This window comes from Podarcis raffonei, chromosome 2 (genome assembly GCF_027172205.1).
Source record: "Podarcis raffonei isolate rPodRaf1 chromosome 2, rPodRaf1.pri, whole genome shotgun sequence".
Lineage (NCBI taxonomy): Eukaryota > Metazoa > Chordata > Lepidosauria > Squamata > Lacertidae > Podarcis > Podarcis raffonei.
In genome coordinates, this window is record NC_070603.1 from 125,110,231 (window position 1) to 125,354,023 (window position 243,793).

At 46.2% G+C, this 243,793-nt stretch overlaps 11 protein-coding genes and 1 long non-coding RNA gene across 20 annotated transcripts; 3 read left to right on the forward strand and 9 right to left on the reverse strand.

Annotated features, from left to right (window-relative positions):
* Nucleotides 1-58,602: 58,602 nt before the first annotated feature.
* Nucleotides 58,603-84,306, reverse strand: LOC128408876 (uncharacterized). Its single transcript, XM_053378892.1, has 12 exons — nucleotides 83,214-84,306; nucleotides 82,142-82,945; nucleotides 81,625-81,852; nucleotides 73,580-73,706; nucleotides 72,654-73,269; nucleotides 67,672-67,963; nucleotides 66,190-66,972; nucleotides 64,675-64,782; nucleotides 63,669-63,863; nucleotides 61,511-61,741; nucleotides 60,884-61,010; nucleotides 58,603-59,501 (listed from the first exon to the last, which is right to left on the reverse strand). Exons 1-12 carry the CDS (start codon nucleotides 83,493-83,495, stop codon nucleotides 58,603-58,605), a joined length of 4,692 nt encoding a protein of 1,563 aa, XP_053234867.1. The 5' UTR covers nucleotides 83,496-84,306.
* Nucleotides 84,307-85,112: 806 nt separating this feature from the next.
* On the reverse strand, nucleotides 85,113-88,238 carry LOC128409522 (uncharacterized). Its single transcript, XR_008329244.1, has 2 exons — nucleotides 86,615-88,238; nucleotides 85,113-85,703 (listed from the first exon to the last, which is right to left on the reverse strand). It is a non-coding gene; the product is annotated as an uncharacterized LOC128409522 (long non-coding RNA).
* A 1,179-nt stretch (nucleotides 88,239-89,417) lies between these two features.
* On the reverse strand, nucleotides 89,418-100,887 carry LOC128409321 (tigger transposable element-derived protein 1-like). The gene is made up of 6 exons (XM_053379667.1): nucleotides 100,772-100,887; nucleotides 97,982-98,452; nucleotides 96,925-97,048; nucleotides 95,332-95,417; nucleotides 95,049-95,175; nucleotides 89,418-92,909 (listed from the first exon to the last, which is right to left on the reverse strand). Exons 2-6 carry the CDS (start codon nucleotides 98,414-98,416, stop codon nucleotides 90,574-90,576), a joined length of 3,108 nt encoding a protein of 1,035 aa, XP_053235642.1. The 5' UTR covers nucleotides 98,417-98,452; nucleotides 100,772-100,887; the 3' UTR covers nucleotides 89,418-90,573.
* A 4,942-nt stretch (nucleotides 100,888-105,829) lies between these two features.
* LOC128409353 (zinc finger protein 154-like) lies at nucleotides 105,830-117,592 on the reverse strand. 2 transcript variants are annotated; one of them, XM_053379737.1, is made up of 6 exons: nucleotides 117,326-117,592; nucleotides 111,622-112,321; nucleotides 110,429-110,543; nucleotides 110,107-110,186; nucleotides 109,317-109,443; nucleotides 105,830-107,760 (listed from the first exon to the last, which is right to left on the reverse strand). In XM_053379737.1, exons 2-6 carry the CDS (start codon nucleotides 112,102-112,104, stop codon nucleotides 106,556-106,558), a joined length of 2,010 nt encoding a protein of 669 aa, XP_053235712.1. In that variant the 5' UTR covers nucleotides 112,105-112,321; nucleotides 117,326-117,592; the 3' UTR covers nucleotides 105,830-106,555. The 2 variants fall into 2 exon arrangements, with proteins under 2 accessions (XP_053235712.1, XP_053235711.1); XM_053379736.1 differs by lacking the exon at nucleotides 117,326-117,592 and adding an exon at nucleotides 114,108-114,396.
* A 4,744-nt stretch (nucleotides 117,593-122,336) lies between these two features.
* On the reverse strand, nucleotides 122,337-152,756 carry LOC128409478 (gastrula zinc finger protein XlCGF49.1-like). Of its 5 annotated transcripts, none has more exons than XM_053380001.1 (4): nucleotides 151,905-152,426; nucleotides 126,765-126,781; nucleotides 126,147-126,231; nucleotides 122,337-124,200 (listed from the first exon to the last, which is right to left on the reverse strand). In XM_053380001.1, the coding sequence occupies exon 4, from the start codon at nucleotides 124,167-124,169 to the stop codon at nucleotides 123,426-123,428; it is 744 nt and encodes a 247-aa protein (XP_053235976.1). In that variant the 5' UTR covers nucleotides 124,170-124,200; nucleotides 126,147-126,231; nucleotides 126,765-126,781; nucleotides 151,905-152,426; the 3' UTR covers nucleotides 122,337-123,425. The 5 variants fall into 5 exon arrangements, with proteins under 5 accessions (XP_053235976.1, XP_053235973.1, XP_053235974.1 ...); XM_053379998.1 differs by lacking the exon at nucleotides 151,905-152,426 and adding an exon at nucleotides 128,284-128,991 and having other exon boundaries at nucleotides 126,765-126,823; XM_053379999.1 differs by lacking the exons at nucleotides 126,765-126,781; nucleotides 151,905-152,426 and adding exons at nucleotides 127,526-127,651; nucleotides 128,284-128,991.
* On the reverse strand, nucleotides 136,439-153,105 carry LOC128409403 (zinc finger protein 135-like). The gene is made up of 3 exons (XM_053379868.1): nucleotides 153,095-153,105; nucleotides 150,982-151,051; nucleotides 136,439-140,046 (listed from the first exon to the last, which is right to left on the reverse strand). Exon 3 carries the CDS (start codon nucleotides 140,016-140,018, stop codon nucleotides 138,603-138,605), a length of 1,416 nt encoding a protein of 471 aa, XP_053235843.1. The 5' UTR covers nucleotides 140,019-140,046; nucleotides 150,982-151,051; nucleotides 153,095-153,105; the 3' UTR covers nucleotides 136,439-138,602.
* Nucleotides 153,106-172,114: 19,009 nt separating this feature from the next.
* LOC128409473 (H-2 class II histocompatibility antigen, E-S beta chain-like) lies at nucleotides 172,115-182,637 on the reverse strand. Its single transcript, XM_053379991.1, has 6 exons — nucleotides 182,495-182,637; nucleotides 180,327-180,596; nucleotides 175,794-176,075; nucleotides 175,543-175,653; nucleotides 174,778-174,801; nucleotides 172,115-173,961 (listed from the first exon to the last, which is right to left on the reverse strand). The coding sequence occupies exons 1-6, from the start codon at nucleotides 182,592-182,594 to the stop codon at nucleotides 173,948-173,950; spliced, it is 801 nt and encodes a 266-aa protein (XP_053235966.1). The 5' UTR covers nucleotides 182,595-182,637; the 3' UTR covers nucleotides 172,115-173,947.
* An 860-nt stretch (nucleotides 182,638-183,497) lies between these two features.
* Nucleotides 183,498-186,817, forward strand: LOC128409429 (HLA class II histocompatibility antigen, DR alpha chain-like). Its single transcript, XM_053379919.1, has 5 exons — nucleotides 183,498-183,716; nucleotides 185,022-185,279; nucleotides 185,612-185,896; nucleotides 186,215-186,356; nucleotides 186,506-186,817. Exons 1-5 carry the CDS (start codon nucleotides 183,614-183,616, stop codon nucleotides 186,507-186,509), a joined length of 792 nt encoding a protein of 263 aa, XP_053235894.1. The 5' UTR covers nucleotides 183,498-183,613; the 3' UTR covers nucleotides 186,510-186,817.
* Nucleotides 186,818-194,401: 7,584 nt separating this feature from the next.
* Nucleotides 194,402-207,021, reverse strand: LOC128409467 (H-2 class II histocompatibility antigen, E-S beta chain-like). Of its 2 annotated transcripts, XM_053379984.1 has the most exons (5): nucleotides 206,880-207,014; nucleotides 203,094-203,360; nucleotides 196,035-196,316; nucleotides 195,817-195,927; nucleotides 195,027-195,150 (listed from the first exon to the last, which is right to left on the reverse strand). In XM_053379984.1, the coding sequence occupies exons 1-5, from the start codon at nucleotides 206,977-206,979 to the stop codon at nucleotides 195,137-195,139; spliced, it is 774 nt and encodes a 257-aa protein (XP_053235959.1). In that variant the 5' UTR covers nucleotides 206,980-207,014; the 3' UTR covers nucleotides 195,027-195,136. The 2 variants fall into 2 exon arrangements, with proteins under 2 accessions (XP_053235958.1, XP_053235959.1); XM_053379983.1 differs by lacking the exon at nucleotides 195,817-195,927 and having other exon boundaries at nucleotides 194,402-195,150; nucleotides 196,126-196,316; nucleotides 206,880-207,021.
* Nucleotides 194,402-231,077, reverse strand: LOC128409463 (H-2 class II histocompatibility antigen, E-S beta chain-like). Of its 3 annotated transcripts, XR_008329226.1 has the most exons (8): nucleotides 230,725-231,076; nucleotides 229,307-229,576; nucleotides 225,041-225,322; nucleotides 224,792-224,902; nucleotides 224,029-224,052; nucleotides 223,185-223,233; nucleotides 218,812-219,349; nucleotides 194,402-194,562 (listed from the first exon to the last, which is right to left on the reverse strand). XR_008329226.1 is itself a non-coding variant. In XM_053379975.1 (7 exons), exons 1-6 carry the CDS (start codon nucleotides 230,957-230,959, stop codon nucleotides 223,220-223,222), a joined length of 936 nt encoding a protein of 311 aa, XP_053235950.1. In that variant the 5' UTR covers nucleotides 230,960-231,076; the 3' UTR covers nucleotides 218,760-219,349; nucleotides 223,185-223,219. The 3 variants fall into 3 exon arrangements, 2 of the variants coding, with proteins under 2 accessions (XP_053235950.1, XP_053235951.1); XM_053379975.1 differs by lacking the exon at nucleotides 194,402-194,562 and having other exon boundaries at nucleotides 218,760-219,349; XM_053379976.1 differs by lacking the exons at nucleotides 194,402-194,562; nucleotides 224,029-224,052 and having other exon boundaries at nucleotides 218,760-219,349; nucleotides 230,725-231,077.
* LOC128409475 (HLA class II histocompatibility antigen, DR alpha chain-like) lies at nucleotides 207,764-211,501 on the forward strand. Its single transcript, XM_053379993.1, has 5 exons — nucleotides 207,764-208,113; nucleotides 209,289-209,546; nucleotides 210,323-210,607; nucleotides 210,924-211,065; nucleotides 211,218-211,501. The coding sequence occupies exons 1-5, from the start codon at nucleotides 208,008-208,010 to the stop codon at nucleotides 211,219-211,221; spliced, it is 795 nt and encodes a 264-aa protein (XP_053235968.1). The 5' UTR covers nucleotides 207,764-208,007; the 3' UTR covers nucleotides 211,222-211,501.
* Nucleotides 231,078-239,419: 8,342 nt separating the features above from the next.
* Nucleotides 239,420-242,428, forward strand: LOC128409479 (oocyte zinc finger protein XlCOF6-like). Its single transcript, XM_053380002.1, has one exon. The coding sequence runs from the start codon at nucleotides 239,546-239,548 to the stop codon at nucleotides 240,287-240,289; it is 744 nt and encodes a 247-aa protein (XP_053235977.1). The 5' UTR covers nucleotides 239,420-239,545; the 3' UTR covers nucleotides 240,290-242,428.
* Nucleotides 242,429-243,793: the final 1,365 nt, after the last annotated feature.

Sequence of the window (243,793 nt, forward strand, 5' to 3'; positions counted from 1 at the left end):
AGAGCACCTGCCTAAGCATAGTAGAGAGTTACAGTTTTCAGTTGCAAAGATTACTTTAATAATAATAATAAATTTTATTTATACCCCGCCCTCCCCAGCCAAGACCGGGCTCAGGGCAGCTAACACCAGGTATAAAAACAATTGATTAAAATACAACTTAAAAACAAGATTAAAATACAACATTAACATACAGCCTCGTTTCAGTAGAAACTCAAATCAAAAACTTTTTGGGGATGAAAACGTCAAATCTTCACCAAGGCCAACTATCCAGACTGGTCCTAGGTGGGCCAGAAAAAAAGCCAGGGAAGTCCCCAAATAGAGTTCCATCACAGAAGGAGTGAAGAAAAAGGAAAGAGGGGAAGGGGATCAAGTTGATTCCAAGCCAAAGTCCAGGCAGAACAACTCTGTCTTACAGACCCTGCGGAAAGAAATCAGATCCTTTGTGCCTATCACTGCACCCAGCTATAAAGGACAAGCCTGCCTTTCAACCTTCACTTTTCTGAGTGAGAGAACCAATCTCCCGTTCATCTCCAGGTGAGGGTTGTGGCTCAGTTCTGGGGCACTAATTCATAAACTTCTAGAAGATTTTATTGGGTTGAGAGTGGGAGAACTCCACAGTTTTCATGCCAAGAAATGCTCCAAGCTTCCATGAGACACAATGAAAGAATGATTATCATTTGGCAAACTACAGAAAACCTGCAACAGGCATATCCCATGTACCTCCATAGATCTCTAGGAGCCCATAGACCTCCAGGAGTGACCCACCCTTGTGTCAGTCACTTTCATTTCAGAGGGCCTGACCCAGGTGCATCATGAGACCAGGAGTGCAGCAGAAACACATCAATACATTACTCACGCAGAAACCCAGTTCAAGGGGGTTCTGGAGAAGGTGAAGGGGTACTGCTCTCCAATGATTTTTGCAGATACTAATGCACTAATGAGATGGTTTCCTGGCCTGTAAAAATTTGCAACGTAATTGACATCCCTGATCAGATTCAGTGAGCATTTTGCCTTCTGCTGCATCCCGTAGGTTACAAGAGGGAGCAACAAGAGCAGTGTTATCATTCTGAATCCACCTGCTACACGTCCCTTCTGACTGTTCCTCTCAACTCCATAGCCAGCTTATCAGAAGAAGCCTAAACTCCTGTAAAGACGTTTCCAGCTCTGGCTGCAGAGACAAAGAGGAAAGGATATAGCTAAGTGGTAGAGCATTTGCTTGCACCCAAAAAGTGCCAGGTTCAACCTCTCCTAACTGTTCCAGGTAGGGCTTGGAGCATCCTTTACTTGGAGAGCTGTTACCAGTCAGTAGATAGTACTAAGCTAGAAGGCAGCTTCCTATATTCTGATTAAGCTACACAAGGACTTATCTCCTACACCCTTTCACCTGACTTTGACTACAAGGACTCTGAGGCACACAAAATATTTGATATATCAAACTTTTCAGGCACGGTGGAGTAAATAACCTCCTGCTGCTCTTGATTGTGATGTTTGTGTTATTGTTCTTAAAGGCAACATTGGAAGGGGGTTCATGGGGGATAAAAATAGATCACTGTGGTTCTGATAATTGTAAGGGGAAGAAAGGTCTCCTCTAGGAGCAGGTGCAGGGCAGGAGAAAAACATGTTGACTCAAGAGACTGACAAGTTTCAAGGAGGGAGAAAGTTGAGTTTGGCTGAACATGATTGACATCAGAAGAGCCCTGAAACTGGATCAGGTGAAGTCCAGCATCCTCTTCTCAAAATGGACAACCAGTTGCCCGAAAGGGAAGGCCACTAGCAGGGGGATCAGTGCAGCAGCCCTTTCCCTACATGGGATTCCCAAAAACTAGCACTCACAGTCTTCCTGCCTCAAACAGTGAAGGGAGGTCATCTTCATAAGGGCTAGTGGCTGTTTATAGCCTTATCCACCTCCATAATGTGGCCTAAATTACTATTTTTATTTTAAACAAAATTCACATACCACTTTATTATAGATAGAGGTTTACAAAAAATAACCCAAGAAGAAGAATAAATTTCTGGGGAAAAGACAACGATAAAAACAGATATATTTAGAAATCCAAACTATTGTTAAGTAAAAAGTTAAGCTAAAGAAAGATTAAAGAACATGTCAACTTCTACATGTCTACATAGTTTATTAAGGTTTACAGAGAAAATTACAAAATTTATATACTTTCCCCTTTTTAAACCAAACCAAGACTTTTATATGGATACAATAAAAACACAGAAAGGTGTGTGTGTGGGAGAGAGAGAGAGAGAGAGAGAGAGAGAGAGAGAGAGAGAGAGAGAATCTATAAACCTATAAACTTTAACAGCCATTATTCCATTGTTGGTCATGATGTGTCCTTGCGTCTTTGTGCATATAAAAGTTTCGCAGCCATGATCATATATGATGATTCCAAAGAGGAACACAAATTCTAGTTACCCCCCCCCAACTAGACAGAGACGTGGGTTCTCTTTAGACCCAGATACTACCCCTCCCTGACCCTCAGGTCTGCCCTGATGCTGCACCAAATACCCAGGTGGGCACAGCTGGGTGAGGCCAACTCCAGCCTGTTCACTCTTCCACTCAATCTCTGTGATATAGAGACAATCAGCCTCAGGAAAGATGGATAATCTCTCTCTCCCTCCCTCTCCTCCCTCTCTCTCCCTCCCTCCCTCCCTCCCTCCCTCCCTCTCCCTCCCTCCCTCTGTTTAGTTTTTTGCTGTCAGGTACTCCTTCGTGTTCAGTTCGGGCTTCAGTATAATAATGTAGCACTTGGGTATGAAGATGCAGCCCAGTAGCCCAGCACTGGAAGCCAAGATGGAAAAGACCTGCACGGCTACCATGTATTTCCCTTTGGTGCTCAGATAGGTGGGCACAAAGGACACCCAAACACTGCAGAAGACCAGCATGCTGAAAGTAATCAGCTTGGCTTCATTGAAGGCCCCAGGAAGCTTCCTGGCTAGGAAAGCCACTGTGAAGCAGATTGCAGCCAGGAAGCCCATGTAGCCGAGGGCAGCGTAAAACATGGCCACAGACCCTTCATTGCATTGCAAGATGATCTCTGCAGGTTGGGAGCTTATGTCAGAGTCTGGGAATGGAGGAGAAAGTCCCAGCCAGGTGGTGCAGATGACAACTTGCACAGTGGAGCTGGAAATGACAATGGAGTTGGCCAGACTCTTGCCCAGCCATTTCCTCAGCCTGTTCCCTGGCTTGGTGGCCAAGAAGGCCAGAACCACAGTGATGGTTTTTGCCAACACAGAAGAGACAGCAGATGAGAAGACGATGCTGAAGACCATTTGTCGGAGAAGACAGGTGACTTTCCTTGGCCGGCCGATGAAGAGGAAAGAGGACAAAAAGCAGAGGAGGAGGGAGAAGAGGAGGATGTAAGTGAGGTCTCTGTTGTTGGCTTTGACTAGGGGAGTTTCATTGTATTTCATGAATAGTCCCAAAATGCAGCCTGTGGTTGAGGATAAGAGTAGGGCGAAGGAAGCCAGGAGGACCCCCAAATAATCTTCATAGGACAAGAAGGTGATTGCTTTGGGGACACAATGATCTTGCTCCTTGTTTGGATGCTGATCTTCTGGACATTTGATGCATTCACTGGCATCTGCACAGAGAAAGAGAGACTTCAGTATGTTAACATTAATCATACACCTACAGCAGTCTGAATGCTGTTACCATTGTGGGGAATGGTTGGCATATGGGAGAAATCAAGAAAGAACGCTGTGTTCACTGGTAGAGAACCTTCAACCCCGGCTTCTTTCCAGTGGTGTTATGTCCTACCTTCCTGAGTAGAGATTGTCCCTTCTGAGCAGGGAGTGCAATCATAGCAGCATGGGGGTTTCCCTTCCTGAATCTTCTTGGCATATCCAGGGCAACAGCTCTTTGTGCATCTTGCATGAGGCGTGGTCTGGAAATAAATAGAAGGAGGAGCTTCGAGGCTTTAGGAAATGGATTGTTGAGTTTTGGAAGGATCCCAGAATAATAATCATTATTATTATTTATACCCCACCCATCTTGCTAGGTTTCCCCAGCCTCTCTGGGCAGCTTCCAGCACATGCATGGTGAGTCTTTTAAAAGATGCTCTGTGGAACATGTGTGAAAAGAATGCCCTGCCCTTTGGAGCTCCATGTTCCACGGGACCTCTTTTAAAAGACTCACCCTGTTTAAAATATAATAAAGCATGAAACATTAAAAGCATCTTCCAACGGCCTAAAATGAGCTCAGACCCAATTAGGAATGATTTATTTTTTGCTTTTTGTAGAGCAGTATGGCTGTGACATCTCTTTAGTGTTTCTACTTCCCTTTAATAATGATATACTGCACTTTTCTATACATACAGACAATCCAGGCAGCATGAAAGATATGAGGAACAAGAACCTAACAGCAATGCTAGGATCAAAATAAGCACAAACATCAGAATTGAACCAGCCTTCATAAAAAATACTCCTACAAAATGGGGTACTAAACTCCTGACACAGTTGCCATTGCATCTGCTATGTGTTTGTGCAGCTGTGAGATTATGCTGGACTGACTGATTTCTGCTTTGCTTCAAAGGCAAAATGGCATTGTCGAGGTTGGCATGAAGGCTGAACCTAGTGCAAAAATTAGTGCCTAGTTTTCTCGTGAGGTATATCTGCACTTCCCATTTTCATTTTAAGAAGCTTTCCCAACTGGATGAATATATATTTATCATAGCTGTTCATTTTGTAAGCCACTTTTTCACTGTCAAATTTTATAGATGCTTATTCAAGAGGGAGATCCTTTAAGCTCAATGGGATTTAGCTCCAGGGAAGTGTCCATGATTGCAATAAAAACCTCATATGTAATGTTCAACAAGCTGTTAGAATATAGCAGATATCATAGATATTAAAAAGGCACATAACATATCTCCTACCTTCATACACAGTGTGGGCCACACTATTGTTTCTGGGCTAATGGTGAACTTCAGATTTGCAGATTTCTGTCTCTCTATGCTCCCAATTTTCACACTAGCATGAGAATTATTAGGGAACAGCACCCAATTCACAATATCAAAATCAATGGCCAGTGCCCCATTCTCATCCAAGTACTGTCCATCAGCTGAAGTATTGACTTTCTTCAAGAAGGAATGAAGCTAGAACAACAGAGAAAATCACGTTGGATGGCATCCATTAGAAAAGATTGGCTATGATTCTGAGAAATTATGTAAAGACTGGTCATTATGGATTTAGTAAAGGTGGAACTCAAAGTTCTAAGAAGGATGCCGTTATCGTTCTACTACATGATCCTTTTTTATAGTACCAGTCTTAAAGGAAACTATATCAAATTGCTGTAATGTAAAAGAAGAAGAAGAAGAATAAAGGGACCCCAGGATGGTTAAGTCCAGTCAAATTTGACTTTGGGGTGTGGCGCTCTTCTCCACTTTCAGGCTGAGGGAGCTGACATTTGTCTGCAGACAGCTTTCCAAGTCATGTGGTCAGCTTGACTAGACCACTTCTGGTGCAGGGAGGACTGTGACGAGTCCCAGAGCACACAGAAATGCTGTCTACCTTCCCACCACTGTGGTACCTTTTTATCTACTCACACTGGCAAGCTTTCAAACCGCTAAGTTAGCAGGAGCTGGGACAAAGCAACAGGAGCTCACCACCAATCGGCAAGAGGCCCAGTAGTTTAGACTTTAGGATGATTATACAGTGGCATCAGGACCCTGGCAGTCATAGATTATAAAGATGTTTGGAGGTGGAAATCATTGGCTGGATATTCCTTCCATTTGTCATATGCACATGAGAAAAAAATGGGATGTCCCAGTTTTTCCAGGACACTTGTAGGGTATGCTATGTTCTTATTATGATGATTCCAGAGTTGGAAAATAGATCACAATCTTCAAAAGCGAGAGACAATTTCTGTAATCTACCCCCCACTCTTTAACCCAAATCTAATTTTAATCCCCCTTGCCCCCCACTTTCACACTTTATGTCAGTGCAACTGAATAGGTCCGATGTAGACAATGTAAGGTGAGAAACACTAGCAACAATGGGTTGCAGCTGGCTCAGGAAGGACTTGTGGAGTAGCTATAATGCTCAGTAGAGACCTGAACTTCAGAGCCATGACAGTGCTAAAAGACAAAAGAGGCAGATTCATTTTTGCTAAAGGGACACTAGATAGCAAAACTAAACTGAGAATTGGCTCCATATATGCCCCAAACACAAAACTAGAGTTCATCCAAAAAAAACCAAAAACCCCTAAACAAATTCCTCTCCTTCTCCAAAGAAGAATCAATCCTGGGTGGTGACCTCAACCTAAATATGAGAGGTATCTCTCTGAAAACCCCCACCTTAAATCCCCATGGGCATGTAGGGTGTGTGTGTGTGTGTGTGTGTGTGTGTGTGTGATGCGAGAGGCCATACCTGCCATGACTGTAGACTTTGAAGTTTCATCTTGTCTCCTCCACCCACCATCAACCTCTGCTTTGATCTGGATAAATAGGCTGCATTCAAGGCCTGAGCCACAACTTGGACACTATAGTAAGTGATATAACTGTCTTGGGAGTGGATCCCTTCAATCTCCTCATGGGGCAGCAGCATCTGATTCTCCTTCTCTCTGCATCTTTCCCAATTCCTCACAGATAAGGCATGCTTTGAATATGAACATACAAATGCTTTCTTCCAATAAGCAGAAGCTTTTGGCTCATAGTAGTCCTTTTTTGCTTCCTTTTTGGTCTTCATTACAAAGGACAGAGAACCATGGGCATGCCGGAAGGCTTCAGTCTCATAAAACAAGATGTTGTCCTGAACACCTGTGGTGATCCAGACTTTCCCCCCAGTTTGTGTCCTTTCAAAGAAATATTGTACCTCTATGATAGCATAAAATCCATACTGAGAATCTGTATAGTAAACAAATACAGTGACCTGTCTCCACAAGGGAGATGGTTCATGAGAAAACCATAAGGAAGTTTTCCGTTGTACTCTTTTAGTGAAGGCAGCACAAATTTCCCTTTTGCTCATCTTAGGCATCAAGGTGATCAGGAACTTTTCTCCATTGTCATTGTCTGAAGCAAGGAGGCCGACCCATGTCCATCTGAAGTGCAGGAGGAGCTCAACCACCCCATCATACTGAGCTGCTTCATTTGGAACCATGCAGTTGACAAAAGGCGACTGTTTTTTATCGTGAAGAACAAAGCCAGAACTGAGCTGGTGAGAGAAGGGAAAGAGACCGATGCTTTGCTTTTCAGGATGAAGATTAGATGACAAATTTAATTAACACCTTATTTGAAAAAAAGTATTTCAATTTTACTTTTCCAATGTACTGCACTTTACTGCAGTTGTCACTAAGCAGTAATAAAGAGTCAATAGGGAAAAAACCAAGAAACTATTAAACCAAACTTCAATTAAAATGCCTGCAGCATTAATGATAACAAGTCTTCATCAGGCCGCATAAGTTCAGTATAGAAGGGCCCTGTTTGACCTCAACTGGAAGGGAGTTATATAAAATTGGTCCCACATTAATCCACATGCAGCTCAGGTTGGAAACGAGCTGTGCAACTGAGCCACAAACTATTTAAATAATTCAGGCTGCTTCCCAAAAATGGAAGGAGGACATTTCTAAATTTATCTGGCAGGGGGAAAGCCAGGAATTAAACATAAAATTTCCATAGACATAATTGAAAGAAGAGGCTTTGCCCTGCTAGACTTGCAAATGTATTATGAGGCAGCCTGCTTCTGCTGGTTAAAAGAATGGATTACTGGATAATGCAGACACCATGGATTTAGAAGGTCAGGATCTAAAATTTGTCTGGCATGCATGTCTTTGGTATGGGAAGGCAAAAAATTTTATGAACCATATTCTAAGGGAGAATCTATATAGAGTTTGGGAGGAAATATAAAAATCTGCTGGAAAAGAAAACACCTTTATGATTATCTCCTATAGAGGCTATTAGAATCAAGAGAGTCAATATGGATAGGCAGTGGGCAACTTACAGAGAATTGCTACAATTTACAGAGGGGAACCTAAACTGAAATCAATGGAAAATGTAAAGAGCCATGTTACGGATTGGTTACAATATCATCAGTTACATGAAATGTTTAAAACAGACAGGAAAAATGACTTTTTAGACCAAAGCTTGACATTTGAAAAAGATCTACAAAATAAAGAAAAACCTTTATCTAAAATGTACAATCTCTTATTAGATTGGGAAACAAAAGACGAGCTTCTCAAAGCTTCTATGACACACTAGGCAATGGATATAGATCAAAATATAGACTTTAGCCTCTGGGAAAAACTTTGGAAAAGTGATTTGAAGTTCACAGCATGTTATTCTTTGAAGGAGAACTACATGAAAATGATTTACAGAAGGTATCTAAGTCCGAGTAGGCTTGCTAAGATGTATACGACTGAATCAGATAAGTGCAGGAGTTGCTAGGAGGTTGAGGGTATGTTCTGTCACATGTGGTGGACTTGTAAAAGGGTAAAAGAGTATTGGGAAATGATTCATAATAAAATAAAATAAAATAAAATAAAATAAAATAAAATAAAATAAAATAAAATAAAATAAAATAAAATAAAATAGTTTAAACGTACCTTCCCAAAAAAGCCATAGTCCTTTTTGTCTGGGATAATTCAGATGGAAATTTCCAAGTGTCAAAAAAAAGTTATTTATGTATGCCACTACTGCCACCTGTGTTTTGTTAGCCCAGAAATGGAAAACAGGAGAGGTCGCAACCAAAGAAGAATGGCAACTTAAACTGGTGGAATATGCACAACTTGCAGATTTAACAAATAGAATAAGAAGAACATACATTTAAAGAAGATAGGAAAATGTTTATTGAATATATGGGGGAAATTGTGTACACTTGAAATGCTGGCAGCATTAAGATAAATTCAACAGTGTAAATAAGTTTTGATGGATGTAATAATGGAATACTGAATGGTTTAGTTTTGTAAAATATGCAGAGATTAATGTTATGCAAAATGAACTATGGAAAGAGAAGAAGGAAAGTCACTGATATTGCAAGGATGTTTAAATTAGTATTTTAATTGTAAAACAGAAAATCACACACACACACACACACACACACACACACACTGCTTTTTATTGAGTATGTGATTTTATACTATTTAATTTTGTTCTGAACTTTTAATTTTTGTAATTGGTGTTTTTATCTTGATATTGGTCATTGAAAATAATAAAACAACTATACTATAGATTTTTGAAGGATTCTTTCTAGAAAGGGCCATTCAACCCTATCCAAAGCCCCCCGCCCCACGTTTGAAACCAGTAAGATTGGTTTTAGCTTAATTTTTTACTGAATTTGAAGCAGTCAGTAATTCTTTTTATTTTCTCTCATAGTTTCCTATTTTTTATAAAGCTGCTTTTGTGTGGATACACCGGTACATATTTATGTATAGTATAAATCAAAAGTTTAGCAATTACTTAGGACCATATCTTGCCACCTTGGTTTAGCAAAGGTAGTTTTCTATATGATTCAGCAAGTTTAGGTCCATTTGTTAAGAATAGCTGTAATTATAGCTTCTGAACCCTAGGAGGTTTATTGGGGGAAAGATTTGTAGATCAATGCTGCATTAACTTGTTATTTTCTCAGTGGAAAGTTTATAAAGGTTGCTTCTGAATAAACTATGCTTTGTTCCTCTTCCTTGGTGACTTATGACTCTCAGAGAAACTTTGAGATATTGAGCTGAAACTTTAGGCTTGAACATTGCACTTTTTTTCTAGAAAAATGGTGCTGGTCCTCACCATGGAGTTCCCTTTTGGCCGGCTGGCTGTAGGCTAGGCTCAGGGTTATATTGTGTTACTTCACCTCTATTTCATTCGGCAGGACGTAGTTGTCCAAACAAGCTCGAAGCTACCAGCATGAGTTTGACCAAACTGTGGGAGGCAGTGGAAGACAGGAGTGCCTGGCGTGCTCTGGTCCAGGGGATCATGAAGAGTCGGACATGACTAAACGACTAAACAACAACAAGTTGTCCAAACATAATCAGTATAAAGAACGGCGGGGCGGAGCAGTGGGTCGAGGGAAGCCACTTTCTACCTCCGAATAGCGATGCCCCAAGCTCGCAGAGAAAGCACCTTGCTCTCAAGTTAAAGAAATCTGGAGCATAAAGTGAAGTCTCGGAGCAACAAGGAGAACCCGGAGAGAAAAATTTCGTGGAGTTCAGCTGACAGCCGAAATCAGCACAGACGCAAAGCTATATGCAGAGCGGAAAAAGGAAAGTGAGTTGCCCTAGCGGCCATTGTTTCTTTCCCCCTACTAACTTTCTTAAAAAAGTAACTTTTTAAGAAGATACACTGAGTGTTTTATCATTGTTTTAAGTGATAAGGAAGGCTAATAGCTGAAGGAAACCTGCTGTGAACTTTTAATGCAGCTGAGCATTGTAGCGTGTTTATTACAACAATAAAGAAATAATTTACAACTTTAAAGAAACAATGGTGGTGACCAGAAGTGGCTGCAAAACCTCAGGCTTTTCTCTGAAGGCTGTAAGACCCACCTTTAAAAGAACCACTCTAAAGAATGCGCAAACAAAAATCACTCGCTTCTACATGAACAAAGCAAAATGTGGAACAAATGAGGAAACGACTGAAATGAGTGAGAACAAGAACAAGAAGGGAAGAGAAATTCTACTCTCTCCTACCAATCTCTCTTACAGCCATAGTGAAGGACTGGTTATGCAAAGAAAGGAGTGTACTAAAAGCAGTGATAAAAGCCTGAATATATTGGAAGCAACACAAAATATCCTCGATACAGCCGATGAGGCATCCCCGAAACTGAAAGCCAAATCCCAAGTTCCCCCCGAACCATCGTTAGATCAAAAAATGGAGGAACTAATGTTAAAACAAATTTCGGAATTGGCCTCGGGAAACAATAAACCTTCGAAAGACTCTTATCCTCATTCCCATGAGACAAATGAAGAGGGTCTCTCAATCATCAAATGGCTGGTGCTCCTTACTGAGGACATTGAATCCATAAAGTCCTATCTGGACATTTGCACAAAAATTCTTACCATCATGGCTGACTCCTGTAAAACTTTCTGGAGAAAACCCGTCGGAATGCCTGCAGATTCAGAAAGTAACCATGGCCTCGCCTCCACCCTCTGTAGGAGTGGCCCATTAAGGAAGGGTAAGAAAGCCTGCAGAGCTAATGCTTGTAAAAGAAGACCCATAGTTGTAAAGAATGTTAAAAAAAGTAAAAACATAAAAAATTTTAAGTCAGTGCATTATAAAAAAATGGTTTTTAAAAAGCTTTTTAACCTACTTGAGAGCACAACAGCCTCTGGGACTAGAGGAAACCTGGTGAAGTCTTTAGCCAAGAAGTCAGTTAAACAAGATTTGCCCCCAAACGTCTGTGCTGATAAAGCTCTGGATTGTCTAAAACCTTCAGCGCATGCTCCACCACCAAGCCCTAAGCAAGATTTATTGCCCCAAGACCCATGGTCCTACGTTTTAACCATAGACAACTCCAAATCCAATAAGGAGAGCATTCCAACAAATAAGAACTGGAAGCTGGTGTTGCTTCAAAACAAGCTTGTTTTTTCAAGCTATCCTAAGCCTCCAGGATTTATATCACAAGAGGATCGCAAAGTCCATTTACTGAACTTCCTTAAGGCATACATGCCAGGTACTTTGAGTAATCCCTCGGAGTTGGACAAAGTGGAATATCTATATTTTGATGGCTTGCTTGCAAGGGCGGTGGTTACATTCCATGATCGGAGATTGACAAAACTGATATATAAACACAGAGAACACCTAAAGACAAGTGGTGTAAAAATATCAAGATACTTTAAAAATGAGGCCTCTCCTATTCCACTATTCCCCAGTCCTGAATCCTCGACTGCAGCACCTCATCAAAAGGCTGAATACCACACTTTAATTGATATAAAAGCCAATGAGGACTCGCCTAATCACCATCCAGAGTTACTTACTAATGATCTTCTAAGACCAGACTCTCCTGGGACTTTATATGAGGCGAGCCAAGGTAACGGGTTTGATAGTTTTGAAAATAACTTAATTAACTCCTATTGCGCTCTCCCCCAAGAAACTCAGAACAAAATACTCGATAGACTGAATAACCTTCGTTCTTGTCTGACAAAGCTGACGAAGGACCAACTGGGACCACACAACCAAAACATATCTGATTATGTCCCAGATCAGGCTTCATGCTTCTATCGTCACGAGCTGGATTTATGGGTCGGGAAACCCTCCGTCATCCCACGCCAATTGGTTGTTGCGGAGATGAATCCATCCTCTCAGATCTTGGAATCGAAACGCCCCTCCTATAACCCAGCTCGCATGCAACCCATCTCAGAGGCAAACCTGGTCACTACGTTAGCATGGGATAAAATGAGAGAATTAAATGAGACTGAATTGGGCTCCCCAAATAAAGTCCCCAGCATGGGTGCGCCAGGTTGCAATCTTAGCATTCCACCCTCCTCAAATGTGAGCATACTGAATACATCTTTAAACATCATCGAATTAGCATCTGAACTATCTGAACCCGATGAAAGGGCTAATAGTAAGAATCAGAGGAACTTGGTGTGACATCCGGAATGCACCACGCATACCTCACTAGCACCCTTAAATCAAAGATCTCTCCAAACTCTTTCTATTATGTCCTGGAATGTAGCTGGACTCTCATGTAAATTAGCTGATTCTGATTTTATAAACTTTCTTGAGTCTTATGATATAATACTTCTGCAGGAAACCTGGTCTCTTAAACCTTTAAATATTCCTAATTTTATTACTTATAATTTACCTGCTACTAAAATGTCAACAAAAGGTCGCCCTAAAGCTGGTTTGATCTGTGGTATCAAACAGTCCTCTAACCTTAAAATTAATTATATCAGAAATATTGGACAGTATGCACAACTATTATCATTTTCCATTGTTTACAGGGAAATTCTTCTTTTAAATATATATTTTCCTCCCTTAGAGTTAGAAATTAAACCAGATTATGGTTGGAATATAGTCTCTGAAGAGTTGTATTTAATACGTAGTAAATCCCCAAATATCCCCTTGATTGTAATGGGAGACACCAATGCTCGAATTGGATCAGATAATACAGCTCTCTATAAACACTATGTCTCAAATCTAGCTGAAGACGCCCCTCTTCCATTGAGAATAGGGAGGAATTCAAAGGACATCATTATTAATAAAGCGGGAGGAAAACTCTTACAATTGGTTTTAGAATTTAACCTCTCATTTTTGAATGGCTCAATGTGGCCGGATATTCCAGGAAATTTTACCTTCAGCTCCAAAAGGGGTAGGAGCGTAATCGACTATTCTCTAGTTTCTGTTGAAATGTTAAATGAAGTTGCCTCTTTTACAGTTGTACCTCGCTCAGAAAGTGACCACTTCCCAATAGTTTTAGAGATGTACATGAATCCTAGAAATAATGATATTAGTCCTCTTATTAGTATTGATAAGACTATCTATGCCAAAAGAGTTTATATAAGTGATAAAAATAGGGAGGATCTATTAGCAGTATTTGAAAATAACCCAGTTATTCTTGAACCTGTGGCTAACCAAAATTTGATGCCCCTGGAGGATAATGATTGTTATTATAAGACTATCCAGGATTTATTTTCTTCTTTTTTAGACCCTCAGTTCAGCAACAAACCTTCAAATAAGTATAACTGGTTTGATAAAGATTGCATTAACTATAAGAAAGAACTTAGAACTTGTCTAAAAGAAGCCTATATTACCAACTCTCAAGGTCTCTGGAAGACTTATTTTGAAATGAAAAAAGCTTTTAAGAACATGCTCCTGGAAAAAAAATCTGAGTTCGCACTAGCCAAATGGTCTAAAATTGTTACTGCATTAGAAATTAAAGATACCAAAACTTTTTGGTCACTTCTCTCAATAAAAGATATCATTGATTTCCCTAATATAAGCGATGAGGCTTGGATTTCACATTTTACTGCCGTTTTTTATGATCACCAAGTTTGTAAAAAGGAAAATTTTAAATTTTCTCTGGCAAAAACCACACAATTTCAAATTACTGTTGAGGAGATGAAAAGGATAATCTTTTCGTTTAAGCAAGGGAAATCACCTGGTATGGATGGCATTCCAATAGACCTGTTGAGATTAGATCTAGAATGGTGGGCCAATAAACTTGTACCGCTTTTTAATTCTATCTATCACTCAGCTCTTGTACCTAAGTCGTGGAACAACTCAATAGTGGTACCAATCTTTAAAAAAGGTGATAGGAATTGCCAAGAGAACTACAGGCCTATAAGTTTGTTACCATGCATAAGTAAAATCTATGCCAAATCTCTGCTTATTAAATTGGAAGAATGGATGCTGACAAAAGGTCTACCTGGTAAAGAGCAGGCTGGTTTTAAGGCAGGCTCGTCAACTCTTGACCAGTGTCTAGTGTTAAGTCATCTTGTGGATAAATATGTCATGAGAAATAAACGAAAACTCTTTGTGGCATTTGTGGATTTAAAAAGTGCCTTTGATTCGGTCGACCGCAATAAACTATGGACTAAACTAGAACACCTTGGTATCGACCCATATCTACTTACACTGATTCAAAGTTTACATTCTAATAACCAAATATATGTTAAAGTATCAAAAGATGGTAGACTTGCAGGTCCTATTCTGAATAATCGAGGAGTTAGGCAAGGCTGTATCTTGGCCCCTACCCTATTTAATTTATTTCTATCTGACCTACCATTATTTCTTCAAAATGCAACCACTCATACTCCTTATTTAAACAATAGCCCACTCTTTTTATTACTTTATGCAGATGATGCTGTAATTATTTCACTCTCTGTTTTGGGTTTAAAAAAATTATTTAAGAGTTTCTCAAACTACTGCTCTCTCAATAATCTCAAAATTAATTATGATAAGACAAAGATTATGCAATTCAGAAAGAGAGGGAACCCAAAAGGCTGTATAATTAATGGACATCTAATACAGGAAGTTAAGCACTTCAATTATCTGGGAATCACATTCAAAAATAATATGAATTGGAATACACATATATGTGCTGCAATAGCTAAGGCCAAAGTAACAGCCCACCATATTAAATCCTATTTTTTTTCTCCAGTAGGAAACAGTTTTATTCCAGCTGTATTGCAAGTGATTGACATGAAACTCTGTGCCCAACTTCTATACGGCACACCAGTGTGGATTTCAGGTGACCTCAAGAGGTTGGATAAATTTCACGCATCCCTTTTGAGGTCATTATTAGGACTTGCAAACTCTGTAAAATATGAAACAATATGTTGTGAGCTGGGAATACTGCCTTTATCAGTAAGGGCATGGCTGAGGACCTTGAAATATTGGATCCTCCTGCATTATAGAGCCCTATCCCCTAATACTATACTTTACGATCTTTTAAGTGATAGGGCAATCTACAATCTATCAGTGATTTGTAGGAGAAAACTGGATTCGATAGGGCTCACTTTAACTGATTTTGAAATCTCTGATCCCAAAGATATATGGGAAATTATCAGGAAGACCCTCACAGAAAAAAGTGTTCTCGCCATGCTTGAGGTTGCAAAGCGCAGCACCTGCTCTCCTATTCACCTAAATCTCCCTTTGTGTAGAGATTTCCAAAAGGGATACATGACAAATCTGAAGAAACATGAATCGTGTAGGCTGTTTATGTTGGCCAGATTTAACATGTTTCCCTCGGCGGTAGTGAGAGGAAGATACTTAGCTATCCCAGAATCAGAGCGTCTCTGTAAATGCAGAAAACAGGAACCCGATACTCTAGAACATATATTCTTTTCCTGTGATTTTGGCAGTTATGCCAGAAGACAATTATTTGAGGCCCTAAAATTTAATGGACAGTTTTTTACACAACCAACTGTTCAGGACCTGCTGGCGGACAGCGATGATAAAATTACTTTAATAGCGGCTGAATTTTTAAGTGCTGTCCATGAAGAAAGAATGGGCCATGATAAAGAGACTTAGTGGTTTTAATGGTAGGTGATGTTGCTGTGTTGTATTATATTATTTATGTACATTGATTTATTTTTTGGAGTTAAGAATAGGACTGGGATAAATTGTGTTCGCTGAGCCCGTATTTTATACAGTCTGTATATGATGTTTGTTTGTTAATGTGAGGTGTGATATGCCTAATAAAGGATTTTGAATTGAATTGAATTGAATAATCAGTATAAGTCATTGGGCGGATTTCAGTTTCAGTCATTTTTGCTTCTGGGAATGAAGCAATTGGTGAAAATCTCTATGGATGTATGAATTGTGAACATGAGAATAGAAAGCGAGGTCTTTATCATTAGAGTGGTAGAATCTCCAAATATCTGTAAAGCCATTTTCTTCCATTATTCTTTTTAGCATGGCTTTTAATACATTATTTTTAGATTTGGAAAATTAAAAAGATTGGCTATTTATTGTTTTGTAAATGCATATTGAAGAATATCTATTTTGAAGCAGTTGTGCATTTAGCATTATGTTCCTTTCTTACTATCATTTTGCTCAATTTATTTATTAGAATAGTTATAGCATCCTAAGCATAACTTGTAGGTTCATGAAATGGCAAATGACTTGAAGACCATTCTTACTTGTGGGATTTTGTAGATGCCCAACATGCCTGCAATGTGCATGGAGATGTCGGATTCACCCCGTTCAAGAACAGCTAGTAATGTTTTCTGCCTTCCACAGGTGTAGTTTGGAATATCAATTTTCCCACCAGCAAGCAGATCTGTCAGAGCATCAGAAGTGGTTCTTCCATCAAAAAGGGTCTCATAGATGCTGTAACCCAGGGTGATGTTGGGTAGGAGTTTGGGTTTATGATTGACGTCCTGAACAGCCAGCAAGAAGTTAAGAATTTGCCATGCCCTCTTATTCACAAAACTGTAAATAGAATTATGACACATAGTCATGTTCAGTTCAGTGAAATTGAAAGTCACATTCTTTTTTTGTGTAAATCAAAGCAAATGGGTAAGGAGCCCAGTAAGTAGAGAAAAGTCGGGTGATGCCCATGGTATCTTTGCAGGAGAGGAGAATGGAGAAAAAACCAGGACACAAATCAGCTCCCTGAACCCACCACCAGCTCCAGTGGCAGAGGTGCCAACAGTATTTTATTCTGTGAACTGGCCCAAGATCTTAGGATGAATGGCAGTATATAAATTGAATGAATGAATGAATAAACTTGAACCTAAGATTGAGGAGGACGGTTGTGCATATGACATCACATGCATGACTTGTGACATCACATGACATTTTGGGAGGAGCAGGGGACAGAGGCAAACACAGTTGCCGATGGCTCCTCATTTCTCACTGCATGGAGGAACTTTCTCTCTCACACACAAAATGGATCACGTTGAAAAGTGAACACTAATTGTTTCACGTGTTCAAACGATTACAAAGGCAAGTCAAAGCATGTAGACATATAGATTTACTAGTTCTGAAGTTGCTCCAGCAAGGAACAAGCTGAAACCGAGCCCTTAATTGTTGGCCCACCTTTGTTGCTCGACTGAAAGGACCCAGCTTTCTTCAATGACCTTCTACACTGACAGAGCAAGGGGGCCTCTGGTCTGACTGAGTCTCCTGCAGTGGCGTCCTTCAAGTCAGAAGTTGGTAGTGCCCCATCCTCGGGAGAAGAGAGGTTTGAGCCCCACAGGCTCACTTCAAGGCGCTTCTAGGGCTGGCCTTGCATGGGCTTACCCTTTGGCTTCAAAGTTCTCTCCTTCCTCCTTCCTGAAGAGGAGGAATCCAACTACAAAAACATGACTCAAATTGACTCATCAGTGTCCTGAAGCAGCTGGCAGACCTCAATGTTGCGTTTGGCTAGTTAAAGCACCAACACCTTTCTCTGAAGTCACTGCCTTCTTCTAGGCCTCAGGAATACAAGCTATGAGGATTTCTCCTCAGGGCTCACCTGATCAACTTAGGAATCGGTGGACCAATTACCAGTGTCTGGTGGTAGAAATGTCTCCTCAGGGTTCAGGGGAGGAGATGCAAGTTTTGGTACCTGTAGCTCCACAGGGGAAGGGCCAGGATGTTCAGCCATCTCCTGTTTAAGGACTCTGTCACTGAAGGTTACTGTTTTTTGGCTATGACACCAAGTCTGACTCTCATGCATGGCTGCAAGATGCATATCTCCCCCACAATGAATACAAGGTTGTTATTGGGACGACTTGTATATTTCCCCCATTCAAGTGTGATTTGAAATCGTGTGGAGAGGAAACACAACTCAACCATTCTTCCTCATTTGCCACTTTGCCACGATTCATTATTTTTTACGCAACAGCAATAATGAACAAGGTGGTTCTTTTGCTGCATTTCTACAGCTGTCCATGATTAACACAGTGAACTGCCCTGTCATAAGGCATTGATGGACTCAAAATCAAAACTACTCTGTGTGCTTCTTGGCTCCGTTCCAAACAGATTGGTAGCGCAATAGATCATGTTTTACAGGGCTGATTCACCAACGCCTCTCCCTCTGAGCATCCTCTGCTCAGTAATATTTTGGCTATGTACCATTCTATTTTCATTCATACTTTCTTCCTTCCTCATTTCTTTCCCACCCTATATTTTATAAATAAAATGATTATAATATCTACTTAAATAAAATCTCTCACACTCAGAGCCTTCCGTGGCATGGAATCCTCCTCTTCATTACAGGAAGGGAAGATTGGGGAAGCCCTGCTCCACTTTGTCCAGTGGTCAGTAGCTACCACTGTATCTAAGGTCTTCTCCAGGTATTATATATCTCACAAATATTGCTTCCCATAAAATGGCTGGCATGTTTGGAATCAAAGCATGAGAAGAACACCTGCCTAAGCATAGTAGAGGGTTACAGTTTTCAGTTGCATAGATTGCTTTGAGCCTGGGGGAAATAATTGTGCATTGAAAATTGTGCTCCCCATCTATCATTGCACCCAGCTATAAAGGACAAGCCTGCCATTTAACATTCACTCACTTTTGAGTGAGAGAACCAACCTTCCATTCATCTCAAGGTGAGGGTAGTGGCTCAGTCCTGGGCCATGAATTCATAAACTTCCAGAAAATTTTATCAGGTTGAGAGTGGGAGAACTCCAAAGTTTTCCGGCCAAAATATGCTTTAAGGTTCCATGAGACACAATGAAAGAATGAATCTCATTTTGCTAAGTACAGAAAACCTGCAACAGGCACACCCCATAGACCTCCAGGACCCCATAGACCTCCAGGAGAGACCCACCCTAGCTTCAGTCACTTTAATCTCAGAGGGGCTGACCCAGGTGCATCAAGAGAACTGGAGTGTAGCAGAAACACATCAATATATTACTCACGCATCAACAAAGTTCAAGGGGGTGCTGGAGAAGGTGAAGGGCAAACGATCTCCAATGAATCTTGAAGATACAATCCCACTAATAAGATAGTTTCCTGGCCTGTAAAAATTCACAGCATGATTGTAATCTTTGATCAGATTCAGTGAGCATTTTGCTTTCTGCTGCATCCCGTAGGTTACAAGAGGGAGCAACAAAAGCAGTGTTAGCATTCTGAATCCACCTGCTACACTTCCCTTCTGTCTGTTTCTCTGAACTCCACAGCCAGCTAATCAGAAGAAGCCTAAACTCTTGCAAAGACGTTTCCAGCCCTGGCTTCAGAGACAAAGAGGAAGGTATTTCGCTCAGTGGTAGAGCATTTGCTTGCACCCAAAAGTGCCAGGTCCAACCTCTCCTAACTGTTCCAGGTAGGGCTAAGGATGTCCTCTACTTGGAGAGCTGCTACCAGTCAGTAGATAGTACTAAGCTAGAAGGCAGCTTCCTATGTTCTGATTAAGCTTCACAAGGACTTATCTCCTGCACCTTTTCATCTGATCTATATCTTGACTGCAAGGACTCTGTCGCACAAAATACATTTTATATATCATAGTTTTCAGGTATGGTGGAATAAATAACCTCCGGCTGCTCTTGATCGTGATGTTTGTGTTATTGCTCCCAAAGGCAGCATTCAAAGGGTGTGCAAGGGCGATACGAATAGATCACTGTGGTTCTGATAATTGTAAGGGGAAGAAAGGTCTCCTCTGGGAGCAGGTGCAGAGCAGGAGTAAAACATGTTGACTTGTAGGGATCAGATGGGATTACCATGAGGAATTATAAAATATACATCAAGCCATCGTGTCCACGATGAAGACATTGTGTTGACTGGGTTTGATATATTGACGATAATTTCTGATTAAATCCCATAAAATTCTACATTCATGCCCTTTTCATGCCCTTTTGACTCTACTGCCCATTTCTCTATCCTCACGTCACGTACACAGCAGTACACAGCAGTTGCTTCGCCAGGCAGGCATCCTGTGCCATAAAGATAGTGGGCAAGTTACTTTGATGTAGTTTTCTTATATATAATCTTAAAATGTTAATCTTGGAGCCAGGAAACAGATCTCACATGAAGGTGGTAGTGATCTCGTCTTTCGGGCCATCCTTCTTATCATGTTTATTTCTCAGCTCTGGGGTTGCCAGATGCACCCCTTTGTAGTTCTCAACTTATTTACCACCCCTTTGTAGTTCTCAACATATTTACCCCAAAATATATGCATGCTAATTAGTGTTGTAGTGTAACTTTTTCCCCACGTGGGGTTTGATGAAATGCTCAGAGGAAATATGATTGGTTCTTACGAGCACTGTGTAAAAGATTCTTTTGCTAATAAAATGGCCTGGTGAGGGGTGTGGTTTATGCACTTTCTCCGAGAGCCTTGCTGGTCAAAGCCTCGTGTCTTGTTTTTAATCAGGGTCCAGTCCTTCCTTTACTTTGCGAACGCAACATAGACTCAAGAGACTGACAAGATTCAAGGAGGGAGAAAGTTGAGTTTGGCTGAACATCATTGACATCAGAAGAGCCCTGAAGCTGGATCAGGCGAAGGGCCCATAAAGTCCAGCATCCTCTTCTCAAAATTTCTGAATCCAACCCAGTGACAACCTTTGCATGGTTGTGGTCCTCCAACACCAGGCCACAGACACCCCCCCCCCACTGCCAAGTGTTGACCTAAAAGTGATTTCACTGGATGGAGTGGAAGTGACTGTGTCTTGTGCCGAAGTGAAGCATTGGAGAGGGTCGTGTCAGCCTGTCTCTCATTTTTAAGTAGGGCAGAGTTCTTCTTTTAAATCCTTACTCCTAAACCAAGCTTTTTCATTTCTCCAAATATTTTGAATGTTTACCATTCCAGAACAGGGGGCACTAGCATGGTGTCCTCCAAAGACGAACCATCCAAAGAGTTGCCCTGCCTCTGCCTCCACCTGCCTTTTTGGAGGCTGGTGGATTCAATGGGTTTCCAGATGGCTGCTGGGAGCCATAATCAAACAAAATCATAAAAGCATAAAAGCTGGTGATAGACTCAGTCTTAACAGGAAGTGATCTGAACTTGACAAGGGACTGATGGCAATGTCCCCCACTTTCAGATCACCCTCTTCCTGCCCAGTTCAGAAAACAAGGTCCAGAGTGTGGCCTGTCACATGCATTGGGATGGTGATATTTTGGGACAGCCCCATGGTTAGCATGGCAGCCATGAAGTCCTGAGCCACCCCAGAAACAGTTGCCTCAACATGGATGATGAAGTCCCCCAAACCAACTGTCTGGGAGTCCTCTACACCACCTCTAAGAAAACCTCTGTCAACTGAGGCAGGGAGACTGCTGGGCAGTGAGGCGGGCAGTAAACCAGCACAGTCCCTAATCTGTCCAGATCACCCAATGCCAGAAACACACATGAGAGAGAGAGAGAGAGAGAGAGAGAGAGAGAGAGAGAGTTTATGAAGGTTTATAGAGAAAAATACAAAATTTATATACCTTCCTATTTTTTAACCAAACCAACACTTTTATATACGTACAATAAAAACACAGGAAGGTGTGTGTGTGTGGAGAGAGAGGGGGGAGGAGGAGGAGGAGAAGAAGAAACACATAAAAAGAATAGAATAGAAAAAGAGGGGAACAAAAGTTTTAAAAATAAAGAACTTCCAATTCTTCAACTGTCCACTATATAAAAACAATATTAACTTCGTCCAATTTGCAACAACACCCCACAAAGCCACTTTCTATAAACAAACATTATCTTCAACCCTAAAATCCAGATGTCATTATTTCATAATGTTTTTCAGGCAAAAAGTCTATGAGAGGTTTCCAATATTTAACAAATGTTAACAATGGGTTTTCTCTTAATGAACGTGTCAATTTTGCCATCTCAGCTAAATCCGTTAGCTTTAACAGCCATTATTCTAATGTTTTTAATTATGTGTCCTTGAATCTTTGTTCAAGTAAAGGTCTTGCAGCTGTGATCATATATTGTAACAAAGAGGAGCACACATTCTGGACAGAGAGATGGGATATCTTTAGACGCAGCAACTCCGTCTCCCTGACCCTCAGGACTGCCCTGATGCTGCACTTAATAACCAGGTGGACACAGCTGGGTTAAACCAACTCCAGCCTGTTCACTCTTCCACTCAGGTCTTTGTGATATAGAGACAATCATCCTCAGGAAAGATGAATAATCTCTCTATCCCCCCCCCCTCCTCGTCCACAATCAAACCACAGAAGCAAAGACAAAAACCCACACAAATTAAAGTCAGTTAGTCCTTAAACAAGATCCAAATCCAAAATTCTGTTCAGCAGCCTCAGCTTTTGTAGCTAGAGCCAGTCAGGACCCCTCTAGGTCAGGTGGGAAAAGGCCTGTAAGGCAGGGAGCAGGTCTTCCAGGACTCAGAGCCATGAGACAGTTGAAGAATAGAAAGGGCAGAGTAACTAAAGTTAGAAGGGAGCAATGTTGAAAGGTAAAATGCTTTTAATACAGATAAAAGGAAAAATGGATAATCTCTCTCACTCTCTCCATTTATTTTTTTGCCGTCAGGTACTCCTTTGTGTTCAGTTCAGGCTTCAGTATAATAATGTAGCACTTGGGCATGAAGATGCAGCCCAGAAGCCCAGCACTGGAGGCCAAGATAGAGAAGACCTGCACAGCTACCATGTACTTCCCCTTGGTGCTCAGGTAGGTGGGCACAAAGGACACCCAAACACTGCAGAAGACCAGCATACTGAAGGTGATCAGCTTGGCTTCATTGAAGGCCCCAGGCAGCTTCCTGGCTAGGAAAGCCACCGTGAAGCAGATGGCCGCCAAGAAGCCCATGTAGCCAAGAGCAGCGTAAAACATGGCAACAGATCCTTCGTTGCATTGCAAGATTATCACTCCAGGTAAGGAGCTCATGTCAGAGTTTGGGAATGGAGGAGAAAGTCCCAGCCAGATGGTGCAGATGAGAACTTGGACAGTGGAACAGGAAATGACAATGAAGTTGGCCAGACTTTTCCCCAGCCATTTCCTCAGCCTGTTCCCTGGCTTGGTGGCCAAGAAGGCCAACACCACAGTAATGGTTTTTGCCAATACTGAAGAGATGGCAGATGAGAAGACAATGCTGAAGACCATTTGTCGGAGAAGACAGGTGACTTTCCTTGGCCGGCTGATGAAGAGGAAAGAGGACAAAAAGCAGAGGAGGAGGGAGAAGAGGAGGATGTAGGAGAGGTCCCTGTTGTTGGCCTTGACTAGGGGAGTTTCATTGTATTTCATGAATATTCCCAAAACAAAGCCTGTAGTTGAGGAGAAGAGTAGGGCAAAGGAAGCCAGGAGTTTCCCCAAGTAATCGTCATAGGACAAGAAAGTGATTGCTTTGGGGACACATTGATCTTGCTCCTTGTTTGGATACTGATCTTCTGGACATTTGGTGCATTCATTGGCATCTGCACAGAGTAAAAGAGACATCATTATCCTAACATTAGTCATACACCTAGAGCAGTCTTATAATTGTGGGGAATGGTTGGCATATGGGAGAGATCAAGAAATTAATAATAATAATAATAATAATAATAATAATAATAATAATAATAATAATAAATTTATTATTTATACCCCACCCATCTGGCTGGGTTTCCCCAGCCACTCTGGGCGGCTTCCAACAAAACACTAAAATACAATAACCTATTAAACATTAAAAGCTTCCCTAAACAGGGCTGCCTTCAGATGTCTTCTAAAAGTTTGGTAGTTATATTTCTCTTTGACATCTGGTGGGAGGGCATTCCACAGGGCGGGTGCCACTACCGAGAAGGCCCTCTGCCTGGTTCCCTGTAACTTGGCTTCTTGCAGCGAGGGGACCGCCAGAAGGTCCTCGGTGCTGGATCTCAGTGTCCGGGCAGAACGATGGAGTTGGAGACGCTCCTTCAGGTATACTGTGTTCTCTAGTAGAGAACCTTCGATCCATAGCTTCTTTCCACTGGTGTTGTGTCCTACCTTCCTGAGTGGAGACTGTCCCTTCTGAGCAGGGAGCACAGTCATAGCAGCACGGAGGTTTCCCGTCCTGAATCTTCTTGGCAAATCCAGGGCAACAGCTCTTGGTGCATCTTGCATGAGGCATGGTCTGGAAATAAACAGAAGAAAGAGCATTGAGGAAATGGATTGTTCAGTATTGGAAGGATCCCTGGAATAACACTAACACTAACATTAACACTAACAATAAAATAATATCTATACCCTACCCATCTGGCTGGGTTACCCCAGCCACACTGGGCAGCTTCCCACAAAGATAAAAATATAATAAAGCATGAAACATTAAAAGCATCTTTACTTCCAATTGCCCAAAGTGAACCCAGACCCAATTAGGAGTGATTTCTTTTTTGCTTTCTGTAGAGCAGCATGGCTGTGAAATCTCTTTAGTGTTTCTGCTTCTTCCCTTTAACATTGATATACTGCACTTTTCTACACTGAACCAGCCATTCCTACAAAATGGGGCACTAAAACAACTCCTGATACAGTTCCCATCACATCTGCTATGTGTTGGTGCAGTTGTGAAATAAGGCTGGACTGACTGATTTCTGCTTTGCTTCAAAGGCTAAATGGTGTTGTTGAGGTTGGCATGAAGGCTGCAGAACTTGACACCTAGTTTTCTTGTGAGGCATATCTGCACTTCCCATTTTCATTTTAGGAGGCTTTCCCAGCTGGTTGCATAAATATTTATTACAGCTGTTCATTTTGCAACTCATTTTGTAAGCCTCTTATTCATTGTCAGATTTTATACATGCTTATTCAACAGTGAGATCCATTAAGCTCATTGCTATTTATCTCCAAGGAAGTGTCCATGACTGCAATAAAAGCCTCATATGTAATCTTCAGCAAGTTGTTAGAATGTAGAATATACCATAGATATTAAAAAGGCATGTAACATTTCTCCTACCTTCTTACACAGTGTGGGCCATACTATTGTTTCTGGGCTAATGGTGAACTTTAGATTTGAGGACTTCTGTCTCTCTATGCTTCCAATTTTCACACCAGCATGAGAATTATTAGGAAACAGCACCCAATTCACAATATCAAAGTCAATGGCCAGTGCCCCATTCTCATCCAAGTACTGTCCATCAGCTGAAGTATTAGAAGACAGATGGACTTCTTTCAAGAATGAATGAAGCTAGAACAACGGAGAAAACCACGTTGGATGGCATATATTGATTATAAAGACATTTGGAGGTGGAAATCATTGGTTGGATATTCCTTCACTTGTCATATGGGGACATGGCTGATGTGCGCACATGAGAAGAAAATGAGCTGTCCCTGTTTTTCCAAGACACCTGTAGGGTATGCTGTGTTCCTATTATGATGATTCCAGAGTTGGAAAATAAATGACAATCTTCAAAAGCGAGAGGCCATTTCTGTAATCTACCACCCACTCTTTAACCCATATCTAATTCTACCCTTCCTTCCCCACCTATCACACTTTATGTCAGCACAACTTAATAGGTTTGATAGAAAACACAAGGTGAGAGACACAGTTCAACCCAGATGGGTTGGCATGGAGTCATCCTATAAATTAGATAAGCAAGATGACTAGCTTAGAAGCAATTACATTAAATGTGAGGGGGTTGGGAAACCCTATCAAAAGAAAACGCATCACCTCGTATGTGAACACCATGAAACCACACATTCCTTTCCAACAGGAAATACACAATCCACCGAAAGGAAGCAAACTCCTGAGTGATCCCTGCTTCAGTCAACAATGCATTGCACCTGGTTCAGGAAAGGCCCACAGAGTAGCCATAATACTCAGTAGAGACCTGAGCTTCAAAGCCACGACAGCTAAAAGACAAAAAGACAATTGGCTCCTTATATGCCGCAAACTAAAAACAACTTGAGTTCATCCAGAAAACTCTAAACAAGTTCCTCTCCTTATTCAAAGGGGAAGCAATCCTGGGAGTGTGACCTCAACCTAAATATGAGAAGCATCTTCCTGAAAGACACCCACCCTACAACACCATGGACAACCTTCCTCTGAAGGCAGCCGCTTCAGGGACTCTTACAAATTAGGGACTCTTACAAATTGCTAAAAAACACAGGGGTCTCTATGACATATGGTCTCTATGACATATGGGGCAAAGAAGACCTGGGATACACCAGCTACACATTCCATTCCTGGCACCACAGCACAGTCCAGACTAGATAGCATTCTGCTCACACAAGCATCGATCCCCTTGGTTGAATCAACAAACAAGTAGAAGTTAGGAGAAGAAACACAAACCACCCCATCATGGTCCTTCAGTCCGATCCCAACCACAAATAAGGTAATTAGAAGGAGTCTCACAAAAACTCTCCAAAACTACTTGAAAGAAAATGACGTGGACAATATAACAACCCGCCTCCTTTGGGATGCAATGAAAGCAGTCACAAGAGGAGCCTCCATAAAGGAGAAAGCATCCCTTGAAAAACAAACCTCCTCAAAAATGAGCAAAATAGAACAAGACATCACGGCCCTCTCATCACGCTACAAACAGAAAGGAGCTAGAAAACTCCTTAAACGTATAGAACAAAAAAGGAGGGTACTAGATTCACTAGAAATCAACAAGAAAATGATCGACATGTTATACGCAAAACAATGCTTCTATGAGTATGGAGGGAAATACTCCAAATTATTAGCAAACAGGTGTAGGAAAAAATCACTCAAAACAAGAATACACTGCATCACCAAAAAAAGACGGTGGTGACAAATCAACAAAGACTTGAGGAGATGGAACAACACCAACTTCACTCTCTCAGACAAAATAGCCATGATCAAAATGATCACCCTCCCAAAATTAACCTACCTATTCCAAATCCTCCCAATCTGGACTCCCCCAGCCCAACTTCGCAAATGGCAGAAAAAACTACACTCATTTATCTTATTTCACAAAAGACCAAGAACAATCCCCATATACCTGCACCTCCCCTCCTCAGAAGGAGAATGGGGAATCCCCAACATAGAATCACATTACATTGCCAACCAAGTGTGCCACATAATTCTGTATATCCTAGAAGACAAGATGAAACAATGGATACACCTGGAGACATAATCAAAAATATCTCCACCACAGCATACCCATTCCTCCCAAACAAACTACAGTGGAACCTCTACATATGGACGTAATCAGTTCCGGAGGTCTGTCTGTAAGAGGATCCGGGTCGCTGGTAGAAGCACCATTGTGCGCAGACACATTCGGCGGCAGCGCACTTCTGCGCATGTGCAGATGGCAGCAGCCGCTTCTGCGCATGCACAAATTGTGGCAAACCCGGTATTTACTTCCGGGTTTGCCGCAGTCGCAACTTGGATCGGGCCTAAGTAGAGGCAGTCGTAAGTAGAGGTTCTACTGTAAGGAAAATCCCCACGACACTAAACAGGTTCACACAGACCATGCTTAAAGAATGGAAGGAAGAAGCAGGTAAACTGTCCCCAACGCCATCACCACTAATCCCCCTGGCTCACCATCCACCATTTCACCTCCAGATAGAAACCTGGCAAGCCAAAGGCTTATATATACCGCCTAGCAGACTTCTACAAAAATAACAAACCCATATCAAGACAAGAAATACAAGACAAACTAGGGGATACCCAGATGCCCTGGCTAACACACCCAAAATATGCAAAACACTACTAAACCTTAGGGTATGTTAGGATATCTGAGCATCATTCCCGAACCAGAAATGGAGTTGTTGATGCACCTTTGGAACAACATTTTATACAAGCATTGCATTCCGATGAGGATCTAACATTTTTTGTCATTTGGGCATATCAGGGACCTATGCAAAAAAAATCTTTTGCAGAAGGAAACCAGATTTATTTTTCTGCTTAATACTTTACATCCAGCAGGCCTGAATACTGAACTAGATTACAGCTGTTTACCTATGAGTCATTATGTGTTAATTCTTAAAGGTACATCATTAATTTCTTTAAACATGAAAATATGGTCTCTTTCATTAACATTTACAGAAATTGTAGCCACCTGTGTTAGAATCTATACTGCCTCTCTGTATAAAAAGGAACTTTGGCCAATGATTGGATCAACTGAATTTATTTTTTTCCATGTTTCTGTCATACAAAGGCACTTCTGAGCTAGGGAGGAGGTGGGGTTGAGGGCCGGAAGCATCATAGCCAGACACTGGAGAGACCTGTCAGGAGTAAGCATGGACCAATGGTATCAAATAGTATGGGAAATAGCTTTCCTAGAAAAACTAACCAATAAACTGAAACTGACACGGGGACAAATAGAAGAAGACACCTTCACCCTGGTATGATTCCCCTTTATCACATACACTGCCCAAGAAAAGAACAAGTATCACACACCCCACTCACTCACAAAACCAAATCTCACTAGAGCCAACCAAACACAACCAACTACACCCTAAGCCATGCCCGACCTCTCTCACCACCAAGGAAATACAACAAGCAAATAGTAAGAGAACCTACACAGGTGACACTGACACAAAACCCCACGCATACACTAAGCAGAAGAATAGAAGCATAACCACCTGACCTCACCCCACTCACCATTCTTCCTCCCCCTCTTTTCTTCCTAACCTAACCCTGTATGTAACACTAATGTCTCACACCAAATGAAACTGATCTGTACAAGTACAACTTGAAAAAAAGACAATGCATGTATTTTTGTAAACTAAGAAATATTACATATATAGATATAGATATCAAGAGGCCATACCTGCCATGGCTGTAGCCTTTGAAGTTCCATCTTGTCTCCTCCACCCACCATCAACCTCTGCTTTGATCTGGATGAATAGGCTGCATTCAAGGCCTGAGCCACAACTTGGACACTATAGTAAGTGATATAACTGTCTTGGGAGTGGATCCCTTCAATCTCCTCCTGGGGCAGCAGCATCTGATTCTCCTTCTCCCTGCATCTTTGCCAACTCCTCACAGATAAGGCATGCTTTAAATATGAACATACAAATGCTTTCCGCCAAGAAGCAGAAGCTTTTGGCTCATAGTAGTCCTTTTTTGCTTCCTTTTTGGTCTTCATTACAAAGGACAAAGAACCATGGGCATATCGGAAGGCTTCCGTCTCATAAAACAAGATGTTGTCCTGAACACCAGTGGTGATCCAGACTTTCCCCCCAGTTTGTGTCCTTTCAAAGAAAGATTGGACCTCTATGATAACATAAAATCCATACTGAGAATCTGTATAGTAAACAAATACATTGACTTGTCTCCACATGGCAGATGGCTCATGAGAGAACCACAGAGAGGTTTTCCATTGTGCTCTTTCAGTGAAGGCAGCACAAATTTCCCTTTTGCTCATCAGAGGTGTCAAGGTGCTCAAGAACTTTTCTCCATTGTCATTGTCTGAAGCAAAGAGGCCGACCCATGTCCATCTGAAGTGCAGGAGGAGTTCAACCACCCCCTGGCACTGAGCTTCTTCACTTGGGACCATCCAGTTGACAAAAGGGGACTGTTTTTTATCATGAAGAACGAAGCCAGAACTGAGCTGGTGAGAGAAGGGAAAGAGACTTATGCTTTGCTTTTCAGGACAAATATTGGATGACAAATTTAATTATCAACCTCAACCTTATTTGAAATAATTTTTATTTTATTTTTGCAATGTATATACCACTTAACTGCTTAGCAATGTATAAACCGCTTAAAACCTTAGCAATTACAGAGGACATAATAATAATAATAATAATAATAATAATAATAATAATAATAATATTTAAACCCCACCATCCCCGGCTAGAGCCGGGCTCAGGGCGGCTAACACCAGTAAAATTACAGTAAAAACTTAATGGGGTGTGTGTGTGAACCAATTTAAAATACAGGTTAAAATGCAATGTAAAATGCAGCCTCATTTTAAAAGTGGCCCATAGATCAAAACCATAAAGGGAGGGAAACATAAGGGTCAGACTGAGTCCAGACCAAAGGCCAGGCGGAACAGCTCTCTCTCACCATCTTGTGGGGTGCCTCAGGGTTCCGTCCTCTCCCCGATGCTTTTTAACATCTATATGAAGCCGCTGGGATAAATCAACAGGGGCTTGGGCTGGGTGTTCATCAGTATGCAAATTATACCCAGCTCTACCTCTCATTTAAATCAGAACCAGTGAAAGCGGTGAATGTCCTGAGGCAGTTGGAGGTTGGATCTTCTCCAATCCTCTGGCCACTGCTGAGTTTTCCAAACTTGCTGGCATATTGAGTGTAGCACCTTAACAGCATCATCTTTTAAAATTTTAAATAGTTCAGCTGGAATACCATCACTTCCACTGGCCTTGTTATTAGCAATGCTTTCTAAGGCCCATTTGACTTCACTCTCCAGGATTTCTGGCTCAAGGTCAGCAACCACACTACCTGGGCTGTATGAAACCTCCATATCTTTCTGGTATAATCCCTCTTCTTTATGTCTTCTGCTTCTGTAAGGTCCTTACCACTTTTGTCCTTTATTGTGGTAATCTTTGTACGAAATGTTCCTTTCATATTTCCAATTTTCTTGAACAGATCTCTGGTTTTTCCCATTCTCTTGTTTTCCTCTGTTTCTTTGCATTGCTCGTTTAAGAAGGCCTTATTGTCTCTCCTTGCTATTTTTTGGAAATCTGCATTCAATTTCCTGTATCTTTCACTATCTCCCTTGCATTTTGCTTGCCTTCTCTCCCCCACTATTTGTAAGGCCTCATTGGACAGCCACTTTGCTTTCTTACATTTCTTTTTCATTGGGGTGGTTTTGTTGCTACCTCCTGTATAATGTTACGAGCCTCCAACCATAGTTCTTCAGGCACTATCTCCACCAAATCTAAATCCTAAAGTGGTGCTTCAAGTTAAGAACAGTTTCAGGTTAAGTACGGACCTCTGGAACGAATTAAGTACTTAACCCGAGATACCACTGTATTTATATTAAAGCAGTTGTACATTTAACATTATGTCCCTTTCTTCCTATCATTTTGCTCAGTTTATTTATAAAGATAGTTATAGTATCCTCCGCATAATTTGTTGTTTCATGGGATGGTAAAGCCCATTCTTACTTGTGGGATTTTGTAGATGCCCAACATGCCTGCAATGTGCATGGAGATGTCGGATTCACTCCGTTCAAGAACAGCCAGTAACCTTTTCTGCCTTCCACAGGTATAGTTTGGAATATTGATTTTCCCACCAGCAAGCAGATCTGTCAGGGCATCAGAAGTGGTTCTTCCATCAAAATGGGTCTCATAGATGCTGTAGCCCAGGGTGATGTTGGGTAGGAGCCTGGGGTTATGATTGACATCCTGAACAGCCAGCAAGAAGCTAAGAATTTGCCATCCCCTCTTATTCACAGAACTGCAAAATAATTATGTCACATAGTGACATTCAGTTCAGTGAAATTGAAAGTATAGCCTTCTCCTATAGCCACTAAATATCTTAAGGTTTTCTAAAATACTTCTGTAATACTAAACTCTTAAAAATACATTTTGACCTGGCCAATATGGCCAACTACCTCCCAGTCTCAAATCTTCCATTATTCGGCAAGATGATTGAGTGGGTGGTTGCTGAACAACTCTAGTCATGACTGGAGGATGCAGACCATTTTGATCCCTTCCAGGCCTCATCATGGGACGGAAACTGCCTTAGTTGCGCTGATGATCTCCAGTGGGCTAGGGACAAAGGTGAAAGCTGTTTTCTAGTTCTGCAGGATCTCTCTGCAGCCTTTAATACCACCAACAATGACATCCTTTGTGACTGTCTAGAGGAGCTGGGAGCTGGGGGCAGGGTTATACAGTGGTTCGGCTCCTTCCTCCTGGGCCGTGTCCAGAATGTGGTGTTGGGGGGGGGTGAGTGTTCATGCCCTGGGCTCAAACTTGTGGGGTGCCTCAGGGTTCCGTCCTCTCCCCCATGCTTTTTAACATCTATATGAAGCCGCTGGGATAAATCACCGGGGGTTGGGCTGGGTGTTCATCAGTATGCAAATTATACCCAGCTCTACCTCTCATTTAAATCAGAACCAGTGAAAGCGGTGAATGTCTTGTGTGAGTGTCTGGAGGCAGTTGGAGGATGGATGATGGCTAACAGATTGAGGTTGAAATAAATAAATAAATTTTGTCCAGTTGCACCTTGGAGACCAACTAAGTTTGTTCTGGGTATAAGCTTTCATGTGCATGAACACAAAAGCTTACACCCAGAACAAACTTAGTTGGTCTCTAAGGTGCTACTGGACAAAATTTATTTATTTTGACTGTGTCAGACCAACGCGGCTACCTACCTGAGTCTAGATTGAGGTTGGATCCTGACAAGACAGAAGTACTGTTTTGGGGGGGACAGGGGGAGGGCAGGTGTGGGGAGCTCTCTGGTCCTAAATGGGGTATCTGTGCCCCTGAAGGACCAGGTGCACCACCTGGGAGTCATTTTGGACTCACAGCTGTCCATGGAGGCGCAGGTCAATTCTGTGTCTAGTGCAGCTGTCTACCAGCTCCCTCAGGTACGCAGGCTGAAACCCTACCTGGCCTCAGACTGCTTCACCAGAGTGGTGCATGCTTTGATTATCTCCCGCTTGGACTACTGCAATGTGCTCTACATGGAGCTACCTTTGACGGTGGCTCAGAAACTGCAACTAATCCAAAAAGTGACAAAAGAGGCTTCTCAAATATTGATAGATGGGAGTCATTAAACCTTATCCTTTGGGGAAGGGTGAACTCTCTCAAAACGAACATTATCCCAGATTTATTTATATTCTGAGAAGACTTCCAGTTTTTATATCCCGATCATATTTCCAAAAGATAAAGTTCCTGTTTAGGAAATGTATTTGGAGTTCAAATGTACTGAGAATATCATTGCAGAAAATGCCATCACAAATTAAGGAAGGTGGCTTCGGAATTCCAAATCTGGAATTATACCAGCATGCTTATTTATTGTCAAGTATCAGACACTGGAGACCTACTGGGGGTCTTAATCTCCTGAGCTGAGCAACTTTAGAGAATACATACATACATACATACATACATACATACATACATACATACAGTAAAGCCTTTGGTTAAGTGGACAGTCTTAGGATCCATTTCCACACGCTAAACTTACTCCGTGGGGAAATCCTACTTTATACTTTTATCTTTTTATAAATAAATTATTCTAATATTTTTTTAATAAAATCTCTCACACTCAGCGGCCTTCCAGGGCTTGGAATCCTCCACCCCACGAGGGCAGGGAAATTGTGGAAGCCCTGCTCCACTTTGTCCAGTGGTCAGTAGCTACCCTGTATCTAAGGTTTTCTCCAGGCATTATACATCTCACAAACATTGCTTCCCATAAAAGGGTTGGCATGTTTGGAATCAAAGCATGAGAAGAGCACCTGCCTAAGCATAGTAGAGGGTTACAGTTTTCAGTTGCATAGATTACTTTGTGCCTGGGGAAAATAATTGTGCATTGAAAATTGTTCTCCCCATCTATCATTGCACCCAGCTATAAAGGACAAGCCTGCCTTTCAACCTTCACTTTTCTGAGTGAGAGAACTAATCTCCCGTTCATTTCCAGGTGAGAGTAGTGGCTCAGTCCTGGGGCACTAATTCATAAACTTCTAGAAAATTTTATTGGGTTGAGAGTGGGAGAACTCCACAGTTTTCATGCCAAAAAATGCTCCAAAGTTCCATGAGACTACAGTGAGAGAATGAATTTCATTTGCTAATTACAGAAAACCTGCAACAGCCACACCCCATATACCTCCATCGACCTCTAGGAGCCCATAGACCTCTAGGAGTGACCCACCCTTGCTTCAGTCACTTCCATCTCAGAGGGGCTGACCCAGGTGCATCAAGAGAACCCGAGTGTAGAAGAAACACATCAACGCACGTTTCAACATAGTTCAAGGGGGTGCTGTAGAAGGTGAAGGGAAAACGATCTCCAATGAATTTTGAAGATACAATTCCACCAATGAAATGGTTTCCTGGCCTGTAATAATTCACAGCATTATTGACATCCCTGACCAGATTCAGTGAGCATTTTGCCTTCTGCTGCATCCCGTAGGTTACAAGAGGGAGCAACAAGAGCAGTGTTATCATTCTGAATCCACCTGCTACACGTCCCTTCTGACTGTTCCTCTCAACTCCACAGCCAGCTAATCAGAAGAAGCCTAAACTCTTGCAAAGACGTGTCCAGCTCTAGCTTCAGAGACAAAGAGGACATGATATAACGGAGTGGTAGAGCACTTGTTTGCACCCAAAAGTGCCAGGTTCAACCTCAGCCAACTGTTCCAGGTAGGGCTGAGGATGTCCTCTACTTGGAGAGCTGCCACCAGTCAGTAGATAGTACTAAGCTAGAAGGCGGCTTCCTATGTTCTGATTAAGCTACACAAGGACTTATCCCCTACACCCTTTCACCTGACATATATCTTGACTGAAAGGACTCTGTGGCACACAAGATATTTTATATATCTAACTTCTCAGGCATGGTGGAGTAAATAACCTCCTGCTGCTCTTGATTGTGATGTTTGTGTTATTGTTCCCAAAGGCAGCATTCAAAGGGTGTGCAAGAGGGATAAGAATAGATCACTGTGGTTCTGATAATTGTAAGGGGAAGAAAGGTCTCCTCTGGGAGCAGGTGCAGAGCAGGAGAAAAACATGTTGACTCAAGAGACTGACATGGTTCAAGGAGGGAGAAAGTTGAATTTGACTGAACATGATTGACATCAGAAGAGCCCTAAAACTTTATCAGGTGAAGGGCCCATAAAGTCCAGCATTATCTTCTCAAAATGGACAGCCAGTTGCCCCCAAGGGAAGCCCACAAGAAAGGGGTCGGTGCAGCAGCCCTTTCCCTACATGGGATGCCCAACTACTGGCATTCACAGTCTTCCTGCCTCAAACAGTGGGGGGAGGCCATATTCATAAGGGCTAGTAGCTGTTTATAGCCTTATCCACCTCCATGATGTGGCCTAAATCTCTATTTTTATTTTATACAAAATTCACATACCACTTGATTGTAGATAGAGATTTACAAAACAAAAACCCCGAGAAAAATAAATTTCTTGGAAAAAGACAAAGATAAAAAGAGATGTATTTGGAAATCCAAACTATTGTTAAGTAAAAAGTTAAGCTAAAGAAAGATTAAAGAACATGTCGACTTCTACATGTCTGAACAGTCTTTCCTCAATAAAAAATGTTTTCCCAGGCACCAAAAAGAATGCAGGGCAGGTGACAAAAGGTGGAATGGGGCAATGTGTAGGTGCTGCCACGGGAAGGGATCGATTTCCACCTGTTCAGAATGAGCATTGTGCGGCATCAGCAGTGCTATTTTCTGAGGGTACGCAAGGGTGCACAGTACTCCCCCCACCCCAAATGTTAAAGGTGTGGTATGAAGTAACAACTTCATGGTGAGTGCCAGCACTTTTTTTTTTTACCTTTTTTAAAAAAACAACAACACTGGGCACCAGCAATTTTGCCAGTTTTTCAATCTAAAGCAGATCCAATCCAGCCCAATGACAACATTTCCATGGCTGTGGTCCTCCAAAACCAGGCCAGAGACCCCCCACTGCTGAGTGTTGACTTAAGAGTGATTTCAGTGGATGGAGTGGAAGTGACTGTGTCTTGTGCCAAAATGAAGCATTGGGACAGAAACAAGGTGAGGTCGTGTCAGCCCGTTTCTCATTTTTAACTAGGGCAGAGTTCTTCTCTTAAATCCTTACTCCTGAACCAAGCTTTTTCATTTCTCCAAATATTTTGAATGTTTACCATTCCAGAACAGGGGGCACTAGCATGGTGTCCTCCAGATTTTGTTTGATTATGGCTCCCAGCAGCCATCTGGAAACCCATTGAATCCACCAGCCTCTGAAGAGGTCCTCTGTTTCTGCCAAGCGGAGAAACTGCTGATTGCCAAAATCTCAACAGGAAGTGATCTGAACTTGACAAAGGACTGATGGCAATGTCCCGCACTTTCATATCACCCTCTTCCTGCCCAGTTGAGAAAACAAGGTCCAGAATGTGGCCTGTCACCTGCGTTGGGATGGTGACATGTTGGGACAGCCCCATGGTCATCGTGGCAGCCATGTGTCAGGGAATTGGCAGAGGAGGAATTGCGGAGACCAGCTCCCCAGCCTGATCCTTCCAGAAAAGAGGAAGACAGTTAAGAAGTACAACAGGGGTTGGAGGGAGGTCACAGTTTAGATGCAGATTAGGGGGAAAGTTATGGAATAATGGGGTAGGAGGATGTAATGGTTCCTAAGGGGGTTGCTCATGCATAAGCAGGTGCCTATCTTCCTGGCTGGGTGCAAACACCTGGCTGGGCTGCCAAAGTGAACCTCCTCTGTCCAGACAGCCACTCCCCCGTGGCTGACTCAATCGCTGGCAGAATCCGTGAGTGGGCGTTTCTTAAACTTTTTTCAGCAAAGAAGTTCTTTGACGCCTAGTCTCCGCCTACCCTCTCTGCGCGGAGTCCTCCTGCGCAGGGAGGGCGTGGGCAACGGAGGACCTCTAGTCTCTCCGCTGGTCCCAGGCAAGGAGTCATGGGATCGCCTCGCCACTTCCCCCACCAGCCCCCCTTCTCCACTGGTGCTACATTGATTCTCCTCCCCAGAAGATGGGCTGCTTCTCCTGATCCCTGGACGCCCTCTGGAATCCCTCTGGGCTCCACGCTCTCCCTCCAGTACTGATGGCAGTTCCCTGACAGAGGAGGAGGAAGAGGAAGTACCAGGGGTTGACAGCTGACGGACACAGTGTCTTTAAAAAGCATTTCAGACCCCATCTCCCAGAACATAGCAAGCCTTGAAAGTAGGGGTGCAAAGGGCTCAAAGGCAGAGGGCGCTTGTCAGCACCCGTAGAGATGATGAATGAGAAAGTGGGAGAGACCTGGAGGGTGGAGATTCTCTTGAGACAATGCCATTTTCCAAGAGGCTGGGTTCCAAATCCTCTCTGTAAATACTGAATAAAAAGCCGATGGTAAGAAGCATTTCCTTGTATTTGTATGTTCCTGCAACCGGCCATGAGAGTTGCTGGTACCCAACTGACACCTTGTTTGATTATAGCTCCAAGCAGCCATCTGGAAGCCCCTGCCTCTCCCAGCATGAAGTGATCTGAACTTGACAAGGGACTGATGTCAATGTCCCACACTATCATATGATCCTCTTCCTGCCCAGTTCAGAAAACAAGGTCCAAAGTGTGGCCTGTCACATGCGTTGGGATGGTGATATGTTGGGACAGCCCCATGGTCATTGTGGCAGCCATGAAGTCGTGAGCCACCCCCAGTACCAGCTGCCACAACATGGGTGATGAAGTTCCCCAAACCAACATTGTGGGAGTCCTCTACACCACCTCTGAGACTGGCTCTGTCAGCTGAGACAGGGAGATGGCTGGGCAGAGTGGTGGGTGGTAAACCAGCACAGTCCCTAATCTGTCCAGACTGCCCAATGCCAGAAACACACTTTTTAAAAAAGAATATATATTTTATTAAAGTTTATATATAAAAAAATTAAAAACTTCATATATTTTCCCATTTTCTAACCAAACCAAGACTTTTATATAGATACAATAAAAACACAAAAAGGTGTGTGTGGGGAGAGAGAGAGAGAGAGAGAGAGAGAGAGAGAGAGAGAGAGAGAGAGAAGGAAGAAGAAAAACATTTTAAAAAATAGAAAAGAGAGGGGGAAAATAAGATTCAGAAAGATACTGAAGAAGCTGGTCTCTAAGGTGCTACTGGAAGGAATTTTTTTATTTTGTTTCGACTACGGCAAACCAACACGGCTACCTACCTGTAACTAAAACTAAAATCAGTTAACCTTTAAACAAGATCCCAACCAAAATGCTTTTAATACAGACCAAAGGAAAGATGGATAATCTCTCTCTTTCTCTTTCTCTATTTTTTTGCTGTCAGCTGCTCTTTCGTGTTCAGTTCCGGCTTCAGTATAATAATGTAGCACTTGGGCATGAAGATGCAGCCCAGAAGCCCAGCACTGGAGGCCAAGATGGAGAACACCTGCACGGCTACCATGTATTTCCCCTTGGTGCTCAGGTAGGTGGGCACAAAGGACACCCAAACACTGCAGAAGACCAGCATGCTGAAGGTGATCAGCTTGGCTTCATTGAAGGCCCCAGGCAGCTTCCTGGCTAGGAAAGCCACAGTGAAGCAGATGGCAGCCAGGAAGCCCATGTAGCCGAGGGCAGCGTAAAACATGGCAACAGACCCTTCATTGCATTGCAAGATGATCTCTGCAGGTAAAGAGCTCATGTCAGAGTCTGGGAATGGAGGAGAAAGTCCCAGCCAGGTGGTGCAGATGACAACTTGGACAGTGGAACAGGAAATGACAATGGAGTTGGCCAGACTCTTGCCCAGCCATTTCCTCAGCCTGTTCCCTGGCTTGGTAGCCAAGAAGGCCAGAACCACAGTGATGGTTTTTGCCAACACAGAAGAGACAGCAGATGAGAAGACAATGCTGAAGACCGTTTGTCGGAGAAGACAGGTGACTTTCCTTGGCCGTCCGATGAAGAGGAAAGAGGACAAAAAGCAGAGGAGGAGGGAGAAGAGGAGGATGTAGGAGAGGTCTCTGTTGTTGGCTTTGACTAGGGGAGTTTCATTGTATTTCATGAATATTCCCAAAATGCAGCCTGTGGTTGAAGATAAGAGTAGGGCAAAGGAAGCCAGGAGTTTCCCCAAATAATCTTCATAGGACAAGAAGGTGATTGCTTTGGGGACACATTGATCTTGCTGCTTGTTTGGATGCTGATCTTCTAGACATTTGATGCATTCATTGGCATCTGCACAGAGAAAGAGAGACATAATTATCCTAACATTAGTCACACACCTAGAGCAGTCTGAATGCTGTTACCATTGTGGGAATTGGTTGGCGTATGGGAGAGATCAAGAAAGAACGCTGTGTTCACTGGTAGAGAACCTTCAATCCATGGCTTCTTTACACTGGTGTCGTGTCCTACCTTCCTGAGTGGAGATTGTCCCTTCTGAGCAGGGAGCACAGTCATAGCAGCACGGAGGCTTCCCTTCCTGAATCTTCTTGGCATATCCAGGGCAACAGTTCTTTGTGCATCTTGCATGAGGCGTGGTCTGGAAATAAATAGCAGGAGGAGCATCGAAGAAATGGATTGTTGAGTTTTGGAAGGATTATCATTACTGTTGTTGTTGTTCATACCCCACCCATCTTGCTGGGTTTCCCCAGACATTCGGAGCAGTTTCCAGCACATATAAAAATATAATAAAGCGTGAAACTTTATCATATTTTTAAATATAATAAAGCATCTTAACTTCCAATGGCCCAAAGTGAGCTCAGACCCAATTAGGAGTGATTTCTTTTTTGCTTTTTGCAGAGCAACATGGCTGTGAAATCTCTTTAGTGTTTCTGCTTCTTCCCTTTAACACTGATATACTACACTTTTCTACACATATAGACAATCCAGGCAACATGTGAATTGAACCAGCGACAATAAAATTTCCTACAAAATGGGGCACTAAAACAACTCCTGACACAGTTGTATTGTGCAGTTGAGAAATAAGACTGGACTGACTGATTTCTGCTTTGCTTCAAAGTCTAAATGGCGTTGTTGAGGTTGGGATGAAGGCTGCACCTAGTGCAAAAATTGGCACCTAGTTTGCTCTTGAGGCATATCAGCACTTCCCATTTTCATTTTAGGAAGCTTTCCAGGCTAGATAAAATATATATATTACAGCTGTTCATTTTGTAATTCATTTTGTAAGTCTCTTATTCATTGTCAAATTTTATAGATGCTTATTCAAGAGTGAGATCCAATCAGCGCAATGGGATTTAGCTCCAGGGAAGTGTCCATGATTGCAATAAAAGCCTCATATATACTTTTCAACAAGCTGTTACAATGTAGCAGATATCATAATATTAAAAAGGCATCTAACATTTCTCCTACCTTCTTCCACTGTGTGGGCCATACTATTGTTTCTGGGCTAATGGTGAACTTTAGATTTGAGGACTTCTGTCTCTCTATGCTCCCAATTTTCACACCAGCATGAGACTTATTAGGAAACAGCACCCAATTCACAATATCAAAGTCAATGGCCAGTGCCCCATTCTCATCCAAGTACTGTCCATCAGTTGAAGTATTAGAAGACAGATGGACTTCTTTCAAGAATGAATGAAGCTAGAAAAACAGAAAACCACGTTGGATGGCATCCATTAGAAAAGATTGGTTATGATTTTGTGAAATTATGTAAAGAATGGTCATCATGGATTTAGTACATGTGGAACACAAAGTTCTAAGAAGGATGGAGTCATCTTTCTACTATAGGATCAACAACATCATAACAGGGCGGCCCCATTGCTAAAATCTAGACCACCTCCATGATAGTCTCTATCCCAAAACCACTCAAAGACAGCCTCAAAGTAGAATCATACCCATCCAATCTCATTAATAAACCAAGACTACAAGATATTTACATCAATCTTGGCTAACTGTTTAAAAATTTTCCTACACAAGTTAATACCGTCAGACCACACTGCCTTTGTCCCAGGTCGCAATATGACAGATCCCATCAGGAAACTACTGAATCTGATTGAACACAGCAAGGTAACTAGACTCTGACTGACAGTTAGGTTCCTAGACATCCTCTAGGCTTTTGATTGCTTAGAATGGAAATACCTACTAGCTGTACTAACTAATATGAAATTTGGTCCTAACTTCTTACAAACCCTCAAACAAATATGCTCCCAAGCCCCAGCAAAATGCAGGACTAACAGTATGGACTCTAACACCATAACAATCCAAAGAGGCACAAACCCAGGATGCCCACTGTCTCCCTTCCTATTCATCCTGGCTCTGGAACCTCTAGCTATCCGAATCTGAGCAGCCACAGACATCAAGGGAGTGGAAATAAAAGGCAGAACCTTTAAATTGGGGCTCTTTGCATACAACCTGAGGGTCACAACACCAGACCCCATAAACACAGCAACCACCCTAATCGGAGAACTCAACATGTTTGCAATGGCATTGGGCCTACCAGTAAACGTTGCAAAATCTGAGGCTATGTGTTTCAACACCCACACCCATACCCAAAAAGATAAAACTTTGCCACACCAAGTTCAGATACCTAGGGGTACAAATAACTAGAAACCCCAACAAACTATAGCTCCACAATTACAACCCCTTGGGTAGCAAATCAACAAAGACTTGAGGTAATGGAACAACACCAACTTCACCTTCTCAGACAAAGATAGCCATGATCAAAATTATCACCCTTCCAAAATTAACCTACCGATTCCAAACCCTCCCAATCTGGATTCCATCTAGAAACAGCCTTATTAGAAAAACTAACCAATAAACTGAAATTGACATGGGGACAAATAGAAGAACACGCCTTCACCCCGGTATGGTTCCCCTTTAACATATACATAGCCCAACAAGACAACAAGAATCTGCCAACAGCATACGAATCAATCTGACTAACCTGATCCAAAAATAGATACACACATCCCACTCACACAAAAAACAAATCTCACTACAGACAACCAATCATAACCAACCACACCCTATGCCACCCCCAAACATCTGTCACCTTCAAGGAAATACAAGTGAATTGTAAGAGAACCTATACAAGTGACGCTGGCAGAAAACCTCAAACATACACTAAGTAGAAGAATAGAAACCTAGCCACCCCGCCCCACCCCACTCACCATTCCTCCTCCCCTCTGCACCCCCCATTTCTTCCTAACTTAACTTGTATGCAACACTAATGTCTGACAACAAATGAAACTGACCTGTAGAAAACACAACTTGAACAAAGGGACAATGCACATATTTTGTAAACTAATAAATCTTATACAGTGTGTGTGTGTGTGTGTGTGTAAAGTGAGAGGCCATACCTACCATGGCTGTAGACTTTGAAGTTCCATCTCGTTTCCTTCACCCACATCAACCCCAGAACTGGCCCTACTAAAGATCTTCCAAGATAATAATGCCCACACACATTATAAAGAGCTCATAACCCACCTACACTCAGCAGCCAGGAGCATCATAGCCAGATACTGGAGAGACCTGTCAGGAGTAAGAAGACCCCTTCACCCTGGTATTGTTCCCCTTTATTATATAAATAGCCCAACATGTTGGCTTGGCAATTAAAAAAGAGACAGAAGCAAAGTACTATTACAAACATTGTATCTGATGGAAAATCTATGGAAAACCCTGCAGATATAAGAAAATGTTTTCAGAACAACAGCTGTATAAAAAAGGTAAAGAAGATAAGGATAAAATTGAGCAATTTCTTGTGGCGAATGAAATGCAGAAAATTCCCGAGGATAAAAGGTTCCTACTAAATGGCATGATTACAAGACAGGAGGTTGAGATGGCAATAAATAAGATGCAGTTAGGCAAAGCCCCGGGACCAGATGGTCTTTCTGCAAAATATTATAAAATATTATAATTATTATAAAACATTGAAAGATTGGCTAATTCAACCGTTGGCAGATGTGTGTAATAAGATTCTAAGAGGGGACAAAGCTCCCGAAACCTGGAAAGATGCATTTATCACTCTGATTCCAAAAACAGATCAAGATAGATCCGATGTAAAAAATTATAGACCAATCTCATTACTTAATGTGGACTATAAAATCTTCGCAAACATTTTGGCTAATAGATTTTAAAAGGTTCTATCAAATTATATACATAAGGACCAGGCCAGATTTCTGCCTGGGAGACATATGAAAGATAACATAAGAAATATAATTGATATAACAGAAAGGTTGGAAGCAAAAAGATATTGTAAAGCAATGTTAATGTTTATTGATGCTGAAAAGGTCTTTGTTTCTTTGTTATTTATGATGAAAAATCTAGAAAGAATTGAGGTTGGCCAGGAATTTTTAAATGGTATTAATGCGATCTATTTTGAACAAAAAGCAAAAATCATAGTTAATAATGTGGTCTCAGAGGAAATCAGAATTGAGAAAGGAACCAGGCAAGGGTGCCCGCTTTCCCCTCTGCTATTTATTTCTGTTCTGGAGGTTTTGTTAAACATGTTGAGGAAAGAGGAGGAGGTTAAAGGCATTGTAGTAGGATCCAAGCAATATAAATTAAAAGCCTTTGCTGATGATTTGGTTTTAACTTTACAAGATCCAGAAACCAGTGCAGTGAAAGCACGGGAGCTGATTCAAGAGTTTGGGCAGGTAGCAGGATTTAAATTAAACAAGAGCAAAACCAAAGTTTTAGAAAAAAAACTTAGATAATGAGGAAAGAAAAAACCTTTTTGAAAGGACAGGCCTTGTTTCGGTGAAAAAAGTTAAGAATTTGGGTGTGAATTTATCGGTAAAGAACCTGAATCTTTACAAAGATAACTATAAAAAATTATGGAATGAAATCAAGAGAGATATTGAGGTATGGTCAAATCTAAAACTCTCATTGATGGGCCGAATATCGGTGGTTAAGATGAATGTATTGCCGAAGATGTTGTTCTTATTTCAAGTTTTACCAATCATTGATAATGTCAAATGTTTTAAAGAATGGCAGAAGGTATTGTCTAAATTTATCTGGCAGGGGAAAAAACCTAGAATTAAATATAAATTACTTACAGATATAAAAGAAAGAGGGGGCTTTTCCCTGCCAGATTTGAAGCTGCTGCATTCTGCTGGATCAAAGATTGGATTCAATTAGAGAATGATGATGTGTTAGATTTGGAGGGACTGGATAATCGATTTGGATGGCATGCATATCTATGGTATGACAAGGTAAAGGCCCACAGGGGTTTTAAGAACCATGTGATTAGAAAAGCATTATACAATATATGGACTAGATACAAAGATCTCTTAGTAAGAAAAACACCAAAATGGATTTCACCAATGGAAGCACAGGCTCAAAAAAAGTTAAATATGGAAAACAAATGTTTGAGGTATTCAGATTTGTTGTTAGAAAATCAGGAAGGTTTTAAATTAAAATCATTTGAACAAATTAAAGATAAAGTGAATTGGTTGCAATATTATCAAATGAACGAATTATATAAGATGGATAAGAGAAATGGTTTTGCAACAGAAAAAACCAAATTGGAAACGGAGTTGTTAGATACTAATGATAAGAATATGTCTAAAATGTACAGTTTGTTGTTGGAGTGGCATACAAAGGATGAACAAGTTAAATCGGTCATGATTGATTGGGCAAGGGATGTGGGACATAATATAATGATGGAGGACTGGGAGAGGCTATGGAGGAAAGGGGTTAAGTTCACTGCATGTACGATGTTAAAGGAAAACATTATGAAGATGATGTATAGATGGTACTTGACCCCTGTAAAATTAGCAAAGATTTATCACAAAAGTGATAATCTTTGTTGGAAATGTAAAGAAAAAGAAGGTACTTTTTTCCATATGTGGTGGACCCAAGGTGAAAGACTTCTGGGAGAAGATTTATAATGAACTGAAAAAAATGTTGAAATATACATTTATTAAGAAACCAGAGGCCTTTCTCCTTGGAATAACAGGTGTAGAATTGCCCAAGAAAGATGTTAAATTATTTTTGTATGCCACAACTGCTGCTCGAATATTACTTGCTAAAAATTGGAAAACACAAGAACTACCAACAGTGGAAGATTGGCAGATGAAGATGATGTACTATTCGGAGCTAGCTGACCTGACTGGAAGAATCCGCGACCAGAAAGAAGAGGAGCTTCAAGAGGACTGGAGGAAATTCAAGGACTCTTTGAACAAATATTGTAATATAAAAAAATTAGAAATTACTTGAAAGAAACAAATAGGCCTAGGACAAATTAAGTTATAATTAAATAAATGGGATTCAGAATGTCAAGAAAAGTGAATAAGATGACTATAATTGGAAATTGTTTTAGTTTAATAATGATATTGGAAAGCTGTTACTTTTAAATTACAAAGGAAACTCAGAAGGGAGGGATTTGAGGAAGTCAATTAAGATGCTTAAAAAGTTGGATTTGTGAAGAATTAAGTTTGTTATTATTGTCTATTTGTTTATTGTTCCCCCCTTTCCCCCCTCCCTTTTTTTCTCTCTTTTCTCTCTCTCTCTCTTCTTCTCTTTTTTCTTTTCTGTTTTTGTGTATTAATCTGCTTTGTGGTTTGTGTTATTATGGTGGGAAAATCTAATAAAAAATTATTTTTAAATATATATATATATAAATAGCCCAACAAGACAACAAGAATCCGCCGACAGCATAAGAATCAATCTGGCTAACTTGATCTAAAAATGCACACACACACACACACACACACACACACACACACACACACACCTCACTACAGCCAACCAACCACAACCAACCACACCCTAAGCCACGCCCAACCTCTCTCACCACCAAGGAAATACAAGAAGCAAATAGTAAGAGAATCTTAAAAAGGGACACTGACACAAAACCCCAAACATACACTAAGTAGAAGAATAGAAACATACCCACCCCACCCTACTCACCATTCCTCCTCCTCCTCTTTCCCCCTCCTTTCTTCCTCTCTTTCTCTTCTCTTTGGCGATCACTCGTAGCCGAGTAAGATTGTCTTCCATAAACACAATGCTTGTTTATAAAGCTATTCTACTACCAACCTTTCTTCCTAACCTAACCCTGTATGTAACACTAATGTCTCACAACAAATGAAACTGATCTGTAGAAAACACAACTTGAAAAAAGAGACAATGCATGTATTTTTGTAAACTAAGAAATTGTGGTATATGTATATATATATATATATATATATATATATATATATATATATATATGACGCAGGTGGCGCTGTGGTCTAAACCACTGAGCATTGGAAGGTCGGCGGTTCGAATCCCCACAATGGAGTGAGCTCCCGTTGTTTTGTCCCAGCTCCTGCCAACCTAGCAGTTGGAAAGCATGCCAGTACAGGTAAATAAATAGGTACTGCTGTGGCAGGAAGGTAAATGGCATTTGCATGCACTCTGGTTTCTGTCACGGTGTTCCGTTGTGCCAGAAGCAGTTTAGTCATGCTGACCACATGACCTGGAAAGCTGTCTGCAGACAAACACTGGCTCCCTTGGCCTGAAAGCAAGATGAGCGCCGCAACCCCATAGTTGCCTTTCACTAGACTTAACCGTCTAGGGGTCCTTTACCTTTTACCTTACACAGTAGAACGTCTACTTACAACCACCTCTACTTGGGCCTGATCCAAATCGCGACCGCGGCAAACCCAGAAGTAAATTCCGGGTTTGCCATGATTCGTGCACGTGCAGAAGTATATATATATATTGAGTGGCTATACCTGCCATGGCTGTAGCCTTTGAAGCTCCATCTTGTCTCCTTCACCCACCATCAACCTCCGGTTTGATCTGGATGAATAGGCTGCATTCAAGGCTTGAGCCACAATTTGTACACTGTAGTAAGTGATATAACTGTCTTGGGAGTGGATTCCTTCAATCTCCTTTTGGGGCAGCAGCATCTGATTCTTCTTCTCCCTGCATCTTTCCCAACTCCTCACAGATAAGGCATGCTTTAAATATGAGCATCCAAATGCTTTCTGCCAAGAAGCAGAAGCTCTTGGCTCATAGTAGTCCTTTTTTGCCCCCTTTTGGGTCTTCATTACAAATGACAAAGAACCATGGGCATACCGGAAGGCGTCAGTCTCATAAAACAATATATTGTCTGGAAAACATGTGGTGATCCAAACTTTCCCCCCGGTTTGTGTCCTTTCAAGGAAAGATTGCACCTCTATGATGACAAAAAATCCATACTGAGAGTCTGTGTAGTAAACAAATACATTGACCTGTCTCCACATGGCAGATGGCTCATGAGAGAACCACAAGGAAGTTTTCCGTTGTACTCGTTCAATGAAGGCAACACAAATTTCCGTTTTGCTCATCAGAGGTGTCAAGGTGTTCAGGAACTTTTCTCCATTGCCATTGTCTGAAGCAAAGAGGCCGACCCATGTCCATCTGAAGTGCAGGAGGAGTTGGACAAGCCCATCGTACATACTTTCTTCATTTGGGACCATCGAGTTGACAAAAGGGGACTGTTTTTTATCATGAAGAACAAAGCCAGAACTGAGCTGGTGAGAGAAGGGAAAGAGACGGGTACTTTGCTTTTCCAAACAAAGATTAGATGACAACCTCAACCGTATTTGAAATAAAGTGTTTTTATTTTATTTTAGCAATGTATAGACAACTTAACTGCAGTAGTCACTAAGACATTAAGAAAGAGTCAAAAGGAAAAAAAAACCAAAGAAGGTACATCTATTAAACTAAATTAAAATGTCTGGAGTAATAATGATAACAAGTCTTCATGAGGCCTCATAAGGTAAATAGAGAAGGGCCTTGTATGAGCTCAACTGGAAGGGAGTTATATAAAATTGTTCCCACAATAATATGCACAAAGCTCATGTTGGAAACGAACTGTGCATCTGAGCTACTGGGGACCCCAAACCATGATTCATCCTTAAAGCTCAGTGATTGAGGAGAATCATAATGGATCAGGTGGTTCTAGAAGTATTCTGGACCCCAATAGTTAAGCGCCTCTTAAAGAAATACAAGGAACTTGAACCTAGCCCTGTAGCATAATGGCAGACAGGGCAAATTTAGAGCACTGGTGTTACATGCTGGCAATATCCTGTTCTTGTCAGTGGTCTAGCTGTAGAATTTTGCTTCCCTTGCTGGCTCTAGACCAGGTCCAGGGGTAGCCCCATATAGAGTGCTTTGCACTAATCAGCTCTTGAGGGTCACCATGTACAAACTATCCCAAAGTACCAACCTGTTATTGTGTATGGAGTCCAACCCCATCCAGAACAATTGTATTAAACGTGAATCCATTCCTTGAAGCTCCTGCTGAGATTCATGGTCAACCCTATGTGAGATAAATGACCTACTAGAACTGCTTTTTAATGTGTATATGATTTTATACTATTCTATTTTGTTCTGAGCTTTTAAATTTTGTAATTAGTGCTTTTATTAGTGCTTAAGGTTAATGCTGCCTCATCTCTAACTCTTTCAATTGGCAAGACGTAGTTGTCCAAACACAATATTTTGTCAGATCGAGTTTCTGCAAGTTGTATTTTATCAATATTGGGGCATAATCAGCATAAGTCATTGAGTGGATTTCAGTTTCAGTCATTTTTGCTACTGGGAATGAAGTAATCCCTATGGATATATGAATTGTGGACATGAGAATAGAAAGCGAGGTCTTTATCAGTAGGATGGTAGAATCTCAAAATACCTATTAAGCTATTTTCTGCCATTACTTTTTTAAAGACCTTGGCTAGATTGCATTGTTTGAGATATGTCAATCATAGATGAAATCATACCATTAATAACAATAATAATAATAACAATAATAATAAATTTTATTTATATCCCGCCCTCCCCAGCCGAAGCCGGGCTCAGGGCGGCTAACAACAATCAAATAATCAAACAATCAAATAATCAAACATTCTAAAAATATTTCATTATAAAAATTAATTAAATCAAGTTGATGGCAACCATTAAGCAAAATTCTGTGCAGGTTGCCAGAGGAGGGAGTCAGGCTGCGCCCTGACCAAAGGCCTGGTGGAACAACTCTGTCTTGCAGGCCCTGTGGAAAGATGTCAGGTCCCGCAGGGCCCTAGTCTCTTGTGACAGAGCGTTCCACCAGATTGGAGCCGCAGCCGAGAAGGCCCTGGCTCTAGTTGAGGCCAGCCTAACCTCTCTGAGGCCTGGGACCTTCAGGATGTTTTTATTTGCAGACCGTAGGTTTCTCTGAGGGGCATACCAGGAGAGGCGGTCCCGTAGGTACGAGGGTCCTAGGCCGTATAGGGCTTTAAAGGTTAAAACCAGCACCTTAAACCTGATCCTGTACTCCACCGGGAGCCAGTGCAGCTGGTATAGCACCGGATGAATGTGGTCTCGCAGCGAAGACCCCATAAGGAGTCTCGCCGCGGCATTCTGCACCCGCTGGAGTTTCTGGGTCAGTCTCAAGGGCAGCCCCACGTAGAGCGAGTTACAATAATCCAGTCTGGAGGTGACCGTCGCATGGATCACAGTGGCTAGGTCAGGGCGAGAGAGATAAGGGGCCAACTGCTTAGCTTGGCGGAGATGAAAAAATACCACCTTTGTTATAGCTGTAATCTGCGCCTCCATAGAGAGGGAGGTATCGAAGATTACACCCAAACTCTTAACGGACGGTGCTGGCACTAATTGCACCCCCGCAAGAGATGGGAGTTGCCCCCTCAATCCCATATCGTCCCGTCCCAGCCAGAGGACCTCTGTCTTCGAAGGATTTAACTTCAACTGGCTCCCACGTAACCATCCAGCCACAGCTTCCAGACATCTGGTCAGTGTGTCTGGGGCCGAGTCAGGATGGCCATCCATCAACAGATAGAGTTGGGTGTCATCGGCATACTGATGGCAACCCAGCCCAAAACTCCGGACAAGCTGGGTGAGGGGGCGCATAAAGATGTTAAAAAGCATTGGGGAGAGAATCGCACCCTGAGGCACTCCACACACCAAGGAGTGGCGCGATGACAATTCCCCCCCAAGCGCCACCCTCTGTCCCCGACCAGAGAGAAACGAGCGCAGCCATTGGAGGACTGTGCCCTGGATTCCCACGTCGGCAAGGCGGTGGTCCAGGAGTTCGTGATCGACCATGTCGAAGGCTGCTGACAGGTCTAGAAGAATCAGCAGCCCCGACCCGCCTCGATCCAGCTGCCTGCGGAGATCATCTGTTAAGGCGACCAGAGCCGTCTCGGTCCCATGACCAGCGCGGAAGCCGGACTGGAATGGATCGAGAGCCAATGTTTCATCCAGAAACCTACCAAGCTGTTCAGCAACCGCTCTCTCAATCACCTTACCCAGGAATGGAAGATTCGAAACCAGGCGGTAATTGGATAGATCTAAGGGATCTAATGATGTTTTCTTTAAGAGCGGACGCACCACTGCCTCCTTCAGTTCCCCTGGGAATATCCCGGTGCCAAGGGACAAATTGATGATATCCCCCAGGGGGGCCCACACCTCGTCTGGACACGCTCTAATCAGCCATGACGGGCACGGGTCAAGAGGACAGGTGGTGGGCTTTCCAGCTTGGAGGAGTCTGTCCACATCGGCTGGAGATATCTGGTCAAAGTGGTCCAATACTGGACCCGAGGACAGTCGAGGGGCCTCCAGTTCATTTATTGTATCCAAATTGGCAGGAAGGTCATGGCGGAGCAACAGGACCTTCTCCGCAAAAAAGCTCGCAAATGCCTCACAGCTGTGTGTCAGATTGTTATTTAAATTTGGCTGTCCTTCAAGGGACGTTAAAGACCTAATTATACTAAATAATTGCGCCGGGCGAGAGCTAGCGGATGCAATGGAGGCCGAGAAGTAAGACTTCTTAGCGGCCTTCACTGCCATCTCATAGGTTTTCATAAAAACCCTATAAGATGTTCTTGAGGCTCCGTCACGGGCACCCCGCCATACTCGCTCTAGCCGTCTGAGATCCCGCTTCATTTTCCGAAGCTCCTCGGTAAACCAGGGAGCCCGGTTTCTGCGGGGTCGCAGAGGGCGCTTAGGTGCGATCTCATCGATGGCTGCCAGGAGCTGGGTATTCCAGCCCTCAACAAGCTCAGTCAATGAGTCGCCAGGGGGAGAAAGGTCCCACAAGGCTTGACGGAATCTATCAGGGTCCATCAGCCTCTGCGGGCGAGCCCAAATCGGCTCGCCACCTAAGCAGGGTGGGGGTGGAAAGTCAATCCTGGCTTTCAGAGCGTAGTGATCAGACCATGGCACCTTCATCAAAGGAGACATGATCACATCTATACCGGCGCCAAAGATCAAATCCAGCGTGTGGCCTGCTTGATGTGTGGGGCCCGAAACAAACTGGGAGAGCCCTAGTGTTGCCATGGAAGACACCAGGTCCAGAGCCTGTGAGGAGGGAGTGGCATCAGCATGGATGTTGAAGTCCCCATGCTGATTGAAGAAGAAGAAGAAGAAGAAGAAGAGGAGGAGGAGGAGGAGGAGGAGGAGTAGTTTGGATTTGATATCCCGCCTTTCACTCCCTTTAAGGAGTCTCAAAGCGGCTAACATTCTCCTTTCCCTTCCTCCCCCACAACAAACACTCTGTGAGGTGAGTGGGGCTGAGAGACTTCAAAGAAGTGTGACTGGCCCAAGGTCACCCAGCAGCTGCATGTGGAGGAGCGGAGACGCGAACCCGGTTCCCCAGATTACGAGACTACCGCTCTTAACCACTACACCACACTGGCTCTCGAAGTCACCTCCTAGTATTATTTCACCTTTAGCATGGCTTTTTATTACATTATTTGTAGATTTATGGGGGGGATTGGTTATTTATTGGTGCTTAAATGCATATTGAATGATATTTATACTGAAGCAGTTGTACATTTAGAATTATGTCCCTTTCTTCCTATCATTTTGCTCATCTTATTTGTTAGAATAGTTATATTAACATCAGCAAAACTTGTTGTTTCATGAGATGGCAAATGTGGGGTGTGCCTGACTTGAAGCCCATTCTTACTTGTGGGATTTTGTAGATGCCCAACATGCTTGCAATGTGCATGGAGATGTCGGATTCACCCCGTTCAAGAACAGCCAGTAACCTTTTCTGCCTTCCACAGGTGTAGTTTGGGATATTGATTCTCCCACCAGCAAGCAGATCTGTCAGAGCATCAGAAGTTGTTCTTTCATCAAAATGGGTCTCATAGATGTTGTAGCCCAGGGTGATGTTGGGTAGGATTCTGGGGTTATGATTGACATCCTGAACTGCCAGCAACAAGCTAAGAATTTGCCATCCCCTTTTATTTGCATAACTGCAGAAAGAAAACGCCACATAGTCATGTTCGATTTAGTGAATTTAAAAGTCACATACTTTTTTGTATAAATCAAAGCAAGTGGGAAAGGAGCCCAGTAAGTAGGGTATAGTCCACAGTATCTTTGCAGGATAGAATGGAGAAAAAACCGTTATAATCTATAATACTAAACTGCAAACAAAAATCATGTCTAATTGGGTAAATGTCCTCCCTGCTGCCTTATTTTACTCCTAATTTTGAAGAGGCTTAATTATGAGCAACATAAATACAGTGGCACCTCCGGTTGAGGACAGGATACGTTCCGGAGCTCTGGTCAGATCCCGAGGTTTCTGCAACTGGAGGGACTGCTTCTGCGCATGCGCACGTGTTGGTAGAGCGCTTCTGTGCGTGCACGCATGGCAAAAACCCAGAAGTATACTTCCGGGTTTGCCGCTTATGTATCCCGAAGTTTACATAAGCAAAGGGATACGTAAGTGGAGGTATGACTGTACCAGAACTACTGAGGGAGATGGAGCTCCTTCAACTGCGCATGAAATGGCCAATCCAAAAATGAAGGGGGGGAGGCTGGAACTTATTTGAACCCCACAGCCCTAAAATAGCTTATGGAGATTCTTAAACTGATGCAGCAAGATTTGGTTGTGATAAAACACAATACTACACGAGCTTGTTCCCCGCCTCCATTGCATCTGCAGAAAACAGCAGCAGGTGACACTTTTAGGTGGGTTGCAATGTAATGGAACCACCTCCACCACTGGGGCCTTGTGAGGACCTCAAGATCTCCTGCAATGATTTCACAAAGTTTTTTGCAGATTTCATTTTGTTAACTACAGAAAACGTGCAACAGCCACACCCCCAAAGACCTCCAGGATCCCATAGATCTCCAGCAGAGACCAACCCTAGCTTCAGTCACTTTCATCTCAGAGGGGCTGATCCAGGTGCATCCGGCGAACTGAAGTGAAGCAGAAACACATCAATACATTACTCACGCATGAACCCTGTTAAAGGGGGTGCTGTGGAAGGTGAAGGGCAAACGATCTCCAATGAATCTTGAAGATACAATTCCACCAATGAGATGGTTTCCTGGCCTGTAAAAATTCACAGCAAAATTGACATCCCTGATCAGATTCAGTGAGCATTTTGCCTTCTGCTGCATCCCGTAGGTCACAAGAGGGAGCAACAAGAGCAGTGTTACCATTCTGAATCCCCCGGCTACACTTCCTTTCTGATTGTTCCTCTCAACTCCACAGCCAGCTAATCAGAAGAAGCCTAAACTCTTGCAGAGATGTGTCCAGCTCTGGCTTCAGAGACAAAGAGGACATGATATAACGGAGTGCTAGAGCACTTGTTTGCACCCAAAAGTGCCAGGTTCAACCTCACCCAACTGTTCCAGGTAGGGCTGAGGATGTCCTCTACTTGGAGAGCTGCCACCAGTCAGTAGATAGTACTAAGCTAGAAAGCAGCTTCCTATGTTCTGATTAAGCTACACAAGGACTTATCCCCTAGGGCTGAGGATGTCCTCTACTTGGAGAGCTGCCACCAGTCAGTAGATAGTACTAAGCTAGAAAGCAGCTTCCTATGTTCTGATTAAGCTACACAAGGACTTATCCCCTACACCCTTTTACCTGACGTATATCTTGACTGCAAGGACTCTGTGGCACACATGATATTTTATATACCTAACTTCTCAGGCACGGTGGAGTAAGTAACCTCCTGCTGCTCTTGATTGTGATGTTTGTGTTATTGTTCCCAAAGGCAGCATTCAAAGGGTGTTCATGGGGGATAAGAATAGATCACTGTGGTTCTGATAATAGTAAGGGGAAGAAAGGTCTCCTCTGGGAGCAGGTGCAGAGCAGGAGAAAAACATGTTGACTCAAGAGACTGACAAGGTTCAAAGAGGGAGAAAGTTGAGTTTGGCTGAACATGATTGACATCAGAAGAGCCCTGAAGCTGGATCAGGCAAAGGGCCCATAAAGTCCAGCATCCTCTTCTCAAAATGGACAGCCAGTTGCCCCAAAGGGAAGGCCACTAGCAGGGGGGTCAGTGCAGCAGCCCTTTCCCTACATGTGATGCCCAACAACTGGCACTCAGAGTCTTCCTGCCTCAAACAGTGGAGGGGGGTCATATTCATAAGGGCTAGTGGCTGTTTATAGCCTTATCCACCTCCACGATGTGGCCTAAATATCTATTTTTTAAAAAAACAAAATTCATGTACCACTTTCTTGTACAAAAAACCCCCACAAGAATAATGATAAATTTATTGGGAAAAGATAAGACAAAAAAGATCTACCGTATTTTTCGCTCTATAGGACGCACTTTTTCCCCTCCAAAAATGAAGGGGAAATGTGTGTGCGTCCTATAGGGCGAATGCAGGCTTTCGCTGAAGCCTGCAGAGTGAGAGGGGAGACCCCGCCGCCAGCCCCGCAAGATCCGGGGACAGTGGGGAGACGCAGCGCGTCTCCCCGCTGTCCCCGGACCTGATCTGAAGGCGGGCGGCGGGGAGAAGAGCGCTTCTCCCCGCTGGCTGCCTCGCAAGCTCCAGGGACAGCGGGGAGGCGCAGCGCGTCTCCCCGCTGTCCCCGGACCTGATCTGAAAGCGGGCGGCGGGGAGAAGAGCGCTTCTACCCGCTGGCTGCCTCGCAAGCTCCAGGGACAGCGGGGAGGCGCAGCGCGTCTCCCCGCTGTCCCCGGACCTGATCTGAAGGCGGGCGGCGGGGAGAAGAGCGCTTCTCCCCGCTGCCTGCCCCGCAAGCTCTGGGGACAGCTGGGAGGCGCAGCGCGTCTCCCCGCTGTCCCCGGACCTGGTCTGAGGGCGGGCGGCAGGGAGAAGAGCGCTTCTCCCCGCTGCCTGCCTTGCAAGCTCCAGGGACAGCTGGGAGGCGCAGCGCGTCTCCCCGCTGTCCCAGGACCTGATCTGAAGGCAGGCGGCGGGGAGAAGAGCGCTTCTCCCCGCTGCCTGCCCCGCAAGCTCCAGGGACAGCTGGGAGGCGCAGCGCGTCTCACCGCTGTCCCCGGACCTGATCTGAAGGCGGGCGGCGGGGAGAAGAGCGCTTCTCCCCACTGCCTGCCCCGCAAGCTCCGGGGACAGCTGGGAGGCGCAGCGCGTCTCCCCGCTGTCCCCGGACCTGATCTGAAGGCGGGTGGCGGGGAGAAGAGCGCTTCTCCCCGCTGCCTGCCTTGCAAGCTCCAGGGACAGCTGGGAGGCGCAGCGCCTCTCCCCGCTGTCCCAGGACCTGATCTGAAGGCAGGCGGCAGGGAGAAGAGCGCTTCTCCCCGCTGCCTGCCCTGCAAGCTCCGGGGACAGCTGGGAGGCGCAGCGCATCTCCCCGCTGTCCCCGGACCTGGTCTGAAGGCGGGCGGCGGGGAGAAGAGCGCTTCTCCCCGCTGCCTGCCCCACAAGCTCCGGGGACAGCTGGGAGGCGCAGCGCGTCTCCCCGCTGTCCCCGGACCTGATCTCAAGGCGGGCGGCAGGGAGAAGAGCGCTTCTCCCCGCTGCCTGCCCCACAAGCTCTGGGGACAGCTGGGAGGCGCAGCGCCTCTTCCCGCTGTCCCCTGACCTGATCTCAAGGCGGGCGGCGGGGAGAAGAGCGCTTCTCCCCGCTGCCGGCACCACAAGCGCCTGGGGGGGGAAATAAAATTTTTTCCCTTTATTTCCCCCCAAAAAAACTTGATGCGTCCTATGGGCCGGTGCGTCCTATGGAGTGAAAAATACGGTATTTGGAAATCCAAAATATAATTAAGTAAAAAGTTAAGCCAAAGATAGATTAAATAACATGTCAACTTCTACACATCTAAACAGACTTCCCTCAATAAAAATTGTTTTCCCAGGCACCAAAAAGAATACAGAGAGTGTGTCATTAGGCGGAATGTGGCAAAGTGTAGGTGCTGACACAGGAAGGGATCCATTTCCCCCTGTCCAGAATGAGCATTGTGTGGCACCAGCAGTGCTTTTTTCTGGGGGTACTCAAGGGTGTGCAGTACTCCCCCCACCCCCAACAACTTCATGGTGAGTGCAAGCACCTTCTTTTCTTTCTTTAAAAAAAGCCCTGGGCACCAACAATTGTGCCAGTTTTTCAAACCAAAGCAGATGAGTGAATATATAGGGAAGATGACAATTCCTCCAGTCAACTCTTCCCAAGCTGTTAGGAGCTTCAGTGAAACGTTGAGCTTGGCTCAGTAACAAAGGAGCCACCACTGAAGATCTCAGAGCAGAGTTGTAATCGGCTGATGAAGTCCCAATCCAGCCCAATGACCATCTCTGCATGGATGTGATCCTCCAACACCAAGCCAGGGACCCCCCCCCCCAATTGCTGAGTGCTGACCTAAGAGTGATTTCAGTGGATGGAGTGGAAGTGACTGTGTCTTGTGCCAAGGTGAAGCATTGGGACAGACACAAGGTGAGGTCATGTCAGCCTGTTTCTCATTTCTACCTAGGGCGCAGTTCTTCTTTTAAATGCTCACTCTTAAACCAAGATTTTTCATTTCTCCAAGTGTTTTGAATGTTTACCATTCTAGAACAGGGGGCCCTAACATGGTGTCTTCCAGATTTTGTTTGATTATCGCTCCCAGCAGCCATCTGGAAACCTATTGAATCAACCAGCTTCCAAAGACTGACCATCCAAAGAGGTCTCCTGCCTCTGCCAAGTGTAAAAGGTGCCGTTACCCTCAATCTCAACAGGAAGTGATCCGAACTTGACAATGGACTGATGTCAATGTCCCTCACTTTTAGTTCACCCTCTTCCTGCCCATTTGAGGGGGGAAAGGTCCAGAGTGTGGCCTGTCACATGCATTGGGACGGTGACATGTTGGGACAGCCCCATAGTCATCGTGGAAGCCATGAAGTCCTGAGCCACTCCAGAAGCAGTTGCCTTGGCATGGATGCTGAAGTCCCCACAAGTAAAGAACTTCTGATTCTTCAGCTGTTTGTTACATAAAAACAATTATCACTTCGTCCATTTCACAATAAAACCCCATAAAGCCACTTTCTATAAATAAATTAACTTCAAACCTCAAATCGAGATGTCATTGTTTCATTTTGTTTTTCACGCAAAAATTCTATGAGAGGTTTCCGGTCTTCAACAAATCTTAACAATGGCTTTTCTCTTATTGAATGTGTCAATTTTGCCATCTCAGCTAAATCCGTTAGCTTTAACAGCCATTATTCCAAAGTTGGAACGCGGGTGGCGCTGTGGGTAAAACCTCAGTGCCTAGGACTTGCTGATCGTAAGGTCGGTGGTTCGAATCCCCGCGGTGGGGTGAGCTTCTGTCGTTCGGTCCCAGCTCCTGCCCACCTAGCAGTTCGAAAGCACCCCTAAGTGCAAGTAGATAAATAGGTACCGCTTTATAGCGGGAAGGTAAACGGCGTTTCCGTGTGTGGCACTGGTGCTGGTTCGCCAGTTGCAGCTTCATCACGCTGGCCACGTGACCCGGAAGTGTCTTCGGACGGCGCCGGCTCACGGCCTCTTGAGCGAGATGAGCACGCAACCCTAGAGTCGGTCACGACTGGCCCGTACCTTTACCTTTATTCCAATGTTGGTAATGATGTGTCCTTGCATCTTTGCACATATAAAAGTCTTGCAGCTGTGAGCATATAGTGTAACAAAGAGGAGCACACTTTCTAGATACGCCCCCAACTGGAAAGAGAAATGGGACCACTTTAGACTCAGCTACTCTCCCTGATGCTGCTGTTGGACTTTGCTGCCTGTCCGGCACATTTCCTCTGCGCAAAACTTCTTCCAGGCAGCTTTCCGTGTGAGAAGAAGGAAAAAGTCCACACACTGTTCTTTCTAACAGCGTTTTATTTACATCAGCAGGCAAAAGAACGAACGATTCCACCCGAACTTGGACACATGCTGTGTGTCTCTCTCGCTCCCAGCAAAAAGTCAAAATACTTTCACAGAGACAAAGAAAACTGCAGCTTCCGTTGGAAGCCCCTCCCCAGCTGTAGGACATTCAGGAGGTTTAACCCTATACACTCCACAGCTGCACTGAATACCCAGGTGGGCACAGCTGGCTTACACCAACTCCAGTCCGCTCACTCATCCACTCAGGTCTCTGTGATATAGATACAATCAGCCTCCTCATCCACAATCAAACCATAAAAGCAACAACAAAACCCCACACAAATTAAAATCAGTTAATCCTTAAACAAGATCCCAATCCAAAATTCTGTTTAGCAGCCTCAGTTTTTGTAGCTAGTCAGGACCCGTCCCTCCTCAGGCCATGTGGAAAAAGGCCTGTAAGGCAGGGAGCAGGTCTTCTGGGACTCAAAGCTGTGAGATAGTTGAGGAAAAGAAAGGGCATCATTTTTGTGACCATAAGATGTATATAATTTCTCATTTAAAAATTGAATTTATTTGTGATCCCATCAGATTTTGTTATCCTCATTGGTCATTAATTGTTGGATCAAATTATCATATTGGGTTAATAAAATAAAATAAAATCTAGCTGCTAAGGCCTGTAAGGCAGGGAGCAGGTCTTCCAGGACTCAGAGCCATGAGACAGTTGAGGAATAGAAAGGGCAGAGTGACTAAAGTGAGAAGGCAGTGATGCTGAAAGGTAAAATATCGACTGAGCAAAGTGAATGAGGTGTCATACTGAGAGGAAAATGGCAGTTTTAAACAACTGAACTCCTGAACTCCCTAGAGAAACACAAAAATTCAGCATCACCTGTTGAAAATGATTAACAATGCTTTTAATACAGACCAAAGTAAAGATGGATAATCTCTCTCACTCTCTCTGTTTAGTTTTTTGCTGTCAGGTACTCCTTCGTGTTGAGTTCGGGCTTCAGTATAATAATGTAGCACTTGGGCATGAAGATGCAGCCCAGAAGCCCAGCACTGGAAGCCAAGATAGAGAAGACCTGCACGGCTACCATGTATTTTCCCTTGGTACTCAGGTAGGTGGGCACAAAGGACACCCAAACACTGCAGAAGACCAGCATGCTGAAGGTGATCAGCTTGGCTTCATTGAAGGCCCCAGGAAGCTTCCTGGCTAGGAAAGCCACCGTGAGGCAGATGGCCGCCAGGAAGCCCATGTAGCCGAGGGCAGCGTAAAACATGGCCACAGACCCTTCATTGCATTGCAAGATTATCACTCCAGGTAAGGAACTCATGTCAGAGTTTGGGAATGGAGGAGAAAGTCCCAGCCAGGTGGTGCAGATGACAACTTGGACAGTGGAACAGGAAATGACAATGGAGTTGGCCAGACTTTTCCCCAGCCATTTCCTCAGCCTGTTCCCTGGCTTGGTGGCCAAGAAGGCCAGAACCACAGTGATGGTTTTTGCCAACACAGAAGAGATGGCAGATGAGAAGACAATGCTGAAGACCATTTGTCGGAGAAGACAGGTGACTTTCCTTGGCCGGCCGATGAAGAGGAAAGAGGACAAAAAGCAGAGCAGGAGGGAGAAGAGGAGGATGTAGGAGAGGTCTCTGTTGTTGGCCTTGACTAGGGGAGTTTCATTATATTTCATGAATATTCCCAAAATGCAGCCTGTGGTTGAAGATAAGAGTAGGGCAAAGGAAGCCAGGAGGATCCCCAAATATTCTTCATAGGACAAGAAGTTGATTGCTTTGGGGACACATTGATCACGGTTCTTGTTTGGATGCTGATCTTCTGGACATTTGATGCATTCATTGGCATCTGCACAGAGTAAAAGAGACATCAATATCCTAACATTAGTCATACACCTAGAGCAGTCTGGATGCTGTTACAATTGTGCAAAATTATTGGCATATGGGAGAGATCAAGAAAGAACACTGTGTTCACTGGTAGAGAAGTTTCAATCCATGGATTCATCCCCCCAAAAAAGGAAAAACAAAATAGAAATGCATTCATAAGAGTTGTGGAAGAGTAATCTAAGATTTACTGCTTGTTATACTTTAAAATAAAATTATACGAAGATGATTTATATATAGTATATATCAAAAGGACAAAAAAGCTGGCCAAAGTATGTGTTGGAAGTGCAAAATGTGGCGGACTTGCAAAAAGGCTAAGGGTACTGGGGAAAGATATATGAGATTTTAAAAATGTTTCAGCTGATGGGGAGGAGCTGATGATTCCCTATAAACCTGAAGCTTTGTTAAAGGAATTATTCCAAAAAAACCTGGTTAACTTATTTATGCACTCAATGATGGCAGCATGAAGAATATTGTATGCCCAAAGGAAGATTGGCTTTTGAAAAAGATGGAGTATTTGGAACTGGCAAGAATGACAGAAAAGATCAGAGACCAAAATGACAAAAAAAAAACCCTTTAAGACTGGAAACATTTTATTGATTATTTAAAGAACTGCTTTAGCAAGATGAAAATGCAAGGATGACATGCAATATGAGCAACAGTGTGAATTACTATGACCTATAGGTTAACAAATATGGATGTATTGAATAGTATAGGTGAAATATCCAGCATTTAAGGGTAAATATGGAACCATGGAGAAGGAGGATGGGAAGGCAACAGATAAAGTAACTTACAGTTTATGTTAAAATAGGTAAAGATTTCTTTTCTGTGGAAAAATTAATAAATAATCTTTTTAAACAAAAAGTTTTCTCTGTGAAATGTTTCCTAGTTGCTTCTATTGAGAGCAGGCAGGGAATGGCGAAGCAATTTTTGTCAGTTGTGTCAGTGGGGCTTCAAAGGTACAATTGAAGCAAGGCAGACGGTCTTCTGCCCTTTATCTGATGGGTGGTGCATGCATGTATTGCTTAAGGAGGCGGGAACAGTTTCCATCTAGTGGAAACTGCTTCCTCCTGTTGTTGCGCTTTGATCCTCCGAAAACCAAGCAAAAGGACAGCCTTCCGGCTGGAGGAATGGCAGACTGAAATATCCACTGCTGGTGCTCCTGCAAGCCAAGATAATTAAGCAGTGGCGAGAGGTGATCAGTATATAAATGAGAAACCAGAGAGGCATTCCGTTCATGAGGCATTCCGTTCATGGTGTTCCATCACAAACACGATTGTTCAGGCTGGCTCAGATATTTATCCCATCCTCTCATTGAAGGCCCTTTCCACTGATGTTGTGTCCTACCTTCCTGAGTGGAGATGGTCCTCGCTATGCAGGGAGCACAGTCATAGCAGCATGGGGGCTTCCCTTCCTGAATCTGCTTGGCATATCCTGGGTGGCAGCTCTCTGTGCATCTTGCATGAGGCGTGGTCTGGAAATGAAGACAAGGAGCATTGAGGATAAAGCATTAGGAAATGGATTGTTGAGTTTGGGAAGGATCCAGGAAAAGGCATCTTTACTTCCAATTGTGATTCTTTTTTCTTTTTTGCAGAGCAGCATGGCCATGAAAACTCATTAGTGTATCTGCTTCTTTCCTTTAACATGAATGCCTCCTTATTCTATACATACAGATGATCGAGGCAGCATGAAAGATACAAAGAACAAGAGCCTAACTACATGATCTTTGAAGAAGCAATCATAAAACACTCCCACAAAATGCAGCTCTAAAACAAGTCCTGATAAAGCTGCCATCACATCTGCTACTGGTTTATGCAGTTGTGCTTAAATATGAGTGGGGTCCATTAAGCTCAATGAGACTTAGCTCCAGGAAGTGTCTAGGATTGCAATGAAAGCCTCATATGTACTGTTCAACTAGCTATTAGAGTGTAGCAGAAATCACATATATTTAAACGTTAAATAAATTTATCCTACCTTCTTAAACACCGTGGGCCATACAGTTCCTTCCGAGTTAATGGTGAACTTTATATTTGAGGACTTCTGTCTCTCTATGCTCCCAATCTTCACACTAGCATGAGAATTATTCGGAAACAGCACCCAATTTACAATATCAAAGTCAATGGCCAGAGCCCCATTCTCATCCAAATACTGTCCATCAGCTGAAGTATCAGAAGACAGATTGACTCCTTTCAAGAATGAATGAAGCTAGAACAGAGGAAACCCCAGCTCTGAGATAATGTGAAACCACTTTGGATAATTCATCCTTGCTGCGTCTGCACCCTAATCTCTTTTGAATAAGGGCCAATACATCTTTTGTCTGGACTCCTAGGGACTATGATGCACACTAAAGTCCCCTCATTTGGCTTCAACATTTTGTCAATGACCAATCAGCATTATTGCATATATTGGAAAAGACAGGTAACGGTTTCAGGAAATTTTGTGAAAAAATTGTCAGTATGGATTTATTAAAAGTGGAACACAACGTTGTTCAAGGGATGGATTCCAATTTTTACTACAGGGTCTCTTTTTCTAAAGGAAACTATGAAAATGTCAATCCAGTTGCATTAGGGCGCTGGTAGTCGTAGATTATACGGAAGTTTGGAGGTAGAAAAAAAATTGGTTGGCTATTCCTTCCATTTGTCATAGGGCTCCCTCAGAGCAAAGCAGTTTTGGAGCTCCGTGGATGAATTTGTAACACAAAAGTTTGTAAATGTATTGATGTCTAATGATAATCCAGAATGGTAGTGTTTGAATCTCTGAATTTAATTCCCTCATGTTTTCTGAGTTAGGTCTATTTTTAGACTGCTTATTAAATTTTGTAAAACAACCAGCCCCATATTCATTTTACATCCAGATTCTGCTGAGTGGAGCTATGAGAGCCATCTTCCAATATCTGAAGTGCTGTCACATGGAAGATGGAGCAAACTTGGTTTCTCCTGCTCAGGAGGGTAGGACTCGAACCAATGGCTTCAAGTTACAAGAAAGGGGATTCTGGCTAAACATTTGGAAAAACTTTCTGATGGTAAGAGCTATTTGAAAATGGAATGGACTCCATCAGACAGTGGTGGAATCACCTTCCTTGGAGGTTTTTTTTTTAATAATATTTATTGAAGTTTGACAAATACAAAAAAACAACAACAACAAGCAATAAAAAAGAAAAAAAGAAAAATACAATAAGCAAGAAAAAGACAAAAACATTTTAAGACATTTTAAAAACAAAAACATTTCAGAAAAAAGAAAAAGAGAAAAAAGAGAAAAAAGAAAAAAGAGGAAAAGAAAAAACCCCCTATTTTCTTAACCTTAACTTTCATTTACTTGTTTCCTTGACTTCCTCACACCTCCCTTTTTGTATTCTAGTTCTATTAGTTATTTCAGCAAATTCTTTCCATCTTTCTCAACTTTTATTGAATAATTTATCTTAACAGTCTACCTTATTTAGTTAACTCAGCAGATCCTTACCATCTTTCACCATATTTTGTTATTCAATTTACCTTAATATATTTAACCTTATCTTACCATAGATACCTTAACATTTAAAACTTAATGCTTATTTACATAACTCCTTATATCATTTCTACTAAAGCCAAATAATTTCATTCCAACATTTTCCCTAGCATTCATTAATTTTACACTAATTCCCAAAATAGAAATTGCCCTTTATAAACATTCATCCAATTTTCATCCAACGTCCCTTCTTCCTGGTTTCGGGTTAAGTCAGTCCTTACTGTCCATACCATCTAGTCCATCAACCTGGTAGTCTTACGTCCGAGGCTCTTAAGTCTCTTCCATGCCCCTTCTGCAAATCTTCTTCTTCTTCTTTGTATTTGCACTTTCCCTTGTCTTCTGCTGGTCTCTTCCTTAATTTCTTTCCTTTCTCATTGAGGAGTAGGTCTCTGGGGGGTTCCAACACAAAATTATCTCCACCTCCCCTCATCAGACCATCCCACTCCCCCCAGCCCCACTCCCCACAACCATCAACATAGTCCAAAAAATATTTTACAACATGTTTCAAAGTCCCTCCAGTGTCAAGGGCCTCCTCAGCTCCCAACTCCCCCTGGCGTACTCCTGATTCAGTCTTCGAAAGCAATGGTTTGTACTCCTGCAGGGCCTCAGATCCCTCTATTTGAATTACTTGGATTAAATCTTCTTCCATTGTCGTCTGCTCTTGCACTTGTCTAGTCAAAGTAGGTTCCTGAAAAGAGCCCTGGGTGATTTCTGTATCAGTGTTCCCTGTTAGATCCCCCTTACAGACCACAGCAGTCACCAAGTCCCTCTTCTCATGCATCATATCCACCATTTCATTCATTATGTCAATCTTCTTATGCATCTGCTCCAACAGAACACTTGTCCTGCAGAGGGCACTCACCAGTACTTCCTCCCAACACATTTTTGTTGAAGGCCAGAGGACTTTCCCACGATCTTAATCTGACAGCTGTAAAGTCCCTCAGTGGACTGGCACAACAATATAACAAGCTCCCTCTAGAGACGACAGATTCTATTTGTATCCATTTTTTTGTAGCAAATCCAGCCAAGAGAAGTTACTTTCATTTTTCAAATATTCAAGTGCTTTCAAATACTTTGTTTCTCTAAGATGCAAAAGGCAACATTGGATTCAATTCGTTTCTCTTCTTTTACTATCTGTCATAAAATTCCATTCAGGGTCAACGAACGTCTCAAGCAATTTCTGTCTCTGACACCCCGTTCCCAGGTCAGAGACGGTGAAAAACGTATCTTTCTTTACACCCTCTCCAAGCTTAAACAGTCAAAATTCACCCCCCCCCTGCTCTCACTTCCAGGGAAGTTTTAATAGTTATAAATGACAGGAATATCGAACTTTATAAATGGCTTTCCAGGCTATTAGCTTGAAAGGTTTTTGCTTCAGTCTGTTTACAAGAAGCGGAAGGCGGACTTCCTGTTTTAGACCTTCCCGCTTCGATGCCAAATTAAGGTATTTTTTTAATCCAATTTTCCGTTTCTACTCACGGGTACTTATTTTAAAGTCCAATTGTCCACAGGAAAAAGTCAGCGCTCTCTGGCAACGGCTATGCGGCTTCACTCCACAAAAGTAGCAATTGATCCAAAACACCGCGCTGCTCACCCCACGTCGCTACGAAGTCCCAAAGAAGGAGTTTCCTTACGAGTAGGGGAGGCACTCCTGGTGTCAGCTGGATCCCAAGTCCCCAGGCTTCATCCGCCTGGGGTTTTTGAAGGGTCTCCACCTTCACCGCGGCGGCAAGACCCAGTTTCTGCGGAGCGGGTTCCTCTCGGTCAGAGGAACTCCGCCATTGCCGATGGCGCTAACCTGGAAGTCCCTCCTTCCTTGGAGGTTTTAAGGCAGCGGTTGGATGGCCATCTGTCATGGATGCTTTAGTTGGATCCCTGCATTGAAGAAGGTTGGACTAGATGATGTCTGGGGTCCCTTCCAATTCTATGATTCTGTTACTCTATTATTCTATGTTTTGACCTTTCAAAACTGCATTTGATGACTTTTTTGAATTCCCAAGAAATGTAGTGTACAAAGCTGCTAATAATTATTATTCTTCATATTATTTATGTTAAAAATTACCTTACTTTTTCATGTGTAAGACTAGGTTTTTTTAACCAAAAAATTAGGTATCAACGTTGGGCTCGTCTTAAACACGGGTAGTGCTGAGGGGTGTTTTCTTAATTAGGAGTCCCCCAAAATAGTGGGCGTCTTATACATGGGGGTGTCTTATAGAAGGAAAAATATGTTAGTTGCTTTATCTTGCCCTGGGTACGCAAAGTGACTTACCAACAAACCCCCAATCTCTGTTTAAGGCCTTATAACTGGAAACCAACACTTTGAATTGGGCCCAGAAACCAATTGGCAGCCAATCCGGTTGGACCATTGCTCCAACCATCTAGCCCTGGTGAGTAACCTGTCTGCTGAATCTGACACCAGCTGAAGTTTCTGCACTGTCTTCAGAGGCAGCCCTGTGTATAACACATGGTTGTAATCTAAGTAATCTGAAATAGGTAGATAACTGCAGACTCAGACCAATGGTCCAAACAGCTCTACGATGCTCTCTATGTTGTGACGCCTGCCAATTTGTGGCTGGTACTTTTGTATGCTGGAATGTCACACTGGTTTTGTGGCTCTGATGCATGAGAGGGCCATTTCTGTTGTTTGCTCCCCATGGTTCCAGTTTCTCCTTGCCTTATGAGTCTCTGGGAGGCAGGACTCTGGTAGGTTTCTGCCAGCAGGTGAAAACAATGTTATTGGATTATTTAAACATATCATCTGTTCATTGCATTTCAATGTATTCCTGGAAACTGCCCTCAAGTATGGTGAAGGGTGGCTTATACATTTTCAGAAATTTGTAGAAATAAATGAATAAAATACACTGCCACAATGCTTGATTCTGATGGCGGGATAATGGGCAGAAAAGCACAATGGGCTCAGTAGAGCATCTGCTTTGAATGCAAAAGGCCACAGATTGAATCTCCAGTTGGGCTGGGAAATATTCCCTTTCAGAAACTCTGGAGAACCACAGGCAGACAGCCAACGTGGAAAATACTAAGCTAGATAGATCAATGGTCTGCTTTGATGTAAGGCAGATTCCTATGTTCCTATCAGGATCATTCCAGAGGTGTGTTAATGAATCACAATCTTCAAAAATGAGAGGCCATACCTGCCATGGCTGTAGACTTTGAGGTTCCATCTCGTCTCCTCCACCCACCATCAACCTCCGCTTTGATCTGGATGAATAGGCTGCATTCAAGGCCTGAGCCACGACTTGGACAATGTAGTAAGTGATATAACTGTCTTGGGAGTGGATCCCATCAATCATCTCCTGCCTTGGCATCTTCAGGTGCTCCTTCTCCCTGCATTTTTCCCAACTCCTCACAGACAAGGGTTGCTCTGAATATGAACATGTAAATGCTTTCTGCCAAGAAACAGTAGGTATTGGTTCATAGTGGCCAATTCTCCTGCTTTTTTTGGTCTTTATTACAAAGGACAAAGAACCATGGGCATGCCGGAAAGCTTCCGTCTCATATGACATGATTGTGTCCTGAAGACCAGTGGTGATCCAAACTTTCCCCCCAGTTTGTGTCCTTTCAAAGAAAGATTGTACCTCTACGATGACAAAAAATCCATACTGAGATTCTGCATAGTAAACAAATACATTGACTTGTCTCCACATGGCAGGTGGTTCATGAGGAAACCACAAGGAAGTTTTCCGTTGTACTCTTTCAGTGAAGGCAGCACAAATTTCCCTATTGCTCATCTTAGGCATCAAAGTGCTCAAGAACTTTTCTCCATTGCCGTTGTCTGAAGCAAAGAGGCCCACCCATGTCCATCTGAAGTGCAGGAGGAGTTGGACCACCCCATCGTACAGAGCTTCTTCATTTGGGGCCATCCAGTTGACAAAAGGGGACTGTTTTTTATCATGAAGAACAAAGCCAGAACTGAGCTGGTGAGAGCAGGGAAAGAGAGACTGATGCTTTGCTTTTCAGGATAAAGATTGGATACTTCTATGTGAAAGAAGATGACAAATTTAATTATCATCCTCTAACTTATTTGAAATGAAACATTTTATTTCTGTTTAAGCTATGTACATACCACTTAACTGCAATAGTTTGTAAGCAGTTAAGAAAGAGTCAATGGGGGGGGGGAACCAAGGATCCAGTTCTCATCCTGGCCAATCAGATGCGTGTGAGAAACACCAAGCAGGAGCTGAAAACAATAGCAATCTCTGCTCCTGTGTTTTCCAGAAACTGTGGTGACAGGAGCATGGTCATCATGGCCAGTAGCCAAAGATAGCCCTCTCCTCCTCCATGAATTTGTCCAATCCCCCTTTAAAGCCCTCCAAGTTTGTGTCCATTGCTGCTACCTGTGGACAACAAGCTCCATCGTTTAATTATGAGTATATATGTAAAATTGGGATTTCTTTCTTGCCCCCCATCTGCAACACTTCACACTCATTTACACTTGCCTTTCTCTGAATTTGGAGCATTTCCCACAATTTATTTATTAAAATATTTCTATATGCTTTCTCCTTCATGAAAAGCACTGTTTCAAAGTGGTGTACATTATAAAGTAAGGAATAAAACCAGTTACATTATCCTCAGCAGAAGATGTCAGGTGTGCCTGACTTGAAGCCCATTCTTACCTGTGGGATTTTGTAGATGCCCAACATGCCTGCAATGTGCATGGAGATGTCGGATTCACCCCGTTCAAGAACAGCCAGTAACGTTTTCTGCCTTCCACAGGTATAGTTTGGGATATTGATTCTCCCACCAGCAAGCAGATCTGTCAGGGCATCCGAAGTCATTCTTCCATCAAAATTGGTCTCGTAGATGCTGTAGCCCAGGGTTATGTTGGCTAAGAGCCTGGGGTTTTTATTGACATCGTGAATGGCAAGCAAGAAGGTAAGAATTTGCAATCCCCTGCTATCTGTCTCACTGCATAAAGAATGGTGTCACATTGTCACGTTCGATTCAGTGAAATTGATAGTCACATTATTATTATTATTATCAATCAAAGCAAACGAGAAAGGAGCCCAGCAAGTAGGGCACAGTGGGGCAGTGTCTGCACTATCCTTGCAAGAGAGGAGAATGGAGAAAAACACAAATCTGGCCCTATGTGGTGACCTACTTGGTTGTCCTAACAGGTCTGGTGGTTGTGTGCCCTGTGACCTCACAGTTCCCTAGGGTGATGAATAACCAGTCAAGACAGCAGCATATAGTTTTTGGGTTCAGATAGGCCACAATTTTATTGGTTACAGATGTGAATGGTTTGGCATCGGTGTTGGGTGAAGTCAATTATTCCAGCCGAGCACATCTGCTGAGAGTGCATCTGGGGGTAAACCACATCTTGGGGGCGGGGGCTACATCAAATAGAGGCATTGCTATTCTTCTAGAAAAAGAGGTGCCAGAACTCACCATGAACACCTCCCTTGTTTTCTTATAATGGCAAAGGCACCCACCTGAGAGATGCCAGAACTGAGTTCCAGTGACTTCTGGCTGCAAAAAAAGCCCTGAATAGGAGTATCCACCCCAGGGGTCCCCCTTGAAAGAGTGCTATGACCTAGACGCTGCCTGGGTGTCGGACAGAAGCCACTCCTTTTGGATCCCTTCAAAGTGAAACCCTTAACCAAGGAGGGGCAAACAGGGGCTACAACCTCCCCTCCAGAGCCACAGGCAGCATTGCACTTGCCTAAGCATAGAACGCTGTATATTGTACGACAAGGCTGTATATTGTCTCCCTGCTTATTTAACTTATATGCAGAATTCATCACGCGAAAGGCTGGGCTGGATGAATCCCAAGCCGGAATTAAGATTGCTGGAAGAAATATCAACAACCTCAGATATGCAGATGACACAACCTTGATGGCAGAAAGTGAGGAGGAATTAAAGAACCTTTTAATGAGGGTGAAAGAGGAGAGTGCAAAATATGGTCTGAAGCTCAACATCAAAAAAACGAAGATCATGGCCACTGGTCCCATCACCTCCTGGCAAATAGAAGGGGAAGAAATGGAGGCAGTGAAAGATTTTACTTTCTTGGGCTCCATGATCACTGCAGATGGTGACAGCAGCCACGAAATTAAAAGACGCCTGCTTCTTGGGAGAAAAGCAATGACAAACCTAGACAGCATCTTAAAAAGCAGAGGCATCACCTTGCCAACAAAGGTCCGTATAGTTAAAGCCATGGTTTTCCCAGTAGTGATGTATGGAAGTGAGAGCTGGACCATAAAGAAGGCTGATCGCCGAAGAATGGATGCTTTTGAATTATGATGCTGGAGGAGACCCTTGAGTCCCATGGACTGCAAGAAGATCAAACCTATCCATTCTTAAGGAAATCTGCCCTGAGTGTTCACTGGAAGGACAGATCGTGAAGCTGAGGCTCCAGTACTTTGGCCACCTCATGAGAAGAGAAGACTCCCTGGAATGTTGGGAAAGATGGAGGGCACAAGGAGAAGGGGATGACAGAGGACAAGATGGTTGGACAGTGTTCTCGAAGCTACCAGCATGAGTTTGACCAAACTGCGGGAAGCAGTGGAAGACAGGAGCGCCTGGCGTGCTCTGGTCCATGGAGTCACGAAGAGTCGGACACGACTGAACGACTAAACAACAACAACAAATAGGGTAAGATAGAATGTCAAGGATAGATAGGTTGGGGAAGTCCACAAACAATTAGATAGGAGAGGATGGATGGATGAAAACAAGTGTATCCAAATGTAACCAAAAATGCATAAATAAGTAAAACAATAAAGGAAGCAGAAACACATCAGTATATTACTCACGCATCAACCCAGATAAACGGGCTCTTGTCAAATGTAAAGGGAAATTGATCTCCAACGAATCTTGAAGATATGACTCCACTAAGGAGATGGCCTCCTGGCCTGTAAAAATTCACAGCATAATTTGTATCCCTGAGCAGGTTCAGTGGGCATTTTGCCTTATGCTCCATCCCACAGGTTACAAGAGGGAGCAACAGGAGCAGTGTTATCATTCTGAATGTGCCTGCTACACTTCCCTTCCAACTGTTTCTCTTAACTCCATAACCAGCTAATCAGAAGAAACCTAAACTCTTGCTGGACAGAGGTTGCTGGGACTTGTCCAGCGAACCAAAGAGGAAGGGCCATAGCTCAGTGGTAGAGCATATCTTTTCCAGGCAGAAGGTGCCAGGTTCAACCTCTGCTACCTGCTCCAGGTAGGACTGAGGATGTCCTCTACCTGGAGAGCTTACAGTCAGTAGATAGTACTAAGCTAGAAGGCGGCTTCCTATGAACTGATTAAACTTCACATGGACTTATCTCCTGCACCCTTTCACCTGGCCTAGAGCTTGACTGCAAGGACTCTATGGCACAAAATATATTTTATATATCAAACTTCTCAGACATGGTGGAGTAAATAAACTCCTCCTGCTCTTGATTGTGATGTTTGTATTATTATTCCCAAAGGCAGCATTTGAAGGGTGTGCAAAGGGGATAAGAATAGATCACTGTGGTTCTAATAATTGTAAGGGGAAGAAAGGTCTCCTCTGGGAGCAGGTGCAGAGCAGGAGAAAAACATGTTGACTCAAGAGACTGACACGGTTCAAGGAGGGAGAAAGTTGAGTTTGGCTGAACATGATTAACATGAGAAGAGCCCTGAAGCTGAATCAGGTGAAGGGACCATAAAGTCCAGCATCTTCTTCTCAAAATGGACAATCAGTTGCCCCAAAGGGAAGGCCCTAAGGAAGGGGTCAGTGCAGCAGCCCTTTTCCTACAAGTGATGCCCAACAATTGGAACTCAGAGTCTTCCTGCCTCAAACAGTGGAGGGAGGACATATCCATAAGGACTCGTTTCTGTTCATATCCTTAGCCACCTCCATGACTTGACCTAAGCCTCTATTTTTATTTGAAATAAAATTCCCATACCACTTCATTGTAGACAGAGGTTTACAAATTTAAATAGTTAAATAAAAAAAAGTTAAGCTAAAGATGGATAAATGGCTAGCAAAGGGAAAGCTGGGTTTGGCCTATCCTTAAGCATTTTTAGACTAGGAGTCACCAACATGATCCCCTTCAGATTTTGTTTAGGATTGAAGTGTATTAACTTGATCCATGTCATAGATCCCCTGCGTAGTCCTATATAATCCAATACAGGCTATAAAAAGCCCCATTCCAAACAATCAAAGGCTTTCTCTGCCTCAAAAAAATAACATGCCATATAGTTGTTTCACTTTATTGGTAACATGAATGAAATGCAGCACCTTACATATGTTTCAAGAGAGTTTATGTCCCATAATAAATCCAGTTTGATCTGCTATATATTTATCTATTACTATATTTAATCTACTTGCTAGAATTGTGAAACAAAGCCCTGATTCAGCAATGCTGTAAGACAGTACGGCTGGACATTATCTTTTTAAATATGTGATCACTATTCTAGCCATTTGCCATGTTTTAGGAAAAACAGTTCTTAGCATAATTTTATTTAATGTCACTTTCAAAGATTACTCTAATTCATTCAATAATTTTTCATATTACTTGGCTGTGAAACTATCCAGTCTGGGGGCTTCATTGCATTTTAACACATTAACCATTCTGCAGAGTTTAGGGAGCGTTATAGGAGATTGGAGCTTATCAGAACCAGATTGGGTTAGACATTGTATTTTTATTATTTTTAGATATAAAAAGGCTTCAATGGCATCTTTTTTGTGACAATCAGATGTATATGATTTCTTATTTTAAAAAAATAATTGATTTGTGATCCCATCAGATCTTGTTATCCTCTTTGGTCTTTAATTGTTGAAAGTATGTAAGTGTGTGATTGTGTAAAAATGTGCTAACAATTTGCCAGCTTTGTTCCCTTTTTCAAATAAACACTGTCTTACAACCTTAGCTTTTTCTATCTTTCTGAGCAAATATTAAGAGATTACTTTCTAAGTAGCTCTGATTTTCTATAATTATTTTAAGAGCAGCTAGTTTAAGGTTTTTAACAAATTCTAGTTTTTCAATTTCAACCTCATCATTCAGTGCTTTCTCCCTTGGTGTGTGTGTCACCCCCCCAAAAAATATGAAGCTTTTGAATTATTTGACCTCTCATTATTGCCTTTGAAGTCTCCCATATGGTATGTTTATCAGCTCTACAGAATTATTAATATTCTCTTAATATAGATGCCAGGTCCTGTGTGACATTTTCATTTTGTAATATAAAATTATCAATATGCCAGCAATTGTTGTTGTGGTTGTCCATGGCTTGTCCTTTCTATAATAATCAGAGCAACCTCAGCATCACCTACTGAAAAGGATTGACAATACCTTGAAGACATACAAATGGAAGGACAAATGACTTCACACAGAGACTCTATATATATTTAGTTTAGTCTTTTCCTGTCAGGTGCTCCTTCCTGTTCAGATCAGGTCTTAGTATAATAATGTAGCACTTAGGGATGAAGATGCAGCCCAGAAGCCCAGCACTGGAAGCCAAGATAGAGAAGACCTGCACGGCTACCATGTATTTCCCTTTGGTGCTCAGGTAGGTGGGCACAAAGGACACCCAAACACTGCAGAAGACCAGCATGCTGAAGGTGATCAGCTTGGCTTCATTGAAGGCCCCAGGCAGATTCCTGGCTAGGAAAGCCACTGTAAAGCAGGTGGCAGACAAGAAGCCCATGTAGCTGAGGGCAATGTAAAACATGGGCACAGACCCTTCGGTGCACTTCAGGATGATCTCTCCAGGCTGGGAGCTCATGTCCGAGTCTGGGAACGGGGGTGAGATGCCCAACCAAATGGTACAAATGAGAACTTGGACAGTGGAACAGGAAATGACAATGGAGTTGGCCAGACTCTTCCCCAACCATTTCCTCAGCCTGTTCCCTGGCTTGGTGGCCAAGAAGGCCAACACCACAGTGATGGTTTTTGCCAACACAGAAGAGATGGCAGATGAGAAGATGATGCTGAAGACCATTTGTTGGAGAAGGCAGGTTGTTTTCCTTGGCTTACCAATGAAGAGGAAGCAGGACAAAAAGGAGAGGAGGATGGAGATGAGGAGGATGTAAGAAAGGTCCCTGTTGTTGGCTTTGACTATGGGAGTTTCACTGTATTTCACAAATATTCCCAAAATAAAGCCTGTGGCTGAGGATAAGAGTAGGGTAAAGGTAGCCAGGATGATCCCCAAATACCCTTCATAGGCCAGGAAGGTGATGATCTTGGGAACACATTGATCATGGTCCTGGTTTGGATGTTCCTCTTCCAGACATTTGGTGCACTGGCCTGCATCTGAGGAATAGAAAATTGAAACTGTCCAGAGGTGCATCTGGAGTCTTCATTGTACATCTTTCTCGGCATACTGGGGACACATCTCTTAACCTTGGGTTTTGACAGGTAAAGGATTTCATTTTGTGGGAGGTGATTTAAAAAAAGGTAAAGCAAGAACCCTATACAGCGACCCAGAGTGGCTGGGGCAACCCAGTTAGATGGGAGACATATAATAAACTGATGGTGGTGATGATGAAATACCTCTCAGTCCCTCCCAGAGTCTGTCTCTGAATGAATCTCTGCCCTCTGCCCTTGATAAGGAGTCACCCACCTTTTCGAGTGGAGATTGTCCCTTCTGCACATGGGGAACAAGCATAGCAGCAAACTGGCTTTCCTTCTTCAACCGCCTTGGCATATCCAGGGTGACAGCTTTCAGTACACCTGGAGTGAGGCACAGCCTAATTGGGAGTGACACAGGACTTCCGGTAAGATGGCGACGGAGATAGCAGCATAGTCAGGTTCGCCTGCCTTCAATTAAGATTTTAAGTAGGTTTTTTAGCCTTCCTGGACTCTAATTTTACAGTTTTAATTATTTATTGGCTGCCTTATCACCTCACCACTGCCCCTGTTTTTCCTAGTTAACGTTTTATTGTTTTATTGGCTTGTTGCTGTGCTACTGACCAAGCTGGCCTCCCCCATCAACAAATGCCTAAAGGAGCGGCTCCTGTGATTGATTGCCTGCTTTGATTCCTGACTAAAAACTTGGACTAACATAGGGAGCGGCGGCCTCACGCTGCTCTCTGGTGTTGCGGACGGCTACGGCTTAATGTTGCTCATTTCGGATGCCCTTGCCGTGCTTTTTGGAGCTTTTTGGAGCTAGTGGTTTTGCTGCCTGTTGGGCTTTGGCTGACGCCGACTTTGACTCCAGCCTGAGTGATTTATTACTTCCTTATCTTATTGGCATTTGGCTGCTGGAGGCTTGCCTACCACAACGAAACATCTTTCCAAGTGCAACTATAATAGAGGAGAGAGGAAGAGAGAGGAAGGGAGGAAGAGAGAGTACTGAGCCTTACTTACACTTCGGAACTCCACGCAGCTGGCGGGGCACAGCGGGGGCAGTAAATTAATGTTAACATCACTGGAGGGCTTTCAACGCCGTCGGGAAGTATCACTACATAGTCTCTTCGGCAAGTAAGATGGCGGTTCAAGCCAGATAGGATTTCATCGCCCTCCTCCCCTCAACGTTTCATCTGCCACGGTCGTTGTAAGTAATGCCACTGTAAATTTATTTCATCTATCCCCCTCTATCTCTGACCGCTAGATCGTGAACTGTTGGAAAGTCTGGCACGCAGTGGACCACAGCCACTTCTAATTAATTAACTAGACGTGGAGCTTCTGGGGGAGAGCGTTATTTAACGAGAGGAGTGCTAATTCCAGCTTGTCTAACTGGGACTAAGCGGTGCTATTTTCACATCCACATTTCCCACATAGCTCCATATACTCTACAGAGATGGTGCTCACCAGACAGAAATGTAAAGTTTTGGGGATCTCCCCAATGCAGAGGGTTGAATCACCACCAGTAACCTCGCAGACGAAAATTTGGCGTTATTTTAAGCCTAAAACAAAAACGCCCATATGCTCCGAGTCCCCACTTCTCCACGATTGGTCTATTGACCGAACATGGTATGGGAAGGAACCTGATATTGGTGAGGAGAGAGAGGGGATCAGTCTGGCAACGGAGATGGCTCAGATAGTCTCCCAATCTAGTGCCATCAACACTCTCGTAGAACAGGGAAGATTCTGGAGCAGATCATTAAGCAAACAGTCTGTGAGCACCTGGAAAGGAATGCTGTGATCACCAATAGTCAGCATGGATTTCTGAAAAATAAGTCATGTCAGACTAACCTGATCTCGTTTTTTGACAGAATTACAAGCCTGGTAGATGAAGGGAACGCAGTGGATGTAGCCTACCTTGATTTCAGCAAGGCATTTGACAAGGTGCCCCATGATATTCTTGTAAAGAAGCTGGTAAAATGCGGTCTTGACTATGCTACCACTCAGTGGATTTGTAACTGGCTGACTGACCGAACCCAAAGGGTGCTCATCAATGGTTCCTCTTCATCCTGGAGAAGAGTGACTAGTGGGGTGCCACAGGGTTCTGTCTTGGGCCCGGTCTTATTCAACATCTTTATCAACGACTTGGATGATGGACTCAAGGGCATCCTGATCAAATTTGCAGATGACACCAAACTGGGAGGGGTGGCTAACACCCCAGAGGACAGGAACACACTTCAAAACGACCTTGACAGATTAGAGAACTGGGCCAAAACAAACAAGATGAATTTTAACAGGGAGAAATGTAAAGTATTGCACTTGGGCAAAAAAAATGAGAGGCACAAATACAAGATGGGTGACACCTGGCTTGAGAGCACTACATGTGAAAAGGATCTAGGAGTCTTGGTTGACCACAAACTTGACATGAGCCAACAGTGTGACGCGGCAGCTAAAAAAGCCAATGCAATTCTGGGCTGCATCAATAGGAGTATAGCATCTAGATCAAGGGAAGTAATAGTGCCACTGTATTCTGATCTGGTCAGACCTCACCTGGAGTACTGTGTCCAGTTCTGGGCACCACAGTTCAAGAAGGACATTGACAAACTGGAACGTGTCCAGAGGAGGGCAACCAAAATGGTCAAAGGCCTGGAAACGATGCCTTATGAGGAACGGCTAAGGGAGCTGGGCATGTTTAGCCTGGAGAAGAGGAGGTTAAGGGGTGATATGATAGCCATGTTCAAATATATAAAAGGATGTCACATAGAGGAGGGAGAAAGGTTGTTTTCTGCTGCTCCAGAGAAGCGGACACGGAGCAATGGATCCAAACTACAAGAAAGAAGATTCCACCTAAACATTAGGAAGAACTTCCTGACAGTAAGAGCTGTTTGACAGTGGAATTTGCTGCCAAGGAGTGTGGTGGAGTCTCCTTCTTTGGAGGTCTTTAAGCAGAGGCTTGACAACCATATGTCAGGAGTGCTCTGATGGTGTTTCCTGCTTGGCAGGGGACTGGACTCGATGGCCCTTGTGGTCTCTTCCAACTCTATGATTCTATGATTCTATGATTCTATGAGCAAGAACAAAATTTGAAACGTCTGGAACTCACACTAGATGGATCAGTCAATGCAGCCAGCCCCAGCGAAAAGGCTAGGATGGAACCCTCAAGTGCGACGAGAACAGAGGAAAATCCAAGTCAGCTAAAAGGAGCCTGCTGGGACACAGATAGCAATATCTGTATCCTGATTGGGCTTTTCAATGAAATGATGAAAGAATGCCAAATGCACATAAGTAAAGAATTAGGACCAATTAGGAACTTTCTTACGGAATGTGTGGGTTTGCTAGTAAGCCTGACTGAGTTCATCAGGAAGGGAGCAATCTCACACACCCCCACTCCAGCGGCTGAAATTTCAACAGAGCCCAGTAGCTCAGAGAAGGTCCCAAAGAGAGCCACTCCCATGTCTACCAACAGTCGAGTCACACACCCCTCACCTAAAAAGAAGCATCGCCACCAAAGAATACACCCACTTCACATGAAGAAGTCTAAAAACATAAAAGTGGGAAGGCGGACTAAGAGTCATACACGAATTAAGAAATTGAATTTTTCCAAGCTATTCAAGCTCCTGGAGAATCCCACAATAAAGGAATCAAATACAAAGAATACTAAACCCATGACCCCAAAACAGAGCATTATCCAGCAACCTAAAGTGACAAGCGCATCACAATCCCCTAACCCTCAATCAACAAAAGATCGGAACGAACAACTAGATAAAGACCGGCAAACCTCCTCTGCTACTGTGGAGACTATCACCCCCATTCGCAATAAGATAACTCAGAACAATCAAATGCTGATCCTCAACAGAAGCAGATTGGTTATTTGCCCTATGTACAACCGTACAGAATTACATTTACTGGACCAACAAAGAACGTATATATTTAAAAAAATTGACTTAGTACTCAGAGGCCTCCTACTACAAGGTAATGTTATCAATGTAGATTTTCTTCCAAATGAGAATAAGTATAATCTAGTGATGCTGACATTTAAAGATGACTCGACCGCAAAACAAATATTAATTAATAAGGAGAAACTGCAAAGGGTGGGCCTGACAGTGACTCGCCTATTCGAAGTGCCCGGCCCCCCCTCGCAACTCATCAAATTAAATAAGAAAGACATCTATTCAAAGGTGGTGGAAAACAATAAAGCTGAATATCAGAATAACCACCAGTCGCCTCACAAACTGGACACCCCCCACACAACTTCTCCTTTGAAGAAAATACCTTAATTAGTCAATTCTGGACATTCCCACCTTTAATACAAGCTGAAATCCTAGAAAGATTAGAAACGCTAAGAAATAAGCTGGCCGGGAGAGACTTATATAAGGAAACTAAGGTGGATGTCCAAAGAAAGAGCAAGAGCCCTTCCAAAACGATCATCTCACAAGAACCCAATTCAGCGGCTCGTCGACCACGTAACCTTCAGATAAAGGCAGAGATTAATCTACCTGCAATTAAGAAAGTACAACTCACAAAGGAGAACAATGCATCGCCCCCTATAAGGAAAAACATGCCTAAGGAAACCTCACCAGGCTTCTGGTCCAAAATGAGATATTTAGATGAAGCGGAATTAGGCTACAACCAGGTAGAGTACCCCCAGGAGGAGGCCTTGCATAGCAAAGGCCCAGTCTCTACCAATGTGAGCACTCTATATTTACCATCTGACACCATAGAATACCTGGGCAGCTCTCCATGTAAGGATGATAGTCGGCTGCCACGTGGAATGGTAAACTCCAACAGTACCTTGGAAGATAATTGACAAGGAGTGGATCTTGGTAAAGCCAACCTTAGCTTTTTATCATGGAATATCGCAGGATGGCAAAAAAGGCAGCTGATCCATCCTTTGCTAAATTTATCCAAGGCTACGACATAGTATTTTTACAGGAGACATGGCTCACGGGGGACCTAGAAGTTAACGGCTTTTCCTCAATGTCCCTCACAGGATCTCCAAGCACTAAAGGGGGGAGAGTCAAGGGTGGCCTAGGCATTTTAATATCTACAAGGTTGAGGGCGTCCTTAGTAAAGTTAGAGACACTGAAACACCTGGCTATGGCCGTACTAGTGAAAAGCAGATTCTTCACCCTGCTATTGATTAATGTATATCTTCCCCCCCAAAGAGGCAAGCAGCTGAATAAAAACACCTGGCATGGGCTGGAAACATACATTGATGGTTTGATGACTCAAACCCCTGCAGCTTCAGTGCTAGTGGCTGGTGATTTTAATGCCAGAATTGGCCAGTCTGACGAAGCACTATATGCACACTTCCACGACTCGCCACCCATCGTGGAAGAAAACCATCTTATACCTACCAGACTCTCAAAAGATAAGGGATGTAATTATGCAGGTCTGTGCCTATTGCGTCTTTCTAACAAGCTGGACCTGGTCATACCAAATGGGCGCAAGAATGGGGAGACTTGTGGGGAATTTACTTTTATATCAAATGCAGGAGCTTCCACTATCGACTATGTTATGGTATCATTTAATCTCTTAAATAGAGCCCTTGAGTGCAAAGTGGAGGAGAGGGTTGATAGTGATCACTTACCGCTCTGCCTCCTCCTGGATGCAAGAAAAGACTTATTTTGCAACGATAAACTTGAAGCCCCCAGGTCCTCCAACATGGAGTTGAGATACTCACGTATTAGATGGTCCGAAAAGCTGAATGCTGAAACATCTGAAAGGCTATACTCGGACATATTCCTCATGAGAAGAGATAATCTCTTAAACTCACCATGTTCTGATTCTAGAATAATCTTGTTCCAGGATCTGATCTCACTTTTGCAACCCTACCTGACCCAAAAAAAGACATCGCGCCAACCTTTATTCCCCAACAAATCCAAACCCTGGTTTGATCAGGAATGTATTGCTACGAAGCGTTCTTTGCTGAATAAGTACAGGAATTACAAATCAACGAACCTACCCTTGCTTCCTGCGGAATGGTTCGAAGCCAAACGTAAATATAAAGATCTGATTAAAAAGAAAAAGCTTCAGGCCCAAAGGGGGGAGTGGCAACGTTTATTAGAGGCCTCTCGAAGGAAAGACTCAGCCACTTTTTGGAAAATAGTCGTGAAAAGTTGGCAAGACTCCCCGATTGAAATTGATTATACTATACCAGTTGGGATTTGGGAGGCTTACTTTCTATCCTTATATACACCAAATCAACATCTGCAGGCCATGCCCCCAGCTCCGAGTGATATTGGCGCCGAATGGCCCCCAGTAGCAACAGAAGAGATCTATAGGCTCATCCAATCCCTTAAACCTGGAAAAGCACGTTTGACTTTTATTACACCTGTTTTGCAAAAGTCCAGGAAAGAATCGGAACACCATAGTTTAAAACTACTGCTAGAGGACAAGAATCCCAAGACTACATTAAATGTAGCTAAATTCTGTGCGTCTGCAATCAATCGCAGGAAGCAAGTGGTATCCCATAGTGACCAAACCCCTAAATGTTAATTACAGGGGGCACGCTAATAATTAATTTTAATTTTTATATTTAAATCCTTGTTATATTCATATTGTCTTTTGTATTTCTGATATTTTTTATGATCTGTGATATTGTGTGTGTTGACGCTGGTCTGTGACCGTATTAATAAATTCATTCATTCAGCCTAATTGGTAATACAAAAAAAATGATGTATAGATGGTATATCACACCAGTACAAATAGCAAAAATGTATAAAACCTGGTCAAACATATGTTGGAAGGTACTTTTTATCATATGTGGTGGGAATGTAGAGAATTTAAAAATTTGGGGAAAATGATATATAATGAATTGAAAAAAAATGTTTAAAATGACATTTGTAAAAAAAAAAAAGAATCATTTTTGTTAGGGATTGTAGGACAAGACCTGCCAAGAAAAATAAAAAACCTTATTTATGTATGCTGCAACAGCGGCAAGAGTCTTGTTAGCACAAGGATGGAAGAATGAGGAAATCCCAACGAAAGAAAAATTGATGAGCTATGCGGAATTGGCCAAGCTGACATATAAACTGCGTGACAAGGACAATTGTAACTTCAAGGAAGAATGGGAACTTTTTACAAATTACTTAAAAAGACAACAAAATGACTTGGACTCCTTGGCAGGTTTTGAATAAACATCCCCAAATTTATTTGTTGAATATGTGGTAGATAAGGCAATGATATGTACAATTTTACAATATGCAGAGGATAATATGTGCAAAGAAACCGGAGAGAGGAGCTGAGGGAAGTCCTGGGGTGAGGGAGGGGATAAAAAAAGGGAGGGAATGTAACTGGATATATTGATTGATAAATTGGTTGTGTGTGTGTGTGTGTGTGTGTGTGTGTGTGTGTGTGTGAAGGTGCAGTGAGGAGAAAGTGTTAGGAGTATACTATATCTGGAATTGGTTCCTAGAGTTTGGAAAAGACCCTGGTACTGAATTCTGCTGAACTCTAAGGCAATCTCCACTGAACCCCAAGGCAATTTTCTTTTGATGCATACTATTTTGGTGTGTTTGTTTGCTTGTTTCTACATTTATTATTCCTCTTTTCTATGTCTTAGGGTCTTGCTAGATTCAACGTGCTGCCTTACTGCAGGGCAGGTATGTGGGTAAACCATATGCAGAGCGAGTCTGATAGAGGTGGAAATTGTCTCTCGTGTCTTGCTACGACGTCCTTTTTATGAGGATATACGCTCAGTCTTTATCACCCCTGTTATGCAGAAAATTCCAAGTGGGTCTGAAACTCAATGCTTAAAATCCCTGATAGAGGATAAGGATCCAGAGATCACGCTAAAGGTGGCCAAATTTTGCCATAAAACTCAGGGAACAAGCTTTGCTATTACAAAGACGAAGGCCTCAGATGCAAACCCTAGGTACTATTTTAGAGACTGACTTAAACCACATTTCTAATAGCTGTCATTCACATTGTTTATCGTTATATTCGATTGTAAATTCAAACTTAATTCTATTGCGTTTTATGTTTGCTTAGTATGGTATGTGAATCTGGTCTGGGACTGTAATAAACTTCATTTCATTTCATATGTCTTAGGGTTCATCTACACTTCCACTTCTCCTGTGTTTTCTTCTGCTTGAACCATTCCTCCTAGGCATGGGTCTGAGAAGATTTTTCTTTGCCCCACCCCTTTCCTTGAGAAAAAGGTGCTGTTTACCACTGAGAATCAGAGCGAAGTCAATCCTCAGAAAACCCAACTGGCGTTTGTTACGATTCAGCAGTAAAATTTGCAATCAAGTCCCATTTGCAGTCTTCAGCAAATTGCTACATCTTAACACGTGCCACATAAAATAAAGTATCCCCTACCTTTTTAAACCATTGGGGCCAGGTAATAGCTTCGGGGTTAATCTTGAACTTTATGTCAGCGGATGTCTCTCTCTCTACACTCCCAACTTTCACTCTGGCACGAGACATGTTGGGAAACATCACCCAGTTCACAATATCATAACTGCCGGGCAGCTCCCCATTCTCGTTCAAATACAGTTCACCCATTGAGGTATTAGAAAACCGGATTGCTCTCAAGAAAGGGTGAAGCTGGAATGACAAGATAAAACATCAGGATATAGAAAGCATATTAGACCTCTCAGCCCTGCTCCCTTTGAGCTCCCATGAAGTTCGGCAAGTGTAAAACTCAGCTAGTGTATATGCCCTGATGAGTGTGAGGTGGGTGGCTACTAGCAGAAACAGCAGCATATCTTTATATACAGTAATAAAGTTAGTGCCCTTCATTTATCCCCACAAGTGCCAATGCTGGAGACACTACTAAGTTAGATTCTACGGTTTGGAAAGTGCATTGCAGTTTGAAAAGAGGGAAAGGAAATACCTGCCATGGCTGCAGCCTTTGATGTCCCAACCTGTCTCCCCCATCTCCCATCAGCATCCGTTTTGATCTTGACGAACGTGCAGCATGTAAAGCGTGCGCCACGGCCTGGACATGGAAGTAAGTGCTGTAGCTGTCTTGGGACAGGGATCTCTCCAGCTCCTCCTGGGGCAGAGTCTCCAGCTTCTCCTTCTCGGTGCATTTTGTCCGTCCTTTCACAGACAAGGCGTGCTTCGAATATGAGAAACGATATGCTTCAGCCCAAAACTGACGAAGAAGATAGGAATATGGTACATAGTAGTCGTGTGTGGTCCTTTTGGGGGTCTTAATTATAAAGGAGAAAGAACCATGGGTGTACCGAAAACTTTTGCCTTGCAATACCACATTGATGTCCTGAAAACCTGTTGTGATCCAAACCCTTGCTCCAACTTGTCCCCCAATCTGTTTTTGTAGTGTGATGATTGTCACCCATCCCATGCGAGTGTTTTCATAGTAAACAAACACACTGACTTGCCTCCATATGGCAAAGGGTACCCCAGATACGAACCCTTCATAGAGAGTGCCTTCTGTTAGTCGTTTTGTGAAGGCAACACAGATGCCACTCTGGATCATCAGAGATGTCAGGGCATTCATGAACCTCTCTCCATTCTCGTTGTCTGGAGCAATGAGGCCAATCCACGTCCATCCAAAATGCAGGAGCAGCTTGACAATCCCCCGGTACTGGGAATCCTCTTTGGGGAGCAACCGGTAGACAAAAGGGAACTGGGATTTGTCATCCATAGCCTGAGCATTGAAGCCGTAACTGATCTAGTGAGGAAAGGAAGAGATTCGTGCTTTGCTTTGGTCTCAGGATAAGAACCAGACATTTATTAACCTGAAATGATTAGTATTAGTCTGAAACATCAAGGGGTGGGATGCCAGGTGCGCAGAGACTGGGTTTGGGAGCCCTGGATCCAATCTGCAGCCTTTTAACTTAGCTTTGGGTGCCCTGCCTTGATTTCCCTGGAGAGAAAGTGGAATTTCATGCCTATGAATTCCTATTCTGCCCCTCCATGCTGCCCCTTCCCCTTCACACCTGTGGTACTTTGTAGATGCTTGACATGATTGAAATGTGTTTGGAAACCACAGAATTGGCCCCTTCAAGAACAGCCAGCAGGTTATCATTCCCTTTTCCACAGGTGTAGTTTGGGATGTTGCTTTCCCCACCCGAAAGCAGGTTTAGCATGGCATCGGACGTTATCATTGCATTGAATAAGCTCTCATAGAGGTTGTAGCCCAGGGTGATGTTGGGTAAGAGCCTGGGGTCCCTGTTGATCTCCTGGATGGTGAACAAGAAGGACAAGATGTGCCAGTACATCCTACCTGAGAAACTGCAATAAATAAATACTTTTTAAAAAATGTGAGACAGCTATTCACCATTCAGCGGCTATACAGTTGTTTTGATTCCCCCCACATAATGGCCTGTATGTCTGCCATGAGGACTGAGAAAAGTCATATCCTTCTTGCAATATGAAAAACCCACTTGCCACTTAACAATAAAAGTAAGGAAATGAACACTCCATCACAGAAGGGAAAGAAACACACAGCCTAAAGGGACTAAGAAACTGAGGATATCCCTGGTAATTAGGAGCATCTAGAGTAAGTTTACCAGACATCCCCATTTCCCAGGGACAGTCCCCGGATTTACACATCAGTCCCCATACAAAATCCATTGATGTTGAAAAGTGTCCCAGATTCATTGAAAAAAATCTGGTGACCTTAATCTAGAGTGCTTTGAGGAAGCACCAAAACCATCAAAACAACTTTACTTATGAATGAAGCCTAGTGGGTTGAAGTTGTTGGTTTGTGGTTGGTTGTTGTTCAAAAAACTGAATAGTTATGTCTCAAATTTTGGAGATTTGACACTGGTATAATGAGGAGGTCCTATGACTTCCTGGCTTGATTTTTTAAAAATAAATTATTATTCATTTTGGCACTTCTGCCAAAAATGTCTCCCAGAGCAGGTTTAAAATGTCACTGTTACGAGGGCTTATCGCCGAAAAATACACAACACAAAAGCAAAAGGTCTCAGGAGGCAGGATGGAAACCTAGGAGGGATTTTTGCATGAGTTGCTTGGCCAGGAAGAAACCTGTGTGTGCGCGCACACACACACACTCAGAGAGAGAGAGAGAGAGAAGTTCTGACATCTGTTTGCCTGTAGGAAATTGCAAGACTTGGGTGCTACCCTCGACATAATGCATCATTTTGCTGAACCGATTTACTTACATCCTTCAACAGGCAACACTTCATCATAGCAGCTAGAACATCTTCCCAGGGATGACAAAGGGAACTAGAAAATAGGACAGGCATCTTGGGAACCTGTGCCCCCACTGCAATTGTTGCTGGTCTCCCATAAGCCCCCAGCCAGCATGGCCAATGGCCCAGGATGACAGCCCAGCAACATTTGGGTGGTCCTCAGCCTTGATCCAGGGACAATTTCTGTTGTAAATTGGAGACGCATAACTTCCATCAGCATATAATGACTTACCGGTCAAAGTTGGTTACCGGGAGCCGAGAAAAGTCGTATAAGTTTTGCTTAAAAGGATATTGTGGAGATATGATGCCACTAATGAGGAAATCTCCAGGCCGGTAGTAACTCCAAGCTTCTTCTTCTATGGTCAGATTCAAGGGGCATTTTGCCTTCAGGTTCCCACACACTCCGTGGGGTATCAATAGCAGAACCAGCAGAACCAGCAAGGGTACCATCCTGGCTCTGCCTCCTGCACCTGTCTCTCCTCCAGAGTCAGCTAATCAGAAGATGGCGAGAACTCTTGCAAGGCCAAACCCACAGCGGCTTCACCCCTACAGGGGCATTCAGCTTCAAGCAGACACATCCCTCCCTTTCACCTGCTCTATGTCTCCTCAATTTGTGTCTCACGCAGGAGATACGTTGTGCACCAACTCCCCCCCCCCCGGAAGAACGCAACGGATAACCTCAGGCTGGCCTTTATTCCAATGTCTAGGCGATCTCCAGAAATCTCTCTCGAGCTTTGGCAAGAATAAATCACTATGATTTTGATGTAATTATAATTAGCAGGAAAGCTCATCCCCACAACATCCTGAAATCATTGTGGCAGGTGCAGCACTGGAGGAAAATATGTTTGTGAGGGATTACAGATGCGGCTCCAAATTTGGCATGGGTTGTGTGTGAGAGAGTGTTTTGCCAAAACTTTGGTGACAAGAGCATTAGAAAAGCAGTGCACCTGGGTCAGTCCAAACAGCCAGTGGAGGGTGGTCCATATGGGCAAGGGGGGCACTGCCCAACCAACCTGTCTGCCTCCACCCAGTTTCCTGCCTCCTTTCTTACAAACAGCCCAGGTGATGGTCCTCGCTATCAGCTCCCACCTCCTCCTTAGTCTCCGTGTTGCCCTTGCAGAACTCAGCAAGGGAGGAAGGCAAGAACAAAACCGGACTCGGTTGGTTCTGTCTGTTCCTGGCTCTGGTTCCAGTTATCTGTTGTGGCGCCATCTACTGTCGGGCTCCCTGCCTTCTGCCCTACCAGCCACAATGGAGTTAGAGTAGGACCTTGGAGGGAGGGCTGGTTCTCTCTGTTCCTGGCTCTGGTTCCAGTTATCTGCTCTGGGGCCATAGATCCCCTGCGTAGTCCTATATAATCCAATACAGGCTATAAAAAGCCCCATTCCAAACAATCAAAGGCTTTCTCTGCATCAAAAAAATAATATGCCATACAGTTGTTTCACTTTATTGGTAACATGAATGAAATGTAGCCCCTTACATATGTTTCAAGAGAGTTTATGTTCCATAATAAATCCAAGTTGGATCTTCTGCTATATATTTATGTATTACTATATTTAATCTATTTGCTGGGATTGTGAAACAAAGTCCTGATTTCTTATTTTAAAAAATTAATTCATTTGTGATCCCATCAGATCTTGTTATCCTCTTTGGTCTTTAATTGTTGAAAGTATATAAGTGTGTGATTGTGTAAAAATGTGCTAATAATTTGCCAGCTTTGTTCCCTTTTTTAAATAAACACTGTCTTACAACCTTAGCTTTTTCTATCTTTCTGAGCAAATATTAAGAGATTACTTTCTAAGTAGCTCTGATTTTCTATAATTATTTTAAAAGCAGTTATTTTAAGGTTTTTAACAAATTCTAGTTTTTCAATTTCAACCTCATCATTCAGTGCTTTCTCCCTTGGTGTGTGTGCCCCCCCCAAAAAAACATGAAGCTTTTGAATTATTTGACCTCTCATTATTGCCTTTGAAGTCTCCCATATGGTATGTTTATCAGCTCTACAGAATTATTAATATTCTCTTAATATAGATGCCAGGTCCTGTGTGACATTTTCATTTTGTAATATAAAATTATCAATATGCCAGCAATAATTGTTGTGGTTGTCCATGGCTTGTCCTTTCTATAATAATCAGAGCATGGCATGAAAACTCAACATCACAATGGAGTCAGAGTAGGACCTTGGAGGGAGGGCGAGATGGGAAAGGGATTCTTCTCTTTCCTTCACACGCTGGACCACCTGCCCTTGAGTTGGCTAGGAAGCATGCTGGGTGGTAGAGGAAGGCGGAGACATGTCACATGGTGAATGGTACATCTGCCTGGTACACCAAAGCCACGTTTCTTGGGTAGTTGGGAAGGTAGTGCCAAAGTAGCCATTTTGCCCTGTGTGGAAGGGTCAAAGCTCAGTACCTACTTTTGCATGCGGAAGGTCCCAGGTTCAGTCCCTAGCATCTGGGAGAGAGCCTAGTCTGAAATCCTGGGTGGCTGCTGCCATTCAGTAAAGACAACGTTAGGCTTGATGGCCTGACTTAGTGTAAGGCAGTTTCATACATGATGGTGCTGCTGTTCTGGGCTTTGTAGAAAATTTGAGGTCTAAAAAAGTGTATTAATCCAAACTTTGTTTTGTGCAGTGGTTAACGTGTTCCACTAGGGCTTGGGAGAAGAGGACTAGGGCCAGACACTGTGCCTTAGCCTAACATACCTCACAAGGATGTTCTTGTTGTGAGGATCAAGTGGGAGGAGGGGAACCATATAGGTCACCTTGAGCTCCTTAGAGGAAAGGGAATATAGGTGCAGCCAGGAGAGATCCCAGCCACAAATGGCAACTGAAGCAGCTGAGCTGCTCAGGACCGCTACTTTAAATGGCTCAGGACCACAATGCCTCAAGGACCGCCTCTCTCCATATGAACCTACCTGGACCCAGAGATCATCCTCTGAGGCCCTTCTCCGTGTGCCTCCTCCACGAGAGCTCTGGAGGGTGACAACACAAGAACAGGCCTTCTCTGCAGTGGCTCCCTGTTTGTCGGATGCTCTCCCCAGGGAGGTTAGCTTGGCGCTTTCATTATACACCTTTAGGCACCAGGCAAAAAACATTCTTTGGCTGATTGACATCTGATGCCCTTTTAAATGTGTTGTGGGAGAGGGGTTTGCTGGTTTGCTGTGGTTGTTATCTCTACTATGTGTTCTGTAGTTTTTATATTGTAATGTTATGTTGTGAACCCCCCCCCCCCCGGGTCACAGCAGAATCCAGAGCCCAGAAGGAATCATGGAGAGAAACAGGTTGGCTGTGACTGCAGCATTCAGCACCCCGATTCATGGGGGTGCAGAGAGTTTTGGGACTGGAGGCATATATTTAGGAATGACAGAAACTGTTGCGGGCAGCATAAGATACACATTTCACTGGTGGTGCTCAGAACACTCCCTCCCACAAAAGACTACACATACAACACATATTTACATTCAAAACACAAAGAATGAATTCCCATGATTTAGGGAGGTAGAGAAAGACACTTAAAATGTGTGTGCAGTCACACACACTACAAATGAGACAACACCCTTCCAAAATGGGCAAAATCCCCTAGCCACACGATCCACCCAAACTATCCCCCCCCCCCACTGTGGGCTGGGCAGGGGTACTTGGCAGCAACTACAGGTGTGTGAGAGGCAGGAGATGTCCCCCGGCTGAAAGCGCCACAAACCCTTCACTTGGTTGGCCTCTCAGTGGTTCAGCTGGGCCTGACTCTGGGGTGCATGAGCTACTATTGCATTGCACCCACCACAGATTTTGTTGTGGGGCCTGAGGAGGCTGCGAAGGAGAATATTATGAAAATGATTTACAGGTGGTACATGACCCCAGTTAAGCTTGCAAAAATTTATCACCTGCCTGACAACAAGTGCTGGAAATGTAAAGAAGCTGAGGGAACATTCTTTCATCTTTGGTGGACGTGCCCAAAGGTTAAGACTTACTGGGAAATGATATATAATGAACTGAAGAAGGTATTTAAATTTACCTTTCCTAAGAAACCAGAGGCCTTCCTTTTGGGCATAGTCGGCCAATTGGTGCCAAAGAAAGACAGAACATTTTTTATGTATGCAACAACAGCAGCAAGAATACTTCTCGCTAAATATTGGAAGACACAAGATCTACCCACCGTGGAAGAGTGGCAGATGCAAGTGATTGACTACATGGAGATGGCAGAAATGACTGGCAGAATCCGTGACCAGGGGGAAGAATTGATGGAAGAGGACTGGAAAAAGTTCAAGAACTATCTACAAAAATATTGTAAAATGTTTAAGTGTTAAAATGATGTGGGATGTGAAGGTAACATGGCATTTGGGATATGGTTAAAAGAGCTATGAAAAGAAGAATTTTAAAGAAAGAGAAGGGGAGTATGACTAGAATAATATTATGTCAAAGTATATAAGGTGGAGTAAAGGATCAAGATAAGGGAAATTAGAGACATAATAAGTCGAAATATATAATTATAAACGAGGTTGGAAAAAGGGTTAGAATTTGCTGAATTTGACGGAATAAAGAGGAATACAAAAAAGGGAGATGTGAGGAGGTCAGGAAAGAGGGATATGGAATGTTGAAACTTAAAAGTGGAATTTTCTTTTCTTTTTTTCTTGTTCTTGTTAAGTGTGTATTTTTTGTCTGTTGTTTTTGTTCTGTTATATGTGGTGTGATTTTCTGTTTTTTCTGTTTTTATGTTTTGTAAAACTTTAATAAACATTTATTTTTTTAAAAAAAGAGGAGGCTGCGAAGGTTGCCTTTGGCTGCTGCCCGCCTGTGGCGTCACAAAAGAAAAGGCAAGTGAGTGGATAGAGAGGTGGGCTGGTGAGGGCAGAGGAGGGAGGAGGGAGGAGGGGGCTGCTGTATTGGCCGCTGCCTGCCTGGGCAAGGGAAAAGAGGTAAAGGAAGAGTTTCAGAATTCTATGATCATTTGATAAAAAGCCCAGCTAGGTGATTTGTCCAGCTTAAAATCAGTGTGGGAATATGATTTAATAACAAATACTGACAATTCCACCAGAAAAGGGCTGTGGTTGGCAAGTAAATCTGTGTTGGCAAATATTAGAAAACTCTCACACATAATGTGGCATAGATGGTATGGGACATATATAGCCCAACTAGCACATATTACATCAGCAGTAATAAGCCCTATGTGTTGCCATGGTTGTGATACTAAACGTACCTACTTTCATCTATGGTGGAAGTGGCCACACATTCAAACATTCTGGTCCCTGATTCACACAGAGCTATTAGCAATACATAGAAACTTTGCTCTGGAACATTCTTTTTTAACATCATTTCAAGGTACAAATAAAGATTTAACATCCAAACAATACCTTCTTAGTATTTGCACCTTAGATGAACCTTTGTACAGCACCGGAAGGAACTTGACAACTTGAATATATAAATGTGGTGCAAGAATGTATAGAATATTGCAATTGGGGGGGATTTACATCAAATTTAAGACTAGTTCAAGGTAAAGCACAGCCACAGGACTTCTTTTCGATGTGCTTGGGCTTCATGTAATATGCTAATGACAAAAAATCTATGTGATTTAATGCCACAGCTGAACAGAAATGTCTGGTTGTCATAAAAATCCTCTTAGGTTATTGTTTTGCTTAACAAAAGGTTTGGTCCTTTTTCTCTCTTCTCTTTTCTTCTACCTTATTCCTGCCCTCATTTTCCTCAACTTGGGTTTTTTAAGCAGTGTATGTTTTATCAGGTCACAGCAGACCTACAGCAAACAATATGAAACGACATACATTATATTTATCAGCATTGAAAAAATGGGCTGTTGTCTTATGTATTTAGTTGGATATTTTGGAAGAATTATATGGGAAGCTAATTTTAAAAAAAACACCTTTTTTTTTAAAGCACCCCTTTTGGCCCTACCTGTTTTCCTCCAGTGTAGATAAATGGGGTTATATTCAGCTAACTTTTACTCTGAGTAGACCCATTAAAATTAATGGACCTAAGAAAGTTATGGTCATTAGTGTCTATGATTCTTCTTAGAGTAAAAGCTAGTTAAATACAACCCATGGTTTGTGCTAACTGAAACATTTTCTGCAGACAATGATTTGAAGTCCCGTGAGGTCCTCCTTATCCCAATCCTTAACAAGATGATTGTATTCAAGGCGATGGTGCAGGGCAAGACAAACTCAAAGAAATGGAAGGTTGCGAATCAGTTCTGTCTGCAGGTTCAGCTTCCATTTCTTCCGCGTTCACCTTGATGACCACGATCTCTTCCTTGATGGCAACTTCCTTTTCGGGAGGAACGTAACCAGATGTGGAAGGCAAGACTTCGAGATCAGAGGTGCTGTCTTTTGGTTCCCTGTGAAAAGGATCGTGGCCTGTGGGCTGCTTTGCCTCCCTCTGGTTTTTGTCATGGAGAAACGTATAGGGCTCCATTAATTCATCAAGCATCAATTCTGTGTTTAGAGCACACTCAAAGTGGTTGTCATATTCCCCCGTCACGGACAGTAAGCCACCTTGCAGCGCCAGCATCTGAGTTAGCGTTTTCATGCCAATAACTTTCTGTTCCTTTTCCTTGCCCTCACCCTTTTCCCTCCTCCCGCCAAAGCACTGCTCATCTAGCTGAATCAGCTCCTCGTTTGTAAGGCGTTCCGTGCGACTCGCAAGCGCCTCTCGCACGTCCTCCTCATCCACACCCTCAAAGCCAGCCTGTGCTGCCAGGTCCACAATAGTCTTATGTGCAGCGGGCAAGTCCTTCGCCAGCGCTCTGTGATCACGAACATACTTGGGGCATAAGCTTTTCCAGGCAGCGTTCAGAGTCTCTTTCGTAACCATCGACCAAGCTGTAGCAATGAAATCCACAGCCTTCCTTATGTTGAATTCTTTCCAAATGTCCACAAGGCTTCTGCTGTCGTCTTCGGCACTCTTCATGACTATGTGTTTCATGACAAGTTGGAGATAGTAAGCCTTGAATTTGTCGGTCACTCCTTGGTCCATAGGCTGCAATGATGAAGTCGTGTTGGCAGGCAGAAACATAACACGGACATTGTCGGAATAATCATGGCTGCTGACAGGGTGGCCAGGGGCATTGTCCAGCAGAAGAAGCATTTTGTTGTCCAGGTTGTTCTCCAGGCAATAGTCAGTTGCAAAAGGAGAAAAGTAGCTCCTGATATAGTCGCTGAAAACTTCGCGAGTGACCCATGCCTTTTTGTTGGAACGCCACAAAACGGGCAGAGTTGATTTGGGGATCCCCTTCAGCGCCCTGGGGTTCTCTGAGTGGTACACAAGGAGGGGTTTTAGCTTCGCGTCACCCTCGAGATTACCGCCCAGCAGCAGCGTCAGCCGATCCTTTGAAACCTTGGGCCCCGGCACCTTTGCCTCCTGGATGGAGATGCACGTCCGAGACGGCATGCGCTTCCAAAACAGCCCCGTTTCATCCATGTTGAAGATCTGCTTCGGGTGGTACCCGCCTTCCTCAATGATTTCCTGGAAATGTGTGGGGTAGGTTGATGCGACTGCAGTGTCGGCAGTAGCTGCCTCTCCCCTTAGCTTAACGTTGTGAAGGTACGCCCTCCTCTTGAATCTGTCAAACCACCCCTTGCTTGCCTTGAACCCCATGCCTACAGCACTCGCATCCCCCTTCTCCGCCTTCTTCCTCTTCAGATCCTCAAACAAGGACAGCGCTTTCTCCTGAATGAGGAGGAAGGACAATGGGGCGCCCCGATTGCCGTGGCAGTCAATCCACTGAACCAGCAGCCTCTCCAGAGTTTCGTAAATTTCTGCTCGCCCGGTTGTCACCTTGGTTAACTTTTCGCTCTGCAGATTTTCAGCGCTTGCTTTTATCCTCTCGCGGTTGTTGAATATGGTACGGACTGTAGACTTCGACAAGCCCATGGCTAAAGAAATGTCTTTGTTTCGCTCCCCACGCTCTGCACGTTCCACCACCTCCAGCTTGACCTTCAGTGTGTGGGCTGTTCTAGCCCTCCTGTTCCTGGCCATGATGGCCAGTTTTTTCTCAGCTTTCTTCCTTTCTTTCAGGGACTTCCCAGTACACCTGAAGCACTTTCCACACATCGCACATTTATCTGGTTTCTCTTTTGTGTGAGTTCCTAGAGGTTTAGCAAGTGATCTGCTATCGCCAAGGCTCTTTCCGCACTCGGCACATACATATGGTTTCCACCCTGAATGTATTCTTTCATTACTAAAATTCCCACTGGTGCAGAAGGTCTTTCCGCAAGCTATGCATTTATACGGTTTCTCCCCCTTGTGGATTATTTCATGTGTAGCAAGTTCTCCTCCATTGCTGAAGCTCTTTCCACACTCAACACATGTGTACGATTTCTCCCCAGTCTGGATACTTATATTATTTTGACAATGTTGTTGCTTATTCGGACTGACGATTTCGGGTCCCCTTTGGTTTCCAAATGTCTCTTTCCACATTCCGTACTCCGCAGATGATTGCACGTAATTCTCGCTGGACTGACCATCTTCTGCTTGGGAAACAAAAGGAAAAGGAAATCCTGTTAGGATGGCAAGGCAGAAACCAACGACCTCATCAGGGACAAGCCCAATTAGCTGCTTCTCTTTTATGTGCATGCAAGGCCCACCCCCCAAACCCACTTACAGGCACCAGCTCCCCTTCAGATCTTTCTGTATAGGGATAGAAGGTCTCAGTAGGGATTCTGAGCCCTTTTCAAAAGGACACTGTTAGAATCGCGGAAGGAAGAATGCATTCAATGCACAGATCCTGAAAATAGGAAGGTGTCTTATACTGAGTGAGTTCATTGGTCCACAGCCAGCAGCTCTCCAGGGTTTCAGGCAGCAGAACCACCCAGACTACCTGGAGATGCTGGGGATCAAATCTGGGAATTTCTATCTGGAAAGCAGAAGCTAATCTACTTTATTTACATATAATACACTCAGAGCATTCTGACTTAGCTCCTTCCTCTTTCTCATCAGACAGCAAAGAGAAAAAGACCAAAGTACAATAGTCCTACATCACAGAACATATTAACATCAAAACATCCTGTTTCTGTCACTTCCCACCCTGTGGAGTGAAAACATACACCGTCATGTGATAGAAAACAATCCCATGACTGCAAACACGGAGCAAGAAACCTAACAGGGTCATCTAGTCCAACTCCCTGTGTCAGGGAACTGTCTGAAGATGAGGACTGGGGAATGCATTCACAGGCAGATCAGCTCCTCTCAGAAGAGGAGGGGGGAGATTGGCTCCCTCCTTGCCTCCAGCGTTTTCAGAAGCAGAGAGAGATGCAGACGCAGAACACATTCCCCAGGAGTTGCCTAGCTACGAGATAATGAGAGACGAGCAGGATCAGCTAGCAGATACGTCATTGGAGAGTGTGGGGAGACCCCCCTCCCCAAAATCTAGGAGGTCTGATCATATCAGAGAAGGCAGAGAGGGGGAGGAACTTCCCATTGGCGCTCAGGATGTTGCTGGGGAAGTGCAAGGGTGGAGTCAGACTAGCCTTGCGGAGAGATGTGTGTTTTGTGTTTGCAGCATGATGCTGTAATAAAAGGACTAACAGTCTATGAACTGCTCATTAATTCTTATCTGTGAAGTTGCCGAAGAAGAAGAGGAGGAGTTTGGATCTGATATCCCGCTTTATCACTACCCGAAGGAGTCTCAAAGCAGCTAACATTCTCCTTTCCCTTCCTCCCCCACAACAAACACTCTGTGATGTGAGTGAGGCTGAGAGACTTCAGAGAAGTGTGACTAGCCCAAGGTCACCCAGCAGCTGCATGTGGAGGAGCGGAGACGCAAACCCGGTTCCCCAGATTACGAGTCTACCACTCTTAACCACTACACCACACTGGCTCACACTGGAAGAGGAGTACTCTCCACGCCTGACACCCTGCAAGTTTGCGTTTAGTTTGAGTTGGATGTGAAGCAGGACTAGTTCAGTACCGTGGGAGCAGATGTATAGTAGCCATTCTTGTCGTTGTACAGTCATACCTCGGGTTACAGACGCTTCAGGTTGTGTTTTTTCAGGTTATGGAAGCGTCAAAACCCGGAAGTACCGGAATGAGTTACTTCTGGGTTTTGGCATCATGCATGCGCTAAATTGCGCTTCGCGCATGCGCAGCAGCACCGAATCGCAACCCACGCATGCGCAGACGCGGCACTGCAGGTTGTGAATGCTGCGGGTTGCGAGTGTGCCTCCCGCACAGATCACGTTCGCAACCTGAGCATCCCCTGCAATAAACAAACAAATAAACGAAGACTGAAGCTATACACTGTAGAGGGGCCCCAAAGGGTCATGTTGCAAAATACCTTATTTACAACTAAAAAGCCCCTGAGAGGCGGCCACCTAATCGCTATTTAAAAACCTCCAAAGAATGAGGGTCCACCACCTCATCTTCAAGCATTCCTCTATGCTTGGCTATGCTAGGGCTGGAGAATTCCAAAAAATGTTATCTGTGGTGGCTGCAGAAATAAAGGGGGTTAGCAAAACACGCATTAAGAAACCCAGCTCATGGCTTCACAGGCGGTGAAGGGTTTTTTTGTGTAGTGCCACATCATCTCAGAGTGAGGGGGGTGGACCCTCCCCCACTATTACCCTACATAGGTTTGCCTTAAACATCAGAAGAGAGCAAAGAGTGATCCTTACCCAGAAAGCTCAGGTTCCCACAAATCTCCTCCATGACTTCTTGGTGCAGAGCTCTCTGGCCCAGATCCAACAGTGCCCACTCCTCCTCCGTGAAATGCACGGCCACCTCCTCAAAGATCACTGGGCTCTGAAAGAAGAAAGAAGAACGTATTTGCCACCTCCCATACACACAGGTATTAGCATGCAAAGGCTTCCTATTGGGCAGGTGTGGAAGGATCAAAAGGGGAACCCAGAGACACCCGCCTGCCCCTGCCTCCAATCTCTTGAACCGTTCTCCTCTCACCTGATCCGGTGGCTTGGTAAGAACCGCGTCTGCTCCATCCCAAAGAGGAAAAGGGCCGGAAGGACGCTCCAGGGTCATTTCACCGTCTGGGAGGGACACAAAAATGATGGGAAGATGGGGCTGCCCTTGAGACTGACCCAGAAACTCCAGTGGGTGCAGAATGCCGCGGTGATACTCCTTACGGGGTCCTCGCCACGGGATCACGTTCACCCGGTGCTCTACCAGCTGCACTGGCTCCCACTGGGGAGTACAGGGTCAGGTTTAAGGTGCTGGTTTTAACCTTTAAAGCCCTACTTGGCCTAGGACCCTCGTACCTATGGGACCGCCTCTCCTGGTATGTCCCACGGAGGACCTTACGGTCTTCAAACATAAACATCTTGGAGGTCCCGGGCCACAGGGAAGTTAGACTGGCCTCGACCAGAGTCAGGGCTTTTTCGGCTGTGGCCCCAATCTGGTGGAACGCTCTGTCACAAGAGACTAGGCCCCTGCGGGACTTGATATCTTTCCGCAGGGCCTGCAAGACAGAGCTGTTCCACCAGGCCTTTGGTCAGGGCACAGTCTGACCCCCTCTCTCCTTCTGTAATCCTCACAGAACTCTAGCCCAATGGTTGCCATTAATTTGATTCTGAATTGATTTAAGAATGTGATGTGGTCCAAACAAAAGCAGAGCAAGACTTTGGGCACCAGCTTGGCTGCAGGAGGTGCTGGAAGGAGGCGGACAAGGCGCCATCCAACCACGCTAGGGGCTCCCCCCAGTAGGATCTGCTCTACAAGAAACCAAAGCCATGGAAGAAATATATTCTCATTCAGACACCTTTGACAGTTCAGCACCTGGTGAGAAAAACTTCAACAACAACCCTCCCTCCTCATATCACAGCTTTGCTTCCTTTCAAAGTGATGGATTGGAGCTAAATAAGTTGTTGTTGTTTTAAGCTCCAGTCCATCTCCTTGAGCGGAAGCAAAGCTTTTGTAGATGAGCACATCTTCATAAACCGTGGGAGGAGATGGAGTCAAATGTTTCTGCCCCGCCCATAGCTGCCAACCTTCCCTTTTTTTGTGGGAAATTCCCTTATTCCAGTGCCGTTTCACACTGCTATCCTGGATTGTTAGATATCCCGTAGACTGTCCCCGGGACAGGTGAGGCTGCTGATCCCTTATTTTCAAGGAAGAAGAAGAAGAAGAAGACGAAGACGAAGACGAAGAAGAAGAAGAAGAAGAAGAAGAAGAAGAAGAGGAGTTTGTATTTGATATCCCGCTTTATCACTACCCGAAGGAGTCTCAAAGCGGCTCACATTCTCCTTTCCCTTCCTCCCCCACAACAAACACTCTGTGAGGTGAGTGGGGCTGAGAGACTTCAAAGAAGCATGACTGGCCCAAGGTCACCCAGCAGCTGCATGTGGAGGAGCGGAGACGCGAACCCCAGATTACGAGTCCACCGCTCTTAACCACTACACCACACTGGCTCTCTGAGGCTGCTGATCCCTTATTTTCAAATCTGAAAGTTGACAGCTATGGTCCCGCCCCCCAACTCCAGGGGAACACGGAGAGCAATTGGCACATCTGAGAGATTCAAGATCACCTGTGGACCCTCACCTGGCGAGGCGGCTCCTCCGTCACCCTCCAGCACAATCCACCTGAACTGTGGCCTCTGCACGGGACCCAGGGTGTCCTTCTCTGCCTCGAGAGGACCTCTGGCCACTTCTCTCCACCCCTCCACCTGAAATAATAAATAAATAAATAAATAAATAAATAAATAAATAAATAAATAAATAAATAATAAATTTTATTTATACCCTGCCCTCCCCGGCCAGAGCCAGGCTCAGGGCGGCTAACAGCAGTAAAATTACAGTAAAAACATAATAGGCAGAAGAAGAAAAAAAACCATTTAAAACACAGGTTAAAATGCAATTTAAAATGCAGCTTCATCAAAACCATAAGGGGAGGGGAAACATAAGGGTCAGACTGAGTCCAAACCAAAGGCCAGGCAGAACAGCTCTGTCTTGCAAGCCCTGTGGAAAGATGTCAAGTCCCGCAGGGCCCTAGTCTCTTGTGACAGAGCATTCCGCCAAGTCGGGGCCAGTGCTGAAAAGGTCCTGGGCCTAGTTGTGACCATTAGTTGAGAGGCATTAGAAGAGGAAGGAGGCAGGGAAAGGGAGGGCAAAAGGTGTGGATATAAGAATCCTATGGATCATGCCATCCACCTGTCAGGGAATGGACTGAAGAGGAGGAGGAATGGGGTGAAGAGCATTGAATTACAGCAGGGTTTCGAGGAAGATCACAGCACAGAGGCAGATGAACAAACGAGCTGGGAGGTGATAGGAGAAGTGGGAGGGGAGGCAGAGCCAGCTGACATGTTGTCACTGGACAACATAGCTGATCCCCCGTCCCCTAGAACTTGGCGTTCGTTAAGAGCGCAAGAACAAAGGGCACAGAGACAGCTGACCACTGAAGACACCGTAGAAACAGATGCTGTTGCTAGAAAGCAAGGGGAGGAGCTCAGTGTGAGCAATGCCATTATTGAGGACTGACTGGATTTCTTTGTCTCTCACCATGATGACTGAATAAACTCCCTTGCTGCCATCGGGGGAGGGAGAGAATTCCTCAAGTCTGACCCCACCTTTTGGCCCTGCAAGGATTAAACAGCTCTCACCTGCTTCTCCTCTCCCTGCTTTTCCTCCGCCTGGCTCAGGAGGAAGCCTTCTGCCAGGGCCACCGCCTGGGAGCTGGTCTCCGCTCCGCACTCCCTGACCCAGTTCTCCATCTCCGGGGGGAGGATAGTCAGGAACTGCTCCAAGACCACCAGGTCCAGCATCTGGGCCTTGGTGTGCTTTTCCGGCTTCAGCCACTGGTGGCAAAGACTGTAGAGTCGGCTGCAAACCTCTCGGGGCCCCTCGGCCTCCTGGTAGCCAAACTCCCTGAAGTGCTGGCGCTGAGCATCTGGGCTGGCATTGTCTTCATCGAGGGTCTTCTGTTGTGCCCTTTTCCAGAAGTCCCCGCTGCTCCCAGCTTGGGTTAAATGGGGTCCTTTTCCTGCCTCAGGTCCAGCTAACCATCTTTCTTCTCTTCCATCTTTGTTCTCTTCCATCTTTGTTCTCTGCAGTAGCTGAGCTTCCAAGAAGACCTGAAGAACAAGAACATTTGTTCGTTCGTTTTAGATATTTCTTCGTTGTCATTTGCCCAAACGCCCCAGCTTAGCACACAATTAAAACATTGGAACCGTATTTGACAAATGCATAAAGGTAATACAGGAATGAATCAGCAAAGTTGTAAAATTCAACACCTATCCTCTGTGCTATTTAACATCTACGTGAAACCACTGAGAGGGGTCATCCAGAGGTTTGGAGTACACTGTCAGCAGTATGCTGATGACACTGAGGTCTTGCCTTGGTAATGGACTGGAAGAGAGCAAGCAAATCAAACTTCATTCCAGAAAAGATTGAGGCATTGTTAGTGGGTGGTTACTTGAACCGGATGGGTGGGAGGTGACCTGCTCTTGATGGGGTTACCCTTCCTCTGAAGGGGTTGGTAGCTTGGGGGTCCTCCTGGATCCTAAATGGCCTCAGTCCAGTATACCTGAAGGAGCATCTCCACCTTCCATCGTTCTGCCCAGACACTGAGGTCCAGCACCGAGGACCTTCTGGCGGTTCCCTCACTGTGGGAAGCCAAGTTACAGGGAACCAGGCAAAGGGCCTTCTCGGTAGTGGCACCTGCCCTGTGGAACACCCTCCCACCAGATGTCAAAGAGAAAAACAACTACCAGACTTCTAGAAGACATCTGAAGGCAGCCCTGTTTAGGGAAGCTTTTAATGTTTAATAGGTTATTGTATTTTAGTGTTTTGTTGGAAGACACCCAGAGTGGCTGGGGAAACCCAGCCAGATGGGCGGGGTATAAATAATAAATTATTACTATTATTAATATTATTATTATTATTATTATTATTATTATTATGCTGTTGCTCGAGGCTCAGGTGGCCTCAGTGGGCCAGAGTGCCTTCCATCATCTTCGGCTGGTGGCCCAGCTACTCCCCTATCTGGACAGGGATAGCCTAACTACTGTAGTCTATGCTCTGGTAACCTCAGGGTTAGATTACTGCAATGTGTTATACATAGGGCTGCCTCTGAAGACTGTTTGGAAACTTCAGCTGGTGCAAAATTCAGCGGTCAGGTTGCTCACCAGAGCAAGACAGTTTGAGTATAGCCTTACACCAATCCTGGTCCGACTGCACTGGCTACCAATTAGTTTCTAGACACAATTCCAAGTGCAAGTTTTGACTTATAAAGCCTCTCTCCCTGTGAACTGGCCTGGACACTAATATAACCATCTGAGGCCCTTCTTCATGTGCCTCCTCCTCGAGAGGTCCAGAACCGGGTGGCAACATGAGAAAGGGCCTTTTCTGCAGTGGCTCCTCATTTGTGGAATGCTCTCCTTGGGGAGGTTCAGCTGGTGCCTTCACTATACATATTTAGGTGCCAGGCAAAACTTTTCTCTACAGCCAGGCTTTGGGCTCATTAACACTCTGTTAATGGGCCTGTTCTGTTCTTATTATATATTTTGTGGGGGGGGTGTTGTGTTTTATGCCTTGAAATCTTTGGATAAAGGGTGGAATACGATTGTTATTGTTATTGTTAACACCTGCAGACATCAGTAAACAGTTACCTGGAAAATGAAAGAGGCAGACAATTCAGAGCGGTTGGTGTTGTGAAGTATTTGGCTTTTTAAAGCAGAAATAAGGGAAGGCAGAATAGCAGGTTGGGGGGTGTGATTCAGTGGAGAAGACTGCAGGGGCTTCTGAGCACAGGATCGAGAGTGATAGGCAGAATTCTACCAGCAAAACTGACGCCATATAAAACTTGCATCTTGCAGAAGTTGTACCCATAACTCTCAAGGTGTGGGGGCATAGCTGTCAACTTTTCCCTCTTCTTGCGAGGAATCCTATCCGGAATAAGGGAATTTCCCTTAAAAAAGGGAAACGTTGACAGCTATTGGGGGTTTGGAGGTAACAAAACATATCAATAAGGGAAATGAGGGAAAGAAAAGATAGGTAAATCTGCTTAATCTTTGCCTTGGGCTCACGTTGTTTTGTTTAAGGGAAAGAGCGAGCTCACATAAAAATTGAGATTTATAGCCAGGCCAAAAAAGAGACGAAAACAGATTAAAGGATGAAGCCTGTTTGGTCTTCTTAAAGATGCAGAGTTGTTTTGAGCCCAGTCATATTGGATTCTATCGAAAAGACATGCTTTGAGTATCTGTATAAATGCTTTGAATATTTTTATATGCTTTTGACCTCCCTTGCCTTTCTTTCTTTTTGTTAAGCCTCTATTGACTGTTCAGATCTTTGCATCCAAATCCCGCCCCCCTTTGCACCCCCCTCCCCGGCCCCGGGGCGCCCCTCGAGCCCAAGTTGTGGGGAAGTGGGATGGGGGGGCAGTTGTCACTCACCTCATCCAGGGATGCAACCCGTGAGAAGATCTTTTCTCTTTTTCCCACATGCAAAGCGCAGAGAGAGGAGATGAATTGAATCTTGCAAAGCTCAGCTGCTCCTCTCCTCCTCCCCCCCCCCCGCACAGCTGCCTCTCTAGGCATCCGGCCGCCCCTTTCTCAGTGCCTTTCCCCCCACCCCGCCTTTATTTATTTTTTTGCAAAGGGAATGCACGCCCCCCAAGGGTTAAAAGCAATTGCTCGCAGCCCTAGAGAGGTCCCTGGGAATAGTCACTTCCTCCTCCCAAATCTTGGTGGGGAAGGGAGGGTGGGTGCGATTTGCAGGAAATCCTGCAGTGCTGGTGGGGGTTTCTCAAGGCAGGGGGAAAACAGCAAAGGGAGATCATGGAATCAGCTGCATGGGACCCCGAGGGGTCATCTAGCCCAACCCCCTGTGATGCAGAGATCACAGCTAGATCATACATGACCCAACCCCTGCTTAAAAGTCTCCAGTGAAGGACAGGGGAGCCACGTCGGAGGCTGGAGCCTAGGAAGTCTGCCTTATGCTGAGTCCTATTGCCTGCACTGACTGGCAGCAGCAACAGCTCTCCCAAGATTTCAGATGAGGGGCGCTTAAAGTCCTGAGCAGGCTCTGTCTGCCCAGGACGCAAGTGAAGCAGGTAGAAGGCGGCTCTGCCACCCTAAAATAAGTATACGGTGTGGACATGGCCAGAGTTAAAAAATAAAAGACAGGGAGAAAGAGTTCAGCCCTGGCAAGGGAGCAGAGAGGGAGGTGGAAGGAAGGCTCTTGGTTGTGAATGGTAGAGTTGGAAGGGGTTCCGAGGGTCATCTAGTCCAACCCCCTGGAATGCAGGTGTCACAGTTAAAGAACCCCAGACAGATGGACAGCCAACTCTATTTTTAAAAAACCTCTGATGAAGGAGAGTCCACCACCCTTGGAACAATTTTGCCCTTCTGCCAAGTCGCAGGAATCAGATGCAGCCCATTGTGCGATTTTCATAGAATCAAATATTTGGGGAGTTAGAAGGGGACACAAAGTGGTCATCTAGTCCGAACCCCCAGCAGGGCCGGAATCACAGCTAATTTTGGATCCTGAACTGGACCAGCATTTCTATTCTCCCACCAACCAGCCTCTTCCAAAGCCATTGATTCCATGTTTTGCTCCCTCACTCCTGTTAGGAGTGAATAAAAACAAACTTTTAAGGATTTGCAAACCCCGATTAAGAAAAAGAGTGTGTGTGGCTGAACATTTTAAAAGCTCAAATTGCTATTATCATCATTTACATTTTGAAAGTGGGGAAAATAAGCCTATTGCTGTCGCAGTTTGAGGTCTTGTGCTTTTTCCAGTTTAACAGTAGATGCTTCAGGGCCAGGTTCTGGGACACACAAGCACACATAGCTTACCGCAAATAATAATAACTCTAACCCCTCTTAATTAGTGAGTATGTTTCCCTCAGGCAGAAGTACAAACTTCTGCTAAGATGGAAAAAACAGAAAGCAGAAAAACATGCTTGGAATATCTCAATAAAGGCCTCCTGCCTCCCTCTTCTGGCATACAATATTAGGCCTGCTGGAGAATGCTTGCAATGTGTGTACTATCGGACTCAATGAATGGATGCAATATTCTCATTCTCCCTATCAAGGGCAGGATAGTGAGGTCAACCAAATAACAGAATCTTTGGAAAACTTTCCAGACTGGCCTCCAGTATCTATAACCGAGGTCAAGAACCTTATTTTAGTTAAAAAATAATAAAGCACCCAGCATAGACCATTTGCCCCCAGAACTGTTGAAATCTAACATCAGCTGGTGGGCCTCCCAGATGGCAGTAATATTCTCATTTATCGATTCATCCGGGTTTTTTCCTGAAGTCTGGGCCACTGCTGTGGTCATCCCTTGATTCAAAAAGGGCCTTCCATCCGATCCGGCTAGTTATAGACCAATTAGTTTGCTACCTGTAATTAGCAAATTATATGCAAAGCATCTTTACAATAAGCTAGTTGATTGGATAACCTGATGGAGCTATTCTTGCCGAAGAACAAGCAGGAATTAGATAAGGCAGATTCACTACAGACCATTGCTTTGTACTAGCCCATTTTATAGATAAGTATGTTAAGAAACCAGGTGGCGTGCTATATGTAGCTTTCATTGATCTGAAAGCTGCATTCGATTCAGTCTCTCGAGAAAGACTGTGGGATAAGTTGAACTCTTCAAGTATAGATAAAAGATTATTGTTATTGATTAAATGTCTATATAAAAACTGCTGAAAGTGCATTGCTCTACAAACGGGCAGCTCACAGGATCCGTACTGTAGCCTTTCTAGGCCTTTTTAACCATGGGTAGGAAAGCATTGCACCCGGGCAGGGACGAAAAGAGTCAAACGACACCAAGGGATTAAATCCAGAGAAAGAGCTTTATTCTGCCATTGGGGGGGGGGGCAGAGGCACCTGTGTGATGGATTCACAAAAACAGGCCGCAGAAAAAACATTTTACAGCAGGTTTTTATCCTTTTTCCCAAACCCCCTTTTTCCCTCTCCCCCTTCACAGAATTGCATAGAAAATGTTTCTCTCTTGTTCTCTGGCTCTGCTCCCGGAAGAGTTTGCAACAATCTAAATGTGCTTGGACAAGGTCAGCTAGCCTGAGAAGCAAAAGACATTGTTCTCTACCTTTGTTACATAGAAAGATGCTGAGCTAAAAGCTTTTAGCCTTTGAGAGAGAAAAAAACTTTGAGAAGTGCAGTTTGAAAAGTGCTTGAGTCTTTGAGGCCTGGCTGGGGTGGGGGGTGGGGATTCACAAAGTTTTTTAGGGTAAGCTAACCGTTCCCCTTCAGTACCAGCCACAAAGGGAGTTAAGCAAGGTTGTATCCTAGCTCCCACACTGTTTAATTTATGTATAAATGATATTGTTCAGAGTTTAACATCCCCAGAGTATCATGCCTCGAAATTGGCCACAAAAGCCATCTCTGTATTACTATTGGATGGATTTCCCCCTAAATTGATTTTTGAATTCTGAATTTATTGTTACTCATGTTTTATACTGTATTTTATGCTGGTTTTTGTTGCATCAATTAAGTGTTTTAAATTTGTTGTTAGCAGCCCTGAGCCCGGTTTTCTGAGCCAGGAAGGGCGGGGTATAAAAAAAATATATTATTTATTATTATACGCAGATGGTGTGGTACTTTTATCCCAAACAAGAGTAGGCCTAAAAAGATGGATGAGGGCATTCTCAGGATACTGCCAAAGAGAACAGCTGGCTGTGAACTGCAAGAAAACTAAAGTTTCAAGAAATGATAAGTCACGTTGATGCTGATTGGTCTGGGACGGAATGCAACAAGACTCTGATTGGCCAGCAAAGAAAAGGGAGTTGACTGACAGCTGGCAGAAATAGTGACAGTTGGGAATGTCAGTTGGTGAGGGAAGGTGTGAGGCAAAGAGCGCTGAGAGGAAGCTGAAGGCTGGATATAAAGCTGCCATTAGGGCCAGTAAAGGGGAGCTGGCAGCTGTGCCAGGCCAAGGCTGCCCTGCTTTTTAGAAAAAGCCTTAACTTAAAGATTTCAAAACAGTTTTTTCAGAGATTGGTTAAGCTAGCCAAGCAGCCAGAAGTACAACCGGAGGAGCTTTGGGGGGCGGTCAGAGGCAGGAGCACCAGGGGAGTTGGCCCCAGGGAGTTGGCACCTATGGCCAGAAGCAGATTGTCCCCAGTAGCTAAACCGGGTTGTGAGCATATATGGCCAAGGTGGAGTTTTAGGGTCTTTGGCCTGAGGTAAATTTGCCTTCTAGAGGCTGCTGTCAGCAACTGCTATCGAGTCCAGTCCACAGAAACTGTCACTGAGCACATCAAAAGCCGCCAAGTCAGTATCAGTGTCCTCTTGATGGCATTAATGTGCCTTTAAAAAACAGTCTTAGTTAATGGTTCGTTCTCTCCAGTGTTAGCTGGGTATAATAGATTTGGCCACCGTGAGAACAGGATGCTGGCCTGATCCAGCAGGGTTTATTAAAAGGTGGGACTGAAGGAAACCTTTTTGTGGTGATAGTTTAGGGAACAGTTTTCCACACAGAAGAAGAGTTGTTTGGATTTGATATCCCGCTTTATCACTACCCTAAGGAGTCTCAAAGCGGCTAACAATCTCCTTTCCCTTCCTCTCCCACAACAAACACTCTGTGAGGTGAGTGAGGCTGAGAGACTTCAGAGAAGTGTGACTAGCCCAAGGTCACCCAGCAGCTGCATGTGGAGGAGCGGAGACGCGAACCCAGTTCACCAGAGTACGAGTCCACCGCTCTTAACCACTATACTTCCCTGGGCTGTATGGGTGGTCACTTGAAGGCCTTGTGGGCTGTAGGCCCCTGAAGTTTGTCCCCATATGCCAGAACTGACTGCAACAGAGAGCCAGTGAAGTAATTCTTCCTCAGAATGTGGAGTCTGAGACCTTTCAGAGTACGAAGGGCTCTTCTAGATGGATCCCCCCCCCCCAGTGAGTGAGGGAGATGGAGTCAACAAAACCATATCTCTTTACCCATTCTACTCAATTCTCACAAATAAAGTCTTCCTGGGACTTTGGAGAGCTTGGAGGACTCCCTCAGGTGGACTCTTCTTCCTCGAAGGTTTTTAAACGGAGGTTGGATAGCCACCTGTCAGAGATTCTTCAATCCCTGCATTGCAGGGGGTTGGACTAGATGTAATCTATGTACTCTATGATTCTATGGATTGTAGGCCACCATGTCTGGTGTAGCCTAGGCCAGGGTTGGATTTGCCTGGAGCCTTCCATTTTTGCCACTATCGATGGGTGTAGCATCAAAGCCACATCCTGCAAGCTTCTGTTTGATGTACATCTGTACGCAGGCACTGCTTCCAGGGTCTGGAAAGCAGGAACGGATATGGAACGCCCAGACACCCCACAAGAATCCCGGGACTCCTCAAACCCAAACAAGGAAGCAGCGACTCTAAAATTAGCTAAACGTGTTTTAATGTGCGTTGACTACAAAAGGCAGGGCACAGTCAGAATTCCAGGCCAATGGAGAGAAATGGTTTCTGTCAAATGTGTGTGTGTGTGTATATAATAATTTTTAATAAAAAAACTAAGGCACAGGGGAAATAAAAGGAAGCTTCATGCAAACCAGTCAAGAAATAATAACAGGACCCAGTAAGGCGTAAAAACATGCATTATAGCAGCCTCCCTCAGAGGTTTTTGGACTGCAGTGGCCGTACTAGTGTGCAGCTGATAGGTGCTGTAGTCCAAAATCACCTGAAGGGTGCCATAGGCTATAATATACCCAAGTAAATAAATGTGGGGCCTACTCTTTTTTTCCCCCAGAAAGGTGACAGCTACCAGCATCAGTCTGTGTCTGCACGGATGTTTGGTTTGTTTAAAAAAGTCTGCATATTTATATAGCTTGCTCCTTTTCCACACCCCAAATATTTATTTGGGGGGACTAGGAGGAGCCTCTTGAGAGTCCCAAGGACTGCAAGAAGATCAAACCTATCCATTCTGAAGGAAATCAGCCCTGAGTGCTCACTGGAAGGACAGATCGTGAAGCTGAGGCTCCAATACTTTGGCCACCTCATGAGAAGAGAAGACTCCCTGGAAAAGACCCTGATGTTGGGAAAGATGGCGGGCACAAGGAGAAGGGGACGACAGAGGACGAGATGGTGGGGATGTTCTCGAAGCTACGAACATGAGTTTGACCAAACTGCGGGAGGCAGTGGAAGACAGGAGTGCCTGGCGTGCTCTGGTCCATGGGGTCACGAAGAGTCGGACACGACTAAACATCAACAGGAGGAGCCTCGGCTATGTGGATTCATCAATGACTAACAAGGGGTGATTCAGCAGCATCTCAGGGGTGACGTACTGGCTCTCCTGGGCGAATTCTCTGATGGGACGCAAGACTGACACCCCCTCTGAAGGCATCTCAACGTTCCAGGAAATTATGGGGTTCCCCGCCCCGACGTGAATCCTCTGGTGCCTGTTTAGATCGGCTTTCCTATAGAACCTCTTCCCACATTCCAGGCACTGGTACGGCTTCTCCCCCGTGTGGATTCTCTGATGGGAAGTGAGGTCCGTGTGCTGGCGGAAGTACTTCCCGCACTCCAGGCACTGGTAAGGTTTCTCGCCGGTGTGGATGCTCTGGTGGCAAGTCAGGTTCTTCTTCTGGCTGAAGCTCTTCCCGCACTCCAGGCACTTGTACCGCTTCTCCCCGGTGTGAATTCTTTGGTGGGTGAGGAGGTTGGACTTGTCGTAGAAGCTCTTCCCACAGTGGGAGCACATGAAGGGCCTCTCCCCTGTGTGGATTCTCTGGTGGGACGTGTAGCTCGTGATCTGGCTGAAGCTCTTCCCGCACACCAAGCATTTGTACGGCTTCTCGCCGGTGTGGACTCTTTGGTGCCTGGTGAGGTGCGGCTTGTCGTAGAAGCCCTTCCCGCAGTACGAGCAGACGTAGGGCTTCTCCCCCGTGTGGATCCTCTGGTGAGAGGTGAGGCCAAAGCTCTGGTGGAAGCTCTTTCCACACACCAAGCACTGGTACGGCTTCTCGCCCGTGTGGATTCTTTGGTGGATAGCGAGGCTCGACTTGTCGTAGAAGCCCTTTCCGCACTCGGCGCATTTGTACGGCCTCTCCCCCGTATGGATCCTCTGATGCGACGCAAGGTTTGCACGCTGGGTGAAGCTCTTGCTGCATTCCGGGCATTTGAACGGCTTCTCTCCCGTGTGGATTCGCCAGTGAACGTTTAGGTCTGATTTGTGACTGAATCCTTTCCCGCACACCGGGCAGACATTCCTCTTTGCTCCTTTCTGCTTTTCTTGCTGAATAGGAACTTTGGGGAAGCTGATGCCCTGCCAATTAACTGATTCGTTCATCCACACCTCCAGCTGATTCCGCTCCTGATTTTTTGGCCCTTCGTGATTTCTGATTTCCTCTTCTGTCTCTTGATACTTGCTCCTTTCCGACGACTCTCTGGATGGTCCCTCCTCATCCTTACTGGGCCACCCATCACCTTCTGGAATAAAGGAGAGCAGCCTGGTTAGAAAGGGCGGAAAGCTGATATATAATGAATTGAAGAAAATGTTTAAAATGACATTTGTAAAAAAACCAGAAGCGTTTCTGTTAGGGACTGTAGGACAACACCTGCCAAGGAAAATAAAGAATTCATTCATGTATGCTACAGCAGCGACGAGAGTCTTGATAGCACAAGGATGGAAGAATGAGGAAACCCCGACAAAAGAACAGCGGCAAGAGAAATTGATGAACTATGCAGAACTGGCTAAACTGACATACAAACTGTGAGATAAGGACAACTGTGACTTCAGAGAAGAATGGGAACTTTTTACAAATTATCTAGAAAGACACAAAATGAACTGGACTCCTTGGCAGGTTTTGAATAAACATACACAAATTTATTGATGGTTAATATAGTAGATAGATAAATATAAGGATTTATACAATTTTACAGTATGCAGAGAACAATATGTGCTGAGAAATCAGAGAGAGGAGCTGAGGGAAGTCTTGGGGGGAGGGTTTGTTGGGGAAGTGGGGGGAAAGGGGAAAAATAATGAATATGATATGTATTGATATTTTGTTATGTTGAAATTGTTAATATTTTTTTTAAAAAAAGGAAGGGCAGAAAGCTTTTCATCAAACCAGATTCACTCCCATAGAGAAGAGGCTGCACATATGTGGTTTAGTCAAGGCACATCAAGTTTATCCAAACCAATGGATTCAAGGTACAGTGGTACCTCTGGATACGCTAGAAAGGAGATTCCGACTAAACCTCAGGAAGAACTTTCTGACAGTAAGAGTGGTTTGATTGTGGAACCGTCTCCCTCAGGTGATGGGTTCTCCTTCCTTGGAGGTTTTTAAGTAGAAGTCGGATGGCCATTTGTCATGGATGCTTTGGCTGAGATTCCTGCACTGCTGGGGGTTGGACTAGAGGACCCTTGTGGTCCTTTCCAACATTCAAGCTTCCTCAAATGAATCCTGGGAACCGTAGCTGATCAAGGGGGCTGGCAACTGTAACTCTGTCAGAATGGAACGGCTGTTCTCAGGATTCGAGGGAAGTCCTGTGCTTTGAATGTGTGTTTTGAATGCACGTTTTCAATGGATCTGCCCTTAGAGGTGTTGTGTATAATTCAACAGAAGCGGGTTCCTAGACTGTGCTCCCTTCTTTATCATTTAATAAAATTATCTCTTTAAACTAAACTTATTGCTTTAATAAAATGAGAAGTACATCGTCATGCAACACAGAGTTGAACTATGGAGCTTGTTCCCACGGGAGGCAGTGATGCCCATCAATGTGGATGGCTTTATGGAGGTAAAGGCTACCAATGGCTACTTGCCATGATGCTGCTGCTGCTTCTAAGTACTAGTTGCTGGAAACGGCAGAGGCTACCTAAACTCGGAGCAAAGATTGATCCTTTAAGTGAATTCTTAATTCACCATTTTAACTAATTATTTGAATCTTCCTTGAACTGCATTTCTTGTACACAGATTATAGACTTATGCACTCAAGGCAATACAGAAACTGCTAAAGTAAAATAATAATATGAAATCCTTTACCCAGCAAGGCCACGTTCCGGGAATTCTCCAGCATGACTTCTCTGTACAATGTTCTTTGGCTTGGATCCAGCAGAGACCACTCATCCTCGGTGAAACACACAGCCACCTCCTCAAAGGACAGGGGACCCTGGAAGAAGAAGAGGAGGAGGAGGAGGAGGAGGAAGAAGTAGTACATGGTGTTCCCCTGTTAACAGGCAAGTCAAAGGAGAACAGTTGTCCTTCACTCCCAAATGCGGAGAGAGATGTTTGATGTGTGCAGGGGAAGGTAATTTCCCTACAGGGGTGATTTAATATAATATTTAAAAAAATTATTGTGCTTTCCCAACAATAAATGCTCGTGTCAAAGCAGTTCATTAATAATAATAATAATAATAATAATAATAATAATAATAATAATAATAATAATTTATACCCGACCCATCTGGCTGGGTTTTTCCAGCCACTCTGGGCGACTCCCAACAAAATAATAAAAACATGATAAAACATCAAACATCAAAAACTGGGACATGAAGATACCAGGTAGCCTGACATCTGGCTGGTTGAGATTATAATGCACATCAATCTCTGACTTTTGCCTTCTGGGTTTCTGGGGGTTTTCCTGTTGTTATTCTGTCTCAGTTTCAATAAACCTACCACTACAATTATGGACTGGTCATTTCTTCGTCAGAGGGTAAACGGGAAAATTTAGCAGGGGATCAAACACTTTATCCCCCTCCCTGTACACACACAGTTTTGATATCAACCAGTCTCTCCCTGCCTTGCAAATATTTTCCAATGATCCTTTCCTTACCTGAGGCGGCTGCACAGCAGCTGCTTCTGCTCCGCCGTTAAGAGACCTTTCAGGGGGTGGCGGTGATGTCATCCCGTTCCCTGTGAAGAGGTGGTGGAGGCAAAATGTGGAAAGCAGTAGTACGTCAGCGAACTGTGGGTGAATTCCAGGCCCCACAAGAGGAGAAGGGGAGCTGGACTTTCTCCTGGGAACTTTGCATCCATAGGTGTCAACTTTTCCCTTTTCTTGCGAGGAATCCTAGTCGGGATAAGGGAATTTCCCTTTAGAAAAGGGAAACGTTGACAGCTATGTGCACCCCCACCAAGAAGGGATCCTCCCTTACCCGGTAACATGTTCCATGGACGATCCTCTTGGTTGATTACCCCAAATAACGGGATCTGACAGGTACTGGGCAGGCCAAACACTGCCTTGGGGGAATCGATGATCACTTCCAGCACCTGAAACAGAAGGATCCCAAGCAGGGAAATGGGGAGGAGTTGAGAGAAACAATACTGACCGAGGGACGGATTCACGCCTCCCTCACCTAAGCCTCTGCAAAACCCTGCTGAAATCAATGGGGCAGGGCGGAATGTCTGGGCCTCCCCACCCAGCGCATCGTGGATAACTATCTGGCAATCCATGGTGGCCATGCCCTGCTCTCCATAGTTGCAGCCAGCAGGGCTTCTGAAAACCAGCTGTTGGAAACCTCAGGGGGTGAGAGGGCTCTTGTTCCCGTGTCCTGCTTGCAGGTTTGCCACAGGCAAAGTCAGATGGCCTTGTCTGACCAGCGGAACAATCGGCCTCTAGAGGTAGTGAAATCTCTCCATTGCAAGGAACTGCATGTCAAAATACAACCCCTCCTTTTAATCTGGAAATCCGCCATGATGGAATAAGACCGAGCTGCAGAGTTATAAACCGTCATAGGGGGAGATGAGCCCTTAATATGTCATTATATTTGTATTTCAAGTCTGATTTGGTAAAACTCCCCTGGAAAGGCTAATGTTTGATGCAACCGGTCTGGGAAAATTAATGAGCAGACGCCTAGAATTGTTTCATCGGAACTGAGAGAAGATGGCGGCTGCCAGCAGCGAAAAGTCTTTTGGATTGATTCGGCAGAAATACCAGCGTGTGAGGAGATGCTGCAAGGACAGAGGGGTATCATACACATAAAACCCACACAGAAACACATCATTTTACTTCAGCTTGCTTGTGGAAACAACTCGGAGGCAATGAAAGAAGGAAAACAACAGGAAGATTTAAAGGAACTACTAGAAATGACTATCAAAAGCAGCAGAGATATGAGATAATCAGAGCCCCACCCCTCGAACTCGAAGCATGGGAAGCCCCAACAAAAAAATTATAATTCGGCAGAATATTTGGATTATTTGATATGTATATGTATAATTTGGAATATTTAATGTGATTAGATTGTTAAAAAGGAAAACTTAATAAAAATGATTTAGAAAAACAAAAAACAACCCCTCCTTGGATACAATCCCAGCTCCCTAGAACTAACAGGGTGTTCAACTTTCTCACCTGATCCTCTTCCTGCTTTCTGTCTTCCTCCCGACTCAGAAGGAAACCTTCGGCCAGGGCCACCGCCTGGGAACTGGTCTCCGGCCCACACTCCCTGACCCAATTCTCCATCTCCGGGGGGAGGACAGCCAGGAACTGCTCCAGGATCACTAGGTCCAGCATCTGGGCCTTGGTGTGCCTTTCTGGCTTCAGCCACTGATGGCAGAGGCGGTGGAGTCGAGTGCAGGCCACGCGGGGGCCCTTGTCCTCCTGGTAGCGGAAGTGCCTGAAGCGCCGGCAGAGAGTGTTTGAACTCACTGCTCCTTCATCCAGGATCTTCTGCCCTCTTCTTTTTTGGAATTCCCCAGAGTTCTCAGCCAAAAATGAGCCGGGGCCTTTTCCTGATGCCTCCCTTGCTGGGCCTGGAAGACCCATTTTACCTCCGAGATCCATCTCAGCTCCCTTCCAGACCAAAAAGTCCTCTTGCTGCAAAGTTCCTTCCATTCCCAGGACAAAGGTTGTGTGAGGAGGCCCCTGATTAGTCTCAAAAGACCTAAAAGGGTGCAATCCTAAATGTGTTCACCTGTGAGCGGAGTCCTGCTGAAATCAGCGGGGCTTACTTCTGAGTAGACGCACGCAGGAAATGCACTGCTGGTCTACAGGCAAGCAGGTGAGTTTTAGGCAAAACAGGAGGCTTTCAGCAGTCAGTTCAAGATTCTCCCTTTGGAAAAGAAAATAAGAATGAGAGATTGTGTCACATATCGATGTACCCTTTGCATTGCTGGGGGTTGGAACAGATGACCATTGGGGTCCCTTCAAACTCTACAGTTCTATTATTAGAACGTGGCCACCGTGGCTAAGGGAGCTGGGCATGTTTAGCCTGGAGAAGAGGAGGTTAAGGGGTGATATGATAGCCATGTTCAAATATATAAAAGGATGTCACATAGAAGGAGAAAGGTTGTTTTCTGCTGCTCCAGAGAAGCGGCCACGGAGCAATGGATCCAAACTACAAGAAAGAAGATTCCACCTAAACATTAGGAAGAACTTCCTGACAGTAAGAGCTGTTCGACAGTGGAATTTGCTGCCAAGGAGTGTAGTGGAGTCTCCTTCTTTGGAGGTCTTTAAGCAGAGGCTTGACAACCATATGTCAGGAGTGCTCTGATGGTGTTTCCTGCTTGGCAGGGGGTTGGACTCGATGGCCCTTGTGGTCTCTTCCAACTCTATGATTCTATGATTCTGTGGCTGGTAGCCATTGACAACCCTCTCTACAGATTTATCCAATTCTCTTTTAACTCGATGCAAGTTGGTGCCTACTTGTTCCTGTGGGAGGGAGTACCACAGCTAAACTCTGTGCTGTGTGAAAAAGGGCTTCCTTTTATCTGTCCCGGATCTCCCAAAATTCACCTTCACTGGACATCCATGAGTTGCTGGTGTTGTGAGAGAGGAAGAACTCGTTCTCTCCTTTCCCACTTTCTCACCCGTTTATAAGCTTCTATCCCGTCTCCTCCGACTTGCCTTTTCCCCAACCTAAAAAATCCCAAAGGCTGCAACCTTTCCTTACGTCACTCCATCCCCTTGAACATTTGAGCTGCCCTTTTCTGAACCTTTCCCAACTCTGCGATATCCTTTTGGAGGTGAGACGTGACCAGAACCATACACAGGATTACAAACACGGCCGCACCATATAGCTGTACAATGGCAAGTCCACTCAGAAGAAAGTGTCTTGCATAATCGCTTCTAGACCGCCCTGAGAGTCCTACCACCAATTTAACAGGTCAGTAACTCGATTTTTTTTAAAAAAATTGCTATTACATTTCTACCCCACCTTTTCTCCAAAGAGCTCAATGGGGTGTACACACTTTGCCCCCTCTCAATTTTTTCGTACGGAGCCCCCAGTCGTCACATGGACTATTGACCCGTACAGCACTAATCCGCTGCCACCAACCAGGTCCTCCCCGATAAATCACTTAAGTCTCATTCAGGTTCTTAAGTTAACAAAGAGTATAGTTTATTGCAAACACAAACTTTGACTGCATTCAAAACGTTGTTGCTCTTTACCTTCTTAGTCTTATTTTATCCTGTCTCTCTCTCTTCTACCTCCCCTCACACAAGAACCAACTGCACTAACTGTCTATTTCCAACTGCCTGCCAACTGCTTTTCCAACTGCCTTTCCCAACCAACCCACTAAAACCAACCTGGGCTAAGCCCTTTTATAAGCAGGTAGGCTCCGCCTCCAGCTTTCCTATTGGTCTACATATTAACCCTTTCTCCCCCCCTACAGACATTTTCAAATGAACGGGCAAACGCCACACCTCAGAACAACTCTGCGGCGTAGGTCAGCCTGACCGACCCAAAGTCACCCAGTGGGCTTTGTGGGTGAGCAGGGATTTGAATCCTGATCTCCCATGTCCTGGTCTGGCACACTAACCACTACTTTGCGCCGCCTCTCAGGCAGTGCGGTGTGAGCACTCCCCCAAGTCCAAGAAAATTATTTATACAGTGGTACCTTGGTTCTCAAATGACTTGGTTCCCAAACACCAAAAACCCAGAAGTAAGTGTTCCGGTTTTCGAACATTTTTCGGAAGCTGAACATCCAATGTGGCTGTCGGCTATTGTTTCCAGGGCGCATGCAGCAGTTTTGAGGCTTTTCCGGTTAATTTGTTTTTGTGACTGTGTGGAATCCAGTTCAGCTACTGAATGATTGATTGTGTGACTGCGGAAATGGATAAAAGCGATCATCAGCTCAGGTAAGGAAAAAAAATAATTTTAATTTATTGTTTTGTATTGTAAAATTTGTATAAGGAAAATAATAATTTTTTTAAAATTATTTTTTAAAAAAAAGAAGCTACAAACTATGAGTTTGACCAAACTGGCGTGCTCTGGTCCATGGGGTCACGAAGAGTCGGACACGACTAAACAACAATAACAACAACAACAACTAGTTAAGGGGTGATATGATAGCCATGTTCAAATATATAAAAGGATGTCACATAGAGGAGGGAGAAAGGTTGTTTTCTGCTGCTCCAGAGAAGCGGACACGGAGCAATGGATCCAAACTGCAGGAAAGAAGATTCCACCTAAACATTAGGAAGAACTTCCTGACAGTAAGAGCTGTTCGACAATGGAATTTGCTGCCAAGGAGTGTGGTGGAGTCTCCTTCTTTGGAGGTCTTTAAGCAGAGGCTTGACAACCATATGTCAGGAGTGCTCTGATGGTGTTTCCTGCTTGGCAGGGGGTTGGACTCCATGGCCCTTGTGGTCTCTTCCAACTCTATGATTCTATGATTCTGTGGCTGGTAGCCATTGACAACCCTCTCTACAGATTTATCCAATTCTCTTTTAACTCGATGCAAGTTGGTGCCTACTTGTTCCTGTGGGAGGGAGTACCACAGCTAAACTCTGTGCTGTGTGAAAAAGGGCTTCCTTTTATCTGTCCCGGATCTCCCAAAATTCACCTTCACTGGACATCCATGAGTTGCTGGTGTTGTGAGAGAGGAAGAACTCGTTCTCTCCTTTCCCACTTTCTCACCCGTTTATAAGCTTCTATCCCGTCTCCTCCGACTTGCCTTTTCCCCAACCTAAAAAATCCCAAAGGCTGCAACCTTTCCTTACGTCACTCCATCCCCTTGAACATTTGAGCTGCCCTTTTCTGAACCTTTCCCAACTCTGCGATATCCTTTTGGAGGTGAGACGTGACCAGAACCATACACAGGATTACAAACACGGCCGCACCATATAGCTGTACAATGGCAAGTCCACTCAGAAGAAAGTGTCTTGCATAATCGCTTCTAGACCGCCCTGAGAGTCCTACCACCAATTTAACAGGTCAGTAACTCGATTTTTTTTAAAAAAATTGCTATTACATTTCTACCCCACCTTTTCTCCAAAGAGCTCAATGGGGTGTACACACTTTGCCCCCTCTCAATTTTTTCGTACGGAGCCCCCAGTCGTCACATGGACTATTGACCCGTACAGCACTAATCCGCTGCCACCAACCAGGTCCTCCCCGATAAATCACTTAAGTCTCATTCAGGTTCTTAAGTTAACAAAGAGTATAGTTTATTGCAAACACAAACTTTGACTGCATTCAAAACGTTGTTGCTCTTTACCTTCTTAGTCTTATTTTATCCTGTCTCTCTCTCTTCTACCTCCCCTCACACAAGAACCAACTGCACTAACTGTCTATTTCCAACTGCCTGCCAACTGCTTTTCCAACTGCCTTTCCCAACCAACCCACTAAAACCAACCTGGGCTAAGCCCTTTTATAAGCAGGTAGGCTCCGCCTCCAGCTTTCCTATTGGTCTACATATTAACCCTTTCTCCCCCCCTACAGACATTTTCAAATGAACGGGCAAACGCCACACCTCAGAACAACTCTGCGGCGTAGGTCAGCCTGACCGACCCAAAGTCACCCAGTGGGCTTTGTGGGTGAGCAGGGATTTGAATCCTGATCTCCCATGTCCTGGTCTGGCACACTAACCACTACTTTGCGCCGCCTCTCAGGCAGTGCGGTGTGAGCACTCCCCCAAGTCCAAGAAAATTATTTATACAGTGGTACCTTGGTTCTCAAATGACTTGGTTCCCAAACACCAAAAACCCAGAAGTAAGTGTTCCGGTTTTCGAACATTTTTCGGAAGCTGAACATCCAATGTGGCTGTCGGCTATTGTTTCCAGGGCGCATGCAGCAGTTTTGAGGCTTTTCCGGTTAATTTGTTTTTGTGACTGTGTGGAATCCAGTTCAGCTACTGAATGATTGATTGTGTGACTGCGGAAATGGATAAAAGCGATCATCAGCTCAGGTAAGGAAAAAAAATAATTTTAATTTATTGTTTTGTATTGTAAAATTTGTATAAGGAAAATAATAATTTTTTTAAAATTATTTTTTAAAAAAAAGAAGCTACAAACTATGAGTTTGACCAAACTGGCGTGCTCTGGTCCATGGGGTCACGAAGAGTCGGACACGACTAAACAACAATAACAACAACAACAACTAGTTAAGGGGTGATATGATAGCCATGTTCAAATATATAAAAGGATGTCACATAGAGGAGGGAGAAAGGTTGTTTTCTGCTGCTCCAGAGAAGCGGACACGGAGCAATGGATCCAAACTGCAGGAAAGAAGATTCCACCTAAACATTAGGAAGAACTTCCTGACAGTAAGAGCTGTTCGACAGTGGAATTTGCTGCCAAGGAGTGTGGTGGAGTCTCCTTCTTTGGAGGTCTTTAAGCAGAGGCTTGACAACCATATGTCAGGAGTGCTCTGATGGTGTTTCCTGCTTGGCAGGGGGTTGGACTCCATGGCCCTTGTGGTCTCTTCCAACTCTAGGATTCTATGATTCTAACTAAGAGCTGTTTGAAGAAGCAACGGGCTAACTCTCTTTCGCCCACATTCCAGGGATTCTTCGCCTGGGATTCCTGCGGGGGTTGGACTGGATAGCCCCTGGGGGTCCCTTCCAGCTCTGTGGACGGTTTAAAACACGCAAAGGAGGAGGCGCCCTGCAAAGCGGGTGCTTCCCCAAAATGCTTGCCTGGCAGAGTGTCAAGGAGGGAGGGGGGCTTCGGCGAGACGGGGGCGGGTCTTTTCCCGGGAGGGGGGGAGCTGGGAAGACTTTCCCCTTCTCAACTTGCTTCCCAAAGAACCCCTCCCACCCCCTCCCGCCTCAACCCGGCAAAAACCCCCATCATTTCCACCCCCCTCCAAAAAAACCCCACATTGCAAACTCACCCGAGACCCCCCACCTCTTCCTTCCTCTCTCTCTGCTTCTATTTCTCTCTCTGAGTTGGGGAGGGAGGGGGGCAGGGGAGTGAAGGGAGGAAGTGACGTAACTCTATCTCATTTCCTCCTCTTCCTCTCCCCCCCCAAACCCTCTCTAGGACTTTGCAGCACGTGGCTTTAACCCTTGCAGGGACGACCAGCAAGTGGCGCCTCTGCAAATTACCCTCATTTTGTGCTTTTGCTGGTAGCTTTTTTTGTGGGGGTGGGGAGGTGCAAGCCAAGGGTGACGCCGCAGTTTCCTAAAACTTTTCCACTGTCCTGGGTGCCCCGAAAGCGATTTGCAAGAGAATAGCACAAGGAAATTTAAGACCACCAGCAGCAGCAATTAATTGCACATTTGTCCGAAATCCAATTTAAATTATTTCGCTTAATTCAACAAAAGTGATGAACTACCACTGTTCAGAAGTGGAAGACGACAATGTGATTTTATGTGAACTGTGTTGCTTTTATTGTTGTTGTCCGCTCTGAGCCCGGCTTCGGCTGGGGAGGGCGGGATATAAATAAAACATCATTATTATTATTATTATTATTATTATTATTATTACTACTACTACTACTACTAGTACTACTACTACAACAGGAGTCTGATAGTGGGATAAGGTCTGGGGTATGCCATGTACAGAAAAGGCTTCCAGGGCATGGAATTCTCTTGTCCGTTAGGACTAAGCCGGAAGCCTTTGAGAAGTTTTGGAGATATCTCATTTAATATAGTAACAGGGCACAGCTGCCACACACCTTGAAAGCAGCCTCGGTAGACGCATGGAATATGTGAAAACAGTGTCACTGATATTATTTATGCTTCCTGTTTTGCCATGGATGTAGCCGGGGGTGAGTGGGGAGGTACAGGGGCGTAGGAAGTGGGAGGCAGAGGGGGCGGTCCGCCCCGGGTGCCACTCTTGGGGGGGTGACAAGATGGCCCCTGCCTCCCCCCAGCTGTAGAGCGGCCAAAGGCGCACGGCATCCATATGGGCTGCCTCTCGCATAGCAACCGGACAGGCTGCCGCGTATGCACACTCCATAAGGGATGCCACACATGCGCAGTCCGAACAGGATGCCACTCGCATGGCAGCCTGTATGGTCGCTGTGCGCGAGCGGCATCCTGTACAGAGTGCGCATGTGCAGCATCCCATATGGTCGCTGCACATACACAGTCCATACAGGATGCCGCACATGCACACTCTGTACGGGATGCCCCTCGCGCGACAGCCTGTACGGACTGCGCATGCGCAGCGACCGTACGGGATGCTGCACATGCGCACTCCGTATGGGCTGCCCTGCCCTGGGTGCCGGAGAGGGTTCCTCCGCCACTGGGGAGGCAGCTCCCTCTCCTAAATCAAGTAAAAATAAATAAAAATGCTCAACTAAAAGTAGAAAATGCAAAAAGATTTTGACATATTTTTCTGAGCACCTAGGGTCAAAAGGAAGTAATATAAAACAACTGTTGTTGAGACATTTCATTCTGAATCTGCTAGACGAGAGTCAGAGAGAGGATGACGACAGGTGAGTATCCTGCCCCGCCCCCACCCCAATATCCTGGTTATGCCTTTCCCGCTTTTTCTGTTCTCATTTCTTATGTTCCTAGCACCGGTGCCAGGCTATTTTGCACCCTAGGCAAGGCTAACTACTTGCGCGCGCACACACACCCCACCCCCAAAATTTGCTAACTTCAGTTTTCAGAATCAGGTGTCTTGTAGCGAGTAAATGAAGAGCACAAAACTTGAAATTGCCAAGTTTATTTTAAATTGCCAGTGTAAGTAGCACAGCAAATACCAAAGAAAATGTTCCAGCGCACAGATCATTTGGAATAACCTTGCAAACTGTGGTGTTAAAATTCAAGGCACTGAAAAAGTTTCCATTTCAGGCACATCAAAATCTCACTCGGCCTGCCAGTTCCTTTTCAGATTTTGTCTCCAATTCCTTCAGATCCAGCGCTGATGCTGTGTGTGCGTGTTCAACAGATGAAATGGCCAAGCCGACTAATCTCTTTAGCAACAATGTTTTTATAAGTTTGAGCGTTGAGAAACTTGAGTTCAAAATACACAAGAAAAGTAAAACGTTGCCTGAAATTTGTAAGCTGTAACAAAAAACTAACCTGTAACTCAGCCCTCCCCAGCCTGGTGCCATCCAGATGTTTGGGACTACAACTCCCATCAGACCCTCTTCTTTGGTCCATCTCAGCATCTCTTCCTGGGATGAGGAACGGAGGAGGGCAAAGAGGTGACCCAAGGAAGGGCTTTCACTGCCCGCTCCTCTTGCCTGCCTGGCCTCAAAGTAGCTTGGGGACAGCATCAGATTTAGGGTGGTGCAGATGATTCCCCAGCCACTCTTAGCAGCTCCTAACAGAATACAGTCATACCTTGGGTTACAGACACTTCAGGTTGCGCTTTTTTGGGTTACGGACCGCCAAAACCCGGAAGTACTGGAACAGGTTACTTCCGGGTTTCAGCTGTCGCGCATGTACAGAAGTGCTAAATTGCGCTTTGCGCATGCGCAGAAGAGCCGAATCGCAAGCTATATGTGTGCAGACGCGCCGTTGCAGGTTTCGAACACTGCGGGTTGCGAACGTGCATCCCGCATGGATCACGTTCACAACCCAAGCATCCACTGTATTAAAAGCACAATAAATACATCAAACATTTAAAACCTCCCTAAACAGGAAAAAACTATATATATAAAATATATACAGTGGTACCTCGGGTTAAGTACTTAATTCGTTCCAGAGGTCCGTTCTTAACCTGAAACTGTTCTTAACCTGAAGCACCACTTTAACTAATGGGGCCTCCCGCTGCTGCTGCTGCGCCGCCGGAGCACGATTTCTGTTCTCATCCTGAAGCAAAGTTCTTAACCCGAGGTACTATTTCTGGGTTAGTGAAGTCTGTAACCTGAAGCGTATGTAACCTGAAGTGTATATATCCCAAGGTACCACTGTAAACCTATATTTATTTGGGCAGCCCAGGGCCTCCATTCACACTGTCCAGGATTATGCTCCGGGGAGGCCATTTCATGGCTGCCAACAGAGCGGTTGGGCTTCACCCCTGGAGGTGCACTCCATTGTCTCTTGAGACAGGTGGAGGCCAACAACAACAATTTATTCGTGTGCCTACTCAAAGTTAAGCCCTGGGCAGACGGGTGGTTGAGTTGCCACAACCATGATATGGTGCACTTGAGAGCATGCGCAGAGTGAAATGGGGAGGAGACTGGTGCCTTTTGAGGAGATCTATTTAAAAAACAACTGTACCAAAAGGAATTATTGTGAAATAAGAAATATTTTTTTGGGGGGGTATCAAAATTTGCCTCCCTTCAGGCTCCATATCGCCAAAGTCTGTTCCTGCTTGGGGTGCCATGGTGGGCAGCCGTGGCACAGCAGAAAAATCCTTGCCAATGAAAAAGCACCCTGGTAAAATGGGCAAAGATCTATAAAAAATATTCAGACCTTTGTTGGAGATGTAAAGCGGAGGTGGGAACAATGTACCATATGTGGTGGGGGTGTAAGGCGATTGAACAGTTTTGGACCAAGATACATGAAGAGTTGAAAAGAATATTTAAGAGCACAATTCTCAAAAAGCCAGAAGCATATCTGTTAAGCTTAATAACCAACGATATTCCCAAAGATAAAAAGAATATATTCCTCCATCTCAAAGCAGCGGCTAGATTACTAGTGGCAAAAAAATGGAAAACAGGAAAAAATAACAGAATTATCAGAATGGTGAATTAAGACCTGTGAATTTATGGAGATGGCAAACTTAACGGCATCCTTTAGGGGCTGCCCCAAGCAAAAAAATTAAGAGAGAGTGGGAGTGTGTAGAGATATATATGAAAAAATATGGATATGGAAATTAAGTTTAACATAAACATGAAAGGAAAGACTCGCAAGGATGCAAGATGATATTATAAAGGATATGACTATTAAGTATAAATAACTGCTAACACAACAAGAAACAATAATACAATTGCCAATAAGATCTCACATGGGGGAGGGGAAGTCGGGAGTGGGGGAGGGACGTAGAGGGTGGTACTTGGAAAATTACTGGGGGGGGGGAGAGAGAAGAGAAAAATAGAAAAAGCACCCTGGCGAACAGACTGTTGTGGAGTGAAACATCCTCAGGCAGGAACAGGATAGAAAGTTATTTTGGGCATTGTAGGGGTGGAGTGTGTGTGTGTGTGTGTGTGTGAGAGAGAGAGAGAGAGAGAGAGAGAGAGAGAGAGAGAGAGAGAGAGAGAACTAGGGGTCTCCTCGGTCTCCAGGTCCAGTGCCTGAGATGTGCAGAGGGAACAGGGTGCTGGTTAGAGAGCTGTCCCCTTTTTGGGCTGGGTGGGGTGGCCTTCTTCCTAAGTCCCCAGGTTCAACCAAGATGTGTATTGGTGGGTGCAGGGATGACCCCCACCAGCTGTCGTTCTTCTGCTGTGGTGGGAAGGTAAATGGCGTTTCTGTCCGCTCTGGCTTCTGTCACGGTTTAGCCATGCTGGCTACATGACCCGGAAAGCTGTCTGTGGGCAAACGCTGGCTCCCTCGGCCTGAAAGCAGAGAGCAGTTCTGTAGCCCATAGTCAGATTCAACTGGACTTAACCACCCAGGGATCCTTTACCTTTTACCTCCACTAAAAACCCATGAGGGGACTCACACTGCTTCTGGGGAAGAGCCCAGAGCTCTCAACTTTCCACCAGTCGAACATGATTATCATGAACCTGTTACAGTGGTACCAGTGGTTGCAAACGGGATCCGTTCCGGAGGCCCATTCGCAACATGAAAAGAATGCAACCCACAGCGGCGCGCCTGCGCACACGCGGGTTGTAATTCGCTGCTTCTGCGCATGCCGTCATTTTGCGCATCAGCGCATGCGCGAGCGGCGAAACCCGGAAGTAACCCCTTTCCAGTACTTCTGGGTCGCCGCGGGACGTAACCTGAAAGAACGTAACATGAAGTGGACGTAACATGAGGTATGACTGTATAACAGAGCGCTAGTGAGATGGACCCCTGCCCAATATTCTTGTTTTATTTATTAGACAGTTAATTCGTGAAATATTAACAATATAAGAGGGCTTCAAGATTACTCTCTGCATATAAGATGCTCTGAGTCTTCCTTGTTCCTTTATTGCAATTACAATGGGAGTAATGCAGCTGTTCCTATCATACTAATCTCACCAGCCCTGCTTCCAACTCTCTCTACCAAAGACCAAAAATCATCTGACTCTCATCCCATCCCACTCACCACCAGCACTCCAGATTCACACTCTCCCCCTTCCTAACATTACATTGCATCTTATATTATACCTACGTAAGACGTTATCTGCACGTTTTAAATATGCTGTAAGCTGCCCAGACTAATAATAATAATAATAATAATAATAATAATAATAATAATAATTACATACAAGTTTATATACAAATACCAGAACATCACATAGACTTCTATGCATTTAACATTTAAAGGTAAAGGGACCAGTCGCGGACGACTCTGGGGTTGCGGCGCTCATCTCACCCTATAGGCCGAGGGAGCTGGCGTTTGTCCAAAGGCAGCTTCCGGGTCATGTGGCCAGCATGACTAAGCCGCTTCTGGTGAACCAGGGCAGCGCACAGAAATGCCGTTTACCTTCCCACCAGAGCGGTACCTACTTATCTACTTGCATTTTGACGTGCTTTCGAACTGCAAGGTTGGCAGGAGCAGGGATCAAGCAACGGGAGCTCACCCCATCGCGAGGATTCGAACCGCCAACCTTCTGATCAGCAAGCCCTAGGCTCTGTGGTTTAGACCACAGCGCCACCCGCGTCCCACCATTAAATAAATAACATTTATTTCCCCCTAATTAGGTTCAATGATGTGAAGAAGAGTGAACTCTAAGGGAAACATGTTTTACACTCCAGACATCTAAATGATTTCGCGCCTCTGAGAGTCTGTTGATGTTTTCTAAGTGTCCCACTATAAGCGAAGCTCCTTCCGCATTCCATACATTTGAATGGTTTCCCCCCTCTGTGAGTCCATTGATATTTTCACAGTGCTCCACCAACAGTTAAGATTTGTCCACACTCTGTTTTTAAAGGGTTTTCTCCCTATGTTGATGGTTTCCTTCCCATGTGAGTTTGTTTATGTTGTCTAAGGTTTCTTTTTTGACTGAAGGTCTTTCCACATTCCATACATTTAAATGGTTTTCCCCCTGTGTGGGTTTGTTGATGTTCTCCAATATTTCCAGTATCGGGGAAGTTCTTTCCACATTTCAATGGTTTTTCCCTTGTGTGAGTCCGTTGGTGTTGTCTGAATGTTGAACTAAACGTGAAGCTTTTCCCACAATCCACGCATTTAAATGGTTTATCCCCGGTGTGAGTTCGTTGATGTTCTCTAAGGTTTCCCTTCTGACTGAAGCTCTTTCCACACTCTGTACATTTAAATAGTTTCTCCCCTGTGTGAGTCCGCTGGTGTTTTCTAAGTGTCCCACTTTCAATGAAGCTCTTCCCGCACTCCATACATTTAAATGGTTTCTCCCCTGTGTGGATCTGTTGATGTTTTCTAAGTGTCCCACTTTCACCAAAGCTCTTTCCACACTCCATGCATTTAAAGGGTTTCTCCCCTGTGTGAGTTCGTTGGTGTTGTCTTAGGTTTCCATTCTGACTGAAGCTCTTTCCACACTCCAAACATTTAAATGGTTTAACCCCTGTGTGAATTCGTTTATGTTTTCTAAGATTTCCACTATAAGTGAACTGCTTTCCACACTCCATGCATTTAAATGGTTTCTTCCCTGTGTGAGTCTGTTGATCTGCAGTAAGGAAGCCCTGCAGAATTCTGACTTTCTTCTCCATCGCTTGCTTTAGAGTGCAGGAAAATAGAATCCTGTAGGTGTTTTAAGGAACAGAACAAAGGAATGTGACACAAATCAAGTGCAATTAGGATATTGTCTTATTTTAACATCTTATACATCCCCCCGCATCCTCCCTATGTCCCACATGTTTAGGAAATGAAAAGGAGATTAATGTTAAATAATAGTAATGCATCATCAACCTTTCATAATCCTTATGAAAACAGCATGATCTTAGAAAATGGTTTGCTGCGGAATAGCCTTTTTAAGGAAAGTAGTTCCTCACAGGAAAGGGAGCCGCTTTCTGCCCCCTATTTCTCAGCTTCAGCGTTCCTAATGCAATTTTGCATCCTCTGCCTTGCATGATAATCCTCCATCTCCTGGGCCACATTTTAACCCCTTTATCCGCTAGATGTTTATTAATCACCTGCACAGTCCCTTTCACCTCAGTACAGTGGCACCTCTCGTTGCGAACGGGATCCGTTCCCGGAGCCCCATTCGCAACATGAGCAGAACGCAGCCTGCGTCTGTGCGGGTTGCGATTCGCCGCTTCTGCGCATAGCGTCATTTTGAGCGCATGCGCATGCGGTGAAACCCGGAAGTAACCCTTTCCGGTACTTCCAGGTCACCGTGGGATGCCACCTGAAAAGATGTAACGTAAACCGAACGTGACAAGAGGTCCATAGTAGGTCCATAGTAACCATAGTGACTGTAGGTCCATAGTAACCACCTTGGGAGACCCAGGTCTGAGTCACTTCTAGGGACTGTGGTATGGGTCTGTCAGTGAAATAGTGGTAAGGGTTGGTGCCTGGGGACGGCTAAATGAGTGCTCAGGAAGGAAAATGTTCTTGGATCTGGACCTCCCCTTGTCAGCCTTACAAAGCATGGGAATTGCTGGAGATGCAGAAGGAAAGCAGGTTTCAATTTAGGGAATCTGAAATTGAAACACCCACCCCAATTGTTGTTTATTATTATGATGTGCCACCTGATCTCATGTTCATCTTGTGACACTGGAATATCCCAGTGGAAATTCTCTGTGCAGGCCTCTCTCACGTTCCTTTCTCCTTTGGAGTGGGTGGTCAAGGATTTCTGGATGTACCGCCTATGCTTCAATGGGGAATATGTATGGCACTGAAAAACCTCGATATTAAATGTCAATATAAAGAGCCCCCGTGGAACATGTGTCCTCTGTATCCATGGGGCCTCTTTTAAAGGACTCACCCTGTATAACTGTACTTAATGGAAACTTCAACCTTGGATATATAGGATTGATTCATTCATGGGATGAAGCTGTTAACTGTTATTTCTGGAGGCACAAATTTATTCCTAATCTATCTTAAATACATTGATAGTATTATGTCACTGGGTGCTGGGGAAGGGGTAGTACCTCTCGTGGGGGACATATAGGGCTCCTTCGGTCCCCACCCTGCACTCAGCTCTCTCCGGTGGGCCCTAGAAGCTGGCAGCATGCAACAGCGGACATAACCCAGGGAATAGTTTTGACTGGCTGGCTAAACCTGTTGAGGATAGTCAATGGGTCTCAAACCCTCAGGGAGTTAGGGCCTTCCGCTGTATGTGAAGACAGGTTCTGGTGGATTTAGCAGATGACACCAAGCGTGGATCCAACAGTCTAGAAATTGGTTCTGCACATTATTCCAGGTACACTCCAACCAACAGCACACATTCCCTAATCCTGAAACCATTTAAGCCCTGAGGCTACAGTCCTTCGGTTCTCCCACCTTCTGGCCATGTTACCCCTCCACCTACAGAGTGGATTCATCTGAATCCCAGGGGCTGGGAGTCCTGAGTGGGGAGACAGCTGTTGGCCCTGCTGGGGGGTTTCTCCTTGGCTGGTCCTTGTGAGAAGAGGATGCTGGACGAGGTGGGCCCTGATCCTAATCCAGCAGGACTTTTCTCATGTTCCCACAAACAGAAACGAGACCTACAAGATACAGTCTCCCGGGCAAGAGGAAGGACATACCCCTCAATTGGTCCAGTAAAAAGATCTCTGTATTTTTCTGTTTCAAGCGAGGAGTTGATCTCAGACTTGCAGATCAGAGTCTCTCCTGTGCACAATGAGTAAAACGGAAGTGCCATTTATGTCACTGTAAAAGTATTTTGTTGAAGAAAGTTATAACAAAGTAGCTGGTGTCCCGTTAACGGCTAATAAAAGTATGATGGTCTCAACTTTTGTGGGCCACAGGCTGAGGATGTGGACTGTGGAGCAGGAATACTCGCAATCTCCATTATCCTGAGAGTCTCTTTGTAGATTTTGGAATTCCTACTGCAATATCGGCTCATGAAAAGTTACGGATGGAGTAAATTACACGATTGCTGTATACTATCACCCCACACACAAACTCTCATTCACATACAGTCTGTAATTTTGGCAAGCTCACACCCCTTTCCTGTAATACTGGCAATGCACAGCCCTGGGTGTAGAGCCTCCAGCCACAGGCATTGTCTATCATGGAAATGCCCCAGACTGGGACGGATTATGGATCTTTGGATGCTGCTAGACTGTATCTTCGTTTGTAACTGACTCTGACATTCCCTACAAAAAATAAAAGTAATAGAAATGCTTTCAGGGTATACTTACCGATAAACCCTGAAAACCTTTCTATAGAATCCTCACCTCATCTGTCTCCTGAGAAATCTCTATGTGTGACAAGAAGCTACAGTTAGAACTGGATATGGAACAACTGATTTGCTCAAAATTGGGAAAGGAGTACGGCAAGGCTGTATATTGTCTCCCTGCTTATTTAACTTGTATGCAGAATTCATCATGCGAAAGGCTGGGCTGGATGAATCCCTAGCCGGAATTAAGATTGCCAGAAGAATTATCAACAACCTCAGATATGCAGATGACACAACCTTGAGGGCAGAAAGTGAGGAGGAATTAAAGAACGTTTTAATGAGGGTGAAAGAGGAGAGTGCAAAATATGGTCTGAAGCTCAACATCAAAAAGCGAAGATCATGGCCACTGGTCCCATCACCTCCTGGCAAATAGAGTCGGACACGACTAAACAACAATGCAGCCAAGGATCAGTGGGGAGAGGACTGAGCTCCCAGGGAGAAAAGGGTGGGGGAATCAGTGGACCCCCCCCTTATCAGGCAGAGTGGGCAGAAGGGAGAAGCCAAGGCAGACCCACCACCGGAGATTCCTCCCCCAGCGCCCAAAGATGGAGACATCTCTCCAAAAGGAAGAGTCTCTCTCTCCCTCTCTGCTCGGCTGGCCTTCTACCGCCCAGGGATGCTGCCATTCCTCCCTCAGCCCCCCATCTTCCTCTGCCCACCTCCCTCCGTCCCACAGTCTCCCCTGCGCCCAGAAACCCCCTTGGCATCCCCGGGCGCACTAACCTCTCCATCCGGAGGGGCCTCCCAAGACGGATATGGGGGGGTCTCTATCCAGGCCTATTTCACTTCCTTTAACCCTTTCGTGGACTCCGTCTCTCCCTCAAGGCGCAGGAGTACTTCGAGGGATTCCTGCCAGGGGGGAACGGCAGAGGGCGTCATGTTTGGGTCCTGGGTTCAAATCTATCCCTGCTTGGGGATAGGAGGTCCTCGTGGAGACCCCCTTGGTGGGCATCACGTTTCAGTTCAGGCAAGAGAGCCCAGGGGGTGCAGGGCAGTTCAGCCTCGCTTGAGCCCCCGGGGAAAAGAGACGCGTGTGGAGGGGAGGGCGCTGCAAAGGAGATGGCAGCTGGATTGCATGGATCGGGGGCCACCTCCTGGTCCCCCAGGAAAAAGAAACATGGGTGGTGGGGGGGCTCCAAAGGAGATCCTGCCACGCAATCCCTGCAGGTGTTGGGCCCCCCCTTCGCAGCAGGATTGCGGGGATCGGAGCCCCTGCTTATGAGGCCCAGGAGAGGGGCTTTTTTGCGGGCAGGGGTGAAACTAGGCTGGATTTCTCCCGAGTCAAAGACCCGATTGGGGACATTTGCGTCCCCACAAAGACATCCTCAATGGCGCCCTGCTGGAGGCGTCACCTGGTGCGAAAAACCAACCACCCCCGGCTGGCCACCCCCATAACTATGGCTCTGTTTCCGGGAGGAGTCTCTGTCTTTTCCTCTCTACCTTCCCCCTAAATCGCCCCCTTTCCCACGCAGCCTCTTTACCTCTTTGTCCTCTCTGGACCTCCGCCTCCCTTGCTCGCTGTTCCGGTTTCCTTCCCCGCAATATAAAGCGGAGTAGGGGGGTGAGGGGAACTATTCATCCCACACCCCTCCTCCCCTTCGGAAAACCTCCCACTTTTCACTTTGGGCCCCCTGGAAACTTCCGACCGATAGACACTTCGGGTTCCTTGTCGAAGGCGCGCGCCTCTAGAGCTACGTTCGCAGAGCAGCCCCTGCCTGTGCTGGGATGGAAACAGGAAGAGATGGCGCTGCCTTTGGCCTCCTGCTCTTGGGGCTCCGTCGGGAAATGGCCCCCTCCTCCCCCCAAGTCGCCTCTCTCCCCACAGCGGAGAGTGGAAATGGGGGCGGGAGCGGGTGGCTTGCTGTTTGTGTGTGAGCTGATGGGTTTATGTTTCCCTCCACAGCAGGGTGGCAGCTGCACACTTATTTTTCCTTATTTACTTTCGTTATTGTATCATTTTAACAGAGTTAAGTTGAGGATCCTACCTAGACTCTTCCTGGGTCCTCAAAAAGGCCAGAAGAACAGGAAAGGCATAATCCATGTCTGCTTAAGACTGGGCTAGGTAATAAGGAGGCAGTAATATGACGCAGGGGCCATACTGATTTATTACAATTATTTGTATAGTTTAAATAATATGCGTATATACGTATGTGTGACTATTATTATTTATTTACACGATGAAACATCAACATAAAAAACTTCCCCAAACTGGGTTTTCTTCATAAATATATATTATTTATATATATATATATATATATATATATATATATATATATATATATATATATGTTTTCCAATGATTGTTTTTCCTATGTCTTTAGCAGTTGTCTTCCAAAAAGAGATGGAAACCCAGGTTTGTGAAACCCTTGTGTACACAGTGGTCTGCTTGCAGGAAGACTCCCCAGAAGCATGACTGAAGAATTAGTTCATAATTATTATTATTATAATTATTATTAACCCCAGCCATTCTGGGTGGCTTCCAACAGAATATTAAAAATACATGAAAACATCAATCATTAAAACCTTCCTTAAACAGAGGTGCCTTCAGATGTCTTCTAAACGTCAGATAGTTGTTTATTTCTTTGATATATGATGGGAGGGCTTTCCACAGAGCGGGCGCCACTACTGAGACGGCCCTCTGCCTGGCTCCCTTTAACTTCGCTTCTCGCAGTGAGGGAACCGCCACAAGGCCCTCAGAGCTGGACCTCATTGTCCGGGCAAAACGATGGGGGTGGAGATGCTCCTTCAGGTCTACTGCGCCCAGGCCATTTAGAGCTTAAAGGTCAGCACCAACACTTTGAATTGTGCTCGAAAACATACTGGGAGCCAATGCAGGTCTTTCAAGACTGGTGTTGTTATGTGGTCTTGGCCGCTTCCAGTCAACTGTCTAGCTGCCGCATTCTGGATTAGTTGTCGTTTCCAGGTCACCTTCAAAGGTAGCCCCACGTAGAGCGCATTGCAGTAGTCCAAGCGGGAGATAACTAGAGCATGCACCACTCTGGTGAGACAGTCTGCAGGCAGGTAGGGTCTTAGCCTGCATACCAGAGGCAGCTGGTAGACACTGCCCTGGACACAGAATTGACCTGTGCCTCCATGCACAGCTGTGAGTCCAAAATGACTCCCAGGCTGCACACCTGATCCTTCAGGGGCACAGTTACCCCTTTCAGGACCAGGAATTCTCCAATCTTGCCTGCCCTGTCCCCCCAAAACAGTGCATCTGTCTTGTCAGGATTCAACCTCAATCCAGGTGTGCCTGGAGTTCTTCCACAACCACCCACTCACTCACCTTGTCCAAGAATGGAAGATTTGAGCGGGATCTTCCCCTAAACCCAAAGGAAGCAGAAGCCCTGGGGCTGCCACATGGTGCCTCTGAGCGAAAATAGGCTCACGAGGAGACTTCTCTGGTACCCGCAGCCCCTCCTTCCCCGTCTCAGAAGTAGAATTAGAAAAAGTCTTTTCATTATTCAATTGCAGTATGAAGAAAGCACTGTGGGTGTTAAGTTGTGGGTGAACATATCAGACGACACAGCGATTCTTCAAACAGCTCTTGTTTATTCACAGGCCAGAACAGAACTGAACTGAAGGGCTCAGCCAGCCTGCTTATATAGAGCTCCAGTACAACGCAACTGTAACCATTTTCTCTAACTATCCAATCACTGAACATCACTTTCAATCCCTTAGTTGCATATGTGGACCTGAGTGAAAACTATCTACAGTGAGAACTTCAGTACATAACACCGGGTGTGTTTGTGCCATGGATGGCATGGTAAGAGTTAACTTTCCCCTTATACGTGGACCCTCCCTTGACCCTATTAGGTGCAAAGGATGCTTCCTGTCTGTGCCTTAAGTCCAGTTGCAAAGGTGGGGAGAGGATTTCCATCCTCAATGCCCAGAGGTAGCTGGTAGTTCATGTGGGATGTAATCCATTGGAACAGTCCAATGCAACATTCCTTGTTTCCCGAGAGTGGGCACAGGCAGGGGGAGGTTACCCCAGTCAGTGTAAATTCCTGTTCCACTGGTCTGGAGCATCCTCCCCCTGGGAGATGGGCGTGGCCCTGGCTGACTCCATAAAAGAGCCAAATCGCGCAGCCATTTTCTCTCTCTTGCTGCCATTTTCTTATCTTAATGTAATTTGGCTGGAATTAAGATTGGCGGAAAAAATATCAACCACCTCAGATATGCAGATGACACAACCTTGATGGCAGAAAGTGAGGAGGAATTAAAGAACGTTTGAATGAGGGTGAAAGAAGAGAGCGCAAAATATGGTCTGAAGCTCAACATCAAAAAGCGAAGATCATGGCCACTGGGCCCATCACCTCCTGGCAAATAGAAGGGGGAGAAATGGAGGCAGTGAGAGATTTTACTTTCTTGGGCTCCATGATCACTGCAGATGGTGACAGCAGCCACGAAATTAAAAGACGCCTGCTCCTTGGGAGAAAAGCAAGAGATTGCATATACGATAGAAAACGCTTTTAGAATAAAAATAAGGTCCAAACAAGTAAAATCAAAAAAGGTTCCAGGAGATTGTTTAGTCATATTCAACTCGATAGAGATGACAAATACAATATTGAGAGTAAGTTACCAAAAGAAATTAATAATTGAAGGAAGACCAATTATCATCTTTAAAGAAATACCAACCAGACTCCTACGCAAAAGAGAAGGCTATAAACAGCTAGTAAGTGTTCTAAAAAAGAACGGCATACAACATAGATGGGAGTTCCCACAAGGGATCTCCTTTTTCTATAAAGATAAAAGATTTAAGATCACTGAGATTCAAGAAGTGAGCAAATTTCTGCACAGATATGAGAAAGATCTTGGAAAAGTAGAGGAGAGATATGGAGGAAGAAATGGAGACCTAGAGGAGAGAAGAAGAAGAGAGAAAGGAAAAGAACAGGAAGATAAGGGAAGAAAGGAAGAAGTGGATGAAGAAGAAGAGGAAGAGGGAGTAGTGGAAGAAGAAGAGGAGGAGGATACAGAAAACAAAACCACTCAAATTTAAATTATTAGTTGCTTGTAGATTGGAAAGTAAACATAACAATGCATCTGAAAATTTTGTCATGGAATGTGAACGGTGTGAATGAAAAAACCAAAAGGAATAAAGTTGTGAATGCCCTGAAAAGAAAGAATCTGGATTTAATCTGCATACAGGAGACACACATGACCAAAAAGCACAAACATATTTTGATAAACAAAAAACTTGGGGTTGAGTTTATAAATTCTATTGCGGGGGAAAAAAGAGGGATAGCGATATACGTCAAAGAAAAATGGGAACCCAAATTGATTTGTAAAGATGATGAAGGTAGGATTTTGGGGGTACAAATTAATTTCCAGGGTGAAAAACTTAACGTGATAAACATATATGCCCCGAACCTGAATAAACTGGAATTTTTTAAGAAACTGGAACAAATATTACTAGAGTTAGAGTGTAACAAGATGATATTATTGGGAGATTTTAATGGAGTGCCGGCACCAGAAATTGACAGACAAACAGAAAGGGAAAAACGTAACCAAGGGAAACTGCCAAGATCCTTTAATAACTTGGAGGAAAATTTGAATTTAGTAGACATCTGGAGACACAAACACCCAATAGAGAAGCAATTCACCTTTTTTTCAGAACCACATAAGAGCTGGGGCAGAATTGATCAAATCTGGGTCTCAAGAGAACTTACATTAAGAACTCTAAAATGTGAAATTCAACCGAGAACCCTCTCTGATCACAATTCGATAATGTTGGAAATAAAAGGTGTATCACAGAGCGGGTTCAGATGGAGAATGAATGAATATTTATTGGAGAATGAAGAAGTCATTGAAAAGGCCAAAGCCACTTTAAAAGATTATTTCAATTTGAATCTTAATAAAGAAACAAGTATAGATGTAGTCTGGGATGCTAGTAAAGCGGTCCTAAGAGGTTTTTTTATTCAGCAAAATAGCTATAAGAGGAAAGTAAGAGAACAAAAGAAAGAGGAAATTCTTAGTCAGTTAAGAGAATGCGAGAAAAAATTAATAGCAAATCCGAAAGACGAACAAAATATACAAAGAACAAAAATATTACAAACACAGTATTCAATGCTAACAAGTCAAGAAATTGAATGGAAAATTAAGTTAACGAAATGAAAATACTTCGAATCAGCTAACAAAACAGGTAAATTATTAGCTTGGCAATTGCGAAGAAGGCAAAAACAAAATGTGATAAATAAGATAAAAATGGAGGAGCAATTGATAGAAGACCCAAAAGAAATACAGGAAAATTTCCTCAAATTTTATGAGAAATTGTATAAAAAGGTAGAGGAAGAAATAATCCGAATAGAAAAATACTTAGAAGACTGCAGCGGGAAGACTATAACAGAGGAAGAAAGAACCCAATTAAATAAACCCATAAAAGTAGAAGAGGTCCAGGATGCGATAAGAAAGATGAAATTAGGAAAAGCCCCGGGACCGGATGGATTGTCAGCTAAATATTATAAAGTATTAGAAAATCAATTAACACCAGTGCTATGTGACATTATGAATAATATATTGAGAGGAGGAAGGATACCAGAAACATGGAAAGAGGCCTACATCACGATGATCCCTAAACCCGATACGGACAAACTTAATATTAAAAATTATAGGCCCATATCATTATTAAATAACGATTACAAAATCTTCGCAGAGGTAATGGCAAGTAGACTCAAAAGATGTCTAGCAAATCTAATTCATAAGGATCAAGCAGGATTCCTTCCAAATAGGTTACTCAAAGACAATGTAAGGCATACCATAAATATCATTGAATATTTGGAGTGTAAGAATGAAGTACCTGTGGCGCTGACTTTTATCGATGCGGAGAAGGCATTCGACAATGTCTCATGGCCGTTCCTACTAAAAAGCATGGAGAAAGCAGGGCTAGAGGGTGAATTTATGGAAGGAATAAAAGCAATCTATACGAATCAATCTGCCAAATTGATTATAAACAACAATTTAACAAATTCATTTAAAATTGAAAAAGGAACAAGACAAGGTTGCCCTCTATCCCCGCTTTTATTCATTATGGTATTAGAGGTAATTACGAACAAAATAAGAGCAACACCAGAGATTCGAGGGATCAAAGTAGGAACGAAAGAACACGAACTAAAAGCGTATGCAGACGATTTGATGTTATCCCTAGAAGAGCCGCAAAAAAGCGTCAGTAAGGCCCTGGAAATATTAGAAGAATATGGCAAACTATCCGGTTTTAAATTGAATAAATCAAAGACAAAAATGCTGACTAAAAATCTGGGAAAAGATGAAGGAGAAAAATTAGAGATACAGAATGGAATCAAGGTGGCTAAAAAAATAAAATATCTAGGAATTTGGCTAACTACAAAAAATATAAACTTAATTCAGGATAATTACTTGACAACATGGAAGGAAATTAAAAAAGATCTAGATACGTGGAACAGAGTGAAACTTTCGTGGTCGGGAAGGATGGCAGCAATAAAAATGAACATACTCCCAAGAATGTTATTCTTGTTCCAAAACAGCCCTGTGATTAGAGGTTCCACAATGTTTAAGGATTGGCAGAAAACTCTTTCGAAATTTATATGGCAAGGGAAAAGACCGAGAATTAGATTCAAATTACTCACAGATCGAAAAGAAAGAGGGGGATTCTCGGTGCCAAATTTGAAATTATACTTCGAGGCCTCCTGCCTTTGTTGGATCAAAGATTGGATTAATTTGGAAAACACCGACCTGTTAGACCTAGAAGGTTTCAACAATAGGTTCGGTTGGCATGCCTACTTGTGGCTAAATAAAGAAAAGGTACATAAAGGGTTTTCAAGTCATATTATTAGAGAACCACTATATGAAGTTTGGGAGAAAAATAAAAAAACTTTTAGAATGGAAGACGCCCTGGTGGTTATCACCAATTGACATTTTAACAACCGAAAAAGCAAATATGGAAGGAGAAAGATTGACCTACGAAGACCTACTGATAAGATCAGAAAGTGGCTGGAAATTGAGAACATATGAAGAGCTGAAAGACAAATTAACAGGCTGGCTGCAGTATCATCAAATAAACGCAATATGGATGGAAGACAAAAAAGTAGGGATAAGTGAGAAAAAATCTAAATTTCAGATAGAAATAATTGAAGGCAAAACCAAGTTATTATCCAAAATGTATGATATATTATTGGAATGGGACACTAAAGATGAAGAAATAAAGGAGGTTATGACAAAATGGGCAATGGATTTGGGATACAATATAGAATATGAAAAGTGGTCGAAATTATGGAGTTATGGAATGAAATTCACGGCATGCGTCACGCTTAGAGAAAATTTAGAAAAAAAGATGTATAGGTGGTACATCACACCAGCAAAATTAGGAAAAATGTACAAAACAGGAAATAAGGCCTGCTGGAAGTGTAAAATCAAAGAAGGCAATTTCTACCATATGTGGTGGACTTGCGAGGAAATGAAGAAATTTTGGGACCTGATTTATAACGAGTTAAAAAAAATATTTAAATACACTTTCCCTAAAAGACCAGAGGCCTTCCTATTAGGAATAATTGGGGATGAAATTAAAAAAGCAGATAAAACACTATTCCAATATTCGACAGTAGTGGCTAGAATATTACCGTATTTTTCGCTCTATAGGACGCACTTTTTCCCCTTCAAAAATGAAGGGGAAATGTGTGTGCGTCCTATGGAGCGAAGACGCCATAGCCCTGCGACCCTCTCCCGGGTGGAGAGGTGACGCGCGCCTATGGCAGGAACCTCCATAGGCGCGCGTCACCTCTCCACCCGGGAGAGCGCGCGCGGGGCTAAAGCAGCCCCCCGCGACCCTCTCCCGGGTGGAGAGGTGACGCGCGCCTATGGCAGGAGCCTCCATAGGCGTGCGTCACCTCTCCACCCGGGAGAGCGCGCGCGGGGCTAAAGCAGCCCCCCGCGACCCTCTCCCGGCTGGAGAGGTGACCCGCGCCTATGGCAGGAGCCTCCATAGGCGCGCGTCACCTCTCCACCCGGGAGAGCGCGCACGGGGGTAAAGCAGCCCCCCGCGACCCTCTCCCGGCTGGAGAGGTGACCCGCGCCTATGGCAGGAGCCTCCATAGGCGCGCGTCACCTCTCCACCCGGGAGAGCGCGCGCGGGGCTAAAGAAGCCATAGCCCCGCGACCCTCTCCCAGCTGGAGAAGTGATGCGACTATGGCAGCAGCCTCTCCGCTGCGCCTTTCCGCTGCTCCCTGACCTGCTCTTTGGGGCTGGTGGTGGGCTTCCCCCCGCCAGCCCCAAAGAGCAGGTGGAAAGGAACCTGAAGCCTGGAGAGCGAGAGGGGTCGGTGCGCACCGACCCCTCTCGCTCTCCAGGCTTCCAAGGTAGCCGCCTGAACGCACCTTAAACGCACCTTGTTTTAGAGCGGGAAAACAAGAGGGGGAAAATTCTCCCACTCTCTGCGCAGCGCCTCCTGCCACTTCGCTGAAGGGGCGCTGGGCAGAGAGCGGAATAATTTTTTTCCCTTGTTCTCCCCCCTCTAAAACAAGGTGCGTCCTATTGTCCGGTGCGTCCTATGGTGCGAAAAATACGGTAATTGCACAAAATTGGAAAAGTTCAAATACCGCAACGGTCAGAGATTGGCAAACAAAATTATTTGAATATGTTGAATTAGCAAAAATGACGCAAAAAAATTAGAAACCAAAAAAATACAAAGTTTATTAGCGATTGGAATAAATTTATGGTATATATTGAAGGAAACTATAGAAACTTAAAAACTACAGCAGGTCTGATATAAATCTTATGATGCGCAAACCATTAACAACTCTTAGCTGCAGAAAAAAGAAAGAATTTTTATCAAGAAGCCCAAAATCGGGAGGGAAGGAGGTCAATATGTGTGTAGAGGAAAGATCTAAATATCTAAAGATATAAAGATTCAAGGAGTAAGACAAGGAACTGTAACGGAAATTGATGCTATTTTTGTGTTATATATGGATATTTTTTCTTTTTTTTCCTTTCTTTTTTCTGTAACTGTTGTTTTGTTTTTTCTTTTGGTTATTTAAGTGAAATTCAATAAAAAGAAATAAAAAAACAAAAGCTTTTGCATATTCAATGAAGCAGAATTAGATGTCTTTCTGGAACTCTCTAGCTTTCTCCATAATCCAGCGCATGTTTGCAATTTGGTTTCTGGTTCCTCTGCCTCTTCTAAATCCAGCTTGCACTTCTGGGAGTTCTCGGTCCACATACTGCTTAAGCCTGCATTGTAGAATTTTAAGCATAACCTCGCTCGCATGTGAAATGAGTGCAATTGTGTGGTAGTTGGAGCATTCTTTGGGATTGGGATGTAGAGTGTTCTCCAATCCTCTGGCCACTGCTGAGTTTTCCAAACTTGCTGGCATATTGAGTGTAGCACCTTAACAGCATCATCTTTTAAAATTTTAAATAGTTCAGCTGGAATAGCATCACTTCCATTGGCCTTGTTATTTGCAGTGCTTTCTAAGGCCCATTTGACTTCACTCTACAGGATGTCTGGCTCAGGGTCTCCAGGATGTCTGGCTTAAGTGGTGGAATTAGGCATAGCTAAAAATTACTTATCCATGCAAATTGAGAAGGGCAAAAATGGATCTTTCTTGGTTCATCAAACTGCAAAAATTGATGATCTTGTTGAAATGCTATGTTTAGAAAATGCAAATGGGAAGGAAACACCTATGGTGTGTGGTTTCACCTTTACAGGTGAAGATAAGTCATTTCCTAACAAAACTTTGTATTGCTCAGCTATAGACAAGCTAAATTTCATTCAAAGAATCTCAAGACCAGATATAACTTATGCTTTTCACTTTCTGGCAAAATTTGTGGAAAAGCCCACAACGGAATGTTTCTCTGCTCTTAAGAGAGTGGTAATGTACCTTAAACATACCAAACATTATAGGTTGCAGTTTACAAGTATTGACAAAGGTTTTGAAATTTTCTGCGATGCATCTCATGCAGTGGCACAAAATAATTGCAGGGGTGTGTCTGGTATGGTGTTTTGTTATAATGGTTGTCCATTTGAATGGAGGTCCCAGACACAAACCATTATTTGTCTCTCCACAACAGAGAATGAATTATGTGCATGCGTTCAAGCCACTCGTGATATAGAATGGTATCTGCAAGTATTTGCCGACCTACAGATGCAAGTAACACTACCAGTAAAAGTTTACCTTGATTCCCAGAGTGGACTCGCTATCCTGTGTTCAGAGACCAATACGCAGCACACTAGAGTCTTAAGGTTACGTTTACAGTTTGTAAAGAAACTAATTGCTGATGAAATGATTGTATTTCAGTATGTTCCAGGTGACAATCAAATTGCAGACATTTTTACTAAAGCTCTTCCAAAGGTTACACATGAAAGACATGTACAAAATATGCTTTATGTTTTTGTTCCACAATAATGAACCGCAGGAGAAATGTTGAATGGTCACTTTAAAATGTGAAGGTTCATTATTGTTTCACAAGTTGTGTATGTCTTTAAGGGCCAGGGCCAGGGCAAATAACGAGACCCAGTCTTACAGCTGTGAAACATAGCAGGTGCTGCTGAGGTGTGTTAATCAAGCTGTGTCAGCATTTGGGCATAGTATATAATGAGCAGCAACTAGCTCCCTCATTACCCTGGGGGATGGGTTGGTGGTTGGGTCTGGTTTGTTGTTGATGTATTTAGTGTATAAGGAGTTTTTGTTTTTGTTATTAAAACCTTGTTTAAGTTATTTTTGAGTCCCTTTTTAATGTATGGTCTCCCCAGCAAGCTCTCTGCAACGCTACTAAACAGCAAATAGCAAAGAGTTTTCACTTCAACTGAAGCTCCTTCCACACTCTATACATTCAAATGGTTTTTCCCATGTGTGTTCGTTGCTGTCGTTTACAGTGTCCACTTTGACTGAAGCTCTTTCCACACTCTATACATTCAAATGGTTGTTCCCCTGTGTGAGTTCGTTGATGTTCTCTTAAGTGTTCCCTTTGACTGAAGGTTTTCCCACACTGCATACAATTAAATGGTTTCTCCCCTGTGTGAGTTCGCTGATGTTTTCTAAGGGTTTCACTTTGACTGAAGCTCTTTCCACACTCTATACATTTAAATGGTTTTTCCCCTGTGTGAGTTCGTTGATGTTGTCTATAGTGTCCACTTCGACTGAAGCTCTTTCCACACTCTATACATTTGAATGGTTTTTCCCCTGTGTGAGTTCGCTGATGTTCTCTATAGTGTCCACTTTTATTGAAACTTTTCCCACACTCTATACATTTAAATGGTTTCTCCCCTGTATGAGTTCGATGATGTTGTTGAAGTTTCTCACTTTGACTGAAGCTCTTTCCACACTCTATACATTTAAATGCTTTCTCCACTGTGTGAGTTCGTTGATGTAGTCTATAGTGTCCACTTTGACTGAAGCTCTTTCCACACTCTATACATTTAAATGGTTTTTCCCCTGTGTGAATTCGTTGATGTAGTCTATAGTGTCCACTTTGACTGAAGCTCTTTCCACACTCTATACATTTAAATGGTTTCTCCCCTGTGTGAGTTAGATGATGTCGTCGAAGTTTCCCACTATTAGAGAAGCTCTTTCCACACTCTATACATTTAAATGGTTTCTCCCCTGTGTGAGTTCGATGATGTAGTCGAAGTTTCCCACTATCACTGAAGCTCTTTCCACACTCCATGCATCTGAATGGTTTCTCACCTGTGTGAGTTCGCTGATGTATTCTAAGGTTTCCCCTTTGACTGAAGCTCTTTCCACACTCTATACATTCAAATGGTTTCTCACCTGTGTGAGTCCGTTGATGTAGTCGAAGTTTCTCACTAAGAGCGAAGCTCTTTCCACACTCTATACATTTAAATGGTTTCTCCCCTGTGTGAGTTCGCTGATGTTGTCTTAAGTGTCCCGTTTGACTGAAGCTCTTTCCACACTCTATACATTCAAATGGTTTCTCACCTGTGTGAGTCCGTTGATGTAGTCGAAGTTTCCCACTATCACTGAAGCTCTTTCCACACTCTATACATTTAAATGGTTTCTCCCCTGTGTGAGTTTGATGAGGTAGTCGAAGTTTCCCACTATCACTGAAGCTCTTTCCACACTCCATGCATCTGAATGGTTTCTCCCCTGTGTGAGTTTGATGATGTATTCCAAGGGTTTGACTTCGACTGAAGCTCTTTCCACACTCTATACATTCAAATGGTTTCTTCGTTATTCCTTTTGAATTTACAGATGGCCCCCCAGAACTCTTGCTTGTCTTCTCCATCATCTGCTTCAGAGTGCAGGGAGACAAAATCCTGTTGGTGTTTCAAGGGAGAGAACAAAGGAATATGACACACATCAAGTTCAATTGGCAGTCATCCCAATTAGTATTTATAATTATGATGTGCCACCTGACCTCGTGCCCGTTTTCTGACACTGGACTATCCTAGTGTAAATTCTCTGCCCAGGCCTCTCTCACTGTCCTTTCTCCATTTGCCTCACTCCTGGACGTACCTCCTCTATTTCAAGGCGGAATCTGTGTCACACTGAAGAAGCTCGATATTAAACATCAATATATAACTGCACTTAATGGAAACTTCAGCCTTGGATATTTAGCACTGATTCATTCATAGGATGAAGCTGTTAGTTTTATTGCTGGAGACACAAATTTATTTCTGATCTATCAAATACATTAATAGTATTATGTCATGGGGTGTTGGGGCTGGGATAGTACCTCTCGTGGGAGACATATAGGGCTCCTTCTGGGGTGATTGATCCACCATTAATCCCCAACCTGTACTCTCACCTGTGGGTCCTAGACGCTGTCAGCATGCAACAGCAGACACAACCCAGGAAAAGCTTCGACAGGCCAACTAAACCAGTTGAGGATAATTGATGGGTCTCAATCCCTTGGTGAGTCAGGGACTTTCACTGCATGCGATGACAGGCTCTGGCACATTCAGAAGACAAGACCAATAGTGACTCCAACAGCCAAGCAGGTGATTTATGCAAGTGGCGTAGAGGGAAGTGAGCGGCTCATCAACCTGGGAAGGGAGGCCAAGCAGTAGAAGAAAAACTCTGATCCTAAACCTCTGCAGCCTTGCGTGAGTATCTTCAGGAAAAGAAGAGGCTAAGCAGTAAACCCTACACGAATCGGGAGTGGAGTCCTTAAGACGATTGTGTTGGAGTGTTGTGGGTATCAAGGAGTTAACACTATGCTAAGTGGAAATGCTGACTCAGTTTCATGTGGTGAGTCAGCATCCCAAGAGATGGGGCGCTGCATAATTGATCTATAGCCAGCTAGTATACAGAGGTATGCTTGACTTCTCCACACTGGCTTCTCCCCTGTATGTAGGAAGGCTGATTTATGGTACTTTATGATGCTGCAGGACTGCAGCCGGAATAAAGCCCTCCTTGCAACACAGCTGGACTCCTGAGTGCTTTATATGGAGCTTCTATCGGTCCAAATACATTGCAACATGTTGGGTGGAGTCCTTGTACGCCTCCTTCCGGTAACTCCTGGGGCCAAAAATATTGCTCTGCTTCCCTTTGGACCATATCAAGAAGGCTGAGAAGGTAGGGCTGCCATAGGTCTGTTCCCCCCCGGGAATCGAGGAGGATTTTCACAAGATCGGCAAAAGGTCCACCCAGACGTATGGCAAGGCTGCCGTTTCTTGTGAGGAGAACCAGAACTTACAGGGTTAAACAGTTCTGTGTGACGTCTCACATCCTGGGGCCTGGTTTTGTTCACATACGGGAATCTTTCTTTGCGTGTGAGTTACTTTCGCTTTTAGCTGTTGAGCCGGAGAGAATGTCCGCCCGATCTCCGGGGTGATTTATGATGTTTTTTCTGTACATAATAAAGCCTTCTTAGATTATGCAAGAGGCCTGTGTACAGACTGGGATTTATGACCCACACAAGGCAAAACCGCTGGTGCGATACTCTGCTTGGAGCCAGGAAGAGAGCGTGAGGCTCAAGTCAGCACAGGGAAGCGTGCCCGACTCCATTACATTCCGAAGATTTCTATGGTGGGAAACATCAGGAAAGCTCAAAAGCTGCTTCTTTTGGGGAGAATTTGTATTTTTAAAAAGCTCAACAACTCTGTCCGGATTTTTGCATTTTTAAACGGGGCCACCCTGCTGGAGACGATGGCCTTGTCGTGTAGGCAGCCCAGGACCTCCACACACACTGCCCAGGCTTGTATTCTGCCGGGGTCACGTCTGCGCTTCTAACACCCCTGTTTGACTTCAACCTCATGGAGACTCTACATTGTGTCTCGAGGCAGATGGATGCCAACAAAAGGGGGTGGAAGGAAAGAATCTGACTTTAGAGGAGGTGCAGTCAGAGATGCTTCCGCCAGAAGAGAGCGTGAGGGGGGAAACCACCTTTAGATGACATTTAGGATCCCTGCCTCCATTTCTCAGCCTGAATTGTAATTCAGAATCTTGATTCTGAACTCAGTTCAGAACCTTCAGATCTATCCTCTGGTTGGCCGTCTTCTGGAATATAAACCAGACTTCCGGTTAGCGCCAGCGCTTAATGGCGGATTTCTCCCGGAGCTCCGGGAGAGATCTGCTTCGTGGGTTCGGGTCCTGCGCTACGGCGGAGCGAGGACCCCAAAAAATCACAGGCGCGTAGCCTGTGAACTGGAGACTCGGCGGGCACCTTTGTGCCCCCCCGACGTTGTGAAACAGCCTTTTTAAAGGCTACGGATCAGCGGAGGGTGTATGGAGCGGTGCTGAGAGTCGCTTTCACCCAGCCTGCGAAGCGAAGCCGCGTCGCCATTAGCGGAGAGCGCTGACTTCTTCCGGTGAATTTGGACTAAAAAGAGCAACTTTCCGTGAGTAGGATTTAAAACATAATTGGACGCTAAAACTAAAGAAATTGGGCACCGAGACGGATAAGCATCAAAAAGGAAGTCTGCTTTCCGTTCTGTAGCAAGATCAAAGCGAAAGGCATTTAAGCTGTAACTTTTGACAGGAGAGTTTACGAGCTAAGAAATCCACCACCAAGCAAAGAACTCCCTCCCCAGAAGGCGGGGGGGGGGGAGAAGGCTTTAAAGTGATTTCCTGCCTGTTTTAAAAGAAATTGAACTGTTTACCGCTGCTCCTTAACCTGGGGGTCGGACTGCCGGAGAAAAGGAACCGGCTAAGGACTGTCGCTACAAAAAGGTCAGAAAGTAACTGTAATATTGACTTTGGCTACTCTCAACTTGAAACATCCTATTTTGTTACATAGTAAGTTATCTGCAGGATACTATTGATTTGGATCTTCTACAAAGAAAGGGACTAGGAGGGCTTTTGTTTTTTGGAAGGTGTGGGAACAATTTGAAGTTAAAGAATTGATTTTACGCCCTCTAGAGGACTTGTGAATAGTTTCAGCAACAAGTGGAGTTTAAAACCTGAGAACTCTTTTTTTCTGACAGCTTAAGAGTGTGGGAATGACCTTGAGTGAAAGACTTTGTTATGGCAGATGGTAAACAGAAAGAAGACTTACAAGAAACAACTTTGAGATCTGGTAGACAATACAAAGTCGATCTTTCTATGCAAAGAAGGGCCTCTGTATCAGGGGCCTCTGGAACTGCAGCTGTCACAAAGGCAAAAGTGAAAATAATGTCTTCAGAAGAAGCATTTGCAAAGGCATTGGGGAAAATAAATGACTCTTTGGAGGAACTAAAGAAGCAAGGTGCTGAAACAAATAAGAAAATTGAAGAAATCTCTGGGAAAATTGATTTAAATACTAAAAGCATAACTGACCTCGGGAACAAAGTGAACTCCAATGCAGAAGCAATTGGGAAATTATTGGAAGATTCATCTACAACACGAAAGATAGCTGAGGAAGCTAAGGAAATTGCTACTGCTGCTGAGGAAAAATTTCCACCGGTGTACAGGAAACTAGATGAGTATGAGCTGGCACTTTCTATGCAGGATATGCAACGCAAGGAGAAAAATTTAAGGATCAGACTTGTGCCGGAAAAGGAAGGAGACAACTTGGTGGATTACCTGACAAAAGAGTTTTCTGACTTTTGGAAGCAGGAGCTGAAAAAGGAAGAATTTAAGATAGAGAGTGCATTTAGACTGGGAATAAGGCAGAGGAAGAATAGACCCAGAGATTGCTTGATAACTTTAAGATCCAAGGAGGAGAGAGATAAAATATTGAACCTGCACTATCAAACAACCCTTCGAATTGAAGATTTTCACATCGAGATTTTTAAAGACATTCCCAAAAGTATTTTGGATGCAAGAGGTCCTTACAAGGACTTGGCGACACTGCTGAAAAGGAACTACATACTATTCAGGTGGGAGTTTCCCCAAGGCTTGTCTTTTAAATACAAGGGGAAGAAACGAAGAATAAAGACAGTGAGTGATAAAGACAAGTTCTTGGGAGAACACGAAGAAGATCTACAGAAAGAGACGTTTCCAGGACAAGGACACCCTTCAAGCAAGGAACCACTAGATACGGACACAGAACCACCGACAAAAGACGAACAACAACTGGGAGCTGTAGGAGGAAGCAAATAACCCTATCATGGCTTTGCAACTTCTAACCTGGAATTGTAACGGCTTAAACAATCCTAGAAAAAGGAAAAATATATTCCACGCGTTAAAGAAAGACCAATTGGACTTGATTTGTTTACAAGAGACTCATGTGACAAGAGCACATAGAAAGTTATTAATAAATAAGAGATTGGGACAAGAATTTATATCTTCAGACAGGGTAAAAAAGAGAGGAGTGGTGATCTATGCAAAGGAAAATTTGCAACCGAAACAAATCTTTAAAGATGATCAAGGAAGATATTTGGCAATTGAAATTCAATTTCAAGGAGAAAAATTTTTGATAGTGGGAATATATGCACCAAATGAAGGGAAAGCAGAATTTTTTAAGAAGTTGCATGAGACTTTGATGGACTATATGGATTACAAATTAATCATGATGGGGGACATGAATGGAGTAGTTTCAACAAATATGGACAAAGCACAAAGACAGGTAGTCACAAAAGATGGAAGACTACCAAAAATTTTCTTTGAAATGACTGACAATATGGACTTGATTGACATTTGGAGAACAAAACACCCATTAGAGAGAGAGGGAACCTTCTTTTCTGAAGCCAAAATGACATGGACACGGATTGACCAAATTTGGGTGACTAGCAGTATGGCGTCGAACATAAAGAAAGTGGAAATCTGCCCAAAAACCTTCTCCGACCATAACGCAGTAAAGATGGTGATGAAGCAAACAACAACTGGCTCCTTCAGATGGAGAATGAATGACACCTTATTTAGAGACGAGGAAATTTGTAAAAAGGCCCAAAAAACTCTGAAAGACTATTTTGAAATTAACTTAAGGACTAAAGTAGAAAAAAGAATAGTATGGGACGCAAGTAAAGCCGTGATGAGAGGGTTTTTGATACAACAAAACACATTAAAGAAAAGAAAGCAAAACGAGAGGAAAGAGAAAATTTTGGAAAAGATAAAAGAAGGGGAAAGGAAACTAAGATTGAAGCCAAAATCGCAAGAGATTTTAAGAGAAATTAAATTGTACCAAACACAATATATGGAACTGATGAACCAAGAAATAGAATGGAAAATTAAACAAATGAGACAAAAGACTTTTGAATCTGCAGATAAATGTGGTAAGTTATTGGCTTGGCAAATAAAGAAGAGACAAAAACTCAACACGGTAACAAACTTAGAAGTGGAGGGAAAGAACATATGCAACCCAGTGGAAATTAGGAACTGTTTTCAGAGCTACTTTAGACAACTGTATACACAAGGGCCGCAGAAAGAAATAGATATACAACAATTCCTCGAGAAAAATGGGCTGAAAAAGATTTCCCAGGAAAGTAAGACAATTTTGAACCAGGAGATATCAGCACAGGAAAGAGAAGATGCCATTCAAAACATGACGTTGGGCAAATCACCCGGACCGGATGGATTGACTTCCAAATATTACAAAGTTTTGAAGGAAGGGCTTATACAACCTTTGAAGGAAGTCTGCAATGAGATCATCGAGGGGAGGAGGGCACCCGACACGTGGAGGGAGGCTTACATTACACTTATACCAAAGACAGAGACTGAAAAGACCCAACTTAAGAACTACCGACCCATCTCGTTATTAAATGTGGATTATAAAATCTTTGCTGATATTCTAGCAAAGAGACTGAAAAGGGTTTTGATGGAGGAGATTCATGGGGACCAAGCGGGCTTTCTCCCAAAAAGGCATTTGTCGGACAATGTAAGGAATATAATTGACATTTTGGAGAAGTTGGAAGTGAATATAAACACTAAGGCAGTTTTGATATTTGTGGATGCCGAGAAAGCCTTTGACAATATATCTTGGAGTTTTATGTTGAAGAACCTCCGGGGGATGGGGGTAGGCCAAGGGTTTGAAAATGGTATAGGTGCAATATACTCTGAACAGAAAGCAAAATTAATTGTAAATAATGTGGTAACAGAAGAGTTCAAGATTGAAAAAGGGACACGTCAGGGGTGCCCTATCTCCCCATTACTTTTTATATCGGTCCTGGAGGTTTTGCTTAATATGATTAGGAAGGACCAGTTGGTTAAAGGGGTTCAGGTCGGAGCTAAACAATACAAATTGAGAGCATTTGCAGATGACCTAGTACTTACTTTACAAGAGCCAGAAGCTAGTACGAAAAGAGCTTTGGAAATAATTCAAGAGTTTGGTCAAATGGCAGGATTTAAATTGAATAAGCTAAAGACTAAGGTATTGGAGAAAAATCTAACACAGATTGAAAAAGAAAGGTTTCAGAATGAGACGGGGTTGACTGTGGTTAAAAAAGTGAAATACCTGGGTATAAATATGACAGCTAAGAATGTGAACTTATTTAAAGATAATTATGAAAAAACTTGGACAGAAGTAAAAAAAGATTTGGAGATTTGGTCAAACTTGAAGCTTTCCTTGTTAGGTCGAATTGCAGTTATAAAAATGAATGTATTGCCAAGAATGTTGTTCTTGTTCCAAGCATTACAAATAATGGATAAAATGGACTGTTTCAAGAAGTGGCAGAAAGACATATCTAAATTTGTCTGGCAGGGCAAGAAGCCCAGAATAAAATTTAAGATATTAACGGATTCGAAGGAAAGAGGGGGGTTTGCCCTGCCAGACTTTAAATTGTATTATGAAGCGGCAGCTTTCTGCTGGCTAAAAGATTGGCTGCTTCTGGAAAACACAGACATTTTGGATTTGGAAGGTTTTAACAATATTTTTGGGTGGCATGCATATTTGTGGTATGACAAGGTTAAAGCGCATAAAAGTTTTAAAAACCATATTGTCAGAAAAGCACTATTAAATGTCTGGGTCAGATATAAAGATTTGCTGGAGAATAAAACTCCAAGGTGGCTGTCGCCAATGGAAGCTAAGGCAGTTAAAAAGTTAAATATGGAGTCGAAGTGGCCAAGATATTGGGAAATTCTGGAGAAGGAGGGGGACAAACTGAGATTGCAGAGTTTTGAGAAACTAAAAGAGAAGGTGAGAGATTGGTTGCATTATCATCAAATAAATGAAGTGTTTAAATTGGACAGTAAAATTGGCTTCCAGGTGGAAAAATCAAAATTAGAGACTGAATTGTTAGAATCCAGTACTAAGAATTTGTCAAAAATGTACAACTTGCTGCTGAAATGGAATACACAAGATGAAACGGTTAAATCAACTATGATTAAATGGGCTCAGGACATTGGTCATAATATTTTGTTTGCTGACTGGGAAAAGTTGTGGACCACCGGGATGAAATTTACGGCATGTAATGCCTTAAGAGAAAATATTATGAAAATGGGAAGGGGACAAACTGAGATTGCAGAGTTTTGAAAAATTAAAAGGGAAGGTGAGAGATTGGTTACATTATCATCAAATAAATGAAGTGTTTAAACTAGACAGAAAAACAGGCTTCCAGGTGGAAAAATCAAAATTAGAGACTGAACTGTTACAATCCAGTACTAAGAATTTGTCAAAAATGTATAATCTGCTGCTGAAATGGAACACACAAGATGAAACGGTTAAATCAACTATGATTAAATGGGCTCAGGACATTGGTCATAACATCATGTTTGCTGACTGGGAAAAGTTGTGGACCACCGGGCTGAAGTTTACGGCGTGTAACGCCTTAAGAGAAAATATAATGAAAATGATTTATAGGTGGTACATAACCCCAGTCAAGCTTGCAAAAATCTACCATTTGCCTGATAATAAATGTTGGAAATGTAAAGAAAAGGAAGGTACTTTTTTTCACCTCTGGTGGACGTGCCCGAAGATTAAGGCATTCTGGGAAATGATCTATAATGAACTGAAAAAGGTATTTAAATATACTTTCCCCAAGAAACCAGAGGCCTTTCTCTTGGGTATTGTCGGCCAGGGGGTGTTAAAGACAGATACAACCTTTTTTATGTATGCTACAACAGCAGCTAGAATACTCATTGCAAAGTACTGGAAGACACAGGATCTACCCACACTGGAAGAATGGCAGATGAGGGTGATGGACTATATGAGCTTGGCAGAGATGACGAGCAGAATCCGAGACCAGGGAAGAGAAGCGGCGGAAGAAGAATGGAAAAAGTTCAAGGACTATTTAAAGAAATATTATAAAATTAATGACAGTTAGAATGATGTTGGACTAAAATAAATGGTTACTATTAGTAACGGTTATGACAAAGAGAATAAGCTGATTAGCATAAATTTACAATAAAATAAGGCAAGATTTCGCTGAATAATTATAAGAATTTGGAATACAGAAACGGGAAGTAAGAGGAAGTCGAGGAAATAAGGTTTAGAAACTGGGTTATGAAATGGTACTTGTTTTATGTTCTATTATTGTTTGATGTTTGTTTATGTATGCTTTGTTTCTGTTAATATAAAAAATTGTTCAATAAAAATATTATCACAGAGAAAATATTATGAAAATGATTTATAGGTGGTACATAACCCCAGTCAAGCTTGCAAAGATTTACCATTTGCCTGACAATAAATGTTGGAAATGTAAGGAAAAGGAAGGCACATTCTTTCACCTCTGGTGGACGTGCCCGAAGATTAAGGCATTCTGGGAAATGATTTATAACGAACTGAAAAAGGTATTTAAATATACCTTCCCTAAGAAACCAGAGGCCTTTCTCTTGGGCATTGTCGGCCAAGGGGTGTTAAAGACAGACATAACTTTTTTTATGTACGCAGCGGCGTAGCGTGGGTTGTCAGCACCCGGGGCAAGGCAAGTAATTTGCGCCCCCTAACCCGGGGCAAGGCAAGTAATTTGCGCCCCCTAACTCCTAACCATGGTCAATACTGACGGCTCTACTCTGGGGCAAACTTCGTGGTGACTACTGCCCTCCGTGGTGTTGTTTTGCAATTAAAGGACCCCTGCCTCAAATAAAGCATCTTGGGGATTGGGGACTGGGATTTCCCAAGGGAGCTAGGAATTGCAGTTCAGTGGCGGGTCAGGGGGAGAGGGTCCCTTCCGCGTCTGGGTGCCGCGGGTCCCTTTGCGCCAAGACGCGCGTCTTTGGGCGTCGCGGCGCAGCCTTCTCGGTCTCCCTCCCCGGCCCGGCTAGCCCCGACGCGGCTTCTTTCTGGTGCGGGAAGGGGGCGCCTCTGGGGCCAGTGCATCGGCCGGCCTCCGGCGCGGGTGGGCGGGCCCCGTCGGGGCGGGTGGGCGGTCTTGGCGCGCAGGCACTAGAGCGCAGGTGGCTCCGGCTGGGCGCTTCATTCGCCGCCGGTGGCGCGTTTGGCGGGCTGCGCGCGTCCAGACAGCGACCCGAGCCTGGGCGGCGTGGCGCTTGGTGCCGGAGCCTCCGCCCGCAGCGCCCCGTCGGGAGACCTGGCCGGAAGGAGCCTCGAGCCGGCTGTCGGACGCGGCTGAAGCAGCCAGGGCGGCATAGCAGGCGGCGGCTCCTCGGCGACTCCGGAGGCAGCGAGCGCCCCCCCCAGAAGTTGCGCCCGGTGCGGCCGGCCCCCCCTGCACCCCCCACGCTACGCCACTGTATGTACGCTACAACAGCAGCTAGAATACTCATCGCAAAGTACTGGAAGACACAGGATCTACCCACACTGGAAGAATGGCAGATGAAGGTGATTGACTACATGGGCCTGGCAGAAATGACGAGCAGAATCCGAAACCAGGGAAGTGAAGCGGCGGAAGAAGAATGGAAAAAGTTCAAGGACTATCTAAAGAAATACTACAAAATTAATGACAGTTAGAATGATGTTGGACTAAAGTAAATGGTTACTATTAGCAATGGTTATGACAAGGAGAATAAGGATGATTAGTTTAAATTTATAGTAAAATAAGGGAAGATTTGCTGAGTAATTGATTAGAATTTGGAATACAGAAACGGGAGGCATGAGGAAGTCGAAGAAGAAAGGTTTAAGAAATTAGGATATGAAATGGTACTTGTTTTTTGTTCTGTTTTTGTCTTTTGTTTTTTTTTTTGTTTTTTTTATGTATGTTTTGTTTGTATGGTTATAAAAACTGTTTAATAAAAATATTTTTTTTTAAAAAAATGGAATATAAACCAGACCTCTTTGAGGGTATCATCCAGACCTTCATTTAGTGTGGGCACCTTGGATTTGGAGTCTAGGTATCAATCATAATCCCTGAAAACATGTCTCAGTAACCCTTGGCATCTATACCCACCTGGACCCCCAAGTGAGTCTGAGCTCCTAGAGGAACCCTCTATGCTGAGGTGGGGCACCTCTGGCCCTCCAGATGTGGCTGGACTCAAAGTGCCATCAGCCCAAGCAAGGATGGCCAATGGCCAGGGATGATGGGAGTTCTACTGGAACAACATCTGGAGGGACACACTTTCTCCATCTTCTAAAAAAGCTAAATATCTGTATTGTTTCCTCCTTCCTCCGTGATGTGTAACATCTTCCTGATACACTCCAACCAACTGCACACATTCCCTAATCCTGCACCATTTAAGTCCTGAGGCTGCTGCCTTGTGTCCACCTGGTCTGAACCACCCACCATTTCAGTAGCAGTCCTTCGGTTCTCCCACCTTCTGGCCATGTTACCCCTCCACCTACAGAGGAATTATTCATCTGAATCCCAGGGGCTGGGAATCCTGAGTGGGGAGACAGCTGTTGGCCCTGCTGGGGGGTTTCTCCTTGGCTGGTCCTTGTGAGAAGAGGATGCTGGACGAGGTGGGCCCTGATCCTAATCCAGCAGGACTTTTCTCATGTTCCCACAAACTGAAACGAGACCTACAAAGATACAGTCTCCCAGGCAAGAGGAAGGACTTACCTCTCAAAGTCTCTGTATTTTTCTGTTTCAAGGAAGGAGTTGAGCTCAGACTTGCAGATCAGATTCTCTCCTGTGAGGAATGAGTAAAATGGAAGTGCTATTTACGTCACTGGAAAAGTATTCAAAAATATTCATGTGTTGAAGAAAGTCTAACAAAGTAGCTGATGTCCCATTAAGGGCTAATAAAAGTATTATGGTCTCAGCATGTGTGGGCTGCAGGCTGAGGATGTGGACTGTGGAGCAGGAATACTCGCAATCTCCATTATACTGAGAGTCTCTTTGTAGATTTTGCGTAGTTATTTTGGAATTCCTACCACAATATCGGTTCATGAAAAGTTACGGATGGAGTAAATTACACGGTTGCTGTAAACTATCACCCCACACACAAACTCTCACTCACATACAGTCTGTAATTTTGGCAAGCCCACACCCCTTTCCTGTAATACTGGCAATTCCAGGCCTGCAGATACACAGCCCTGGGTGTAGAGCCTCCAGCCACAGGCATTGTCTATCATGGAAATGCCCCAGACTGGGGCGGATTATGGATCTTTGTATGCTGATAGATTGTATCTCCATTAGTAACCCACTCTGACATTGCCTGCAAAAAATAAAAGTAACAGAAATGCTTTCAGGATATATTTACCAATAAACCCTGAAAACCTTTGTTATGTATTGAGTTGAATAGGATCCAAAATGCAGCAGTCTGATTGGTCTGCAGGACCCACCCAATCCGGCTCCAGATGGAAGTGAATCCACAACCTGATTGGCCTACAGGAGAATTCTGGAATTTGCCAATCACGTGGGGCCCATTGTGTAAATAATGTATATAATGCAGATACTTTGAGGGGACTTTCATTCCTCCTCACCACTATGAGCTGAATAAAGAGCATGAAATCCACTCTCAACTCTGAGTATATTTCAACCTTTCTATAGCATCCTTCCCCCATATTCCTGGATTGGTATATATACATCATCAGCACCAGCACCACTGATTAACCATGCAGTGGAAACACTTAAGAATGGGAGCCTGAAAGAGAGGAAGAGGTATCTGGCTACTTCCTGGGTGGGGCTTCCAGAAGCAAAGAGCTGCTTTCGAGAAGGCCTCCTCCTCCCTCCTCCCTCTCAGGACCTTCCATCCTTTTCTCTCTTCTCCTCTCCAAGGTGGACCAACGCTTTGACTTGGTATAATGCAGCCCAAAGCCAGCCATGCAGTAGCTTTTGAGGATCAGTGGGGAGAGGATGGAGCTTCCATGGGGGGAAAGGGTGGGGGATTCAGTGGGAAAAACCCCACCATCAGGGACAACTCTCTCTCTCCGGTTGACTTGAAGGAGTGGCAGATTCCTGGGCAGAAGGGAGAAGCCAAGGCAGACCCACCACCGGAGATTCCTCCTCCAGCGCCCAAGGATGGAGACATCTCTCCAAAAGGAAGAGTCTCTCTCCTTTCCTCCCTCTCTCCCTCTCTGCTCCGCTGGGCTTCTATCTCCCAGGGATGCTGCCATTCCTCCCTCAGCCCCCCAGTATCCTCTGCCCTCCTCCCTCCGTCCCACAGTCTCCCCTGCGCCCAGAAACCCCCTTGGCACCGCTCACCCCTCGCCCTCTGCGCCGAATCTCTCCCGGGCGCACCAACCTCTCCATCCGGAGGGGCCTCCCAAGACGGATATGGGGGGGGTCTCTATCCAGGCCTATTTCACTTCCTTTAACCCTTTCGTGGACTCCGTCTCTCCCTCAAGGCGCAGGAGTACTTCGAGGGATTCCTGCCAGGGGGGAACGGCAGAGGGCGTCATGTTGGGGCCCTGGGTTCAAATCCAGGGCTGCTTGGGGATAGGGGTCCTCGTCGGGACCCCCTTGGTGGGCATCACATTCCAGTTCCTGCAAAGGCGCCCCAGGGGTGCAGGGCAGTTGAGCATCGCTTGCCCTCAAGCGGTGGGGCCGCTGCAAAGGAGATCGTGCAATACAATCCCTGTAGGTGTTGGGTCCCCACTTCGCAGCTGGGCCGCGCGGATCGGAGCCCCTGCCGATGGGGCCCCAGAAAGGCGCTTGCATTGCGGGGGGGGGTCTCTCTGTCCTTTTCTCCCCGCCCGCTCCAATCTCCCTCTTTCCGCCGCACCTTTACCTCTTTGTCCTCTCTGGTGATCGCGAAACCGCTTTTCAGAGCAAACCTCTGCTTTGCTCGCGAAACCGCTTTTCTTCCCGGAAACACGATTGCGGGGGCGTGTTATTCCACCGACACCCCTCCTCCCTTTTGTAAAACCTCCCACTTCTCGAGGGTCCTTCCTTTGAGCCAACAGGAATCTCCCGACACTTCGCGGTTCTTTTCGAACGCAGGAGCCCATAGAGCCACGGTTGCAGAGCAGCCCGTGTGTGTTAGGATGGGGACCGGCCGTGAAGGCGCAGCCTTTTGCGTCCTGCTGTTGGGGGCGGGGGCAATTTCAGGGTGTAGCCCCAAGTTGCCTCTCCTCCCCACAGCGGAGTCTCCAAATAGGGGTGGGAGCGGGTGACTCCAGAGGGGAGGTCTGTATAGGTGTGCAAACTTCATCCATCTGGGGTTTTTTTTTGGGGGGGGGGCATCTCCTTCAGTGGTGGGGACTGAATCGAGGACCTCCTTCTGCATGCGAAGCAGCTGCTCCACCACAGAGCTATGCCCCCCCCCCATAGCAGTGGCGTAGCGTGGGTTGTCAGCACCCGGGGCAAGGCAAGTAATTTGCGCCCCCTAACCCGTGGATTTGCCCTAACCCCAGATGTTGCGCCCCGTTCGGCCGGCCCCCCCTGCACCCCCCACGCTACGCCACTGCCCCACAGCAAAGCCCAGCCCCAAACACCAGCCGCGCTACCCATAATAAGGACATGGGATTCCCCCTCCGTGGTAAAAGCGGTGTAATAAAGACGGACCTTCCAAACCAGTGGGAACAACAGAGATGAAGCGGGGAAAGTAAAACTGCCACCTTCATTTCCCGAAGGACTTTTTTTTTTGGGGGGGGTGTCTCATTCCTTGATGCTGCTGGGACCTTTTGACGAAAGAAATGGGATTACAGTATAGACCTTGTTTGGAGGGAAGAAGATATTTGCTTTCTGGGAGGGAGGAGGAATCCCCCGGAAGGAAAATTAACCACGAACCCCAAAATTTGGGATTCCCTCCAAACCAGTGCCAAACTTTTGCAGTTGTTTTGCTACTCAAAGCTAGGGTCGCAGCTATCATAGGGAAATATATAAGTATAGGGAAAGCTCGCCCTCTCGTGGCCAGTGGAGGAATGACGTGAGGTTGGTTGTCCGGCGCTTTCCTTGAGTGTTGCCTTGTCGACTACATACAACAACACAACAGGCCTGCGGAAGGAAGTTGTGTTTTTTGTGTGTGCATTTCTGCAGGCTGGTGCCCATCTAGCTGCCCACACCGGGCATTTCTCATTTCCTAGTCCGGGCCGCCTAGATGGGTGAAAGCTTTGATTTTGTGATTTGGTAAATTCCTTTGTAATAATGGGGGTGTGTGTTCCCCCCCTTCTCTGCAGGGCCTCATCCTCTCCATGGACTTGGAATCTCCAAATCCAGGGCCCTCCGCCTTCTTCTCTCTCTGCCCCCCACTGCTGCCCCCTGTCCCTCCAAGTATACCTGAAGGAGCGTCTCCACCCCCATCATTCTGCCCGGACACTGAGGTCCAGCACTGAGGACCTTCTGGCGGTTCCCTCATTGCGAGAAGCAAAGCTACAGGGAACCAGGCAGAGGGCCTTCTCGGTAGTGGCGCCCGCCCTGTGGAATGCCATCCCATCAGATGTCAAAGAGATAAACAACTACCTGACATTTAGAAGACATCTGAAGGCAGCCCTGTTCAGGGAAGCTTTTAATGTGTGACATTTTAATGTATTTTTAATCTTTGTTGGAAGCCGCCCAGAGTGGCTGGGGAAGCCCAGCCAGATGGGCGGGGTACAAATAAATTATTATTATTATTATTATTATTATTATTATTATTATTATTATTATTGCAAGTTGCACCTGAGGTCTCTGTCCTCATCCTCCCCTAAGTGGTGGATCTGTGGCAGGTCTGGATCTGTCCTGTCCTGCAACTCAGAGGATGGACTGCTCTTCAGTGCGCCCCTAACGACCCCAGGAGAGGAGGGTCTTGGCTGGAAATCAGTTGCTTTCCCATGTGGTGGAATCAATGTGTGTGTCCCAAAATAGGAGCCCTTCCTTGCAAGTGGTGCAGTCCAGATACAGGCTAAACCCCTGGGGGAGAGGAGGTGGCAGAGACTTTGGGACACTGCCCACCAAATCAGGCAGAAGCTTTCCTTTTGGGAATTATAGGTGTAGAACTCCCTAAACTGTATAGAAAATTATTTATGTATGTGACTACAGTGGCAAGAATGTCACTTGCCCAAAAATGGAAAGAAGAAGAAGTCCCAGCAAAGGAAGAATGGATACAAAGAAGAGTTTGGATTTGATATCCGGCTTTATCACTACCCGAAGGAGTCTCAAAGCAGCTAACATTCTCCTTTCCCTTCCTCCCCCACAACAAACACTCTGTGAGGTGAGCGGGGCTGAGAGACTTCAGAGAAGTGTGACTGGCCCAAGGTCACCCAGCAGCTGCATGTGGAGGAGCGGGGATGCAAACCCGGTTCCCCAGATTACGAATCTATCGCTCTTAACCAGTACACCACACTGGCTCTCTCACAAAAACTTATGGAATATGCAGAAATGGTGAAGCTTACCAGAAAAATCAAAAATCAAGATAAAAAACTTTTTTTATAAAAGAATGGAAATGGTTTATTATTTACAAACAAATTGTAAACAGATAAGAACATTGGCAGGATTTTGTTGTAATAACCTGCAGTTTTATAAGAGTATATATTGAAAGAAGATGAAATAAATGACCAAATTAAGTTAATTTGGATATGTGGAAAATATAAAAATACCATATTTTTCTATGTATAACACCCCCCCGTGTGTAAGGTGCCCCCTATTTTTAAACATAATTTTAAAATAAAAATTCATTGTCTTACACATGGAAAAATACAGTAAATATAAGGAACGTCAGAAAGAGGGGGAAGGAAGTCACGTTTCGAAATGTTAAAATGACCGTAAAAATTATTGAAATGTATAAACCTGGAAATTATTTATTTTATATATAAATATATATATATATATATATATATATATATATATATATATATATATTTTCTGCTGCGACTGGGAAGGGGGAGCTGAAGCAGCTTCTCTTTGAGTAGGTTTTGCTTTGCTCTCTGCTGACCTCAATCTCCTGGATCGTGGCCAGCTTCCCTCTTCCATTTCCCTGAATACTGAGAGGTGCTCAGGCATGGGGAAGCGAAACTCCCCCCAGCGCCTCTCTACAGTGTCCCCCCCCCCCACTGCCAATGGGGCAGAGAGAAGCGGGGGTGGGGAACACAAGCTCTGGGATGGTAGTTGAAGATACAGAGTTTGAGCATATTGAATATATGAAACTAGAGAGGGAGCTGCTCTCTCCTGCTCAAGAGGAATCATCTCCCTTCTCCTGGCACCCTGATGAAAATGCTGCTGTGTTCTGAGTTTGGCTTGGCGTGACCAAGGTGGAATCAGAGCCAACAGCTGCATCAGCTCTGGATTTCAGCCTGGTGGCAGCAGAAACCTCCTCCTCCTTATTTCCCAGGCCCAACTGTTCTTGCTATTATCAGAGGCCAGCTTTGGAGTCCGATTCGTGCTTCCGGCTGGATGGGAGAGAGTGTCTCTGGGCACATGCAGAGTATGCTCATGCCTTTGGGGTTAGGGGCAGAGACCAGCTCAGGCCTCGGGATTTCATCCGCCCCAATGCCTTCGGTTTTATGAATTGCGAACAGCATTGCAGGGGGTTGGACTAGATGGCCCTTGGGTCCCTTCTGTGATAAGAATTTTAAGGTCTTAGATATATATTAAATGTTCATAAATGTACCAACCAAGCACATACATAGATCAGCGCAGGAAGACTGACCTGAAACCACTTTTGATTCCCAAACTGACCAAATGTTTTCTCTGCAAGGTCAAAGGAAAATGGAAAAGCCTCCCCATTGTCTCCTCCTTCACAAATCCTGTCTTAAGGGTATGTCTGTCTGTGTTTGAATAGGGTGAGCCTGTGACCTGACTCAGGAACTAAGTATTTATCATTACAAAAGACTGGCCAGGCTCCCCAGGATATCCAATCAAGTGAGCATTAACAGGTAACCTGTCAGACGAGATAAACAACGCATTCAGATTTCTGCTGTAGACCGCCTTTTCTGTGATGTACGTATGATGTTTGTGGGGGGTGGTCTTGGGCTACACCCCTTCTATGATGTAGGTATGATGTTAGTGGGGGTGGTCTTGAGCTCCAGGGCAGGGAATTTAAAATATCTATATAAAGGCAGGCACACCTTTGTTGTGGGTCCTCCTGCTTTCCTACGTGTGAGGGGAGCACCCTGTTGCAACAGATCAATAAAGATACAGCTTACTAGCTGCTTTGCTTCTCAATATTCTCTGGTTGGCCTCTGTTATTTTCTCCTACCAATAGAGAACCCACGTAAGGACTTTATATGGGCTCTTGGGTACCCCATAAGTGAAGAAGGGCACATTTTGTTTACAACACTTCCAACTCTACAATTCTGTGATTCCTGAGCCTGAGTCCTCTTGCCTTGCTGTGCTCAGGCAGAGTCTGCCGGCAACTGGTGATGCTGGCCTCGATCCATTAGCGGACTGGGCAGGAATTTATTTGAAGGTGGGGAAGGCTGCTGTTCCCAGAAAAGCAGTGCTGTTCCTGGAAGTGGCTGGGAGGGAGCCCAGCGCTAATTCTGCGAAGAGGAAAAAGGAGCTTCTTTGTTTGCTCAGAGAACTTCCACTTTCAGCCAAAGGAGGTCTAGCTGAAATCAATTAAAACACACACACAACTCTGCTGTTTTCCTCTCCCCCCTCCCTGCCCCCCTGCTAGATTTGTGTATTATCTGTTGCTGAACAGCCTAACAGATATAGCACAATAAAAACAATCATTGAGCGGAATCCAATTTTTGTTGATTTGTTCTTAATTCCAGTACCTGAACCTGGTCTCCCTGTCCACATTGCCTGCAACTGAGTAGTGTCCCTGAGCATGCACAAAGTGAATTTACTTCGCTGTAAATAGAGTCACACAAGGCTTTCAGGCTGCGGAGACTTTTCTTTCTTTCTTTCTTTCTTTCTTTCTTTCTTTCTTTCTTTCTTTCTTTCTCTCTCTCTCTCTCTCTCTCTCTCTCTCTCTCTCTCTTTCTTTCTTTCTTTGAAAGGTAGCAGGGGCAGGCTGATCATGCGTTCAGGATACGGCCTGGTATTGAACCCGATTCAGTTATAAAAATGTGACATAAGTTAATTTCTAAAATGTATAAACTTTCATTAGCTTGGCAAACGAAAGATGAACAGGTCAAACTGGTTATGGGCGAAGGATTTTGGTTATGATACTGAATTGGCAACATGGGAGAGACTACGGATAACAGGATTGAAATGTACAGCTTGTTACACTTTGAAGGAGAACTATATGAAAATGATGTATCATTGCTTTTCACTCCTAGTAAATTAGCTAAAATGTATAAATCAAAGTCTAAAACTGGGAATGTAAATAGAAGAGGGTACTTTTTATCACATGTGGTGGTCATGTAAGGTGATAAAAGACTTCTGAGAAATGATAGATAATAAATTGAAAAAATATTGAAAATAACTTTTCCTAAGAAACCAGAGGGACGCAGGTGGTGCTGTGGGTTAAACCACAGAGCCTAGGACTTGCTGATCAGAAGGTCGGCGGTTTGAATCCCCATGACGGGGTGAGCTCCCGTTGCTCGGTCCCTGCTCCTGCCAACCTAGCAGTTCGAAAGCACGTCAAAGTGCAAGTAGATAAATAGGTACCGCTCCAGCGGAAAGGTAAACGGCATTTCCGTGCACTGCTTTGGTTCGCCAGAAGTGGCTTAGTCATGCTGGCCACATGACCCGGAAGCTGCACACTGGCTCCCTCGGCCAATAAAGTGAGATGAGTGCCACAACCCCAGAGTCGGCCATGACTGGACCTAATGGTCAGGTGTCCCTTTACCTTTAAGAAACCAGAAGCATTTCTTTTAGGTATTATAGGCCCAGAGATCCCGAAGGACCAGAAGAAACTATTCATGTACATGACCATGGCTGCGCAGACTCTGTTAGCCCAGAAATGAAAAGATGGTACAACTCCAGCCAGCGAAGAGTGGCAGATAAAATTGATGGGCTATGCCAAAATGGCAAAACTTACAGGAAGAATTAGAAACCAGGAAGAGGCGGTCTGTAATAAAGAATGGGGAAAATTTATAAACTATTTGGGGAAAAAACTATTGCAAACAATTACACACATTGGTAGGATTGACGGAAAACTTGTAGCAAAAAATTGAACTATGAAATGAAAAAGGATTTATAATAACAGAAGAAGAGGAAGAAGAAGAGTTTGGATTTGATATCCTGCTTTATCACTACCCGAAGGAGTCTTAAAGCGGCTAACATTCTCCTTTCCCTTCCTCCCCCACAACAAACACTCTGTGAGGTGAGTGAGGCTGAGAGACTTCAGAGAAGTGTGACTGGCCCAAGCAGCTGCATGTGGAGGAGCGGAGACCCGAACCCAGTTCCCCAGAATACGAGACTACCGCTCTTAACCACTACACCACACTGGCTCTCAGAGCTATGAAAGAGCTGCAGAGGGGGTGAAATCATTATATTAAGATCCACAATGGCGGGGGGAGGGGGAGTCAAAGGGGATTGTATGTTTATGTTTTTATTTCGCTTGTATATGCAAAACAGAAAATGCAAATAATAAGAATAAGGAAAATGGCATCATGGCAAATTAATCTGCTCATTTTATGATGATCAGTAAATGTGCAGAGGAATCATGGTTCTTGGGTTGGTGGCAAAGCAGGTCTGTTGCTGGTGGCCTGGCCTTTCTACCCTCTCCCTTTCCCCCTCCCCTCTCCCAGCCCTGCCCCCCCCCCCCCCGCTGTGTCCTCCTCTGAATTGGGTAGCAGCAGGGCTGGGGACTTTCCTGGAGCTGAGCTTTGATCCGAGCCAATGACAGGCTCCGAAGTTGGCTGGTCATCAATTGCTAGGCAGGGGAGGTTTAGCATTTGCAAAAACCAACACTCTGTTTTCCTCTCTGACTGTATCCCAGGCAGCTGAAAGATAGAAAGAGCCTTTCTCTGGGCAACGGGTGGGGTGGGGCAGCAGGAGTGGGGCAAGAGAAGGCTTCAAGACAGCCTTGCTAGGGCAACCAGGCTAGATGGGCAGCGTGTGAATAATAAAATTATTATTTCAATTATTATTGCATAGATTAGGCCAACCAGCCCACCGCCCCACTCTTTCTGCTGTGTTGGGACCCTGGCCTTCTGCCCCAAATTATTGCTCTGGTCCCCCCCTGCCCTGCCCCCATTAACAGGTTCTCCATTGTCTCGCTGCATTCGTTAACTCTCACCAATTTGGTTCCCGTTCATTTGAGATCTAGAAGAATGTTTGTTCTTTTGGTGAAAGGTAACCTGCAATGAGATGACAATTCCCTTCGCTCTGCTTACTTTGCAACTTTGCTGCTTGAATGTTCGTGCTCAAGCCTTGGCTCCAGAAAGGACGCCTCTCGCAAACGCCGCTGGGAGCTCTTAACCAAAACCCAAATATTTGATCTTAGGCGAAAGGCCAAGATTTGGCAGGGGGAGGGGGGGTTCTGAATCCTGAAGGTGGACGGACAACTCTTTCAGCTTGCAGTATATTTTTTTAAAATGAAGCATTTCCCATATTTCATGCCCCACCCCTCAGTCTCTGAGTGATGCAAGATTCCCGGGGTTCCATGCACTTACCCAGAGTTTGTGATTCCTTTTGGGAATGAGGCACAGGGGAGACTGTAGCGTCTTTATGATATATGGTTTATTTACACACACATATATATATACAACCTAAGCCTGCGATGGAGGAGTTAATAGCATTAACAAAAAAGGGTTTTGTTTCTCCCGTAGCTGCAGCCTTGGGTTCAAACATTAATCAAACCTTGATCTTTCTCTCAAGCTTGCTGCTTTCCCCTCTGGCTCACATCACTGCAACTCAGCTCTAAACTCTGGCTTTTGCCTTCTCACTATCTGCAAGTTGAGGGAGCAGGGAGGGTACCACCCACTTGCCATCTCACAGAGAGCCCCGTTCCTTTGTTCCCTCAATGGCCCATCACCCAGGGGATCGTCTCATTCAGAAGCTAGCCTGCCTTACAGTTTAACACTTGCTGGATCCAGCTATTAGACGGGTCTAACATGCCCAACACATAAAAAAATAGTGGCAAAATAGGGAGAGGATGGAGTGCTGGTCAAATCTCGGAAGCTGGAAGGTATAAGAGTGCACAGCAGGCTGGGCCTTGTCTGTTGGCCACCGTAATCTCCCTGAACAAGCCTTGGCACCAGAAAGGACGCTTCTCAAAAACTCCACTCTTGGGTATCATTTAACAACTGGAGAGTTACAGGTCAGGAGGAAGAGCTGAACAACTGTTTTTCAACTAACATTAATTCTTTTTTTTAATGAGGCGCACAAAAAATAGGGGCAAAATAGCGAGAAGAGGGAAAACACCAGCTACAGCTTCCATAAAAGAAGAATCATAGAATCATAGAATCATAGAATCATAGAGTTGGAAGAGACCACAAGGGCCATCGAGTCCAACCCCCTGCCAAGCAGGAAACACCATCAGAGCACTCCTGACATATGGTTGTCAAGCCTCTGCTTAAAGACCTCCAAAGAAGGAGACTCCACCACACTCCTTGGCAGCAAATTCCACTGTCGAACAGCTCTTACTGTCAGGAAGTTCTTCCTAATGTTTAGGTGGAATCTTCTTTCTTGTAGTTTGGATCCATTGCACCGTGTCCGCTTCTCTGAAGCAGCAGAAAACAACCTTTCTCCCTCCTCTATGTGACATCCTTTTATATATTTGAACATGGCTATCATATCACCCCTTAACCTCCTCTTCTCCAGGCTAAACCTGCCCAGCTCCCTTAGCCGTTCCTCATAAGGCATCGTTTCCAGGCCTTTGACCATTTTGGTTGCCCTCCTCTGGACACGTTCCAGTTTGTCAATGTCCTTCTTGAACTGTGGTGCCCAGAACTGGACACAGTACTCCAGGTGAGGTCTGACCAGAGCAGAATACAGTGGCACTATTACTTCCCTTGATCTAGATGCTATACTCCTATTGATGCAGCCCAGAATTGCATTGGCTTTTTTAGCTGCCGCGTCACACTGTTGGCTCATGTCAAGTTTGTGGTCAACCAAGACTCCTAGATCCTTTTCACATGTAGTGCTCTCAAGCCAGGTGTCACCCATCTTGTATTTGTGCCTCTCATTTTTTTTGCCCAAGTGCAATACTTTACATTTCTCCCTGTTAAAATTCATCTTGTTTGTTTTGGCCCAGTTCTCTAATCTGTCAAGGTCGTTTTGAAGTGTGATCCTGTCCTCTGGGGTGTTAGCCACCCCTCCCAGTTTGGTGTCATCTGCAAATTTGATCAGGATGCCCTTGAGTCCATCATCCAAGTCGTTGATAAAGATGTTGAATAAGACCGGGCCCAAGACAGAACCGTGTGGCACCCCACTAGTCACTCTTCTCCAGGATGAAGAGGAACCATTGATGAGCACCCTTTGGGTTCGGTCAGTCAGCCAGTTACAAATCCACTGAGTGGTAGCATAGTCAAGACCGCATTTTACCAGCTTCTTTACAAGAATATCATGGGGCACCTTGTCAAATGCCTTGCTGAAATCAAGGTAGGCTACATCCACTGCGTTCCCTTCATCTACCAGGCTTGTAATTCTGTCAAAAAACGAGATCAGGTTAGTCTGACATGACTTATTTTTCAGAAATCCATGCTGACTATTGGTGATCACAGCATTCCTTTCTAGGTGCTCACAAGAAGAAGAAGAAGAAGAAGAAGAAGAAGAAGAAGAAGAAGAAGAGGAGGAGGAGGAGGAGGAGGAGGAGGAGGTGGTTAGGACTTTATCCCACCTTTCACTCCCCTTAAGGAGTCTCAAAGCGGCTTTCCCTTTCCCTTCCTCCCCCACAACAAACACTCTGTGAGGTGAGTGAGGCTGAGATACTTGAAAGAAGTGTGACTAGCCCAGGGTCACCCAGCAACTGCATGTAGAGGAGCAGGGAAGCGAACCCGGCTTACCAGATTACGAGTCCACCATTCTTAACCACTGTACAGTGGTTAACCACTATACAGTGGTACCTCAGGTTAAGTACTTAATTCGTTCCAGAGGTCCGTTCTTAACCTGAAACTGTTCTTAACCTTAAGCACCACTTTAGCTAATGGGGCCTCCCGCTGCCGCCGCGCCACCAGAGCCCGATTTCTGTTCTTATCCTGAAGCAAAATTCTTAACCTGAAGCACTATTTCTGGGTTAGCAGTCTGTGTAACCTGAAGCGTATGTAATCTGAAGCGTATGTAACCCAAAGTATCACTGTACTTCCCTGGGCTGTATGGGACATGTTCTAAATCTAGACCACTGGTCTTCAGTGGGTGGGTTGGAACCCATACTAGTGGATTATGGCCTGATCCAAGGTTAGTCACCATAGGAGCACAACCACAACGCCAAAGAAGTCAAGGGAGTTGGGCATGTTTAGCCTGGAGAAGAGGAGACTGAGAGCAGATATGAGAGCTTAGTCATGCTGGCTTAGTCCTGCTGGCCACATGACCCGGAAGCTGTACACCGGCTCCTTTGGCCAGTAAAGTGATATGAGCGCCGCAAACCTAGAGTCGGCCACGTCTGGACCTAATGGTCAGGGGTCCCTTTACCTTTACCTTTACTTTGAATAAAGGGGCCAGTGCCCCATTCCTCCAGCAGGGCATGTCTTTCCCCTCTCCTCACTTCATTTCTGGCATTCCCAAAGGCATCCTTCCTCAGTGATTAGGAACTTTCTAGGTACAATCTGTGTGCTCTATGCAGGGTCAGAACATTGGTCCATTAGCTCAGTACTAATCGTGACAGTGAAAAAGCACTGAGGACATTTACCTGTCTTGGAAACTCAGAAGAGCTGGCCTGATGGATCAAGACAAGGGCTTATTTAATCCAGCAGGTCTCCTTTCTCAATGGCTCTCCCAGATGCGTGTGTCACTTTGTGTCACTTCAAAAAAGCCAAGCTAGTTAGGAAGCTATACTGAATCAAAATATTGATCCAACCAACTCAGTGATGTCTGCACTGACTGGCAGTGAATAATAATAATAATAATAATAATAATAATAATAATAATAATAATAATAATTTATTATTTATAGCCCACCTATCTGGCTAGGTTTCCCCAGCCACTCTGGGCAGCTCCCAACAGAATATTAAAAACATGATAAAACATCAAGCATTAAAAACTTCCCTAAACAGGGCTGCCTACAGATGTCTTCTAAAAGTCAGTTAGTAGTTTATTTCATTGACGTGTGATGGGAGGGTGTTCCACAGAGTGGGTGCCACCACCGAGAAGGCCCTCTGCCTGCTTCCCTGTAACTTTGCTTCTCGCAGCGGGGGAACCTCCAGAAGGCCCTTGGCGCTGGACCTCAGTGTCCAGGCAGAATGATGGGGGTGGAGACGCTCCTTCAGATATACTGGGCCTTTGAGGCCGTTTAGGGCTTAAAGGTCAGCACCAACACTTTGAATTGTGCTCGGAAACGTACTGGGAGCCAGTGTAGGTCTTTTAGGATCAGGGGTTCCTCCACCTGGAATTGCCATCAGGGAATGAACCTGGGACCTTCTGAATGCCAAGCAGATGTTCTGCACCTGCAATCCTTTGTACTAATCCTTTCTGCTTGGGTTGGGGTGGGGTGGGTGGGGGGTCCTTCCCTGTGGGAAGCAGAAATGACTCCTCTGTGAGGAGGTTTTGCTGCGCTCACAGTTGACCTCAGCCTCCTGGATCGTGGCCAGCTTCCCTCTTTCATTTCCCTGAATACTGAGCTGTGCTTGATGCACGGGGAAGCGTCCCCTCAGCTGCCAGCGGGGGCTGAAGGAAGGAGGGGGTGGGGGACACACAAACTCTGCGCCTAGAGGTCCTGCTTCTGTTGTCAGGGACTGTGACCAGTGAGTCACAGTCCTCCTTCGCAGCCTTAGGCAGGGTCTGCACGTAGATGAAAATTACACTGGCACTCCCTGCAGTGAGAAATCTAGCACATCAGGGAGAAATGTTGCACGCCAATCTGTTGCCAGGACACTTTTTCCTTCTCCTTCACATGAGGGGGGGGCATTAAAAATGTGGCGCAGCAGCTGCACATCCGTCCCTGTGGATGCCAGGGGAGTTGAGTGGGAATTCAGTTTGGAAACTCAAGCGGACTTAGTGGGAAACTGGGGTATGTGACAAACGGTCCAAAGCACAGATTGAGATGGCTCTCAGCCCCTGGGATGTGTGTGAGGAGAGAGGGGGAGTTGATCTCTCCTGCTAAAGGGGAACCGTCGCCTCCCTCCCAGTCTCTCCTGGCACCTCAACGAAAACGTTGTCCTGCTTTTTATTCTGGCTTGGCATGGCTGAAAAACAAAACTGCCACCTGCACTGGTTTTCAGCCCAGGCTGGGGGGACTCCATCGCTCTGAAGTGCAGGAATGTTAATTCAAGAGGACCCCTTTTTAAAAATTCCCAAACCCGACTACTAGTTTCTTGCTATTATCAAAACCTTGTGGTTGGCGTCTGTCTGTCTCGGGAGATAACGGAGGAGGGCACCTTCGCAGTTGAAGTCAAACCCTTGGGGAGTTAATAATAATAATAATAATAATAATAATAATAGTAATAATAATAATAATAATAATAATAATAATAATAATAATAATAATAATTTTTATTTATACCCCGCCGTCCCCAGCCAGAGCTGGGCTCAGGGTGGCTAACACCAATAAAATTTCAGTAAAAACATAATAAGAAAAAAAGAAAAAGAAAAAAACAATTTAAAATACAGGTTAAAATGCAGACTCATTTTAAAAGTCAAAACCATAAGGGGAGGGAAACGTAAGGGTCAGACTGAGTCCAAACCAAAGGCCAGGTGAAACAGCTCTGTCTTGCAGGCCCTGCGGAAAGATGTCAAGTCCCACAGGGCCCTACTCTCTTGGGACAGAGTGTTCCACCAAGTCGGGGCCAGTACTGAAAAGGCCCTGGCCCTAGTTGAAACCAACCTAACCACCTTGTGACTTGGGACCTCCAAAATGTTGTCATTTGTGGACCTTAAGGTCCTCCGCGGGGCATACCAGGAGAGGCGGTCCCGTAGGTACAGCACCTGCTTTCCACCTTTGGGCTGGCTGGACAGGACAGTGCCTCTGAGCACATGCAGAGTATGCTTACGCCTTTGGGCTTAAGGACAGAAACCAATATGCAGCCCAGACGTCAGGCTTTCCTTCCCCTTCAGAAACGATGAGCAGCCAGCCTTCGCCTGAGTCCTCAGATCTTGCCGTGCTCAGGCAGAGCCTGCTGGTCACCCTGAGAGTGGATTTGGCAATAATGCTTCAGGGGAGCCAAGAGGGGGAGGATTACTGACTGCAAGCCCCAAAATGTGGGTTTCCCTCCGAACCTGTGCCAAAGTTTTGCTGTTGTTTTGCAGCAAGAGAGAAAAAGCAGGGCTCTTCCTGGAACGGGGTGGTAGGTGGCTGAGAGGGGAAGCAAAAGAAATTCTGCGAAGAGTTAAAATGGAGGTTGTTTGTTTAGGGAACTTTCACTTCCACCCGAAGGTTCAGAGGGAGTCTGGCCACGGGGATTAAAAAAACCCAAAAAACTCCCCCGCCTTCCCCTCCCCACACCCACGCTGTGCATTGCCTGCTGTATAAGGATAGCTATAGCACAGGCTTCCTCCGCCTCCAGATGTTTTGAGACTACAATTCCCATCATCCCTGACCACTGGTCCTGCTAGCTAGGGATCATGGGAGCTGTAGTCCCAAAACATCTGGAGGGCCAAGGCTGAGGAAGCCTGCTATAGCACGATCCACGTGATCAAAGGTTGAGCAAGATATTGCCATTCTGTGTTTAAGAGATAAACAACTGACATTTAGAAGACATCTGAAGGGAGCCCTGTTCAGGGAAGTTTTTAATGTGTGACATTTTAATGTATTTTTAATCTTTGTTGGAAGCCGCCCAGAGTGGCTGGGGAGACCCAGCCAGATGGGCAGATAGGGTACAAATATTATTATTATTATTATTATTATTATTATTATTATTATTATTATTATTATCCCAGTGCCATAATCTGGCATTCCCACCTCGTCCTGATGCCCCGGTTGCTAACAAACACACTCAGAATCTCCATTTCCCTCCAAGGTCCCTGGATGTGGTCCGAAGGAGGCACATAAGCACATATACGGAGAGGCCTAAACCTGGATCAGGCCAAAGGTGGACTCCCCACCCCTCTCAAGTCCAGCATAGTCTCTTTTCACAATGGCTGTTCAGGTGCCCCAAATTGGAAGACACCTGTTAGCAGGAGGAGCTGAGCAGAACAGCAGCATCAACTCTCCCCACTTGAAACTCCCAGGAAGTGGTATTCTTCAGAGGTGTTCACTGCCTCAGACAGCGGTGGGGTAAGGAGGGGTAGAAATGTAATATAAATGTGAAAAAGAATAGAAATTTTATTTATTTACGAGTCATGACATACACGGTGGAATAGGAATGTATGTGGAAAGGAGTAAATACACGAAAACATGTGCCAATAAAGGCTGATCGCCGAAGAATTGATGCTTTTGAATTATGCTGCTGGAGAAGAGTCCCATGGACTGCAAGGAGATCCAACCTCTCCATTCTGAAGGAAATCAGCCCTGAGTGCTCACTGGAAGGACAGATCCTGAAGCTGAGGCTCCAATACTTTGGCCACCTCATGAGAAGAGAAGACTCCCTGGAAAAGACCCTGATGTTGGGAAAGATGGAGGGCACAAGGAGAAGGGGGCGACAGAGGATGAGATGGTTGGACAGTGTTCTCGAAGCTACCAGCATGAGTCTGACCAAACTGCGGGAGGCAGCGGAAGACAGGAGGGCCTCGCGTGCTCTGGTCCACGGGGTCACGAAGAGGTGGACATGACTAAATGACTAAACAACAACACTTAGTTGAGATGGGTACCCCGAGGCACTGGGCACCACAATTAGTTGTCTGTTCTTTTCACCTATGTGGTTGGACCGACCAGCCTAGGATTCAGGAAACTAAACTGCAGATTATTATTTTTATGTACCACAGAAATAAATAATGCAGCTGACCCAACTGCAAAACTGTGTGAACCTATAATTAATTATATGAAAGCAATAGAAGGCCTAATCTAATTTACACAGTTGCTGTGGTCTGCTGTGGTTGTTAGAGCTCTCAACCAGCTGCCGTGAGTGTGTGGGCAGCGGCAGTGGGGGGTGGAAGTGGGGCACCCACAGCAAGAATTTTGTGCGTGCCTGGGCCCCCAGGAAATGGCGCTAATGCTTGCTGCTGGACCTGATTCAATTACTGAAAAAAGAAGGGAGAATAAGGATAATAGCATCCTGGTAAATTAATCCGCTCTGGTTATACAGCTCAGCACATTCCAAAATGCGTGTGTGCATGCGAAGTTTGTTTTTCCCTACTGAAGCCAAAACTCTCGGTTGGGCAAGTGGAGAAGAAAGTCTGTTGCTGTTGCTGTTGCTGTTGCTGCTCGCTACGCCTTGCTTGCTTTCCCCCCCCCCCCCCCCGCTCATGCTGAACCCCGTGCTGGGGATTTCCAGACCTGCCCTTGGTGAGCCTTGAGTTGTCTGACTGGGGACTTTCCCTGCAGCTGAGCTTTGATCCCTGCCAATCACAGGCTCCGAGGCTGCCTGGTCATCAGTTGCTAGGTAGGGAAGGTGTCACTTTTGCAAAAACCCAACACTTGTCACCATCCTCGCTGAACAGCCCAGGCTGCTGCGAGAGAGAAGAAGCCTTTCTCTGCGCAAATGACGGCAGAGGGTGCAAAGCAGGCTGGGAAAGATTAGGTCTCTCTCTCTCTCTCTCTCTCTCTCTCTCTCTCTCTCTCTCTCTCTCACACACACACACACACACACACACAGAGAGAGAGAGAGAGAGAGAGAGAGAGAGAGAGAGAGAGAGAGAGAGAGAGAGAGCTTTCCCTCAACTCTGCTTCTCTGGGTCAGTCCTTGTCAAACTTCTGACTTTGGGGGATTAACCTTTCTGCTGCTGTGCACCTTCTGTCGAATCTCAGGTGTTCTCCTTCCAGCCTTTCCACAGATGGGGAGATTTTGCCATGCTCTTCCCAAGGATCACAGTGCAAGGGCCCCTTCTCGCTCACTGGCTTAATGCCCCTATCGGTCCCTGCTCCTTCAAATGGGAATGTGGTGTTATTTCGCTTACTCCCAAATGTGGCAAACCAGCCCTGCTCCCCTGCTCATCCTGCCCCAAGGTAAAGGTAAAGGTACCCCTGACCATTAGGTCCAGTCGCATACAACTCTGGGGTTGCGCGCTCATCTCGCTCTATAGGCTGAGGGAGCAGACGTTTGTCCGCAGACAGCTTCCAGGTCATGTGGCCAGCATGACTAAGCTGCTTCTGGCGAACCAGAGCAGTGCATGGAAACGCCATTTACCTTCCCTCTGGAGCGGTACCTATTTATCTACTTGCACTTTTTGGGCGTGCTTTTGAACTGCTAGGTTGGCAGGAGCAGGGACCGAGCAATGGGAGCTCACCGCGTCGCGGGGATTTGAACTGCTGACCTTCTGATCGGCAGGCCCTAGGCTCTGTGGTTTAGACCACAGCGCCACCTGTGTCCCTATCCCGCCCCAAAGTCCTGCCCTAATAACACCCCCTTCCTCATCCCCAATATACTTCGCTGAAGGTTCCCCTTGGTTCTCCTGTCTTGTTGTATTAAGTTACTCCTACCCATTTAGATCCCACCTGTTTGAGATCCAGAGGGATGCTAGCCCTTTTGGTGCAATAGATTCTGTCTTCTCACCAAAAGTTCCCTGGATTCACCTCCTGACATTTTGCATTTGCTGCTCCCCAAATTCAGAGATTTGGGCTGCTTATCTCTCCCCCTTCCTTAATGCCCATTATGGGCCTCATTGTACCACTTTATACCATTATATCATTTTAGCAAGGGACGTGGGTGGCGCTGTGGTCTGAACCCCTGAGCCTCTAGTCTTGGGCTTGCCGATCGGAAGGTCAGCAGTTTGAATCCATGTGATGGAATGAGTCCCCATTGCTCTGTCCCAGCTCCTGCCAACCTAGCAGTTCAAAAGCTCACCAGTGCAAGTAGATATATAATGGTACCTTGAGTAACAGATGCTTCAGGTTACATACGTTTCAGGTTACAGACTCCGCAAACCCAGAAATAGCACCTCGGGTTAAGAACTTTGCTTCAGGATGAGAACAGAAATTGTGCTCCAGCGGCATGGCAGCAGCAGGAGGCCCCATTAGCTAAAGTGGTGCTTCAGGTTAAGAACAGTTTCAGGTCAAGAACGGACCTCAGGAAGAAATTAAGTACTTAACTCGAGGTACCACTGTACAGGTACTGCAGCGGCGGGAAGGTAAAGGGCGTTTCTATGCACTCTGGTTTCCATAATGGTGTTCTGTTGCACCAGAAGCGGTTTAGTCCTGCTGGCCGCATGACCCGGAAAGCTGTCTGTAGACAAACACTGGCTCCCTTGGCCTGAAAGTGAGATGAGCGCCACAACCCCATAGTCACCTTTGACTGGACTTAACTGTCCAGGGGTCCTTTACCTTTTACCACTTTAGCAAGGCATTTTTGGTTTGGTTGCTGTGCAATCCCTTCCCATTTTAAGTCGCTTGTTTTCCTGAAATATAAAGAAAATGTCGAAGAACAGCAGACCTAGAACCCAACCCCTGTGAAGAATGATCCTCATGACACATAAGTCATTTGATACCAGGGAACCCTACTTTGCTTTCTGGCACCTGTTTGAATGGCCCTCCTGCCATTCAAAGTGGCCCCAAACTCACTGCTTTGTTATGTATTTATATGGGATGCTGCGGAATTCTATAACCTATTCAGAGCTGAAAGGGGGAATAAAAAGCACAGGAGACACATATCCAAAATTTGAATTGTATTAATTCTTTTTGGAAACAGGGGAGCATGCAAGTAAGAAGCAGAATTTGGATTGCACAGGTGCCCCTTGCAACATTATGCAGGAAAAAAAGATATTCTCTTTCAGACAGGAATGGTGGGGTGAGGGGACTATACATGGAATAATATGGTATTGAGAAACATAGACAGTGTAACGATCTCAAGCAGGCAAGCAAGCCCCGATAAGAATTAACGAGTCTCTGGCAGTTTTATGATACGTTTATTTACAATTTACATCCAGAGCGCGCCTTCGAGGCTACCACTCTTGGCTACAAGTTGATCACTCTGAGTCTCTGCCCCTTTCGCAGCATGAAGGGTGCCAAAGTCCAGTCCTTCCTCTCTTGTACTTCTGTTGCATTTTAACCCTTTCAGCTCTTGTGGTTGGGGGAGAAGGTGGGTGAACCCCCCCTGCCCTCTATCAAACGAAGATCCCTCTAAATGCTGTCTCCCTCCTGGTTGCATAGCAACCCCCTCAATGTCATCTATCTCCTCCCCTCCCTCTGCCTGTGAGCTTTCCAGGTCTGCTGCTCTATCTAACTCTAGGAACTCTTGAGGGGGGGGCGAACTAACCCACTCCTGCTCTGTCTGTGGTTGCATTCCCTTGCCTCCAGACTCTGGCTCCCTCTGTACTGGCATTCCTTCATCTCCAGAGTCAGACTCTTCCCAGGCGTTCAGTGCAGCCACATCCCTGACAGACAGTGATGTATCGAATACCCGAGAGCTTTATCAGTATGGTGCAATGCAAATAACTGAGCAAAGCACTCTGCAAAAATGGGAGATGGATTCTTCTTATGGGGCAGGGGATGAACTGTTAGTCTTTGTTGCAACTCTGGCTGTTGGTGGTTTGATGTGGGTGGGTGGGTGGGTGGGTGGGTGTGGGTGAGGATGTTCTTCTTGAGCCCTGAAGGCAGGGCAGAAACAGCCTGGAATCTCTGGAATGTAAACGGAGTCCTGTGACTCCAAGAGCACTGCACAATGGCAACACAGAGAAACCAACAAAAAACACCTTTTCACAGGTTAAGTTGTGTGGAAATGGGTAGCTTTCCCCCCCTTCAGGATGGACAAGTGAAGCACTCTGTGAATATTGACCTTTAATTGAAGGAAACAGTTCAAAGACAACAGAGGGAGGTTGAGGACAATCTTTATTGGTGCAGCTCAGAGCAAATCATCCCAAGGCTTAACATCGTTATCACCACAAAATAGCTGAATCTTTACAGAGCAATTAAGAAATCACCAGCTCAGTGGAGACAAAAGCAGCAGGGCAAAAGGAGGAGATGGGCTGTCCCTGGAAATGGACTCACGTTGCGATTGAGGAGGGATAATAGGGGTGTGAGCATTTAATTTATTGTTATATTGGGGGGGGCACCCCTGAATTCCTGGAACCAGTAATGGGTTGAATCAAGGTCTCTCCAGATCTAGCAGGGATTCAAAAGCTGGAATACTGAGAATGGCTGCTAAGAATGTGCCATGGAGAAAGTGGGTGGAGCCCCACCCTGAGGTCCAAATTAGTGAGCAGGGACAAGAGTTTTGGGGATTTCAGTTGCTGTGGCCTGATGGGGGGGAGGTTTCAGTCTGTCAGCAGCAAGCTGGAAGGGGTCTCGGAACATGGCTGGTGTCTGTCTGAGTCCAAAGCTGCTTTGGCCAGGAACCCCTTGGGGTTTTGATGCTGTGAGCCCATCATAGACTCAGGATGTATATATATGTGTCAATAAACCATATGACCTAAAGACACCAGAGTTTTCGCTGCTCCTCATTTCCTGGACCCCTGGAACCTCACACCACTCAAAGATTGGGGTGGAGTGTATCAATAGTTGGGAATGCCCACTTGGATCATGAGGAAGTTGTTGGGACTAATTTGCAACAAGGGGAAACGGGTCTTTGACTCCTTTTTCTCCAGAAGGCAGGTCCTTCCAAGAAGGGGCTTGCTGAAAGTGAGTCAAAGTTTACAAGGAGGAAAACTTACGGGGAAATTCTGTGAGCTCCAGATCCTATCACGTGCCTTTCCAGGAAAGCATGCATTGCTGGTTTGACTGCACTTTAAGTATCGTACATGGAAGGGCAGCTGCTTGGAGTGTAGAAGGTTCAGTCCCCGGCACGTCCAAGAAGGGCTAGAAAGACTCGCCCTCTGAAACATCAGTTGAGCCACTGCCAGTCAGTGTGGGCATATGGGACCAGAAATGCTGCTGAGCCAGATGGACTTGGCCTAACGCAGTTTCCAGTGACCCTGTGTTCCCAGGTCACCCAAGGGGCAGCTGGGAGGAGGAGACATCTTAGTCCACAGCAAGAAGAGCAGCAAAGGAATTGGGTGTGGTGAACCTTCTCCAGCCCAAGGGCCACATTCTCTTCTGGGGAACCTTCTGGGGGCCACACACCAGTGGTGGGCAGGAGCAGAGCATCAAAGGCCAGTGTGAAGTTTTCAGAGGAGACCAGTCTCTGCACAAGCTCACCCTCCCCTCTCCATCCCCCGTCAAGGCAAGCGAGAAACATGATTGAAGGACAAATCCTAGCCAAGAGTCTGAGGGAAGGGGCAATGCAAGGCTGGGGAGAGTCCCAGGGGCCACATGGAGAGGTTTGGGAGGCCACATGGGACCCCTCCCCAATTCAGGTGTGAGGCTCCCCATCAGGGCTTGAAGGACCAGTCCTGGCAGTCTGACCAGATTCATGGTTGTTTTCAGGGACAGCTCAGGCTCCTCCAGGGAGATTCAAGGCACAAATTCTCTAGCAGAGAGGTGCAAAGAAGGAATCAGGTTGCGCTAACTTGCAATCAACAAGCGGAAAGGGAAACACAAGAAGAAACTTTCCCCAAATGACAAGCAAGCAACAGAGGTGGGGGAGGGGTGGACACTGTCATTCTTGATCTGTGACTCCTTCCATCCACCTTCCAAGGAGGTTTCCACCTCTGAGCATGGACAGAGGGCAACTGGCAGGAAGAACAGAGCTTCTCCACATCCCAGGATCTAACCGATGAGTCCTGCAGGCAGAGGAGAGACAAGCCAATCACTGTGGGGTGAGGAATGGGGAGAAAGGGGCAGAAGAATCCCTGGCAAGATTTGGGGGACACTCCATAGAGCAGCCATCAGAGATTGTGAACTACAATTCCCATCGCTGCCAGTTATGGGCCTGGCAGGGGAGGCTCTGAGGAGGGAAGGAGGCAGAGGGAGGGAGACTAGGCTGGCTTTGGCAGTGGAGAAGAGGAGGTTCAGAAGAGACCAAGGAGATCTGTCTAGATCAGAAATGGGGAACCACGGACCCTGGACCAAATGTGGTCCCCAGGCCTCTCTTTCTGGCCCTCATGGCTCTTTCCAGACACTCCTCCTGTCCCCGCTTTGAACATTCCAAGAGTGATTCCACCTCCCTTAAACTCTGAGGATGCCCCTTGCTTGCCTGGACCAAGAACAGAGAAGGGCAGAAACTAGTCCACTCAGCAATACGGAAATTGTGTTCCCTGGAAGGAGGCGATGCAGCCTTTGGGGTGAAAGAGGACCCCCCCCAGAAGAGATGACCTGCAATGGGCAGAAGAGCTTTGTCCCCCAAGGGCCAAATACCAGCCCTAGTCTCCTCACTTGGCCTTGAACTTTGCTTGACTGTCTCCCAGGTGGGACATTCCCCTGGAGACCCACTTCCAGGACATGATATAGGAGTGTGTGCCTCAGGGGATGGATTGATCCATAGAAAGCCCCTCCCCTCTGTTCTAAAAGGAAGCCATGGCGGGGGCACAGCAAGCAGCCAGGAGAAGGGGGCTGGGGGAGGAGGAGGAGGAGGATGGAAGAGCAGAGAGGAAAGTTACCTGCAGGCTGAGGAACAGCTTGCCCTGGGAGAGAGAAAAGAATAGAAAGATTCAGTCAGCACCAGATATCCCCTGAAATAGCTTCTCTGGGAACCCCCCCCCAAGATCAAGATAAGATACTCCAGGCACAGCTAGGAACTTCTTCTTTCTCATTCTGTCCTAAGGAGTATGAGGGGTGAAAGAAGAGTCTTTGTAGGAAATAAATATTTCCTTCCCAATACAGAAAGGACCCTGGGGAACATCTTGCCAAATAATCTCTTTCCCATTACCCAATGCCCCCACCCCACAAACTCTCCTATATTCCCTTAGCTGCCTCCTTTAGGGCTCTGCATGGCCCAGTTGTTGATTTATTTCAGACACACAAACAACGAAAAGACCCAAGGGAGATGAATTCCGCCTCCTGACTGTAAGTGTCTCAAAGGCCCTTCGCTCAGCAGGGAGAGAGAGCCTTTGACTTACTGCTGGGACCAGGAAGCTGCAAAACATCTGTGTCCTTACTCTGCTCAAAGGCTTCAGAGCCAGAGATGCTTTTGAATTTCTCCCTCATATGCTGGATAGGAGGTTTAGGTCTTAATCTACAGATTTAAACCTCAGACCATCTCCATAAGAGCTGAGGCTCCACTGGAGACACCAAGAGGGACCTCCTAGGAGTGGAGAAGGAACAGAACCCTCTCCAGAACCTCTGCCTAAGAACAGGAGGGGGGCCTGGAGCCCAATCCAGCCCCACACCCCACCCTCCCTCTCCCCCTGGCACCCCATCCTCACCTTTCTTGTTCTTCAGGTAAAGGGCGAGTCCAGTGGCCCCAAAGACCAGCCCCAGCACAATCCCCACAATCCCCGTCCACATCTTGCTCCTGGCAGAGTCCGACTTTGGCTCTGAAGAAAGAAAAAGCCCAGAGTGAGGAAAGGCAGGCCTGGGATCAGCCCCCTGAGGGGGGAGCAACCCACCTAGCCCCCCAGGCATGCCCCTCACTTCCTTGGGCAGGAGATGGGTCAGGGCTGGGAAGGCGTCCTACCCCATTGCACCGTGACGGGGCCTTCGAAGCTGGCGTGTTCCACCTGGCAGGTGTAGACGTCTCCACGTTCTGGCTTTGTCTCCAGCATCACCTCAATATGGAAGGTCCAGTCCCCATTCCGGATGAGGTCCGTGGTCCACACTTTGGGCTCCTCCTTCCCGTTCCTGAACCACTTGATCTCGATCCCCGCAGGGAAGAAGCGGTTCACGGTGCAAATCAGCAGAGTGTTGTGTGGTGAAGATTCAACGTTGTCTGTGGGGGTGATCTTCACCTGGGGCTGGACTGTGGGAGGGAGGCAAGGGAGATGGGGAAGGAAGGTCAGAGATTTAGGCAGGGAGGTGGGCAGTCCAGGGCCATATTTAAGGTGGGGGTGCTAGCCAGGGTCTCAGCTCCGGGTGAAGCCTCTAGAGGGGCACCACTGAGGCTCCTAGTTTGCGAGGACTCCCCCCACACACACACCGCAGACCCTCCTGGTGGCTCCAGAGTCTAAAAGCATCTGTTGAGTGATGCTAATCTGCAAGGGGAAACGGGGAAACCTAGAAAGGATCTCCCATTCCCTTTCCGCCTGTCTGTTTTTGGAACTGAGTGCGAAAGAGAAATCCTGGAGAAGGTTTCTCTCCAAGCAAAATTGAAATGGGAAAGTCTTCTTTTTCTTTCTTCTTTTGCTTCCCTTAAAGTCTCAGAGATGAATTTGAAGTGGTGAAGGAATCAGAACATCTCCTCCTGCCCTTTTGGGAACAGAAGCCCTTTGGAGTATGGCTTGCTTGTGTGTTTGTTCTCTCTGTGTGTGTATTTGGATCTCTAGAAGACAACGTACATGTTTACATCACATGAATACATAGAGAGGGCACTGCTGCCTACAATCAGCTACAAAAACTGAGTCCTCTTTATACTGGAAATAAAATACCTGCAATGAATGAAATGTGATGCTGACATACGAAGCACTTTGTATTTATCCCTTCCTGTAATTTGGGAGGAAAATGTAGCCAATTCACTTGAAATTCTTTCATTGCAATGGTTCATTGCAATGGAGGATGGATGGCGGCTAACAGATTGAGGTTGAATCCTGACAAGACAGAAGTACTGTTTTTGGGGGACAGGAGGCGGGCAAGTGTGGAGGATTCCCTGGTCCTGAATGGGGTAACTGTGCCCCGAAGGACCAGGTGCGCAGCCTGGGAGTCATTTTGGACTCACAGCTGTCCATGGAGGCACAGGTCAAATCTGTGTCCAGGGCAGCTGTTTACCAGCTCCATCTGGTACACAGGCTGAGACCCTATCTGCCTGCGGACTGTCTGGCCAGAGTGGTGCATGCTCTGGTTATCTCCCACTTGGACTACTGCAATGCGCTCTACGTGGGGCTACCTTTGAAGGTGATCCGGAAACTACAACTAATTCAGAATGCGGCAGCTAGACTGGGGACTGGGGGCGGCCACCGAGACCATATAACACCGGTCTTGAAAGACCTACATTGGCTCCCAGTACATTTCCGAGCACAATTCAAAGTGTTGGTGCTGACTTTTAAAGCCCTAAACGGCCTCGGCCCAGTATACCTGAAGGAGTGTCTCCTCCCCCATCATTCTGCCCGGACACTGAGGTCCAGCACCGAGGGCCTTCTGGCGGTTCTCTCATTGCGAGAAGCCAAGTTACAGGGAACCAGGCAGAGGGCCTTCTCGGTAGTGGCGCCCTCCCTGTGGAATACCCTCCCACCAGATGTCAAAGAGAACAACTACCAGACTTTTAGAAAACATCTGAAGCAGCCCTGTTCAGGGAAGCTTTTAATGTTTGATGTATTACGGTATTTTAATATTTTTTGGGGAGCCGCCCAGAGAGGCCGGGGAGGCCCAGCCAGATGGGCGGGGTATAAATAATAAATTATTATTATTATTATTCAGCAGCCAGCAATTTTTGAAGGAATCTTGTGGATTATTTATTCTTTTATTTTATTCTTTAGAGCCTTAAACTGCCTTTACTACTCAGAAGTCCCATTGAATTCAATGGAGCTTACTCCGAGATAACTGTGTAAAGATTCTGCAGTCTTAAGCATTTTTACTCAGAAGTATACCACTGAGTTTAGTAGGACTTACTCTCTGGTATGTGCCTGATCATTATCACTGCCAACCTAGCAGTTTGAAAGCACGTCAAAGTGCTAGTAGATAAATAGGTACCACTCCAGCGGGAAGGTCAACGGTGTTTCCGTGCGCTGCTCTGGTTCGCCAGAAGCGGCTTAGTCATGCTGGCCACGTGACCCGGAAGCTGCACGCCGGCTCCCTTGGCCAATAAAGCGAGATGAGCGCCGCAACTCCAGAGTCCCTGACTGGACCTAATGGTCAGGGGTCCCTTTACCTTTACTTATGTGCCTGATCATTATCACAGTTTCTTTTATTTATTTATTTATATGATTATGATTATTTACAGTCATAATATGAATTCCTCAAATGATCTACTACTCTCTGAGGAGATCTACTTAAGGGTGAATGAAAGCCAGATACACACACAGACAATTTTACTATTTGGAGAGACTATTTCTCTTCTCCAGCCCTTTTTATGCCCTTTATGAACAAATGTGTCAAGTTTTGTGTGTGTATGCAAATACACAAGGGGTGTGTGTGACAAAACTGGGTCTTTGCCTGGGTGACAGAAAGCCTAGTTTGGGCCCCCCCGGGACAGTCAGTAGATCCTACGCTCGCAGCCCCCAACTTCCCACTCCCACCTGTGTGATCTCTGACTCCCCCCCATCTATCCAAAGTCAGCCCAGTTTCCCCAGTGGTCAGGCTGGGCATTCCACAAACTGGGAACTGCTCCTCCCTGGGGGTCCTTGGGATGCCCCTCCCCTTCCTAGGACACTTTCCATCCTTCTGTCTCAGTTCCCAGTCCTGGGAATCTCAGGAGTTTGTCCTTACTTTTTTCCTAGCAAACAGGATGATCTTCAGAATTCACTGCACAGTATCCTTCACTTACAGTACAATGGTCTACTCAGTGTTTCCCAAACTTGGGTTGCCAACTCTTTGTGGACTACAATTCCCATCCTCCCTGACCACTGGTCCTGCTCGCTAGGAATGATGGGAGTTGCACAAAAACAGCTGAAGTTCTTGTGCCTTATAGAGCTGAGCAGCAGGTAGAAATTCAACAGGTTAAGCCCTTTTCTCCTGTGGAAATGGATTTATTGGGAAAGCTTCCCCTGTTCACATTGGGAAAGCTTCACCTCTCAGACATCTGTGTCTGTGTGTGTGTGTGTGTGTGTGTGTGCGAGAGAGAGAGAGAGAGAGAGAGAGAGAGAGAGAGAGAGAGATTCACCAATTTTGGGCCCTTCACTCCAACTGAAAAACAGCACATCAATTTGTGTGTGATATAGAGCAGATGTTATGCAAATTCACAACCACTGCCTCACCCCAAGTGATTATAGTAATTTTCCTTTCAATATACTTTTGATTAAGGGATGATCCCTGGAGAATGGGGGGGGTTGGGGGGGAGCCTGGTGGCTGAAAATAGTAATGAGTGGGTGGGAAGGAAATGGACCATGTTTATAATAATAATTATTTAATCCTGAATGTATGTGATTTTGAGATTGTGGGGTTAATTTCTAACCCCCCCCCGAGTCCCTGGAAAACCTGGACATATGGAAGCCCTACCTGAATCCATGTCAGGTGTGCAGGAAACGACATGTTAAGGTGTCACAGTTAATAATTGAGTGATGTCCAAAGAACATCATATTGTACTTTTAAAATGTTCAGGGTTTCTGCTCTCTCTGCTCACCCTGAAAGGCTGCCTATGCCCCCCCTGCAGCCCCCCATTCTAATGTAGTCCAGCGTTGGACTGTGTCCCGGGTTCAAATCCGCCCTGGGCCTTGGGGCTCACTGGGTGTCCCTGGCCAGCCCCTCCCCTCAGCCTGGCCTCCCTCACAGGGCCGTTGTGGGGGTGGAGAGAGGAGAGGGAGAACCATGGACAGAACACCATCTTGAGCTCCTCTGGGGAAACGGTGGGAATGAACAGGCAGTAGATGAAGTTTAGGGAAGTTTTTAATATTTGATGTTCTATTGTGCTTTTCATTCTGTTGGGAGATGCCCAGAGTGGCTGGGGAAACCCAGCCAGATGGATGAGGTATTATTATTATTATTATTATTATTATTATTAATAATAATAATAAATCATTACTTCTATTATTGTTGTTGTTTTTAATTGTAGTAAATACTGCAATTTTGTGTTGCAAGCCTCCCTGAGACCTACAGGTATAGGGTGGGTTGCGAATTTAGTAAACAAACAAACAAACAAACAAACAAACAAAGAGAGACACCCTCCACATTGCAACGAAATGGGTTATGATGCTTCGAGGGACACAGAAACTCCTTCTGCCCCCCATCGCAGCATCTGCCTCTGGAGGGGGGCGTCAGGAAAGGCCCCTTTATCTCTCTGAAAAGCGGGAGGGGAGGGGGCCGGGAGGGGAGAAAGTCCCGGGTCCACCCCACGCCCCCCCATTTCGGGTTCTTCCGGGGGCCCGTTTCCCATGACGCCCCCCCTCCCCGAGTCTGGACTCACCGCGCCGGGCCTGGGCGAAGGGCGCGTCGATCTCGTAGTTGTGCCGGCAGAAGGAATCCACGTTGGCCATCGTGCCCCGCAGGATGTCCTTGTCCTGGTTCCATCTCTCGACGTCGGGCTCCGCCAGTTCAGCCACAGCCACGAACTTCCCTCGGTCGCTGTCGAAGTAGGCGAGCTCCTGCCGGTCGAAGAAGTGCCTTTGTAGGTAGTGGACCCGCTGCGTCCCGTTGGAGAAGTGGCACTCGCCCCTCTTCTGGTACAGGAAATGCTCTGCAGGGGGAGGGGGAGAATGAAATTGGGGGGTGGAGACTTCCGGTTGCCTTAAGGGCGCCGCTCCCACCATAGCGGAGAGTTGCACCTGCCGGGCAGGAGAGAGACGGTCTGTCTGTCTGTCTGTCTCCCTTTCTCTCTCTCTCGCGTCACGAGATCCCATGGCGGGGGGGGGGGAGGCTGAGCAGGGAGACCCCCCCACCTTCTCGCAAAGGAAAGGGGGAGAGCGGCAGCGACAGGCCGCTGGGGGTGTCTGTGAAGGAACAACCTCCAAGGCCCTGGACCCCATGGGCGTAGCAAGGATTTATGTGGGGGGGGGGACAGAACCGGGCTATCTGCTTTATTTAATTTATTTAAGGGGGGCAACTGCTCCCTGTCCCCAATGCCGCCCATGTTCATCTCCTTTTAAAAAAACCGTAAACCTCCCCCCTCCCCCCTTTTATTGCCCTCCGGCTGGAGGCGGGAGGAGAGACCAGGAAAGGGGCGAGATACTGAGGAGGGGGGGAGACGCTTCTCTGCTCTGAAGGGGGCTTCACTGCAAACCTCCCCTCACGGGAAACACCCCCCCCCTTGCGACAGACCCGGTTTCACTTTCGCTCTCCCTGCCAGAGCGCAGGAAGCGACGCCTGTCTACGCAGGAGCCCATTTCAGCACCCAGGGGACCCCAAGGCGGGGGGGGGGACTGGGAGAGGGGGCCTGCCGCGAGGGGGGGCGGAGTTCAGGGTCCCCCTTTGCCCCAGTTTTGCTGCCGGCGTCATGGGCGAAGGCTGGGAGGGGCAGTTGCCCCCCCCCACGAAATCAATGAACGTCAATAAAAATACATAGCAAACTGAGGTTCCCCCTCCTAACAAAAGTCCTGCCCCCCCCAATAAAAATCCTGGCTACGCCCATGCCAGTGTTAGAAGAAGAAAGATATATTTATGCGTTATGTGGAGTCATTTATAGAGTTAAGAACTGGGTATGAGATATCTTGGAAATGATGGGAAATAAATAGACTAATAATGATGAGGATTTTTGAGATTTTGAGAGGCAGGTGAAGAAGCGCTCAGGGCCAGATTCAGCTGCGCTCCCCCCTCCCCGCCCCCCAAAAGTCCCCTAGGGCTGCCTGCCATCAGCTGTCCTGCAGGAAGACAATTTAATGTGTGAATACTGTGGTTTTATTAAAATTCAATTGAATGTTTTTTGTAAGCTGCTGGGGTAGGATTTTAATCCTGAAAGGTGGGATATGATTAATAGCAATAAATAAATGCTCTCTCCTTCCCAGTCCCAGAAGCCTGAGCTGCTCTTTTCCAGTGGGGGGAGTGTTTCCCCTTCCCTCCTGCCCCTTTGCCCCCCCCTGTCCTGGAAGAAGCAAAGATCCCCCGTGGGGAAGCAAGGATTCTTCAACATCAACTTCCCTGAACTAAACCATGTTCTTCGGATGGCTGATTATCATCTTTCAAAGCAACTACTCTAGTCCTAACTTAAAAACGGAAAGCGAAATGCTGGTGGTCAACAAAAGAGATTTAAAGATTCTCTCAAGGCAAATCTAACAAAATGTAGAATAAACACCGACAACTGGGAAACACTGGCCTGCAAGCGCTCCAGTTGGAGAACAGCCTTGACCAAAGGCGCCATGGCCTTTGAAGACACTCGAACTCAGGACGCAAGGGAGAAACGTGCTAAGAGGAAGGCACGCCTGGCAAACCCTCAAGGGATCAACTCCCGCCTGGAAACCAATGTCGCCACTGAGGAAGGACGTGGGGATCCAGAATTGGCCTCCACAGTCACTTACGGACTGACATACTAAGATCATGGAAGACCATCTAGGAGGGATCTTCAAAGGAGCCCCACCGATGGGGGTCCCGCTAAGCGGAGTTTCCTCTTCCTTCTCCCCCCATTGCAGAATCTTGGCTCACCTGGAGGCGCCTCCACGCCCAGCCCCTCCGAAGCGGAGACCACCAGCATCCCCAGCAGGAGCCCCCCAAAGGCCAAAGGCGCAGCGCCGGAGCCCCCCATCCTTCTCTCTTCTTCGCCCCCCGAAGACTCCCAAATGGGACTTTCTCCGCTCAGCCCCGGGGGAAACTCCTGCAAGCCCCGCCCACTCCGCCTCCCCGCCCCGCGAGCGTCCAATCCGCCTCCGAGCCGAGGCAGCGTCATCGGTCGCCAGGCAGGAAACTCCTGGAAAGAGCATTATCAGGGCTCTCTCTGCTCTCGCTCCACCTGCAAGTTCCTCTTTGCCTCCTCAGCTGCTTCTGATGTCTCCATTGTCGTTGCGTCGCGTGTGAATCAAGATCTTCCCCAGAAAACCTTTGGGGGGGGGAATATAAAGCTTAACAGGACTCTGTGAGTTCCATCCAAAACTTTACTCTGGCAGCAAAAAAGGCAATTTCAGACTCAGGCTTCAAAAGAGCGAGATGCGCTTTTCTTCTGCTGCGTTTTAAGCCGCTAAAGCTTCGTTCCTTCAATGTATCCGGAACGAGGAAGGAAGTTTCAAGGGGGGAATAACTGTCTGCTGAGGGAGGGGGCTCCCCCCTTCGCCCCCCAGCCTGCATCCCGAGGAGACCTGGCAGCCCCCCAATAAGGAGACCCCTCCCCCAAACCCCCCCCTCCAGCCCCCAGCTCCCCTTTGCAAGAAACATCCCTGGCGCTGGTGTCTGAGGAGCCCCATGAAGAAACACACGGGGGGGAGACAGAGAGGAGCCCCCGCAGCCCCTTCCCTGGAGGAGACCCCTCCCCTCTTGGGGAGATCCAGCCCCCCCACCCCAAATATTCGCTGCCCTTTTCCTGCTGCTGTTTTCGCTCCGTCTCCGGCTGAGGCTCCTGCCTGGGGATGGTTTACCTGGAGACAGGCTGGTCATCGCCAGGGCGCTTTTTCATTGGCCGAGCTGGCAGGGACTTTTCTGCTCCGCCAAAGCCGCCCCCTGGCCGCCCCCGCCCCACAGCCACTTGGAGGGCGAGCTTCCAGGAGGAAGGGGCAAGGGACACTTGGGCTTGAGTCGCCCCTCGCCCGCCTCGGCCCAGGAAGAGCTGCAGAGATGGAGCCCAGAGGAGGAAGAGGAGGAGGAGGAAGAAGAGCCCTTTGCTGCCTCTGGGCGACCCTCCTCCTCGCCCCGCCAAGGGGGGCCGGAGCCCTGAAAGGTCAGGGGGCGCAGGAGGGAGGGGAGATGTCAGGGGAGGGGTCCCAGGAGGGGGCTGGGGGGCTGGGGGAGAAGGATTGCGCCCCTTGGCGATGCTTGTGGGCAAAAGAGGAGGGGTCTCTTGGGCTGCAGGGAGGAGAAGCCCCCTCCCCCCGACAGGTGCAGAAGCTGCGCCCGGGAAGACGGAGGGATGGGGGGAGGAAGGGAATTGGACGTCCCCCCCCCCACGAAAGAGTGCTGGGAAGTGCGTGGAATGGGAGGATGACGGGCAAGGAGGATTTGCTCCCTCAAATAAGGTGGTCTAAAAAATGAAGGGGAAAACGGGGTGAAAATAGCACACTCCCCCCCCCACACACACCTAGCTTAAAAGATCGGAGTCTGTGCCTTTCCTGTTACAAGGAGGGAAAGGGAAATAAAAGAAGAGTTATTCCTCTCTGTGGGCTCGGCTGCCACAGAGACCTGCCTGGTCCGGAAGCCCCCAGTGGTCGCCCCCAAAAGGGATCAGCCCCCCACCCCACCCCATCCATTGCTCCCGAAGACAGAGTGGTCTCTCTCCTGGCACAAAAGGGGCCACAAACTCTGGCGGACCCTAAAAACCTCGGAGCAGAACTTGCTTTCTTAGGCTGCCCCTCCATAGCCCCACTTGCCTGACAAAGGCACTTACTTCTGAGAAGACGCGATTTAGTTTGATTGAGTGAGTGAACTCCACAAGGAAGTCGCTTCACGAAAGGAAAGAAGAACGTGGCAAATGGCTCTGTCTGTGTGCCCGACAGTTCTATCTCTTTTAGAAATAAGCCCAAAGCTTTAATTCGTGGCATGAGGTAACTCAAGGGGTGACTGTGGGTGATCCACGGCTGAGAGAGGAAATGCATTTATTACTGGTTTCACTTTGGGGCAAGGAGGAAAGTGGAGATCTAGGCACATGGAGACATGGATTGTTCTCTTGAATGATTAGTCCAACTTTCTACCAGAGTCACCCACATTCAAGTGCACCCAGGGCCACCTTTTGGGGCTGTTATGGCTTGGAAATGAGGGGATTCTAACATTGACATATGCGTGTATCTGGCAGCAGATGAAGCCCCCCTCCTTAGAATAAGGTTACCAGACGTCGCTGTTTCCCAGGGACAGTCCCAGGATTTACAAAATCCATTGAAGTTGAAGGTGTCCCCGGATTCATTGAAAAATTATGTTAACCTTACCTTAGAGAGCCTTCCTGGTGGTGGCCCCATTCCTAGCAATGCGTCAGGTTTACCCTCATCCTGCTGCGGGGTCCTAAAGCCTCCCTCTCTCTCTCCCTCCCCTGCAGTGGAGGACACCCTGGTGGAGCTGGACTTCTTCCAGGAGAGCTTCCCTTCGGAGAAGAAGTCCGGGGAGTTCCTGCTGGAGTTTGACAACGAGGAGATCCTGCACGTGGACTGGGAGAAGAAGCAGAACGTCTGGAGGCTGCCGGACTTCCAGCGCTTCACCAGCTTCGAGGTGCAGGGCGCCCTGGCCAACATCGCCGTCATGAAGAACAACATGGAGGTGCTCATGAAGCGAAGCAACCGCACCCGTGCCCTGAACGGTAGGACACGCGAGGGGGGCAGGGGAGAGAGCTGGGGGGCAGGCAGGGGGTGGTCTCTTGGCTTCTGACCCGGAAGACCCTTCAGGACCCCTTTCTGCCTCCCCAGAGGGAACTCTGCTCCAGGGAGCCAGTGCTTGGCTGACTGAGAAAGGCTAAAAGGGAAGGAAAACCTGATGGGAGGGGCAGCATTGCACTCTGTACAAGCTCAGGGGCATTCCCAGACCTGAACACCCGGTGCAGAAATACCCACAGCAGCTAATTGCTATGCTTTCCATTTCTAGACTGCTTAAAATGGGTTTTAATCCCATTTCTTTCTCCATCTCCTTCCTCAGTTGCTCCTTCGGCCACTGTGTACCCAGAAAACGCCGTGGAACTGGGGGACCCCAACGTCCTCATCTGCTTTGTGGACAGGTTCTCCCCCCCAGTGCTGAACGTCACCTGGCTGAAGAACAACGAGGTGGTCTCCAAGGGCGTGGAGGAGACAGACTTCTACCCCAGCGTGGACAACACTTTCCGCAAGTTCTCCTACCTCCCCTTCGTCCCTCAGCAGGGAGACATCTACGTCTGCCAGGTGGAGCACTGGGGCATCCCAGAGGGAAAGATGGAGAAGATCTGGGGTAAGCACCGGGCAGGATTGGGGCTTTTCTCTGGGACTTGAACTCAGAAACCCAGATTCAGGCTCATAAGAAGGAAGTTCTGAAGATCAGAGTAATTTATGCAAGTGAAGTACATTTGCAGTTCTGAATAATTTATTCTGCTCTTGCTAGCCGCCTTTTAGGGGTTCCTTGAGTTAGTTTCTCTCAGTTTAACTTAAAAGTGTGTGCATTAAGGGCTGTGGGGCATGTGTGTCAGGACTCCTGGGTTCTTTCTTCCGCTGAACACACACAGAGAAACAGAGTCCCCCCTTAGCCCTGTCCCCTCTCTCTCCATCCCAGTTTCCAAGGCGCCCTCTCCCATCCCGGAGACGATGGAGAACGTGCTGTGTGCCCTGGGCTTGGCCTTTGGCATCCTGGGCATCATCGCTGGCACCATCCTTTTCTTCAAGGCCATGAGGATGAACGATCGCAGGGGCTTCATGTGAGTTGAACCCGTTTCCCTTCAGGGGCTCAGAGACAAATGCAAGGGAAGCCAAAATACACAGCAAAGGGGTGGGGTGGGCCTCATCCTGACCAGAAGGTGCTCAGCCTCAATACTCCCAGCTCACCAGCTCCCTTCTTCCTTTTCAGATAATGGAGGATTCCTTTCTTGACAGCCTCTTCCTTCAACCCTCTCAGCTCATCTCCTTTGCCAAGAGTCTCTTCTGCTACAAATCAGCTGGAAGGAGTTGCTTCCTCCGTGTGCAGATTATCCTCAGAAGCTTTTTGGATAATATGTTTAACTTTCAAGAACAATTATGATAGCCAAAGATGCTTAGGCAGACTTACATTACTTTTCTCCCTTTTATGTTTCCCTCTTAGCAAAGAAATTGCTCTGACTGTTTAAGTAAATAGGAAAAGTATATGGTTTACTCACATTAAATGTCTTGCCATGGTGCAACATTTACAGCTCCCTCTATGCAGGTTCTGAAACTCCCTAGTGCCTTTGCTTCTGGCAGTCTATTAATTGTGCATTTTATAGAATAATAGAATTGTAGAGTTGGAAGGGACCCTCAGGGTCATCTAGTCCAGCCCCCTGCATTGCAGGAATCTCAGCTAAATCATCTCTGACAGAGGGGCTTGTGGTTTGGCTGCAGATCCTCCCACAAACTCCATGGTTGAGTCAGGATAGTTTTTGTGGGGGCTTCCTGCTTTGCCTCGCCTTGCATCTGCATGGCTCAAGGAGACCCCCTGCCAACAGAGTGTCAGGCATACTAATTCATATCTCCACCCCACTTACCCAAAACCATTCACCTCCCTCTCCAGTTTTTGGAGAGAGCCTTCCTCAGTTCCGTGCATTGCACTGCAGGAATGCACCCCTCAGGTGTTTCCTTAATCACAAAGAGGATTCATCCAGCTTTGGGGGGAAGTTTAGTTGAAAGAGACCCCAAACACCTTTCTTGTCCACATAAAGCAGGGTTGTATCTGTATGTGTGGAGGAAAATATCCCTTCTTCATCCGCAAAACTCTCCCAATGGCTTCTGTGCTGTTTTTCATACATGCTCCCATATTTCCAAAAGCAATGAATAAATATTACAGTTTGTTGATTTGTTTCTAGTGATGTTTTCTCTGCCTATAAGCTCTGGATATTTTATTTCAAAGCAAAAAGGTGAACCGTTGAGGAAATGGGTAGCATTGCAACCAGAGTGGCTACACTGACTCCTCGTGTCTTTAGGCCCAGATTCTGGGAGATGATCAGAGATCAGGAGAACCAGCGCTGGTGCCTCCCTGCCTTTGCCCTGGTCTGCCTGTCTGTCCCCTGCTGGGAACAGGATGCTGGGGCAGGACTCTTCTGGTCTTCAAGGCCTGCTGTAGGTTGGTGATGCCCCAAACCATTATCCCACAGGACCTGTGGATTCCCCCTCTGGGGGAAAAGATAAACAGAACAGCCCACCCCCCTGTCCTAAAATGCCTCACCAGATCCAAGCACCTGCTCTTCCTGAGACTGGAGTGATTGATCAGGGGGAGGGGTAGAAAATGTGCAGAGACTCCCTCCAAATTCAGGGTGCATGAATGAAGGTCTTCTTCCAGGGGCAACAGCACACTAGAGAGGTGTGTGTTTCAGGACATGCAAGGTCAGGATGTGACCCAGTCAGCCTGGCCAGACCTCCATCATGAGTTGACTGTGTTGCCTGGAACGTGCCTTAAAAACCTCAGAGAAGGCTTCACTCTTTGCTGGTAGCTCCCTGTCTTGCCCCTGTTTTTGTGTGCCTCATTAAGATAAATTAATGCAAGGAGTTGTTCAGCTCCTCCTCTCCCCCCCCCCCTTGCAAGAGTCTCCAGAAGGTAAATGACACCACAGAGTGGGGTTTGGGAGAGGCGTCCTTCCTGGCGCCAAGCCTTGAGCAGGAACATCTCAGAGGCCAACAGACAAGGCCCAGCTTGCTGTGCAATCTCATACCTTCTTCTGGATCTCAGGTGGTGGGATCCAAATTGGGGGGGGGGTCAATTAATGCAGCAAGACAAAGGCAGAGTTTGGCAGAGGGGCAAGGCAGGAGCGCCGTCAGGGCAAGACTTGGGAGCAGAATGCCAGGGCCCCAGTCGGCAGGAGGTCCCTCAAAGCTGTAGGGCTGACTCTCCACATCTGGAAGCAGCTACATGATACCAGTAAGGGGGGTAAGAGTCGGAGTCTGGCATTGCCAAGAGACCCCAAGTGGGCAAGAAGGGGCCCCTGAGCAGTGATCCTTCAGTATGGCAACATTCCTCAAATCTGGGATAAGTCTGGTCTGGTGCAAGTGAACAGGGGCCTCCACAGCAGGAGGGCTGATCCCCAAAAGTCAGAAGTTGGAGAAGGGCTGATCCAGAGGGAAAGAGTTAGGGAGAAAGTGGGGTGCGGGTGGCCTGATCTTTGCAGGCTGTCTTCCTCCTCCTTCCTCCCTCTTGCCTATCAAAGGCTCCTTCTCCCCTTCAGCAGCCCAGGACACAGTCAGAGACCAGCAAGTGCTGCATTCTAAGGGGTTTGGCAAGAGCCACACGCTTCCTGCCCAGCAACTGATGACCAGGCAGCGTCGGGACCTGTGATTGGCTCCCATCAAGCCTCCCCTCCAGGAAAGTCCCCAGAAAGACAACACTATAGACCCCCCCCCCAAGCAGCAGCAGCAGCAACAGCAACTCTGCTTTACCCCTCCCCCAACCCTGTTTTGTGCTTCAAGGCAGAAGTGGAGATTGTGGCATTTGGGTTCCCTCAAAACAGGAACTTTTTAAACAAGTCATTGGTTTGAGCAGCTCTTACTTTAAGAATTACCGGGGGGGGGAGAGTTAGAAGGCTGTCTTCTCCCCACTGTCAATAATCATCCCATGTAAAATGTGAAATTCAACACTCTAATCCAATACTCTGATTTCTATTTTTGCGCTTAAATGCAGAACTGCAAATGGCAGACTCTTCATGTTAATCACCGTATTTTTCGCTCCATAAGACGCACCTTTTCCCTCCTAAAAAGTAAAGGGAAATGTGTGTGCGTCTTATGGAGTGAATGCAGGGGGGAGGCAGGCAGGAAAAGCCCCCAATAGCCGCACACAAGCTCCGCGCGGCTCTTGCGGGCTTTTCCCCAGGAGGGAGAAGGGACTGACGTGGCCAGTCAGTCCCTTCTCCCTCCTCGTAGAAAAGCCCGCAGGAGCTGTGCGCTCCTTAAAGTGTGTGCGGCTCCTGTGGGCTTTTGTGGGAGGTGGGGGTATAGCCATAGCCGCGCGCAGCCCCTCTGGCCAGGAGAGGCTGTGCGCGGCTATGGCAGAAGGCAAGACAGCAAGCGCATGGATCCGCTCACTGTCTTGGCTTCTTTGCTCTTTGGGGCTGGGGGGGGCGGGCTTCACCGGGCAGCCCCAGAAGCTCTGGGAGAAGCGGACAGGCTGCATGCATATTTTTTTTCTTGATTTCCCCCTCTAAAAACTAGGTGCGCCTTATGGTCCTGTGCACCTTATGGAGCGAAAAATACAGTACCAACAACGTTTGCAAGCTGTGAGATTATGACAGACTCTGCATTTTGCATTTTGCTTCAAAGAGGAAGGAGGCAAATTTATCCCAGCACTCAGCCCCCCCCCCACCTATAGTGGGAATTCTCGGCATCCTGTTTTTCTGAAGGAAAAAAATGCTTCAAAAAAGGACCAATCAAATAGGGTGTAAGAATGGGCACAGCCGGGGTGGGGGGGTTGGACAGCTGCCCCAAATCAATAAAAATCAATTGAAATACAAAGCAAACTGAGTTTCTGCCCCCTAACAAAAGGCCTACCCCCCAAAAAAAAACACAATCATGGCTACGCCCACGGTTGCAGGTTATCTGTACATGAGCTTCCAATCCCATAACTGGATTTGCACATTGGCCCAGTTCCTGGTGGTGGCACAAAAGAGCAGCAACACCTGAGGGCAAAGGCTTAGTTTAAGAGTGGAGGAGTCACTTCCACAGAGAGGGGTCTTGGCTGGAGAGAGAGAGAGAGAGAGAGAGAGAGAGAGAGAGAGAGAGAGAGAGAGAGAGAGAGACAGGAGGAAACTCTGGGTCAAGATCTCTTTGGAATACAAGATGCTCAGGGATGGGCTGCCAGGGGACAAACTGGGTGTGAGAAATGAGGGTTTTGTGGACCCCCAGAGGCACTGAGGCTGAAAACCTCAGATCTATATTCCACAACGGCTCTCATGGGAGAAAGGGAGACAGGACTGCTCCACTGTAGCTGCAGCTTCATGTTTTACTGCCCTCTCCCCAATGTGAAGGAGAAGCAGAATAACCTCCCTGCAAGCAGGAAACTGGGGCAAGGGCTTGGCCTGCACACTTTCTCCCTGCTGTGCTAGATTTCTCCTTGCAGGCAGTGCCAATGTAATTTGGGTGTCCATGCAGCTCCTGCCTGAGGCTGGGAAGGAGGCCTCTTGGAGGAAGAAACAGACCAAGGGGAGGGGGGCAAGGGGGTCCCTGGACAGGAGGGACAGGATCCAGGCAGCCTGCTCCCTGGTGACAGAAGCAGGACTTCTGGGCCCATAGCACATGTCTCCCTCCCCCACCTCTCCCTCCTTCTGCCCCCTTGTTTCTGGCAGCAGAGGAGACGCTGCAGAAAGGCGCTGGGGGGAGTTTCGCTTCCCCCCACTTGGAGGCCTGGAGCACAGCTCAGCATTCGGGGAAATGAAAGAGGGAAGCTGGTCACGATCCAGGAGACGGAGGTCAACAGGGAGCGCAGCAAAACCTCCTCACAGAGAAGTAGCTTCCAGGCCCCCCCTCAGCACAGCCCCCCCTTCAGCCCAGCAGCAATGGCTTAAGAGGAATTGCCATTTTAGGGAAGGACCCCCTTGGGAATGGCTGAGCTGAATGGAGTGGGGCTGGCCAAGCCCCATAGCACCCTCTGCTGGAGGAATAGGGGCTCCTTGGCTCAAGGTGGGGGGAGATTTCCTTGGAGAGCAGCCCCCTCCCTCTTGCGTCAGGAGAGCAAAGTGGGTCATCTCTTCCTAAGGCAGGAGGGAGGAGGAAGAGGAGAGAACAGGCAGAGACCCCTCCAAGTCCTCAAGGCTATGGGGCACAACCCACAGGGGAGGGTGGGGGGTGTTTCAGGTCAGCCAAGGCCAGGATGTGGCCCAGTCAGGCTGGCCAGACCTCCTTCGTGGGTCGGCTGTGGGGCAGAGACAGGTCTCTTCAACCTTTCCAGACCCCAGACCCCCCTTCGACCCAAACATGCAGTTCTCCATCTTTATATCTGCGAGGTGTCAGGGCTCCTGTTTCAGCCCACATGGGATCAGGCTGCGACCCACCAGTGGAAGACCAGGGGCACAGAACATGTCCCAACATCCCCAGGGAAGGAGTCACTGCTTTCAGGGGTCTTGATCTGCTGTTTTCCCTCCTCTCCCCATTCTGCCCCTGTTCTGTGTGCGCCTTGTAGAAATGCCTCCTTCCAGAAATGAATGCAAGTCGAAAGAGTCGTCCAGCTCTTCCTCTCCCTGGCAAGAGGCTCCAGGAGGGACATGACCCCCCAGAGAGGGGTTTGGGAGAGGCGTCCCTTCTGGGGCCAAGGCTTGTGCAGGGACATCGCAGGGACTGGCAGACAAGGCCCAGCCTGCTGTGCAATATTATACCTTGCCGTTGTCACGGTTTCTTTAGAAGGGGAAATGGGATCTTTTTTGCAGATCCTCTTTCAGCAAAAGAGCAAACTTTCTCCTGGATCTCAAGGCAGAAGCAAAGGAGAACCTTCAGCAAAGTATCATGTGGGGAGGGGGGCCAGGGGAGCTGCCAGGGCAAGGCTGTGGGGCAGGAGGCCAGGGCCCCCCTCAGCAGAAAGAGCCGCAGGTCCTGTGAATGTGAAAGGGCCCATTTGCCTTGAAATAGGACAATTTGAAGAAGGAGAGTCTGCCAAGGGCACGTGGTCCCAAGAGCCTAAGATCATCAAAGGGCCTCCCCCAAATTTCATCCCTGCTATCTGGGACGAGGCCTGCTCCTGGAAGGATCAAGCAGGGGGCTCTGAAGCCCTTTTCCTCCTCAAAGACTCATGGAGTTGGAGGGACCTCAGGGGTCATCTAGTCCAACCCCCTGCAATCCCTCTCTTCCGCAAACCAATCCTGCCTGCGGTTGGTGACGCCTGGGTCTTTTTCCCCTCTGAGGAATCCCTTCTCGTCTGCAGATTTTGTAGCATTTGCTCCCTGTCTTAGTGTGAGCTTGATGGTCCTGCTTCCTCCTCTGCCATCACATTGTGAGCCGCCCTGAAATCTACAGCTGAAGTATAGAAATAGAAATTAAAAATAAATGAATACATTTATGGGCCCCTGGGAGTGTTTCCCTCTCCTTTCTCTCCTTCAGCACACTTTGGAACTCCCTGCCTAAGGAAACCAAGAGGCGCCTTCTTCGTTCTTCTCTTTTTGGCACCTGATGAAAACATTATTGCTCAGACAAGCTGACCCAGATGTCAAGAAAGATGAGGTGATTTTAATGTTTTTCGTATGTGTGTTTGTGCTTTAAAGCATGGTTGCGACTTTTCTCTTGATTTATCTTTTTGTAAATAACAACAACAACAACAACAACAACAACAACAACAACAACATTTTTTTATTTATACCCCGCCCTTCCCGGTTCAAAAACCGGGCAGCTAACAACAAATTTAAAAGCAGCATAAAATACAGTATAAAAACATGAATAACAATAAAATTCCAAAATCAAAATAGGGGAAATGAACATTAGAGAATCCCCAGGGCTAGCTGGCTGAGTTGGTCCTACTTGGGCCAGCAAGGAGGCCAGGGGAGAATTAGCTGTGGGGTCTCAGAGCTGGGGAGGGAAGGGAAATAAAAGATCAGGCTGAATTCAAGTAAAGCACTTTGAGGTGCTGCTTTTTTTCACAATGAACTGATGTATAAATTTTATGAAGTGAAATAAATAAACTGCTGACGCTGCCTCCCAGTCTCATCAAGGGGTGCATAGGGGGCTAATGGAGGTTGTGTCAATCCCTCAGGAGGACTGTGGTGGATAAAGTCAGGACTCACCATGGGGGGCACAGGGTCTCCTTCCTCCTTGCTTCCCAGCCCCCAAATGCCAGGGTTTGGGGCCAAGGAGTGGGGCTGGGGGGTTTGTGGAGGTGCCATCACTTCAGGGGGTCGTGAGGTGTGGCAGGTGGGGGTTTCATGTGGACATCCATCGTGTTTCCCTCTGAGTCTTGAGGGGATACTAGAAATTCCCTCAGATCTTGGTCAACCTTGAGATTTCCTGTCAGTTTCCCCCAGAAACAACAAACAGGGCTGTGGAGTCGGGGGGGGGATCCTGGAGAGTTTCTGTGGAGAAAAGGGAGGACATTTCCCCCCTCAGAACAGACAGGGACATTTGTGAGGAACCTGGTAAGAAACAAAGGAGTCTCCCTCCGCCTGAGGTGTTTCCCGCTCTTTTTTCCTGAGGGAGCCCAAACATGAGCAGAAAATGGCTTCCCTCCTCAGGGCCTGAAGGGTCAAGGAAGGGATGCCCAGGGGGACAACGGACTCCATGTTTCCTCCTCCAAGGGGCCCACAGTCAGATAAACGGAGGAACAGAAAATTCTCTCAGGAGTTTTAGTCACAGGAGGATTCAAAACATGTTATTTTCCTCCCCCTGAAAATTTCACGTTTGTGGAAACACTGAAAAAGGCATTTGGCTCTCCTGAATAGCTAGTTTGAAATCAAATTCATAGTAGAATCACCTCAGGAGACCATGCGGTGTGTGGAGGGTTTTCCCAGGGAAAAATGGCTCCCAAATGAGTCCCCTTTGATGGTTTCCACACAGACTGGATTGAAACAGACTTTTCTTTCGTATATTAGGATGTTTGTGTGGTAAACCACCTGGGGGGGGGGGGTTGAATGGTTACATCAAAAGGCCTTAAAGAAGTCAATAACCCAAAGGTGGGGAAGTGCTAGAGATATGACTGAAGGTCACCTTCTTTCAGGTAAAGTTGTGTGGAAATGGAGGCAGATCAACCCTTTTTCTTACACCCAGGATTGTCAAGTGTGGCGCTGCTTGAATATTGAAATTTAAAGGAAATAAAATAGTTCAAGGACCACAGAGGGAAGCTGAAGAAAATCTTCACTGGTGCGACTCAGAGGAAATACTCTCAAGGCTGTGAAATCTGCTTCTGCCTTGAAGTGGGTCAGGTGAGGATCCCAGTCAGAGGGCTGATCCTTAAGATCACAAAAGAGCAGGATATTTACAGAGAAATTAACAAACTCCCTGAGGAGATTAAGTCAGCAGGGTGAGGGTGGGGAGCAGGGACTCTCTCCGAAAACGGGACTCATCCTCCATGTCACAGGGCTGTGGGGAGAAGCTTTCAATAAATATATTTGGCCATTTAGCATTGTATGGAATCGTAGAATTGGAGGGGACCCCAAGGTCATCTAGCCCAACCTCCTGCCATGAGGAATCTCAAGGATCAGGCTCTCCATCACAGCTTGAAGGACCAGTCCTGGCAGACTGACCAGATTCATGGTTGTTTTCAGGGACAGCTCAGGCTCCTCCATGGAGATTCAAGGCACAAATTCTCTAGCAGAGAGGTGCAAAGAAGGAAACAGGTTGCCATAACTTGCAACCTTGCCATAACAAGCGGAAGGGGAAACACAAAAAGAAACTTCCCCCAAATGACACGCAAGCAACAGAGGTGGGGGATGGGTGGACACTGTCGTTCTTGATCTGTGACTCCTTCCATCCACCTTCCAAGGAGGTTTCCACCTCTGAGCATGGACAGAGGGCAACTGGCAGGAAGAACAGAGCTTCTCCACATCCCAGGATCCTGATGGAGCAGCGAAGTCTAACTGATGAGTCCTGCAGGCAGAGGAGAGAGAGACAAGCCCATCACTGTCAAGATGACACACTCCAGGCACAGCTAGGACCTTTCCCCTTCTCATTCTGTCCTAAGGAGCTTGAGGGGTGAAAGAAGAGTCTTTGTAGGAAATAAATATTCCTTCCCAATACAGAAAGGAATCTCTTTCCCATTACCCAATGCCCCCACCCCACAAACCCTCCCATATTCCTTCAGCTGCCTCTTTTTGGGGGGCTCTGCATTGCCCAGTTGTTGATTTATTTCAGACACACAAACAGTGAAAATACCCAAGGAAGATGACTTCTGACTGTCAGTGTCTCAAAGGCCCTTCGCTCAGCAGGGAGAGAGAGCCTTTGACTTACTGCTGGGACCAGGAAGCTGCAAAACATCTGTGTCCTTACTCTGCTCAAAGGCTTCAGAGCCAGAGATGCTTTTGAATTTCTCCCTCATATCTTGAACAGGAGGTTTAGGTCTTAATCGACAGATTTAAACATCAGACCATCTCCATAATAGCTGAGGCTCCATTTGAGGCACCAAGAGGGACCTCCTAGGAGTGGAGAAGGCACAGAACCCTCTCCAGAGCCTCTGCCTAAGAAGAGGAGGGGGGCCTGGAGCCCAGTCCAGCCCCACACCCAACCCTCCCTCTCCCCCTGGCACCCCACCTTCACCTTTCTTGTTCTTCAGGTAAAGGGCGAGTCCAGTGGCCCCAAAGACCAGCCCCAGCACAATCCCCACAATCCCCGTCCACATCTTGCTCCTGGCAGAGTCCGACTGTGGCTCTGAAGAAAGAAAAAGTCGTGAGTGGGAGAGCAACCCATCTAGCCCCCCAGGCATGCCCCTCACTTCCTTGGGCAGGAGATGGGTCAGGGCTGGGAAGGCGTCCTACCCCATTGCACCGTGACGGGGCCTTCGAAGCTGGCGTGTTCCACCTGGCAGGTGTAGACGTCTCCACGTTCTGGCTTTGTCTCCAGCATCACCTCAATATGGAAGGTCCAGTCCCCGTTCCGGATGAGGTCCGTGGTCCACACTTTGGGCTCCTCCTTCCCGTTCCTGAACCACTTGATCTCGATCCCCGCAGGGAAGAAGCGGTTCACGGTGCAAATCAGCAGAGTGTTGTGTGGTGAAGATTCATCGTTGTCTGTGGGGGTGATCTTCACCTGGGGCTGGACTGTGGGAGGGAGGCAAGGGAGATGTGGAAGGGAGGTCAGAGGTTTAGGGAGGGAGGGACCTGGAGGCTTCAAGGGAGGAAGGAGAGGACATAGTTAATGGGGGGCAGGGGGGCTAGCCAGGGTGAAGCCTCTTGAGGGGTGCAACTGAGGCTCCCATCTTGCAGGGGGGGCCCTTTCTCTGACCACAGCCCCCCCGGTGGCTCCAGAGTCTAAAAGCATCTGCTGAGTGATGCTAATCTGCAAGGGGAAACAGGGAAACCTAGAAAAGGATCTCCCATTCCCTTTCCCCCTCTCTGTTTTTGGAACTGAGTGCAAAAGAGAAATCCTGGAGAAGGTTGCTCTCCAAGCAAAGTTGAAAAGGGAAAGTCTTATTTTTCTTTCTGCTTCTTTTGCTTCCCTTAAAGTCTCAGAGATGAATTTGAAGTGGTGAAGGAATCAGAACATCTCATCATGCCGTTTTGGGAACAGAAGCCCTTTGGAGTATTGCTTGCTTGCTTGCTTGCATGTGTGTGTGTGTGTGTGTGTGTGTGTGTGTGTATTTGGAAGACAACATACATGTTTACACCACATGAATACATAAAGAGGGCACGGCTGCCTACAATCAGCTACAAAAACTGAGTCTTCTTTATACTGACAATAAAATACCTGCAATGAAAGAAACGTGATGGAAAAAAAATACCTGCAATGAAAGAAACTCCACCACACTCCTTGGCAGCAAATTCCACTTTCGAACAGCTCTTACTGTCAGGAAGTTCCACCTAAACATTAGGAAGAACTTCCTGACAGTAAGAGCTGTTCGACAGTGGGATTTGCTGCCAAGGAGTGTGGTAGAGTCTCCTTCTTTGGAGGTCTTTAAGCAGAGGCTTGACAACCATATGTCAGGAGTGCTCTGATGGTGTTTCCTGCTTGGCAGGGGGTTGGACTCGATGGCCCTTGTTGTTGTTGTTGTTGTTTAGTCGTTTAGTCGTGTCCGACTCTTCGTGACCCCATGGACCAGAGAACGCCAGGCACCTCTGTCCTCCACTGCCTCCCGCAGTTTGGTCAAACTCATGCTGGTAACCTCGAAAACACTATCTAACCATCTCGTCCTCTGTCGCCCCCTTCTCCTTGTGCCCTCCATCTTTCCCAGCATCAGTGTCTTCTCCAGGGAGTCTTCTCTTCTCATGAGGTGGCCAAAGTACTGGAGCCTCAGCTTCATGATCTGTCCTTCCAGTGAGCACTCAGGGCTGATTTCCTTCAGAATGGATGCGTTTGATCTTCTTGCAGTCCATGGGACTCTCAAGAGTCTTCTCCAGCACCATAATTCAAAAGCATCAATTCTTCGGCGATCAGCCTTCTTTATGGTCCAGCTCTCACTTCCATACATCACTACTGGGAAAACCATGGCTTTAACTATACGGACCTTTGTTGGAAAGGTGACGTCTCTACTTCTCAAGATGCTATCTAGGCCTGTCATTGCCCTTCTCCCAAGAAGCAGGCGTCTTTTAATTTCGTGGCTGCTGTCATCATCTGCAGTGATCATAGAGCCCAAGAAAGTAAAATCTCTCACTGCCTACATTTCTTCCCCTTCTATTTGCCAGGAGGTGATGGGACCAGTGGCCATGATCTTCGTTTTTTTGATGTTGAGCTTCAGACCATATTTTGCGCTCTCCTCTTTCACCCTCATTAAAAGGTTCTTTAATTCCTCCTCACTTTCTGCCATCAAGGTTGTGTCATCTGCATATCTGAGGTTGTTGATATTTCTTCCGGCAATCTTAATTCCAGTTTGGGATTCATCCAGCCCAGCCTTTCGCATGATGTATTCTGCATATAAATTAAATAAGCAGGGAGATAAAATACAGCCTTGTCGTACTCCTTTCCCAATTTTGAACCAATCAGTTGTTCCATATCCAGTTCTAACTGTAGCTTCTTGTCCCACATAGAGATTTCTCAGGTCTATTCCAACTCTATGATTCTATGTGATGCTGACATACGCAGCACTTTGTATTTATCCCTTCCTGTAATTTGGGAGGAAAATGTAGCCAATTCACTTTAAATTCTTTCATTGCAATAGTTCAGCAGCCAGCAATTTTTGAAGGAATCTTGTGGATTATTTATTCTTTTATTTTATTCTTTAGAGCCTTAAACTGCCTTTACTACTCAGAAGTCCCATTGAATTCAATGGAGCTTACTCCGAGATAACTGTGTAAAGATTCTGCAGTCTTATACTGCAATCTTCAGCATTTTTAGTCAGAAGTATACCACTGAGTTCAGTAGGACTTACTCTCTGTTATGTGCCTGATTGTTATCACTGCCAACCTAGCAGTTCGAAAGCACATCAAAGTGCAAGTAGATAAATAGGTACCGCTCCGGCAGGAAGGTAAACGGCGTTTCCATGCGCTGCTCTGGTTCACCAGAAGTGGCTTAGTCATGCTGGCCACATGACCTGGAAGCTGTATGCTGGCTCCCTTGGCCAATAAAGCGAGATGAGCGCCACAACCCCAGAGTTGGCCATGACTGGACCTAATGGTCAGGGGTCCCTTTACCTTTACTTATGTGCCTGATCACTATCACAGTTTCTATTATTTTATTGTTGTTGTTGTTGTTATTTACAGTCATGATATTCCTTAGGATTCCTCAAATGATCTAATACTCTCTGAGGAGATCTACTTAAGGGTGAATGAAAGCCAGATACACACACAGACAATTTTACTATTTGGGAGACTATCTCTTCTCCAGCCCTTTTTATGCCCTTTATGAACAAGTGTAAAGTTTTGTGCGTGTATGCAAATACACATGGGGTGTGTGTGACAAAACTGGGTCTTTGCCCGGGTGACAGAAAGCCTAGTTTGGGGCTCCCCCGGGACAGTCAGTCGATCCTACGCTCCCAGCCCCCAACTTCCCACTCCCACCAGTGGGATCTCTGACCCCCCCCCCCATCTCCCCAAAGTCAGCCCAGTTTCCCCAGTGTCAGACTGGGCATTCCACAAACTGGGAACTGCTCCTCTCTGGGGGTCCTTGGGATGCCCCTCCCCTTCCTAGGACACTTTCCATCCTTCTGTCTCATTTCCCAGTCCAGGGAATCTCAGTCCTTCCTATTTTCCTAGAAAACAGGATGATCTTCAGAATTCACTATACTTACAGTACAATGGTCTACTCAGTGTTTCCCAAACTTGGGTTGCCAACTCTTTCTGTGCTTTTACAGTGGTGCCCCGCAAGACAAATGCCTCGCAAGACAAAAAACTCGCTAGACGAAAGGGTTTTTCGTTTTTTGAGTTGCTTCGCAAGACAAATTTCCCTATGGGCTTGCTTCGCAAGACGAAAACGTCTTGCAAGTTTGTTTCCTTTATCTTAAAACCGTTAATACCCAGGGTGCATTGCTTGAAGAGGTGCAGTTGCGACTTGACTTCGAGGAGCAACTCATAGCACGTGGTGTGGTAGCCTTTTTTGAGGTTTTTGAAGACTTTGCTGATTTTTGAAGCTTTTCCAAAACTTCTTTTGCAGCCATTTGGTAAGTTAAACTTTTAAAACTTTTTTGGGGGTTTTTGGATTTTGGGTTGGGGCATTTGGAATTCAAGGACTTGGTGTTGGGGAGGGGTTTGCAAGAATCTGGAAGCTTGTGTGGTTTTTTTCTGCATTTTTATGATTTTCTGTGACCATTGGGCCACTCTGCTGTTTTTTTAAAAAAATTCTGGGTTTGAATTTCTGTGTGCTGGGTGGCTGGGGGAACAGTTGGGGAGGGGTTTGCAAGAATCTGGAAGCTTGTGTGGCTTTTTTCTGCATTTTTATTATTTTCTGTGACCATTGGGCCACTCTGCTGTTTTTTTAAAAAAATTCTGGATTTGAATTTCTGTGTGCTGGGTGGCTGGGGGAACAGTTGGGGAGGGGTTTGCAAGAATCTGGAAGCTTGTGTGGTTTTTGCTGCATTTTTATGATTTTCTGTGACCATTGGGCCACTCTGCTGTTTTTTAAAAAAAATTCTGGGTTTGAATTTCTGTGTGCTGGGTGGCTGGGGGAACAGTTGGGGAGGGGTTTGCAACAGTTGGGGAGGGGCTGGGGGAATAGTTGAGGTTTTTGAAGACTTTGGTTATTTTTGAAGCTTTTCCAAAACTTCTTTTGCAGCCATTCGGTAAGTTAAAATTTTACAAATTTTGGGGGGGTTTTGGATTTTGGGTTGGGGTGTTTGGAATTCAAGGACTTGGTTCTGGGTTTGAATTTCTGTGTGGTGGGTGGGTGGGTGCTTTTGAATTTTTTGGATGTGAAGCACTGATTTGGGGGGGGGGTTGCGAAGGTAGGAGCTGTGCTGCCATGGGACCCAAGAAGACGGCTGCTGCAGAGGCCGGCGAGGGGAAGAAGGCGAAGGTTATGCTGGAAATGAAGAAGATCATCCGGAAGCACGACGGTGGAATGCGTGTGACAGACCTTGCCAGGGAGTATGGGAGGAATCCATCGACCATCAGGACCATCCTGAAGATGAGGGAGAAGATCCTTGCGACTGATGCAGCCAAGGGAGTCACCAGGATCGTGAAGAACCGCCCAGCTGTTCTGGAGGAGGTGGAGAAGTTGCTGCTCATCTGGTTAGAAGAGAAGCAGCGTGCAGGGGACACAGTGACTGAGGCCGTCATTGTGAGAAGGCCAAGGCCTTGCACGCAGACCTCGTCCGGGAACAGCCAGGAATCTCAGGTGAGCCAGAAGTCTTCAAGGCAAGCAGAGGCTGGTTTGACCGGTTCAAGACAAGATCTGGAATCCACAGCGTGGTCAGGCATGGAGAGGCTGCCAGTTCTGATGTTTCTGTGGCTGAAGACTTTGCAGCGGAGTTCCTGGAGGTTGTGAAGACGGAGGGCTACGTTCCACAGCAGGTCTTCAACTGCGACGAGACAGGCTGTTTTGGAAGAGGATGCCCAAAAGGACTTTCATCACACAGGAGGAGGCCAAGTTGCCTGGCCACAAGCCCATGAAGGACCGTCTGACCCTGCTCTTCTGTGCCAACGCAAGCGGCGACCTGAAGATCAAGCCCCTGCTGGTGTACCACTCGGAGAACCCACGGGCCTTCAAGAAACACAAGGTCAACAAGGAGCAGCTGAGTGTCATGTGGCAATCCAACAGTAAGGCTTGGGTCACATGTGTGCTGTTTGTGGACTGGGTCAATCTTGCTTTTGGCCCTGCTGTCAAACAGTACCTGCTGGACAACGATCTGCCGCTGAAGGCTTTGCTTCTGATAGACAATGCTCCTGCTCATCCTAAAGGCCTTGAGGTGGACTTGCTGGAGGAGTTCAGCTTCATCAGCATCATGTTCCTGCCGCCTAACACCACGCCACTGCTCCAGCCAATGGATCAGCAGGTCATCGCCAATTTCAAAAAACTCTACACCAAGGAGCTTTTCAGGCGATGCTTTGAGGTGACTGATTGCACCACCATCACCCTGCGGGAATTCTGGAAGGACCACTTCGACATCGTCACCTGCTTGAAGATGATCACCAGGGCCTGGGACGGGATCAGCCAGAGAAATTTGAATTGCGCTTGGCGCAGCCTGTGGCCGGACTGTGTGGCACCAAGTGACTCTGATGCACCAGAGTCAACAGTGGTGCAGGACATTGTTGCCTTGGGGAGGACCATGGGCCTGGAGGTCACAGAGGAGGACATCAGCGAGCTGGTGGAGGAGCACGACCACGAGCTGACCACCCAGGAGCTGGTCGAACTGCAGGCAGAGGCTGCACAGGAGCAGGCCTCGCTGGAAGAGGAGGAAGCAACTGAGGAACAGCTGTCCTCCAAAGAACTGAGGGACATTTGCCTGAAGTGGAAGGATGTGCAGGCTTTTGCACAGCGGCACCACCCTGACAAGCACGTGGCACATGACCTTGTGAACACTTTTGATACGAGGGTCATGTCGCCTTTCAGGGAGGTGCTGAAAAGGTGGATGAAGCAGCAGGCCATGGACAGGTTCTTCAGCAAGAAGCAAAGAGTGGAAGAGGAACCTTCTTCGAGTTGTCCCCCAGAGTCTTAGAAAATGTACTATACACTTTGTTGATTTTTAAATGTTTTTTTGTCATGTTTAGAAACTTAATTTATTGTTCCTTCAATTTTTGAAATGCTCTTTACAGTATGTGTGACTTTAAAGAGCACTTAATAAACTCTTGTTGTACCAAATTTGGCTTTGTTTGGACTTTTTTTGACCATAGGAACGCATTAATTGAATTTCAATGCATTCCTATGGGATTTCATGCTTCGCAAGACGAAAAATTCGCTAGACGAAAAAACTCGCAAAACGAATTAATTTCGTCTTGCGAGGCACCACTGTAATTCTGTTGGGAGCAATCCAGAGTGGCTGGGGAAACCCAGCTAGATGGATGGGGTATTATTATTATTATTAATAATAATAATAATAATAATAATAATAAATCATTACTTCTATTATTGTTTTTATTGTTGTTTGTTGTTGTTATTAATTATTATTATTATTATTATTATTATTATTATTGTAAATACTGCAATTTTGTGTTGCAAACCTCCATGAGACTTACAGGTATAGGGCCGGATGCGAATTTAATTAATAATAAATAAATAAACTAAGGCAGACACCCTCCAGATTGCAATACACGAAATGGTTTGTGATGCTTCCGGGGACACAGAAACTCTGTCAGGAGTTGGGCATCAGGAGAGGCCCCTTTATCTCTCTGAAAAGAGGGAGGGCGGGGAGGGGAGAAAGTCCTGTGTCCACCCCACGCGCCCCCCCCCATTTAGGGTTCTTCCGGGGGGCCCGTTTCCCATGACGCGCACCCCCCCGATTCTGGACTCACCACGCCGGGCCTGGGAGAAGGGATCGAAGATCTCGTAGTTGAGCCGGCAGGCATCCACGTTGGACATCATACCCCGCAGGGCATCCTTGTCCTGGTTCCATATCTTGACTTGGGACTCCGCCAGTTCAGCCACCGCCATGAACTTCTCTCGGTCGCTGTCGAAGTAGAAGAGCTCCTGCCGGTCAAAGAAGTCCCTTTGTAGGAAGTGGACACGCTGCTTCCCGTTGGAGAAGTGGCACTCGCCCTTCTTCTGGAACAGGAAATGCTCTGCGGGGGAGGGAGAATGAAATGGGCGGGGTGGAGACTTCCGATTCCCTTAAGGGCGCAGCTCCCACTATAGCGGAGAGTTGCCCCCGCCAGGCAGGAGAGATGGTCTGTCTCTCTCTCCCATTCGCTCTCTCATGTCACATGATCCCAGGCGGGGGATGTCATGGGTGAGGGGCAGTTGCTCCCCCCACCACAAAATCAATAAACATCAATAAAATACATTGTACCAATGGGGTTGCTGTTGGCAAGCCAGCAGGGGCGGATGTCGAAGCTCTTCTTTGCAGCCCACCGTCTGTACGAAATACTCTGCCAGACCTTGTTGCTTGTAGCGAGTCTATCTTGTCTTTCCCATCTGCCATAACCCTCAAGATAAAAGTCAAGGTCAGTCACGTACTCAGAGTCGGAGTTTGTTTTGAAATGGAAAATTCCCTTGGCCCAGCTGCTGTTGTAGCAATTTCAAAGTTCCTCTAGGGGGACACAGTAGCAGCAACAGTCAAAATTATCTTAAAGTAACTAACTTTTCCCTTTCGCCTCCCAGTCTCAAAAGGACAACAGTTTCTATCTCAATTATTTCCTGATACTTTGAAATCAGGAGAAGCCAGTCAGTAATATTGTGTCTTGATTGTAACTTCAGACGCAGAGTTAACTGTCAAAAGAAAAGATACTTTCAGCAACAGCACGTTTCTCAATACGGCATTTTTTCTGTTCACTGGGAGCCCGTTTCAGGGATTAGATCGGTGGATTTTAGCTCCTCTTGCTCTTTCTTTTTGCAGGGAAATACAGTTCAAATCCTTTCCCCCCTCCTCCCCTGCAATCAAGGGGGGGAAATCGCTTATTTGATGTCCGATTTATAATCCTTAGGAACGTCCTTTGAGGTTTCCGCTTACAAGTTCATTGCTTTACTCCATTTACAAGAACGGAAGGCAGACTTCCTGTTTATGCCTCTCCACATTCGGTGCCAAATAGTTTATACAGTTCCTTTAGTTCCGAAACTGACCTACTCACGGATCGTTGTTTTACAGCCAAATTTTCCAGGAAAAAGGCAGCGCTCTCCGGCAACGGCTACGCGGCTTCACTCCACGGAAGAAGCAGACAACTCACAGCACAGCGCCACTTCCCCGCTCCGCTCCGGAGCCCTTAACCGGACTCCTTCGCCGATTGGGGGGGGCGCAAAAGGTGCCCGCCGAGTCCCACGGTCACAGGCTTCACCCGCCTGTGATTTTTGAAGGGTCCCCGCTGCGCCGTAGCAGAGATGGTCTGTCTCTCTCTCCCATTCGCTCTCTCATGTCACATGATCCCAGGCGGGGGGTGTCATGGGTGTGGGCAGAGAGGGGCAGTTGCTCCCCTCACCACAAAATCAATAAACATCAATAAAATACATAGCAAACTGAGGTTCCCCATCCTGACAAATGTCCTGCCCCCCCCCCAACAAAAATCCTGGCTACGTCCATGCCTGGGTTTCTTACTTTTGAGAAGGAGCAGAAGAAAGGTATATCTATTTATGTGTTATGTGGAGTCCTTTATAGAGTGTTACGGAAATTACGGGGGGGGGCACATCTTTAAAGTTACATATTACAAATATTATGCCTGAATATATCCTTCCAACTTGAGAGCTCAGGGAAGCCACCTAGCTTTAAAAATAATATAAAATCATCTCCTTTCCCAGTTCCCCCCCATTCTAAAGCTATTTTCCCCTTGCAAAAGGACTCCAGGAAGTTCCCAGAGGTGAAAATTGCTGGGCTCATTGTTAGCCAAAGGAAGCCAAATCTCATCACCTGACTCGCCTCAGGCTCCAGACATGCAAAGGAACTTCTATTGTACTTTTGGGTGGTGGGTACTTAAGACATATTTGTCTATGCTAATCTTATACCTGAGTCTTGCCCTGCCATGTCTGCTTATGCTAATCTTGTACCAAGGACTTGTCTGAACATGTTTGCCAAGGTTAACCCCTCCCCTTCGAACTGTATTCTGGGATGTGGTGGGAAAGTTTTAAAAGTCTTTGTCACCCCATCCTCGGGATTCAAAATTTGCTCTTTGAACCTATTGCGCAATAAACTTTGGTCTACAGCTATTTGCTCCGGTTGGCTGGACTCCTTCCTTTATTCCGCAGGGACCTGCGGGCTCTGCCCAACGAGCTGGGTGACTGAGCAGCCTCGCACCTAGATTTTTCCCTAACAGAGTTAATGACTGGTTATGAGATCTTTTGGAAATGATGGGAAATAAATGGACTAATAATGAAGAGGATGATTTTCAGAGGCAGGTGAAGAAGCGCTCAGGGCCAGATTCAGCTACGCTCCCCCCCCCGCCCCCCAAAAGTCCCCTAGGGCTGCCTGTGTTACGATATAGAAGCAATGCAGCTGCGCGCTGCTAGCTTGAAAACATCACATGATGTTGGGACTGTCCATGGGAAACAGAGGGACAGTCAATTCACAGTGCGAAGCACCGGAATTAGCTCAGAGTGTAATATGAGCTCTTCCTCTTGTTCCTGTACAGGAAGTGCAGGAAGTTTTTCTCTCTCGACTGCTGGAGTTTGAAGAGAGCAGTCATGTTTTTTGTAATGCTGCAAAGACAGAAATAAAGGCATGTAAATACGTTTCTGTCTATCTCTTTCCCCTGCCAAGGGGAGCAGGAAAGAGGGGGTGTGTTCTTCTCACGCTGAGAAGGATCGCCTATTGCGACCTAGCCTGGATCTTGCTGGGGAATGCAGACAGGGAGGTCAACAGGAGATCAAGCCGGGTGCCTGGAGAGTTGCCAGTTTCTCCTGATATGGGCTTGATTCCCGACAGCCTGCCATCAGCTGTCCTGCAGGAAGACTATTGTAAGCTGCTGGGGTAGGATTTCAATCCTGAAAGGTGGGATATAATTAATTGCAATAAATAAATGCACTCTCCTTCCCAATCCCAGAAGCCTGAGCTGCTCTTTTTCTGAGGGGGGAGTGTTTCCCCTTTCCTCCTGCCCCTTTGCCCCCAGTGTCCTGGAAGAAGCAAAGGTCCCCGTGGGGAAGCAAGGATTCTTCAACACCAACTTCGCTGAACTAAACCATGTTGTTCGGATGCCTGATTAACTACACCAGTCCTAACTTAAAAACAGAAAGTGTAATGCTGGTGGTCAACAAAAGAGGTTTAAAGACTCTCAACGCAAATCTTGAAAAATGTAGTATAAACATTGACAACTGGGAAAGACTGGCCTGCAAGCGCTCCAGTTGGAGAACAGCCTATATTAAAGGTGTCATGGACTTGGAAGACACTTGAACTCAGGGCGAAAAGGAGAAACGTGCTAAGAGGAAGGCACGCTTGGCAAACCCTCAAGGGATCAACTCCCACCTGGAAACCAATGTCCCCACTGTGGAAGGACGTGGGGGGATGCAGAATTGGCCTCCACAGTCACTTACGGACTCCCTGCTAAGACCGTGTTCATGAAGACCATCTACGAGGGATTGTCAAAGGAGCCCCACCGATGGGGGTCTCGCTAAGCGGAGTTTCCTCTTCCTTCTCCCCCCATTGCAGACTCTTTGCTCACCTGGAGGCGCCTCCACGCCCAGCCCCTCCGAAGCGGAGACCACCAGCATCCCCAGCAGGAGCCCCCCAAAGGCCAAAGGCGCAGCGCCGGAGCCCCCCATCCTTCTCTCTTCTTCGCCCCCCGAAGACTCCCAAATGGGACTTTCTCCGCTCAGCTCCGGGGGAAACGCCTGCAAGCCCCGCCCACTACACCTCTCCGCCCCGCGAGCGTCCAATCCGCCTCCGAGCCCAGGCAGCGTCATCGGTCGCCAGGCAGGAAACTCCTGCAAAGGGCATTAGCAAGGGCTCTCTCTGCTCTCGCTCGATCTGCAAGCTCCTCTTTGTCTTCTCAGCTGCTTCTGATCTCTCCATTGTTCTTGCGTCGCGTGAGAATCAAGATCTTCCCGGAATCCCCCGGAAAACCTTTTTTTGGGGGGGAATATAAAGCTTAACAAAAATCTGCCACTTCCATCCAAAACTTTACTCTGGCAGCAAAAGGGGAAATTTCAGACTCAGGCTTCAAAACAGCGAGATGCGCTTTTCTTTTGCTGCTTTTTAAGCCGCTAAACCTTCGTTCCTTCATGTATCCGGAAAGAGGACGGAAGTTTCAAGGGGGGAATAACTGTCTGCTGAGGGAGGGGGCTCCCCCCTTCGCCCCCCAGCCTGCATCCCCAGGAGACCTGGCAGCCCCCCAATAAGGAGACCCCTCCCCCCAATAAAAGCCCCCTCCAGCCCCCAGCTCCCCTGTGCAAGAAACATCCCTGGCGCTGGTGTCTGAGGAGCCCCATGAAGAAACACACGCGGGGGGGAGACAGAGAGGAGCCCCCGCAGCCCCTTCCCTGGAGGAGACCCCTCCCCTCTTGGGGAGATCAAGCCCCCCCCCCCCAATATTAGCTGCCCTTTTCCTGCTGCTGTTTTCGCTCCGTCTCCGGCTGAGGCTCCTGCCTGGGGATGGTTTACCTGGAGACAGGCTGGTCATCGCCAGGGCGCTTTCTCATTGGCCGAGCTGGCAGGGACTTTCCTGCTCCGCCAAAGCCGCCCCCTGGCCGCCCCCGCCCCACAGCCACTTGGAGGGCGAGCATCCAGGAGGAAGGGGCAAGGGACACTTGAGTCGCCCCTCGCCCGCCTCGGCCCAGGAAGAGCTGCAGAGATGGACCCCAGAGGAGGAAGAGGAGGAGGAGGAGGAAGAAGAGCCCTTTGCTGCCTCTGGGCGACCCTCCTCCTCGCCCCGCCAAGGGGGGCCGGAGCCCTGAAAGGTCAGGGGGCGCAGGAGGGAGGGGAGATGTCTGGGGAGGGGTCCCAGGAGGCGAGAGAGATCGGGCCCCTGGGCGTTGCTTGTGGGCAAAGGAGGAGGGGTCTCTTGGGCTAAGGGAGGAGAAGCCCCCTCCCCCCGACAGGTGCAGAAGCTGCGCCCGGGAAGACGGAGGGGTGGGGGGAGGAAGGGAATTGGACGTTCTCCCCCCCCCCACGAAAGAGTGCTGGGAGGTGCGTGGAATGGGAGGATGACGGGCAAGGAGGATTTGCTCCCTCAAATAAGGTGGTCTAAAAAAAAAGAGAGGGGAAAACAGCACTCCCCCCCCCTACACACACCAACTTGGAAGATCGGAGTCTGTGCCCCTCCCTAGCCTTTCCTGTTACAAGGAGGGAAAGGGAAGTAAAGCAAGAATTATTATTCCTCTCTGTGGCTGCCACAGAGACCTGCCTGGTCCGGAAGCCCCCAGTGGTCGCCCCCAAAAGGCACCAGCCCCCCACCCCACCCCATAGCCCCCGAAGACAGAGTGGTCTCTCTCCTGGCACAAAAGGGGCCACAAACTCTGGCGGACCCTAAAAAAACTCGGAGCAAAACCTGCTCTCTTCGGCTGCCCCTTCATAGCAAGGAACCCAGCCGGACGCAAAGGGACTTCACTCCCGAGAAGACGCGATTTAGTCTGAGTGAGTGAGTGAGTGAACTCCAGAAGGAAGTCGCTTTAGGAAAGGAAAGAGGCGCATGGCCAATGGCTCCGTCTGTGTGCCCAACAGATTTCTCTCTTTTAGAAATAAGACCAAAGCATGAGTCTTTGAGTGGCATGAGGCAACTCAAGGGGTGACTGTGGGTGATCCACGGTTGAGAGAGGAAATGGATTTATTACTGGTTTCACTTTGGGAACAAAGCACATGGAGACATGGATTGTTCTCTTGAATGATTGTTCCAACTTTCTACCAGTCACCCACATTCCAGTGCACCCAGGATCACCTTTTGGGGCTGTTATGGCTTGGAAATGAGGGGATTTTAAAACTGACATATGTGTGTGTTTGGGAGCAGATGAAGCCCCCCCCCCCGTCTTCTTAGAGAGCCTTCCTGGTGGTGGCCCCATTCCTAGCAATGGGGCAGGTTCTCCCTCATCCTGCTGCGGGGTCCTAAAGCCTCCCTCTCTCCTTCCCACCCCTGCAGTGGAGGATACCCTGGTGGAGCTGGACTTCTTCCAGGAGAGCTTCCCTTCGGAGAAGAAGTCCGGGGAGTTCCTGCTGGAGTTTGACAACGAGGAGATCCTGCACGTGGACTGGGAGAAGAAGCAGAACGTCTGGAGGCTGCCGGACTTCCAGCGCTTCACCAGCTTCGAGGTGCAGGGCGCCCTGGCCAACATCGCCGTCATGAAGAACAACATGGAGGTGCTCATGAAGCGAAGCAACCGCACCCGTGCCCTGAACGGTAGGACACGCGAGGGGGGCAGGGGAGAGAGCTGGGGGGCAGGCAGGGGGTGGTCTCTTGGCTTCTGACCCGGAAGACCCTTCAGGACCCCTTTCTGCCTCCCCAGAGGGAACTCTGCTCCAGGGAGCCAGTCCTTGGCTGACTAAGACAGGCTAAAAGGGAAGGGAAACCTGGTGGGAGGGGCAGCATTGCACTCTGTACAAGCTCAGGGGCATTCCCAGACCTGAACACCTGGTGCAAAAATACCCACAGCAGTTAATGTAGGGCACATGGTGTGGGAGATCTTGCAGTCAAATCTAACAATGCATATTCTTTCTAGTTAGCATGTGAAGGGGTCAAGCCCACAGAGCTGTATTGGTGACAGAGGGACTCAGACCATAGAAATGTAATTGGTAGAGAGGAATTTGGGTGATGTCATTGGGGGGGGAGAAAGTAGTATTTTCTCCTCTCTCTTCCTTTGACCAATGATGGAGAGCTGGGGGGCAGGCAGGGGGTGGTCTCTTGGCTCCTGACACGGAAGACCCTTCAGGACCCCTTTCTGCCTCCCCAGAGGGAACTCTGCTCCAGGGAGCCAGTCCTTGGCTGACTGAGAAAGGCTAAAAGGGAAGGAAAACCTGATGGGAGGGGCAGCATTGCACTCTGTACAAGCTCAGGGGCATTCCCAGACCTGAACACCCGGTGCAGAAATACCCACAGCAGCTAATTGCTATGCTTTCCATTTCTAGACTGCTTAAAATGGGTTTTAATCCCATTTCTTTCTCCATCTCCTTCCTCAGTTGCTCCTTCGGCCACTGTGTACCCGGAAAATGCCGTGGAACTGGGGGACCCCAACATCCTCATCTGCTTTGTGGACAGGTTCTCCCCCCCAGTGCTGAACGTCACCTGGCTGAAGAACAACGAGGTGGTCTCCGAGGGCGTGGAGGAGACAGACTTCTACCCCAGCGTGGACAACACTTTCCGCAAGTTCTCCTACCTCCCCTTCGTCCCTGAGCAGGGAGACATCTACGTCTGCCAGGTGGAGCACTGGGGCATCCCAGAGGGAAAGATGGAGAAGATCTGGGGTAAGCACCGGGCAGGATTGGGGCTTTTCTCTGGGACTTGAACTCAGAAACCAAGATTCATGGCTTATAAGAAACACGTTCTGATGATCAGAGTAAGTTTCGAATAATTTATTCTGCTCTTGCTAGCTGTGGACACAAAAAGGTGCTCAACTGTCTTTTGGGGGTTCCTTGAGTTAGTTTCTCTCAGTTTACCTTAAAAGTGTGCATTAAGGGCTGTGGGGCAGGTGTGTCATGACTCCTGGGTCATTTCTTCCGCTGAACACACTCAGAGAAACAGAGTCCCTCCTTAGCCCTGTCCCCTCTCTCTCCATCCCAGTTTCCAAGGCGCCCTCTCCCATCCCGGAGACGATGGAGAACGTGCTGTGTGCCCTGGGCTTGGCCTTTGGCATCCTGGGCATCATCGCTGGCACCATCCTTTTCTTCAAGGCCATGAGGATGAACGATCGCAGGGGCTTCATGTGAGTCGAACCCGTTTCCCTTCAGGGGCTCAGAGACAAATGCAAGGGAAGCCAAAATACACAGCAAAGGGGTGGGGTGGGCCTCATCCTGCCCAGAAGGTGCTCAGCCTCAATACTCCCAGCTCACCATCTCCCTTCTCCTTCCTTTTCAGATAATGGGGGATTCCTTTCCTGACAGCCTCTTCCTCTCAGCTCAGCTCCTTTGCCAAGAGTCTCTTCTGCTACAAATCAGCTGGAAGGAGTTGCTTCCTCCGTGTGCATATTATCCTTAGAAGCTTTTTGGATAATATGTTTAACTTTCAAGAACAATTATGATAGCCAAAGATGCTTAGGCAGACTTACATTACTTTTCTCCCTTTTATGTTTCCCTCTTTACAAAGAAATTGCTCTGACTGTTTAAGTAAATAGGAAAAGTATATGGTTTACTCACATTAAATGTCTTAACAAAAAAAATTTTTTCTTCCAGTAGCACCTTAAAGACCAACTAAGTTAGTTCTTGGTATGAGCTTTCGTGTGCATGCACACTTCTTCAGAACATGCACTTCGTGCATGCACACGAAAGCTCATACCAAGAACTAACTTAGTTGGTCTTTAAGGTGCTACTGGAAGAAAAAAAAAATTTTGTTTTGACTATGGCAGACCAACACGGCTACCTATCTGTAATTAAATGTCTTGCCATGGTTCAACATTTACAGCTCCCTCTATGCAGGTTCTGAAACTCCCTGGTGCCTTTGCTTCTGGCTGTCTAGTAATCGTGCATTTTATTGAATCATAGAATTGTAGAGTTAGAAGGGACCCTAAGGGTCATCTAGTCCAGCCCCCTGCATTGCAGAAATCTCAGATAAATCATCTCTGACAGAGGGGCTTGTGGTTTGGCTGCAGATCCTCCCCCAAACTCCATGGTTGAGTCAGGATAGTTTTCTGTGGGGGTTTCCTGCTTTGCCTCATCTTGTATCTGCATGGCTCAAGGAGACCCCCTGCCAACAGAGGGTCAGGCATACTAATTCCTATCTCCACCCCACTTACCCAAAACCATTCACCTCCCTCTCCAGTTTTTGGAGAGAGCCTTCCTCAGTTCCGTGCATTGCACTGCAGGAATACACCCCTCAGGTGTTTCCTTAATCCCAAAGAGGATTCATCCAGCTTGTTGGGGAAGTTTAGCTTCTAAGAGAACGCAAACACCTTTCTCGTCCACATAAAGCAGAGTTGTATCTGTATGTGTGGAAGAAAAGATCCCTTCTTCTTCCGCAAAATTTTCCCAGTGGCTTCTGTGCAGCCCAACTGCTGTTTTTCATACATGCTCCCATATTTCCAAAAGCAATGAATAAATCTTACAGTTTGTTGATTTGTTTCTAGTGCTGTTTTCTATAAGCTCTGGATATATTTATTATTTTAAAATGAAAAGGTGAACCATTGAGGAAATGGGTAGCACTGCAACCAGAGTGGCTACATTGATCCCTCGTGTCTCTAGGCCCAGATTCTGGGAGATGATAAGAGATCAGGAGAGCCAGCGCTGGCGCCTCCCTGCCTTTCCCTGGTCTGCCTGTCTGTCCCCTGCTGGGAACAGGATGCTGGTGGCAGGGGGACCCTGATCAGCCTGATGATGCCTTCTGGTCTTCAAGGCCTGCTGTGGGTTGTGTGATGCCACAAAGGACCTGTGGATTCCCACAGGACCCCACAGGAATCCCACAGGACCCATGGATTCCTACTCTGGGGGAACAGAGGAGAGAAACAGAACAGCCCATACCCCTGTCCTAAAATGCCTCACCAGATCCAAGCACCTGCTCTTCCTGAGACTGGAGTGATTGATGGGGGGAAGAGGGAGGAAATGTGCAGAGCCCCCCTCCAAATTCAGGGTGAATGAATGAAGGTCTTCTTCCAGGGGCAACAGCACACTAGAGAGGTGTGTGTTTCAGGACATGCAAGGTCAGGATGTGACCCAGTCAGCCTGGCCAGACCTCCATCATGAGTTGACTGTGTTGCCTGGAACATGCCTTAAAAACCTCAGAGAAGGATTCACTCTTTGCTGGTAGCTCCCTGTCTTGCCCCTGTTTTTGTGTGCCTCATTAAGATAAATTAATGCAAGGAGTTGTTCAGCTCCTCCTCTCCCCCCCCCCCTTGCAAGAGTCTCCAGAAGGTAAATGACACCACCGAGTGGGGTTTGGGAGAGGCGTCCTTCCTGGCGCCAAGCCTTGAGCAGGAACATCTCAGAGGCCAACAGACAAGGCCCAGCTTGCTGTGCAATCTCATACCTTCTTCTGAATCTCAGGTGGTGGGATCCAAATTGCGGGGGGGGGGGGAGCCAATTAATACAGCAAGACAGAAGGCAGAGTTTGGCAGAGGGGCAGGGCAGGAGTGCCGCCAGGGCAAGATTTGGGGGCAGAAGGCCAGGGCCCCAGTGGGCAGAAGGAGCAGGAGGCCCCTCAAGGCTGCAGGGCTGACTCTCCACATCTGGAAGCAGCTGAAGTAACACATGCTACCAGTAAGGGGGGTAAGAGTCAGAGTCTAGCATTGCCAAGAGACCCCAAGTGGGCAAGAAGGGGCCCCTGAGCAGTGATCCTTCAGTATGGCAACATTCCTCAAATCTGGGATAAGTCTGGTCTGGTGCAAGTGAACAGGGGCCTCCACAGCAGGGGGGCTGATCCCCAAAAGTCAGAAGTTGGAGAAGGGCTGATCCAGAGGGAAAGAGTTAGGGAGAAAGTGGGGTGCGGGTGGCCTGATCTTTGCAGGCTGTCTTCCTCCTCCTTCCTCCCTCTTGCCTATCAAAGGCTCCTTCTCCCCTTCCGCAGCCCAGGACACAGTCAGAGACCAGCAAGTGCTGCACTCTAAGGCGTTTGGCAAGAGCCACGCGCTTCCTGCCCAGCAACTGATGACCAGGCAGCGTCGGGACCTGTGATTGGCTCCCATCAAGCCTCCCCTCCAGGAAAGTCCCCAGAAAGACAACACTATAGACCCCCCCCTAAGCAGCAGCAGCAGCAACAGCAACTCTGCTTTACCCCTCCCCCAACCCTGTTTTGTGCTTCAAGGCAGAAGTGGAGATTGTGACATTCGGGTTCCCTCGAAACAGGAACTTTTTAAACAAGTCATTGGTTTGAGCAGCTCTGGCTTTAAGATCCGCTTCAAAGAATTACCGGGCGGGGGGGGGAGTTAAGAGGGTGTCTTCTCCCCACTGTCAATAATCATCCATGTAAAATGTGAAATCCAAGACTCTGATTTCTATTTCTGGGCTTAAATGCAAAACTGCAAATGATAGACTCTTCATGTTCCAACAACAACTACAACGTTTGCAAGCTGTGAGCTTGTGACAGCCTCTGCATTCTGCATTTTGCTTCAAAGAGGAAGGAGGCAATTTTATCCCAGCACTCACCCCCCCCCAATAGTGGGAATTCTCTGCATCTTGTTTTTCTGAAGGAAATAAATGCTTCAAAAAAGGACCAGTCAAATAGGGTGTAAGCATGGGCACAGCCGGGGTGGGGGGGTTGGACAGCTGCCCCCAATCAATAAAAATCAATTAAAATACAAAGCAAACTGAGGTTCTGACCCCAAACAAAAGGCCTGTCCCCCCAGAAAAACAATCATGGCTACGCCCATGGTCGCAGGTTATCTGTACATGAGCTTCCAGTTCAATAACTGGATTTGCACATTGGCCCAGTTCCTGGTGGTGGCACAAAAGAGGAGCAACACCTGAGGGCAAAGGCTCAGTTTAAGAGTGGAGGAGTCACTTCCACAGAGAGGGGCCTTGGCTGGAGAGAGAGAGAGGGAGGGAGAGAGAGGAGGAAACTCTGGGTCCAGATCACTTCGGAATACAAGATGCTCAGGGATGGGCTGCCAGGGGACAAACTGGGTGTGAGAAATGTGGGTTTTGTGGACCCTCAGAGGCACTGAGGCTGAAAACTTCAGATCTATATTCCACAATGGCTCGCATGGGAGAAAGGAAGAAAGGACTGCTCCACTGTAGCTGCAGCTTCATGTTTTACTGCCCTCTCCCCAATGTGAAGGAGAAGCAGAATAATCTCCCGGCAAGCAGGAAACGGGGGCAAGGGCTTGGCCTGCAGCCTTTCTCCCTGCTGTGCTAGATTTCTCCTTGCAGGCAGTGCCAATGTAATTTGGGTGTCCATGCAGCTCCTGCCTGAGGCTGGGAAGGAGGCCTCTTGGAGGAAGAAACAGACCAAGGGGAGGGGGCAAGGGGGTCCCTGGACAGGAGGGACAGGATCCAGGCAGCCTGCTCCCTGGTGACAGAAGCAGGACTTCTGGGCCCATAGCACGTGTCTCCCTCCCCCACCTCTCCCTCCTTCTGCCCCCTTGTTTCTGGCAGCAGAGGAGACGCTGCAGAAAGGCGCTGGGGGGAGTTTCGCTTCCCCCCACTTGGAGGCCTGGAGCACAGCTCAGCATTCGGGGAAATGAAAGAGGGAAGCTGGTCACGATCCAGGAGACGGAGGTCAACCGGGAGCGCAGCAAAACCTCCTCACAGAGAAGTAGCTTCCAGCCCCCCCAACAGCACAGCCCCCCCCTTCAGCCCAGCAGCAATGGCTTAAGAGGAATTGCCATTTTAGGGACGGACCCCCTTGGGAATGGCTGAGCTGAATGGAGTGGGGCTGGGGAAGCCCCATAGCACCCTCTGCTAGAGGAATAGGGGCTAGTTGGCTCAAGGTGGGGGGAGATTTCCTTGGAGAGCAGCCCCCTCCCTCTTGCGTCAGGAGAGCAAAGTGGGTCATCTCTTCCTAAGGCAGGAGGGAGGAGGAAGAGGGGAGAACGTGTAGATCCATCCAAGTCCAGCATGGATCCTCAAGGCTATGGGGCACGACCCACAGGAGAGGGTGGGGGTGTTTCAGGTCAGCCAGGATGTGGCCCAGTCAGACTGGCCAGACCTCCTTCGTGGGTCGGCTGTGGGGCAGAGACAGGTCTCTTCAACCTTTCCAGACCCCAGACCCCCTTTCAACCCAACATGCATTTCTCCATCTTTATATCTGCGAGTTTTCAGGGCTCCTGTTTCAGCCCACATGGGATCAGGCTGTGGCCCACCAGTGGAAGACCAGGGGCACAGAACATGTCCTAACATCCCCAGGGAAGGAGTCACTGCTTTTGGGGGTCTTGATCTGCTGTTTTCCCTCCTCTCCCCATTCTGCCCCTGTTCTGTGTGCGCCTTGTAGAAATGCCTCCTTCCAGAAATGAATGCAAGTCGAAAGAGTCGTCCAGCTCTTCCTCTCCCTGGCAAGAGGCTCCAGGAGGGACATGACCCCCCAGAGAGGGGTTTGGGAGAGGCGTCCCTTCTGGGGCCAAGGCTTGTGCAGGGACATCACAGGGACTGGCAGACAAGGCCCAGCCTGCTGTGCAATATTATACCTTGCCGTTGTCACGGTTTCTTTAGAAGGGGAAATGGGATCTTTTTTGCAGATCCTCTTTCAGCAAAAGAGCAAACATTCTCCTGGATCTCAAGGCAGAAGCAAAGGAGAACCTTCTGCAAAGTATCATGTGGGGAGGGGGGCCAGGGGATCTGCCAGGGGAAGGCTGTGGGGCAGGAGGCCAGGGCCCCACTCAGCAGAAAGAGCCGCAGGTCCTGTGAATGTGAAAGGGCCCATTTGCCTTGAAATGGGACCGTTTGAAGAAGGAGAGTCTGCCAAGGGCACGTGGTCCCAAGAGCCTAAGATCATCAAAGGGCCTCCCCCAAATTTCATCCCTGCTATCTGGGACGAGGCCTGCTCCTGGAAGGATCAAGCAGGGGGCTCTGAAGCCCTTTTCCTCCTCAAAGACTCATGGAGTTAGAGGGACCTCAGGGGTCATCTAGTCCAACCCCCTACATTCCCTCTCTTCCGCAGACCAACCCTGCCTGCGGTTGGTGATGCCTGGGTCTTTTTCCCTCTGAGGAATCCCTTCTCGTCTGCAGATTTTGTAGCCTTTGCTCCCTGTCTTAGTGTGAGCTTGATGGCCCTGCTTCCTCCTCTGCCATCTTTGCCTCTGCCATTACATTGTGAGCCGCCCTGAAATCTACAGTTGAAGTATAGAAATTTTAAAAATAAATGAATACATGTAAATATGGGCCCCTGGGAGTGTTTTCCTCTCCTTTCTCTCCTTCAGCACACTTTGGAACTCCCTGCCTAATGAAACCAAGAGGCGCCTTCTTCATTCTTCTCTTTTTGGCACCTGATGAAAACATTCTTGCTCAGACAAGTCGACCCAGATGTTGAGGAAGCTGAGGTGGTTTTAATGTTTGTGGTTGCGATTTTTCTCTTGGTTTTCTTGGTTTATCTTTCTGTAAAGCACTTTGAGGTGTTGTTCCCCACCCACACACACACACAATGAACTGATGTATAAATTTTATGAAGTGAAATAAATAAACTCCCCTGAGTGTTTCCCCCTCACCAGCCTCCTGGGATTCTTGGAGGCTGAGGGGGCCCCCCCACTAGCAAAAAGTGGTTTGAAAATGGTGTCTGGTCTGCTGCTCTGCTGGCTGACGCTGCCTCTCAGTCTGATAAAGGGGTGCAAAGGGGGCTAATGGAGGTTGTGTCAATTCCTCAGGAGGACGTGGTGGATAAAGTCAGGACCCACCATGGGGGGCACAGGGTCTCCTTCCTCCTTGCTTCCCAGCCCCCAAATGCCGGGGGATTGGGGCCAAGGAGTGGGGCTGGGGGGTTCGTGGAGGTGCCATCACTTCAGGGGGTCGTGAGGTGTGGCAGGTGGGGGTTTCATCTGGACATCCATCGTGTTTTCCTCTGAGTTCTGAGGGGATACTAGAAATTCCCTCAGACCTTGGTCAACCTTGAGATTTCCTGTCAGTTTCCCCCAGAAATAATAAACAGGGCAGAGGAGTCTCTTAGGGAATCCTGGAGTGTTTCTGTGGAGAAAAGGGAGGACATTTCCCCCCCTCAGAACAGGCAGGGAAATTTCTGTGGAACCTGGGCAGAGACAAGGGAGCCTCACTCCGCCTGAGGTGTTTCCCGCTCTTTTCTCCTGAGGGAGCCCAAACATGAGGAGAAAATGGCTTCCCTGTGGAGATTGGCATCCTTCCCTCCTCAGGGCCTGAAGGGTCAAGGAAGGGATGCCCAGGGGGGCAACGGACTCCATGTTCCCTCCTCCAAGGGGCCCAAAGTCAGATAAGTGGAGGAATAGAAAATTCCCTCAGGTGTTTGAGTCACAGGAGGATTCAAAAGATGTTTTCTTCCCTCCCCCTGAAGTTTGTGGAAACACTGGAGAAGGCATTTGTCTCTCCTGAATAGCTAGTTTGAAATCAAATTCATAATGGAATCACCTCAGGAGACCATGCGGTGTGTGGAGGGTTTTCCCAAGGAAAATGGCACCCAAAGTAGTCCCCTTTGATGGCTGACACACAGACTGGATTGAAACAGACATTTCTTTCTTGTACTAGGATGTTTGTGTGGTAAACCACCTTGGGGTGTTGAACGGTTACATTAAAAGGCCTTAAACAAGTCAATAACCCAAAGGTGGGGAAGTGCTAGAGGTATGACTGAAGGTCACCTTCCTTCACGTGAAGTTGTGTGGAAATGGGGGCAGATCACCCCTTTTTCTTACACCCAGGATTGTCAAGTGTGGCGCTCCTTGAATATTGACATTTAAAAGAAATAAACTAGTTCAAGGACCACAGAGGGAAACTGAAGAAAATCTTCACTGGTGCGACTCAGAGGAAATACTCTCAAGGCTGTGAAATCTGCTTCTGCCTTGAAGTGGGTCAGGTGAGGATCCTTAAGATCACAAAAGAGCAGGATATTTAGAGAGAAATTGACAAACTACTCTCCCTGAGGAGATTAAGTCAGCAGGGTGAGGGTGGGAAGCAGGGACTCTCTCCGAAAACGGGACTCATCCTCCGTGTCACAGGGCTGTGGGGAGAAGCTTTCAATAAATATATTTGGCCATTCACCATTTTATGGAATTGTAGAATTGGAGGGGACCCCAAGGTCATCTAGCCCAACCTCCTGCAATGAGGAATCTCAAGGATCAGGGTCCCCACCAGGGCTTGAAGGACCAGTCCTGGCAGTCTGACAAGATTCATGGCTGTTTTCAGGGACTTCTCAGGCTCCTCCAGGGAGATTCAAAGCATAAATTCTCTAGCAGAGAGGTGCAAAGAAGTAATCAAGTTGCGCTAACTTGCAATCAACAAGCGGAAAGGGAAACAGAAAAAGAAACTTTCCCCAAATGACAAGCAAGCAACAGAGGTGGGGGAGGGGTGGACACTGTCGTTCTTGATCTGTGACTCCTTCCATCCACCTTCCAAGGAGGTTTCCACCCTCTGAGCATGGACAGAGGGCAACTGGCAGGAAGAACAGAGCTTCTCCATGTTACCGGAAAATCCGAGGGCTCCCTTGGACAAACAAGACACCAACCAGAGCAATTTAGAAGCAAATCAGCAGCCTGTAGGCTTGGTCTTAATTGAAGAAAGACTGTCGCGACAGGACTCCCACCGCCCACAAGGTGAAGCAAGATGGAAGCCCAGAACAAAAGAAGACCCCAACTTTTATTAGCTCCTAATCCCCTAAGTTACACCCCTAGAAATACATCATATTTACATCATGACTATATTAAGAACAGGAGGAGTCAGGGGAGGGGTTGCACAGGTAATCTGAGTATCCTGACACCTGGCCGGAGCCCCCCTCCATTCCTCCCCATGAGTCATTTTCAGAAAACAAAGGGAAAGGCGCAGTTTCCTGCCCCCTGAGGGGAATCCGGTCATGGCCCCTTTGTCATAGTCTGTGTTGAATACACTAGTGTATGCAGTTCGTTGTGTCTTTGATAGTCTTTCGTCTGAGCCCATCAAGATGACTATCAAGGTTGCTATGTCAACTGGGAAGGGCTGCAGAGTACGTGCCTCCTCGCTCAAGGGATTATGGCTGACTGGTATCAGGCCACCCCCCTTTGATAGTCCTTGTAATGTGAAGCAGAATAAAAGTGGTCCGGTGAAAATCCGATATATGGCTGATTTATGGTGAATTTATGAAGAATACTGTCATTGAAGTTCAAAGCACTTTCGCCTTTCCGGAAGCGGTTTGCAACATTTTGATTAAATCAGTCACGGTCAGTTGAACTCGGAAACTTTGTATTAAAAGACTGCCAAAGACAGAGAAGCGAGCACCTGCTGCCTGCAGTACCTGTTTGGCCGCTATAAGAGGCGCTGTTCGGTATCGCTGATTGGCTGAAACGGCAGCCGATTGACCCAGAGTTCAGGCGGCTGGTCTACCCATAATAAAGATAGGACGAGGTGGAGCGTTGCAGGAAAATACATGAAAATAAAAGGATTCTACGCGGAGCTGTTGTTGTTGTTTAGTCGTTTAGTTGTGTCCGACTCTTCGTGACCCCATGGACCAGAGAACGCCAGGCACCTCTGTCCTCCACTGCCTCCCGCAGTTTGGTCAAACTCATGCTGGTAACCTCGAAAACACTATCCAACCATCTCGTCCTCTGTCGCCCCCTTCTCCTTGTGCCCTCCATCTTTCCCAACATCAGGGTCTTCTCCAGGGAGTCTTCTCTTCTCATGAGGTGGCCAAAGTACTGGAGCCTCAGCTTCACAATCTGTCCTTCCAGTGAGCACTCAGGGCTGATTTCCTTCAGAATGGAGAGGTTTGTACCCGCCTTGTAAACATCGTAAAGCAAGGATTTTATTACTAAGGTTGTGAGAATACCTTTCTTCTTTGTGGAGAAAAGCAATTAACTCTACGTTGGGGCAATTTAAGTGATTGTGCTGGAGGATAAGAGCTAACATTGAGAACGGAATTCACCCCTCCCCCAAGACCCGGGAGCGATCGGTGAGAGAGCCTGCGGAAGAGACATAAAGACTTTGACAGCTGTCAAACTAGCTGTCAAAGTTGGGAAAAAAGGAGAACTTTGTTTCTGCTATCTTTGCTGGTTATATTCGTTACAATTTGGTAACAAATTGTTAAAAATAAAGAAGAAAAGGCTAATTTGACTTTTGGGTTGGAACTGGAAGATATTAAGAAACTAGAATCCCTCTAGAGGGGGTTTAGGACATTACAAAAATGGCTGTAAGTGGAAAAATACTGGCTGAACTGGAGAAGACTTTTTTTCTCTTGGGAAAGTTGCAGGAACAGAGTGATGTTTTGGCAACAAATGTGATAATACTGAATGGAACAGTAAATAAAGTTGCTGAGCCTGGGAGGGACTTGACTCAAGTTTTTGCAGTTGAACAGGAAAGTTTTGCAGTGGACTTAAAAATTTTTGCAGCTGAATATGAAAAGAAATTTGAGAAATCTGAGAATGTGATGAAAGAGGAACATGATGATTTGAAGGAAAAAGAAGGAGGAGCTATAATGTCACAGATGATTAAGGAGAACCAGAGGCCGGTTAAGATGGATATAAAGGAAAATAAGACCAGGATGATGAAAATTTGGTTTGAATTGAAGAATGGAGAATGGAGAGATCTCCCTATGTGGAGATCTGAAGACCTATGGAATACAAACTTGGCTAAAGTCGAAAATGGAGCTTTTGGGACATTTGGACTTAAGAGAAGTAGGAAACAAGATTTTGGCTCCATTTTTAAATACGGAGGCCTGGCTGGAAGAAACATGGACCTTATTGGGACAGAGCTCTTTCGAGATTCGGAGTTTAATATAAAGGACTATCAAAAAAACCGGCAGAGAGGAATTGAGAGAGAATTGAGAGCCTCGGACGTGAGGTCGCCAGGCTGACTGCAGATGGACTGATGGACTTTTTGTTGGGGTTCGAAACCGGGAAAGGGTGTGGTGGGGCTTTGGGAATCCAAAGGGTGTATAACTATATTCTGTTTTAATTAATTTGGTTTTGCCACTAACATAAAAATGCGGATTTCGGGGAAGGGAATTGGGGCCGACCTTAGAAAAAGACTTTTAAGAATAAGTATTGACGTATAAAGATTGAGGTTTATAAGTTAAAATTGGTAAATTAAATTGAGGGGGTGAACCTAGAAAAAGATTTTGAAGAATAAGTATTGACATATAAAGATTGAGGTTTATAAGTTAAAATTGGTTAACTAAAATGAATTAGAGAAAACAAGGTAAAGTTTGGGGACAAGAACTTGCTGAGCTAAAAATTAGAACTGGAATACAAGAAGGGAAGGTGTGGGGAAGTCACGGAAATTGGTCATTGACAGTAAGAAATGTAAGCTGTATGTGTGTTTAATTGTCTTTTTTTTCTTTATGTTTTGTTTTTATTTTTTTGAAAATTTCAATAAATATCTTTTTAAAAAAAACAGAATGGAGAGGTTTGATCTTCTTGCAGTCCATGGGACTCTCAAGAGTCTCCTCCAGCACCATAATTCAAAAGCATCAATTCTTCGGTGATCAGCCTTCTTTATGGTCCAGCTCTCACTTCCATACATCACTACTGGGAAAACCACAGCTTTAACTATACGAACCTTTGTTGGCAAGGTGATGTCTCTACTTCTCAAAATGCTGTCTAGGCCTGTCATTGCCCTTCTCCCAAGAAGCAGGCGTCCTTTAATTTCGTGGCTGCTGTCACCATCTGCAGTGATCATGGAGCCCAAGAAAGTAAAATCTCTCACTGCCTCCATTTCTTCCCCTTCTATTTGCCAGGAGGTGATGGGACCAGTGGCCATGATCTTCGTTTTTTTGATGTTGAGCTTCAGACCATATTTTGCGCTCTCCTCTTTCACCCTCATTAAAAGGTTCTTTAATTCCTCCTCACTTTCTGCCATCAAGGTTGTGTCATCTGCATATCTGAGGTTGTTGATATTTCTTCCGGCAATCTTAATTCCGGCTAGGTATTCATCCAGCCCAGCCTTTCGCATGATGAATTCTGCATATAAGTTAAATAAGCAGGGAGACAAAATACAGCCTTGTCGTACTCCTTTTCCAATTTTGAACCAATCAGTTGTTCCATATCCAGTTCTAACTGTAGCTTCTTGTCCCACATAGAGATTTCTCAGGAGACAGATGAGGTGATCAGGCACTCCCATTTCTTTAAGAACTTGCCATAGTTTGCCGTGGTCGACACAGTCAAAGGAGCTACGCGGAGCTAGCGCTTCCGTATTTACGGAAGGCTTTCATTCGGGGGGTGATGCCCCTCTAGAAGGGGCATCTCCAGGCTCGGGAGGTGGGAGGTGTGTGTGTGGTGCTTGTGCATTACGATGTAATGAAGGGGGGGGGGTCTCCTGCTACATCCACATCCCCGGATCCTGATGGAGCAGCGAAGTCTAACTGATGAGTCCTGCAGGCAGAGAAGAGAGAGACAAGCCCATCACTGTGGGGTGAGGAATGGGGAGAAAGGGGCAGAAGAATCCCTGGCAAGATTGGGGGGGACACTCCATAGAGCGGCCATCAGATATTGTGAACTACAATTCCCATCGCCACCAGTTATGGGCCTGGCAGGGGGGGCTCTGAGGAGGGAAGGAGACAGAGGGAGGAAGACTTGGCTGGCTTTGGCAGTGGAGAAGAGGAGCTTCAGAAGAGACCAAGGAGATCTGTCTAGACCACAGACCCTGGAGCAAATGTGGCCCCCAGGCCTCTCTTTCTGGCCCTCATGGCTCTCTCCAGACACTCCTCCTGTCCCCGCTTTGAACCCTCTTTGAGTGATTCCACCTCCCTTAAACTCTGAGGATGCCCCTTGCTTGCCTGGACCAAGAACAGAGAGGGGCAGAAAGTAATCCACTCAGCAATACGGAAATTGAGGGGATGCAGCCTTTGGGGCGAAAGAGGACCCCCCCCCCGGAATAGATGCCCTGCAATGGGCAGAAGAGCTTTGTCCCCCAAGGGCCAAATACCAGCCCTGGTCTCCTCACTTGGCCTTGAACTTTGCTTGACTGTCTCCCAGGTGGGACATTCCCCTGAAGACCCCCTTCCAGGACATGATATTGGAGTGTGTGCCTCAGGGGATGGATTTGTCCATAGAAATCCCCTCCCCTCTGTTCTAAAAGGAAGCCATGGCGGGGGCACAGCAAGCAGCCAGGAGACGGGGGTTGGGGGAGGAGGAGGATGAGGTTGGAAGAGCAGAGAGGAAAGTTACCTGCAGGCTGAGGAACAGCTTGCCCTGGGAGAGAAAATAAAGAATAGAAAGATTCAGTCAGCACCAGATATCCCCTGAAATAGCTTTTCTGGGAACCCCCCCCCCCAAGATCAAGATAAGACACTCCAAGCACAGCTAGGAACTTTCCCCCCCTCGTTCTGTCCTATGGACTTTGAGGGGTGCAAGAAAAGTCTTTGTAGGAAATAAATATTTCCTTCCCAATACAGAAAGGACCCTGGGGGAAAAACTCGCCAACTAATCTCTTTCCCATTACCCAATGCCCCCACCCCACAAACCCTCCCATATTCCTTCGGCTGCCTCTTTTTGGGGGGCTCTGCATTGCCCAGTTGTTGATTCTGGGATTTATTTCAGGCACCCAAGGGAGATGAATTCTGCCTCCTGACTGTAAGTGTCTCAAAGGCCCTTCGCTCAGCAGGGAGAGAGAGCCTTTGACTTACTGCTGGGACCAGGAAGCTGCAAACATCTGTGTCCTTACTCTGCTCAAAGGCTTCAGAGCCAGAGATGCTTTTGAATTTCTCCCTCATATGTTGAACAGGAAGTTTAGGTCTTAATCTACAGCTTTAAACCTCAGACCATCTCCAGAATAGCTGAGGCTCCATTTGAGGCACCAAGAGGGACCTCCTAGGAGTGGAGAAGGAACAGAACCCTCTCCAGAACCTCTGCCTTAGAACAGGAGGGGGGCCTGGAGCCCAGTCCAGCCCCACACCCAACCCTCCCTCTCCCCCTGGCACCCCACCTTCACCTTTCTTGTTCTTCAAGTAAAGGGCGAGTCCAGTGGCCCCAAAGACCAGCCCCAGCACAATCCCCACAATCCCCGTCCACATCTTGCTCCTGGCAGAGTCCGACTGTGGCTCTGAAGAAAGAAAAAGCCCAGAGTGAGGAAAGGCAGGCCTGGGATCAGCCCCCTGAGGGGGGAGCAACCCATCTAGCCCCCTGGAATGCCCCCACTCCCTTGGGCAGTAGGTGGGTCAGGGCTGGGAAGGCGTCCTACCCCATTTCACCGTGACGGGGCCTTCGAAGCTGGCGTGCTCCACCTGGCAGGTGTAGACGTCTCCACGTTCTGGCTTTGTCTCCAGCATCACCTCAATATGGAAGGTCCAGTCCCCGTTCCGGATGAGGTCCGTGGTCCACACTTTGGGCTCCTCCTTCCCGTTCCTGAACCACTTGATCTCGATCCCCGCAGGGAAGAAGCGGTTCACGGTGCAAATCAGCAGAGTGTTGTGTGGTGAAGATTCATCGTTGTCTGTGGGGGTGATCTTCACCTGGGGCTGGACTGTGGGAGGGAGGCAAGGGAGATGGGGAAGGAAGGTCAGAGGTTTAGGGAGGGAGGGACCTGGAGGCTTCAAGGGAGGAAGGAGAGGACATAGTTAATGGGGGGCAGGGGGGCTAGCCAGGGTGAAGCCTCTTGAGGGGTGCAACTGAGGCTCCCATCTTGCAGGGGGGGCCCTTTCTCTGACCACAGCCCCCCCGGTGGCTCCAGAGTCTAAAAGCATCTGCTGAGTGATGCTAATCTGCAAGGGGAAACAGGGAAACCTAGAAAAGGATCTCCCATTCCCTTTCCCCCTCTCTGTTTTTGGAACTGAGTGCAAAAGAGAAATCCTGGAGAAGGTTGCTCTCCAAGCAAAGTTGAAAAGGGAAAGTCTTATTTTTCTTTCTTTCTTCTTTTGCTTCCATTAAAGTCTCAGAGATCTGATGCTGACATATGAAGCTCTTTGTATTTATCCCTTCCTGTAATTTGGAAAGAAAATGTAGCCAATTCTTTAATTGCAATTCAGCAGCCAGCAATTTTTAAAGAAAACTTGTGGAGTATTTATTCTTTTATTTTATTCTTTAGAGCCTTAAAGTTTAATTTAAATCAAGGAGTAGATCTAGAGACGGTTTGGGACGCGAGTAAAGCCGTTATAAGAGGTTTCTTTTTAAAGGAAAGTTGTGGAGTATTTATTCTTTTATTTTATTCTTTAGAGCCTTAAACTGCCTTTACCACTCAGAAGTCCCATTGAATTCAATGGACCTTACGCGGAGATAACTGTGTAAAGATTCTGCAGTCTTATACTGCAATCTTAAGCATTTTTACTCAGAACTATACCACTGAGTTCAGTAGGACTTACTCTCTGGTATAATAATAATAATAATAATAATAATAATAATAATAATTATTATTATTATTATTATTATTATTATTATTTATTTATACCCCACCCTCCCCAGCCAAGGCCGGGCTCAGAGCGGCTTACAAGCAATAATAAAAACAAGTTGAATGATTACAACTTAAAAACAAAATTAAAATACAACATTAAAATATTGAAACATTAAAATATTAAAATGCAGCCTCATCACAGGAGGAGAAAGGAAAAAGAAAAAAAGAGGGGGGAGGGAATCAAATTGGCTCCAAGCCAAAGGCCAGGCGGAACAACTCTGTCTTACAGGCCCTGCGGAAAGAAATCAGATCCTGCAGGGCCCTGGTCTCATGAGGCAGAGCGTTCCACCAGGCCGGAGGTAGTGTTGAGAAGGCCCTGGCTCTGGTTGAGGCTAATCTGACTTCCTTAGGGCCCGGGACCTCTAGGGTGTTGCGATTTATGGACCTTGAGGCTCTCCGTGGGGCATACCGGGAGAGGCGGTCCCGTACGAGGGTCCTAGGCCGTGAAGGGCTTTAAAGGTCAAAAGCAGCGCCTTAAATCTGACCCTGTACTCTACCGGGAGCCAGTGCAGCTTGAAAAGCACTGGGTGAATATGCTCCCATGGCAGAGACCCCATGAGGAGCCTCGCTGCAGCATTCTGCACCCTCTGGAGTTTCTGGGTCAGCTTCAAGGGCAGCCCCGCGTAGAGCGAATTACAGTAGTCAAGCCTGGAGGTGACCGTCGCATGGATCACTGTGGCCAGGTCGGGGCAGGAAAGGTAAGGGAAAGGTATGTGCCTGATCATTATCACTGCCAACCTAGCAGTTCAAAAGCACGTCAAAGTGCAAGTAGATAAATAGGTACCGCTCCAGCGGGAAGGTAAATGGTGTTTCTGTGCGCTGCTCTGGTTCGCCAGAAGCGGCTTAGTCCTCCTGGCCACATGACCAGGAAGCTGTACACCGGCTCCCTTGGCCAGGAAAGCGAGATGACCTAATGGTCAGAGGTCCCTTTACCTTTACTTATGTGCCTGATCATTATCACAGTTTCTATTATTAATTATTATTATTATTTACAGTCATTATATTCCTTAGAATTCCTCAAATGATCTACTACTCTCTGAGGAGATCTACTTAAGGGTGAATGAAAGCCAGATACGCACACAGACAATTTTACTAGCCCTTTTTATGCCCTTTATGAACAAATGTGTCAAGTTTTGTGCGTGTATGCAAAAACACAAGGGGTGTGTGTGACAAAACTGGGTCTTTGCCTGAGTGACAGAAAGCCTAGTTTAGCCCACCCCCCGGGACAGTCAGTCTATCCTACGCTCCCACCCCCAACTTCCCACTCCCACCTGTGTGATCTCTGATGCCCATCTACCCAAAGTCAGCCCAGTTTCCCCAGTGTCAGGCTGCGCATTCTGCAAACTGGGGGTTCCTGGGATGCCCCTCCCCTTCCTAGGACACTTTCCATCCTTCTGTCTCATTTCCCAGTCCTGGGAATCTCAGGAGTTTGTCCTTCCTTTTTTCCTAGCACACAGGATGATCTTCAGAATTCACTGCACAGTATCATTAACTTACAGTACAATGGTCTCCTCATTGTTTCCCAAACTTGGGTTTTTGGTCTATAATTCCCATCCTCCCTGACCACTGGTCCTGCTCGCTAGGGATGATGGGAATTGCACAAAAACAGCTGAGGTTCTTGTGCCTTTTAGAGCTGAGTGGAAGGCAGAAATTCAACAGGTTAAGCCCTTTTCTCCTGTGGAAATGGGATTATTGGGAAAGCTTCACCTGTCAGACATCTAGGTGTGTGTGTGTGTGTGTGTGTGTGAGAGAGAGAGAGAGAGAGAGAGAGAGAGAGAGAGAGAGAGAGAGAATCACCAATTTATTTTGGGGCCCTTCACTCCAACTGAAAAACAGCACATCAATTTGTGTGCCGGGGGGGGGGGGAAGTCCCGGGTCCACCCTGTTATGTACTGATGTTCTCACTCTGGGCCAGCAGGGGGATACTGTACATAGTTATGCAAATGAAGGATCGAAAGTGACGTTCAGTGATTGGATAGTTTGTATGCAAATGAAGGATCGAAAAGTGACGTTCAGTGATTGGATAGTTTGTATGCAAATGAAGGATCGAAAAGTGACGTTCAGTGATTGGATAGTTTGTATGCAAATGAAGGATCGAAAAGTGACGTTCAGTGATTGGATAGTTTGTATGCAAATGAAGGATCGCAAAGTGACGTTCAGTGATTGGATAGTTACGAAAAAGGAGCAATGCAGAAGCAAGCACCAGGTGGCTGGAATGGTAAACAGGATGTGGATGTTATTGGATTGTACCGTGGGAACCAGGGACAGTCTGTTCAGAGCTCTGAGCGCCGGATGTTAGCTCAGAGTGACACATGACCCTGTACTGGAAGTACATGGGTGGAGTTTATTTTCTCTCTGCAGTTGGAATCAGAGTGTACAGACGTGTTTCTCTGTACTGCTGAAAGACAGGAATAAAGACATGTAAATATATTTCTGTCTGTCTCTTCCCCCCCCCCTGGGAATGGAGGAGGGGGAGGAGTGGTGTGTTCTTCTTCACGTTGAGGAGAATCGCCGATTGGAGACCTCCCTTGATCTTGCCGGGAGTCGCAGACAGGAGGTCATAAGGATTCAAGCCGGGCACCTGGAGGGTGGCCAAATTCCTCTGGACTAAGCTGTGCTCTGCTGGCTTGAATTCTGACAGTATGCAAATGAAGGATCGCAAAGTGACGTTCAGTGATTGGATAGTTTGTATGCAAATGAAGGATCGAAAAGTGACGTTCAGTGATTGGATAGTTTGTATGCAAATGAAGGATCGAAAAGTGACGTTCAGTGATTGGATAGTTTGTATGCAAATGAAGGATCGAAAAGTGACGTTCAGTGATTGGATAGTTTTAGAAAGTTGCAACAGTTACAATTGTTCTGGAGCTCTATATAAGCAGGCTGACTGAGCTCCTCAGTTAGTTTTTGTTCCAGCTTACAAATAAAGAGCTGCTTTGGAAGAATCGCTGTGTCGTCTGATATGTTTGCCCACAACTTAACACACCCCACACTCCCCCTCATTTTGGGTTCTTCCGGGGGGCCCGTTTCCCATGACGCCCCCCTCCCCCATTCTGGACTCACCGCGCAGAGACTGGGAGAAGGTATCCAAGATCCCGTAGTTGTACCGGCAGAAGGAATCCACGGCGGCCTTCCTGCTCTGCAGGAAGGCCTTGTCCTGGTTCCATATCTTGGCTTGGGACTCCGCCAGTTCAGCCACAGCCACAAACTTCCCTCGGTCGCTGTCGAAGTAGCAGAGCTCCTGCCGGTCGAAGAAGTGCCTTTCTAGGTAGCGGATCCGCTGCGTCCCGTTGAAGAAGTGGCACTCGGCCTTCCCCTGGAACAGGAAATGCTCTGCGGGGGGGAGGGGGGAGAATTAAAATTGGAGGGTGGAGACTTCCGGTTTCCAGTTGCCTTGAGGGCGCAGTTCTCACTATAGCAGAGAGTTGCCCCCGCCGGGCAGGAGATGGGATGGTCTGTCTCTCTCCCATTCTCTCACTCTCGTGTCACGTGATCCCATGGCGGGCGGGGAGGAGGGCACCAGAGACTGAGCTGGGAGACCCCCCCTCACCTCCTCCCAAAGGAAAGGGGGAAATCAGAAGGAAGGCCGTTGTGGAGAGGGAGGCACAACCTCAAAGACCCGGGACCCCATGAGCGTAGCCAGGATTAAGGGAGGGGGGAGTGAACCGAGCTATCTGCTTTTGTTTGTTTGTTTGTTTGTTTGGGGGGGCAGCTGCTCCCTGCCCCCGATGGCTCCGTCCATGCTTCTCCCAACTTTTTAAAAAAGTAAACCTCCCTCCCCCCTTTGATTGCCCTCCTGCTGGAAGAGGAAATGTTGGGGGGTGGGAGAGAGACCAGGAAAAGTGCGAGATGCCGAGGAGGGTGGGAGACGCTTCTCTGCTCTGAAGGGGGCTTCACTCCAAAAAAAAACCCCTCCCCTCGAGGAGACCCGCCCCCCCCCAGAGCCGGTTTCACTTTCGCTTTCCCTGCCAGAGCGCAGGAAGCGACGCCAGTCTACGCAGGAGCCCATTTCAGCACCCAGAGGACCCCAAGGCAGGGTGAGCGGGGCGGGGCTGAGAGAGGGGACCTGCCGCGAGGGGGGGGGAGTTCAGGGTCCCCGGAGCAAGGACCCATTTGCCCCAGTTTCGCTGCTGCTTTCATGGGCGTAGCCAAGGGGAACAGGGCGGGGCTCCAATTGGAGAACAGCCTTTACCAAAGGCGTCATGGCCTTTGAAGACACTCGAACTCAGGACAAAGGGAGAAACATGCTAAGAGGAAGGGACGCTTGGCAAACCCTCAAGGGATCAACTCCCACCTGGAAACCAATGTCCCCACTGTGGAAGGACGTGGGGATCCAGAATTGGCTCCACAGTCACTTACGGACTCCCTGCTAAGATCATGGAAGACCATCTACGAGGGATCGCCAAGGAAGCCCCACTGATGGGGGTCCCGCTAAGCGGAGTTTCCCTTCCTTCTCCCCCCATGGCAGAATCTTTGCTCACCTGGAGGCGCCTCCACGCCCAGCCCCTCCAAAGAAGAGACCACCAGCGCCCCCATCCCCAGCAGGAGCCCCCCAAAGGCCAAAGGCGCAGCGCCGGAGCCCCCCATCCTTCTCTCTTCTTCGCCCCAAATGGGACTTTCTCCGCTCAGCCCCGGGGGAAACTCCTGCAGGCCCCGCCCACTCCACCTCTCCGCCCCGCGAGCGTCCAATCCGCCTCCGAGCCCAGGCAGCGTCATCGGTCGCCAGGCAGGGAACTCCTGGAAAGAGCATTATCAAGGGCTCTCTCTGCTCTCGCTCGACCTGCAAGTTCCTCTTTGGCTTCTCAGCTGCTTCTGATGTCTCCATTGTTGTTGCGTCGCGTGTGAATCAAGATCTTCCCGGAAGCCCCGCGGAAAACCTTTGGGGGGATATAAAGCTTAACAGGAATCTGTCAGTTCCATCCAAAAGTTTACTCTGGCAGCAAACAAGAAAATTTCAGTTTCAAGGGGGGAATAACTGTCTGCTGAGGGAGGGGGGCTGCTCCCCCCTTCGCCCCCCAGCCTGCATCCCGAGGAGACCTGGCAGCCCCCCAATAAGGAGGCCCCTCCCCCCATAAAAGCCCCCTCCAGCCCCCAGCTCCCCTGTGCAAGAAACATCCCTGGTGCTGGTGTCTGAGGAGCCCCATGAAGAAACACGCGGGGGGGAGACAGAGAGGAGCCCCCGCAGCCCCTTCCCTGGAGGAGACCCCTCCCTCTTGGGGAGATCCAGCCCCCACCCTATATTAGCTGCCCTTTCCCTGCTGCTGTTTTCGCTCGGTCTCCGGCTGAGGCTCCTGCCTGGGGATGGTCCCCGTCTCTGGAGGGGCTGCCTGAGCTTCTCCCGCCTGCCCAGGGATCTTATAAAGCGTCAGAGAAAGGGATCCCTGAAAATCAGCTGCCCCCCCCCCGTCTTCCTTCCTGGCAGCTTCATCCTCTCCCTCAAACCCCCAGAAGTCCCAGGCTAGATTCTGTTTCCAGCGCTGCTGCTGCTGCGTTGTCTCAAGTTCAGCCATGAGGAAGGAGAAGAGGAAATACAATTTACATCAAAATCTATTAATTTATCTTGGCGACTTCCCATTGTGGCGTCAGAAATTATTATTGATCCTGTTTTTATATAAAATAACCAGCTATATTCACTTCTGTATAACTGTGCTTGCTTAAATGTCTCTGCTTCTCTGCTGGAGAATCTATCAAGTGTTATGCTAAAGAAAGCTAGTTGGCAGTCCATCAATCTGGTCTTTTGAAGTTGAATCTCTTCCTTTGTCTATTTGGTAAAGGTAAAGGGATCCCTGACCATTAGGTCCAGTTGCGGACAACTCTAGGATTGTGGCGCTCATCTCGCTTTACTGGCCGAGGGAGCCGGCGTACAGCTTCCGGGTCATGTGGCCAGCATGAATAAGCCACTTCTGGCGAACCAGAGCAGCGCACGGAAACGCCGTTTACCTTCCCGCCGGAGCGGTACCTATTTATCTACTTGCACTTTGACGTGCTTTTGAACTGCTAGGTTGGCAGGAGCAGGGACCGAGCAACGGGAGCTCACCCCGTTGCGGGGATTCGAACCGCCGACCTTCTGATCGGCGAGTCCTAGGCTCTGTGGTTTAACCCACAGCGCCACCCGCGTCCCCTGTCTATTTGTTAGGGACTCGTTAGCTACCTCTTATCAGTTTACCAGGGATGTATTAGGGAGTCATTTTATTGCTCAAGACCTTTAGATAGCCAAGAGTGAAAGATTTACAATACAAGATAACAAGGAGAATTAGCAGATGCTGGGTTTAAGACAGTGTTGTTGTCGTTGTTGTTTAGTCATTTAGTCGTGTCCGACTCTTCGTGACCCCATGGACCAGAGCACGCCAGGCACTCCTGTCTTCCACTGCCTCCCGCAGTTTGGTCAAACTCAAATACCTCTTGAATATTAAAAGACACACCCCTTGCCCTTAAATTACTAATTTAAATGTACGTGGGATGTATGTGACTGTATGTAACGGTGGGGGCACATATCAAGGAGTAAGGTGTGAAAGAGGCATTCAAGGAAGTCTGTCCGCTGCAAGTTCTTAAACCAATAGAAATTAGGGGAGGTAGAAAGGAGGAGTAAGGAGAATGAATGTTTAAAAGCCTGTTAACAAGAGTCTGCCGGGGCGGCCAAATTTTCTCTGTACTTTTATTCAGTTGAATAAAACAAAGTATATACAGGGCTCTTATTGGCATCAGCAGTGCCTGAGACAATTTAAGGTTTGATTAGCAAACCCAACACCATCCTTACATCTGTGATGGCCTAATTCTCTCTCTTCCCTGCTGCCTATCTAACCTCTTAAGCTAAAATCCTATATTACAATCTGGTGTATTTTCTTTCCATTCATAAGTCAAAACCAGTTAAAGAAATTATTTGGCAGTATTGCGTTCTTATATTGACCGAAAAGGGTCTCCATTCTTCTTTCTGTATTTTCATCTTTCTGGTTGCCCCAAAGAGCAAGAGGCAAAAGACAACTCCGTCACGTCCGCTTCGCACAGGCCGGGGGGGGGGCTCCTCTACGGCCATAGCTCTAGGGGCCCGCGAAGTGTTCCCAGGCAGGAGGGACGAGAGGCGGGAAGTTTGGGGAAGGGGAGGAGGGGCAACAATGGAACAACGCCCCCCTTTATATTGCAGAAAAGGAAATCGGAGTAATATCAGCAGGGGAGTCGGAGGGCAAGGGAGGACATAGAGGTAAAGAGGCCAAGTTGGGGGGAGGAGGAGAAGGGGCGGAGGGAAAGGGGCGGAGACTCCTGTCCTGTGACCCATCGACAGGGGCCCAGATCCATGCATAACCCCCGCAGGGTCTGCATTGCACCATCTCCTTGGAAGCCCCATCACCAAACTCCCGTTTCTCTTTCCTGGGCGGCCGAGAGATGCTCGGCTGCCCTGCAACGCCTTGGACGCCTTGGCCCCCAGCCCTTGGTCCTGATATGGAGGAAAGGGGGGGCATACTTTCCTCTACCCATTTACTGACTACCACTGGGTCCGAGGCGATGACCTCAAAGGAGCCCACTCCCACAAGGACCCTTCAATGTCTCACAAGCACCACCCTCCACCCCAAACCCCAATAAAGTGCCTCTTTCCCTTCCTTTCCACGAGCGAAATAAGCTCAGATATATTTCTGTAGTAGACCGTGTGTGTTTCTGTATCCCCGCTTATTCCTATGGCCACGCTTTAGCCAATCAGAACAATGCATTCCCTTTGCAGAGCCAGCTCAGCTAGCTCTTGCACGCCTCATTTAACCCCTTGACAAGTCGATGACAGCCCCCCCCCTGCGAGAACAATGGAACCGAAACCAGTGTCCTCGTAAAACTGTCAAAATCTTGCTACAATGTATCTATTTCATTTCCTCTTTTGATCTTCAATACACACTTGACCGGCAAAGGACTGAAACCTTTGGAAATTAATATAAAATCAACCATAACTCCGATTTCCTCGATCCTGGTGCCGTTCAACTCAGTTCCCTCTGGACTCCATGATGCTACCCCTACCTCCATAATCCCCAAAGCGGCAAGTCACGTACTCAGGAAGACCCTAATCCTGTCAGATCGTTCTGCCAAGCCCTTCCTCCGGGCAATGCCAGGTGGCAGACGATGCATATCTGGACTATTGTTTTATCATCACCGGTACTCAGGAAGTGTTTGTCTATGCATATCTCTCACTCTGCATACTTCCCCCTCCCTTCCCTGAAATGCTAATCCGTGTAACCCCACCTTTCTGTAATATATTCATGATGTAATCCGTGAAACCCAACCTTCCCATAATGTATTCATGACGTTTCTTGCACTGTATTCTGGGACTTGGAGGGAACTTTTAAAAGTTTATGTCACCCCATTCTCGGGGTTCAATCTGGTCTTGAACCTGTTGCGCAATAAACCTTGGATCTCCGCATCTTGCTCCTGTCTCCGGCTGAGCTCATTTTCTTCCGCTAGGACCCGCGGACTTAGTCCGACGAGCTGGGTGGCTGAGCAGCCTCGCACCCGGAATTTACCGTGACAGTCCCCATCCCCAAGCAGGACTGGGGCGAGGCCGCCTTGGTGGGTCCCTTTGGGGGGGGGAGAGGGAATCGATGTAAGAGTTAAAGGAAGCGAGAGAGCCTGGACTGGATGCCTAGAGAGGCCAGGAAAGAGACCCCCTCCTTCTCTCCGCCCCTTCCCCTTGGGTGGTCCCTCTGGATGGAGAGGGGGGTGCGCTGGGGAGAGAATGGGCACGCAGGGTGAGTTGGGCCAAGGAGAGACAGGGGGCAGAGGAAGTTGGGGGGCTGAGGAGAGAGGAATGGAAGCAACATCCCTGGGGCAGGGAAGCCCAGCTTGCCAGATTTGCAGACTCTATGTAAATGAGAATTGGTGGGTGGGATTATAGTGTACAGCAACCCTGTAATATTCTCCTTCTATAACTTTTCATGAGCTGATATTGCCATACAAGTTCCAAAATAACTATGCAAAATCTACAAAGAGAATCAAAGGTCAATGGTGTCATGAGCTTTCCAGGTCCAGATTCCTCAACCTCAGGCTTAAGCACACAAAAGCTGAAGCCATAATAATGTAATAGGTCTGTGGTGCTAGGTATATTAAATATTTGGATTTAATTAGAACTTGTGTCTTATAACGTGGATATGTTTTAAGACAGTCTCAATGTATCTTAGAAAGGGAGTTCTGCAAAGGGTTTTATGTGTTTGATCCGTGTTTCTGTATAAATACTGTGTGTCAGACTTTGAGTATGTAATCAAGAAGGTATAGGAAAGTGTGCACCTGCTTCTGAGCATCAGAAATGAGCATGGAAAGAGTTAATAAACTTGTGTAAATGTCTTAAGTGTGTATCAGTTCTTTAATCCTACTCAGACAAAAAGTGCTGATGAACACAGGGAAACTCCTTTGTTAGGTGACACCTGGGGGGGATTAATGATTAATACTTCAAAGCATCAAAAGAAGTAAATTGGTGCAGGATGATTTGGGAATGTGTGCAGTTGATTGGACTGTATCAGGAAGATGTTGAAGATCACAGAGGAAAGAAGAAATGAAAGACAGATATACAGTGGTGCCTCGCAAGACGAAATTAATTCGTTCCGCGAGTTTTTTCATCTAGCGAATTTTTCGTCTTGCGAATCACGGTTTCCCATAGGAATGCATTGAAAATCAATTAATGCGTTCCTATGGTCAAAAAAAGTCCAAACAAAGCCACATTTGGTACAACAAGAGTTTATTAAGTGCTCTTTAAAGTCACGCATACTGTAAAGAGCATTTCAAAAATTGAAGGAACAATAATTTAAGTTTCTAAACATGACAGAAAAACATTTAAAAATCAACAAAGTGTACAGTACATTTTCTAAGACTCTGGGGGACAACTCGAAGAAGGTTCCTCTTCCACTCTTTGCTTCTTGCTGAAGAACCTGTCCGTGGTCTGCTGCTTCATCCGCCTTTTCAGCACCTCCCTGAAAGGCGACATGACCCTCGTATCAAAAGTGTTCACAAGGTCATGTGCCATGTGCTTGTCAGGGTGGTGCCGCTGTGCAAAAGCCTGCACATCCTTCCACTTCAGGCAAATGTCCCTCAGTTCTTTGGAGGACAGCCGTTCCTCAGTTGCTTCCTCCTCTTCCAGCGAGGCCTGCTCCTGCGCAGCCTCTGCCTGCAGTTCGACCAGCTCCTGGGTGGTCAGCTCGTGGTCGTGCTCCTCCACCAGCTCGCTGATGTCCTCGTCTGTGACCTCCAGGCCCATGGTCCTCCCCAAGGCAACAATGTCCTGCACCACTGTTGACTCTGGTGCATCAGAGTCACTTGGTGCCACACAGTCCGGCCACAGGCTGTGCCAAGTGCAATTCAAATTTCTCTGACTGATCCTGTTCCAGGCCGTGGTGATCATCTTCAAGCAGGTGACGATGTCGAAGTGGTCCTTCCAGAATTCCCGCAGGGTGATGTGGTGCAATCAGTCACCTCGAAGCATCACCTGAAAAGCTCCTTGGTGTAGAGTTTTTTGAAATTGGCGATGAGCTGCTGATCCATCGGCTGGAGCAGTGGCGTGGTGTTAGGCGGCAGGAACATGATGCTGATGAAGCTGAACTCCTCCAGCAAGTCCTCCTCAAGGCCTTTAGGATGAGCAGGAGCATTGTCCATCAGAAGCAAAGCCTTCAGCGGCAGGTCGTTGTCCAGCAGGTACTGTTTGACAGCAGGGCCAAAAGCATGATTGACCCAGTCCACAAACAGCACACGTGTGACCCAAGCCTTACTGTTGGATCGCCACATGACACTCTGCCGCTCCTTGTTGACCTTGTGTTTCTTGAAGGCCCGTGGGTTCTCCGAGTGGTACACCAGCAGGGGCTTGATCTTCAGGTCGCCGCTTGCGTTGGCACAGAAGAGCTGGGTCAGACGGTCCTTCATGGGCTTGTGGCCAGGCAACTTGGCCTCCTCCTGTGTGATGAAAGTCCTTTTGGGCATCCTCTTCCAAAACAGCCCGGTCTCGTCGCAGTTGAAGACCTGCTGTGGAACGTAGCCCTCCGTCTTCACAACCTCCAGGAACTCCACTGCAAAGTCTTCAGCCGCAGAAACATCAGAACTGGCAGCCTCTCCATGCCAGAAAAAAACACACAAGCTTCCAGATTCTTGCAAACCCCTCCCTAACTGTTCCCCCAGCCACCCACCACACAGAAATTCAAATCCAGATTTTTTTTTTAAAACAGCAGAGTGGCCCAATGGTCACAGAAAATCATAAAAATGCAGAAAAAAACACACAAGCTTCCAGATTCTTGCAAACCCCTCCCCAACACCAAGTCCTTGAATTCCAAACACCCCAACCCAAAATCCAAAACCCCCCAAAAAAGTTTTAAAAGCTTAAATTACCAAATGGCTGCAAAAGAAATTTTGGAAAAGCTTCAAAAATCACCAAAGTCTTAAAAAACCTCAAAAAAGGCTACTATGTACACTGCGTTCTATGAGTTGCTCCTCGAAGTCAAGTCGCAACTGTATTAACGGTGTTAAGAAAAAGGAAACAAACTTGCAAGACGTTTTCGTCTTGCGAAGCAAGCCCATAGGGAAATTCGTCTTGCGAAGCAGCTCAAAAGACGGAAAACCCTTTCGTCTAGCGAGTTTTCCATCTTGCGATGCATTCGTCTTGCGGGGCACCACTGTACGGCATTTTCAGAGCAGGGGGAAGATGGAGAAAGTGTGTCCCCCCAGATAAGACACCCATCATCCCTGGCCATGGGCCATCCTTGCTTGGGCAGGTGGTACTTTGAGTCCAACCACATCTGGAGGGCCAGAGGTGCCTGAACTCAGCATAGAAGGTTCCTGTCCAAGGTATCCACATTCAGCAGTGTAGCAACCCCTGCCAGCACAAGGGAAAGAGTTTTTTAAAGGAAATTGTTCACCCCCAAAGCTGCTTGCTTAGGAACATACAGTGGGTCCGCCAACCTGCAGCACCAGAACTGCCCCTCCCCCGCCCTGCCTTCCTCCGCTGCTGCCCACACTTAAGGAATGTCTGGATGAAATCCCAAAAATGTCTGGCTCCTATTCCAAAGAGGTCCAGTTGATATTCTAGAAAAAAGTGTGACTAAGATTCTGAGTCACAATTGTGGCTGAGAAATACAGCCAGGGAATATGAAACTTTATTCTTCTTCTTCTTCTTCTTCTTCTTCTTCTTCTTCTTCTTCTTCTTCTTCTTATTATTATTATTATTATTATTATTATTACACTCAGGTGGACACACCACTGTTTTCAAAATCTTTCTTTTCTTTTCTTTCCCACAATCAGTGTTATTCACCTTTAATACTCACCTTTTTCAGTGTCACACATATTTTTATCTTGTGATCTTCAGATGAAGAGAGGTATACAAATTTACTAAATAATTCCCAGTTGGAGCAGAGCTAGAGTATCCAGAAGCCCTTGGCCACCCAGGGCAAAGGAGGAAGAACAGTGAGAGAGGCCTGGACAGGGAATCTCTGCTAAGATAGGCAAGTGCCAGGAGGCAGGTGCAAGACCTGGCGGCATATAATTATTATAAATCATAATTGGGGTGGGTGTCTCGGTCTGGCCTTCCCAGCAGTCAGGCTCCAGCTGCTTTCCTTCTGCATCTCCAGCTCTCTCCATTCCATAATGCAAGGCTGAGAGATGGAGGTCCCGCCCCAAGAACATTCTCCAACTGAGCACTCCTTCAACCGACCACAAGCACCAAGCCTTGTCACTAGACTTATATATGGGTCTCCCAAAATGGTCAGTATGGACCTCCTGAGGCCAAAGGGACTGTGCAGGTGATTAATAAAGATCTAGAGGTCGAAGGGGACAAAATGTGGCCCAAGGGGTGGAGGATTATAGTGCAGAGGATGAAGAACTTCATGGTGAACTAAGGACCCTGATGAATAGTGGGCAGGTTCATGGACATAGAGCAGCTCCCTTTCCTGTGAGAAACCACTTTATTTAAAAAGTAAACCCCACTGTATTCTGAGATAATGCTGCTTCATTAACGTTGATTAAGGGTAATGAAAGGCTGATGATGCATTACCATTATTTTACATTATTTCATGTGCATTTCCTAAAAATCTGGAACAGATGGAGGACAGGAGAGAATGTGCAAGATGTTAAAATAAGAGCAGGTGCTAATTGATGTGTGTAATATTCCTTTCTTCTCTTCCTAGAAAACAAATAGAATTTTCTCTCTCCCCCCCCCCCAGTTGAAAGAAGATGAAGAAGGCAGTCAGAATTCTGGGGGGCCATGTCCAATGGGAATAACGAAGAAACTATTTAAATGCATAGAAAGAGTAGAAAGAGAGAAAATGTGGAAAGACAGAGGAGAAACAATTTGAAAGTATGGAGTGTGGGAAGAGCTTCAGTGACAGTGAAACACTTAGAAAACATCAACGGACTCACACAGGAGAAAAGCCATTTAAATGCATGGAATGTGGAAAAAGCTTTGGTTCGAGTTCAAACCTTCGCATACATAAACACACACACACAGGGGAGAAACCATATAAATGTACTGAGTGTGGAAAGAGTTTCAGTCGGATTGGACACCTTAGAAACCATCAACGGATCCACACAGGGGAAAAACCTTTTAAATGCATGGACTGTGGAAAGAGCTTCACTGATAGTGGAACATTCAGAAAACATCAACAAACTCACACAGACTGGAAACCATTTAAATGCATGGATTGTGGGAAGAGCTTCACTGATAATCGAGTACTTAGAATTCATCAACGGACTCACACAGGGGAGAAACCATTTAATTGCATGGAGTGTGGAAAGAGCTTCATTGATAGTGGAACACTAAGAAGACATCAACGGACTCACACAGGGGAGAAGTCATTTAAATGTATGGAGTGTGGAAAGAGCTTCAGTAGAAGTGAAAGCCTTAATTTACATCATCAAATTCACACAGGGGAAAAACCATATCAATGTATGGAGTGTGGAAAGAGCTTCACTTATAGTGGAACACTTAGAAACCATCAACGGACTCACACAGGTGAGAAACCATTTAAATGCATGGAATGTGGAAAGAGCTTCAGTTGGAGTGGGCAACTGAATTCACATAATCAAACTCACACAGGGGAGTGACTATTTAAATGTATGGAGTTTTGAGAGAGTTTCTTTCAGAGTGGAACCTTTAATTCACACACAGGAAACTTAGAAGACATCAACAGACTCACCTGGGCAAAAGCATATAAATGTATAGAGTGTGGAAAGACCTTACTGCGAGTGAAACACTTAAAAGCTATCAACGGACTCACAAAGGGTAGAAATCATTTAAATTCCTGGAATGTGGAAAGAGCTTTTATTGGAGTGGAAACCTTAGCAAACACCAGTGAATTCACAAAGGGGAAACCACTTACTAAAATGGAGTGTAGATAGCACTTCAGTTCTGCTGTTCTTACAAAGCATCAATGGACTCACAAGGAGGAGGAGCTTTAAAAGCTGAAATCCTACAAACCCCCCAAAACTGAAAATGCCAAAATGATTTGAATGAAAGGAGTGCAGGAAGTGCTTCTGTTAAATTATATACAGTGGTGCCTCACAAGACGAAATTAATTCGTTCCGCAAGTTTTGTCGTCTTGCGATTTTTTCGTCTTGCGAAGCACGGTGTCGGGAAAGTTTTGGAAAAGCTTCAAAAATCACCAAAGTCTTCAAAAACCTCAAAAAAGGCTACCACACCACGTGCTACGAGTTGCTCCTCGAAGTCAAGTCGCAACTGTATTAACGGTGTTAAGAAAAAGGAAACAAACTTGCAAGACGTTTCCGTCTTGCGAAGCAAGCCCATAGGGAAAATCGTCTTGCGAAGCAGCTCAAAAAACAAAAAACCCTTTCGTCTAGCGAGTTTTTTGTCTTGCGAGGCATTCGTCTTGCGAGGTACCACTGTATATACATATATATTATTTTATTTACAGATTGCAACATACTTTCGAGGTACACATTTGTTTCACATATGACTTCCTCTCCATGGTTTCCCCACAGAATTTTAAAAATTGCTGTATATTTCAGATTTTCTACACCTTACCTTTTCTACACTCTTCTCCAACAAGTATTCAACTGTTTTTTTTTCATTCAGCTCCTACCTGTGATTGTACATGTTTACAAAAATGCTTTAAATATTCAACAAAAGGTTTCTACTCCTCCTTAAAGTCTGCCTTGATCTCTTATTTTCATAGTTAAATTTGCCAAGTCGGCATACTCCGTCACTTTTAACTGCCGCTCTCTTGATCAAGTGCAGCTATCTTTTGATTTTGCCATTTTTGTGCATAAAGTACTCTTGCTGCTGTCGTTCATCTGTCTTCTTGGAACATCTAACCCAGTTATCCCTAAAAGAAATGCTTCATGGTTTCTGCAGGAGCGTCACCTTAAGTAATTTCCCCCCTCGTTATAATTCATCTCCCAAAAGCACCTAACCGCTTTACATGTCCAGCACATATGGAGAAAAGCACCTTCTGTTTCTTTACATTTCCAAGATATATATCTGACTCCAGCTTACTCAGTTTCAGATACTGTGTATAAACCATTTTCATAAAATTTTATTTCAGTGCCTAAGACACTGTGAATTTTACATTCAATTTCCTCAGTTTTTCCCATGCTTCCATCTCTAGACCAATGGATTGTAGATCATTTGTCTATAATTTGCCATTCTAAGAGCATCTTCTAAATGAATTTTTCTTCGTTCTCTAGTAACTCTTTTTCAAACTGAGAACTTTGCTTAATAAACCCACACTTCTTATTTTGTTTTAAGACTTCAGTCAGTTGATAGTATTCCAACCAATCGGTCTCCTGATCTTAATATCCTCTGACTTCTTTAACATTGCACCCTCTTTTGTGAAGGCCGATAGCTCCCTATAGGTCACCCATCTCTTTTCCATGTTCAGCTTCTTTTGTGAGATTGCTTCTATGGGTGAAAGCCACAAAGATGTTTTCCTTTCCAACTAATCTTTATACATTTCCAAAACTCTAAATAAGTTTTTCCTAATTACATAATTTATTTTTTAAAAAAAATATACCTTCGCTTTACATGCATCAATATGCATGCCAGCCAAATTTATTACCATATGCTTCTACAGCGGAACCTTGCTTATCCAGGCTAAACATATCAAAATAATAACCGTTAAGAGGGACCAACTTGCCAAAGACTTGCCTCACGTTGTAGTGTTTAGTTTCCCTCCTTATGTTATTTTCTTACAGTTTTCTTTATTATTAAAGCTTAGTTTACATTTACATCAACCACTTATTTTTCTCCTGCGGAAAGGTGTGGAATGTCCTAAACGTGGGTGGGCGAGGGGATATTCCCAGTTCGCCAGGAGGGTTGACTTTTATCTGTGTGAGCCACCCCCCTTGCTTCTGCTCTCACTGGGCTTTGCTTCCCCACACAGCCAACACTGGCCATGATCCAGGAAACAGGTTGCCAGAAAGCAAAGCAAAACCTACTGAAAAAGAATAATAATAAATAATAAAATTTTATTTATACCCCGCCCTTCCCGGTTCAGAAAACTGGGCTCAGGGCGGCTAACAACAAATTTAAATCACTTAACTGATACAACAAAGAACGTCATAAAATACAATATAAAACGTGACTGATAAATTCAGAATTCAAAAATCAATTTAGGGGGAATGGCAGAGCTGAAGTAGGTGGGGAAGCCCCACCAGCCCCCCTACTAGAGGAATAGTAGCACTGACCCCGTACTCAAAGCTGATGGCCGCTTCTGAGACCAGGAAAGAATTCCACCCACCTTGTCACATGCAGCTGGGCTCACTTGCCAGAGCCCACAGAAGAGCTTGTCTCCACAGGCAACTGGGTGCAGCCCACTTGCTCCCTGCTTGTGGCTCAGGGTGGCCTGCACTGCAGGGGGCTCCTCTCTCAGGTGTGGGGAACTTCTGCAGAGGGAGGGGTGTGTGAGAGGCCTGTCTCTCCCTGTCCACTTCCCGTCACCCAATCCCGGGAGGTACCTCGTGGCTCTCCCACCTATCAGCACCTAGGAAAAAAAGAGTGTCCTTTTTGCTCCAGGTGAAGTGCTGATATATTTGGTGCTGAAACGGTGGGGAGTGGCGAGAGAGATCTTTGTGCCCAAAGTCTCTGCTACCTCCTCACCCCCGGGGGTTTGGCCTGTGTCTGGACTGTACCACTTCAACCTGCAAAGAAGACCCTGCTGTGGCCTTGTATGCGTGTGACAAGGCAACACTCAAGAACAGTTCCCACCAACCAACATTACACCATTCCACCACTGCCCAAAAGAGGGCGATATTTCCTCTACATGTGGTAGAATCCTAGAATTGTCAAGTTGGAAGGGACCACAAGGGTCATCTAGTCCAGCCCCCTGCAATGCAGGAATATTTTGCCCAAAGTGGGGCTCAAACCCCCGACCCATAGATTCAGAGTCTCATGCTCTACCGGCTGTGCTCTAAAAGGGAATTTCAGTTCAAGCAGAGACCAGAATAATTAGGATTATCGTACAGTGGTGCCTCGCAAGACGAAAAGAATCCGTTCCGCGAGTCTCTTCGTCTTGCGGTGCAAGCCCATTAGCGGCTTAGCGCTATTAGCGGCTTAGCGGGTTTAGCGGATCAGCTGATAAGCGGCCTAGCGGC

Excerpts from the sequence above, each read along its gene's own strand:
- LOC128408876 (XM_053378892.1), bottom strand. The coding sequence starts at position 83,495 with ATGTACTGGCACATCTTGTCCTTCTTGTTCACCATCCAGGAGATCAAC. Across the intron at positions 64,783-66,189 it reads AAAGTCTACAGCCATGGCAG|AAACTGGGTCTTGCCGCCGC; the intron begins GTATGGCCTCTC and ends CCCGCTCCGCAG. Across the intron at positions 63,864-64,674 it reads CAGGAGTGCCTCCCCTACTC|ATGCATAAGAAGATTGACAT; the intron begins GTAAGGAAACTC and ends CTGTTGGAGCAG.
- LOC128409475 (XM_053379993.1), top strand. The coding sequence starts at position 208,008 with ATGGACCCCAGAGGAGGAAGAGGAGGAGGAGGAGGAAGAAGAGCCCTT. Across the intron at positions 208,114-209,288 it reads GGGGGCCGGAGCCCTGAAAG|TGGAGGATACCCTGGTGGAG; the intron begins GTCAGGGGGCGC and ends CCACCCCTGCAG. Across the intron at positions 209,547-210,322 it reads CCGCACCCGTGCCCTGAACG|TTGCTCCTTCGGCCACTGTG; the intron begins GTAGGACACGCG and ends CTCCTTCCTCAG.
- LOC128409473 (XM_053379991.1), bottom strand. The coding sequence starts at position 182,594 with ATGGGGGGCTCCGGCGCTGCGCCTTTGGCCTTTGGGGGGCTCCTGCTG. Across the intron at positions 175,654-175,793 it reads CCCCGTCACGGTGCAATGGG|AGCCAAAGTCGGACTCTGCC; the intron begins GTAGGACGCCTT and ends TTCTTTCTTCAG. Across the intron at positions 174,802-175,542 it reads TTACCTGAAGAACAAGAAAG|GGCAAGCTGTTCCTCAGCCT; the intron begins GTGAGGATGGGG and ends TCTCTCTCCCAG.
- LOC128409353 (XM_053379737.1), bottom strand. The coding sequence starts at position 112,104 with ATGGAAGGAACTTTGCAGCAAGAGGACTTTTTGGTCTGGAAGGGAGCT. Across the intron at positions 110,544-111,621 it reads GAAAGCAGGAAGAGGATCAG|GTGCTGGAAGTGATCATCGA; the intron begins GTGAGAAAGTTG and ends CTTCTGTTTCAG. Across the intron at positions 107,761-109,316 it reads CCGGAACGTGGCCTTGCTGG|AAGGTGATGGGTGGCCCAGT; the intron begins GTAAAGGATTTC and ends CCTTTATTCCAG.
- LOC128409463 (XM_053379975.1), bottom strand. The coding sequence starts at position 230,959 with ATGACGCTGCCTGGGCTCGGAGGCGGATTGGACGCTCGCGGGGCGGAG. Across the intron at positions 224,903-225,040 it reads CCCCGTCACGGTGAAATGGG|AGCCACAGTCGGACTCTGCC; the intron begins GTAGGACGCCTT and ends TTCTTTCTTCAG. Across the intron at positions 224,053-224,791 it reads TTACTTGAAGAACAAGAAAG|GGCAAGCTGTTCCTCAGCCT; the intron begins GTGAAGGTGGGG and ends TTTCTCTCCCAG.
- LOC128409321 (XM_053379667.1), bottom strand. The coding sequence starts at position 98,416 with ATGGAAGAGAACAAAGATGGAAGAGAAGAAAGATGGTTAGCTGGACCT. Across the intron at positions 95,418-96,924 it reads CGGAGGAGCCGCCTCGCCAG|ACGGTGAAATGACCCTGGAG; the intron begins GTGAGGGTCCAC and ends TGTCCCTCCCAG. Across the intron at positions 92,910-95,048 it reads TGGGAACCTGAGCTTTCTGG|CAGAAGATGGTCAGTCCAGC; the intron begins GTAAGGATCACT and ends TTGTTTCCCAAG.
- LOC128409403 (XM_053379868.1), bottom strand. The coding sequence starts at position 140,018 with ATGATGGAGAAGACAAGCAAGAGTTCTGGGGGGCCATCTGTAAATTCA.
- LOC128409478 (XM_053379997.1), bottom strand. The coding sequence starts at position 124,169 with ATGGAGAAGAAAGTCAGAATTCTGCAGGGCTTCCTTACTGCAGATCAA.
- LOC128409467 (XM_053379983.1), bottom strand. The coding sequence starts at position 206,979 with ATGGGGGGCTCCGGCGCTGCGCCTTTGGCCTTTGGGGGGCTCCTGCTG. Across the intron at positions 203,361-206,879 it reads GGGCGTGGAGGCGCCTCCAG|AGCATTTCCTGTTCCAGAAG; the intron begins GTGAGCAAAGAG and ends CCTCCCCCGCAG. Across the intron at positions 195,151-196,125 it reads ACTGGACCTTCCATATTGAG|GACTCATCAGTTAGACTTCG; the intron begins GTGATGCTGGAG and ends CTCTGCCTGCAG.
- LOC128409429 (XM_053379919.1), top strand. The coding sequence starts at position 183,614 with ATGGAGCCCAGAGGAGGAAGAGGAGGAGGAGGAAGAAGAGCCCTTTGC. Across the intron at positions 183,717-185,021 it reads GGGGGCCGGAGCCCTGAAAG|TGGAGGACACCCTGGTGGAG; the intron begins GTCAGGGGGCGC and ends CCTCCCCTGCAG. Across the intron at positions 185,897-186,214 it reads AAAGATGGAGAAGATCTGGG|TTTCCAAGGCGCCCTCTCCC; the intron begins GTAAGCACCGGG and ends TCTCCATCCCAG.
- LOC128409479 (XM_053380002.1), top strand. The coding sequence starts at position 239,546 with ATGGAGTGTGGGAAGAGCTTCAGTGACAGTGAAACACTTAGAAAACAT.